We start from the raw sequence: 264485 nt of genomic DNA, 5'->3' as shown, positions 1-264485 counted from the left end.
TTTCCCTTCTCCCAAACTTGGACTATCACATGCAATTTCTGGAATTTCGTTTCCTTCTCCCAAAACGTGGACTATCATATGCAATTTTTGGAGTTTCTTTCCCTTCTCCAAAAACATGGACTATCATATGCAATTTCTGGAATCTCTTTTCCTTCTCCAAAAACGTGTACTATCATATGCAATTACTGAAATTTCTTTACCTTCTCCAAAAACGTGGACTGTCATAGGCAATTTCTGGAATTTCTTTTCCTTTTCCAAAAAACGTGTACTATCATATGCGTTTACTGAAATTTCTTTATCGTCTCCAAAAATGTGGACTATCATATGCAATTGTCCGAATTTCTTTCCCTTCTCCAAAAACCTAGACTATTGTATGCAATTTTTGGAATTTCTTTCCCTTCTCCAAAAACGTGGACTATCATGTGCAATTTCGGAAATTTCTTTACCTTTTCCAAAAACGTGGACTATTATATGCAATTTTAGAAATTTGTTTCCCTTCTCCAAAAGCGTGGACTTTCATATGCAATTTCTGAAATTTCTTTACCTTCTCCAAAAACATGGACTATCATATGCAATTTCTGAAATTTCTTTCCCTTCTCCAAAAACGTAGACTATAATATGCAATTTAGGGAAAGGTGTACTATCATATGAAATTACTGAAATTACTGAAATTTCTTTACATTCTGCAAAAACGTGTACTATCATATGAAATTACTGGAATTTCTTTACCTTCTCCAAAAACGTGGACTATCATATGCAATTTTCCGAATTTCTTTACCTTCTCTAAAAACTTGGACTATCATATGCAATTTCGGAAATTTCTTTCCCCTCTCCAAGAACCTGGACTATCATATGCAATTTCGGTAATTTCTTTACCTACTCCAAAAACGTGGACTTTCACCTGCAATTTTGGAAATTTCTATACCTTCTCTAAAAATGTGGACTATCATATGCAATTTCGAAAATTTCTTTCCCTTCTCCAAAATCGTGGACTATCATATGCAATTTCTGAAATTTATTTACCTTCTCCATAAACATGGACTATCATATGCAATTTTTGGAATTTCTTTTAACTTTTCCAAAAACGTGGACTATCATATGCAAATTCTTGAATTTCTTTCCCTTCTCCAAAAACGTTGACTATCAAATTTATTTCCCTTCTCTAAAAACGTGGACTATCATATACAATTTCTAGAATTTCTTTTCCTTCTCCAAAAACGTGAACTATCATATGCACTTCCGGGAAGTTCTTTACCTTCTCCAAAAACGTGTCTTATCATATGCATTTTCTGGAATTTCTTTTCCTTCTCCAAAAACGTGTACTATCATATGCAATTTATCGAATTTCGTTTCCTTCTCCAAAAACGTGGACTATCATGTGCAATTACTGGAATTTCTTTCCCTTCTCCAAAAACGTGGACTATCATATGCAATTTCTGGAATTTCTTACCCTTCTCCAAAAACGTGGACTATCATATGCAATTTCTGGAATTTCTTTTCCTTCTCCAAAAACGTGTAATATCATATGCAACTTTTCAAATTTTTTTATCTTCTCCAAAAACTTGGACTATCATAAGCAATTTTTGGAATTTATTTCCCTTCTGGGAAAACGTGAAATACCACATGCAATTTCTGAAATTTCTTTCCCTTCTCCAAAAGCATGGACAATCATATGCCATTTATGGAATTTCTTTTCCATTTCCAAAAACATGGATTATTATATGCAATTTCTGGAATTTCTTTCCATTCTCCAAAAACGAGGACTATCATATGCAAATTCCGAAATTTCTTTACCTTCTCCAAAAACGTGGACTATCATATGCAATTTCAGAAATTTCTTTCCCTTCTCCAAAAGCGTGGACTATCATATGCAATTTCGGAAATTTCTTTACCTTCTCCCAAAACGTGGACTATCATATGCAATTTATGGAATTTCTTTCCCTTCTCCAAAAACGTGGACTATCATATGCAATTACTACAATATTTTTCCCTTCTCCAAAAACGTGGACTATCATATGCAGTTTCTGGAATTTCTTTACCTTCTCCATAAACGTGGACTATCATATGCAGTTTCTGGAATTTCTTTACCTTCTCCAAAAACGTGGACTATCATATGCAATTTCTGAAATTTCTTTCCCTTCTCCAAAAACGTGGATTACCATATGCAATTTCTGGAATTTCTTTCCCTTCTCCAAAAACGTGGACTATCATATACAATTAGTGGAATTTTTTTCCCTTATCCAAAAACGTGGACTATCATATGCAGTTTCGTGAATATCTTTACCTTCTCCAAAAACATGGACTATCATATGCAATTTCTGGAATTTCTTTTCCTTCTCCAAAAACGCGGACTATCATATGCAATTTTTGGAATTTCTTTCCCCTCTCCAAAAACGTGTACTATCATATGCAATATCAGGAATTTATTTCCCTTCTCCAAAACATGGACTATCACATGCCATTTCTAGAATTTCGTTTCCTTCTCAAAAAACGTGGACTATCATAAGCAATTTTTGGAATTTCTTTCCCTTCTCAAAAAACGTGGACTATCATATGCAATTTCTGGAATTTCTTTTCCTTCTCGAAAACTGTGTAATATCTTATGCAATTTCGGAAATTTCTTTATCTTCTCCAAAAACGTGGACTATCATATCCAATTTCTGAAATTTCTATCCATTCTCCAAAAACGTGGATTACCAAATGCAATTTCTGGAATATCTTTCCCTTCTCCAAAAACGTGAACTATCATATGCAATTACTGGAATTTTTTTCCCTTCTCCAAAAACGTGGACTATCATATGCAGTTTCTGAAATTTCTTTACCTTCTCCAAAAACGTGGACTATCATATGCAATTTCTGGAATTTCTTTCCCTTCTCCAAAAACGTGGACTATCATATGCAATTCCTGGAATATCTTTCCCTTCTTCAAAAATATGTACTATCATATGCAATTCCTGGAATTTCTATACCTTCTCCAAAAACGTGTACTATCATATGAAATTTCAGGAATTTTTTTCCCTTCTCCCAAACTTGGACTATCACATGCAATTTCTGGAATTTCGTTTCCTTCTCCCAAAACGTGGACTATCATATGCAATTTTTGGAGTTTCTTTCCCTTCTCCAAAAACATGGACTATCATATGCAATTTCTGGAATCTCTTTTCCTTCTCCAAAAACGTGTACTATCATATGCAATTACTGAAATTTCTTTACCTTCTCCAAAAACGTGGACTGTCATAGGCAATTTCTGGAATTTCTTTTCCTTTTCCAAAAAACGTGTACTATCATATGCGTTTACTGAAATTTCTTTATCGTCTCCAAAAATGTGGACTATCATATGCAATTGTCCGAATTTCTTTCCCTTCTCCAAAAACCTAGACTATTGTATGCAATTTTTGGAATTTCTTTCCCTTCTCCAAAAACGTGGACTATCATGTGCAATTTCGGAAATTTCTTTACCTTTTCCAAAAACGTGGACTATTATATGCAATTTTAGAAATTTGTTTCCCTTCTCCAAAAGCGTGGACTTTCATATGCAATTTCTGAAATTTCTTTACCTTCTCCAAAAACATGGACTATCATATGCAATTTCTGAAATTTCTTTCCCTTCTCCAAAAACGTAGACTATAATATGCAATTTAGGGAAAGGTGTACTATCATATGAAATTACTGAAATTACTGAAATTTCTTTACATTCTGCAAAAACGTGTACTATCATATGAAATTACTGGAATTTCTTTACCTTCTCCAAAAACGTGGACTATCATATGCAATTTCGGAAATTTCTTTCCCCTCTCCAAGAACCTGGACTATCATATGCAATTTCGGTAATTTCTTTACCTACTCCAAAAACGTGGACTTTCACCTGCAATTTTGGAAATTTCTATACCTTCTCTAAAAATGTGGACTATCATATGCAATTTCGAAAATTTCTTTCCCTTCTCCAAAATCGTGGACTATCATATGCAATTTCTGAAATTTATTTACCTTCTCCATAAACATGGACTATCATATGCAATTTTTGGAATTTCTTTTAACTTTTCCAAAAACGTGGACTATCATATGCAAATTCTTGAATTTCTTTCCCTTCTCCAAAAACGTTGACTATCAAATTTATTTCCCTTCTCTAAAAACGTGGACTATCATATACAATTTCTAGAATTTCTTTTCCTTCTCCAAAAACGTGAACTATCATATGCACTTCCGGGAAGTTCTTTACCTTCTCCAAAAACGTGTCTTATCATATGCAATTTCTGGAATTTCTTTTCCTTCTCCAAAAACGTGTACTATCATATGCAATTTATCGAATTTCGTTTCCTTCTCCAAAAACGTGGACTATCATATGCAATTACTGGAATTTCTTTCCCTTCTCCAAAAACGTGGACTATCATATGCAATTTCTGGAATTTCTTACCCTTCTCCAAAAACGTGGACTATCATATGCAATTTCTGGAATTTCTTTTCCTTCTCCAAAAACGTGTAATATCATATGCAACTTTTCAAATTTTTTTATCTTCTCCAAAAACTTGGACTATCATAAGCAATTTTTGGAATTTATTTCCCTTCTGGGAAAACGTGAAATACCACATGCAATTTCTGAAATTTCTTTCCCTTCTCCAAAAGCATGGATAATCATATGCCATTTATGGAATTTCTTTTCCATTTCCAAAAACATGGATTATTATATGCAATTTCTGGAATTTCTTTCCATTCTCCAAAAACGAGGACTATCATATGCAAATTCCGAAATTTCTTTACCTTCTCCAAAAACGTGGACTATCATATGCAATTTCAGAAATTTCTTTCCCTTCTCCAAAAGCGTGGACTATCATATGCAATTTCGGAAATTTCTTTACCTTCTCCCAAAACGTGGACTATCATATGCAATTTATGGAATTTCTTTCCCTTCTCCAAAAACGTGGACTATCATATGCAATTACTACAATATTTTTCCCTTCTCCAAAAACGTGGACTATCATATGCAGTTTCTGGAATTTCTTTACCTTCTCCATAAACGTGGACTATCATATGCAGTTTCTGGAATTTCTTTACCTTCTCCAAAAACGTGGACTATCATATGCAATTTCTGAAATTTCTTTCCCTTCTCCAAAAACGTGGATTACCATATGCAATTTCTGGAATTTCTTTCCCTTCTCCAAAAACGTGGACTATCATATACAATTAGTGGAATTTTTTTCCCTTATCCAAAAACGTGGACTATCATATGCAGTTTCGTGAATATCTTTACCTTCTCCAAAAACATGGACTATCATATGCAATTTCTGGAATTTCTTTTCCTTCTCCAAAAACGTGGACTATCATATGCAATTTTTGGAATTTCTTTCCCCTCTCCAAAAACGTGTACTATCATATGCAATTTCAGGAATTTATTTCCCTTCTCCAAAACATGGACTATCACATGCCATTTCTAGAATTTCGTTTCCTTCTCAAAAAACGTGGACTATCATAAGCAATTTTTGGAATTTCTTTCCCTTCTCCAAAAACGTGGACTATCATATGCAATTTCTGGAATTTCTTTTCCTTCTCGAAAACTGTGTAATATCATATGCAATTTCGGAAATTTCTTTATCTTCTCCAAAAATGTGGACTATCATATCCAATTTCTGAAATTTCTATCCATTCTCCAAAAACGTGGATTACCAAATGCAATTTCTGGAATATCTTTCCCTTCTCCAAAAACGTGAACTATCATATGCAATTACTGGAATTTTTTTCCCTTCTCCAAAAACGTGGACTATCATATGCAGTTTCTGAAATTTCTTTACCTTCTCCAAAAACGTGGACTATCATATGCAATTTCTGGAATTTCTTTCCCTTCTCCAAAAACGTGGACTATCATATGCAATTCTTGGAATATCTTTCCCTTCTTCAAAAATATGTACTATCATATGCAATTCCTGGAATTTCTATACCTTCTCCAAAAACGTGTACTATCATATGAAATTTCAGGAATTTTTTTCCCTTCTCCCAAACATGGACTATCACATGCAATTTCTGGAATTTCGTTTCCTTCTCCCAAAACGTGGACTATCATATGCAATTTTTGGAGTTTCTTTCCCTTCTCCAAAAACATGGACTATCATATGCAATTTCTGGAATCTCTTTTCCTTCTCCAAAAACGTGTACTATCATATGCAATTACTGAAATTTCTTTACCTTCTCCAAAAACGTGGACTGTCATAGGCAATTTCTGGAATTTCTTTTCCTTTTCCAAAAAACGTGTACTATCATATGCGTTTACTGAAATTTCTTTATCGTCTCCAAAAATGTGGACTATCATATGCAATTGTCCGAATTTCTTTCCCTTCTCCAAAAACCTAGACTATTGTATGCAATTTTTGGAATTTCTTTCCCTTCTCCAAAAACGTGGACTATCATGTGCAATTTCGGAAATTTCTTTACCTTTTCCAAAAACGTGGACTATTATATGCAATTTTAGAAATTTGTTTCCCTTCTCCAAAAGCGTGGACTTTCATATGCAATTTCTGAAATTTCTTTACCTTCTCCAAAAACATGGACTATCATATGCAATTTCTGAAATTTCTTTCCCTTCTCCAAAAACGTAGACTATAATATGCAATTTAGGGAAAGGTGTACTATCATATGAAATTACTGAAATTACTGAAATTTCTTTACATTCTGCTAAAACGTGTACTATCATATGAAATTACTGGAATTTCTTTACCTTCTCCAAAAACGTGGACTATCATATGCAATTTTCCGAATTTCTTTACCTTCTCTAAAAACTTGGACTATCATATGCAATTTCGAAAATTTCTTTCCCCTCTCCAAGAACCTGGACTATCATATGCAATTTCGGTAATTTCTTTACCTACTCCAAAAACGTGGACTTTCACCTGCAATTTTGGAAATTTCTATACCTTCTCTAAAAATGTGGACTATCATATGCAATTTCGAAAATTTCTTTCCCTTCTCCAAAATCGTGGACTATCATATGCAATTTCTGAAATTTATTTACCTTCTCCATAAACATGGACTATCATATGCAATTTTTGGAATTTCTTTTAACTTTTCCAAAAACGTGGACTATCATATGCAAATTCTTGAATTTCTTTCCCTTCTCCAAAAACGTTGACTATCAAATTTATTTCCCTTCTCTAAAAACGTGGACTATCATATACAATTTCTAGAATTTCTTTTCCTTCTCCAAAAACGTGAACTATCATATGCACTTCCGGGAAGTTCTTTACCTTCTCCAAAAACGTGTCTTATCATATGCATTTTCTGGAATTTCTTTTCCTTCTCCAAAAACGTGTACTATCATATGCAATTTATCGAATTTCGTTTCCTTCTCCAAAAACGTGGACTATCATGTGCAATTACTGGAATTTCTTTCCCTTCTCCAAAAACGTGGACTATCATATGCAATTTCTGGAATTTCTTACCCTTCTCCAAAAACGTGGACTATCATATGCAATTTCTGGAATTTCTTTTCCTTCTCCAAAAACGTGTAATATCATATGCAACTTTTCAAATTTTTTTATCTTCTCCAAAAACTTGGACTATCATAAGCAATTTTTGGAATTTATTTCCCTTCTGGGAAAACGTGAAATACCACATGCAATTTCTGAAATTTCTTTCCCTTCTCCAAAAGCATGGACAATCATATGCCATTTATGGAATTTCTTTTCCATTTCCAAAAACATGGATTATTATATGCAATTTCTGGAATTTCTTTCCATTATCCAAAAACGAGGACTATCATATGCAAATTCAGAAATTTCTTTACCTTCTCCAAAAACGTGGACTATCATATGCAATTTCAGAAATTTCTTTCCCTTCTCCAAAAGCGTGGACTATCATATGCAATTTCGGAAATTTCTTTACCTTCTCCCAAAACGTGGACTATCATATGCAATTTATGGAATTTCTTTCCCTTCTCCAAAAACGTGGACTATCATATGCAATTACTACAATATTTTTCCCTTCTCCAAAAACATGGACTATCATATGCAGTTTTTGGAATTTCTTTACCTTCTCCATAAACGTGGACTATCATATGCAGTTTCTGGAATTTCTTTACCTTCTCCAAAAACGTGGACTATCATATGCAATTTCTGAAATTTCTTTCCCTTCTCCAAAAACGTGGATTACCATATGCAATTTCTGGAATTTCTTTCCCTTCTCCAAAAACGTGGACTATCATATACAATTAGTGGAATTTTTTTCCCTTATCCAAAAACGTGGACTATCATATGCAGTTTCGTGAATATCTTTACCTTCTCCAAAAACATGGACTATCATATGCAATTTCTGGAATTTCTTTTCCTTCTCCAAAAACGTGGACTATCATATGCAATTTTTGGAATTTCTTTCCCCTCTCCAAAAACGTGTACTATCATATGCAATTTCAGGAATTTATTTCCCTTCTCCAAAACATGGACTATCACATGCCATTTCTAGAATTTCGTTTCCTTCTCAAAAAACGTGGACTATCATAAGCAATTTTTGGAATTTCTTTCCCTTCTCCAAAAACGTGGACTATCATATGCAATTTCTGGAATTTCTTTTCCTTCTCGAAAACTGTGTAATATCATATGCAATTTCGGAAATTTCTTTACCTTCTCCAAAAACGTGGACTATCATATGCAATTTCTGGAATTTCTTTCCCTTCTCCAAAAACGTGGACTATCATATGCAATTCCTGGAATTTCTTTCCCTTCTCCAAAAATATGGACTATCATATGCAATTCCTGGAATTTCTATACCTTCTCCAAAAACGTGTACTATCATATGAAATTTCAGGAATTTTTTTCCCTTCTCCCAAACATGGACTATCACATGCAATTTCTGGAATTTCGTTTCCTTCTCCCAAAACGTGGACTATCATATGCAATTTTTGGAGTTTCTTTCCCTTCTCCAAAAACATGGACTATCATATGCAATTTCTGGAATCTCTTTTCCTTCTCCAAAAACGTGTACTATCATATGCAATTACTGAAATTTCTTTACCTTCTCCAAAAACGTGGACTGTCATAGGCAATTTCTGGAATTTCTTTTCCTTTTCCAAAAAACGTGTACTATCATATGCGTTTACTGAAATTTCTTTATCGTCTCCAAAAATGTGGACTATCATATGCAATTGTCCGAATTTCTTTCCCTTCTCCAAAAACCTAGACTATTGTATGCAATTTTTGGAATTTCTTTCCCTTCTCCAAAAACGTGGACTATCATGTGCAATTTCGGAAATTTCTTTACCTTTTCCAAAAACGTGGACTATTATATGCAATTTTAGAAATTTGTTTCCCTTCTCCAAAAGCGTGGACTTTCATATGCAATTTCTGAAATTTCTTTACCTTCTCCAAAAACATGGACTATCATATGCAATTTCTGAAATTTCTTTCCCTTCTCCAAAAACGTAGACTATAATATGCAATTTAGGGAAAGGTGTACTATCATATGAAATTACTGAAATTACTGAAATTTCTTTACATTCTGCAAAAACGTGTACTATCATATGAAATTACTGGAATTTCTTTACCTTCTCCAAAAACGTGGACTATCATATGCAATTTTCCGAATTTCTTTACCTTCTCTAAAAACTTGGACTATCATATGCAATTTCGGAAATTTCTTTCCCCTCTCCAAGAACCTGGACTATCATATGCAATTTCGGTAATTTCTTTACCTACTCCAAAAACGTGGACTTTCACCTGCAATTTTGGAAATTTCTATACCTTCTCTAAAAATGTGGACTATCATATGCAATTTCGAAAATTTCTTTCCCTTCTCCAAAATCGTGGACTATCATATGCAATTTCTGAAATTTATTTACCTTCTCCATAAACATGGACTATCATATGAAATTTTTGGAATTTCTTTTAACTTTTCCAAAAACGTGGACTATCATATGCAAATTCTTGATTTTCTTTCCCTTCTCCAAAAACGTTGACTATCAAATTTATTTCCCTTCTCTAAAAACGTGGACTATCATATACAATTTCTAGAATTTCTTTTCCTTCTCCAAAAACGTGAACTATCATATGCACTTCCGGGAAGTTCTTTACCTTCTCCAAAAACGTGTCTTATCATATGCAATTTCTGGAATTTCTTTTCCTTCTCCAAAAACGTGTACTATCATATGCAATTTATCGAATTTCGTTTCCTTCTCCAAAAACGTGGACTATCATATGCAATTACTGGAATTTCTTTCCCTTCTCCAAAAACGTGGACTATCATATGCAATTTCTGGAATTTCTTACCCTTCTCCAAAAACGTGGACTATCATATGCAATTTCTGGAATTTCTTTTCCTTCTCCAAAAACGTGTAATATCATATGCAACTTTTCAAATTTTTTTATCTTCTCCAAAAACTTGGACTATCATAAGCAATTTTTGGAATTTATTTCCCTTCTGGGAAAACGTGAAATACCACATGCAATTTCTGAAATTTCTTTCCCTTCTCCAAAAGCATGGACAATCATATGCCATTTATGGAATTTCTTTTCCATTTCCAAAAACATGGATTATTATATGCAATTTCTGGAATTTCTTTCCATTCTCCAAAAACGAGGACTATCATATGCAAATTCAGAAATTTCTTTACCTTCTCCAAAAACGTGGACTATCATATGCAATTTCAGAAATTTCTTTCCCTTCTCCAAAAGCGTGGACTATCATATGCAATTTCGGAAATTTCTTTACCTTCTCCCAAAACGTGGACTATCATATGCAATTTATGGAATTTCTTTCCCTTCTCCAAAAACGTGGACTATCATATGCAATTACTACAATATTTTTCCCTTCTCCAAAAACGTGGACTATCATATGCAGTTTCTGGAATTTCTTTACCTTCTCCATAAACGTGGACTATCATATGCAGTTTCTGGAATTTCTTTACCTTCTCCAAAAACGTGGACTATCATATGCAATTTCTGAAATTTCTTTCCCTTCTCCAAAAACGTGGATTACCATATGCAATTTCTGGAATTTCTTTCCCTTCTCCAAAAACGTGGACTATCATATACAATTAGTGGAATTTTTTCCCTTCTCCAAAAACGTGGACTATCATATGCAGTTTCGTGAATATCTTTACCTTCTCCAAAAACATGGACTATCATATGCAATTTCTGGAATTTCTTTTCCTTCTCCAAAAATGTGGACTATCATATGCAATTTTTGGAATTTCTTTCCCTTCTCCAAAAACGTGTACTATCATATGCAATTTCAGGAATTTATTTCCCTTCTCCAAAACATGGACTATCACATGCCATTTCTAGAATTTCGTTTCCTTCTCAAAAAACGTGGACTATCATAAGCAATTTTTGGAATTTCTTTCCCTTCTGCAAAAACGTGGACTATCATATGCAATTTCTGGAATTTCTTTTCCTTCTCGAAAACTGTGTAATATCATATTCAATTTCGGAAATTTCTTTATCTTCTCCAAAAACGTGGACTATCATATCCAATTTCTGAAATTTCTATCCATTCTCCAAAAACGTGGATTACCAAATGCAATTTCTGGAATTTCTTTCCCTTCTCCAAAAACGTGAACTATCATATGCAATTACTGGAATTTTTTTCCCTTCTCCAAAAACGTGGACTATCATATGCAGTTTCTGAAATTTCTTTACCTTCCCCAAAAACGTGGACTATCATATGCAATTTCTGGAATTTCTTTCCCTTCTCCAAAAACGTGGACTATCATATGCAATTCCTGGAATATCTTTCCCTTCTTCAAAAATATGGACTATCATATGCAATTCCTGGAATTTCTATACCTTCTCCAAAAACGTGGACTATCATATGCAATTTTTGGAATTTTGTTCCCTTCTCCAAAAACGTGGACTATCATATGCAAATTCAGAAATTTCTTTACCTTCTCCAAAAACGTGGACTATCATATGCAATTTCAGAAATTTCTTTCCCTTCTCCAAAAGCGTGGACTATCATATGCAATTTCGGAAATTTCTTTACCTTCTCCCAAAACGTGGACTATCATATGCAATTTATGGAATTTCTTTCCCTTCTCCAAAAACGTGGACTATCATATGCAATTACTACAATATTTTTCCCTTCTCCAAAAACGTGGACTATCATATGCAGTTTCTGGAATTTTTTTACCTTCTCCATAAACGTGGACTATCATATGCAGTTTCTGGAATTTCTTTACCTTCTCCAAAAACGTGGACTATCATATGCAATTTCTGAAATTTCTTTCCCTTCTCCAAAAACGTGGATTACCATATGCAATTTCTGGAATTTCTTTCCCTTCTCCAAAAACGTGGACTATCATATACAATTAGTGGAATTTTTTTCCCTTATCCAAAAACGTGGACTATCATATGCAGTTTCGTGAATATCTTTACCTTCTCCAAAAACATGGACTATCATATGCAATTTCTGGAATTTCTTTTCCTTCTCCAAAAACGTGGACTATCATATGCAATTTTTGGAATTTCTTTCCCCTCTCCAAAAACGTGTACTATCATATGCAATTTCAGGAATTTATTTCCCTTCTCCAAAACATGGACTATCACATGCCATTTCTAGAATTTCGTTTCCTTCTCAAAAAACGTGGACTATCATAAGCAATTTTTGGAATTTCTTTCCCTTCTCCAAAAACGTGGACTATCATATGCAATTTCTGGAATTTCTTTTCCTTCTCGAAAACTGTGTAATATCATATGCAATTTCGGAAATTTCTTTACCTTCTCCAAAAACGTGGACTATCATATGCAATTTCTGGAATTTCTTTCCCTTCTCCAAAAACGTGGACTATCATATGCAATTCCTGGAATTCCTTTCCCTTCTCCAAAAATATGGACTATCATATGCAATTCCTGGAATTTCTATACCTTCTCCAAAAACGTGTACTATCATATGAAATTTCAGGAATTTTTTTCCCTTCTCCCAAACATGGACTATCACATGCAATTTCTGGAATTTCGTTTCCTTCTCCCAAAACGTGGACTATCATATGCAATTTTTGGAGTTTCTTTCCCTTCTCCAAAAACATGGACTATCGTATGCAATTTCTGGAATCTCTTTTCCTTCTCCAAAAACGTGTACTATCATATGCAATTACTGAAATTTCTTTACCTTCTCCAAAAACGTGGACTGTCATAGGCAATTTCTGGAATTTCTTTTCCTTTTCCAAAAAACGTGTACTATCATATGCGTTTACTGAAATTTCTTTATCGTCTCCAAAAATGTGGACTATCATATGCAATTGTCCGAATTTCTTTCCCTTCTCCAAAAACCTAGACTATTGTATGCAATTTTTGGAATTTCTTTCCCTTCTCCAAAAACGTGGACTATCATGTGCAATTTCGGAAATTTCTTTACCTTTTCCAAAAACGTGGACTATTATATGCAATTTTAGAAATTTGTTTCCCTTCTCCAAAAGCGTGGACTTTCATATGCAATTTCTGAAATTTCTTTACCTTCTCCAAAAACATGGACTATCATATGCAATTTCTGAAATTTCTTTCCCTTCTCCAAAAACGTAGACTATAATATGCAATTTAGGGAAAGGTGTACTATCATATGAAATTACTGAAATTACTGAAATTTCTTTACATTCTGCAAAAACGTGTACTATCATATGAAATTACTGGAATTTCTTTACCTTCTCCAAAAACGTGGACTATCATATGCAATTTTCCGAATTTCTTTACCTTCTCTAAAAACTTGGACTATCATATGCAATTTCGGAAATTTCTTTCCCCTCTCCAAGAACCTGGACTATCATATGCAATTTCGGTAATTTCTTTACCTACTCCAAAAACGTGGACTTTCACCTGCAATTTTGGAAATTTCTATACCTTCTCTAAAAATGTGGACTATCATATGCAATTTCGAAAATTTCTTTCCCTTCTCCAAAATCGTGGACTATCATATGCAATTTCTGAAATTTATTTACCTTCTCCATAAACATGGACTATCATATGCAATTTTTGGAATTTCTTTTAACTTTTCCAAAAACGTGGACTATCATATGCAAATTCTTGAATTTCTTTCCCTTCTCCAAAAACGTTGACTATCAAATTTATTTCCCTTCTCTAAAAACGTGGACTATCATATACAATTTCTAGAATTTCTTTTCCTTCTCCAAAAACGTGAACTATCATATGCACTTCCGGGAAGTTCTTTACCTTCTCCAAAAACGTGTCTTATCATATGCAATTTCTGGAATTTCTTTTCCTTCTCCAAAAACGTGTACTATCATATGCAATTTATCGAATTTCGTTTCCTTCTCCAAAAACGTGGACTATCATATGCAATTACTGGAATTTCTTTCCCTTCTCCAAAAACGTGGACTATCATATGCAATTTCTGGAATTTCTTACCCTTCTCCAAAAACATGGACTATCATATGCAATTTCTGGAATTTCTTTTCCTTCTCCAAAAACGTGTAATATCATATGCAACTTTTCAAATTTTTTTATCTTCTCCAAAAACTTGGACTATCATAAGCAATTTTTGGAATTTATTTCCCTTCTGGGAAAACGTGAAATACCACATGCAATTTCTGAAATTTCTTTCCCTTCTCCAAAAGCATGGACAATCATATGCCATTTATGGAATTTCTTTTCCATTTCCAAAAACATGGATTATTATATGCAATTTCTGGAATTTCTTTCCATTCTCCAAAAACGAGGACTATCATATGCAAATTCAGAAATTTCTTTACCTTCTCCAAAAACGTGGACTATCATATGCAATTTCAGAAATTTCTTTCCCTTCTCCAAAAGCGTGGACTATCATATGCAATTTCGGAAATTTCTTTACCTTCTCCCAAAACGTGGACTATCATATGCAATTTATGGAATTTCTTTCCCTTCTCCAAAAACGTGGACTATCATATGCAATTACTACAATATTTTTCCCTTCTCCAAAAACGTGGACTATCATATGCAGTTTCTGGAATTTCTTTACCTTCTCCATAAACGTGGACTATCATATGCAGTTTCTGGAATTTCTTTACCTTCTCCAAAAACGTGGACTATCATATGCAATTTCTGAAATTTCTTTCCCTTCTCCAAAAACGTGGATTACCATATGCAATTTCTGGAATTTCTTTCCCTTCTCCAAAAACGTGGACTATCATATACAATTAGTGGAATTTTTTTCCCTTCTCCAAAAACGTGGACTATCATATGCAGTTTCGTGAATATCTTTACCTTCTCCAAAAACATGGACTATCATATGCAATTTCTGGAATTTCTTTTCCTTCTCCAAAAACGTGGACTATCATATGCAATTTTTGGAATTTCTTTCCCTTCTCCAAAAACGTGTACTATCATATGCAATTTCAGGAATTTATTTCCCTTCTCAAAAACATGGACTATCACATGCCATTTCTAGAATTTCGTTTCCTTCTCAAAAAACGTGGACTATCATAAGCAATTTTTGGAATTTCTTTCCCTTCTGCAAAAACGTGGACTATCATATGCAATTTCTGGAATTTCTTTTCCTTCTCGAAAACTGTGTAATATCATATTCAATTTCGGAAATTTCTTTATCTTCTCCAAAAACGTGGACTATCATATCCAATTTCTGAAATTTCTATCCATTCTCCAAAAACGTGGATTACCAAATGCAATTTCTGGAATTTCTTTCCCTTCTCCAAAAACGTGAACTATCATATGCAATTACTGGAATTTTTTTCCCTTCTCCAAAAACGTGGACTATCATATGCAGTTTCTGAAATTTCTTTACCTTCTCCAAAAACGTGGACTATCATATGCAATTTCTGGAATTTCTTTCCCTTCTCCAAAAACGTGGACTATCATATGCAATTCCTGGAATATCTTTCCCTTCTTCAAAAATATGGACTATCATATGCAATTCCTGGAATTTCTATACCTTCTCCAAAAACGTGTACTATCATATGAAATTTCAGGAATTTTTTTCCCTTCTCCCAAACATGGACTATCACATGCAATTTCTGGAATTTCGTTTTCTTCTCCCAAAACGTGGACTATCATATGCAATTTTTGGAGTTTCTTTCCCTTCTCCAAAAACATGGACTATCATATGCAATTTCTGGAATTTCTTTTCCTTCTCCAAAAACGTGTACTATCATATGCAATTACTGAAATTTCTTTACCTTCTCCAAAAACGTGGACTATCATTTGCAATTTTCCGAATTTCTTTCCCTTCTCCAAAAACCTGGACTATCGTATGCAATTTTTGGAATTTCTTTCCCTTCTCCAAAAACGTGGACTATCATGTGCAATTTCGGAAATTTCTTTACCTTCTCCAAAAACGTGGACTATCATATGCAATTTTGCAAGTTTGTTTCCCTTCTCCAAAAGCGTGGACTATTATATGCAATTTCTGAAATTTCTTAACCTTCTCCAAAAACATGGACTATCATATGCAATTTCTTGAATTTCTTTCTTTTCTCCAAAAACGTGGACTATATGCAATTTCGGAAAATTCTTTACCCTCTCCAAAAACGTGGACTATCATATGCAATTTTGGAAATTTCTTTACCTTCTCCAAAAACGTAGACTATCATCTGCAATTTTGGAAATTTCTTTACCTTGTCTAAAAACTTGGATTATCATATGCAATTTCGGAAATTTCTTTCCCTTCTCCAAAAGCGTGGACTATCATATGCAATTTTTGAAATTTCTTTACCTTCTCCATAAACATGGACTATCATATGCAATTTCTGGAATTTCTTTTAACTTCTCCAAAAACATGGACTATCATATGCAAATTTTGGAATTTCGTTCCCTTCTCCAAAAACGTGGACTATTGTGGTGTCGTTTTTTTTTACCTCCCTGTTTCACTTGGGAGGACGGCATGCTAGACCCTTCACGCGAAATTTGGAAGGAGAATGCGCTCGGGGCGGATGAATTTTGTTTCAGTTCTTCCTACGATATCACACGAACTTTTTAATTATCCTACGAGTAGGAAAGGGGATAAAGATCTCAAATAAACCCTAGGAGTTTGCTAAGATTGGGGATTCACCTAGACTAGAAATTCTGGAGTCCGGGGGGTCAGTTATACATAGGGAAGAGTTTAAGCACCCTACATATCTGTAGTACTCTACGGGAACCTTCTCTGTGTCTATATGTGTTTGTGCTGCTAATGATTGGGAAAGTTTCTCCTTTGTATTAGGAGAAGGAATTGAACTGAATTAAAAAAGACAGACAGACAGACTATTTTTGGTTTTTTAATAGCTCGCAGAGATTCCTTGTGAACCTCATGCCTACATATCCCTAATGGAAGTCAGAGCTTTTTGTAGTTCGGAGAACTAATTAGGGAAATTAATTATTTTTGGTGCCTTGCTTAAAGCTCAAGGTTGAAGCTTGAATTAAATCTCTGTTTACAGTAAAGAGACATGAAATCATCTTTATAGAGAGGTATTTCTACTATTCCACCACAAACATTAAAAGAGTGACAGAATAACTGAATTCATTTCATTCAAGAGGGGGACCTTACTTGTGTATGTGCAAGTATACCAGTCAACTGCGTCTTGAATGAAAGAAAAGATGCTCATCCAAATTAGGGAAAGTTACCACATGCTTGGGTTTTACTGCCCGAGCATGCCTTTTAAAATCCTAAATGGGAGACTGATTAAAAATCAAAATGTAATGTAATGTTTGTTTGTTTGAATGTGGTGAGATAGGAGAAAGATCTCTCTATAGAGATAAGCTATGTTTATCTACTGTATAAAAGATTTGATTGTAGCTGGCTTGTATGAGGCCCAAGCTTGAGACTTTTGATTGATTTATTATTTTATTGACTCTGGGAGATAACTCTACTGGGGATTGACTTAAACTAAGAAGTCTTTGTGTTCTGTACAAAGCCCAGAATTGAGGCTGACTCTTTATTGAGGAATATGTCTTTTACTGAGTGAGACTGGTGAGATTATCTTTTTAAAGAAAGAATGGAGGCTGACCCTTTCCAGGGGTTTTGTTCTGCTGGAGAATTTATCTTTTGAAAGTTCAATTTTTGGAGGCTAACCCTTTCCAGGGGTTTTGACTCAGCTGGTGAAATTATATACTAAAAGACTGATTTTTGGAAGCTAACCCTTTCCAGGGATTTTGAATGATAACAGGATTATCTAATTGAGACTTCTTGTTTAAAGCCCAAGATTAAGGCTGACTTTGATTGAGGATAGATAAATATGGATCCTAGACTCTGCTAAGGAGAATTACTGAAGATAAGGGTGACAGAGACTGTCCATGTCTCTCATTCCAAAAGGTGTGCTCAATACTGAGATTGAGGCAATCTTGGCTTGTTTAAAAGTCTGGTTTAAGGAATAGAAGAAACTCACCAGGGTAGGCTTAAAAGGTGACTAAAGATCTATTCCTATGTTTATAAGAAACCTGATGGGTCCTTGTATACAAGCTCAAGAGTAAGCTGGGAATATGCTTTTAAGAAGCCTGTGGGTCCTTGTACAAAGCCCAAGAGGAGGCTAATCGAGGGTCATCGAGGGTCCTTGTTATAGCACAAGAGAAAGCAATGTGGTTTTGAACTTATTTTGGCTTTAAGCAAATGGGTAAGAGGTTTCACCGAGAATAATTCCTCTTGGGCGGATGTATCCTATTTTGGGTTCTAAGGCTTTTTCAAGATCTTTCACCGGGAATAATTCATCTTGAGGGTTTGAACTACAGATCTCTAATTAGGAAAGAGCCTTCACCGGGAAGACATTCTCAATCCTAGGCCATATTCCTATAATATATATATATATATATATATATATATATAGTTTAACTGTCCTAAGGTTTACACTCAGACGTAGTTCTAAACAATATATAAACAGTTTATATTTGACAGTAATTTAATCAAAGACTGTAAATTGAAAGCTATAAAGCCTAACCTGGATGGAGTGGAGGCCTTTGAAGAAGTATGTACAAAGCCTTACCAGCAATTTTATTGATAACAGTTGAATATTTATTATAAACAGTTAAGGGTTTTTGAAAACAGAAGAAGTGAAGATGGACATAGGTCACATAGGTATCTGAAGAGTTTCACCGGGAACAATACCCTTCAAATACCAGAAGAATGTTTTGAAAACAGAAAGAAGATTTTGTAAATACAGTTTTTGAAAACAAACTATAAAAAGAAAAAGGTGTTGGGTCTTACACTCTATTAGAGGCCCACAGATTTATTTACTGTTTATGAAAAACAATTGAAAGATTTGAAATGATACCAAGTTTCGTTGTTTGAAAACCCTGATCGCCTGTTTATTTAGGAAACAGCTTTGAAAATTGACAGAAGTCAACTTAATTAAGGTAAAGACAAAATCTATACCTAATTAAGACCTAAATGATTAGGGTTTTATCACTAAAGTATTTATGAGAGATTAGGTTTTGAAAATTCAAGGAAAAACATATATTAAAAGTATTTTTAAAATACTTAAGAAATACACCATTTTTAACCTAATAAAAATACATCAAATAAATAGTATTTTTGTATTTTTTTTATTATCTATAAAATAAGTATATCAAATAACAAGTGTGTGAAAAATCAAGCAAAAATGATTTAATTTGAAGGGTGATTTAATTGGTTGAAGTTGTGAAGAAACTAAGTGAGAAAAAATAAGGATTTGTCTCCACCAAGACTTGAACCCACGCTTTCATGGTTAACACACAAAACAAAGCCAATTGAGCTACACGCTCAGTGTGACTAAAGAGGGACTTCATTTGGTTATATGTGAAACACGCGTGTTAAATGGAAAAATAAAAACAAAAGGTCTGAGGGGGGATCGAACCCCGGACCTTGTGGCAAGAGAGAGTGGAAGCGCATGTAACCAAGTGAGCTGAACGTTTTAGTCGTTCAACACACGCTTTCAGTTAATTATATTTTAAACTTTCCCCTGAGAATTCAAAAATGGCGCCACCCATCATCTTCATCTTCAACCTCAAGCTTTCCATTTTTTGAATTTCTGAACTTGCTCATTTCTCAACCAAACGTGATGATGTAAACATGAATTTTGCTCTAAATTTCCTCACGAATCCAGACATGTAACTAATATTTATTTATATTGACTACAACTATCTAATTTTTCAGAAAACACGAAGAACATATGAACCCTAATTTTAAAATTAAATGATGAACAAGATGAATAAATGAATGATGATAGAGGGTTTTTAATCCTCTGATGATGCTGAACAAACTGGTATCGAGATATATCAAAAAGAGTACACGAATTAAAGAGATGGAGTTGAGAAACTTACCTCTGAAAGTGAAGGTCGTGAGACTTGTAGAGAGCTCTTGAGCTTGTGTGGATGATCCTAAAAGCTTCCTGGGGACTCAACGAAGCTATCTGAATGCTTATTATGACTTGAACACCTCAGAATCGTCCAACCCGTTTCCTTCAAATTGAGCTTCAAGTGAACATGGAGGTTGGTGAATCTGCAGTTACAGATGAGCTGCGACCATCTGGATAGCTTCACCACACCCTAAGGAACGTGTTTGGATGCTTGGACTTGCTTGGCTCCTCTTGAATCGTGCTATAGACCTCCAACTGACTTTGCTCCAAATTGAAAGTGAAGATGGTGTTCTTGCACTTACAGAAGTGTTCCAGGTGTTTGGATCACCTCAAATGGACCTCCTTGAAAGATTAGAACACTTAGTTTCAAAGGAAGAGCTCTGGTTTGAAGAATCCGAGTCTTCTTGCCAAAGAACCTTTGAAAATGCTAAGTATGAAAGGAAGAAGGAGAAAGCAAGAATTATGGTTGCTTTGGTGTGATTAATATGAAGGAGAGCACTTGTATTTATAGGCAAAGAGTTCAGTGTAATTGCAGATGTAATACCCCGTATTTAATTAAATGCTCTAATGTTATTCACTGACACTGAGGTTTCATTAATTGGTACATTAGAGATACTTTTGGACATTTAAGTTAGTAGTGTTAACTTAAAGATTTTGTTTATATCCTTTTTCCTTTGCTTTTCTTCTTCTTTCTTGAACAAAACAAAGTTTTAGAGAGAAGGAGTAGAGAGAAGGAGGAGCAACAGGAGAAAAGAGGAAAAGCTTGGATTTCGATCATTTCTCCGCCGAATCAACTCATCTTTGTCATCAACGACTTGTAATCGAGGTGGGTTCTAGTTAGAAACTTATAGATTTGTTTATGGATGAGAAATCATAGTTTGGGATATTGGGAATTTTATAGAAACTTAGGTTTTGAACCAAAACCTTGAATGTTCATGGATAAGTGTTTGTAAACCACAAGGATATCATATATATGTTGTTTCTATGCATTAGTGTGGTCTGGAACAGGTTTGGGTGTGGAGATGGTTGGATTGAGACATTAGTGAAGCAAGAAAACAAAACTGAGAATTCTGATTTCGTGCGCTTCGCGGCGCGAACAACGGGTAGCGGCGCGAACCATGCAGAGAATTTATGAGGTTAGGTTCTGCCAACAGTACGCGGCGCGTACAAGGGTTCGCGGCGCGAACACCATGAGAATTTTGTGAGGTTTGCCACTGCCTGAGGTTCGCGGCGCGACCAAGCTATTAGCGGCGCGAACTGAACCTTCCTTAACCAAATTTAGTTTAATGAGATAAAACTGTTTCGACCATAACCTTTGAACCGTAACTCTGTTTTGATCGCTGTTCGAAGTGGTATGAAGCTAGAAGCATGTACTTTCTAGTAGTGTAGGTTTTGGGAACAAAAGAAGAAATTATTTAATCAGGAATCGGGGAAATTGTTTGATTCCTTGAGTTGTTTTATCGTTCGGAATCATGTGAACGGTATACTTTTGGTATAATGATTAATTGCCATATAGTTGTGATAACTTGCCATTGTTTACATGATAATGATGATAATTGTTGGTTGTCTTTGGTGTAATACCTAGTATATTGTAATTGTTTTGGGTGAGTCCTATTGCAGGTGGATTGGTATACCTTTGTCGTATACAGATATATATCAAAGAGGTTTGAATAACTACATGGGTTAAATGAATAAGAGAATAAGTGAGGAAAAACTAGGATTTGTTAGGTATATGTAGCTTAACAAAGAGAATCTAGGATGAAACATTATATGGAACATACATGTGTTTAGAATCTTATGAAGAAAGGCTAACAGGCCTAGTGATTGGCATGTGCAATCACCAATGTATGATGTATTAATCGGAACCATTTTATGTATTTATTTCTTTTAATGCTAACAGGCATTCGTGTGCAGTAATGGCACTAGTAATCTTGGCAGGTTTGATTCCCGCTTTGTGTACGAATGGAACCTAACAGGGTAGAGACTTGTGATGGTGTACGGGCCATGTGAAGTGACGATTCATGGGGGAAGGCCCATGAGTCCGAATCCATTTTGTATGTCAAGATTTTCCAAAGGATCCATTACTTGTGCCACCTCCTAGACGTAGAAGGGGACGGGAATAGAGGGATACCTTGGTAACGGTTTCCGATTGGTAATACTATGTTTGAGTTGTTGAACTCTAAGTATGATTCCATATAATGTTAGTATGTGAACTCAAGGTCTAGTTCCTTGTTGTGACTTGAGATTGATAGGCTAGAACCTAGTAAAGCCGAGAGGATCCATAAGATAGGGAACTCACTGAGATTATTTTATCTCACCCCATTATATATTGATTTCAGGTACTACAAATTCCGTGAAGGGTAAGGAGAAAGCAATTTGACTTCCTTATGTTTTCTGTTCTTTTGGGCATGGCGAAGCTTCCGTTGTGGAGTTCTTTTTGGGATCATTGTTTGATCTAATTCTTAGTATTTTGTTTTGAACATCTTGTATATATTAGGCCATTGTGTAGAACTTTTGTATTAGGGCATTAATATGTATAATGTGTTGACTAGGAACTTATAAGTATTTCAGTACCAAATACTTGGATTCATGTATACATATATGCTTTTATGTATGTATTTATATATGGGTTTTACAGCAGAGGAGTGAGCTTGCTTAGTGAAGTCATTTTGGTTTCTTGGCCATGAAGAAATTCAAGGAATCTTGCAAATGTGATCATTGCATTTTCGAGCTAGCTCCCTATCCATTGATCTCTTCTGATCTTAGGGGACAATTCTGATGCAGAGGAGAGTTTCAATTGGTTGGGAGAAGATTCCAATTGGTGATTCATCCATTTGCCATAAATTCCCAAATGTAATCATTACATAATCACGTGCCTTTGTTTTTGGGAATATTCTTCAATCCTTACGCAATGATGAAAATGGATGTAGGGGTATGCTTGCAGATGTATTATGGGTCGTGTAACATCATTTAGTGAAGCCATTTGCACAAAATTGCAAAGTTTCAAATTGTACATGACCTATAATTTTACTCCATGAGGCCAACTTTGAACAAGCATAACTCCTAGCTCAAAATGAATTTGGAGGAGGTTGAGCACAATTTGGAAAGACCTAAACATCTACTTCAATTCATTAGTTTGGGGTTTCTTTAGAATCATTTGGGAAACTTGTGAAAAATGGGCCCAAAGTTGGAAGAAAACTAGGTCAAAAACACTTAGAAAAATTTCTAAGTCTTTAAGGCCTATATCTTCAAAATCCCAAATCTCTTAAATGATTGATTTCTTGGAAAAAGTTGCATTGTAAGATGTTGTTTTATTTTGAAAGATCTACAACTTTCATGTTGGAAGTTTTTTGAGTTGTGTAGGTGAAATTTTGAGTTCCCATAATGCCCTCAAAAACCCTAATTCCTGACTTTTTGATCCTTGATGAATTTTCTTGAATTTCTTTGGTCAAATGACTTTAATAATCATATATTGATGATATTGATCCTCAAAAGTCATGGTTTAACTAAAAATCCTAAAAGTCAAAGGTGATCTTGTATAGTTGACTTTTACAGATGAAGTGAAATTTTGGACTTTTGTGTTGAATCAAACTCTCCTTCTCAAATGGATGATATGAACGGATTATATTGGAGTAATAAAGGTTCTTGATCCATGTTTGAAGTAATGGATCCATGTCCTGATTAAAAGTCAACTGCCCAGGTGAATTAGGTCAAAACCCTAATTGTCAACCAGATGAAATTGATGACTGTGGATCTTGAATTGAAGTGTAATGCCCTATGGATATTGTCACATGGATCATTTGAAGATGATTGAAGCCTTTGAGCGATGACCTAGAGATTTTTAGGGTTTCCTAAATGTGGTCCCTGATTGCAGCCCTTGATGGGCTCAAAACCCTAAATTGGTGATCTGAGCAAACTTGAGTCCTAATGACTAGTGTCTAATCAATCATAGGTGAATAGAATGAATCTTTTGAGTACTATGATTGTATTGGAGACTAATCCTTTTATTGATTGATCCTTTGCCTGAGCTCTCTTGTCTTTGAACACCCTCGATTAAGGACCATATGAAAAAGTGATTGCTCTGAGTATCTGCTTTGACTTTGATGCAAAGTATGGAGATGTGACATCTTAGGGGGGTTCAAAATGAGGGTATGACAACTATCACATTTCTTTCCCTTCTCCAAAAACATGGACTATCATATACAATTTTTGGAATTTCTTTTCCTTCTCCCAAAACGTGAACTATCATATGCACTTCCTTGAAGTTCTTTACCTTCTCCAAAAACGTATACTATCATATGCAATTTCTGGAATTTCTTTTCCTTCTCCAAAAATGTGTACTATCATATGCAATATATGGAAATTCGTTTCTTTCTCCAAAAACGTGGACTATCATATGCAAATTCTGGAATTTCTTTTAACTTCTCCAAAAACGTGGACTATCATATATATGCAAATTCTGGAATTTAGTTCCCTTCTCCAAAAACGTGGACTATCACATGCAATTTCTAGAATTTCGGTTCCTTCTCCAAAAACATGGACTATGATATGCAATTTTTGGAATTTCTTTTCCTTTTCCAAAAACGTGTACTATCATATGCAATTTCTGGAAATTCTTTCCCTTCTCCAAAAACATGGACTATCATATACAATTTCTGGAATTTCTTTTCCTTCTCCCAAAATGTGTACTATCATAAGCACTTCCTGGATGTTCTTTACCTTCTCCTAAAATGTGGACTATCATATGCAATTTCTGCAATTTATTTCCCTTCTCCAAAAACGTGGACTATAATATGCAATTTCAAAAATTTCTATACCTTCTCCAAATACATGGACTATCATATGCAATTTCGGAATTTTCTTTAACTTCTCCAAAGGCGTGAACTATCATATGCAATTTCTGAATTTTCTTTACCTTCTCCATAGGTGAGGACTATCATATGCAATTTCGAAAATGTCTTTACCTTCTCCAAAAACATGGACTGTTATATGCAATTTTTGGAGTTCTTTACCTTCTCCAAAAATGTGGACTATCATAGGCAATTTCTGGAATTTATTTCCCTTCTCCAAAAACATGGACTATCAAACGCAATTTCTGAAATTTCTTTCCCTTCTACAAAAGCGTGGACTATCATATGCAATTTATGGAATTTCTTTACCATCTCCAAAAACATGGACTATCATATGTAATTTCATGAATTACTTTCCCTTCTCAAAACACATGGACTATCATATGCAATTTCTGGAATTCCTTTTCCTTCTCCAAAAACGTGTAATATCATATGCAATTTCGATAATTTCTTTATTTTCTCCAAAAACGTGGACTATCATAAGTAATTTTTTGAATTTATTTCCCTTATGAGAAAACGTATAATATCACATGCAATTTCTGAAATTTCTTTCCCTACTCCAAAAGCATGGACTATCATATGCCATTTCTGAAATTTCTTTTCCATCTCCAAAAACGTGGATTATCAGATGCAATTTCTAAAATCTCTTTCCCTTCTCCAAAAACGTGGACTATCATATGCAATTTTTGGAATTTCGTTCCCTTCTCCAAAAACGTGGAGTATCATATGCAATTTCGAAAATTTCTTTACCTTCTCCAAAAACGTGGACTATCATATGCAATTACTAGAATTTATTTCCCTTCTCCAAAAGCGTGGACTATCATATGCAGTTTCTGGAATTTCTTTACCTTCTCTAAAAACGTGTACTATCATATGCAATTTCTGGAATTCTTTCCCTTCTCCAAAAATGTGGACTATCATATGCAATTACTAGAATTTATTTCCCTTCTCCAAAAACGTGGACTATCATATGCAATTCCTGGAATTTCTTTACCTTCTCCAAAAACTTGTACTATCATATGCAATTTAAGGAATTTATTTCCCTTCTCCAAAACATGGACTATCACATGCAATTTCTGGAATTTCATTTCCTTCTCCAAAAACGTGGACTATCATATGCAATTTCTGGAATTTCTTTTCCTTCTCGAAAACTATGTGATATCATATGCAATTTCGGAAATTTCTTTATCTTCTCCAAAAACGTGGACTATCATATGCAGTTTCTGAAATTTCTATCCCTTCTCCAAAAACGTGGATTACCATATGCAATTTCTGGAATTTCTTTCCCTTCTCCAAAAACGTGGACTATCATATGCAATTATTGGAATTTTTTCCCCTTCTCCAAAAACGTGGACTATCATATGCAGTTTCTGAAATTTCTTTACCTTCTCCAAAAACGTGGACTATCATATGCAATTTCTGGAATTTCTTTCCCTTCTCCAAAAATGTGGAATATCATATGCAATTACTGGAATTTCTTTCCCTTCTTCAAAAACGTGGACTATCATATGCAATTCCTGGAATTTCTTTAACTTCACCAAAAATGTGTACTATCATATGCAATTTCTGGAATTTATTTCCCTTCTCCAAAACGAGGACTATCACATGCAATTTCTGGAACTTCGTTTCCTTCTCCAAAAACGTGGACTATCATATGCAATTTTTGGAATTTCTTTCCCTTCTCCAAAAACGTGGATTATCATATGCAATTTCGGAAATTTCTTTACTTTCTCCTAAAACGTGGACTATCATATGCAATTTTTGGAATTTCTTTCCCTACTCCAGAAACATGGACTATCATATGCAATTACTGGAATATCTTTCTCTTCTCCAAAAACGTGGAATATCATATGCAATTTTTGGAATTTCTTACCCTTCTCAAAAAACATGGACTATCATAAGCAATTTTTGGAATTTCTTTCCCTCCTGAGATAACGTATAATATCACATGCAATTTCTGAAATTTCTTTCCCTTCTCCAAAAGCATGGACTATCATATGCCATTTTTGGAATTTCTTTTCCATCTCCAAAAACGTGGATTATCAAATGCAATTTCTAAAATTTCTTTCCCTTCTCCAAAAACGTGGACTATCATATGCAGTTTTTGGAATATCTTTCCCTTCTCCAAAAACGTGGACTATAATATGCAATTTCGGAAATTTCTTTACCTTCTCTAAAAACGTAGACTATCATATGCAATTTCGGAAATTTCTTTCCCTTCTCCAAAAGCGTGGACTATCATATGCAATTTTTAAAATTTCTTTACTTTCTCCAAAAATGGGGACTATCATATGCAATTTCTTGAATTTCTTTCCCTTCTCCAAAAACGCGGACTATCATATGCAATTACCGGAATTTGATTCCCTTCTCCAAAAACGTGGACTGTCATATGCAGTTTCTGGAATTTCTTTACCTTCTCCAAAAACGTGGACTATCATATGCAATCTCTGGAATTTCTTTCCCTTCTCCAAAAACATGAACTATCATATGCGATTATTGGAATTTCTTTCCCTTCTCAAAAAACATGGACTATCATTTGCAATTTCTGGAATTTCTTTACCTTCTCCAAATATGTGTACTATCATATGCAAATTAAGGAATTTATTTCCCTTCTCCAAAATGTGTACTATCACATGCAATTTCTGAAATTTCCTTTCGTTCTCCAATAACATGGACTATCATATGCAATTTCGGAAATTTCTTTACCTTCTCCAAAAACGTGGAGTGTTATATGCATTTTTTGGAGTTTCTTTACCTTCTCCAAAAACGTGGACTATCATATGCAATTTCGGAAACTTCTTTCCCTTCTCCAAAAGCGTGGATTATCATATGCAATTTCTAGAATTTCTTTACCTTCTCCAAAAACGTGGATCATCATCTGCAATTTTGGAAATTTCTTTACCTTCTCTAAAAACTTGGACTATAATATGCAATTTCGGAAATTTCTTTCCCTTCTCCAAAAGCGTGGACTATCATATGCAATTTCTGATATTTCTTTACCTTCTCCATAAACATGGACTATCATATGCTATTTCTGGAATTTCTTCTAACTTCTCCAAAAATGTGGACTATCATATGCAAATTATGGAATTTCTTTTCCTTCTCCAAAAACGTGGACTATCATATGCAATTTTTAAAATTTCTTTCCCTTCTCCAAAAGCGTGGACTATCATATGCAATTTCTGAAATTTCTTTCCTTTCTCCAAAAACGTGGACTATAATATGCAATTTTAGAAAATTCTTTACCCTCTCCAAAAACGTGGACTATCATATGCAATTTCGGAAATTTCTTTACCTTCTCCAAAAACGTGGATCATCATCCGCAATTTTGGAAATTTCTTTACCTTCTCTAAAAACTTGGACTATAATATGCAATTTCGGAAATTTCTTTCCCTTCTCCAAAAGCGTGGACTATCATATGCAATTTCTGAAATTTCTTTACCTTCTCCATAAACATGGACTATCATATGCAATTTCTGGAATTTCTTTTAACTTCTCCAAAAATGTGGACTATCATATGCAAATTCTGGAATTTCTTTTCCTTCTCCAAAAACGTGGACTATCACATTTCTTTCCCTTCTCCAAAAACGTGGACTATCATATAAAATTTTTGGAATTTCTTTTCCTTCTCCAAAAAACGTGAACTATCATATGCACTTCCTGAAAGTTCTTTACCTTCTCCAAAAACGTATACTATCATATGCAATTTCTGGAATTTCTTTTCCTTCTTCAAAAACGTGTACTATCATATGCAATTTATGGAATTTCGTTTCCTTTTCCAAAAATGTGGACTATCATATGCATATTTTGGAATTTCTTTTAACTTCTCCAAAAACGTGGACTATCATATGCAACTTCTGGAATTTATTTCCCTTCTCCAAAAGCATGGACTATCATATACAATTTTAGGATTTCTTTTCCTTCTCCCAAAACGTGTACTAACATATGCACTTCCTGGATATTCTTTACCTTCTCCTAAAATGTGGACTATCATATGCAATTTCTGCAATTTCTTTCCCTTCTCCAAAAACGTGGACTATCATATGTAATTTCGGAAATTTCTATACCTTCTCCAAAGGCGTGAACTATCATATGCAATTTCGGAATTTTCTTTACCTTCTCCAAAGGCGTGGACTATCATATGCAATTTCGGAAATTTCTTTACCTTCTTCAAAAACATGGAGTGCTATATGCATTTTTTGGAGTTTCTTTACCTTCTCCAAAAACGTGGACTATCATAGGCAATTTCTCGAATTTCTTTTCCTTCTCCAAAAACGTGTACTATCATATGCAATTTCTGGAATTTCTTTTCCTTCTCCAAAAACGTGGACTATCATATGCAATTTCTGGAATTTCTTTTCCTTCTCCAAAAACGTGTACTATCATATGCAGTTACTGAAATTTCTTTACCTTCTCCAAAAACGTGGACTATCATATGAAATTTTCCGACTTTCTTTCCCTTCTCCAAAAACCTGGACTATCGTATGCAATTTTTGGAATTTCTTTCCCTTCTCCAAAAACGTGGACTATCATGTGCAATTTCGGAAATATCTTTACCTTCTCCAAAAACGTGGACTATCATATGCAATTTTGGAAATTTGTTTCCCTTCTCCAAAAGCATGGACTATCATATGCATTTTCTGAAATTTATTTACCTTCTCCAAAAGCGTGGACTATCATATGCAATTTCTGGAATTTCTTTCCTTTCTCCAAAAACGTGGACTATAATATGCAATTTCAGAAAATTCTTTACCCTCTCCAAAAACGTGGACTATCATATGCAATTTTGGAAATTTCTTTACCTTCTCTAAAAACTTGGACTATAATATGCTATTTCGGAAATTTCTTTCCCTTCTCCAAAAGCGTGGACTATCATATGCAATTTTTGGAATTTCTTTACCTTCTCCATAAACATGGACTATCATATGCAATTTCTGGAATTTCTTTTAAATTCACCAAAAACGTGGACTATCATATGCAAATTCTGGAATTGCTTTTCCTTCTCCAAATACGTGGACTATCCCATTTCTTTCCCTTCTCCAAAAACGTGGTCTATCATATAAAATTTTTGGAATTTCTTTTCCTTCTCCAAAAACGTGAACTATCATATGCACTTCCTGGAAGTTCTTTACCTTCTCCAAAAACGTGTACTATCATATGCATTTTCTGGAATTTCTTTTCCTTCTTAAAAAACGTGTACTATCATATGCAATTTATGGAATTTCGTTTCCTTCTCCAAAAACGTGGACTATCATATGCAAATTTTGGAATTTCTTTTAACTTCTCCAAAAACGTGCACTATCATATGCAAATTCTAGAATTTATTTCCCTTCTCCAAAAACGTTGACTATCATATACAAAAAGCATGGACTATCATAAGCAATTTTTGGAATTTATTTCCCTTCAGAGAAAACGTATAATATCACATGCAATTTATGAAATTTATTTCCATTGTCCAAAAGCATGGACTATCATATGCCATTTCCGGAATTTCTTTTCCATCTCCAAAAACGTGGATTATCATATGCAATTTCTAAAATTTCTTTCCCTATCCAAAAACGTGGACTATCATATGCAATTTTTGGAATTTCGTTCCCTTCTCCAAAAACGTGGAGTATCATATGCAATTTTGAAGATTTCTTTACCTTCTCCAAGAACATGGACTATTATATGCAATTTCGGAAATTTCTTTCCCTTCTCCAAAAGCGTGGACTATCATATGCAGTTTCTGAAATTTCTTTACCATCTCAAAAAACGTGGACTATCATATGCAATTTCTGGAATTTCTTTCTCTTCTCCAAAAACGTGGACTATCATATGCAATTACTGGAATTGTTTCCCTTCTCCAAAAACGTGTACTATCATATGCAGTTTCTAGGATTTTGTTTCCCTTCTCCAAAAGCATGGACTATTATATGCCATTTCAGGAATTTCTTTTCCATCTCCAAAAATGTGGATTATCATCTGCAATTTCTAAAATTTCTTTCCCTTCTCCAAAAACGTGGACTGTCATATGCAATTTTTGGAATTTCGTTCCCTTCTCCAAAAAAGTGGACTATCATATGCAATTTCGAAAATTTCTTTACCTTCTCCAAAAACGTGGACTATCATATGCAATTTCGGAAACTTCTTTCCCTTCTCCAAAAGCGTGGACTATCATATGCAATTTCTGGAATTTCTTTACCTTCTCCAAAAACGTGGATCATCATCTGCAATTTTGGAAATTTCTTTACCTTCTCTAAAAACTTGGACTATAATATGCAATTTCGGAAATTTCTTTCCCTTCTCCAAAAGCGTGGACTATCATATGAAATTCCTGGAATTTCTTTACCTTCTCCAAAAACGTGGACTATCATATGCAATTTTGGGAATTTCTTTCCCTTCTCCAAAAGCGTGGACTATCATATGCAATTTCTGAAATTTCTTTACCTTCTACAAAAACATGGACTATCATATGCAAATTCTGGAATTTCTTTCCTTTCTCCAAAAACATGGACTATGATATGCAATTTCAGAAAATTCTTTACCCTTTAAGAAAACGTGGACTATCATATGCAATTTCGAAAATTTCTTTACCTTCTCCAAAAACGTGGATCATCATCTGCAATTTTGGAAATTTCTTTACCTTCTCTAAAAACTTGGACTATAATATGCAATTTCTGAAATTTCTTTCCCTTCTCCAAAAGCGTGGACTATCATATGCAAATTTTGAAATTTCTTTACCTACTCCATAAACATGGACTATCATATGCAATTTCTGGAATTTCTTTTCCTTCTTAAAAAACGTGTACTATCATATGCAATTTATGGAATTTCGTTTCCTTCTCCAAAAACGTGGACTATCATATGCAAATTTTGGAATTTCTTTTAACTTCTCCAAAAACGTGGACTATCATATGCAAATTCTGGAATTTATTTCCTTTCTCCAAAAACGTTGACTATCATATACAAAAAGCATGGACTATCATAAGCAATTTTTGGAATTTATTTCCCTTCAGAGAAAACGTATAATATCACATGCAATTTCTGAAATTTCTTTCCCTTGTCCAAAAGCATGGACTATCATATGCCATTTCCGGAATTTCTTTTCACTCTCCAAAAACGTGGATTATCATATGCAATTTCTAAAATTTCTTTCCCTTCTCCAAAAACGTGGACTATCATATGCAATTTTTGGAATTTTGTTCCCTTCTCCAAAAACGTGGACTATCATATGCAATTTCGAAAATTTCTTTACCTTCTCCAAAAACGTGGACTATCATATGCAATTTCGGAAATTTCTTTCCCTTCTCCAAAAGCGTGGACTATCATATGCAGTTTCTGAAATTTCTTTACCATCTCAAAAAACGTGGATCATCATCTGCAATTTTGGAAATTTCTTTACCTTCTCTAAAAACTTGGACTATAATATGCAATTTCGGAAATTTCTTTCCCTTCTCCAAAAGCGTGGACTATCATATGAAATTTCTGAAATTTCTTTACCTTCTCCATAAACATGGACTATCATATGTAATTTCTGGAATTTCTTTTAACTTCTCCAAAAACGTGGACTATCATATGCAAATTCTGGAATTTCTTTTCCTTTACCAAAAACGTGGACTATCATATGCAATTTTTGGAATTTCTTTCCCTTCTCCAAAAACGTGGACTATCATATGCAATTTATGGAATTACTTTACCTTCTCCAAAAACGTCTACTATCATGTGCAATTTCATGAATATATATCCTTTTTCCAAAACATAGACTATCACGTGCAAAATCGTGGACTATCATATGCAATTTTTGGACTATCATATGCAATTTCTAGAATTTCTTTTCCTTCTCCAAAAACGTGTACTATCATATGCAATTACTGAAATTTCTTTACCTTCTCCAAAACGTGTACTATCACATGCAATTTCTAGAATTTCATTTCCTTCTCCAAAAACGTGGACTATCATATGCAATTTTTGGAATTTCTTTCCCTTCTCCAAAAACGTGGACTATCATATGCAATTTCTGGAATTTCTTTACCTTCTCCAAAAACGTGTACTATCATGTGCAGTTTCAGGAATTTATTTCCCTTCTCCCAAACGTTATTTATCACATGCAATTTCTGAAATTTCTTTACCTTCTCCAAAATCGTGGACTATCATATGCAATTTTTGGAATTTCTTTTCCTTCTCCATAAACGTTTAATATTATTATGCAACTACTGAAATATCTTTACCTTCTTCAAAAACGTGGATTATCATATGCAATTTTTGGAATTTCTTTCCCTTCTCCAAAAACGTGGACTATCATATGCAATTAGTGGAATTTCTTTCTCTTCTCCAAAAACGTGGACTATCATATGCAATTTTTGGAATTTCTTACCCTTCTCCAAAAACATGGACTATCATATGCAATTTCTGGAATTTCTTTTCCTTCTCCAAAAATGTGTAATATCATATGCAATTTTTGAAATTTCTTTATCTTCTCCAAAAACGTGGACTATCATAAGCAATTTTTGGAATTTATTTCACTTCTGAGGAAACGTGAAATGTCACATGCAATTTCTGAAATTTTTTTCCCTTCTCCAAAGGCATGGACTATCATATGCCATTTCTGGAATTTCTTTTCCATTTCCAAAAACATGGATTATCATATGCAATTTCTAGAATTTCTTTCCCTTCTCCAAAAACGTGGACTACCATATGCAATTTATGGAATTTCTTTCCCTTCTCCAAAAACGTGGACTATCATATGCAATTTCAGAAATTTCGTTACCTTCTCCAAAAACGTGGACTATCATACGCAATTTTGGAAATTTCTTTCCCTTCTCAAAAAACGTGGACTATCATATGCAATTTCTGAAATTTCTTTACCTTCTCCAAAAACGTGGACTATCATATGCAATTTCTGGAATTTCTTTCCCTTCTCCAAAAACGTGGACAATCATATTCTATTTCTGGAATTTCTTTCACTTCTCCAAAAACGTGGACTATCATATGCAATTACTGGAATTTCTTTCCCTTCTCCAAATACATGGACTATCATATGCATTTTCTGGAATTTCTTTACCTTCTCAAAAAATGTGTACTATCATATGCAGTTTCATGAATTTATTTCCCTTCTCCAAAACGTGGACTATCACATGCAATTTCTGGAATTTCGTTTCCTTCTCCAAAATCGTGGACTATCATATGAAATTTTTGGAATTTCTTTTCCTTCTCCAAAAACGTGTACTATCATATGCAATTACTGAAATTTTCTTACCTTCTCCAAAAACCTGGACTATCATATGCAATTTTTGCAATTTCTTTCCCTTATCCAAAAACATGGACTATCATATGCAATTTCTGGAATTTCTTTACCTTCTCCAAAAACGTGTACTATCATATGCAATTTCAGGAATTTATTTCCCCTCTCCAAAACGTGGACTATTACATGCAATTTCTGGAATTTTGTTTCCTTCTCCAAAATCGTGGACTATCTTCTCTTCCTTATCAAAAAACGTGGTTTATCATATGCAGTTTCTAGAATTTCTCTCAGTTATTTAAAAACGTGGTGTATCATATGCGATTTCTAGAATTCCTCACCCTTCTCAAAAAACGTGGTGTATCATATGCGATTTCTAGAATTTCTCACCCTTCTCAAAAAATGTGGTATATTATATGCAACCTAGTTGACAACTGTAACACCCTGGATTTCCGCTTACCCCGCGGGGCTTCCGGCCTACCAAGATGGTTGAAATATTGTTTTTGCCTCCCGCAGGAATCGAACCACGTACCTAGGTATGCAACCTAGTTGACAACTGTAACACCCTGGATTTCCGCTTACCCCGCGGGGCTTCCGGCCTACCAAGCTGGTTGAAATATTGTTTTTGCCTCCCGCAGGAATCGAACCACGTACCTAGGGGTTAAGTACGTATTCATAGCAATTCCTGCTACCACTTGAGCTGTATTTATTAGGACGTCTGCTTTAAAGATTAGGACGCAAAACATTTTTAAATATGTATTTAACAATTTTTTTAAAAATATTTATATATATAAATATCTACATAGAGACAATACTACACACAATTTACACTATTTATACAAGTTTTGTACTATATATTTGTTCACGAATATTTTACTACCAATCAGTCATATAATTACTTCTTTTTTTCAAATATTTAAAATAGCAATAACATTCATACGAATGATTCTTATTTAGTGGACAACAATTAAATTCATTTTATATAATATACCCTCCATTATTATTTTCTAAATATACATTTTATTAATAGTATCAATTGATCTAGACAGATAGCAAAAAAATCAAATTAAATATATCCATAAATAAATAAAATGGCAGTTATTGTAAATATAAGAAGAACCAAGGTGTTTTTACAGAAACCAAAAGAAGCGTATCCAACACAACACACACCGCTTCTTTCAAAAATTTCATCAAATCGCGCGCCAAATTAAAATTATTTCCTAAAATAAAAACCCTAATTTCTACAAAACCCTAAAATCTCTCTCAATTCATCTTCACTATTTCTCATCAATTTTCCCCAATTTTCCCAAATTCGAGTCTCATCTTGAGATTTACAGCAACAAAGACTCAAGAAGAAGAAGAAAAGGAAGATGTTTTACTCTCAGACGTTTTTGGCGCGAAAAGGACGGCTCTCAACTGTTTGGATTGCTGCTCATCTTCAACACAGACTCAAGAAATCTCAATGCACGTCCACTGATATCCCTTCCACCGTTCGTAAGTGACGTTTCCACTAATTTGACTTAAAGTTTGTTTTTTTAATCGAAATCTTATGTGGGTTTGGGATTTTTTTAGGCACACTGTTAATCTTTCTATTGGGTTTTGGGTTTCTGTAAAAAAATGTGATTTTTCTGGATTTTGTTGATTTTGTGTTTTTTTTAATGAATTTGTTTCTTTAATTGCATGATAGTTTTGTTTGATGTTCTAAACTTGTATCTAGAGAATTTTGTTTGTTACAGTTTCTGCTCTATGATATGTATACCGAGGTTGTTGTTTTTACTGTTGTCGTTGTGCTTATCTATTGATCTTGAGAGTTTCTTAACCCTCGGGGGTTGGCCTAGTGGTTGCCATATTGGTGAAGGCTTGAGTCTTGCTAGGTGTAAACAATTCTTGGGTTGTGTCGAGTCCATACAGAGCTTTGCTATGACTTTTAACGGCTCCCAGTAAGTGGATGGTGGGATTAGTCCCCTTGGATTAGTTGATTGCAAGATTGGATAGCAAGATTTCAATAAAAATCTTGAGAGTTTCTTTCAAAACACAATTTTTTCAAGGAACAATGTTATTAGTTACTTCAGAGTTTGTATTTTTCCTTTGTTTTTTCTTAATTTTTTAGAATTAGTTTACTTTATGGGCTTCAAGCATCAAGATCTGGCATTTTGTGCGTGTGGAGATATAATTTGCATGCACTTGCGGTTTGAAAATCAATTTAAATAAGCAGAAAAAAAATGCTTGAAGAAATTGAGAGGATGCTAGTTGAAAATTGAAAGGAAGAAGCAGGGTATACTAGTCTTACATAGGTGTTAAATATTACCAACAAGCTCATTAAAGTAATGTGGAGCTTTGCTTACTAATATATAAGTGTGCTCTGGTTAATAAAATTAAAAAAAAACAGTGGTTCAATTTATGGAACCTGTTGATTTCACCGATTTTTGAAGGTTAATCGGTTTATTTCCTCAATTTTATGGCAAGCAGGTTACAGTCTTTAGTTTTCAGTTCAACTGGTTTAACTTGCCATTCGAGTTTTGGTTTTTACTACCTTGGTTTTTTTATTTATTTTTTTTAAAAGTGTGTAAGGTTTTGTTCTCTACAATGTTTATAAATACTGTAGTTTTTGTTGTTGTGGTTAATTTGTGGATCTTGATCTTTTCTTTCAGAACATATAATGGATCCTGGGGTTCCCATTGCATTGAGAATGTCAGCTCACCTACTCTTAGGTGTTGTTCGTATTTATTCGAAGAAGGTTGATTATCTTCTCAATGATTGCAATATTGTTCGTACTGTTTTATACAAAGTATTTGCTGCCGTGTCAAATCATACATTACCCGAGGACGGGATGCAAGCACCTGTTCATACTATCACCATGCCATCCACTTTTGAGCTTGATGCGCTTAGCTTGAGCAATGAAATGGATGTTAATGGGTACGAGGATCATCACATGAAGAGTGTAGAAGATATTACTCTTCCAGGTTATTGAAGTGAATGCATTTTCACATAGTTTTATTTATATATTCTTTTAGTAACACATGAAAGTTAAAAATATTTAAATGCTTTTTTATGTGCAGATCAAAATCCTACTGTACAGGAGAATTATGTGACTATACGTTTCGACGAGGTGCATGTTTTTTCCTTTCCTTTCATCTATGTAGAACTTTAGTAATGTTTTTTCTCGAGTTACAAATTTACTTCATCTACTTGTTTTCTTGTATTTTTAGGACGCAACATTTAGTTCTCCCAACACACAACCGCTTCCGGATTCTGATGCAAGACCAATAGTGGAAGAGTAAGCTTTGTTGGTTTTTGTGTTTAGTTGCTTTTAACGTTTTTTTCGCCATATGAACCGACTGAATAATAAACTGTTTGTCCTCGTAGCTTTATTCCCCAATCTCCAGGGACAAACGGAGCAGATTTTCAAGATGCTGGTCCAAGATCCCATTCAGAGTCACATGCTACCGATCATAGTGGTGATGGTAACGTACCCATTACAGAAGAGGCAATACCAGTGGAGAATATCCGTGATGCCATTACAGAACATGTTACCGATCATGATTATGATGCTATTGGAAATCTACAAAACTCTGGGCTTAATGATACCGAACTCAATAAGGATCTCAACCAAAATATGAATGAAAAGGATCCGATTCCTGAAATGATTGATGAGACCCGCGCTGAACCCTCATCAATTCGACCTGCTGGTCCATCAACTCCAATTACATCTCATGATGGTGCCTCAGATGCACAAGTTTATGGAGGTAAGTGCTCACTTGTCTCTTACATATACATATGAATTCTAGAATTTCAAAACTGATTTTTCTATATCAATCTTAGGCCAAAATTCGGAACCAACTTTAGCGCAAGTTATTCCTAGCGCTCAACCTGAGCAGGTACAGGATCAGAGGCAACAAAGAGGAAGGAAGAGAAAACAATTCTTCGATGATCCCATAGTGTTAACCAATAGGTAATCATTTAATTGTTTGATTCAACTACTTCCGTGTCCTGCAAAATATAGTTATTTGTAGAAATTTCCGGTTATGCTTGTTGCTCATACTAGGATGCCTTTGTAGATTCATGAGGGAAAACCTTAATAATACTCGCAATATACTGCGGAAGAGAAAAGACGGTGCTTCCTCTCCTCGGGATACATGGAAGCTGAAAAACAAACGATTAAAAGAGAATTTTTTTGACCAACCTTTATTTACAGGTAGGGTGTTCTTTATTGTTCAATTTGTAGATTTTAGTACTTATTACATTTATGAAAATTTGTTTTTTGAAATTTACGTATTCTTTTTCAGGAGTATGCAACGAACTTCTAAACATTCACAACAGGGAATATATAAGTTCAAAACCCCACTTGGTCATCTCTGAGGAAGATCATATGGATAGTACTACTAGTACTCCTCCAATTAATCAAATTGTCGACGAGCCAATGACGGATGCTCATGAGATTATTGATAATGCACCTGAGATTATTGATAATGTGACAATAACTGTGGAGGAAACTGAAAACGTCCGTTCCGTTGCTAATCCTCCTCCTACTACCCCAACTCAGAATATGGACACTGAACTCATTATTGAAGGTACTAACAAGAGTCCTGTTAAAGGAAATGGTGCAACACCTACTTCAATTTCTGAGGCATCGGAGAGGCCATATGGTGCGACTTCACCTCGTGCTCATATATCCGAAATTGGATCCCCTAGCACTTGTCAAGATACCACAATTCCGAACTATGACATGTCAGACTTTCCAGATACAAATATACTCAACGATTCTGCTGAAAAAGGAGTATGGTTTAATGTTTCTTTATCAATACTTTCATATAATCTTATTCGATGAATCCTATTCCATTTCCTTTCAGCATAAAACTTGTATTTTAAGCTAATATCTTATCAACCTTATTCTTGTAGGAGTTTTGGTTTCTTGAAGAAGACAACAACAACACACCCGCCACTACCAGTAGGTTCTATTTTCATGTCATCTGATATTTGATTCGAGACAGTACTTTACTTAACGCGGGGTTAATATTATAGCTGACGTAAAAATTTTAATGACAGGTTCACAAAGCACAAGCACAACAAGTATTGGCTCATTAACTGGAAGGGCTAGGTACTTATCTATTGTTCTGGGGGTCTCGCATATGTTGTTTTTGTCAATTTTGTTCTTCAGAATGCTTTTCTAGTATCGTAATATTCCCAATGTTTTTCACGTGTTTAATTCCAGGGGTCTAGCTAAATATTTGCAAGATTATTCTCCATGTACTCCAATTCCGGAGCAGCCTGCTGAAGATTTTAGCTTGAACAAGATGTTGGAAGGGAAAACCAGAAAGATTGCTGCTCGGATGTTCTTCGAAGTTTTGGTTAGTTTCATGACATTTCTTCTATCCATTGAAATGAACTTCAATTATGTTCAAAGAGTTTGAATGTTTGTTGTGGGTTTTGATCCGGCTTCTGTTGAATTACAGGTGTTGAAGACTCATGATCTTATTGATGTAAACCAAGAGGAGCCTTATGGTGATGTCAGCTTCAAATTGACCCCAACACTTTCAAATGCTAAAATTTGATATTTTTTCTGTTATCTATTGTGCAATATCTGTGTATTTATGGCCTTTTGAGACTCTGATAGTAGAAGGAAAAACTAGTTTTGGTTTGAAATAATGACAAGTATATATTTTTCTTAACAGCTTAACCTTTGAAGTGTTCTTTCATTCCAAGTTCATCTATGGTGTGATAAAATTATGGTTGACTCCTAACCCATAATCAAGTTCATGAGTCATATACTCTTTATTCTATGATATGTTCCATATTCATCTTTGGTATGATAAAATTATGGTTGACTGACTCAGTTGTAGCTACAACACTTGTATTTTTTGGTTGACCATCATTTAAACCCTCATCCAATTCTTAATTAAATTCATTCATTCTCTATTTTTCACCATCTTCAAAATACTTTTTAGAAATTTACAACTTGACTCACTAGATCTTTCAACATCATCTTCATTTTTTCTCTTGTTTTTCTCTCTTACACTATCCATAAATGTTTCCTCCAGTCCATTTGATTTGGGCTCATTGAATATTTCAACCTTACAATTATAGTTCTCAACAAATGCAGCCAATTCAGATGCATCCCTATCATCCTAAAGAGTTTTAGATTTTTTTATAAACTTACCATCATGTTTCCACCACATTTTCACAGCCTCAACTTGAAACTTTGAGTCCATCCCTTTGAATAAATCACACGCCTAAAAAAAACAAAAATCAAGATCTTATCCACTAAATGGATACACGCCCAAACCAAGGGTCCTTTCAAAAGAAAGTTTGAGAATCCGACCCAACTTTTCTAACCACATCATTGGCAAACCAATATGCATAACCTTTCTCTTTATCTCCAAGAAGAGACACCTCTTTCCACCAGAAAAAGAATATCCCTCCAAAAGAGAGGAAATACATAAATAATTGTACCTAGCTATAAGAATATCCCTCCAAAAGCCTTGAGTCCCTTATATGCAACCTCCATATAAGATTAACCAACCAGAGATCTCCCACTCTTAACCCTCCTTTGCTCTTAGATTTACAAACATCATTCCAGTGAACCCAAGAAATTTTAGAATCTCCTTTCACCCCAAAGGAACTTTTTTTTTGCAATTTAGCAATCTTCTTCCAAACCATAACAACCATTTTCAAAAAAGACAAGTAGAATATGGAGATAACATTAACACAAAATGGAACATCTATGCTTTTAAGAGTTTAGAATAGTCTTTATGAATAGTCTTGAACACCCTGAGCCATCTCAAAACTTTTAAGAATAGTCTTTATGAACCACAAATTCTCAAATGAAGGATTAACCCAAAAGTACCAACCCTGAATCCAAAGTAAATATCAATCTATTTTATTCACTATGGCAACTAATCCAAATGCATGAATTGGTTCCGGGGAAGAGATTCGATCGGTACTTTGATTTAGGAGAACATGTATTTGGATCCAAAGAAAGATTTGGATATTGGATGATGATGATACAACAATTGATTGTTCAAGTTACTTCAACCATTGTGTATTGTGTCATCGGCGGAAAATCCTTGATGAAGTTCTGTGAAATAATAGATCCATCCATGTTTGGAGAAATTCGACAAACATATTATATTGTCTTCTTTATTTGTTTACAAATATTCCTTTCGCAGATTCCTAACTTTAATAATTTGAAAGGAATCTCTTTGCTCGCTGCGTTCATGTCTGTCTGGCATGTTCAAAAATCTAGTAGATAGTATATCACATTAAATTTATGCAGTCTCAATGAAAACTAAGTAATTTTTTTTCCTGATGGTTTTGTAGTTATTCGATGGTGGCATTTGGGACGTCTCTTACGAAGGGATTCGAACATCATCCTACTCACTATGGTGTTCGATCCCATACTACTGTTGGACAAACTTTCGATATTTTAAATGCGCTTGGAACAATAGCGTTTGCATTTGCCGGACATAGTGTGGTTCTTGAGATTCAAACTACATTGCCCTCAACCGAAGAAAAGCCTTCCAAAACACCGATGTGGAGAGGAGTTATTGCTGCGTATTGCGTAGTTATTGTTTGTTATCTTATTGTCGCGGTATCTGGTTTTTGGGCGTTTGGAGATATGGTTCAAGATGATGTTCTCGTCTCACTTGGTCGTCCTGCATGGGTTATTGCTATCACTAATCTGATGGTTTTCATTCATGTTATTGGAAGTCATCAGGTGATCCTAGTATTCTAATCATCTATACATCATTAATTTTTAAAAATATTTTATGTAACATACTAATAACTGTTTTTTTTTTATGTTTAAGGTTTACGCAATGCCTATTTTTGATACGATGGAGTCTTATTTAGTGCAAAACTTTAACTTCAAACCCTCAAGAACTCTACGCATAGTTGCTCGAAGCATATACGTTGGTAAGATCACTTATAAATAATAGAAATTTTTAGGTTAAAAATGTTAAGTATAATAATTTGCATATATATATATATATATATATATATATATATATATATATATATATATATATATATATATATATATATATATATATATATATATATAAAATTTAATATGAAATTTTCATTTTTTTTATAGCTATGGTGGAATTGGTTGCTGTAATCTTCCCATTTTATGGAAGGCTATTAGGATTTTTTGGAGGACTAGCATTTACAATCAACATCATTTATTGTAAGTATTAATATTTTTATTATTAATCATGTTTTGAGTAATAGTGTCTTTGTATAGTTTGTACTAAGTTTCAAATACTTGACGTTGCAGATCCCTTGTGTTCTATGGATTAAGGCCAAAAAACCAAAAGTATGGAGCTTTCATTGGATTGCATCAATGGTAAATCTAACTTTAAACTTACTCAAAAATGAGTTTAATGTTTGATATTATTAAATATTCTATTCTATGTATCTAAATCATTGTTTTTTATGTTACAGTGTTGTATAACTGTTGGGTGTGTTATAGCAATTCTGGCACCTATCGGAGGAATTAGAACAATTATAGTTTCGATGAAGACTTACAAATTCTTGTCATGATAATTTCAAGGAAGATTAATTAATTGATGTTCTAAGTTTATTGTAGAACATTAATTTATAGGACTTACCAAGTTTTTGGTTTTAGTTAGTTATCCATAAAATTTGTAATTTAATTCAAAATTATGGATTGATTTAATGAAAATGTTTATTTTATGATTGCTTCAAAAATGTGTATGCCAGGATACTACGAGTAGATGTGTTGCCTTAGAATAATAATGCGTGAATTTGAAAAAATCAATCTCACAATTAGTTATGAAGGACCGATTTTACCATTAAAAGTAGGCAATAAAATGGTCATGTTTTTATCCTGGGATGGATTTACTGTTTTCTTAATCTATGAGTACCATGTATATATAGGGTTAAAAAAATACTCATATTTTACAATTTAATTACTCTTCTTTCTACTCATTTCATTCTTTATCACAAACTTATTTTCTCTTTCGTAATTTCTCTTCTTAAAAAACATCATTATTTCTACTTTTTCTGAACACCACCTATACGTGAACTATCTAATGACATATTCTAGAGAAAAAAATCAATTACTTTTTAATAGTAGTATATTGGATAAAGTGATTATCCAATTACCAGTTCAGTTGTTAAAATGGCTATCCAGTCTTAAGCAGGATGGTCCTAACGGATCATAGCCTTCTAAGGATTGAGTCAAAAACCCAAAGTAACACACTTTGGGTTATCCGATCATTAACACACTTTTTATTTTAAAAAATAAAAATAAAAATTTCATAATATTTATTATAAATAAAATTAAAAAGTATATTATTTTAAACATAATACATTTTCAAATATTATACTATCATCTATAAATCCTATAATGTGTTTCTAAATAAAATATATATTTGTTTAATTGATGTTCTATTTAATTTTAATACCAAAAATTAGATAGTGTACCTTCAACCAATCAGAAGATCCTATTTAATTTTAACATATTTAATTAATTATAAAATAGTACAATTATTTATTGTTTTCAAGACAGTTTACAATGAATGTAACTTTACCTAATCTTTTAAAGGAAAAGCTAACATGTGTCCCAAGAGTACAAATTAATGAAATATTTATAGAAATATTTTTTTGAAACGCGTACATTCAATGTATCAAAACTTTAAATATAATTTTATTGCATTTGTTTACATTTTTTTTTAATTATAGTATCATTAACATGTGTCCTTAGAACACATGTTAGCATGATCCATTTTTTAAATTGGATAAATAAGAATTTATTTTTTTTAAATGGCTAGAAGATCAATTTACAGGACTTACCAAGTTTTTGTTTTTAGTTAGTTTTCCATGAAATTTGTAATTATTTTAATTCAAAATTATGGGTTGATTTAGTGTATTTGTTATAAGTTTTAATGAAAATATTAATTGCTTAAAAAATGTGTATGCCATGATACTACGAGTAGATATGTTCCCTTATAATAATAAGGCATGAGTTTGAAAAGATCAATTTCACAGTTAGTTTGACGGACCGATTTTATCCTGAAAACTAGACAATAAAATAGTCATGTTTTTAACAAATGTTATAGTTTCAATGTGATGGATTTACTGTTTTTTTATCTAGTACCATCTATATATATAAGGTTTAAAAAATACTCATATTTTAGGATTTAATTACTCTTCTTTCTACCCATTTCATTCTTTATCACAAACTTATTTTCTCTTTCGTAATTTCTCTTCTTAAAAAAATCATTATTTCTCCTTTTTGTGAACACCACCTATACGTGAACTATCTAATGACATATTCTAGAGAAAAAAATCAATTAGCTTTTAATAGTAGTATATTGGATAAATTGATTTTAGTCCTAAACGGGACGGTCTTAACGGGTCATAGACTTTTAAGAATAGGGTCAAATTCGATGTAATATAGACTCGAAATTTACTATCCAATTCTGATTCTGGATAGACTTCGGGTTATCTGGTCGTAACACATTTTTTATTTTAAAAACTAAAAATAAAAATTTCATAATATTTAAGATTAATAGTAATTTACCCCTGTAATATGAGCGTGTTTCAGTTTACCCCACCGTTGCTAAAGACAGGTTTTGGCAACGCTTTTTTTGAAAAATCCGTTGTCAAAAGGTAAGGACGAAAAAAGTAAATTTTTTTAACACTACAGGGGTGAATTACTATTAACCATAATATTTATTATAAATAAAATTAAAAAGTATATTATTTTAAACATAATAAATTTTTAAATACTATATTATCATCTATAAATACTATAATGTGTTTCTAAATAAAATATATGTTTGTTTGTAATATATATATATATATATTAAAATAATACTTAAATATTTAATTCAAAGAGAAAAATTAATATACTATGATTAAAAAATATTGATTATATTGATTATATTAATATATAATATTTAAAAGAGAAAGATGGAATAAAATATTGATTATATTAATGTATAATATTTAAAAGAGAAAAATTGAATAAAATATAAAAAAATCAATATATTATTTTGGAGTAACACTCGACAACAACAAAGCATTGAAAAAATCAAACGTTACAATTAATTTGGTTGTAGTTGTTCTTATACAGAAAAAAAAAAGCCTTCTTTTTGTAGGTAACAGAAACAATATAGCCATGGAATAAATAATCATATCTTTAGCAAAAAAAATAGTTCCAAAATTGATGAATTTATTATTTATATATTTAGATACCTTTTGGGTACGTTGTATGTATAAAAAAAACAAATAAACAAAACCCTTTTCAATTTTTTTTTGACCAAAACAAAATTAACAGCTTTCATTAATCAAAAGGAACTCAATACAAGGAGGAGGTAAATTAAAGACATTACGCCTAGGCCATGAATAGGCCGTCTTCGCTAACGAGTGGGCAACCATATTCGCTTGACGTTTAACAAACTTCACCTCAAAGTTGACATACAATTGTAACAAACTTTGAATAGATAAAATAAGCAAACTAAATTCGGAGTTTCCACAATGCTTGGAATGGATCGCTTGAACCACTTTTTGGGAATCACTTTCAAAAATGACTTTTTCAAACTGGTTAGCTATAGCGTCAAGAATTGCTTCCTTAAGCGCCAATGCCTCTGCTTCGACAATGGAACGAAAGTTTGAATCCCAAGCGGTACCTGCTAAGATAAATCTACCACGGTTATCTCGCACACACCATCCCCTATTAGTAGTACCATGAATATGATTAAAACCCGCGTCTACATTGCATTTCAACCATCCTGTGTCAGGCGGGTTCCAAGCTATTATGACTTGATCGGAATTATTAATCTGGTTCCACTTTTGCGCTGAATACCAATCCTGCCATCTATAAAAAGCTTGCATACCAAGAGTAGAAGCTTCTTGTTGCTCGTTATTCCAAACAACATTGTTTCTATTATTCCAGATTACATCTAACATAACAGCAAAATGCCCTGCAGTCCGACTATCTTCTTTAGAACAAATATCAAAGATAATAGATTTGGCATCATGAAAAGATTGAAGTCGGGGTAAGATAACATCGTACAAACCTGTTGCCCTCCAACAATGAAAAGTAGCCCCACACCCGAAGAAAATATGCCAATCATCTTCCATCTCATTCTCACAAAGTTGACATTCAAGCGGGCACTGGACATGATATTGACGAAGTCAAATGCGAGTTGGTAAACAGCCTCTACAGATTCTCCACAAGAGATGCTTGATTCTAGGTTGAGCTTTTATACTCCAAATCCCCCCCCCCCCCAATTACCATCCACCCTACTACTGACACTCTCATGATTACTTCGCAATATTCTATACCTAGATCGAACACTATATTCTCCATTCTGTTCTTCCTTCCAAATCCATCTATCTTCCACCACTTCCTCCACTAAAGGTGTTAGACGCTGGCCTGAGGATCTAGAGGGGGGGTGAATAGATCCTACGCAGTTTTTCCGGGATTATTACGAACTAGAGCGAAAGCGGTTCTGAATCGACTTGCGTCTATTCTGGACCGCTATTGCAAAGGGTCGTATATGTTACAAAACCACAATATAGTTGAGATTACCGATGAAGTGATATGCTATCGAATCAATACGTGTCACAACTGAAATTCAATTAACTTCTATATTGACAAACTTTGATTTGCAATGCAGTAATAGTGGAATAAGCAAAACGACAAACACTTGGTGATAATATTCAAATTGATGCTAATTCAAGATGTGGTGAATTGTGATGTTTATGCAGAACTTTAATTCACAATTTTAACACTTGAATCGTTAATCAATTTTGCAATTATACCAATTATGAACAGAATGTAAATGAAAAGGTAAAAGCGACAAGAACACGATATTTGTTTAGGCAGTTCGTGATCGTCCTCGCTACGACTACGTCTGCCCCCAATTCCAAATTGAAATTGGGAAAACTTTCATTAATGTTGAAAGCAGTTTATACAAAGAAGATAACAAAGCGATAAACGATAAACCACTTATGTAGATCCTTTGAATCTTCTTCCCCCTTAATCTTTAGCAAGATCAAGGTTATCCAAGAGTCTCACTTTGATTCCTTTCTGCAGTGTCTTGATTCCTTGAACCCTTGTTCCTCAATCGTTACACTCAGCCGAATCCTCAATGACGACCTCTTGATAAAAACCCCCAAGAACCACCTGTCGTGGAGGACAAAACCCGCAGATTTTATTCACCAAAAACCCCACAAATCTTCACCCACTAGGAATCTTCAATTTCGTTCCATGGACGTTATCGAACTCATCACTAACCCTCAACGCAAGAATGATTATGTGTAATTGTGTTGGAGATGACGAAGAACGAAGATGAGAAGACTTTGTGTATCTTTCAGTCGTTGGTGTTGAATGCAAAGAATGAACACTTGATAATATATAAGAGTGCCTATCAGTTGGAGCCAAGAATAACAGAAATTTTGGCATTTTTGATCAGTTAGGTCGACCTCTTGTAGAGCTTAGGTCGACCTAGCAGAGGTGCATTAACTGGAAATGATTTTGCTCCCAGTTAGGTCGACCTGATTTGGAAGTAGGTCGACCAGAATCCACTTGAGATGCGTTTTGGAGACATTTCCTCAGATTAGGTCGACCTAGTTGTTGTGTAGGTCGACCTAGCAGAATGATATGTAATTTTCTTCATTTTAGGTCGACTTGTGTTGGGAGTAGGTCGACCTAACTGCTGCTTTTCTGCATTTTTCTTATTTGGCTTGTGTTGGGTCGACCTGCTCTGATCCAAATGACCAATGCTTGCTTTTCCTTGAGTTCTTCTGCTTGTGCCTTGTGGCTTGTATGCTTATTGAGTTTTCCATGAATCAAAAACATCTTTGTGATTGTGATCTTGTATTCACATACTCCCCCTTTTTTATGATGGCAAACCGATAGTAGAAGCTTTGGCGGTGAGTGATGAAGGCTCAACAAGGCGCTCCCCCGTACACTCAACATCTATAACAAAGCTCCCCCGTACACTCAGTATCTATGTCACTTAGCTGGTCTCCCCCGTACACTCAGCTTCTATCTCCCCCTTTGACAACATCAAAAGAGAAACAAAGAAACAGAAGAGGAGAGTAACAAGAGAAATATAACGAAAATACCGGTATTCATAGTAATAGATAACATGTGAATAATGAAACCATAAGAACCAAACATGTTTTTAAAAGAACACTGCAACATACATAATAATCCAAGATATGAACAAGAACAAACAGTACGACAACATTTAGGGAAATAATAATGAAATGAAATGCAATGAAATGATGATGTGATGGAGAATGCATCCTAACGCCGACCCCTTCTTCCTCTTCCTCTTTGAAATGTATAAGGTCGATCTTCTTCAACTTGTTCCAACAGATCCAGCACAGACATGTTGAGAGTGTTGAAGCTTTGGCTTATGTTAGCATGACGATGCAATGCCGTTTCCTCAAACTGATTTTGTCTTAGAGTGGAGTTGGAGGAAAACGTCTCAAAATCGCTTTTGTGGTCTTGAACTAAGTTGTACAACGATTGATATTGTTGTTGTTGTTCGTCATAGCGATCTTGTTGGAGTTGTTGCATTTGTTGGAGTTGGAGTTGTTGAGTGTCGAAGTGTTGTTGTTGTAGGAGTTGCATATTCTCTAACATGGAAATGATGTTGGTTTGATCCGGCGGAGGCGGAGCTGTGTATCTCCAAGGAATATCCTCTTGTTGTGGCGGAACATATCTCCAATTTGCATCCGTATCTTGTGCTACATCTTCCATGTGGTGATCATCATCATTTGCATTATCTTGATCAAGTCCTTCTTCTTCATTTCCTGCATTGTTTCCAAACTCCGTGGGATCATCATAATTGTAAATGACCTTCCCGGTTCCCTTTTGAATGAGATAGTAGGTTTTCCTAACCGGATTTCAATGGTATCCCATAAGAGTCAAGGTAGTTTGTGAGAATTCTTGAGATTGGTGTATGCTGATGTAGTGTAAGTGATCAAGCCGCATACCGAAGTGATTGACAATTGTTTGAATGATTGATCCATAACACAGGGCTGTAGTTTTCTGTTGGACCTCATGAAACTTAGCAGCTAGGAAGTAAGGCCAATGTATACGCGTTCTGTTTTGCAGCAGATACATGAGTATGACTTCATTTCTTTCAATTCTTGAGTAGCCTCCTGCTCTTGGTCGAATGATTCTTGAGATGACCCAATTTAGAAGCCTAGGATCTCTCTTCAGGTGACCGGCTGTTATTGTTTCATTAGGTTTGTCAAAGACGGAAGGGTCTTTGAGGATAGACTTCATGTAGGCCACATGGTCATAGATTCCCGGTACGTCCCCGTCTTCTATACATAATTCATCACCTACAATTTTGAGGCCAAAGATACTAATCCAAGCCCGTTTGTCAACAACATGCGATCTAGAGCCCATTTTGAAACGGAAATTACAACCATCCCCTTTTGTAAATCCTGCATAGAAGGCCCTGACGGTATTTTCACAGTACGGAGTATCACATTGTACAAAGGGATGAATATTTTGATGTTCAATCAAAGCAGCGACATCAGGGATATGCATGTTTTTGACAAGATTTAGATCATAGGTATATTGCTTAACGATTTTTCTTTTCATCTGCCATTTCTCAAAATTTTCCCTACAATCAGGATGAACAAGAGCACTTACCGGTTGAGATGATGAACCGGATGCGATTTCCTTTCCCTTTCTTGATTTTGGAGGCATTCTTGTTGATGATTTTGTGTGAGAAGGATGATTTTTGACAACCTTTGAGCTTGAGGAATTAGGGTTGGCCGTACACAATGATATGAAAATGAGAGGGAATGAAAGGATGAATTATTTTGAATGAGTGGGGCTGGGTCGGGTCGACCAACAGACCCAAATTTGGAAATGTAACAGCAGTAGGTCGACCTAACTGAAGACTGGGTCGACCTGACAGAAGTTATGTGAAAAATGATCAATTTAGGTCGACCTAAAATGTGGGTAGGTCGACGTAACTGAGCAATTTTTATTTCTGCTGAAAGTTTTCTTCTGTAGGTCGACTCAGATGCAGGGTAGGTCGACCTAAGTTACCTTAAATGTTTGAAATGCCTTAGAAATGTTACTATATGAAGTATTTTTGCTTGGTTACTTGCTTGTATGCCCAAAACATGATATGTTATGAATGGAGATGATGAACACATATATGTAATTGAGATGTATAGATAAACATACATGAAGTCACTATAAGCATGTTAATTGATAGCATATTATAGTATCAATAAATTTTTTGGAAGTGAACAATAAACATGTTACCGCTTTCTCAATGTGTATGTGTTTTGTCATCATTGTGTGGAGTCCTCTTGTCAGTGTGCCACAATCCTAGACTTGATGATGAATTTGTCTTGTTAGAGTGTTTCATGTCTTGGTTTCTTGATTTTGCGAAAAACTCATCTGGTGTCGATTACTTGATGTTCTCCCGGATGTGGGACAGAGTCCCAACCATTTTTCTGATAAGAATAGGTTTAACTTTCCTTGCAATGCAATTTGCCAATTGCTCATCAAGTAGTGTGTCCTTTGTGTTTTTCGAGTTAGCTTGTATGTGTGATGTATCTTATACATTTGTAGTGGCCAGGTCACCTACATTTCTTTGCCAAGTATAGTTCTTCGATTTTCTGACTTCATCGATGACATACCAAGAGTGATATGTCTTCCTTTATGTGTCTTGAGCATCAGCTATCAAGGGACCACCACCTTTCGGCGATGTCAAGACACTTTTCCTGCAAAAATTAATTTAGAGTGGAAGGTCCCCAATCTTCATTGGGTCCTAGATGGTGAGTACAGACATTGTTACACTTAGGCAACCATTGAAATACGCCTTTAGGAACTAAGATTCTCCTAAACTTGCATTTTTCAATGGTATGCCCCTTTTTGCAACAGTAGTGACATGTAATATGAGGAGAATATACCGTTTTACCGGTTGATGCTTTAGGTACGAAGGTGTATTTGCTATATGGCGGAGTATAAGATCTCTTGAATTTGTTTGGATCAACCGCGAAGGTCACTTTTGGTTGTAGAGCCTTGTCTAATTTGGTTTTTAGATTTCTCACTTCTTTTTGCCAAATGTGACATGTCTCACAACCAAACCATGACGTAGGATCGATATCAACTTTATCCTTTTGAATGTCTAGCATAGATTGTTTTAAAGCTTCCATGTCCTTTTCGGTCTTCTCAACTTTTGATTCAAGGTATGAAAAAAATTTCTTATTTGAGGCCAAAAGTTTGAAAGCTTCAATTGCATCTCTATGTAGTTTTTCAAAAGCTAATTTCAATTGATCATGAGATACCTTATCTACAAGTTCAGGCTTAAGATGACTTACAACTTTCTTTCTCTTGTATTGATGAGCCATAAAGCATAAGTTTGCTAATTCTTCTTCATCGCTTGATGAGCTTTCACTAGATGAATCACTTTCCCATGCTATGTAGGCTCTTTTATATTTGCTATGACTTTTGCTTTGGTTCTTCTCTTTTTCCTTCTCAAGGTATGGACAATCCGGTTTGTAGTGACCGGCTTTCCCACAATTAAAGCACAGCCTTTTGATTTTTCCTTTGTTGTTGTCATCTTGTTTGAACTTGGTTGATTGCTTTCTATAGTTGATCAAGCCTTTGTTAGAATGCTTTGCTCCATTTTTCTTTAGATATTTGTTGTATCTTCGCACAAACAGTCCCATATCCTCATCATCGGAGTCTTCGTCATTACTTGTATCACTATCCTTTAGCTCTTGTCTTGAGGTCTTGGAGCTTGAAGCTTTTAGAGCTATTGACTTCTTCTCTACCTCCTTCTCCATGTTCTTTTCTTTCTTTGCCCTTTTCTCATGCATGTCAAGGCATTTAAGGTGTTGTTCATGTTCCTCTAGTTTACCAAAAAGAGTGGTAATATCCAAAGAGTTTAGATCATTTGCTTCCTTTATTGCTGTAACTTTGGGTTGCCATTCCCTGTTCAAACATCTTAAGATTTTGTTAGTACCAACTGCATTGGAAACAGGTCTATCAAGAGAATTTAACCGATTTTTCAGGTGAACGAATCTCTTCTGCATGTTTTCGATGGATTCACCATCTTCCATGTGGAACAGTTCGAACTCTTGAGTTAACGTATTGATCCTAGCTAGTTTGACATCATCCGTTCCCTCGTGGGCAACTTGCAATGTGTCCCACATAGCTTTAGCGGATCTACAATGGGAAACGCGATAGTATTCATCAACTCCTAGAGCTGAGATTAGAATGTTTCTCGCTTTCCAATCGTATGCATATTTCTTTTCATCTTCAGCATCCCAAGTATTTTCTGGTTTTGGAACAACTGCACCAGCTTCATTTGTCATACTGATCTGAAATGGACCATTGACAATAGTTGTCCAGATGTTCCTATCAATTGCATTGATATGGACACACATACAATCCTTCCAATAGCCGTAGTTTTCACCGTTGAAAATTGGAGCTCTATTATGAGCCCCTTTAGGTCCGGAAGCCATCTTTCCAATAAGTGTTTCACGTAGCACGGAATTAACCAAGCTCTGATACCACTTGTTAGACGCTGGCCTGAGGATCTAGAGGGGGGGTGAATAGATCCTACGCAGTTTTTCCGGGATTATTACGAACTAGAGCGAAAGCGGTTCTGAATCGACTTGCGTCTATTCCGGACCGCTATTGCAAAGGGTCGTATATGTTACAAAACCACAATATAGTTGAGATTACCGATGAAGTGATATGCTATCGAATCAATACGTGTCACAACTGAAATTCAATTAACTTCTATATTGACAAACTTTGATTTGCAATGCAGTAATAGTGGAATAAGCAAAACGACAAACACTTGGTGATAATATTCAAATTGATGCTAATTCAAGATGTGGTGAATTGTGATGTTTATGCAGAACTTTAATTCACAATTTTAACACTTGAATCGTTAATCAATTTTGCAATTATACCAATTATGAACAGAATGTAAATGAAAAGGTAAAAGCGACAAGAACACGATATTTGTTTAGGCAGTTCATCGATCGTCCTCGCTACGACTACGTCTGCCCCCAATTCCAAATTGAAATTGGGAAAACTTTCATTAATGTTGAAAGCAGTTTATACAAAGAAGATAACAAAGCGATAAACGATAAACCACTTATGTCGATCCTTTGAATCTTCTTCCCCCTTAATCTTTAGCAAGATCAAGGTTATCCAAGAGTCTCACTTTGATTCCTTTCTGCAGTGTCTTGATTCCTTGAACCCTTGTTCCTCAATCGTTACACTCAGCCGAATCCTCAATGACGACCTCTTGATAAAAACCCCCAAGAACCACCTGTCGTGGAGGACAAAACCCGCAGATTTTATTCACCAAAAACCCCACAAATCTTCACCCACTAGGAATCTTCAATTCCGTTCCATGGACGTTATCGAACTCATCACTAACCCTCAACGCAAGAATGATTATGTGTAATTGTGTTGGAGATGACGAAGAACGAAGATGAGAACTTTGTGTATCTTTCAGTCGTTGGTGTTGAATGCAAAGAATGAACACTTGATAATATATAAGAGTGCCTATCAATTGGAGCCAAGAATAACAGAAATTTTGGCATTTTTGATCAGTTAGGTCGACCTCTTGTAGAGCTTAGGTCGACCTAGCAGAGGTGCATTAACTGGAAATGATTTTGCTCCCAGTTAGGTCGACCTGATTTGGAAGTAGGTCGACCAGAATCCACTTCAGATGCGTTTTGGAGACATTTCCTCAGATTAGGTCGACCTAGTTGTTGTGTAGGTCGACCTAGCATAATGATATGTAATTTTCTTCATTTTAGGTCGACCTGTGTTGGGAGTAGGTCGACCTAACTGCTGCTTTTCTGCATTTTTCTTATTTGGCTTGTGTTGGGTCGACCTATATGCATAGTAGGTCGACCTGCTCTGATCCAAATGACCAATGCTTGCTTTTCCTTGAGTTCTTCTGCTTGTGCCTTGTGGCTTGTATGCTTATTGAATTTGCCATGAATCAAAAACATCTTTGTGATTGTGATCTTGTATTCACAAAAGGAACCTGGATGATATTCTCAGTGTCTATATGGTCAAATAAATTACTAATCACTTGCACATTCCACTGTTTCATATTAGGAACCATCAACTTATTAAGATACATGTCATACACACCTTGTTGTTGAGGTCCTCTGACACAACCCTCTATTTTACCTCGCAACCACGGCTCATTCATCAATCTAATTATACTCCCATCCCCAATCCCCCACCTGCAACCAAGAGTCCTTTCTAGCTTGCCAGATACTTCTCCAAACATAACTAGGATTGTTACCAATAGTAGCATCAAAGAGAGAGGTTTTTGGAAAGTACCTTGCTTTGTAGATTCTCGAAACAAGAGCTTGAGGACAAGTTAACATTTTCCAGCCCTGCTTTGCTACCATTGATAAATTAAAGGCTCTTAGATCTTGGAAACCCAACCCACCATCCTTCTTAGGACACGCTATCCTATCCCACGCCATCCACTTAATACCTTTATTATTACTACCTCCTCCCCACCAAAAAGCATTCAACATTCTCTCAATCTCATCAATCACGCCGTCCGGGATAATAAAGATACTCATGATATAAGAAGGGATTGATTGCAAAACAGATTTTATCATGACTTCTTTCCCTGCCTTAGATAAAGATCTTCCTTTCCATGAGTTAATTCTCTTCCAGATCCTATCTTTGATGAAAGCAAATGTAGCCTTCTTGCTTCTTCCGATCATCGATGGAAGACCTAAGTATGTACCAGTACCAATAACATGACGAACTCCCATAACACGAGCCAAATCTTCTTGAGCAGGTTTACTCAAATTTCTGCTAAAGAAAACTTCTGATTTGCACAAATTAACCTCCTGGCCTGAGGCACCTTCATAAATCTTTAGAATTTCCATGATATGATTCACCTCGGATAAATTAGCCCTGCAAAACAAAAAAAAATCGTCAGCAAAAAGCAGGTGGGACACACTAGGTGCCCCTCTGCATATTTGGATCCCATGAATATCGCCACTAGCCACTGCTCCTCTTATAAGAGCTGAGAGTCCTTCTGAGATTAAAATGAGTACATTGTTTTAAAATTTGATTAAATATGTATCCCATATATCAATCATTAAATACTATATTATATTATTTTTATATTAACTAGCAAGAGACCCGTGCGTTGGCACGGGTCGCGCAAATATAATTATAAATAATAAATAAATATAATATAGTAATGGCTAATAAAAGTATATAAAAGTATATTAATTAAGTAGTCTCGTTCAATCCAAAATAATTTTTTTATTAAAAAGAATAAATGACATAACTAATTAGTCATCTACCCGTGCATTTATACGAATCGCACCATATCATTATAAATAATAAAAAAATATAGTATAGTGATGGTTAAGAAAATATATAAAAGATATATAACTTAATTAATCTTGACCCGTAAAAAATGTATAGTTTAGTTAAAAAATTAATAAAATAATTAAATAGTCATCTACCCGTGTGTTCGTACGGGTCGCACAATATCGTCAAAAATATTAAATAAAAATAGTAATTTGATGGTTTAAAAAAAATAATATTTAAAATTATGAATGTCATATAAACATTAATTTAATATCAACATATAAAAATAGTAATTAAATAGTCATCTATCAGTAGTAAATAAATATAATATAAATAGTCATCTATGAAACACACCAATTTTAATATAATATAATTAATATATTACATATATTTTTAAAAAAAACATAACAAATAAATAATATTTATAGATAAAACTATATCATGTGCAAATATTGTATTAAAATTGTCTTTTAATTATATCAGTGTTAATAATAATGACTATTGCAATTCTTAACATTTAAGACCACTATTTATAAAGAAATGGTTTAATTAAATATAATATATATGAGGAGGGATCAAATTACACCAATATGTTACACTTATAGTTACACTCATTAATAACCTTTGATTTTATTTTAATCCAATTGTTAGAAATATATAATTGGTGACTCATGATTCTTACTTAAAATAGTTTTATTCTATAATATTTGTTCAATTTAAATAAATATTTTGTCGCCCCGTTAGAAAAAAAGGTTCGGCCCGTCGAGCATGCCTATAATTTTAAAAAAATTATGCATTATAAATTTATGATTTCTATTGATATTATATGATTTTATGATCATATATTAAATAAATATTTAATGATATGTTTTCAAAATAATCATAATGAATGTAAGAATGAATTTAATTTAATTTCTTATTTTATAATTAAAAAATCTTTAAAAAAGTATTAACCATCATCACTGTTGCGTAAGAACTATAAATTAAATTTAATAAAATGATAATTTAATTAAAACATTTAGGGTTTAAAATAAAATATATCATAAATATTAAATTTTTTATTTTAAAATTTTCAAAAATTAAATATTAATAATATTAATAATAGTTTATTCTTATTATTGAATAATAAGGATTAATAGTAATAAAAAATAGATATTAAACTTCATTATTATTTACTCACAATATTGATATTAGAGCAATGCTATTTGGCTATTGATTTGTAAACGAAATTCAACCACAATTAATTCAATGGTATGAATTAAAGGCAAGAGAGAGAAAATAGAAAATTGCTCTACAAATGATCTTGTAAATCATAAATACATCATAAATACATGGGAGAGAAAGTAAAAGCTGCACTACAAGAAAATCAATTCAATGGTTGTAAATAATTCGTTCATGTTCGTGCTCGATAATCATTCGTACCACTAAGCATTTCCCTTTATATTAATAGTATATCGTTATTATTGTCACATTCACAATATCGATATTGATAGCATATCGTTATTATTGTCACTTTATTCAATGATATATAGAATGACGGTGTGAGTTGTAATTGATGTATAGCAGTAGAGAGAAATAAAAACTACAGTTGTGATCTGGGCAACTACTTGCTATTGGCTTTGGAGGTGGCATAATCTTGAGTATCATGACGACAATTACCAAAGACCTGGCTGTATGAATACGTATATTCACAAGTGTGTTACTGATTATCGTGAAGCTAAGGCGACATCTCAAATTTTTGAACATCATCGCAGAGTAAAGCAGGATATTAAATGGGAACCGCCTCTATCAGGATGGGTTAAGATTAATGTTGATGGAACACAAGATTCTTCAGGTAAAGCTGGTTGTGGAGGTATTATTAGAGGAGATGCAGGTGAGTGGCTTGGAGGTTTTTCAAAACACCTTGGTCTTTGTAGTGCGTATGTGGCTGAGTTGTGGGGTGCTTATGAAGGACTTCATCTTGCCTCTAGAATGGGCTTCCATAATATCATTATTGAGATTGATTCTCAACAGGCTATTAATGATATCTCAAGTGGAGGTATGGTTAATAATACAAGTAGCAATTTAATTGCTCGAATCAGAAAGTTTCATGGGCAGTGGTCAGAAGTGAAATTCCAGCATATCTACATGGAGGCTAATAGATGTGCTGACTCTCTAGCCAAATATGGCATCAACATTCATGATTCCTACTGTAATTTCTCTGAGTGCCCTTCCTTTATTCAGGCGTGGTTAGATCTTGATCTGTTCGGGGATCCTATTCCCCGCTTTGTTTTTGAATAGTTTCTTTTCCTTGGGCTTTGGCCCTTCTTGTAACCCAAAAAAAATTTACAGTTCCATTTGAAATAAAGTAATAAAAAAAATATAAAATCATAATAATAATTACGTTTAACTATAAACATTATCTATAATATGGTAGAAATATTATACTTTCGATTATGATTAAAAATATAATGTTTCTTTAACTATAAATGCAAAGAATTAATTGTCATAATTTCACATAAAAAGTTTGGTATCAAAATGAATTTTTCACCTTTTGATATACGATAGATAGAAATGAAACAATCGGTTGTTTATTTATTTAGATAGCTTTGGAATGCAAAGAGTTATATGAGGAAGACAATAACTTTAGTATATTCAAAATATAGATATTAGAGTCTAGGACATAATAGTAATCATGGTTAGTGTCATTATTAAAAAAGAAAATTTCTTTGGCCACCTCCCTACCTTCTAGTCCACCTCTCGTGAAAAACTCAAACTATCCCTGACTTCGGAAATGCATTTTCGAAATGTAAGAAAAAGGTGTTTTCGGAGATGCATCTCCGAAAGCGCCTTTTTTTTTTGAAAAATTTAACTTATTTCGGAAATGCATTTCCGAAAACACATTTTCGGAAGTTCATTTCCGAAATACTGCGCATTTTGCAGATTAAGCAAAACAGCCCCCTCCCCCAAATCATTTACCCTAATCTTCTTCAAACTCAACCCCAAAGAGATTTTTGTGCAAACCAGTTCCAAGCTACCTCAAAGGCTCCATCTACTTGCTCTATTACATTCTAAAGTCCTCCAAATCATTTACCCTTATATATTGCTTATTTTATTTGGCGTTTGCGTTTAATTAAAATGCGAGACTGTTATGAAAAAACATAAAATAAAAAAAAAACACAGTTTCTGCATAATTCGGAAGTTCATTTCCGAAGACACCCCCATGAGGTGTTTTCGGAAGTTCATCTCCGAAGACATTCCCATGGGGTGTTTTCGGAGATGCACTTCCGAATTAAGAAAATTTTTTTTAAAAAAAAAGCGCTTCGGAAGTTCATTTCCGAAGTAGTGGTATTTTGAAATTTTCGCTGGGGGTGACTCCATAGGGAGGTGGCCAAAGAAATTTTCTTAAAATATTCAAAGTTTTCAAATATTGATTAGGGGAGTTTGGCAAGAAGGGAATTAGCCGCCTGATGATAATTTTTTTTTTTGAGATGACTAAATATCATTACTTAATAATTAATGGTTACTTTGGTAAAAAAATAAATAAATTAATGGTTACTTATATAGATAGAAGATAGTAGATTTATATACGTTCAATCTTTTTGTTTTAAAAATTATTATTATTAAATTTATAACATAGTAGATTTATATATGTTTAATTTGCTTGTTTTCAAAATTAGTATTATTAAATTTATAATAGACCGGTGAATTCGTACCTATCGGATAATATGAAAAATAATATTAATAAATAAAAATATATTTAAAAAGGATATGAAAGAAACAAAATATTATTAAATATAATTTAAAAACATAAAAAATTTGAAGAATGATTTGAATAAAAAATGTGGTATTATTTTACTTAGCCATCAATAATCAATTTATTTTTAAGTACAATAATTATATTGTGGATTTATTTGAATGGACCATCATTAAATTTGGACAACTTAAATAATTGGTAATAAAATAATCTAAATAATAAAATAACTTCATAATTTAAATATAATTATTATGACCATGTATAATAGTAATTACACAGCCTGAAGAACTTTTATAATTACTCAATAATTAAATACAATATTATATATTTTTTTATATTAATTTATTAAAAAAAATTAAAAAATAAATAACAGACTCTAGAAGAGTATACTGAATCAATTCAAGATCCCTATGATTACTCCACTCTGATCTCTCTCCTAAGCACAGTGACTAATTCAACTACTTGAGTGTAATCTATTACCAAAACTCACACACACCTCAAGAACCCTTCCTATATATACATCCATCAACAAACCCTTCTTGTATATACATCCATCAACAAAGATAAATTTACTATTCACAATTGTTCGAGATAATTTATGTGATTATGGCAATTATGAGTGAGAATGATGTTGAAAGGCAAGGTGGTGTGGCTAGAGCTAATGAGGATGCTAGTCAAGAAAATATTGAAAATTGGTTGCCAATAAGTGCTTCTAGGAAAGCTAAATGGTGGTATTCTACTTTCCATAATGTCACTGCTATGGTTGGTGCTGGAGTCCTAGGATTACCTTTTGCTTTATCTCAACTTGGATGGTATTTATTTCTTTACTTCATTTCTTCATATATTCTTCAATACTTAATTTTCTTTATTTCACCCACGTAAGATTTGAGGGTTAGGGTTTTAATTTCAAAATCAAGTGAGGGAGAGACGAAGATGGTGGTGAGGAAAACAAGCAAAGCAAAAATGATGGCTAGAATTTGGGGATATGGTTTGATTTGGTGAATGATTCAAATCTGTGGGTGATATGAATAATAGAACTTTAAGTGATCACCACAATTGAAACATGAAGAAAGAAAAAAAGGAAAGAGATGGGGCGGCTGGTTCACAGTGGAAGAGAAAAGTTACATATGTTTCTCTGTCCACAGACCCTATTACTACTACCTAATAATAATAAATAATTAATTATAAGGACCCTTTGGAGTATTGAATATGAACCTGTAATTTCAATTTAAGTACTATTTAATAATGATATGGAGATGTAATAATTATTGAGTGTTGTAGAACGGTTTTAGGAAATAGTACTACTTTTTAATTTGGGAATATATATACTAATTAAAGGTTTTGATGTGTATATTTATACAGGGGTCCAGGGATTACGGTGATTATAGTGTCATGGCTTGTGACATTTTATTCACTATGGCAACTAGTGCAAATGCATGAATTGGTTCCGGGGAGGAGGTTCGATCGATACTTTGCTTTAGGAGAACATGTGTTTGGATCCAAAGGAAGAGTTGGATATTGGATTATAATGATACAGCAATTGATTGTTCAAGTTGCTTCAACCATTGTGTATTCGGTCACCGGTGGAAAATCATTGAAGAAGTTCTGCGAAATAGTTGATCCAGCCGTGTTTGAAGATATTAGACAATCATATTATATTGTCTTCTTTGTTTGTTTACAATTAATCCTTTCGCAAATTCCTAACTTCAATACTTTGAAAGGAATCTCATTGCTCGCCGCTTTAATGTCTGTCTGGTATGTTAAGAAATGTGGTTGATCTGGACTAATGATTATTTTATTTCTATTTTTGAAAGAATTTAAACTATGTTCCTTTTGTAGTTATTCAATGGTGGCATTTGGATCGTCCCTTGCGAAGGGATTCGAGCATCATCCAACTCAATATGATGTTCGGTCGCACACTCCCGCTGGGATAACTTTCGATATTTTTAACGCGCTTGGAACAATAGCCTTTGCCTTTGCAGGACATAGTGTGGTTCTTGAGATTCAAGCTACATTACCGTCTACCGAAGAAAAACCTTCCAAAGTACCTATGTGGAGAGGCGTCGTTGTTGCATACTCCATCGTCATTATTTGCTATCTTACCGTCGCGGTATCGGGTTATTGGGCATTTGGAGCTGTCGTTGAAGATGATGTACTCGTCTCACTTGAACGTCCTGCATGGGTTATTGCTACTGCTAATATGATGGTTTTTCTTCATGTTATTGGAAGTTATCAGGTGACCTACACGAAATTCGCGAATTTCAAATCATTATACTAATATTATTCTCTTTTTGGTTATACTAATAATTGTTTTCTTGATGTTCAAGGTATTCGCAATGCCTGTTTTTGATACGATGGAGTCTTGTTTGGTGCAAAATTTTAAACTCCCTCCCTCAAGAAATCTTCGCATTATTGCTCGAAGCATATACGTCGGTAATATCAATATCTCAATGTTAAATAATCAAACATTTTTAGGTTAAACATGAATTATAATTTGAACATATATATTTTATTTAACATAAAACTTTCATTTTTTTATATAGCTTTGGTTGGATTGGTTGCTGTGAGTTTCCCATTTTTTGGAGGGCTATTAGGGTTTTTTGGAGGACTAGCATTTACAGCAACATCATATATTGTAAGAATTAATACTTATTATTAACAATTTCTTGAAATATCTTGGAATATTTTTCTCTTTTTTTATTAAATTTGTAATACTTGTTGATACAGATTCCTTGTGTCTTATGGATTAAAGCCAAAAAACCAAAAGTTGGAAGCTTTCATTGGGTTGCATCAATGGTAAATTTAACTTTGAATTTATTCAAATATAAGTTTAATATATTTATAGAAAATAATCTTATTTAATTTTTTTTACAGTTTTGCATAACTCTTGGGTGTATGATTGCAATTGTTGCACCAATTGGAGGAATAAGAACCATTGTTGTTTCAATCAAAACTTACAAGTTTTATTCATGATTGATTAGAAGGTTATTAGTTAGTTGATGTTCTAAGTATTTTTTTAATTACTAGAACATCGTTTCATAGAACTTACAAGTTTTTGGTTTTGTAGTTTCTATTGTTTTCTAGTTTTATTATGTTTGGCAGATGTTTTAGTTGCCAAGTTATTGATGAGGTTTTGTAAATATTGAATCTAAGGTTCTGTGTTAGCAAATTTTATGCTAACTATGGTAAGTAATGGTTAGGGCTAAGCTAGTTATGGGCAGTAAGGTTGGGTAGGAAAAATATATTATTGGTGTATTTGCTTTCAAGTTGTAATGGGAATTTACTTATTTATTTTATAAGTTGTAATAAGAATGTTTATTGTATGCTTGAAGCAATGTGGGCTTTTTCTTAAAGACTTAAAGTTGAAAGTTCTCTTTTATCAATTAGATATTTTGTTTAATTAACCACTCAATGAATAAACTCATACATTTTTTTAATGGCAAATAGAAATAGAATATAATAATAAGGAAGAAAGAAATCTAAAATACTACAAAAATCACAAAAAAATAATCTAGAAATAACTAAAATAAACAAAGAATCAAATAATACTTAAGCTAGGTTTCAATCGGTCCGTAATTTTCTTTTCTCGCTTTTTTGTTGGGTGTAATTTCGACTCTTTAAAGCTTTTATATAATTTATTGATTTCAAAAAAAAAAGAGAAACAAATAATACAAACTACTAAATATCTCAACAAAAAAGAACTAGAAAATCCATCATCAATCTTTGAATGAAGAAAAATTCTCGATCGACTATAAGTTTAAGTAAAGGATAGGATTTTGAAGTCAAATTGTGAAGGTGCAATAGTTCATCCCAGATCTACCCAAAAACCATTTTCTGGAAAACAAGGTAGGAAACTTTAAGGGAATGCTACCAAACCAAGGGTCCTTTCAAAAGAAAGTTTGAGAATCCGACCCAACTTTTCTAACCACACCATTGGCAAACCAATATGCATTACCTTTCTCTTTCTCCCCAAGAAGAGACACCTCTTTCCACCAGAAAAAGAATATCCCTCCAAAAGAGAGGAAATACATAAATAATTGTACCTAGCTATAAGAATATCCCTCCAAAAGCCTAGAGTCCCTTATATGCAACCTCCGTCTCCACTTTTATAGAAGGGCGAGATTAACCAACCAGAGATCTCCCACTCCTAACCCTCCTCTACTCTTAGATTTACAAACATCATTCCATTGAACCCAAGAAATCTTAGAATCTCCTTTCACCCCTAAAGGAACTTTTTTTTTTGCAATTTATCAATCTTCTTCCAAACCATAACAACCATTTTCAAAAAAGACAAGTAGAATATGGAAATAACATTAACACAAAATGGCACATCTATGCTTTTAAGAGTTTAGAATAGTCTTTATGAATAGTCTTGAACACCCTGAGCCATCTCAAAACTTTTAAGACTAGTCTTTATGAACCAGAAATTCTCAAATGAAGGATTAACCCAAAAGTACCAACCCTGAATCCAAAGTAAAGACCAATCTCTTATGTCCCCATGATCAAACCACCAAGCCCCCTAGCCATTAGAGGAAAAAGGAAGGAAGCTAGAGGATATCCTTGTTTCAAATCCCCTTTGGATGGTAATCTCTTAGGTAGGACACCAATTAACCCACACCATAATATTACTAACAAAAACACAAGCTCTCATCCAAGACCTCAATTTCCCACTAAAATCGAATTTGATCAACATTTATTCCAAAACATTCCAACTAAGTGAATCATACGCTTTCACAAAATACACCTTAAGAATGAGACAAGCTCTTTTATATTTTTTATCCAAGTCGACCATCTCATTAATAGCCACCACTCAATCAACAAACATTATTCCCTTTAAGAAAAGCCAACTGGCTATGGGATATGAGCTTCTCCATCATTGACTCAAGTCCAATAGCTAACATTTTAGCTACCAACTCATACAAGTATCCCACAAGAGAAAATACGTCTAAAATTTTCCAAATGAGAGGGGGATTTAATCTTTGGGGTTGGAGTCATAAAGTAAGATGCAACTACGAGGTATAGATGCAAAATGATGGAATTTATCAAACATTTTCCTCTTATCAGTTCTAGGAAGGTTCAAAAATTGTTTAGAAAGGAGAAGTTAAAACAATATGGATTTGGACGTTTATTACCATTACACTAGGACACATTGACATGACACAAGCATACGAATGTATCAAAGTAGTAAAAATGTATATCTTCTTAGAGATCAAATATGATTATTGGATTATGTTCACTTGTTGTTTAGCTAAAATAATTGGTAAATTGATGTTTAGAAGTTATTTTGTTTACGATTTTTTTAAGAAGATGGAATTAGGAAGAATGATTCTCGTCTCTAACATGCCCTGCAAACCCCGATTCATTACGAGAAATAAAACTTAATTTGTTGAAAATTGGAAAGTTTTTTACAATTCCTGCTTACACTGACATATGGCTCTATTATGACTGAATATCTTATCCATTTTTGTCGGCGTGGTATATTTTTTCAAAACAAATTTTAAAACACAATCGATATAATTTTCTCTATTGAATCGAGACACTTTCATAATATCCACCCAAAAGTATGGTGATTATTGAACGGATGTCATATCACACCCTTTTAGCATGTGAGTGACATCTAATTTTCATCTATTTTTGTAAAAGTTTTAAATTTTGAAAAAAGAAAATTTCAAACAAGTACATAAAATTTCTCGTAATAAAGTGAACATGGAATCTACACGAGGTATGTCACAAGACAATCCTCATTGTCCTAAACCCTTAATTGACTACTCAAACATGATTAAATATATAACATGCATTAAAACGAATATAAATATAAGCATGATAAAGTAATAAGCAATATAAACTTGTATTGTAATGTATCTCAATGTAACAACTTTCTCCATAAAGACTTTTTATATTAAAAAACGAGGAATTTAAAATTGCAGAAAACTAACTTAAAGTGCAGAGAAATTAAAATGATACAGAGCTTGGTGTTGTTGTTCTATGTTTACATCATATTTATAGGCCTTTATGGCACTAATTTGTAGTAAAAAACACTGAATCACGAAGCCTAACATTGAGAAAATAAAAGGGCTTCAAAACATAAACAAAAGAATATCAAAAGCCATTACATTCTAGAAAATTACAATCGTAACAATGTGTTACGGGATAGTCGTTATTCCTACTGGTCCAAAATTAGAAGGGGACAACTTCTCTACCCATCTCAAAAAGTTGGGTAGAGTACCTTCAACCAATCAAAAGATCCCATTTAATTTTAACATATTTAATTAATTATAAAATTATATAATTATTTGATGTTTCCAAGACATTTTACATTGGAGGTAACTTTACCCAACTTTTTGAGTTGGGTAGATAAGAATTCACCAAATTAGAAACCCACCTCTGCATCTATTTCGAGTGTAACATGTTGTTACAGGATGCCCTTAACAACCATTGCCTTTTCCCACACTAGTGCTAATTTCTCCTGATCTTTAGTAATCAACTTTATTTTCTTCCTGTACCTGAAACATAGACAAAACACTAAAGTTTGAAAGTAAATCGCGTAAAAAACAAAGTGAAAACTTAAGAAAATACCTAATTAGAAACAATTAAAATTCTATTGATCAAACTCCCTTATATTTGAATTGTTGCTTTCCCTTAAGAAAATTGGCTTGCATAGAAAGAATTTTTACAAAGCCATAATTATTAGAGAAAATTCATAAAAAGCATAAGCTTCTCTTCTAGCTATCTCTTTCCATGAGTTATCTATTCCAATTCTTAGCACATGAAACACATACCACTCATCATCCGAAATCTTAAGGAGTTCAACAAGAAAAAAAATTGAATTGGGCAATGCGAGGAACACATGTCATACATTGAAAAACACATTCGGTAAGATTTAGAGAGCTAAGAAAGTGTTTTGGTGGCCAGGTATGAAAAAGGATGTTGCATAGTTTGTTTACGCTTGTTTGATTTGTCAGAAGTCAAAGATTGGGCATCAGAAGCCGTCTGGATTGATGTAACTGTTGAGTATTCCTAAATGGAAATGGGATAATATCTTTATAGAATTCATGATAGATTTTCTGAAGTTTGACAGTGGAAGTGATTCAATTTGGGATTTTATGGATAAATTACCTAATTCGGCTCATTTTATACTGATAAAGGTCACTTTTCCATTGCAGAAGTTAGCAAGGGTCTACATTAGTGTGATTATGAAGCTACACGAGATTTCTTCGAGTATGGTTTTTATAGAGATCTGAAGTTCACATCAAGCTTTTGGGATAACTTGCAAGAAGATTTGAGAATTAAGTTGATGCTGAGTTTTGCTTACCATCCGGAGATAGACTGTCAGACAGAGATGACATTTAGTCTTTGAAAGGTCTATTGAGAACTTTGTTTTAGGGCAAGGAAATGTGTGAGATAGTTATATGTCATTGATTGAGTTTACTTATAATAATATTTTCCATTATAGTATTGGGATGACACCTTTTGAAGCTTTGTATGGTAGAAGTAAGACACCTTTGTGTTGGTGTGAATCCGGTGAAAGTGTTGTGCTTGGACCAGAGATTATTCAAAAAACTACAGAAAAGGTTAATATGATTTAAGAGTAGACGAAGGTATCACAGAGTAGACAGGGGAGTTATCATGATAATCGAAGGAAAGTTCTTGAATTCTTGGTGGGATATCACATGTTCTTAAGAGTCACCTCAGTGGCTGGTGTTAATCGTGCGTATAAGTCTCGTAAGCCTATACCTTATTTTTTGGTTTGTATCAGATCCTTTAGATAGTAGGAGAAGTGGCCTAAAGGGTTTCCTTAGAACCGTCTCTTTCGAACCTTCACAGTGTCTTTCAGGTGCCTCGGCTACGAAAGTATATGCCTGACCCGCCTCATATGATTCAATTGGATGATGTGTAAGTGAGAGAGAACTTAAATGTTAAAACATGACCCATACGAATAGAGGATCGACAAGTGAAGCACTTGAGTGGTAAGGAGATCTCCTTGCAAAGGGATTCGAGCATCATCCAACTCACTATGACTTTCGGTCGCACACTCCTGCTGGGATAACTTTCGATATTTTTAACGCGCTTGGAACAATAGCCTTTGCCTTTGCAGGACATAGTGTGGTTCTTGAGATTCAAGCTACATTACCCTCTACCGAAGAAAAACCTTCCAAAGTACCAATGTGGAGAGGGGTCGTCGTGGCATACTCCATCGTCATTATTTGCTATCTTACAGTCGCGGTATCGGGTTATTGGGCATTTGGAGCTGTCGTTGAAGATGATGTACTCGTCTCACTCGAACGTCCTGCATGGGTTATTGCTACCGCTAATCTGATGGTTTTTCTTCATGTTATTGGAAGTTATCAGGTGACCTACACGAAATTCGCGAATTTCAAATCATTATACTAATATTATTCTCTTTTTGGTTATACTAATAATTATTTTCTTGATGTTCAAGGTTTTCGCAATGCCTGTTTTTGACACGATGGAGTCTTGTTTGGTGCAAAAATTTAAACTCACTCCCTCAAGAAATCTTCGCATTATTGCTCGAAGCATATACGTCGGTAATATCAATATCTCAATGTTAAATAATCAAACATTTTTAGGTTAAACATGAATTATAATTTGCACATATTTATTTTATTTAACATAAAACTTTCATTTTTTTTATATAGCTTTGGTTGGATTGGTTGCTGTGAGTTTCCCATTTTTTGGAGGGCTATTAGGGTTTTTTTGGAGGACTAGCATTTACAGCAACATCATATATTGTAAGAATTAATACTTATTATTAACAATTTCTTGGAATATCTTTAAATATTTTTTTCTTTTGTTACTAAATTTGTAATACTTCTTGAAATAGATTCCTTGTGTCTTATGGATTAAAGCCAAAAAACCAAAAGTTGGAAGCTTTCATTGGGTTGCATCAATGGTAAATTTAACTTTGAATTTATTCAAATATGAGTTTAATATATTTATAGAAAATAATCTTTTCTTTTTTTTTTTTACAGTTTTGCATAACTCTTGGGTGTATGATTGCAATTGTTGCACCAATTGGAGGAATAAGAACCATTGTTGTTTCAATCAAAACTTACAAGTTTTATTCATGATTGATTAGAAGGTTATTAGTTAGTTGATGTTCAAAGTATTTTTTTAATTACTAGAACATCATTTCATAGAACTTACAAGTTTTTGATTTTGTAGTTTCTATTGTTTTCTAGTTTCTATTATGTTTGACAGATGTTTTAGTTGCCAAGTTATTGATGAGGTTTTGTAAATATTGAATCTAAGGTTCTATGTTAGCAAATTTTATGCTAACTATGATAAGTAATGGTTAGGGCTAAGCTAGTTATGGGCAGTAAGGTTGGGTAGGAAAAATATATTATTGGTGTATTTGCTTTCAAGTTGTAATGGGAATTTACTTATTTATTTAATAAGTTGTAATAAGAATGTTTATTGTATGCTTGAAGCAATGTGGGCTTTTTCTTAAAGACTTAAAGTTGAAAGTTCTCTTTTATCAATTAGATATTTTGTTTAATTAACCACTCAATGAATAAACTCATACGTTTTTTTAATGGAAAATAGAAATAGAATATAATAATAAGGAAGAAAAAAAAATCTAAAATACTACAAAAATATTCATAAAGCACAAAAAAAATCTAGAAATAACTAAAATAAACAAAGAAACAAATAATACTTAAGCTAGGTTTCAATCAGTCCGTAATTTTCTTTTCTCGCTTTTTTGTTGGGTGTAATTTCGACTCTTTGAAGCTTTTATATAATTTCTTCATTTCAAAAAAAAAAAAAGAGAAACAAATAATACAAACAACTAAATATCTCATCAAAAAAGAACTAGAAAATCCATCATCAATCTTTGAATGAGAAAAATTCTCGATCGGCTATAAGTTTAAGTAAAGGATAGAATTTTGAAGTCAAATTGTGAAGGTGCAATAGTTCATCCCAGATCTACCCAAAAACCATTTTCTGGAAAACAAAGTAGGAAACTTTAAGGGAATGCTACCAAACCAAGGGTCCTTTCATAAGAAAGTTTGAGAATCCGACCCAACTTTTCTAACCACACCATTGGCAAACCAATATGCATTACCTTTCTCTTTCTCCTCAAGAAGAGACACCTCCATCAGAAAAAGAATATCCTTCCAAAAGAGAGGAAATACATAAATAATTGTACCTAGCTATAAGAATATTCCTCTAAAAGCCTAGAGTCCTGTCATACCCCAAAATTTGCCCACACTTTTAAAATATTCAAAACTATTTCAAAAATTGGATTTTTATAAAATATCGGGTTCATTTATATTTGACATTCTGAATTTTATAAATATTCGATTTAAAGTCTATTTTTAAAATATAATAGTTTACTCTTAAATTGTTATATTTTAATAAATAGCAAAATGTTGACCGATGCTTCATAAACTTTCAATTGGCTTTTTATTTTGAATAAATAATATAGCACAATTGGTAAGAAGTAAGGTGTGCAAGTACAGGGTCCCGGGTTCAAATCTCATGTTTGACATTTTTTCCGGGTTCAAATCTCATGTTTGACATTTTTTCCTTTATTTGTTACTAACTTTATTACTGTTTAAATTATTTTCAAAAAATTTCACAAAATTGTATTTTTCTACTATTTTTAATTAATTTTCGTATTTATTTAATTAGATATTTTTAAATATTATTTTTTTCACTTTTTCTATTTTATTCAAAAAAATATAAAAAAATCATAAAATATTTAAAAATCCAAAAAAAGAGAGTTTTAAACATATAATATTATATTATTAATTCTCAATCAATTTTAATCAAAGTTTTTTATTATATTTGTTTTTTCCTTTTTTAATTTTAGGTCAAAATTGGTGCACTATAAAACTAACCCCAACCCTTACCAACCTGGACGAACATTGACGTATAACACTTCCACCAATTAACCCTATTCACCAACCTCTTTTCTCACGTACATACACTCTCACGAACTGAACAATTCCTAATCTTCTTCCACCGGTATTACGTACAGTTTCTAACCCTTACCATTTACAAAACCATAACAATCCTAACCTACCAACACATTCACGAAAAACACTGTACAAATTTCTACACATTGGTGCATACCTTTTACATCAAAATTCAAATTGGTCAAACCGTGTCAAACCTCATTACTAATCTTAACCCTCACATACATAAACTAGCATCATATAATACAAATTTCTCAGACAAAATTCCAATTCAAATCTAACAAACATTAATATATTTGGTACTAAGTTTGTTTTGCAGGATTGTCTTATTCATGGCATATACAAGAAACAGATAAAGTAGAGAAATAAAAGAAAATTGCTATAAAAAATCGGAGCACGGAGACGGATCCGACGTGTCGACAACCACAGGACCAAACCACTCGCCTCCACAACGTCACCCAACGCCGTACCTGGTAGCCACCGTCGACGGTGACACACACTACCGGCCTCCAAGACCACTGTGTCACGGCTATCCTTGCTACAGCCGCACAACACCGCCAAGAGCCACCAATCGCGAGCAGCCCGGCGTCGTCGTTCGCCACTTCGGAGTGACAACACCGTCACCCTCGAAACACGAAGTTTTCAGATCTGCCACCTAGACCAAGTCTAATCGGTAATCCTTGTTCATCTTTGATTTTGCTTGCTGCTGATTGAAATGGTTTTGATATATATATTTTCATGTTCTTGCAATTTATGGTTTTCATTTTGTCACATGATAGTATGCTTCATATGGAACAAAAGAGAAAGAAAGAAATGATGTTTCTTTGTATTGTTTTGAAAGTGTGGCTTGTGTTTTTACTCATTTGTTTCAATGATTTAAAAAGAAATTGCATGTGTCACGTGTCCGGTTTCTATTGGAACCAATTAATTTTGAAAAAGTCAAAAGGGCATTTTATTTTGTAAAGAGTTTTGTTCACTGATAACAAATATAGTTACTAACACTACTCCATATTTTTATTAACACCCTTATTATTTTAATTCGATTTTATTTTTTAATATCTATTTCAGTTAGTATTATTCTAATCCACCTAAGATCTATTACTTAGTTTTTCTTAATTAATTTAGTTAGGTAAATGAGATAAAAAAAATAATTGTATCTTGTTAGTTTTCGTTTAGGCTAATTTAGTTTTATTGGAGTTACTTTAGATTTTTATTCTAGTCTTATAAAAATATTGAAAATACAAAAATAGGTTTCAAGATTAGATATTATTTTTATATCAAAATTACAAAAAAAAAACATTTTATTTTAGATTTATAATTAGGTTTTATTACTCATTAAAAATACCAAAAATATTTTAGTTTATTCTCTCTTTAAAATTAATATTTTCTTAGATACTTTTTGTTATTTTTTTATTTATTAAATGTTAATATTTCTTTATCATTTTGCATGCATTCTTTTATATATCCGTACTAACACTTTTTGCTTTGTTTTTGTGAGGTACCACTTGAGACCGAGACTCATGAATTTTATGGATATTTACTATTTTATTTTCTATTTTGATTGTAATAATTTTTATCGCCGTTCGGAAAATTGTAACCCCCTCCCCGAAGCCATGTAATAGCTAGGATCCTTTTACTTTCTGCTCTTTATTTTCCTGCAATACTTATCTGCGTGTGATGGTAAAGTAGGGCGTGAAAAGACATAAAAATCAATCGCTAGCTAATCTTAATTCAAGATAAAATAACTGAATCTTACACACCCATTTTATTGTTGCACACACTTACCCCTAGGGTACGCCCCTCTTGGTTGCCTTACGAATAAATGGTCGAGTCCCTCGAAATGTAGAGGTAAAGTCCCTCGATTAAAATCATTGCAAAGATCATAAGTCCCTCGATGACCCACGATGTTGCCTACGATAATATGATCTAGTCCCTTGGATGGTTGCCTACGAAACAATGATTGTCCCTTCGAATATAGCTAAAGGTACCTCTACCTGTTGCCTTCAACGACCTCGATGACCCTTCGATGACCCGCACGTCCAATATAACAAGGACTACCTACTTCTACATAGTACGGATAGTCCTAGGAACTTTAAAAAGCATAGAAAAAGACCAACTATTAGGGTAGTGCTCTTAGATTGTTTGCTCAAATCCAAAACTATTTTCACACTCCTTTCAAAAACAAAGGCTACCCTTTTAAGCTAAAGTCCTTTTATTCAAAAAGAAAAACTCTTTTCAAACAAACAAACATGAGCTAAGCGAACTAAGAGCCCGTAGATAACTACGGATGAAAAGGGTGCTTACACCTTCCCTTTTCATAACTTACCCCCCGAGCCCGTTTTCTTTTAAAAAATGTCTTTTTCTGTACTTTTTACCTTTCCTAACATTGGACAAAATAAATGTCGGTGGCGACTCTTGCTCACCGCAACATTTTGCTTGCGAAATAAAAAGTCAATTCTTCCACCGAGTTACAAGTCCCTTATATGCAACCTCCTTCTCCACTTTTATAGAAGGGCGAGATTAACCAACTAGAGATCTCCCACTCCTAACCCTCCTCTGCTCTTAGATTTACAAACATCATTCCATTGAACCCAAGAAATCTTAGAATCTCCTTTCACCCCTAAAGGAACTTTTTTTTTTTTTCAATTTACCAATCTTCTTCCAAACCATAACAACCATTTTCAAAAAAGACAAGTAGAATATGGAAATAACATTAACACAAAATGGCACATCTATGCTTTTAAGAGTTATGAATAGTCTTGAATACCCTGAGCCATCTCAAAACTTTTAAGACTAGTCTTTATGAACCAGAAATTCTCAAATAAAGGATTAACCCAAAAATACCAACCCTGAATCCAAAGTAAAGACCAATCTCTTATGTCCCCATGATCCAAAGTTAATAATCATGTTGGAAAAAAAATTAAAGTAGAATGCAGCTGTATAAATGGTAAATTATTTATTAGATTAAAAAGTTGAATTAAATGGTAAATTATGAATATAGTATATTACAATGAAATTATTATTCAATATCAAACAATTTGCTGCCAAAAACTGAATTGGTTGTTGATGTCATAAGCGGATTCCTAGTTTAAAGTAGTAGGGATGATCCCCTCAATTTTTCAAGGAATTATTGTGTTGATCGAGTATCCATTGTCTGTTTGCAAAATTAGAAATAGATAATAACCTTAACACATTGGTAAAGCAGCGTCTGTAATTACCAAATCATGTTTGTTTGTTCAACTATAATATTGATTTTCATAATGCCAAAAGTCTAAATAATTACGTCTTAAAGCTCACTTGCTTATGTAAAACATTCAAAATTTATTTAAACATTAGAGAAAGACAGTGAATTAGTATCATTCTGAAAACTAGAAACATAACATAACATGAGCAGAAGTAACATAACATGAATAAACATAAACATAAAATTAGCATCAACATTCATATAGCTAATCAATAGTACTGCTTTCTAAAAAAATTAAATTTGAATTATCAAATGAGCAGAAGTAACATAACATGAATAAACATAAACGTCGGGCGACATAGCCTTGCATCTAAACGATGTCAGGTGATAACAAACTCTCAACGCAGACCTCTGGTAATCTTAAAAACTTGGTAACCTTAAAAGTACCATTCTTAGCATCATAGACAATCAACTTCCTTTTCTTTTTCTCCTTAAGCTCCAGCAGCAGCTGACCATCACAGATATATGATGCCTTGGCGATCAGGATAGAAGACATACTCGGATTTCGCAGGCAAGAAACACTGAACAATTTAATCCAAGACTCTTTAACTCCGTATGTGTTCATGACCCAAACATCATGATCGAAAATTATACTCAAGCAATCCCTCCACACAAACAATGTCATGTTACATTCATCTCTTCTTCCATGGTCAGGAAGGGAAATCTTTTGAAAAGACTCCTTAGCCAAATCAAAAGAAACAATAATAGGCTTTGGCCGACCAATCCAATAAATTTCAGTATAGTCCAACCAATTAACGGTGCCGCTTACACATTTTCCAGCTCCATAATCGAATATAGAACCAAATGGGAACGTAGGGATTGTTCTCCAATCCCGCGTACCCAAAGTAAGAACCTTTATGCTAGTTGTGTCTTCATGGACACCGCTACGAGCCTTTATGCTAGTTGTGTAAACAACAACCACTTTGTAAAGATCGGAAACATGATCATACCCGAATCCATGCGTCACACGAAGCTTTTTGAAGACACTAGGGTTTTCAAAAGGCGGCAATTTTTTGAATTTTCTAATGCAAGGATTCCACAATACAACTTTATGTTCATAATGATCTGCAAGACAGAGAACACCGTCGCAAGAACAAGCAATGTAATATGAATTGATTACATCGGTGTAGAAAGGAAACCCTAGTTGTGTGAAATTCGTGGTTAGATCAGTGAACATGGATTGGAGTGAATAAGACTTAAGATTGAACTCATTTTGGTAGGACGAAAGGTGGAGGCGGCGCGTGGTTGAGATGCTAAGGTGCTTTCTGACGAATTTGGGATTGAATATGATAGAATTCAAGGATTTGCAGATGCATGTTAATTGGAGAAGGAGTTTCACAGGTAGCCTAGAAAGAATTTCTATTTTGAGCTCAAAAGGGAGAGTGTGCAGTGAATCTGTGATGTTAGGGTTTGGTTTAGGGTTCGTTCTCTTGGGGGAAGATGCCATAACATCTGAGTTGCCCTAATTAATCTATAAACTATAGAATGTGACTATGCATGCATGCAAGTGTGGTAGGTTTAATATAATGTAAAATTTTCAAGTGTATCTATAGTGTACATAAAATATCAATATTAAAATTTATAAGAATAATAGATAGATGAAATAAAAAAGTTTTAAAAATTGTGTATAAATATGAGAGATAATATATTTAAAAACAAATATGAATGATTGTTTGATTTGCGTATTTAATTTTTAAATTAAATATAAAATTATAAGTTTTAAAAAAGATTTTTTTTTTTTTTGGTTTTTTCTTAAACTTTAAATAGTGGTTTTTTTAAAATTATTATTTCAGGAAAATGATTGTAAGTGAAATAAATTGTAAGTAATATTTTTTAAGGTAAAAACTTTCATCAGCGCGTTAAAGAATAAAAGTCAAGTATATATTTAATTATCATAAAAGTATAAAATATATAATAAATTGTAAATAGTAAAACCTTTCTATTTAAATGAAAGAAACTTTTGTTACCAAAAAAAATGAAAGAAATAAAAAAGTTAGATTGCATAACATAAAGAAAAGACTATAATACTTAATAAATGTACAATATTTAAAAAAGAAATGGAAAAATAAAATTTAAATTTGTTTTAGGTTTCAATTGTTGTAACACACTTGTATAAATGTCTTGGAGGAATCTATCTCAAAGTAATGTCATTATTGATTCTCACACCCTCAATTAACTCTCTCTCATTCTCTCTTTCTCCACACACTCCATTGTTCATCAACTCCATTGTTCATCAATTATGTGATTGCGTGTTTTAGTAGAAATATGATCAAGATAATCAACTCTTCTCATATGATCAATGTTTTGAACAGAAAATGAAAATCTATATTAATTCAAATGAGCAGAAGTAACATGAATAAACATAAACGTCGGGTGACATAGCCTTGCATCTAAATGATGTTAGGTGATAACAAACTCTGAACACAAACATTGAGTAACCTTGGAATCGTAAACAATTAACTTCCTTTTCTGCTTCTTCTTATCCTTAAGCTCTAGCAGTAGTTGACCATCATATATATATATATATATATATATATATATATATATATATATATATATATATATATATATATATATATATATATATATATATATATATATATATATATATATATATATATAATGTCTATGTTAAGATATAAGACATACGTAGATCTTACAAGAAAGAAACACTTAACAATTTAATCTAAGACTCTTGAATTTCATATGTCTTCATGACCCAAACATTATTATCAAAAGAGTTTGTGCATTTAGGTAATACCTCTTGGTTTTAGTCGGGACATTCATTTTTGTAGACAAAATATGTGACCTATCTTGATGTTATCTACCTCGAGTTTTTCATTGACTTGAAGAGAATTGACGAGTATAAATAGGGAATTTCTTGTTTGGTGTACTTCTACTCCAAACTAGTTGAGGGTAGTATATGAAAGACTTGACAGTTGACCGAAAATAATTGTCTATTTACAGTATTTTCTGCACCTTTATTGATATTAACGTCCACTACAAGAAAAATGGTCTATGGCCACGCCAAATTGTTCCACGGCTCAAAAACTGTGGCTACATATATGCTTTGGCCTGGATTTTTAAACCGTGAAAATATGTTTTGAAATATTAAATCTGAAGTGTGAATCTGTGGTATTTTCTTCAACTACCACGGTTACAAAAAAAAAAATTAAATAAGTCGCCCAAACCAAAAAGTTTCCCTCTAAAATAAAAATAAAATAATGAATGGCGCAAAACAAAATTTGATAAGCCGCTCAAACCATTTTTTTTCCTAAACCTAATTTCTTTCCAAACCTCATCAACCCCTTTCTTCTTCTTTCTATCAGCCGCCAAAACTCAACAACCACCAAAACTCTCACGCCTCCTCATTCGATCGACTCAACCCTCGTCTCTCATTCTCTCACATCTCCATCGGTGGTTAGACTCATTCAACCATCTTCTTCATTCAATCTCACAACCATGAATACAAGCCAGCTTCGTCGTCTTCTTCTCGTCTTCGTAACTTCCGGCGCCGCTAGATAACCACCACCATCATCGCCTTCGCTTGAATAAAAGGTCTCGGAACACCAATCACATCCGAAGTACATCATTCCTCCATTTCAACCGCGATTTTGATTCTTAACACAAAACCCTAGGTTCTTTACGGACAGAATTGAACATTCACCGTCACAAATTGAGCTCAATTCCTTGGAGGTTCGATTCACCATAGCATAAGTTTCGTGTTGGTGACAAGAACTAAGCAAAGCAGTGAAGTAAACAATGAGTTCGGCAGTTACCTATCAGAGATTAACAAATGCAATTTCGACAACGACGAAGAGAAATAGAAAACCAGATGCTCCGCCTTTCAGGTATGCTTCTCCAATCTTGTCTTTCTACGACGTTACTCGTTTTTTTACGCCCAAATCCAAATCGTCTTCATCTGTTTCTTCTTCTAACGATTTCAACATTGTTGCAGGGTAAACCAAGAAATAACACACAGAGATGATGTAACTTTTTGGCTGATACTTTGTCAATAGGTTTATGAATACTAGAACATAGATGTGAGCTCATCCCAATTGATGCCAATTTATCATTTCCTTAGTCCTGAACCGTGTTGTCAATGCAGGTTTCATAGGAGATGACAAGGAGACTTTTGAGACATTTGAATCTATGGAGTTTGGACTACTCTTTTTCTAGAGGAACTGCTCATTTACTTGCAAAGATCTTGACTATCAACAAACTCTAAGGTACATGGTTTCATTCGTGATTGAGTTTTACACCGTTTATTGTCACCACATGTTTGGTTGAACACTGGTGGTTTCCTTGACAGGGGTACAACTTGGTGTTAACAACCATGCGTGGTGATTTTACTGTGTTTCATTTCCAGTCAAATTATCTAGCGTTTCTTTCAGTGCCAACGGGTGGGTTCAATCCTATGGATCCCAGTATGTCAAACAAGCAATTATCTATGGTGATGTGAGTCGTCCCAAGCCAATGACTGTTTTCTGGTCTTCGACAGCTCAAAGTTTGACAAAACGACCTATGAAGGGAATGCTTACTGGCCCTGTTACAATTCTGAACTGGTCCTTTGTTAGAGATGACCAACCTTGGTATGCAAAAGCACCTTATAAATGATGATCATTTTGTAGTATATCAGTTTCATTTAACATTGACTATTTGTTATTAAATTTGAGACTTGCTACCAGATTGCGTTGGCTATAAAGGATGAGGTTGAGGATCTTGAGAAAGCTAGCATTACTGTCATCCAAATCGACGAGGCTGCTTTAAGAGAAGGTTTGCCTCTAAGGAAATCTGAGGAGGCTTTCTATCTAAACTGGGCAGTTCACTCATTTAGGATTACAAACTGTGGTGTGCAAGACACTACCTAGGTTCAACTTCACTTCACGGGCTCTAATCTTCATTAATGATTATTATGCAGTTTATTTACTAAGCTTGTATTAATTCTAACAACATTTCTACAAGAGGATTACAACAAGTGTCAAAATTGTGGAAAGTCCAGTCCAAAAATCACTGAACCATTCTTCGGATGGTTTCACATAGTAAATTATTTGTTTCTCTCCTTGATGGATTCTATTTTTCAGAAATTGGTAATTTTTCTTCTTTTTCATGTTATTTCTCCATATTTGCTATTTGGTTGATGGTTCTAGGAAGCTCTATCGGATTCTCAAGCCAGAGAAAATGATATTAAAGAAAGCGGTGCATCCTTTGCAAGTGAAAGAAGTAGAATATTATCTAATAAGCTTATTGAGAAAACTTCACTTTCTGGATCTTTGCTACCCTCCATGGTTAGTTTCTTGTAAATATTGGCTTACTGTATTTATAATAACTCCTTTTGTGTTTCAACTTTCAAGTTGAAGTGTATATATAGAGCAAATCTTTTAATTCTCTATTCAAATTATAGGTTATGGAAATTCTACAGTTTTTGTGGGAGAATGAATCTAAGCTGTGCTCGTAGATCAGTGACGTTCAAAATCAAGGTTTTGGAAAGAAAGTCAGTCACTCAATGTTCTTTTTGGAAAACATTTTCGTTGCACCAATCAAATTCCGTCCCCAACCGAAAATAGGTGATAATGTAAGTGCGACTAAAAGGAGTTGTTGCATAATATAGAATATTGGTTTGTATTCATTGCATGTTGAAAAATATATGGTCACTGTCTTTTTAGGAGGTCCATCATCCTCAAACTTATATGTTGAATAAGGTTTTAGAGTCCATACAATCTGAAAATGTATCTTTTATCAGCATTTCAGTACTAATTAGTTTATTACTGTAGTGAGCTTATAGTTATTAAGCAAAAGATTTCGTAGTCTACAACTCCCTTTGTGTTTTTTCTTTTTTCTTAATATTACAATTACTTGTTTATAGAAAATAAACAAAATATTTGTCAATTATAGAAAATGTTGAATGATGTTATGTTTATTGTAGGGTGGAGAGGAAGCAGATTGTGATGAAGATATGGAAGAAGCTTGTGATGATCATGAAGATGTGGAAGGAGGTTGTGCTGAAGATGTTGAAGAAGGTGGTTGTTCAGAAGATGTGGAAGAAGAGCAAGGAGAAGATCAAGAAGAATAGTTGTTTTATGTTATCTAGCCCAGTTATTAGAACTTTTTTTGGTTATTTTGGGATGACTCTTTTTTGAGAGAAACTTGTGGTGGTACAACTTAAATAGTGCAGGGATCATGGATGAACAACTTAATATGGTTGTTTTGATTTTGAATTTGGGATGAAAAACTTAGTATCCAACTATTATTAGTGGATGAACTACTATTAATGTTAATTTTATTGTTAATTTAATATTGATATATATATATATATTTATACATATATATATATATATATATATATATATATATATATATATATATATATAAATATATTTATGTAATGATACAGAAATAAACCGTGGCAGATAAATGATTTAGAATGCATAACATATAACAACGGTTTTAAATAGGTGGTCATAACCAAACCGTGGCTATATCTTGAACTAATACTGTGTCGTAAACGTTAAAATGAAACCGTGGCTTTACCATATAGCCACAGTTTTTAAGTCATGGCAAGTACAAACCGCGGCCTTAATCAAGCTACCTAAATCGTGGCCTAAAAAAGCCACGGTTGTAAAAAAGGTTGTAAAAAAGGCGTGGTCTATACCAAAAAACCGTGGACTTTACTTTAGGCCACGGCCGTATACTCCACAGTTGGATTTCCGTGGCCTAAGCGTTACGCCACGGTTATTATGCATATAGCCTCGGTTTTCTAGGCGTGGCAGGAGGCCTTTTTTCCTTTAGTGGTCATAATACATATGCTACACTATTATGTTACTAATATTTCATCTAAACCACTTTCAAGCATGAATTCACCGGTATTTTTTACCTCTTGTCAGCTAAACATATGTGGAAGACTACTTTGAGGCTTAGCCACGAGTGTGCTCGATCATCCCACTTAAAGGGAATCAAACGACATAATTGTTTTCAGTTTCTCTTGATTGCATCATGTCAGATGATATTTGATGGGTGTCGTATGACGATCACCGTTATACACGACCCTTGGAGGTGATAGCATTGTATTATAGATGATTATATACCTCAATCTACCTGAGCGAATCCTTGGAAGTTGGGGAATATCCAGATTATACCTAGATTCCACCGTTTTTTTCATACCACTATTATTCGCAAGGATGTTGATAAGATTTTTGCATTGTACTTTGATCATATGACCTCCAGAGGGTGTATGTAGTGTATCAAATCCTCGTCCATGTAGAGTATCACATTCTTATAAGACCCCAGATGCTAAAGGAATTCCCCGAGACTAGCTCATTAGGAGATCTTAGAGGAGGAACATGCGAGGGCAGGCCATTTTGTTGATGTGTTATCGATATGTCATCATATTGTGGCTATTGGGATAAAGACCATAGCTAAGGGCGTGTTTGAGGAAAACATTCCTCAGATGTACATCTCCTCTTAGTAGAGGTGTCACATGTGTTACAATGCTGACGATAGAGGAGGAATATAGGTGTCGGATATACATAATAATGGGATTTTATTTTGTATATTTTTACATTTTTGTATTATGGTTTGTACTTATATTGATTATGACATGGTGACATTTTGTATTTGACATTTTCGCATTCATATATAGGTCGTAGTTCTTCTATTTTGATGTATTATTGAATGATAAGTGGTGTAGAGTGTATCGTGGGATTGATTTATAAATGACTTATAACTTAAGTTTTTTTTAAATGTCGAATTTCGTTTAACTTACCGTTAAAGGGGGTAAAATACTATCATCGAATTAATCCAGAGATTGGAATTTGGATCTACGATATAGAAATTAAAAATCAAACTAATTTTTAATAAAAATAGAATATCTCTCGACCTTGAAATAGTTTTTGTTGTAGAATAGACGCGTCCTAATTTTAAAATCATAAATATATATAAAAATAACAGTTTTGGGATTTTCGTGAACTAACACTCCAAAATTTTGTTTGTTAGATTCAAAGAACCTATTTGCTTAACATTTTTATGTTCAGCTGATTTTTAATTTTGGATGATATGCTAGTTCAAATAGCATTTTGTTCAAATACCAATACACTACAAAGTTATAACTAATGGATAACATATCGTACTAAATCAATACACTACAAAGTTATAACCAATGGATAACATATCATACTAAATCACCTATCATGGAAGATATTCAGGTGTTATCTTGGAGATGGTTAGAGGCAAAATATCAAGGGATTTAATTGCGGATTAAACCAGTGGATGTCATATCCAAAAGAATGCCTAGGGTGGAGATGCGAATAGTCGATTTCGGTTGTCGACGTCTGGTATAGGGGAGTGGACTTGATGTATAGCAAAGCACATAGGAAGTATAGCAAGAACTAAAATTCAGAAATGTTGAGAAGAAAGCAGTGGTAGTCTGTTTTGTCTTAGAAACTGGTCTGGTGTTTCGCAGGTATGAAGCTGTTAATCCTTGGGTCGGTCTTTGCTGATGACCGAACGAGTCGGAATGCTGTATTTTATTATTTTCGGCGCGATGTATAGTTTGGTCATACGGATAGGCGGTGGTAGTGGTGCTGCAACAGTATAATTTTGGGCTGGTTGTTAACATATATCTGCAGGATTTGGTGGTGTGAAAATTTTGATTTGTTGCTACTGTTGTCCATTCTTGGTCTGTTATATGAAATTTTAAATTGACAGAAATAGGTGTTAATTGAAGAAGAGAGCTAGTCTTATTTTTCACTTTGCATTGGTGTATCATGTTTTGGTGTATGTATCAGACAATTCTATTATGCAGGCATTACTTATGCCTGGTTTTATCTAATAAAATTTATTGGCTTTTCAAAAAAAAACTAAATAGCATTCATATATAACTAATCAGTACTGCATTCCTAAAAGAAAAAAATTGAACTGTATTCTTGGCGGTTCCGAGCAGAGATTCCTAAGATTGAAACATGATCAAGATAATCCCATATGACCAATGTTTTGAACAGAAAACCAAAAATCTCTATGAATTATTCAAATGAATAAACATAAATGTCGGGTGACATAGCCTTACATCTAAATGATGTCAGGTGTTAACAAACTCTCAACGCAGACTTCTGGTAACCTTGTAAATCTGGTAACCTTAAAAGTATCATTCTTGGAATCGTAGACAATCACTTTCTGTATCTGCCAAAGCTCCAGCAGTAATTGACCATCACAAATATATGATGCATTGGTCAAGATAGAAGACATGCCACGATTTTGCAAGTAAGAAACACTGAACAATTTAACCCAAGACTCTTGAATTCCAAATGTCTTCATGACCCAAACATCATGATCTAAAATTATACTCAAGCAATCCCTCCACACCAGCAATGTTATGTTACACTCACATCCATCTCTTTTTCCTTGGTCAGGAAGGAAAATCTTTTGAAACGACTCATTAGCCAAATCAAAAGAAACAATAAAAGTCTGACCGATCCGATAACTTTTCGTATAAGCCAACCAATTAACCGTGGCGCTTACCCATTTTCCAGCTCCATAATCAAATATAGCATCAAAAGGGATTGTAGGAATCCTTCTCCAATAATGGGTACCCAAAGTAAGAACTTTTACTGTAGTTGTGTCTTCATGGATACCAGTACTAGTACTATGGCAGTGATAAAGAACAACCACTTTGTAATGATCGGAAACAGGATCGTAGCCGAATCCATGGTTCGCATGAATCTTGGTACCGAACAGTGGTTTTTGAAAAGGAGGTAACTTTTTGAATTTTCTGATGGAAGGATTACACAAAACAACTGTGTATTGATAATGGTCAGGAAGGCAAAGAATTCCGTGACAAGAGCAGGCAATGGAGTATAAATTGTCTCCAGGACTATTGTGGAAAGGAAACACTAGATCAATGACGTTAGTGGTTATTATATCAGTGAACATGGATTGGAGTGGGTAACACTTTATATTGAAATTGAACAGATATTTGTAGCATGCAAAGTGTGTGGTTGATATGTTAAGGTGCTTTCTAACGAAATAGGGATTGAAAATCATGGAATTGAAGGATTTGCAGACGCAGCTTAATTGGAGAAGGAGTTTCACGGGTAGCATGGAAAGTATTTCTGCTTGGAGCTCAAAAGGAAGAGTGAGCAGTGACTCGGCGATGTTAGGGTTTGTTCTCTCGGTGAGAGTTGAGAGCGGCAGTAAATCGTTCATGCTAGGGTTTGTTCTCTCAGTGGGGTCGGTGATGCTAGGGTTGAGAGATGCGATCACATCTGAGAAAGGTAGAGAATCGGTGATGTTAGAGTTTGTTCTCTTAGTGGGAGATGCCATCACATGAGAGCAGCTGCAATAATACGGTGGTGATAGGCGGCAGTGATACGGTTTGGTTAGGGTTTATTCTATGGGTGGGAGATGCTTAAGCGTGGTTGTATTGAAATGAACCTTAACGAAACTAATATAAGGGTGTGTTTGTTTTAAGGTTACCAAAATTATTCCGGAACACATAGGCTAGGCTGAAACAATATTCCGAGGAATAATAATCCTTGGAATAGTATTCCAAGGAATATAATCTTAAGCCATGAAACAACCCATAGATTAATGTTAACTTGTGTATAGTAAGAAGATATTAAATTGTGCTTTAGGATGTGTTTGGTTTGGGGTAGATGGAGGGAAGGGAATATTTTTAAGGACAAAACTTATATACAATTCTTTAGGTGTGGTTCTTACTATTTTCCAATGATAATATGACAAATGTATAATTTCTTCTTACACGTATGCAAATTTCTCATATTTTCACTCACTAAATAATATTTAAGTACAATTGTCATATTTTTATTGGAAAATAGTAAAAACCACACCTAAAGAATTTTACATTTAAATTTTCACTCACTAATTTAAATGTATTTGAATTAAATGTATTGGCAAAGTTATTTTTAATGTCTTAATGATGATAAACTCTTGAGCTAAGTAATTTAAATTGTGTTCTTCTTATTGTTATTTAATATGTGTTTTTGAGTGAAAATTATTAAAAACATGTATTTGTGAATTACATGTTCTGCAAATATGGAAGAACCAATTATCTTCAAATCTATCATATAAGAAAATTCAATGTTCTTACAATTCCTAAAATGTCCTGCTGCTCATATAGGCTGCCACGTGGATGACTTAAAGCAACTTCCATCTATTATCAAATCTCTTATCTCTCTCTTATCCTCATGTTCTTTCTTTCTTATCTCTTATGCTGTTAGGTTTTAATATTAATAAATAATGACAATCACTTTATCTTTCTCATATTTAAACTACCTCATCTCTCTTATTTTTTTCTTCTCTCTTTCACTCTATTTTCCAACTACTTTTCTTTACTTTTCTCTTTTTCTACTTGATGTTTCTCTCTCATTTCTATTTGGTTCTTCCTTCTTCATTTCTATTTTCATCCATTCATATATAATTTTTATATCTTCATTAATTTTTAACACTATTATAATTTCTTTTGGTTTTCTCTTCTTTTTTCAAGTTGTAGTAATATTGATATGCACACAGAAACGAGTAGTAAAACTACAATAAAAATGTAAGTTTGAACTTAAATTTTTGTTTTCTCTTTTTCATGTTTTGACATATTTTTCACTTCTTTTATTTTTTCAGATTGTAGATCTATTGATAAGAACACGAAAATAGATAGTAAAAAACATCAACAATGTTTGTGAAAACATAAATTTTGGTTAGTCATTTTAGACCATATATATTATTTTTATTTATGTTATTTTTATATCTATTATTTCTAATTTTGATGAAAAAAATTGTGTATAGAAATTCCAACGCGGTGGTTCTGTCTCCTGCTGCCGAGGATATGACTAATATGTGTCAAGAAAAATATGTGGTAAATGGTTAATGGTGTTGTATTTTTGTGTTTTAAAGGTTAAAAAGCTTTTTTATTTGTTTTTCTAATTTGAATTTTGAGTTTTGCATGTAGAGGCCAAGAGGATTGAAGGCTATGGGAAGTATGAAATGTGACTTGGAATAATGATACAAATGGGATAATGGATCTATAACAACACACAACATCTAAACTATTTTGAAAGACATAATAAAATGGTGATGATATTATGAATGGATGATTTTTTTTTCTAATTTATAAGTTTTACTTTTTCTTATTAATTTTTTTGTTTTGTTCACAAAAGATTAATTTTTACATAAAAAACTTAATAATTTTGTAAATTTTAATTATGTTTTCATTTATTTGAATAATTTTTATATGTAATGGTCTAAAAAGAAGAAATTGGAAATTAAAAGCATGATGAGACTCACAATTCAATGACAGACCTACAAAGGCTAAAATGCATTGAGACCCACAATTTTTTTTTTTTTACTGTGACAGACCTATGCATTGAGACCCATAATTTAAACATTTAATTAATAGGAAAAAAATCATGACGTTCTTTATGGGAAATAATTATGAATTAAATTTTACTTATTGACATTAATAACAAAATATGGAAAATAAATCTATTTAAAATAAAAAAGCAAGATGAGTTCTTTGGCAAGTTTGCCAAGTGTCGCTCTTTCATGCATTCTTATATTTTTCCTTATGCTATAAAAGGAAACTTTCATTTAATATAATTGTATTTATTTTATTAAATTTACTTTTCATTAAATCTATTTTTTAGTTTGACCTGTACAAATGACCTAAATAATTTTTCTCTGCATCCAAAGCATTCAATACACCCCTTGGGAACGTGTAGTAGCACGCCATATTTATTATTTGGTTTTGGAAAACAATTAGCCTCTTGAATTTCGTCATTATAACATTGGAAACACACTAATAAACCTTTGCACTTCCTATTCTGTTTATAGACCTTTGCACTTCCTATTATGTTTATTCCTTTAACTAAATTCATGTCTTTATTTATTTCCTCTCTCACCAAGCGATTAATTGTTTCATTCCTTCTCTCTAAGAACAGTTTCATCAACAATGAATAGTAATAGTATTGTGAAGAATAAAAGGAAGAAGGAAGAACGAGTGAAGCTTTCAATCTCACATGTTCACAAAATGGATGTTTCCAAAGTGGATGAAGTGTATTTGATTTCATCGGTTTGCAGTCGTTGATTGTAAAATCATATCTATGTTACGAGATTTGCAACAAAGGCTTCCGGCGCGAACATAATCTGCAACTTCACCAGCAAGGCCTTTTGTTACTCCATCTTTGAATTCACTGTTTTCTATTATTTTGATTATGTAATTTTATGAATTTGTGTTGCTCTTTGTTCATCATCATATTATTGTTTTTTGTTTGTAAATTAGGGTTTCAATTTTTTTGCGGCTGAATCCATAAAAAAAAATGTATACTTTTGTTTAAGTTAGACTCTTTTCTTTTTATGATAAATGGTTTTTTTCTTATTATAATTAAATGATTTTTTTCTTTTATTTTTCCACGCAAAAGCTTTTTGATAAATTGAATTTCATTATTTTAATAATGTTGTTTGGTTTACGTTTTATTTTTCTTCTGTCAAAAAAACAATTTTACTAATATTAAATGAAATATATTATTTTATTGGTAATAATCTTAAATGAAACATCCATATTCAATAGATTTATATTGTTAAAGACCTTTTGTTTGAATAAGATAAAATTTGATCAAATGGTTCTATTTTCGAACATTTTCTAAATATTTTTTATGTAGAATTTTGATGGGATTGGATATGTTTTGAGAGGACATTTGACAAAAAGACTAAAGGAAATTTCTATCTTGTGTTTAAGTTCATTAAACATTAACACAGAAAATGATGGAAAAAAAATACATTGAAAAGATTGGAAAAGTTATATTGATATATTTTCTGTTATTTTATTGTGTTGCTCTTTGTTTATCATCTCTTTGTTTGTAAATTAGGGTTTCAATTTTTCAACACTGAATGCATCAATGTATATTGTTGTTTTTGCAAATTAGGGTTATAAATGGAGAGACTCTTTCAAGACAGGAAGTTAGACCCTTTTTCTTTTCTGATAAATGGTCTTTATGGTTTTTTCTATACGATTTGTTTCCTATAAATTATTATGTCCTTTTATTTTTTCACGCAAAAGCTTTTTGATAAATTGAATTCCTGTTAAAAAAATAATTTTATTAATATTAAATGAAATATATTATTTTATTGGTAATAATATTAAATGAAACATCCATATTCAGTAGATTTATATTGTTAAATATCTTTTGTTTGAATAAGATAAAATTAGAACAGTTATATTTTCGAACATTTTCTAATATCAATTTTATTTTTTATGTAAGATTTTGATGTGGTTGGATTATAGCATAATAAGGATGTTTTAAGAGAACATTTGACAAAAAGACTAAAGAAAATAAATTAAAAAGATTAGAAAAGATATATTAATATGTTGCTTTAGTTGGAGGAAGCACAAATATGGACAAAATAAAAATAAGTTATTTACTATGTTTTTAATGTTTTAATTCTATTGATGACTACCTATTTATCATTTTTTTAAAAAAATTTTGTATCCAATATTAAAATTTTATTTAATTTGTTCAAGACTAATTTATTATTTTTTTATATGCATTTTATTTATAGAGTATTTGAAATAAGATAAAATATTATTAGTATCTTAATAATCCTTTATTATTTAATTTTGTTATTAAAGGTTAAGGTACACATTTTTTTAAATATTGTTTTCAATTAACAAAATATTAAATTAGTTATTAAAGGTTAATGTACACTTTTTTTTAATATTATTTTCAATTAACAAAACATTAAATTATTCAATTAATTTTAATGTTACTATAAACTGTAAATAATTATAAAACATATTTTAAGTTAAGAAATTTTGTCCATGCTGCTGTTTTTATTTATGCTATAAAAGCAAAGTTTTAATTAATATAATTCTAATCATTTTATTTGATTATATCTATTTGTTTTAAATTAATTCAAAAAACTCAATAATTTTTCCCGTGTCTATTTAACTTTTCAAAATTCGTTGGAAAACAAAAACTTTCCAACTTTCAATGTCTTTTTGAAATAATCATTCAAGTGTCTATTTAGCCTTTCTATAATTAACAATTTAAAAAAAAATATTTATACTGTTATTTTCAGATTGTTTAAGTCTTTATTTAATTGACCAATCTCCTAATATTGGGGTAAAACAAGTCCATAAAAATGTTTTTTGAAATAATTATATTTAGTGTACGACTCATTAATGTTGAATGTATTTAAAAAAAAGTTCATTTTTTTTAAAAATAACACAGCCCAATGATTTTTCACGTGATTTTTCTCTATGTTTTTCACGGTTCTCAACCTCCTTATCCCATTATTCAAAACCCATTCTCATTAACGATTTCGACGGTGATTTGCATATTACAAAGGGAGGACAAAAATCAAAATAGAACATAAATGAAAAAAGAAACAACAACGATGGTGCACTACATCTTCTTCGGTGGTGATCTTTCTCCAGTTAAATCCTTCGAATCTTCTTGCTTTGTTTCCAATTTGAAATCCTCTCCTCTTCATTTCCGGAGTTAGAATTTTAAAAAATTAGTTTTATATATTAAAATTTTAATGAATAAGTAAGATTTATGAAATTGATTTATAATTAATGTGTAAATCATTTTTATTTAAAAGAATAATTTGTTGATGATGTAAACTATTTTTTTATTAGGAGCTTAAATCCAAAAATAACTGATTATATATTATTTGACATATTTTTATTGAGTTAGAATTTGCATTGATGATAATCCTTGACAATAAATAAATAAAAATGAAATTATAAGTTTTTAAATATAATTTCATTAAAAAAAATAAGAATTTGAATCGTAAATAATTTCTGACAATATATAGTGAAAAATTTGTTTTCATTTATTCTTTTTAGGATGTAAAATATTTTATTTACTTAAATTATTTGTAAATTTGTAATTATAACTTTATTTATAAATTATAATTGGTTCTAAAATATTTTATTTACTTAAATAAATTTTAAGTCGTGGTCGCACTTTTGTATTTATTGTTTTTATCTAAATTTATTTTAAACAGTTAGATAATATTGTAAAAGATCAAAATAATTAACTTATATTTTAAATTACAAATGCAACTTATATCAAAATTATTTATATCAATATATCTTTAATTATTTTTAAAAAAAATATAATATAATTTACCTTGAGTAATTTTTATATGATTAAATTATTAATAAACTAAATGATTGTATATGTATTTTGTGGTATTATTTATTTAACGAGTTAATTGTTTTTAAAACTTACACAAATTATTAATAAATTACAAATGTCCAAATTATTTTATAATTTACAAAAAAAATTTAGTTAAATTAAATTTTTTATGTATACTATTAATACTATTAATAACAATGACATTTTATCTATACAATAATAATTTTACTATAAGTAAAATTTCTAAATTATAAGTGTTTTTAAAATATTTTTTTTACTTAGAAAATATTTAACCCGTGCCTCGCACGGGTCTATGTACTAGTTTATTATAACAATAATATCAAGTACATTGCAACAACAAAACAAAAAGGAGAGAAGTATATGGTGAAAAGTGAGGATCAACACGTGACTTGAGGAGCAAGCAACGCAAAAATTACAACGAATTTATCAATCACTTATGGTTTTATTAGTCTTGTACAACAGATAAACACCAAAGAATTAAGACTTCTATAAATACACTCATCATGATACTTATTTAATGGAGTGCTCCAACATGTGATATGTAATGTAACTGATACTAAAAAAATGTACTTGAGGATTTAGTGGTCTTGTGACATAAATTAAATTAAATTGCCCTAATGAAAATTAAGTGAAAGGAAGAAATCAACTTTGGTTTCCAAATTGTGTTTGAATATCCTTAAAAGAAACGGTAGCTGATCCTCTTCGTTTTGCTTTTTGTTGAGAAGGATGTTCCTTCCAACCCGTCATGTATATAACCTATGAGAATATAATAATTGTCATGTCAATTCACATTGAAGTCTTGTTCAGTATATGACGCTGATGTGTATTGGCGTCAGACACGGCACTAACACATGAGATTAAATTCAATTATTTCATTTTCTCAAGTTACTGGAAAAAAAAAACAGTTGGAAATCATGAGCTTGAGCCACTCTTACTGATTTTACAGACTAGTCTGGTTTTTAAAACACGGCTATAAATAAAGTTTAGATAAACACTTCTGGTTTTCTTAATCGAAAAATGATGCTGCTATTTTGATTACCTGGAAGGTTGCGGGTACGGTGCCATCTTCTGAAGCAAACATTGAATCATAAATAGCTGCAGTTGCTAAGGCTGTGTCCCTCTTCAGCATCTGTTTCACTTATGCACTATTATTATTTTTCAAGACGAGATGAAACGACATCCAAGGTTCGTCTTTTGATAAAAGGAAATTATATTTAACATCCATTGGTATGAAAGAAAAGATAAATCTTTACCGAGTTCATTTGGGAAAGTGCATTTGTTTCACCCATTGCACGAAGATGTTCTATAAGCTCCAGGGCTGTACTACAGAGAGATAAGAACAGCCATTACAAAAATAAATCACATAAGACCAACTGGTACAAAAATGATTCAAAAGAGTAAAAAGATTATTAAAGCAGCGTACATTAAAAAGAAAATTATTCAAAAGAGTAAAAAGATTATTAAAGCCGCGTACATTATAAAGATCAGGTAACAACTTGAAAGAATTTTATTATAAAGCTACCATACTCTTTATGGTCTTTATTTACTTCAAGTACTAACTTTGAAAACCAGTAAATAAAGTTGCTTTTATTAACTTTGAATTCGGTCATCAACTATAATTGGAATTTCAAACTAAGGAAGAATCTCACTATAGCTAAAGTTTAGGAGAACTCAACTTGATTAATTTATGTTGCATTTAAAATAATTCAACTACAGAACCAAGCGGAAACCCTCACCACTTCCATATTTAACTGTATACTCATCAACATCAACACCTGGTAGGTTGAATCCTGCCCTAGTCAAAAGATTCCCAGCGTCTCGAACCTAAAAATGGAGGACAAAAGGTGTTCACAGTTCTAGCTTTATAATTTTACTCGTAAGAAGTATAACTCATCTTTACAAGCATTAAAGTTAAATCTAGCCGGAATAACCAACAGATCATAAAGTGGTATGGAAGACTAATGTTACCATAACAAAAGTGTGACAAACAAACTTATGAGAAATGATATTTTGAAACACAAATTTGACAACAAATTGTAAGAAAAGGTTTGATGGTCAACGCAAACCAAATATGGGGTTAATTACGTGTTGCAACACATCAACCAACTACTAAACGTGATTAACCACAATTTTTAACGTCATTAACCACAACTTTAGGTGTTCATATACATCATATTTATAAATTATGTTCAAATATACATGATTTTCATGTGTTCAACTATAGTATCAATTGACCATGATTTGTGTTCAAATGTACATCTGAAAATCATGGTTAATGATGTTCAAAATCATGGTTAATCGCGCTCAGTGGGTGATTAATTAATTGTGACACCTTGTTACTTTCATTAATCATCAACTAACATAACTAACCATGTATTTGAACAGCACTTATTACTTCAAAACCAACCAACCATCAACAAAACCACAGACTTCATTATTTAACAGTGCCAACTGACAAGGATTAGTCATCATTTAATGTGACATTGATTAATCTATTGTTTTGAAAAAACAACTCTATTGCATTCTGCAAAGCTTGCAATAACGATGAAGCGAACATGTATAAATCAATCCCCAGAGCTAAGCTTTCACGAGGAAAAGGTACGTCAGTTTCTAGTAGACACCAAAAAAGTCCACATAAAGATTACTATGGGATCCCTATAAATTTCCCCTCAGCCAATGTAAAATAGATAGCTACCTCAGAAAAATCTAGTAACAGTGTGATAAAACAGAATTATAACCTATGACATGACAAACAAAAATGTCCATGCATCCTTAGCCAGTTTATTCTTCTGCTAACACCTAGATTTCCATATCTACACTCTCCAAGTATGAGCCTTAGTATTATGGTTCAAGGATCTAACAGCACCACATTATTCTATTTGAAAGGAACACCATTACATTCATTCAAAATGCGAAGGATCTTAACTACTACATAAATCAGTTTTGCAACAATGCATACCTGTGCTAAAGGTGAAACTCGGGGACTGATCCCTCCTTCGCGTTCCATTTGTGCTACAGTACAAGCTATTCTGAGTTCCCTGATTTCAGCACAAATGTCATGAAAATGCTCCATGCGTACATTGGTATTCTAAATAAATCTCTAAAATATAATAATAGTCACCTTAATGTTTCTCCTCCGAGGATAGCTGCTAAAAACAGGCCATCTGGCTTTAATGCCAACATAGACTGCAAAACATAAAATATCACATTGTAAATAATAATATGACATTACAACCGAAATTTGGATAAAGTGAAAGAAACAAGATTTGGGCGTTGACTAGATAGTGTTGGAAAAAATGAAGCACTAAACTTTATCGATACTAATACTATACTCCTAGTTGTAATTTAAAATAAAATAAAAAATTGTCAAATATAAGAAACATGGTAGCCAATCCTAGAAAGATAATCTAAGATGTTCTAAATTACACTAAGACAGCCCAAAAATTATGACAGCGCTGAATTTCCCTTTTAACAACTACAGAAATTGATTAAATAATTAAAATATTTGAAGACAATAAAAAATCATGAAAACACAATTTGTGCCTTCAATATGCTGTGACTGATCGGCCAAACTCCTAAAGAGACAAAAATCCACGCATTTTTCTAGCATCATTTAACGCTCTTTTTGGAACACTAACAGGAAATGGCGAAGTCAAACACAAATAAAGCTAATAAGCTCATCAATGATCACAACTGTATAAAAAAGTTTACTTGTATCATTGCTCCTGGAAGATCATTAGTCCAGTGAAGGCCCAAGCAACTAATAACCAAATCCACTGAGCTGGAAAGGTACATGTAAAACAATTCAAAAGGGTAATATTAAATCAATGTCAAGTGTAAAATCATCATTTAATATCAAGTTTAAACTATAAGTGTAACTAAATACAAAGCAAACTCCCGCACCTTTCTTTGATAGGCAAGAATTCTTCGTCACCAACCAAAAACGTTGTCTCCATGTTATCGTTAATGGACTCATGGTTATCATTTTTACAACGTTGTACCATGTCATAGGATGCATCCATGACAATAAGCTTTTCTATGGAATCTGTGATCAATCAATTTCATTATAATGTCATCCACATATAGGATTCAAGTTAGCAATATTAGCATGCACATAGACTAGGCAAGTCCAATAATCCCATCTTTTGAATAAATTATTTTCTCTCGTGATCATTCTCAATAAAAGAAGTTTTCAAAACAATCATTTCAAAGACATCGATGTGTAGTGATCGGGGGAATCACTATGTCGCAACGAGCCACCGACACTTCAGTTTGAAGGTTTGTCGGATCTTTGACACTGACACGTGTGGTTACATTCAAAATTTAATACCAAAAGTCTACGTGTCAGTGTCGTATGCGGTGTATCTGTGTCAGTACTTCGTTGATCATGGAAAATGTTGGAGCAACACATTCCCTATCGATGTAGGGTTTAGTGTCAAATATGTGTCAGTGTCCCACATTGACACGTGTTCTCTATTAATCTAATGCTCGGTATCCGGCACCAACACATTCCCTAGTAATACAATGGATGGAGTAAATTTGTTACCTCGGCCGCGAAGAGAGCGCGTGATTGCTTGCAACGAACCTCCCAAACATAAAGCTGAGGGAAAAACCTTCTTACAATCCTAAAAACATGAATTGAAGTCTATGAAGTAGGAACCAAAAACACGACACCGACACTGACACGCAGACACCAGATACCGACATACTTTTTCTCAGAGGTGTCAGTGCTACCGAGAGATTGAAGTTAATAATAATAATAATAACAATCTATAACAACAATTTGAGTAGTAATTAGAAACAATTTGGGGAAAAAAACCTAATTAACGAACCTGCAAGCGATCTGATAGATTATCAGCGACGGTGTGAAGTAAAGGATCGTTTTGAGGCATCAACCATGCGGCACGGTCACGCTGGATCAATTACATGAACGGAAAATGAGTGAAAGAGAAAATAGTGAATGAATTTGGAGAAAATGTGAGAGAAGAAGAAGAAGAAGAACCTGGTTGCGTTTGAGTTGGCGATCGAAGATGTTGAGTTTAGAGGTTGTTGAGAAGTTGGTTTTGCGAAGGAAGGAAAATAGTGTTCGTTTTATCATTTCTTACTTTGAAGAATCGCTATTCACTTTCTGAAAGAAAAAGAAAATGAGTACGACGGAAACGACTGTGAAAAATGCGAAATCGAAAAACAGAAGGATGAAGATGGCGGACGACGGCACGGCTGATACCGGTCACAATGAAATGGTTTTTTTAGTTAAAAAATGGATTTTTATTCAAATATCAAATTATAAGAGTTTAATAGATGAGTTTAATGATACACTTTTTTCTAATTTTTTTTACACTACACTTTAGACATCTTAGTAATTAAAAAGGGAAATGCTAACAAGTAAATATAAATATATTTTTTTAAAAGAAATCATGACAATTAAATATAAATATAAAAATATCTAAAGTTTACCATTTGAATTAATTAATCATAGAAAATGAATTATCTTCCAAATGCTACCTCCACATGTAACTTGAAACCAAAAAAAAACAGAACATGTCGTTCCACTGCTCCATCTCTAACTCACATCACTACTCTCTCAGCGGCATAACATCAAACACCTTCACCACAGTCCCAATTTCCACTTCCAAACTCAAATGCACCACCAATAACAGATTCAAAATTCTTGCAAAATCAAATTCAGATTCATCACAATCCACTTCATCTTCTACCTCTCTTCTCTCTTTTCTCTGTCCCCTGCTCAAGCTTTTCTCTGTAACACTCACTTTCTTATTCATATTTTTATTATTTCTTGTTACTGTTTCTCATATGATGCTTCTTCTGGCAGGGAGGAGATCCTTCTGGACAACGTAATTTTGCTTTGGAGGTGAGCTGACCCTTTTATTTAACACTCTCATCAAGTTTATTTCTATGTTCTTATAAGTGTGTGTTTGGTTCTGTGATGACGAGAATTGATTTTGAGTGAATTGATTCTGATTAAAAGTGAGTTGGATGCAAAGTGATTTAAGTTTGGATATATTTACATAAAAGTGAGTTAAACAACAAATATCAAATTATGATGAAACTCAAAAACTACAAATTTTAGCTTCAAGTAGAATCAACTTTGGAGGCAGAATCAATTCTACTTTGAAAGAACCAAATACCTCCAAAAGCTAGACCAAACATGCACGGATTTGAAACGAAGTCGTATTTAATCCTTAACTAATTGTTGCCTTTATCTGTACTATAGTTTGTTTCATAATATATTATGTCGAGGGTAATGCATTTTATTTTATCACAAGAGTATGTAGTACATGTGTAATAAAAAGGATTCTCGAATGTTTTAGAAAAACTATAGGAAGGAAGCTTTAGGTCAAAATATTCTTAATAAGTTAATTACTCATGTCAAATTATTCGCAAGTGGGTGTAGTACATGTTGTTTTGGGACTTTTAGTAGTTTTTTTTATATGATATAGTTATTCTGTTCCTGTCATAGAGTTCTGCGCCTTGTGAATGAGCATAAAGACGAGTAAATGCTAGGGATTATCTATATTTTGCATACATCGTATCGTGTGAGTGACTAATCTTTTTGAGTTTTGATGATGGCGATGATGATGATGATGATGGTGATAGTTAGCAACATCTTCCTTAGCCAGCACTTCAAGGTTTGCATGGGGAAGAAAATCCGCAGTTGAGAGTGTGCAGAACAATGAGATAACTTCAAATCCTCCTATTAGCTTGCAGCTTTTTGAATTTGGTATGTCTTTTGTTGCTTTAGATTGGGGTAATGGTAGAATGCTTGGTGATGCTATTGCTTATTTTTTGGATAGGCAAGTGTTAGTATTTTCTTCATCACTTGAATTTGAATCTTGGTCCTGTAACTCTTTCAACTCCTTTAACCCCAAGTTCAAACCAGGTGATGATATTGCTATTATGCATTGCAAACCTTTTATATTCTTCTTTGACTTAGTTATTGAAGTTTATCAATATTATAGAATTTAATTTATTTCTTTTAGTGAAATCATCGTGCTTGGTCTCCATGTTGATAATGCTATACTATTTTAGAAGTTTCATTTACTAGTGTTTCAAACTATTTTTCAACAGAGGCATGTCCCTTTTGTAGAAGGGTACGGGAAGCCATGACTGAACTAGACCTTTCAGTAGAGGTTAGCTGCAGATTCATTTCATAACCACATTCAACATTATTGCTCTTTTGAGTGAGTTTTGTTTTCTCACTTGATCACTGTTATTCATTGCCATCATAATAGGCTCCATGGTTTTGGGGTCTATGTCTACAACAGTTGAATCTAGAGGTTTAGTTTTTGATCAATTTAATTCTTATGCTATGAAGCACTAACACTTATACGAACATCCGAAACGACACTGTTACATTGACACCGATAAAAACTTGTAAAATTGAAGTGTAACCATATGTGTCGGTGTCTGACACGGACATGTGTCCGCCACCAAACACGACTTAAATCTGAAGTGTTGATTGATGCTACACACAAACTTCTGTTGGGTCACTACTCACTAGTATTCAAACAAGTTCCAAAAGAGTTTGATTTAATGTCATGCTTATCTGTGACATGTGAATTGATTTAATTTGTGGTTGAGTTCTATCTATGAATTTCCCTAATATTAATACTCTTGGAGTCTTGGTGTTGTCACTAGGTGTATCCTTGTCCTAAAGGTTCTGTAAGACACAGGGAGGTGGTCAGAAAAACTGGCGGCAAAGAGATGTACGCTGTTCTCTATGATTGATATTTCTGTCTGTTTTTATCTGTTGAGTGTTGATTTGTATTGCATTTTTGTTGCATGTATGAATTTTCAACATTATTGGTGTAAATAGTTTGATGTTCTTGTTATCTTGAAATAATTTTTTCTGTTTAAATATGTCACAATGTTGTTCTTTTTGTAGGTTTCCTTTCCTCGTTGATCAAAATAGTGGCGTTTCTATGTATGAAAGCAGTAAGAAAAGAAGCTTTCTCCTAATTTTTTTCTCCAAACTCGCCAACATTTTCATAGTTGTTAACTAGTTTGGAATAATTCATCTTAATGGTTTATTATTCTTTTTCAATGTCTCTAATGTCTTACCTATGTTTCCAATTTTGCCCGTTTCAGTTGTTTTTTTGAAAGATTTTAACTAATTCAATCCATTGAATGTTGTGTACTTTATTGGTTACTTGCTGTAGGCGATATTGTAAAATACTTGTTCGAGCAATATGGAGAAGGTAGAAGTCCATCATTGGGACTTTTAGAGAGGTATAGAATATAAATCTACTTTTGAACCGAGTTTTTCTAACTTTCTGACAAAGATACGATGATCAATGACCAGAGACTCTCAATGCTGAGCATTATTCCTTGTTTTCATGGCTTTGACAAAGATAATCATTCTTTTGCAGCACTATTTTCACCGGATGGATGCCGACTATTCTACGAGCGGGTAGAGGAATGACACTGTGGGAACGTTCTACGGTTGAACCTCCCCCTAGAAAGTTGGAGCTCTTCTCATACGAAAATAACCCGGTAAGATAATGCTTTTCTATCTCCAATTTGTGGGAGGAAATGCAAACATGTAAACTAGAGAACTTTATATATCTGCTCAACCTTGGTTTAATATTTAGGATCATAAGATTTTGATATACTTGTCATGTTTTTGTCTAACTTTATACAGTTCAAATTTGATTTTTCTAGAATGCTCGAATTGTTCGCGAGGCATTATGCGAATTGGAACTTCCTTACATTCTTCAAAACGTAGGAGAAGGATCTCGCCGGACGAAGTTACTCTTGGATGCTTCTGGATCTATAGAGGTAAAAATTTGTTGGAACTTAATTCCATATAAGCTTAATTGAGTTGAAATTTGTATGCTTCTAAAGCTTTTCTTGTTCATGTTCTAATTTATCAGTTTAAATCCTTACATGAATATGAAACTTGTGTTCTGCAGGTTCCTTACTTTGTTGATCACAACACTGGATTTCAATCTGGGGATTACAAGATCATCTTACCCTATCTGTTCAAAACGTATTCGACAGCTAATGTATAGTTTCCATTTTCTGGAAATGAAAAACTTTTTGCGCTTTCGCAATGATTTTCTCGATATGTGTGATGAACAAATCCCCTCGATACAGGCGATAGAAAATTGTAAAGAACTAGTTATACAAATTGTAAAGAAGGAAAGTTTTGGTTATTTATGAGAGTCATGCAGAACTCTGTTCAACTTATGATTAACATAACATAGATCACAAGTTTGGTGTGACAAGTGCCATAGATATTGCAATATGTTTGGATTCAAATCTAAGATCTTGCACTGCTTCATCTTATCTTGGTTTTTTTATTGGATCATGCTAACGAGTTTTCCTCGTGCATTCTTTAAAATTTCCAATTAAAAAAAACATTTATTGAAACACTCAATTCTTATCAATAGAAAACAAACCTAAGTAGCTATCTAGTCATAATCATATGGGGCCAAAATTTCTTTACTTCATATTTATAAAAATATATTATTTCAAATCATGTTACATATAATCATTTATGTCACTTTACCTGCTCTCCTTTTCTTCCTTGTGTAACTCATCCCTAACCAACCATGTGTCGCTATTATTAACTTTACCAAATACAAATTTAGCAAAAATAAGTTATAAATATTTTTAAAAATCTTATTTATTTCGTAAATTAATGGTGAAATATGTGTATGGAAATCTTTTTTTATAACTTAATAATAAAAAAAATATGAGGTTGTGTATTATAGACCGTTTTGCATATCCTGCATCTGATCACAAGAACGTGGCTTTCATCTGCAATATTTTATTTTTGAAAATAAATTCTAACTATTAAATATTAGACAAAAAATATTAATTTAAAGAAAATATTTTTAATAAAATCTAACAATATTTTTAATAAAATCTAACAATATTTTTATCCCATGACTAGTCCATAATCTCCAACACCAAACGTTAGGTGTTCTGTCTCCCACCAAATAATTCCTTTAGTAGGTGTCCTCCAAATAATATATGACACCTCAAAAGTCATTACAATCTTTCAACTTCTCATTCTTCCACATTCCCTTCACTTTACTCACAAGCAATTTCACATTTCCAATTTTCCAACAAACACTTTTTTTTCACATAAATCTTCAAAATCAAACCCACAACACTTCATATCCAAAACACACACTTTTTTTCTTCTATCCAAAATCCAAAACCATGAGATCCAAAACTCAACTCTCATGCAACCTCAAACTAGTTCTCATCTCTTTCATATTCATCTTTTTCTTCATCATGTTATTCAAATCATCACTATTCTCATTCTCTCAACCACTCATGACCACAACCTCAAAAACCAACAACAACCTCTCAATAACCTCATCATCACAACAAGAAACAGACAAAACAACCAAATTACCAGAATGCCCCTCTCTTCCTATCTCTCCAACATGCACAAAAAACCCTCCATCATTAGTCAATGCAATAATCCACTATGCAACAACAAACATAACTCCTCAACAAACAATTCAAGAGATTTCGGTCTCATCGAAAATTCTACAAAAGAAATCACCATGCAACTTCTTAGTATTCGGTTTAGGCCACGATAGTTTAATGTGGACGTCATTAAACTACGGTGGCCGAACCGTTTTCTTAGAAGAAGATAAGTCATGGATAGAACAAATCCAAACAAAGATATCCGGTTTGGAATCATACCATGTTGTGTATGATACAAAAGTTCATCAAAGTGATGAACTAATGAGAATTGGAATGGAAGACAATTGTAAAGAAGTTAGTGATCCAAGACATTCAAAATGTGAATTGTCACATAAAGGTTTTCCTAGTGAAATATATGAAGTTGAATGGGATGTGATCATGGTGGACGCGCCGACGGGCTACTTCGACGGCGCGCCGGGGAGGATGAGTGCCATTTATACGGCGGGTTTGATTGCTAGGAACAAAGAAAATGGTGAAACGGATGTGTTTGTGCATGATGTTGATAGAAAAGTTGAAGATGAGTTTTCTAAGGCTTTTCTTTGTGAAGGTTATTTGAGGGAACAAGAAGGAAGGATTAGGCATTTCAATATTCCAAGTCATAGGGCTCGTTTGGGTAGACCATTTTGTCCATGAAAAAATTGATTTTTGAGATCAGTTTTTTTTTTACTATGATCTTTTTAAATATTCATTCTACTATAGTTTGAAGATTATTACCATGGATTCTTTATATTTTTCATGTTATTATGGATGAATGGAATAATAGATGTTATAGTGAATTGATTTAATTTGTATACATTATCTAAAAATAATAATATAGTTTTTAATCAAATATATTTTATGATGTCATTTTGAAATTTAATTTAAATAATATTTCTACAAATATGTTTTTTTGAAATTAATCCATAGAATATATAAAATATTTAATTTAATCTATTTATGATATGGATCAATATCAGACTAAAATAAAAGAATCAATTTCAAAAATAAATTAAAAGAGACATGTAAAGATCAAAATCTAACAAAACAAATTAAACAATTAAAAATTTATATATTTTCACAAATTAATTATGTATTTAAACCATTAATTTACTATAATGAAAAGCAAATTGATGTTTTTGAAATTATAAATCATTTTTAATTTTTATTCTGAATTAATATGAGATATTTTTGTAGATCTGAACAAATGCATGTGCTTGGTTTCAATTATGGATACATTAAGTTGAAGGGTCCATTCATAAGGTCCCAAAATAAATAATTAATTTATATAAACATTTGTTTCCTAAAAAATTCAACAATCCAACAATAATGCATGATATGATGTTTAATTTAAAATATCCAACAGTCCGCACGATCCCATCAACCACTCCACCATTTCAAATATAAAAGGAAATTTTTTATCCACCTCCCTATTTTCTTGGTGACCTCCAGCAAAATTCCGCAACTGTCTCTTTACTTCAGAAATACATTTTCGAAATAAAAAAAAAGGTGTTTTCGAAGATGCATATCCGAAAACACCTTTTTTTTTCAAATTTTTTCTTATTTCAGAAATGCATTTTCGAAAACACCATTTCGGAAGTGCATTTCCGAAATACTGCGCGTTTTGCAGTTTAAACAAAACAACCCCTCCCCCCAAATCATTTACCCTAAACCAATTTCAAACTCAACTTCTCTGAGATTTTCTGCAAACTAACTTCCAAGGCTACATCAAAAGCTCCATCTACTTGTTCTACTACATTCAAAAGCATCTCAATCCCCTTCAATTTGTAAGTTTCTAAAGCTTTAGATCTATGATTGAAATGCATGTTAGGGTTATTAGAAATTAGAAAAATGATATAGGGGTAGGTTGTTAGTAGTCTTTAGGGTTGCTTAGAAGCATAAAAACTGGTTTTGAAGTGTTTTGGGGTCTGCCAAAAAACCTGCATAAATGGTGTTCGCAGGGGTGTTTCGGAAGTTCATTTCCAAAAACACCTCCCTCACCAGTTTCAGAAATGAACTTCCGAAATGTGTCCAGAAGTGTTTTTTTGTTTTTTCAATTGTTTCACATTCTTATGGATTTCAATTGTTTCAAGAATATGGCAGGAAACCCAACACGTACCAGACAGGGGAGAGAGACACAGACAGCGTCAACTAGACGCGAGCGTGCGGCGCAGCTTGCATCGACGCGGAGACGGGGTGGAGTACGAGCACCCGTACAGACAGATGAGCCTGGTTCCTCGTCTGGATCGAGGAGTCGGTTGGCTCGGGTATCTTCTTCTCGTCAGGAAAAGGTACGGGAGGAGGAGGAGGTAAGATACCAGGAGGCGGAGGAGGAGATACCTGATGTTGATCCTCCACATGGGGAGGAGGAGGAGGAGGACGAGGAGGACTATCCGGGAGAGCCTAGGGACACGTCCGTGCTGATTTCCTACCACGAGCACATCGATCGACGTGTCTGGGAGGGAGAGGTGTTTTTTAAAATTTATCCGACTTCATAATTTCCTACCAAAAGCTGAATGAGGCCTCCAACTGGAGGACCAAGCAGTTGACCGGATCTGCCACACTCCTGACGGTACGTTTCATTTTAATTGTTTCACATTTATTTATGGTTCGTATTTATTTTTAATACATTATCGTGTTTGTGTTTCAGGGCTGAATCATCTCCTACTTCCCCCCGCATCCACGGATTCGCCATTGGTCCTGCGTACGAGGACGCCATGCCCAGGGCCGCGCCGATACGTTCTCCAAAGGGGGAACAATGCAGTGGGTACCTCGACTGCACAGCTCACGATGACATTCGTTGGAGGCCATTCAGTGACTACACTGCTGTTGTCCCCTTTGACAGCATCGCGTTGTATTCTGGCTGGTTGGCATGCGGGACCAACACCATGGTGAGGTATCTCCCTGAGCGGTGCATGCGGCAGTTTGGACATGTGCAGATGATATCGAGGTCGCCGTTTGAGGCTGCTCCGATACAGTTACCCCAGTGGAGCTCACTGTCATATTTGCGGACTGGGAGCGTCATGTGGTCCCGGAGGAATATCGTCGCATGCAAGCCACCTAGGACTGACATTGTGTAGAGGGGTACGTCATATGGTTCTATCGGTGTCACATCCTCTGATGACAGTCGACGCTCCCGGCACTCCTAGGCCAGCATACGAGAAGCTCCTGGAGAACCAGCAGGCCGAGGATGACCATGCCATTGATCTCCTGCCGATATGCCAGCGGATAGAGATGCTTGGGCGGGACGCATTGGAGCGATGTATCATTGATCAGGGCGGTCCAGAGGCAGTCGCCGTGGTGGAGAGGATGATCGGTGATGCGGGCCGTGCGACAGCATATAGGAGGCAGAGGAGGTCCCAAGGAGAGAGGGTTAGGCATATACAGTAGGGGTTCCGGATTATTCAGCTTGTATTTCGCACACTATTACTATTTTATTCAGCTTGTATATAATATTATTCATATTGTATTTATTATATTAGTATTTTATGTTGATATGTCGTTTATTTTATTCGGCGTTTTCGTTTAATTAAAAATACGAGACTGTTAAGAAAAACATAAAAAAAACACAATTTTTGCATAATTCGGAAGTGCATTTTCGAAAACCCCCAAAAATATGAAAAAGGTGTTTTCGGAAGTGCATCTCCAAAAACACTCCCTATTTGATATTTTCGGAAGTGCATTTCCAAAATCTAGAAAAATCTTAAAAAAAAAAAAAAACTTCGAAGATACATCTCCGAAACAGAGACAACTTAAAAATTTCGCTGAAGTCACCTCATAGGGGTCAATAAAGAAATTCTCATATAAAGTCATACCATAAGGTTGTGTGAGTTTTAAATAATATTTATCATTTTCTATGTATTAAAAGAAGTATACTATACTATCGTATATATGGTAAATATTTATTTTATTGGGTCTAAATCTAGAATCTATATAATAAAAGTAAATGTAAAGCTTAAATCTTTAGCCTGGCCTAAAAAAAATTTAATTTTCTAAAATAAAGGTTAGGAAACTAAATGGTACTAGCTTTTAGAGTGGGGAGGAAGCATCTCATATAGTATATGGCGTATTTATGCTTAAAACTATTCAAATAAATGTGAGCTCTCTTAAACAACCTTAAACAAAGGAGGTCATTAAGGAGAAGTTTGGTTTTTCTTTTGTAAGTCTAATTGGTAGGTAATTTTTTTCTTACTTTTTATCTAGTAATTTTTTTATCAAATAAATTGAAGAATTCTTATTTCTCTCGTTAATATTATCTTGATTATAAAAAAAAATCTTAAATAAGTTGGAGAGCTCCTGTTTCTCCCATTAATATTATCTTGATTATACAAAAAGAATTTTAAACAAAAATTGTTTATTTGTCATATTTAAAAAACATAATTTATTGATGTCCGTAACTATGAGGGAGGAGTTTGAAATCACTTGATGTCGAAACTAATCTCGAATCGAACTATACCGGTAGTTTAAAACCTCAAAAAGAAAAAACATAATTTATTTATTTTTTCAAATTGTCAATGTTCAAATAAAAATAGATTTATATAAGAATTTAATTGATATGGGACAATGTATGCTAATTGTGACTATTGAGTTCTATAAAATAATAGAGGAATGATATTTCTACACTCAAATATTACAACTACACCGTATAATTATACGATTTGTTTTTTTAATTATTTTTATAATTAATGTTTGCTTTTTGCAACACAAAACAACACATGTTTTGTTGTATTTTTTATGGTATATGTACATGGTATAAGAATTTTAGTGTAAGCATAGCAATGCTTAAAATAATATCAATAAATGATTGTGATCGGTATAGTGATTATATAAAATAGTTTACACGTTACATAAAGTGAAATCTATTTTTATCTCTCTAAATATACAAGTTTCTTTAGTCGCTCAAATTTTTTTTTTCTAAACTTTGATGTTTTAAACTTTTTGTTATTAATTTTTTATCAAAGTTCACTTTGTATGTTTTAAGTGATTTTTTTTAGTGACATGAAAATTTTGAATGACTTTTTTTTTAATGACATTAATATTTTGTTTAACAAATTTAATCCTTATTTTAAAATTATAGAGATATTTTCTTTTTATATGGTTGTTTCTTCAATGATTAATTGAATAATTTGTTAGATTAATTGCTAATTTATTGTCAAAGTAATAGTCTGATCTTCACAAAATATTCGACTCTTTCAATAGCATTTAATCTACAATATTTGATATACTGCATAGGATGTTACAACATACTTTGTCTCACATGATAATAGGGTGGGTCATTATCTCTTGCTTTTTTGAGCTCAACGAATTTTGAGCTGCTCGAAGCATGAACAAGTATATTGTTGTACATTTTCTATCATCTTGATATCATCCCCAATTTGAGTCCGAATAGTCATAAAACATTGACTTTCATTCTTGTATTCTTTTGATATGTCATGAGTATAACATGATTTGCAGTTTCTTTAATATACAAGTAAATTGCATGATATTGGTTTCTCCATGCATCTACTAACCAAATCCATTCTATGGCAAATATTGTTGAGAAAAACAAGTGTGAGTTGGAAGTATTGAGAAACAAGTGTGGAAAAGTCTTGTATTGATTTAAAAAAAATAGAGATTGAATACTTTATAAGCGAGAGAATCCACACACATATCATCTTAAGATTTTGAGTGAGTATGTGGCGAGTCTCTCATAAAATGTGTTGCTCGTAAAGAAAATCCCAATGTAAAAATGCCCACTCGTGTTGACCCCCAAATTTATGATCCAACAAATATCAGGCCTAGTGTTGCATAGGTACCTTAATGAACCAATGATATGCTAGCTAGTACAAGGTTCCATGTTGTAGTTCATCAGTTGTGCCATTTTTCAATTTTATTCCTATTTCCATGGGAGTAATTGCAGTGTTGCAATAGCTTGAATTTATTCAAAATATTTTCTGCATATTTCTTTTGGTGTAAGAAAACTTCATGTTTTGTTTTTACAAACTCCATACCTAAAAAGAAAGTCAAGTTATCTCATAGACAAAAAATTACAAAATATTACAGAAAGACTGACTACGAAGATGCATCCCAGTTTTTAGGTAAACGTTGCAAAATTTCGGAGATGCATCTCCAAAATTTTCTACAACTATAACCACCGTTAATGGCGGAGAACATCCCCCGAAAATCATAAAAAACAATACATTGTTTGTAAAAAATATCTATCTAACTCGTTTTTAATAAGGTATAATAAATCAAACATGTAAAATATTTCTATTTCATATCATAAACATCAACTTCTACACATTTATACATAAACTCAATAAAAGGAAAAAAAACTCAATAAAAATATGTTAAAATTTAGTGCGTTTAAAAATATATCTCCAGAACCTAAGGGTATAACCATATTTTCATGCGGTGTCTTAGCAATGCATATGGTGCATTCAGAAATTCCTCAATTTAAAATAGTGACAAGCCCAAGTAGTGAAATAGTGTTGGACCGTAGCCCAAGTCATTCAGAGGAGTGCATAAAACTCGTAAAGATCAGAAACAAGCAGAAACTCTGACACAGCAGAATCGCATTCATTTGAAAGTGAAGAACAAAAAAAATGGGCGAATACGAATTCGAAGAGCGAAAATTCGAACCAGAAGAAGAAGAAGATCACACTCATAATCAAAACGATTCCTCTCCACAACCACCTCCTGCTGACGACGATCTCACCGACTCCAAATCTAACGTACTCTCTCTCTCTCTTTTTCCTAATTCGCCGTTGTTTTCTGCACAATTAGGGTTTTCAATTCATTCTATCGTTTTGCACTTTACTCTCTTCACTGAACTAGGTTTTTCCATTTGCTTTCAATTGAAACTGTATATATGCAAATTAGAGATCTGTATGATGGTTGTGCTTTGATTTTGGATTGTTTTTTTGATTGAATTCTAACTTAATTAGAGCTGTATTGTGTAATTGTGTACTGTACTGTATTGTGACCACACTGATTGCGGTCGTCGCAGTTTGAATTATCTGTAAATTGTCCTTTTTCATGAAAATGTCAGTATCGGCACCTTCTGATACTGTTTTGTCGTGGCCGTTTTTTGCTGTATTTTAAACCTTGAACCGTTTTCCATACTTAGTAGCGTCTTAACATGTTTTTTGTTTGAGTATATACTAATAATGTTGAAATGATGGTAGTTTATTGAATTTATTTTTTACATGCAATGTGATATTGTATTTGTGATTGTGGTTTGGGTATACCTATTGGTTTCTTCTTGTTTCTCTGTTTCATTAAAGTATCTCTTTATTTGCTGTGCTTATTTTTCACCGAAATTTTAGATATGCATAGTCATTGTTGTTATCAAGTTTGAAGACATGAGTTTGTTTATTTTCTGTTAATCTTTTGATTGTTTTTCGGCAGTATGATTCTCGTGATAATGAAAGAGAATCCTCGAGAAGTAGAGAAAAGGAGCTGGAGAATGGGAGGGAGAAGGAGAGGAAAAGGGAAAAAGGAAGAGACAGGGAGAGAAGCAGAGATAGGGATGGGGAGAGAAGCAGAGACAGGGATGGGGAGAGAAGCAGGGACAGGGATGGAGAGAGAAGCAGAGACAGGGTCAGAGATAGGGAGAGAAGTAGGGAAAGGGGAAGAGACAGGGAGAGAAGCAAAGACAGGGAACGTGATCGGGACGTGGAGAAGGATAGGGTTAAGGACCGTGATCACCATCATAGAGACCGACACAGGGATCGTGGTGAGAGAAGGGTGAGGGATAGAGATGACGATGATCAGTACAGAAGCCGAGGCTATGACAGGTAAAAGTTATTTTTTGGTTTAGTGCATCAGTAGCAACATCTGATATTTTATTGGAGATTTTTAATTTTCCGCCAATTGTTCTTTGTCTATTCATATATATTTTTTCTACTACCTATTATCTAACTTTGTTTGGTGGTATAGACGAAGGGACTATGATCGAGAGGATAGGCATAGGACTAGGCGCAGGTCTCGATCTAGATCAAGGTCAAGAGCCCGATCTGAGCATAGATCAAGGTCACGTTCTCGTTCACGCTCAAAAAGGTAAAGTTCTAGAAAGATCCTTAAAATTTGCGATTAAGGTGTGCCCTAACATAAATGCATATGCCGAGTCTTCCATTTGTAACATTTGGCGTTCTGTTTAGTTCAACAAATAGTTAAAGGACGTGCAAGGGGAGCTGGCATAATATTGTGAATCCACGTGGAAGGGACTACTAATTTACTTAGTTAACTTAAGACGCCATTTTATTTTAGTTTTCATATCTAATATATCCTTGATAATTTAACTTGGTTAAATTACTCTCTACATCATCATTGTTTCACTATTGTTTTTAGTTAGTCTTTATAATTTTTAACTCAACTCAACGATGTCCTTATATTTTAAAATTTTGTAACGAAGTTGCTTGAAGATTTCACTACATTAAATTTGTTATGTTGACTTGAACTTTGTGGTACTAACAATTATTTATTTGTTTATTAATAAATATTCAAGTGTTGGTCATCTGACTTGTAAAGGCCATACAATTTGCACAAGTGCTCTGCTCTCAATTTTGACAGCCTTGGTTCACCCATGTAATGATAGATGGTATTAAATTTACTGTTACAGTGTTGGCCTTTTGAGATTTTGGTGTGTGTTTGCTTTGTGTTGAACTCACAGCAAATGTTCTTTGAATCTGCAACAAGAAGTTGCTGCAGTCGTGTCCAATATGCATTGAGTATTCTTGGGTGCCAAAATTAACACTGTTCATTACAAATTTTTGGAACTTTACATGCACAAATATCTATTAAAACTAAGGGGACTTACAAGTTACCAAGTATTTTAACCTTTTAAATATTATGATTGCATCACCTAAAGTGTTGCTTTGCTACTTAGAATTATTTATCATTTCATTCTTACACTTTCCTCTGCACGAAAAGTAAAATTCATTATTGACAAACTATTTTGTTTTACTTATAGCAAAAGGACTAGTGGTTTTGACATGGCTCCCCCTGCTTCTGCAATGTTAGCAGGTGCTTCTGCTGTTGCAGGTACACTTTCCTCATGGGTATATTACAAACATTTTTAATCTTAACTTCTTTCTTCCTTTTGTTGTTCTTGTTGATCCTAGTATGGAAAATTCTTAGCAAATTACACGGTGTTTGCTTGATAAGATAAGTTTCAGTCGCTACTCGGTTTATAATTCTTGAATACTGGTATCCTTGGTGTGTAATTTTGTCTTTCTTTTTACTTAGTGATATAATTCTGGAACTAAATAGTGCTTTGGTTTTTTCTCGTGTTTGGTGTTTGTTTGTTTTGTTGTATGTCTTGTCTTATGTTCTAAGAAGGCAATGTTGGGCTACTAGCCCCAATGTGCTGCCAATGGGCGTGAGCCGACGTCTGTAGCTTTTATGTCCAAGGAGGAATCAATGCACCTGTTTTTGGTGGGTCTTGTTCGTCTTCAACTGGAAACTGTTACCTACTTTGGTAGACTTATGAATATTATCCCTAATGTTTGCTTACAAATTACCATATATTTTAATCTTATTGATAAAAATATAATTCGTAATAAAAACTAGTATAATATAGTGATGAAGTAAATTTCTGCTTTAATCTCATGCTGGTTTTAGCAGGAGTCAGTTGATACCTAATAATAATGTAACGGGATTGCTTAGTTTTTTCTCAGATGTGATATGCTTTTGTTGCACTTGCAGGTCAGATTACTGGGGCAAGTCCTGCAATTCCTGGAATGTTCCCAAATATGTTTCCCATGGCTACAAGTCAGGTATTTTTTTTTTTATTCTCAAATCTGGTTGTGCTAGACAATGTTTTATCAATTTCACCATATTTTTTTTTGTTTATGTTCTGAAGTTGCAGCAATTTAATACTCTTCCTGTCTTGCCTGTTCAGGCTATGACACAACAGGTAAGAAGAATTTATGAGTCATGATGTTAAGCTTTTTTCCCTTTTATCATTACTTTGCTTTCTCTAATTTTGTCCCTTTTTGCTGTACAAAACGTATAGGCTACACGACATGCTAGGCGGGTGTATGTTGGGGGCCTCTCTCCTACAGCTAATGAGCAGGTAATTTAGAGCAACTCATTATGATCCTTCCCTGTTGCTAATTCCCTATTATTATGTGGTCATGTTTGTTCTACTTTTGGATTTTAATTTTTTGCTTCTGATTTTGTTATGCTGCAGTCAGTTGCAACTTTCTTCAGTCAGGTTATGGCTACAATCGGAGGAAACACCGCTGGTCCAGGTACATTACGATCTTAAGTGGATTTTGCCAGTTTGCTGACCTTATAGTATTCCTAATTGGTTTAATTTTATTGTGTAGGTGACGCCGTTGTGAATGTTTACATTAACCATGATAAGAAGTTTGCCTTCGTGGAGATGAGGTCTGTCGAGGAAGCCAGCAATGCAATGGCTCTAGATGGAATTATTTTTGAGGTATCTTCTCCTTTTAACTATAACTGATGCTCAAGATCCTTTTATTATGTGAGAATGCGAGTACATATGTGAATGTTAATCTTAATTTCATTTTTGATTCAGGGTGCACCAGTCAAGGTCAGGAGACCCACTGATTATAATCCTTCTCTAGCTGCCGCCCTAGGTCCAAGCCAACCTAACCCAAACCTTAATCTGGGCGCCGTCGGCCTATCACCTGGATCTGCTGGGGGACTTGATGGTCCTGATCGAATTTTTGTTGGTGGAGTTCCTTATTACTTTACTGAAACACAGATCAGGGAACTTTTAGAGACTTTTGGTCCTCTTCGGGGTTTTGATCTAGTGAAAGATAGAGAAACAGGGAATTCAAAGGGTTATGCATTTTGTGTTTATCAAGATCTTGCCGTTACCGATATTGCTTGTGCAGCTCTCAATGGAATTAAAATGGGTGATAAGACCCTTACTGTTAGACGGGCTAATCAAAACACAAACCCAATGCAGCCTAAGCCTGAGCAAGAGAGCATTTTAATGCATGCACAGCAGCAGATTGCTCTCCAGGTATGATGGAATTGTCATTTTGGATTGTATTTTCTTGCATAGATCTTTTGTGCATATGTTTGGAAATTTAATTGCTGAACTTTTTATTTTGTAGAAACTTATGTTACAACCAGCATTAGTGGCAACAAAGGTGCTGTGTTTAACTCATGCAGTTTCTCCGGATGAGCTCAAAGATGACGAGGACTATGAAGAGATTCTTGATGATATGCGACAAGAGTGCTCCAAATTTGGTAATTTTTGATTTAGTTTTACTTATCTTTCCTTGGTAACTAATATAACTTTCATATAAATTTTGTGTTATGTTTGTATTGTATCCTCTTTTAGGTAGGTAGTCCCATAGATAGTCAGAGCCTCCATAACTATCTCTACTCATACTTATTTCATTGAATGCTTTTAAAATATGCATACTTAACTGTCTTCCTTTATACAATCTGCAGGTAATTTGGTGAATGTGGTGATTCCTCGCCCACGACCCGATGGTGAACTATGCCCTGGAGTTGGAAAGGTTTGTTGTTCTTCTGACCTATTCTTTTAGAAATTCTATTTGTCTTGGGGGTCATATTCATAATCTTTTGTTTGTTGTTTGTCTGTGTTTCTGCTTCAGGAAATAATGGCGTGATTCATGCAGTCAATCTCACCTAGCAAACAAAGCTTTTGCTGTTTTGTTATATTATAGATTGTTCAATTGTTTTTCTCACAGATTTATTTTATATACAAAATTTTAAAGATGCATCTTATGATATGTTGCCACAGCATTTAACTAGTATGACAACTAGTGTGTGTTTCTAACTTGTTAAATGATGTGACAACACATCATTGGATATAAATTCAACTCATTTCTTTTTGTCAAATACTGCATTATTTGATTCTAAATAAAGCATTTGCTAAAAATTACCTATGGAAAATGAAAATTGTAAGTTGTTGATAAATGCTTATGAATTTGTGTTTTAGGGGCAACTATTATATGCAAAAATTGTGGCTGTAGAATCAATTTTGTTCTTGTTGCAGGTATTTTTGGAGTATGCTGATGTTGAAGGTTCTGCAAAAGCTCGTGCTGGATTGAATGGAAGAAAATTTGGGGGAAATCAAGTAGTAGCTGTCTATTATTCAGAGAACAAATTTGCTGAGGGAGATTATGAAGGCTAATTGTGCCCCTTTTCACTTGGATTGTATCTGAATTGAAATTTTATTTGCAGGGATTATTGTATTTGTATTACTAATGAGTCATTGTGGTATATTACAGAAACTGTTTTGTTTAGTTGGTGGAGTAGCACATTATAGAGAATTTGTCAATAGGTTTATTCTATACAATACAAATACATGATTCTGTTTTGTCACTTGAGATCTTTGTGACATGTTTGAGTAAAGTTTGTTTTGAATTAGACTTATATTATTAGTCAAATTACAACTTGTTTGCTAATGAACTGACTATAATGATGGTAGTGTTTGAAAATAAGTAGAATCTAATTATTGTCTAAAGTTTACTAATTCTATAATGGGGACAACTTCTCTACCCATCACAAAAAGATGGGTAGTGTACATTCCACCAATCAGACGATACTATTTAATTTTTATGTATTTAATTATTTATCATATAGGACAATTGTTTGATGTTTTCAATGCATGTTACACTAAAGGTAACCTTACCCACCTTTTTGAGGTGGGTAAATAAGAATTCACCTTCTATAATATCATTACGTTTAACAAGTTTTAATCCAACATTAGAATCTAATTATTTTCTTTATTAAAATGAGACAATTAAACATGTCAATCACCATTACTAGATTTGAAATATATTTTGTTTTTTATAAATGAAATTGAAATTAGAGTGACTGATAAAGTTGTTAATAAATTTGAGTTAAAGTAGTTTATGAGAATTTGACTTTAAATTTGGACTGTACTCTTTAACTCATTATCTTCTTACAAATAAGTTGTTTCAAATCATACTATTTGGTTCTCTTAATAAAAAAATAAAAAAAATCAAACTATGTTCTGATTTCTGAATTCTGCTACTCCATTGTTGAACGGATACATGTGAGTAAAAACATGTGATTGTTATTAAGGCTGATACTAGATATGAATTGGGTTGTAAATAATTTCACATAAAGTGACTAATTTTCATCTGCTTCATTATTTCTCAACTTTTTTTTATGAGTATTTTAATTTGTTACCAATACATTTATGTAAAGTAAGACTCATCATGTTATATATGATAAGACCACATAAACACACTACCGAAAAGCACCAAAAAAGCTTCTCTTGCCATCTTCACATATTCCCAACCGATTATCAAATTAAATAAACGCACACTTATCACATGAATGCCATAAATATGTTATCATATGGCAATGCAACTATATAAGAATGCATAGTCCATTTGTGTCAGAATAGTTTGAGTTCACTAAGATGAAGAATTTTATCTGCACATTCATGTGTATCTGTCTGAGCCTAATTGCTACAAAATGTTTGTCTCAGTTTCAGCCACGGCCACCAGAGGGACAACAAGTTCCATGTTTCTTCATATTTGGTGACTCACTGGTTGATAATGGAAACAACAATGGAATCATAACACTTGCTAGAGCCAACTATAGGCCTTACGGCATCGACTTCCCACAAGGCCCCACCGGTCGCTTCACCAACGGTCGAACCTATGTCGATGCATTAGGTAATAACCTTATTTTGACGTATTTAGTCGTTAATATAGCATATTTTTGCAGTATGTAAAATCTTCATATATTATTCATTGCAGCTCAACTTCTCGGTTTTCGAACATATATTCCTCCATATTCAAGAGCAAGAGGTTTGGATCTTCTGAGAGGAGCCAATTTCGCATCAGGAGCAGCAGGCATCCGAGAAGAAACAGGCAGTAACCTGGTATGCACGCGCGTGCACACACATATATTAATACTGATAATTAATTATAAGCACAAGACTTATGTAATATGATTTTCCTTAATGTAGGGTGCTCATACATCAATGGACGCGCAAGTGACTAACTTCGGAAACGCAGTGCAGCAGATGCGGAGATTCTTCAGAGGAGACAATGATTCGATGAATAGTTACCTGAACAAATGTATATACTATTCAGGAATGGCTAGCAATGATTACCTTAATAACTATTTCATGACTGATTTTTATTCAACTAACACTCAGTACACTCCTAAAGCTTTTGCTTCTGCACTTCTTCAAGCTTACGCTCGTCAGTTAACCGTAAGTTAGTTATATTATTTCATGCATTTAGTTTCAATCGAATCTACGTATAGTTAGTTGGATCATGACTGCGTGCGGTCAAACCTGCATGGAGTCATGAAGTCAACATATTTGTACGAGTTTGAAATTTGAACGATCTGATCTTAATCAAACAATAATAGATATTTTGACCTATTGTTACTAATTTGTTCACTTAATATTGTTCAGCAATTACATTCACTAGGGGCAAGAAAAGTGATTGTTGCAGCCGTTGGACAAATCGGGTGCATACCGTATGAATTAGCGCGTTTTAACGGAAACAACAGCAGATGCAACGACAAGATCAACGACGCCATCATGTATTTCAACTCGGGTCTTAAACAGTTGGTTCAGAATTTCAATGGAGGACAGCTTCCAGGATCAAAGTTTGTGTACTTGGATTTTTATCAAAGCAGTGAAGATCTAGCAACAAATGGAAAATCATTTGGTAATGTTCTTTTCCGAAATCATTTTGGTCAAGTAGTCTATATTTGATGTCTCTGCACAGCTACCAACTGGCTTAGCGGCACTATTTTCTAGAGTCATGATAAAATAAAAGCATATTATGGTTTCAAAAGCTGATTTTGGACATTTTTGTTGATGTAATGAAACAGGATTTGATGTTGTTGACAAAGGATGTTGTGGTGTTGGAAGAAACAATGGACAAATCACATGTCTTCCATTGCAAGAACCATGTGAAGAACGTGGCAAGTATTTGTTTTGGGATGCTTTTCACCCTACTGAGTTGGCAAATATTTTGCTAGCAAAAGTATCATACAATTCACAATCTTATACTTCTCCTATTAATATTCAACAATTGGCTATGCTTTGAAAGTTGATTATATGTTTTTCATTTTGTGTGTTGGTGTTTATGTAGTACAAAAGTTGATGTTGTCTAGTATAAGAATGTTTTCATGTTTCTTAAAGTTACTTTGTTTAAGTATGAATTGATGTCATTGTGTTGTAATAGTGATAATTCAATAAATATGCTTTTGTCTAACTCTAATCATTTATAAATACAATCAACATCTTCATTTTTCTTTTATTTTCGATGTAATAATAATTGTTGAGTATCACTCATAGTCAGAGTGACAAGGGTAGAAGTGGCAAACGATGATGTCCATCATGCAGAAGTGTGAAAAAAAAAAAAAATAGAGCGGGACGGATATATTTAAGGATTTGGGCCTAAAATTTTTACTTGTTAAAAAAAAAATATGAGAGGTGATAGTTTCATACATCAATTTATATATAACATCAAACTTGATTTTCAACACATAATAACATTACATTTGTTTAATGATCATGTCACTGAATATTGTTTTTTTTGTTTTTTGTTTTAATAGAAATTCTAAATAACAGAATCATGTATGTAGAGTAACAGAATCACACCAACACAGAATATTAATAATACTGTTTGGCTATGGCAGTGGCGGAGTCAGGAATTTTAGGGAGCTTGGGCAAAAATTTTACACCCTGTTTTTACTAATATTTCTCTTATTTTGTCTAAAAATTTTGCCCTTGATTTAGTCCAAAAATTCCACACTCTATTTTTACTAATTTTGCCCTTAATTTTGTCTAAAAATTACTAATCTTGCCCCTGATGTTGTCTAAAAATCGACAACTAGGTGGAGAGTATACAACGAAAGGAAGGGTTGTGCCCGGGCGTATGCCCGAGCTCGCTGGGCTGTAGATCTGCCCATAGGCTATGTAAAGATCTCGCTTGGAAAAATTGCCGTAGTCACTACATCCACGCTTATTTTGATATCTTCGAAATAGAAGTCCTTCAGGTGGTTCTGTAAAATATAGAGACAATGTATGTTGCAAATCAGACAAAAAATCAAAGCAGATATCCATAAAAAAGAAAACAAAACAATCATGAATCAAACCAAGACAACAAACATAACTATTAGTAAAAAAAAATCAACAAATTTATACTAAGAAAACAAAAACAGGAGAGACTAAGGGAACGAAAACAAAGAAAAAAACAAAAGCTAAATTAAAGCATTGTATTTAAAAATCGGACGCACATTTACCTTTATGTGTATTTGATTACTTTCTTTGCTGACGGTGAGTTTTGAAGCAAAATGTCTACTATTCTATTGGGCACCGAAAGTCCATATGTTTCTATTTCCAACAGTCTTAAGTTATGTAAATAAGGGAAATCAATCTTCCACGAATCAGGAATTAAGTTGAGAATCTAAGCAATGAGAAATAAAGGTGAGATCAATTTTTCGCAAGTCAATAAAAAAATGAAAGCATTAAATTTTAAGCAAACCAACTTAAAATACCTGAAGAGTCTTTGAAGAAATTGTCAATGATTCCATAAGGGCGAGCTCAACCAGCCAATTGAATAGAATAGGAGGAAAAGGACAATTAGCAAGAACGGTCCTAAATGGTAAACGAATCTTTGCATGTTTAAAGGAAGAGAAACTGCAACTGTTATTGCAATTGCGCCCACGTAGATTTTGTAAGGGATCACCGAGAAATTCAAAGCTACAAAGATTTGGGGTACATAACTTGAATTTGTAAGCGTTGCTAGGCATTACTATTGTTAAATTAGCAAGGGAGACACTTGATATGAATAGGGTGTCTTCCAACAGGTTCCTTACATCACAAAATTTAATGATCAAAGTATTCAAACTTTTAAATACAGAAAAGGGTTCAACATCGTTATGATCTTCTGAAGTAGTGCTACTGCAGTGAATAGTAAAGAATGTGATAGATAGGTGGGTTAATGCTGGTAATTTAAGAGAATTTGGAAATAATGGTTTCGGACTACCATCCAATGGGTTGCGTGATGTAAGTTTAAGAGAAGTTAAAGTGTGATATGAAAAGTTGCAAAGTGGAAATTGTCTAATATTACAAGCTACATTCATATCTAATTGTTGGACATGATGTGAAAACGCATATTTTAGGATCTTTTCAAGGAGGTGAGACTCAATATAGTGGCGACATTCAAAATTGAGAGTTTGAGTATCCGTTTTGTCATCGCGGAGAGACAAAAATTGAGAGACAAAATTAGTGATACTTTCTAGAGTTTCTAAGGAGAAACGATAATTTAAAGAAACAACGGACATATGTTTCCAGAGATTCTTCCATCTTGGGGAGAGGATGGACATTTGAACAGCCTGCTTGACATTCAAATTCGACAATATTTCAATTAAAAGACAATCAGGTAAATCACTGAGTCTGTTCTTACCATCACCATCATAATTTCGTCTCCTTGTTTTCATTGTATTCAATTTTGCTGCAACTCAAAAACAACCAAACTGATATATAAGTAAATAAATATTTCGGAAATCAACCTATGGTTTGCAATTTGACGGAAATTTGTTTTTCTTCAATTTATAGAGAGCATACTTAGTACATGTGGCAGAATCTAGTATACAAGATTGGTTTAACCGTGAAATTAGCCTAAGATTCAATCTATTCATATAAAATTAGTTTGCACGATTTTATATTTATTTTATTAATTATTTAGTAAAAACTAATTTCTTTCTCGCATTAAATTTATTTCAAAATTACATTAAATCTCAATGTCATAATTAACATTTGATCATGTAAATAAATAAAACAAAAATATCAATCAATTAAGAAATGAATTTCACAAATAAATTTCTTACTAATCAAATCATTATGATTATGATGTTAAAGAAACCATACGTTGGATTTCTCTCATTAAAACATAATTTTATAAATATTAATATTAGAAATATTAGAAGTGACAGGAAATAAATAATTTTGTATCTAAATAATCTAGCTTTTCAAATTTATTTCCACAGTAACCCATGTTTTAAAATAATTTTCAAAGAATCGCATTTTTATTGGAGGTGCTAGACGAATTTGTGCTTGTGTACAAACTTTAACTTTAAATGAAAACGCCAATTGAACTGGCATGAAGGCGCCTTTCATTTAAATTTTGTACACAAACATCAATTCGTCTAGTGCTTCCACTAAAAAGTGGAGTAGTTTGAGATTTATTTTGAAACCTATGTTAGTTAGATAAAAATTTCAGAAATAAGAGTGATATTTTTTCACACCTATCTATATATTTATGGGTTAAATATGTCAGAGATTCTTATAAATATGGTAACCTTCAATTTTAGTCTCCATAATTTTTTTTCAAACAATGGTCCTCGCAATATTTTTCGTTCCTATTTTTGGTCTCTCCTATTAGATTCCACTAAGGATGACTTACGTGTCATGTAAACTGTGTTTTTTCGTTTGACACGTAAGATTTGTGTTTAATAAAACAACTATTGATCATGTTTGGAACCCTAAATCCATTCTTCTTCAGTCCATTTCCACTGAATTCTTCTTCTTCTTCAAATATCAAACCTAATCTTCAATAAATTATATCATTCATCTTCTTCAAACCTCATATTCCACTTATTGTTCTGAGCATATTTCACTGCGCATATTCCACTCATTTGAGTTCTGTTGCAATAATGAGGCAACATATGGACGAAAGTAACCATGATATAATCCACATGCGTACCCAACAGATGAGTACCATACTTAGACCCTTAGTATAAGGTTCGACTCAGAGTTGCCAAACGTTGGTAGCTCAAATGACTCATACTGGGGACTTTATAAACCCTTAGAACGCCAGTTCGACAAGCCATACCACCTTGACCAGAGGTGTATGTGTGATACGAGGTCCGTGTTGATAGGACACGCTGACCATGTCGCTTATAGGATATGGCAGGACGAGGTATGTAACGTTGCTTAAGTGCTTAATTTTTATTACGCGGTTTGATTTATAATAACTTGTTTAAATTGTATTTTTTGTCAGAAGCGCCCAGTGTTGAAGGTCGCTTCTCACGAGTTGAAGTGAAGAACTTCTTCGAGAGACCGATGGACTTTGCTGGGTGCTCCCTGACAATGCTGGACGCCTCCCTATTATAAGCTTTTGTTGAGAGGTGGCACCCGGAGACATCATCCTTCTATCTTCCATTTGGGGAGATGAGGATAACTTTGGATGATGTGGATGCTCTATTTCACCTTCGATTGTTGGTACGTTCTTTTTACACCAGCTCATAGGAACCAGGCGACAATGGTGCACATGGTGATGAATGCTTTGGAGATTTATGAGGTGGAGGTCTTACGTGAGTTTGGTGAGACTCAGGGCTTTCACCTTGGGATGTCTTGGTTGAGGAGGACTTATCAAGAGTTTGTGGATGCGGGGAGGTATCAGGCTGCCGCTAGGGCGTACATGCTACATCTAGCTTGGAGTTTATATAGATGTTCGCTATCTTTCTCTATTTAGCGCCCTTGACACCCCGTGTTGGGCTTGGGGAGTTGCGACATTGACGAGGTTGTACACCACGCTTGATGTTGCATCTCGTCCTGACACCAGAGAGCTTGCTGGTCACCTGAGCTTGTTACAGGTATATTATAATTTTTTACATGGTTTTTTGTGATTTATTATACTTTATCTGAGCTTGATGATTTTTATTTATGCAGTGTTGGATCTACGAACACTTCCCTCATATCTATGAGTGGAAGATCCAGCGCGTTGTGACTTGTTGCACCCTGATTTTTATCTTACGATTCCCGTTCATTTGCGTCGACCGCATTTCATCATATTATAATTTATATTTACTAACCCTTAAATCAAAATTGTAAAAATATGTGTTGTTTCTTTTTTATTGTGTAAGACAGGGACCAAGTCGAAAATATCAAGATTTGTAAGAGGATTCGAAGCTGTTTGACCCACAAGTCAATTGTTCAAGTCCATTTCAAATTTAAGGTTTAAAGTTCACATGTCTTCATTATAAATTCATAATTTTAGTTCTTAATCAAAAATCTAAAAAAATAGATATAATTACCTCGATTTTAGATTAACTTAGTTTTAATTTTAATTTAAAAATCGAAATATCTTTTAATCAAATTATTATTAAAATTAAAATTATTTTTTAATATACAAATCTCTTTTTCTTTTTTCTTTTTTTTAATTTCTATCTCATGTTACTAACCATTTAATGTAATTGTGACTTTATTATTATGATGACTATTATTTTGTTGCTTTATGTCAATATGGAAAAGAAAAGATACTTGTTCCCGGGTGCATCACACAGTTTAGCAAGGAACACACTCTCAGACCCTCATCAGCATACCTTGCAACAACTCTCATATAAATTCGACGTTTGTATAAACAGTCAAGTCACATGAAACACCAACAAATAAGGCCTCTATCCGAGAGTGACAACATAGGTGTTTGTTTCAATTTCCAAATCCAACATTGAAGGATCAAACACAGGACACAGAAATGTTGAAAGTTGAAACATATAAATTCTTTTGATAAACAAAATAAAAACAATAATTCAGTAAATTGCAGGGAAAATAAATAAATCTTAATAATACTATTTGGCTATGGAAAGATCTCTCGGAAAAATTGCTGTAGTCACTGCATCCACGCGTATGTTGATATCTTCAAAATACAAGTCCTTCAGGTGGTTCTGTACAACATAGAGGCAATGTAATGTATGTTACAAATCAGACAGAAAACCAAAGCAGATATCAATAAAAAAGAAAACAAGACAATCATGAAACAAACCAAGACAACAAACATAACTATTAGTAAAAAAACAAATCAACTAATTTATATTGCATTAACAAAGATCGGTAGTGTTCGTTGTATTTTACTTTAGTTTCTCTTTAATCTTCTATGCTTGTTGTAGGAGTATTAATCCAATTAGATTATCCACTTAAGTTGGGATCCAATCGTGACAAAGATCAATAATGTTAGGTTGTATTTTACTTAAGTTTCTCGTAATTTAACCAATTATACTAAGTTATAACTGGAGAGACTAAGGGAACAAAAACAAAGAAGAAAAAAAGAAGCTAAATTAAAGCATTGTATTTAAAAATCGGACGCACATTTACCTTTTATCAGTATTTGATTACTTTCTTTGCTGACGGTGAGTTTTGAAGCAAAAAGTCTACTATTCCATTGGGCACCGAAAGTCCGTCTGTTTCTATTTTCAACAGCTTTAAGTTATGTAAATAAGGGAAATCAATCTTCCACGAATCAGGAATTAAGTTGAGAATCTAAGCAATGAGAAATAAAGGTGAGATCAATTTTTGGCAAGTCAATAAAAAAATGAAAGCATTAAATTTTAAGCAAACCAACTTAAAATACCTGAAGAGTCTTTGAAGAAACTGTCAATGATTCCATAAGGGCAAGCTCAACCAGCCAATTGAATAGAATAGGAGGAAAAGGACAATTAGCAAGAACGGTCCCGAATGGTAAACGAATCTTTGCATGTTTAAAGGAAGAGAAACTGCAACTGTTATTGCAATTGCGCCCACGTAGATTTTGTAAGGGTTTACCGAGAAATTCAAAGCTAAAAAGATTTGGGGTACATAACTTGAATTTGTAAGCGTTGCTAGGCATTGCTATTGTTAAATTAGCAAGGGAAACACTTGATATGAATAGGGTGTCTTCCAAAGGGTTCCTTACATTACAAAGTTGAATGATCAAAGTATTCAAACTTTTAAATACAGAAAAGGGTTCAACATCGTTATGATCTTCTGAAGTAGTGCAACTGCGGTGAAAGGCAAATAATCCGATAGACAGGTGGGTTAATGCAGGTAATATTAGAGAATTTGGAAATAATGGTCTCGGACTACCATCCAATTTGTTGCATGATGTAAGTTTAAGAGAAGTTAAAGTGTGATATGAAAAGTTGCAAAGTGGAAATTGTCTAATATTACAAGCTACACTCATATCTAATTGTTGGACATGATGTGAAAACGCATATTTTAGGATCCTTTCAAGGAGGTGAGACTCAATATAGACGGGGCAGTAAAAAATGAGAGTTTGAGTATCCGTTTTGTCATCGCGGAGAGACAAAAATTGAGAGACAAAATTAGTGATACTTTCTAGTGTTTCGAAGGAGAAACGATAATTTAAAGAAACAACGGACATATGTTTCCAGAGATTCTTCCATCTTGGGGATAGGATGGACATTTGAACAGCCTGCTTGACATTCAAATTCGACAATATTTCAAGTAAAAGACAATCAGGTAAATCACTGAGTCTGTCCTTACCATCACTATCATAATTTCGTCTCCTTGTTTTCATTGTATTCAATTTTGCTGCAACTCAAAAACAACCAAACTGATATATAAGTAAATAAATATTTCGGAAATCAACCTATGGTTTGCAATTTGACGGAAAATTTTTTTCTTCAATTTATAGAGAGCATACTTAGTACATGTGGCAGAATCTAGTATACAAGATTGGTTTAACCGTGAAATTAGCCTAAGATTCAATCTATTCATATAAAATTAGTTTGCACGATTTTATATTTATTTTATTAATTATTTAGTAAAAATTAATTTCTTTCTCGCATTAAATTTATTTCAAAATTACATTAAATCTCAATGTCATAATTAACATTTGATCATGTAAATAAATAAAACAAAAATATCAATCAATTAAGAAATGAATTTCACAAATAAATTTCTTTCTAATCAAATCATTATGATTATGATGTTAAAGAAACCATACGTTGGATTTCTCTCATTAAAACATAATTTTATAAATATTAATATTAGAAATATTAGAAGTGACAGGAAATAAATAATTTTGTATCTAAATAATCTAGCTTTTCAAATTTATTTCCACAGTAACCCATGTTTTAAAATAATTTTCAAAGAATCGCATTTTTATTGGAGGTGCTAGACGAATTTGTGCTTGTGTACAAACTTTAACTTTAAATGAAAACGCCAATTGAACTGGCATGAAGGCGCCTTTCATTTAAATTTTGTACACAAACATCAATTCGTCTAGTGCTTCCACTAAAAAGTGGAGTAGTTTGAGATTTATTTTGAAACCTATGTTAGTTAGATAAAAATTTCAGAAATAAGAGTGATATTTTTTCACACCTATCTATATATTTATGGGTTAAATATGTCAGAGATTCTTATAAATATGGTAACCTTCAATTTTAGTCTCCATAATTTTTTTTCAAACAATGGTCCTCGCAATATTTTTCGTTCCTATTTTTGGTCTCTCCTATTAGATTCCACTAAGGATGACTTACGTGTCATGTAAACTGTGTTTTTTCGTTTGACACGTAGGATTTGTGTTTAATAAAACAACTATTGATCATGTTTGGAACCCTAAATCCATTCTTCTTCAGTCCATTTCCACTGAATTCTTCTTCTTCTTCAAATATCAAACCTAATCTTCAATAAATTATATCATTCATCTTCTTCAAACCTCATATTCCACTTATTGTTCTGAGCATATTTCACTGCGCATATTCCACTCATTTGAGTTCTGTTGCAATAATGAGGCAACATATGGACGAAAGTAACCATGATATAATCCACATGCGTACCCAACAGATGAGTACCATACTTAGACCCTTAGTATAAGGTTCGACTCAGAGTTGCCAAACGTTGGTAGCTCAAATGACTCATACTGGGGACTTTATAAACCCTTAGAACGCCAGTTCGACAAGCCATACCACCTTGACCAGAGGTGTATGTGTGATACGAGGTCCGTGTTGATAGGACACGCTGACCATGTCGCTTATAGGATATGGCAGGACGAGGTATGTAACGTTGCTTAAGTGCTTAATTTTTATTACGCGGTTTGATTTATAATAACTTGTTTAAATTGTATTTTTTGTCAGAAGCGCCCAGTGTTGAAGGTCGCTTCTCACGAGTTGAAGTGAAGAACTTCTTCGAGAGACCGATGGACTTTGCTGGGTGCTCCCTGACAATGCTGGACGCCTCCCTATTATAAGCTTTTGTTGAGAGGTGGCACCCGGAGACATCATCCTTCTATCTTCCATTTGGGGAGATGAGGATAACTTTGGATGATGTGGATGCTCTATTTCACCTTCGATTGTTGGTACGTTCTTTTTACACCAGCTCATAGGAACCAGGCGACAATGGTGCACATGGTGATGAATGCTTTGGAGATTTATGAGGTGGAGGTCTTACGTGAGTTTGGTGAGACTCAGGGCTTTCACCTTGGGATGTCTTGGTTGAGGAGGACTTATCAAGAGTTTGTGGATGCGGGGAGGTATCAGGCTGCCGCTAGGGCGTACATGCTACATCTAGCTTGGAGTTTATATAGATGTTCGCTATCTTTCTCTATTTAGCGCCCTTGACACCCCGTGTTGGGCTTGGGGAGTTGCGACATTGACGAGGTTGTACACCACGCTTGATGTTGCATCTCGTCCTGACACCAGAGAGCTTGCTGGTCACCTGAGCTTGTTACAGGTATATTATAATTTTTTACATGGTTTTTTGTGATTTATTATACTTTATCTGAGCTTGATGATTTTTATTTATGCAGTGTTGGATCTACGAACACTTCCCTCATATCTATGAGTGGAAGATCCAGCGCGTTGTGACTTGTTGCACCCTGATTTTTATCTTACGATTCCCGTTCATTTGCGTCGACCGCATTTCATCATATTATAATTTATATTTACTAACCCTTAAATCAAAATTGTAAAAATATGTGTTGTTTCTTTTTTATTGTGTAAGACAGGGACCAAGTCGAAAATATCAAGATTTGTAAGAGGATTCGAAGCTGTTTGACCCACAAGTCAATTGTTCAAGTCCATTTCAAATTTAAGGTTTAAAGTTCACATGACTTCATTATAAATTCATAATTTTAGTTCTTAATCAAAAATCTAAAAAAATAGATATAATTACCTCGATTTTAGATTAACTTAGTTTTAATTTTAATTTAAAAATCGAAATATCTTTTAATCAAATTATTATTAAAATTAAAATTATTTTTTAATATACAAATCTCTTTTTCTTTTTTCTTTTTTTTAATTTCTATCTCATGTTACTAACCATTTAATGTAATTGTGACTTTATTATTATGATGACTATTATTTTGTTGCTTTATGTCAATATGGAAAAGAAAAGATACTTGTTCCCGGGTGCATCACACAGTTTAGCAAGGAACACACTCTCAGACCCTCATCAGCATACCTTGCAACAACTCTCATATAAATTCGACGTTTGTATAAACAGTCAAGTCACATGAAACACCAACAAATAAGGCCTCTATCCGAGAGTGACAACATAGGTGTTTGTTTCAATTTCCAAATCCAACATTGAAGGATCAAACACAGGACACAGAAATGTTGAAAGTTGAAACATATAAATTCTTTTGATAAACAAAATAAAAACAATAATTCAGTAAATTGCAGGGAAAATAAATAAATCTTAATAATACTATTTGGCTATGGAAAGATCTCTCGGAAAAATTGCTGTAGTCACTGCATCCACGCGTATGTTGATATCTTCAAAATACAAGTCCTTCAGGTGGTTCTGTACAACATAGAGGCAATGTAATGTATGTTACAAATCAGACAGAAAACCAAAGCAGATATCAATAAAAAAGAAAACAAGACAATCATGAAACAAACCAAGACAACAAACATAACTATTAGTAAAAAAACAAATCAACTAATTTATATTGCATTAACAAAGATCGGTAGTGTTCGTTGTATTTTACTTTAGTTTCTCTTTAATCTTCTATGCTTGTTGTAGGAGTATTAATCCAATTAGATTATCCACTTAAGTTGGGATCCAATCGTGACAAAGATCAATAATGTTAGGTTGTATTTTACTTAAGTTTCTCGTAATTTAACCAATTATACTAAGTTATAACTGGAGAGACTAAGGGAACAAAAACAAAGAAGAAAAAAAGAAGCTAAATTAAAGCATTGTATTTAAAAATCGGACGCACATTTACCTTTTATCAGTATTTGATTACTTTCTTTGCTGACGGTGAGTTTTGAAGCAAAAAGTCTACTATTCCATTGGGCACCGAAAGTCCGTCTGTTTCTATTTTCAACAGCTTTAAGTTATGTAAATAAGGGAAATCAATCTTCCACGAATCAGGAATTAAGTTGAGAATCTAAGCAATGAGAAATAAAGGTGAGATCAATTTTTCGCAAGTCAATAAAAAAATGAAAGCATTAAATTTTAAGCAAACCAACTTAAAATACCTGAAGAGTCTTTGAAGAAATTGTCAATGATTCCATAAGGGCGAGCTCAACCAGCCAATTGAATAGAATAGGAGGAAAAGGACAATTAGCAAGAACGGTCCCGAATGGTAAACGAATCTTTGCATGTTTAAAGGAAGAGAAACTGCAACTGTTATTGCAATTGCGCCCACGTAGATTTTGTAAGGGTTTACCGAGAAATTCAAAGCTACAAAGATTTGGGGTACATAACTTGAATTTGTAAGCATTGCTAGGCATTGCTATTGTTAAATTAGCAAGGGAAACACTTGATATGAATAGGGTGTCTTCCAAAGGGTTCCTTACATTACAAAGTTGAATGATCAAAGTATTCAAACTTTTAAATACAGAAAAGGGTTCAACATCGTTATGATCTTCTGAAGTAGTGCAACTGCGGTGAAAGGCAAATAATCCGATAGACAGGTGGGTTAATGCAGGTAATATTAGAGAATTTGGAAATAATGGTCTCGGACTACCATCCAATTTGTTGCATGATGTAAGTTTAAGAGAAGTTAAAGTGTGATATGAAAAGTTGCAAAGTGGAAATTGTCTAATATTACAAGCTACACTCATATCTAATTGTTGGACATGATGTGAAAACGTATAGTTTAGGATCCTTTCAAGGAGGTGAGACTCAATATAGACGGGGCAGTAAAAAATGAGAGTTTGAGTATCCGTTTTGTCATCGCGGAGAGACAAAAATTGAGAGACAAAATTAGTGATACTTTCTAGTGTTTCGAAGGAGAAACGATAATTTAAAGAAACAACGGACATATGTTTCCAGAGATTCTTCCATCTTGGGGATAGGATGGACATTTGAACAGCCTGCTTGACATTCAAATTCGACAATATTTCAAGTAAAAGACAATCAGGTAAATAACTGAGTCTGTCTTTACAATTAGGTCGACGTAAAATACAATCACGTAAAACACTAATCCTGTCCTTACCATCGTCATCGTAATTTCGTCTCCTTGTTTTCATTATTTTCAATTTTGCTGCAACTCAAAAACAACCAAACTGATATATAAATATAAATCTTTAGAAAACCAACCTATGATTTACAATTTGACTGATCGATAACTAACCTTCGGTTTGCAATTTGACGGAGAAGCACAGATCGACAACTAACCTATGGTTTGCAGTTTGAAGAAAAAGCACAGATCGACAACGAACCTATGATTTGCAGTTTGACGGAGAAGCACAGATCGACAACTAACCGATGGTTTGCAGTTTGAAGAAAAAGTACAGATCGACAACTAACCAGGTTAGTTTGCAGTTTGAAGAAAAAGTGTAGATCGATCAACAGGACGCCGGAGCTAAGGACAAAGGCTTCTGAGTTTTGGAATTGAGGAATGTTTAACCTATGGTTTTCAATAAATAGAGAGCATACTTAGTACATGTGGCAGAATCTAATCTACAAGATTGGTTTAACCGTGATAATAGTTTACACGGATTATAATTTTATATTTATTTTATTAATTATTTATTAAAAACTAATTTCTTTCTCGTCATTAATACGAAACCAAGCAAATCTCCCACCAACTAAACTATTTCGTTTCGTTGATTTTTATTGTTTCAAATTCAATATATTATAAAACTATTATACATATTATATACATACTTATACATATTATTTTTTTAATTTAAAATATATTAATTTGTAAAACATTAAAAATGTTAAAAAATTTATAAAATGTAAAAACGTTAAAAAAATATTTTTTTATAACATGTTAGAATTGTTAAAACGTTAATTGTATACTAACAGTTAAATTTAACGTTATTATATTATTTTACCTTATAAAACAATTTACCTTATAAAACTATTTAATTTATTAATGTTTTAACACATATATATGATGACAACCCTAATTCTTACATGACATCATATTAGAATCCTAATGCTTATGTGACATCATATTAAAATTTAGAATTTTTATCACTCTTATTTTAATTCTTCACAACAGCTCCAACTCAATACCACTGTTAATAATAATATTAAAATAAATAAATAATAATATTAATAATAGTATAATAATAATATAATAATAATATTAAACCATCACTATTAATAATTAGGCTAAATTACAGTTTTGGTCCCCCTGTTTTAAGTTTTTCACGATTTTGGTCCCCCTATTTTCTTTTTAAACAGTTTTGATTCCTCATCCCAATTTTGTCCATGAATAGTGCATGAACAGTACATGTCCGTACATGAACAGTACATGAACAGTTGCATCAAAATTGGGATGGGGGACCAAAACTGTTTAAAAAGAAAATAGGGGGACCAAAACTGTAATTTAGCCTAATAATTAATAATATAACATCTAACAATTAATAATAGTAAAATCGTAATAGTAATAATATAATAATATAATAACCGACCACCATAATTATAAATAATAATAATATATTCAATTAACACTATTATATATTAATATCCTAATTCTCTTTCTTTTATACAAAAAAAATCTTTAATTCTCAAATTATAATAATAATATAATAATATTAAACCACCACTATTAATAATGGTAATATAATATCTAGCTAATAATAATAAATGTATTTATCTTAAGTATAAACTAGTAAGAGACTCATGCTCCCGCACGAGTAATTGAATTATGATACTGTGTAAATACCTAAAAAATATGTAGTAATTTATAGTCTTCACATAATAGTCATGAAATTAAAAAAATAACAATAATATATTTGTTAATGTGATAACACATTAATGAGTTTTAATGTCATAACACTTAGATAGTATCAAATACAAATCTAAAATTTTAGATATAAATGTAGGGTTTTTCTAACCTATGCAACCTTGCACAGGATAAGAGACAATTAATACACCACTTTTTTAAATATAAATTACCATATTTATATTTATTTATGTTCATCCATTAATTAGGTAGGAGAGAGAAAATATAAAAGATTAGTTTTCAATAGAAAAATAATTAATATGATAATTTATATGGAAAGAAATAGTTTATTAATTGCCCTTATCATATGCAATGTTGCATAGGTTAGAAAAACCCATAAATGTAAACTTTAAAATGATTTATTTTTTTTAAAAGGAACAATAATCATATAGATTTAATTATATTAAATAATCATACACAAAGAAGAAAAAAATATAATTGTAACATGGATAAATAATTAATATTTAAAAATAAAGATTTTGTCTCTTAAATTAAAATAATGATTGGTTAAACTAAAATAAATATTGTCTTGTTAGTGACCCGTAAGATAAATATATTTTAAATGTTATTAAAATTAAAAATACATTATACTATCATGCAATTGATATGATATAAAATTATTTAAATATAAATAAAATTGAAATAAATTAATTAATTAATAAATAATTGTGCAATTGACCTATGCTTTTTAGTCCTCTTATTTTCATGTTAAAACTTTTGGATACGTTGGGATTAATTCAAGACACAACTTATCACAACTTGTATTTAACTCACATGAAGACACAGATGTTAGTTTGAATATGCTATATAAACTCTAATTTAAACACAAACAAAAGCGATGTGGGACTCGTTTTATTACCAACAAACAAAACATAGAGATCTTGCTATTGGAACCATTCAAGAACATATTGACTATGCTATTACAGACAAACAAAACATGGAGATCTTGCTATTGGAACCATTCAAGAACATATTGAATATGCTATTACAGACAAACAAAACATGGGGATCTTGCAGTTGCTATGGTGAACAGGTGCTATCATGTCGCATTGAGAACAGTGGCATATGTATTCCCCTATCCAGTACACAATCATCTCACATTGGTTCGTGCTTGGTCATATGTTATTTTAAGCAGATAGGCTTGAGATTTATGTAGTTCTTCTAGGCCTACTATCACTAAGCCTATCAGTTTCTTCTCCATTTGGCATTCGATTATCTTCATTTAGCTCACAATCATTTGTCAATATAAATCAAACTGATATGATGGCTTATTACTAATACTGACTTGATTAGTGATCCATTATTTAGTTTCTGCAATAATAATATATCGTATAATTATAATTTTATTCTCACATGCTTTGGTCATTGGCTGAGGAAATTGCCATTGGAACAGACACTCTGATAGAAGAGTATAATAATATTTACAATATTATTTATTATTATTATTATTATTATTATTAGATTCTAGTTGTATTTGGGCCTTTAATAGTTGTTGGGCTTTTAGGTTTAATATCCATTTAGAGTAGTATATATTGTAGTCTCATAGAGACATTTGAAATGAATCAAAGAAATGAAAAAGTCTTTAATTTTCTTAGTTTATTTTACTTGTCTCTTTTATTTCTCTTAGCTTTTCTTTAGTTTATTAGGGTTTCTAATTAGCATCCTATCAATTGGTGCTTTCATTTTCGATCTCATTCTCACAAATTAGATGGCCATTCCAGTGTTTTACGGTGAGGAAGATTCTTACTGGTGGGTGTTATGTGTTGAAAGAGTTTTCAAAGAGCAAGCAACATCAGAAAAGGTGAAGCTGCTAGAAGCTGTGGCGAAATTACGAGGTCGTGCTCGTCAATGGTGGGTTTGGAGGTCTCAACTTCATCCACCATCTTGTTGGGACACTTTTACTAGTGTGTTTCTCTGGCATTTTAAACCTGAATGGCGAGAAATTTTACCGATTTCAGATGAGGAAGAAGAATTGGTTCAAGAGTTGTCATTCTTGATGGAGCAAAATGCTACACGAGAAAGTTTGCTCAAAGACAAAGAGGAGGAGCCAGATCTGAAATCTATGAAATCCATAGAAAACTTTTTTCCGGAACAAGTTGTTGTTGAAGAACAGAAAGGTGAAAAATATGTTTCAGATACAGTCGAAATCCTTTTTCCAAATCCAACTTTAAAGCCATTTGATGCTTGTAGGTTCAAACAGATAAATGAGACACACAAAAATTATACAAATTTGAGTTTAGTTTCATCGACTTCAAATCTCCCACCACTAACATTGATACATGATCAACCGTTGGTAACTCCGCCGCTGCTCCCAGCTGAAACAGAGTCACCACCATTAAAACCGCCATTAAAACCTCCAGATCCAAGTTTCTTGAAGACGAAATCGAAACCTACCAACGCAACAAAAGCAACCCTCTTACCAATAACAACTTCGTCGCTACCACCTCCAAAGCCACCAGATCGGAGTTCCCAAAACACATCCTCTGCGAAAATCACATTTTCAGTAGGTGTTGCAAAGTCTCAATCCAAGAACAAGAGTTTAAAAGATGAGTTCGAAATTGTGATTCCACCAAAACCACCAGATTTGTCACTAAAACTAAAATCTCCAATTCTACTCCCAACTTCTGCTCACTCATCACAACCATCATTTACCCGACCACCATCATGGCCACCGCTGAGACTACCGGATATGCTAATAAGAAGGTGGAAAATTTTTATAGACCTGCAAAGGTGTTCAACAAACAATGCCGTAGTTGAATATGGGTGTTATGAATTTGAAATAAAGAGAGAAAGAAAAAAAGAAAAAGAAAGGGAGAGAGACAAAAACGGGAGAGAGAGGAAAAGAATTAAAGGGAAAGAAAGTGTTTTTTATTTATTTCACTTATATAAATTGATGGCTTCTTTTCCAGACTCCACCCTGCACCGCTTGTTTCGTTTCACCTACATAACCTGCCCATTAGTCTTGTCCTCTTCCAATCAGCTTTTAGCTAACACACTTTTCTCTTGTCAAAACCGGTTCACGGTATTTCAAATACCACTCCAATTTTTTTTCAAAACCCCACTAATTATCTCCCACGTGAAAATGTCCCAACAAGCCTTTGATTTCTCTCTCCCATGTGCATCCACAAATTATACTGCCTTATCTCCTCCATAACAAACCGGTCCCACCCGATGGTTCAAAATTAATTAAGTTTATTACATAGCAATTAAAGAAAGCTTATCACAATTTTTTTCTAGTATTGAAAATTATTTTAAGTGTTATTTTTAGAACCTTGAGGACAAGGTTCAAGTGAACCCGGCGGCAATGATAGAAGAGTATAATAATATTTACAATGTTATTTATTATTATTATTATTATTATTATTATTATTATTATTATTATTATTATTATTATTATTATTAGATTCTAGTTGTATTTGGGCCTTTAATAGTTGTTGGGCTTTTAGGTTTAATATAATCACTCTTGTTATTTCCTCAACACACTAAAAAATATAGAAAAATGAGAGAACTAAAATGGTAAAAAAATTTGATGATCTTATTCACCCTGTGTATTGTATTTATAATGTGATGTGTGCTTGGTTGGTTTGTTTCTCTGAGATGATTGTGTACTGCATAAGAGAATACATATGCCACTGTTCTCAATGTGACGTGTGCTTTGTTGATTTGTTTCTCAATAGTCCCACATTAGTTGGTTTATTTGTAGTTTACATGTTTATAAAGCAAATACTAACAAGTGCTTGTGTTAATTTGTGTGTTGTTGGAATGTCCCACACACGTCGGCTCCCGATTTTTGTAAAAAAAAAAAAAAAAAATTGTCCCACACATATGGACCGAAGCCTCAAAAGAAATATTTTAAAATTGGAACTAATTAATTTTTAAATAAAATATCTAAAACAACTTAATAAAAAATATTAATAATTAAAATAATATTTATAAGTTAATTATCCTAGTCAATATTGCCAACTCATTAAAATTAATTTTTTATCCTAATCATCACTGCCACATATACAAAATTGGAGGGGGATCAACTAAATCCAAAGTACTCTAAAGTTTAAGGACTAAAAAGTTGGCTTTTAAAATGGAGGAATTAAAACTTAAAAAACATGAAAATAGGGGGACCAAAAGTGCATTTTTTTATCGTAATCATTACTGCCACATATACAAAATTGGAGAGGGATCAACTTAATCCAAAGTACTCTAAAATTTAGGGACTAAAAAGTTGGCTTTTAAAATGGAGGAACTAAAATTTAAAAAACATGAAAATAGGGTGACCAAAAGTGCATTTAAACCTAAATAGAAATAACACTAACAAAAACATAAAATGAAGATAAGGACATGAAATGAAATCTCTTGCTATTGTATTTTTTTTATAACGTTATATTCAGGCAGTGTTTTAAAAACCGGACTGGACCGACCGGTCGGACCAGTTGAACCGGGAATCGGACAGGTAACCGGTCTGATTCAATAGCTGGATCGGGAATGTCATCGAACCGGTGTGAACCGGTCAAAACCGGTTTAAACTGCTAAAATCGAGAAAACCGACGGTTTTTCAGAATCGGCGGTTTAAATGCATTTTTTATTTGTTAATTTTTTTAATTTTAAAAAATTAAAGTGACATTGTTTTAGTTATTTTTAATGAAAAATAAAATTAAAAATTTTGTAGATGCGATTGATTTTGTTACCGATGATTGATATTGAAAAAGGAGATCCCAATATTTAAATAGTTTTTCCTTTTTTAAATTAAATTTAGTAAACAATAAAATTATTTTTTTATAAATTATTCAATTAAATTATGTTGCAATCAAACTTTATTTGCAATTATATCTTGTAATTTTGTAGGAGTATTATTTATTATGTGTGATACTTATGTTTAAAATATGAATTTAAATCATGAACGGGAGAATTTATTTTTAATATGATATTTTTCATAAAATTTAATTGCTAGTTATATTTTGTAGAGACTGAATCATCCGGTTCGACAAGTTTTATACATATATAATTTTGTTATAACGACCGATATATTCAACCGAGTTATCTTGTTTAACCCGGTTCAGACATGCGGTTCGACCAGTGACCCAGTGATTCGACCAATAAACCAATAACGCAATACCCTCACCGGTTTGATATCCAGTCTGATTTTTAAAACAATGTATTCAGGCACAATGGCTATATAAAAAGTGTTTAAGAGCTCTACTATTTAAATACATAAAATTTATCTTCTAGATCAAATTTTTAACTTTTTAAATGTGGTTAAATTAGTTTATTTAAGAAATTAGAAGTTACATGGAGATGTATCAAAAGCAACATTTGTGTTAACAACAAAACTCCATGGAGAGCATACATCATCAAGCGATTATACTATAAGAGCTTAATTAGATATAACTTGTACACCAACAATTATGTATGATCAAGCTTATACTATAAGAGCTTAATTATATAAATAACTTGTACACCAACAGTTATATGATCAAGCTGCTTACTCGAACAGTGCATTAATCTATCTATATCTATATCCTAAACATTTGAAGACAGTGGTTCAAGTTAGTGGCAATCAAATAACTAAAAGTTCAAAATATTATCCATAAAATCATGTAAATTGCTGAGATTGAAACTATTTGGTCTGAATTTTGTTTGTAATGAATGATTTCTCAGTATCACATTAATATATTAATATATAAGATTGAATAAGAATAAACATTGGAGATTGAATAGTTCTTCAATGGTCTCAACAATTATCCATTTGAAAGATTTATTCGTGCTCCAAATTAATCTATTGCAGACTTGCTTTGTTTGGTACTCCTAAGGATCGAAACCTGGAAAACATAGCACAAACTGACAAAGTAAAAGCATTGCTTTCAGAAAGTTAGCTGAATAGATAATCAGGTTGGAGGATAACATAGGACGAAGTAAAAACCATTGTTTTGTACTCCTGCATCAGATACACAACAGCCCACCATGAATGGATCGCCAAACGAACCTTTTGATGACGACGAACAACCTGAACCGATGAAGACAAGAAACGATATGTAAGTAACAGAAATCATATGTATGCACAGCAGAACTCCTCATCTTTCTAAGCCAATAAACCATTTCCACATGCTCCAATGAAAAGAAAAAACCTTGAAAATCATAGTATCAATATATTCAGAGATCGCACCACAAACAGACACTACATTGAGGCCATAAAGAGGTAGAATCAGTGGCGAAGTCAGAAAAATTCTGAAGCCTGGGCAAAATTATAAAGACTGCAAATTCACATAAGCTGAAACATAACTAATGGAATTCCGTAAAGTGAGAATTAAAAAACATAGACAAACAAAAATATGAGTAATTACAAATTCAGACAGGAGTAATAAGGAGAAAAGTAGTCGTTTACCTTCCCGTGAAGCCTTAAAAACTTGACATAATCCACAATTTCATCTAACATGACAGCTATATGAGCAATCATGCAACATAGCAACTCTGTTGTCACACATATCATACAAAACATACCACCCTTTGATATCTAGTAGATTTATTTCATATAAATCAAGCACTCTTAAAATTTCACAAGTTTATGATTTGGAGCAAAATTTACACAATTTTCACAAATCTTATTAACACTCTTGGAACCCGATTTTGTAAAACCCTAATTCTTTATGCTTTCACTCCCTACCTTACTGTAATCAAACAAAGTTAATCTACAATATAAAATGTTAAATTAAAATTAAAATAAACGTCAATTTGTTGTAACAAAAAACTTGTTCTTAGGTTTATGAATTTAAATCATTACAAGGAGAGGTTTATGAATTTGAATCACCACCATAACAATACCAAAACTAAAATCAAACTTCAAATTCTCACAAACCTGAGACTAAAATGAACTTCAAATTCACACTAATCTCATTACAATGAAACTAAAATCAACTTCAAATTATCACTATCAATAATTGAAACAAAAGAAGAGATATTTTTATATTTTTAGAATAATAATTAAAAGAGAATAAATGAAATTTAATCTAAACTAAATTAATTAAGCCAAAAAAAATATAAGTTCAAATAATTAAATTAATTAAATTAATCAAATTGATTAAAAAGAGTTAACTAAAATTTGAATTAAATAAATTAAGAGTGTAATAAAAAATACATAGGATCATATAAACAAATTAAAAAAAACTAAAACCTAAATTTTCTCTAAACCTTAAAAAAAGAATTAATTTAAAAAAATTAAAAAGAAAAAAATATAATTCAGAAAAAAAGGAAGAACCAACGAGATCCTTCCACCCACCCCACTTTACCATTTATCCCTTTTCTTCTCATTTTTTTAGCGTTGCCATAGAAAAGAATGACATTTTGACTTTTTCAAAGCCTATTATTAAGAGCAAATGCGTGTTTGACATGTGGCAGTTATTATAATTTATAATAATAATAATAATAAAGAAAAACCAAACCCACATATATTCTCTTACAGAAACCCACATATATTCTCTTTTTTTCTATTTATTTTAATATCCTTTATTAATACCACTATTTTTCAAACAATATTACTATCATTTATATACCACTATTTTTTAGCAATGTTATTAAACCATTTTTCTAACAATATTATTTAAAAATAATTTTTCAATTCTTTGAAAAATTAATAAAAATATATAATAGGAATAGAATATTGTATATATAATAAAAATATACAATATTTTTTTAGCTTGGACTATTCCAAAGATTAGAGAAAAGTTAGCTTTATTAATGGTGTATTGAGTGGATTTGTCCCAATTTGCTGGACCCTATGGGTCGCTTGTACTTATTGTTTTTGGTAATAATATATTTCTTTATTTCCAAAAAAAAAAAAAATACTAATATAAATTTAAGCTTTTGAAATAATTTAATATTTATGACAATAATAATTTAATAACTTATTCAATTACGATTATTCTATTATAGTTTTTCATAATGATACATTATTGTCGTTAAAGAAATATGACAAATAGAAATTATGATTATAAGAATTCAATAAATCAGCCTGTTACACATTATTTTTGTTAAAGAAATACTATAAATACTAATTATGGTTTTAAGAACTCAATAAATCAATCTGTTATGCCTAAGCTAATATTTATTCTTATCTTTTGCATTATTTCTACAAGAAGTCCCATTTGAATTGAAATTTCACATCAACATGAAAATTGATCACTTAAACTCTTTCTTTGTTTCATAAATTGACATTCTAATTTTTTCACAATACAGCCGTTGTATTTGTTGGTTAATTTTTACGAATATACCTCATTCATATTTTGGGTCCATGATAAGTATTATGTCCTATTTTTTTATTATAGTTAATCTTAGATTTAATTAATTTTATATTTTGTATTTGTCTTCAATTTATAATTACATGTTTATTTCAATTCTTAAAATTAAACTATTTTTACAAGGTCTTATTATATGTTTGATTGCATGAAATGCAAATGAATTCTTAATTCAATCAAGGGTTATAACTTATAAGGATTATAGCGAATTAATTTACTCTAAGTTATATATTTAATTAATATTTATTTTTTATATTATTATTGTTATTAATATTTTGTCACGTGTCTATGTCACAATGCTGAAAAGGTTGTTTCATGTTTTATTAACTTTTGCCTCTACTATTGATATTATACTATTTCATGTTTTATGAGTTTTTGCCTCGGTGATTGATATTATATTGTTTCATGTTTTATGAATTTTTCCCTTAACGATTGATATCATCTCTATGATATATATTTCTTTTATATTTTTGTCTTGAACTTAAGATTGCACTTCTTTTATAACCTTTGAAAATTACCTTCTTTTTTTACAATTTTATAGACATTAGATCTTTAATTTTAGAGAAACAAAATGAATTACTTAATATAAGTAAGGGTTAAAAGGATTACATTTAATTAATTTATTTTTTTAATTTTATTATTGCAGACATTTTTTAAATCTTTTTTTAAATCGAAGTATTTATCTTTGTTTTTTAAGATATCAAATAATAAAATATGTGTTGTTAAAGACTAATTTAGAACTTACTCTAAATAAACACTATATTTTTCTTCTTTTCATTTGTGCTATGATTCACAATACATCTATTTCTTGCAAAATAGCTTTAGATTAAAGAGGCCATTAAAGATGGTTGTGAACAAAATAAGGATCGTAATATTTTATTTATTTATTTACAATTTTACTATGCAATTGAATAAGATCAACATATGGTCTGTTTGATAAAAATAGCGGTTGACTATAAGCTAGCTGATAGCTTATAACCTATGATTGATGGCTGATGACTGATGACTTATAGCTTATAGCGGATGATTGAGACTGATAGCTTATAAGCTCATTGAAGTGTTTGGTAAAATTAGCGGTTCAATTAACTTATAAATGTAAAATGACATAAAAGATATTTAATATATAATTATTTTATTTTAAATTAAAATAAATTATAAGGGTTAAAAATGGATTTTAATTGAAATAATAAGGATAAAAAAGGAAGAAAAAGTAATAAACTATTAGACATAAGCTAAGACGCTATTTGAAATAACGTCTGGAAAATAAGCTATAAGCTAGTAAAATAAGCTATAAGCTCGTGATGAAAAGACCGTTATCAAACGGGTCTAAATTATCATATAAACTTATAAAACATAAGACATAAGCTATAAGCTCGAAAATATGTCTTACCAAACAGAACCATAGAATTTGATAATTAAAAATCAATTGCTCCTATATTTTCAATAACAACAACATTTTTTTTTATTTTTAAAATTGTGGTTTAATATTTTCAAAGTACCAAAACAATAAATATAAACGGTAGAAAATTATAATAATCCCACGCATCGAGCGGGTTACAATTTAGTTATAAACTGTAAATGACAGACTTGACAAGCAGCACTCTGCCAACCATAGAAAGAAATCTTTCTTTCCAAGCTGCAAGAGAAGCAAAATAATGAGCTTTCGTGCTTGCTACAAAAATAAGTTAGGAATGACTTTTGTATCATACATGTGTCCTGCACTACATTAGAATTGTTAAACAGGTTCTTAAAATGTGTTTCAATATGCTTCTCTACTCCTTCAGGCCCGGCCCAAGGGGTAGGCCACCTAGGCTACTGCCTTGGGCCTCCAAATCAATTTTTTCTTTTTAGTAATACTCACTTCTAAGACCAACTCCAATGGGAGTTTTTTCTCAGTTTTTCCAGCATGGCAAACGTTGCATTTAATTTGGATACCAGTGGAGTTGTACACCCTGGAAAACCGTTGTAATGCATTACAACGTTCTTCATTCTCAACAAATAATAAATTAATGGTAAATTGTTTTCTTTCATTCTATTTTCCAATTTTTTCTTTAATAACTTATGTGTTTACAAATATTTATATATTAACTGTATTTTATTTTAACAATTTTATAAATAATTACTTTCTTTAATAAAAGTTAATTTTTTTAAACATTTTTATAATATTTTTTTACTTCAATTATTATTATAAAATTTAAGTTTAAATAGATTTATTTATTTATTTTATTACATATTAATATTTTGAATTAAATTAAAATTTAATATGAATAAAATATTAATAAGTAAAGTAAAATTGTGGGACCCAATATGGGTTCTTAAGAGTTGCATCATTGGAGCGAAAAATTAGTTGAGTTGCTTCAAGCTGACGTGGCTTAATAGGTCCCACAAAGAACCCAAAAATGGGTTCACCATTGGAGATGCTCTAATATATCACATACTTATGTAAGTATTACGATGCATTTATTTTCTCGGTTTAATACATTGCATTTATTTTAATGGCCATTATAGTGTGTTGCAAATTGCAATGTTACAATTAGAATTTAATTTGGAGAAAGAGAATCATTAAAAAGAATGAAAAAATTGTTGCAGAAAACGTTAGTTCCAACACTGCACACAAATTTGACCGGCACCATAAAATATAATATAAATATATTTTTAGTTATAAAATATTTAGGCTTTTTATTTTACTATTTTATCCTATAAAGTCATATTATTATTATTATTATTATTATTATTATTATTATTATTATTATTATTATGAGAAAATGGGTCATGGACTGTCAGTGCACTACCTTTTAACTCTATTATTATTATTATTATTATTATTATTATTATTATTATTATTATTATTATTAGTTAATTTATAATAGCAATAAATAAATTTTTTATAAAGTTTATTTAAGATGAACACTATAAATTAGTTATATTATCAATAAAAAATATCAAATAAAATAAATTAAAAATAATTTGTTAAATAAATTTTAAATATTTTGTACTATATCTCATTTTAAAATCGCCTTAGGCCTCCCCATGTATTGGGCCGGCCCTGTACTCCTTATTTATTAATATCAGTTGCTTATTAGAAATATATATATATATATATATATATATATATATATATATATATATATATATATATATATATATATATATATATATATATATATGCTTCTCTAATCTAGAGCAGTCAGTTTCAAGTTGTCCATCAATCATCAAGGAAGAAATTAAGGTGGTTTTTCTTTTAATCTTGGCATAAGTGTGAAAATAGTTGGTATTTCTAGCCCCATTCAAATGCCGTTTTATTCTGGATTTTTCCATTCCTTCCAAAATTTCTCTTCCATGTTTAAAGAAAAATCTAAATCATGTTGAGCCTTAGCTTCTTTGTTCTGCAAACTATGAGAGTAACCTATATTAACAATATCAATTTGAATCTTGTTCAACACATTTTCAGCAATCTTCTTTCCTTTTTTGTGAAATCTATACCATGAGTTCTATTTTTTAATAGGCAAGAAATTGTTGTTATTTGAGGGAGAAGAAGGAAAGATCCAGAAAAATAAAACTCCTTCTTTGTTTCACGTTGGTTATCCAAGTGTTTTATATTTTTAATTTTTAATTAAATTGCCACGTGTCATCTCCTGAATGGCCTAAAGTTTAATTTGAAAATAAATAAAGGTAAAGCAATTTCTGGTAACGTCAAGTAATGGCCATATGGTTGTTCTATTCTAAAAAACAATAAGAAAAAACTTCCCTTTTTATTAATTCATTTAATTTGTTTTAGTTTAGTTTTTTTTTTCAATTTAATTACTATTAGAAAAATACAAAAAAAATATTAAAATATAAAACACCAAAATATTTTAAATATGAATTTTCTTGTAGAGTTTAATATGCTCAATTTTGCTAATTGTAATTAATTTTTGTTAGTATTCATGCATTATTTTATATACTCGTACTAACATTTTCTTGTTTATGTGAGGTACCGCCGCATTGAGGCATTGAATTATTTCATGGATACTCACAAGTCATTTCTTAAATTTTTGTATATATTTTATTCTCGCTTTAATTTCTATTTTGGGTTTGTAATAATTTTTGTCCCCATTCGGTAAATATGTAATCTCCATCCCCCACTAGTACAAAAATGTTAATTTACACCCGATTTTTATTAAATTTACACCCATTATTTTTAATAAAAATCGGGTGTATATCCACAGGGTGAGAAATGTCTAATGCATTTACACCCGTTTAAAAAACGGGTGTAAATACGTTCGTAATTACTCCCTATTTTAAGAATATCGGGTGTAAATATGTTCTACGTTACACCCTATTTTAACAAAAAATCGGGTGTAATTTAGCGTAATTACGTTTTTAATTACACCCTATTTTAATAAAAATTGGGTGTAATTATATTTTTAATTACACCCTGTTTTAATAAAAATCGGGTGTAATTATGTTATTAATTACGCCCTGTTTTAATAAAAATCGGGTGTAATTGAGCATAATTACGTTTTTAATTACACCATATTTTAGTAAAAATTGGGTGTAATTGGGCGTAATTACATTTTAATTACACCCTATTTTAATAAAAATCGGGTGTAATTGAGCGTAATTACGTTTTAATTACACCCTGTTTTAATTAAAATCGGGTGTAGATACGTTCTTAATTACACCCTATTTTAATAAAAATCGGGAGTAAATACGTCATTTATGAATGAATAATTATATTATATTTAAATCTATTTACACCCTATTTCATATACATCATTTAGTTATATTTCATTTTCAGTCATAATATTGCAAATACTATAAAATCATACACATAAAAATCATATTTTAACTAAGTCAAAATATTTTTAATATTAACCAAAAAGTATACAAAATCATGTGCATTCATAATATTTCAAGTACTAAAAAATCATACACATAAAAATTATATTTTAACCAAGTCATAACACTTTCTTCATATATAATTTTACGCCATGCTTGACAATTCGCTTCAGTGTTCTCTACTCCAATTGAATCCAACCGCTTTTCACATGTAGCATTGGATTCATCCATGGCCAAAATACCACGCCCTGGAGAAGCAATTGCTTTCCACAATTCGGTCCGGAGGAAGACCTTCTACATTCGTGTACACGGACTTCATCTTCTCAAGCAAAGTCTACAAAATTATTCATTATATAGAAATTCAGAGCCACACAACAAACCTCTAATTTCTTAAAAACTACGAGGTTAAAAATTGTTTTACCGTTTTGTCAACCTTGTCATTCCCTAAAATGAATACATAAAGCTCTAACTTGTTGAACATGTACCGTCAAAGTCCATAAAATAATGAAAACATCCTTTGTTGAGAATGTTATCACAAAAAGTGGCAAGAAGTTCTGCACTAGAGTTTCCAGCAACACCTTTGTTGCAAAAGACCTCAAAAACCTCTTTAAGAGCCTATATGATCAGATTTACATGCACATCAATCAAACATACCTGTAAAAAAAAAAAAACCATTCTCAAGACAAAACCTTGTGTAAAAAAAATTGTAGTTAAATTAATAAAATGTGAAACTTCAAGAATCACCTGGTCCTGCGTACTAACAATATCCTTTTTATCTGCCTGTAGACATTATCAATTAAAAGGATAAAATAGAAAGGTCAATAGCAAACATTAACTCACAACTTCAGCAGTACATGTAAGTGACCCAATTAATGCATCAATTTGTCATGAAAGCAATTCTAAAATCATTTCATGTTTACCATGCGCTGAAATCTGAATAAAAAAGTCAATATGCACCCCGAGTACAAAAAGCAAACAAATAAAGTTCAGTCTGGAAAACTAGTTTGCTATAAGATGATGATTTGCCAAAAGTGGGCATGAAACCAGATTATCAAAGCATGATTACAGTTTAAACCACGAAAATAAAAGGTGATTTTCATTGTCATTTTTAAAATAGTATTTAATCCTTAAATATAGTTCTGACTGATTGTTAAAACAATATAAAAAATTTCCTAATACACTACATCAAGAAGTTTAGTGTTGTAGGAATAGTTCAGAATCTTTTCATTTGTTTGACTATTTGCCTTATCAAAGTGTACAGGTATATACACATTCACTTTACCTTACTTTAAATGATGCTCAAAGTAGACAAAATATGAAGAAAAATGCTAGTTAATGATATACCACTACTATATACAAAAATTAGGAGACTGAAAGTGGCACGAAATCACCACTCACGAAAACCAAAAAGAAAACTTTCGTGTGCGTGAGTTATCTATAGTACGTATATAAAGAATCAATAATATATTTTATAACAATATAAAGGTTAGAATAACTAGTAACAAAACTATGAATCACAAGATAATGAATAATTAAACAACCTTTCATCCCAACATCAGAAATTTCAGGATGAGAAATTAATAAGTCTTCAAGTTCAGATGGAGCTACCTAGTTGATAATGGAAATAAATGTGTATAAGATCAGCATTAGAGTATGTGCTACTAGTTTGGCAGTATTTTATTGAGGTAGAAACTTTATATTATGAAATGACAGTATAAAAGTGTTAAAAATAAAATCCATGAAAAGTAAAACCGGAATCCACAGGCAGGCAATAACTACTACCAATGAAACCGCCGATATTATAAAGCTTGGCAAGGAGTAAGGATACCTAAATCGATAGAAACACAAGATTAGAGCCGAGCCAACGTAAGTATACTACCTCCCTGTCGATGAAAAGAAAATATCAACTAAAGGTTACAATAGAAAAGATAGTGAAGTGTAAATTGAATATTTAAAAAGAACCTTGAAAAGAAGAGATTCAAAGTCTTGTTTTCCAAATTTAGAATGCATTTTCCATTGTTTTCCAGCTAATTTAACACTCAATTTTAGAATTTTAATGGACTAGGAGAAAATAGAATCATGCACGTATCAAGAAAAACCAACAATTCTTAATTATGAATCAAATTAAAATAAGTCCATAATAATAAAAGCAATTTGGTGGTGGTTTAGTGAATGATGGCATCGCTGCCGAGAAATGAGAATACATGAACAGAGGCGAGGCGTGTAGCTAACTAATTAATAATGGAATCAATTAACAGAAAATGAAAAGCAGAAAACATCGGACATGAGACATAAGCAAATTATGAGAATATGAAATGTAAAGTGGGGAGGAAGAACAAAACAAAGTAGCACTGTGTGAGACACATCAGCGATAGACTGGACCTAGTTCATATTAGCCTATCATGTCAGACTATCATATCAGCCTCAAATGTCTCAAATCCTAAACCTTTATCATATTTGATCCACCTTTTGATTAATAACCATACATGTAGTTCATGTTTTTACCAAAGGAAAATGAAGAGAGAGAAAATGTTCGGGTTCTACTGAACTGGAAAAAGATTTTCTCAATCAATAAAATGAAATGTGATACCTATGTCAATTTTAGACATTTCTTCACCTCATCAACTCAAGCACCAACTACAATATGAAAGTTCTGACCCTGAATATTAAGCTACACTTTCTTAAAGTTATACTTCAGAGTTACAAACAAAAGGAGACTGAGAATTCCATAACTAATATCACAACACACCTCAACTAGAATCGCATCTCAAGAAACTTAATTTAAGCCTTAAAGGAAGGAAAAACCAAGAAATAGATATAACTTTAGGACCTACAAACATGATTAAGTTTATGTTTCTGTACTGCCATTCATTCTGGTTTAATCCTTAGAAGGAACAGATCCAAATATTAGCCCCCCTCCCCCAAGGAAAAACATAGTAAACCATAAATAGCACTTTGAATTCAACTAACTGTAAGGAGAACTACTTCTTTTCAAACTTTGTCATTTAAATGTCTTTTAGAAAACTTTTTCAGTAACATACACATGATTATATCGAGAATCTAAAATTTAAAACAACAAAAAGAAGACTCATTGATTCAATGATAACTAAGCATCTCAGCAATTTTCATGTATTAAAATAGCAAATGGCAGATGCAAAAATATGGAGAATTATAAAGTGATTTTCATTGATTTACTGTATTAAAATAGAAGATAAGAAAAGGTGCTCTATATCTTCATAGCGCGAAGTTGTATTATGATTACCTACAATAGCGCGAAGTTTTGCCAACTCCACCCTCGTAGGCAGCCTGTTTAGAATCAAACGCCAACCTAAGATAAGCGCTTTACTAGGCGCCGTTGTTTTCCATAGGGCACCCAAAAAACACAGATCAGCGGCCTCCATAACCTATCCACCCTAAACAGCGACCTGCAGCCTGCTAAGTGAAGCGATCCTCCTGCCGCGAATCCAACTTAACAGCCTGCAGCTGGAACAACGACTTAGAAACCTTCTCCGCAAACAAAGTTGCATTAATCCCAACATCCCACACTCACCATATTAGAAATTACTTGACAACCAAGATCCCCAAGACCTAAAATCCACTCTGTCAGTTATAACAATGACTTTGTTCTTCTCAGGACAATTTCTAAGTAGTTCCAGAACCTTTCCTCTTTAAACCCAACCAAACAGAAAATGGAACAATTACTTTGTGACGAAGAGTAGACACAGCATATAAAAATTCAACTATAAGCACAATCCAAAAGTCTAAGAGGATAAAGGAGAAATTGAACCGAAACTTACTTCTCTTTCAAACTTATATAAAGACCTTGAGGACATATGAAGATGATGATGCGATAGCCTATCCCATCTTTGATGCATAATATTCCAGTACACCATATAATCCTCTCTCTTGATACACGCTTTTTTAATTGCTTCTTTTGCTCGGTACATGACAGCGTAAGTGTATCCCATTGCAGGTCTCATCTCACTCGAAGCTACTCTCAGAATTCTCAAGAGTGGAAGTGTCAAACGAACAACCGTTTCACACGATGACCAAAACGTTTGATTGCTTAGGATATCTAACATTTCCAAACCTGCTGTTTTCTTTGATTGCACTAGTGCTTGAACCACATGATTTTGTCGTTGTTTGTCTTCAGCATCAAGGAGCACAGCTTTGATTGAGTCAAGAGTACACTTAAGCCTTTCCAATTCATCCATAACACCATAAATCTTTCCAAATTCATGAAAAGCTGCAAAAGCCAACCTGACAAAAGAAAAATTAGGATCATGCCAACATAGCCATGTTTTCATTTTGATACTTCTTTTATATAGTATTAGTATTTATATATATATATATATATATATATATATATATATATATATATATATATATATATATATATATATATAATTTGAATGGAAGGAATATCAGATAAAGGGTTGAGAATGAAGTGAAGTTACCTGTTAATGAGGTTTTCAGCAACACCAGATACAATTTGCTCAGGCATGTTTCAAAATCAACAATGCTTGAGTAAACCCCTTCTGAGTCTACACTTTCAAAATCAACAAAATCAACCTGAAATATAGCACAACAAAATCAACCTGAAATCAACAAAATCAACTTGAAATATAGCACAACAAAATCAACCTGAAATCAACAAAATCAACCTGAAATATAGCACAACTAAACCAACTATCCATTCTGAGTCTACACTTTCAAAATCAACAAAATCAACCTGAAATATAGCACAACAAAATCAACAAAATATAAAACCCTAATTCTTCAGCTACCAATGTCGCTCAAAGTATAAAACCCCTAATTCTTCCTTACTAATGTCCTCTCAGTTTCAAAAAAATGAGAGTGAGAGAGCGGTGCGGTGTTGGAGAAGAAGAGAGCTTCGTTTCTCTACCAATGTCGTCACAGGAAGTTGAGTACAAGCATTAGCTTCGTGAAAGAAACTGAGAGCTTCGTTGTCGTCACCATTGCTGAGTTTCGTTGGATTTCGTTGATTGTTCAGAGAATGGATTGAAAAATGGGTTTCTGAGTTTCGTTGGATTTCGTTGATTGTTCAGACTTCAGAGAATGGATTGAAAAATGGTTTCGTTGGGTTTGGTTAATATTTTGTTCAGAGAGAAAACTGGTTGATTGAAAAATTGTTTTATTCATTAATATTTTAACGGGTGACATATGCACATTAATATTTTATTAGTTGGGTTTGGTTAATATTTTATTCATCAATACTCCCTTATTAATATTTACTTAACTAGTTAATAATATTTTGGGTTATAAAAATAAATATTTCTTTTAAGCTATTTAAATTTACACCCGATTTTTAATTTAACGGGAGTAATAGAGATTTAAATGTAATAATATTTTTAATTTACACCCGTTTTTAAAAAATAGGGTGTATATTTTCATATGATCAATCATAAACTGACACTTTATTTACAAAAATGCCATCGTGTTTCTTATTTACACCCGTTTTTATTATATCGGGTGTAAATTTTAAAATTATATTGTTAATTTTGTACTAGTGCCCGATGCCATGTAATAGCGTAGGAACCCTTACTTTAATTTTCTAGTAATAGGATTGTATGACAATACTAGTAATTGGACATAGCTAACTTAATTTCAAAGATAAAATATCTAAAAACAATACACTTGCACTCACTCACCTTTAGGGTAACCCTCGTTGTTTTTTCGATTATAATGGTCAAGTCTCTCGAACGTAGGGATACCTTGGAAAATGCTGCCTACGATTCAAAATCACCATAGTCCATCCGATTAAAAGATCACAGTTCCTTCGAGTTTCCTACGATTAAAATGATCTTGTCCCTCGTGACGCTTCAATCAAAATGATGATAGTCCCTTCGAATGCTTAGGTACCCTTACGAGTTGCCTACAATGACCATATGATGACCCTTTCGATGACCTACACATACAATGCATAGGACTACCTACCCTCAAATGGTATGGATAGTACTATCACTTAAGTAAAGACTTAAAGAACAAGCCAGACCTTATAACTTTAGGGTAGCTACCTCCTAATTGCTTACTCAATTCAAAAATCAAAACAAATACTTTTCATACACCTCTTTTCAAAACAATTCCAAAGGCTACACTTTATTTACAAAGTTAAAGTCATTTTTCAAACTGTTTTTCTAAACACACACTACATTTTTTCAAACAAAACAAACATGTGAGCTAAGCAATTAAGAGCCCATGGATACAAAAGGTGCTTACACCTTCCCTTTGTATAACCTACTGTAACTCGGTGAACTGACTTTTATTTTAGTAAGCAACCAATGTTGCGGTGAGCATGAGTCGCCACCGACTTTTATTTTGTCCAATGTTAGGAAAGGTAAAAAATACAGAAAAAGACCTTTTGAAAAGAAAACGGGCTCGGGGGGTAAGTTATGAAAAGGAAAGGTGCAAGCACCCTTTTCATCCGTAGTTATCTACGGGCTCTTAATTTGCTTAGCTCATGTTTGTTTGTTTTGAGTTGAAAAGGGGCATAAGGACTTTAGCATAAATGCGTAGCCTTAGTTTTTGAAAGAGTATTGAAAAGATGTTTTTTTAATTGAGCTAGGCATATTAAGAGCACTATCCTAAATAGTTGGTCTTTTTCTATGCTTTTTAAAGTTCCTATGACTATCCATACTATATAGAAGTAGGTAGTCCTTGTTTATATTGGACGTACGGGTCATCGAAGGGTCATCGTATGGTCGTTGAAGACAACAAGTAGAGGTACCTTTAGCAATTTCGAAGGGACGATTGTCACTTTTTCGTAGGCAACAGTCGAGGGTCATCGAGGGACTTAGTAACGATTTTATTTTGAGGGACTTTTGCTAATGGGTACCTCTACATTTCGAGGGACACGAACTTTATTCGTAAGGCAACCAAGAGAGGCGTACCCTAGAAGTGAGTGTGTGCGAAGTGTGTTAGATTCGAGTATTTAATCTTGTATTTAGGTTAGCTAGTGTTTGATTTTGTTATCTTGCCATACACACCTAGTTACTAACAGTTAAAATATGTACAGAAAATTAAAGTGCGGAAATTAAATCCTACGCTATTACATGGCTTCGGGAGAGATACGTAATAGGAGGTGCGGAAAGTAAAGCCCTAATTACAACTATTACATACCAGAAGCAATTACATTCTTATTATAAGAATGCGAGGAAGATTAAAGCAAAATAAAAGATTAATATGTACAAAAAAATAGGAAAGAGCTTGTAAGTGTCCATGAAACAGTCCAATAGCTCAATGATAGCACCTCACAAAAAAAGAGAAAATATTAGTAATGATATATGTAGTGACAAATGAGAAATAATACAATACAAATAATTATTGATTTAAAAGCAAAGTCTAAAATAGCCATATTTAGTTCTAAAAATAAATGTTAAAAACTAGAACAAATACTTATTTTTTTTTTTTATAAAATCTAAATGCTAATATAATTTTTTTTTTTGTTTTTAATAGAAAAATGAAAATAAAAACTAATTATCAAAATGTTTTTTTTTAATTATTATTAGAATAAACTAGACTAAGTTAATTAATAAGCTAACTAAATCTAATAAAGATTAATCTAAGTAAATTCTAAAAGACTAATTAATAATTAAATTTAAAGAGGGGGTGTGAATTAACATTGGGCTGAGAATTGGTAAATATAATTAAATGGGGGCCAAAAGGACTAAGTCCTAAACTCTAATCTAACACACAATAATAATCAACAAGACAAACTATGTATTTTTTCAAATGATAAAAATAATTAGAAAAACAAGCAACGTTACAGTAGAAGATAAACATGAAACCTATTCTTTCTTTTTTCTATCTCAGTACCTCTCATATATGCTCTCTTCATCTTTGATTCATTTTTCATAATCAAACATGCAAAATGGAAAAACAACAAATCTCGAATTAATCAAAGATGAATTTGTGTGGAGACCCGGTGTTTTGCATACGGTGTTGCCGGTGCTGCGGAGTGGTCTCGTCTCGGATAGAAGTGAGTTCAGTGATGGTGTCGGTTCGCGGCGGTGAACTCCGATAGATCTACGCAGTCGTACGACCATGGTGTGGATCGGATGAGAAGAATAGGACGGTGTCTACGAAGGTGACGCTGTCGGATCCAATCTCCGACTTCCTTCTTTTATTTTGTTCTTCTACTTTAAACTTTTTCCTACAAAGAAGAAAAAACTAGATCATATGGATGTTGTTTTTTCTATGTACATAATGTTGTTAGTGTTGAAGAAGAATATTCAATGGCAATATTTCTTGAATTGGGATTCTAGGTTATTTGTATTGTAGTTAGTGAAATCAATTCAAAAACTAATTCAGAAATTGAGAAAGGGAAAAAAGGTTTGATGGTTAGAACTTTACTAGTAAAAAGTTCATGGTATACAGTAACCTTGTATGTGAAAGTTGTCTTTTTATTTACATCGAAATATAATTTTATGTACAAAGAGAAATTATAAAACAAATGTTTTGTCTAAAAAAATAGTGTGATAATTATTTTTGTGTAATGTATGAAAATTTATTGTCAGGTAGGTTGGTATGTACATGAAGTTTAGGAAAATTAGAGAAACATATAGTGTGATAATTGGTATTGTGTAATGGTTGTTATTCATTGTTCTCATTTCTCATAATAATAACCAAGTGTTCTCACTTGAGTTGTCCTATATATATATATATATATATATATATATATATATATATATATATATATATATATATATATATATATATATATATATATATATATATAAAATTTTAGAAACCGCGATAAAGTAGGTTGGTTAAAATTTGACGCAGGTGATGGAAATTGAAAAAAAAATAAAACTTGAATGAATTGTGTTGTTAGTAAAATATTTCAACAATAAAAACTTGATGTAAATGGCCATCAGTTATCATCATATGGCTTAAAAAATAAATATTGTAAATAAATTGAGGGAGCGGCCTCATATAATAATCACTGGCCAAGAACATAATAAAATTGCTTTGGAAAAAAAGGGAGGCCTCATGTATTATCATTGGCCAAGAACAACAAAAAATCAAGAGATTAAAAAAAAAAACTTTTGAAAAGAGATTAAAAATATGAAGTGTTTGTGAAATTCGTTGATGAAGGTAAGAAAATTGTGAGGATTGTTGATGAAAACTGTGAATGTGGAGGACTCTATTTATAGAGTGGAAATTAGGTCAAGACCGATCCTAAAAAGGAAATGATCCAACCCAAAGGCCCATGGACCTTCCTTGATGACCAATATTAAGAACCTGGGTGCGTCCAGGTGCAAAAAGGGTCAAAAAAATAGTTAAGAAACATGAAAATGCACCAAGCGAGGATTGAACTCGTGACCTCTTGTATGTAAGTCTTACTTACTAACTAACTGAGCTATGTTATTTATTTGAAATAAAAAGCCAATTGAAATTATATGAAGCATCGGCCAGCATTTTCTATTTATTAAAATATAAGCAATTTTAATAGTAAACTACTATATTTTAAAATAGAATTTAAATCGAATATTTATAATATTCCGGATGTCAATGTAAATGAACCCGAGATTTTATAAAATCCAATTTTGAAAGTAATTTTGAAAATTTTTGTCACTAAAGAATGTGAGCAAATTTTGGGGTATGACACCTACCCTCAAACTCAATCTCTTTCAAAGAAGGTATTTCCTGTCCTTTTTGTCTTTTCAATTGGTAACTCTTGCTATCCGCACATTTAAATACCCCTTTTCTAAAAAAAACGAAATTGAAAGACAAGTCAAAGAAATGCTCCAACACCAACTCATACGTCTCAGCCGCAACCCTTTCTCTTCACCAATTCTTCTTGTCAAGAAAATAGACGGAACACAGAGCTTCTACGTAGATTACAGGGCTCTTAACGCAATCACCATACGTGACCGTTTTCCAATGCCCACCATTGACGAATTGCTTGACGAATTAGGTGAAGCTTCATGGTTTTCCAAACTTGATTTACGTTAAGGTTTTCACCAAATCAGAATGAATGAAGAAGATATGAGAAAACGGCTTTTCGAACTCACCAAGGACATTACGAGTATCGTGTGATGCCTTTTGGGCTGTGTAACGCTCCATCCACTTTCTAGGCCGCAACGAACTTCTTCAACCTTACCTTCATCGTTTCGTCGCGGTTTTCTTCGAAGACATTATGGTATATAGCGTATCCCTTGAACTTCACTTTACCCATTTAGAGCAAGTTCTCACTAAGCTACTCCAGGGACAATTCTTCCTCAAACAATCCATATAATATCTGTCAATGATGTCCAACCCGAACCTTCCAAAATTCAAGCTAGGGTTGATTGACCACAACCAACATCTATCAAAGCCCTTTGAGGATTTCTTGGTCTCACAGGGTTCTACAAAAAGTTTGTCAAGGGTTATGCTTTCATCGTTGCACCACTCATAGCACTACTATCCAAGGATGCATTTATTTGGTCAACAGAAGCACAAATATCAATTGACCAACTCAAGTTAGCAATGAAATAAACCCATACCCTAGCCTTACCCAACTTCTCCATTCCTTTTGATATCCATACAGATTCCTCTCGCACCGCCATGGGCGTAGTTCTGATGCAAAACTCACATCCAATTGCTTTTTTCAGCCAACCTTTCTGCAAGAAACTCCAACAATCTTCCACATATGTTAGAGAAAACTCCAACGATCTTCCAAATATGTTAGAGAACTTCATGCCATTACCTCAGCTGTCATGAAATGACGTCAATATCTATTAGGACACCGTTTCACCTATCTTCGTTGTTTTGCAGCTGATCAACCAAAAGTGTGGATGAATTGGATTTCTTGAGCAGGAATTCAGGTTCAATACCACTTACCATGGTACAACATATTGTCTCTTGCGACACTCGAAAAACATTGTCAAAACTTTGGAAATCGTTGCCTAAACGAATATAGGACATTTTCTAAGTGTTTCCTGTGCGAGCGTTGCCTATAGTCTATGGGGAGGTTTTTTCATGTTCTTTGGCCACTCTGCAACTCAAAATACTCCTTTTGAGGTTGTATATAGAAGGAAGGCACCTGTTTTGGTTCGTTGGGGGAATTGGTGAGACACGTGTTGAAGTTGTTTCAAAGGAGTTACAGGACATAGATGAGGCATTACGGCAATTACGGGATAAGTTGCTACAGGCGCAAAGCATAATGAAAGAACAAGCAAATGCTAACAGAGTCGGAAAATCCTTTGAGATTGGGAAATGCGTGTTTGTTAAACTGAGGGCACATAGGAAAAAAATTATGGTTTCCTGTATCCATGCCAAGTTAGCAGCACGGTATTTTGGTCTATACTCGGTGAATGACAAAGTTGGTGATGTAACGTACAAGCTTAAGCTACCTGAAGGGTCAAAAATCCACTTCGTTTTTCATGTGTCTTTGCTTAAGAAAGCTATAGGAAATTACCAGGGTGAAGAGAACTTACCTGACCATGGTATTCACACTTTCATTGAGATTATTATTAAGATTGCCCAGCATGGTCTTCACATTTTCATTGAAGAGTTGCACTAACAAGTTCACTTCTTGAGAGCAACTTCCACTCAAGCTCTGAGACAATATGCTTGGAGTATTGTTCTTGGAGGAAACTTTGAAGTAACTTCAGGTTTGTGGTCATAGTCAAGGTTCTTGGCTAGGGATTTTAATGGAAGTATCTCTTCCAAACTTATCGATATTACGGATTAGAAAGAGAAGTATATTAGGCCGTTGCTACAGCTTATGGAATTTGTGAACTGTACAACATCATTGCGATGAATGAAAGTGGGATGGGGATATCTCATATATAGGGAGGACCTAGTTAGAAGGTCATTGGGTAGGGATTATGTGAGGGGTTGCTTGGGACTAGTTAACTCCGAATTAATACTGCTGATAGTGGACTTCATTTCTGGCTTGGTATGCCCTCAGAGTAGGTGTATTTTCACCGAAATGGGTTATCAATTTCTTATGTCTTTTATCTTTCTGTTTGGCATAATTCTGTGTATTATTGAGATTACCCAGCATGGTCTTCACATTTTCATTGAAGGGTTGCACTAACAAGTTCACTTCTTGAGAGCAACTTCCACTCAAGCTGTGAGACAATATGCTTGGAGTATTGTTCTTGGAGGAAACTTTGAAGTAACTACAGGTTTGTAGTCATAGTCAAGGTTCTTGGCTAGGGATTTTAATGGAAGTATCTCTTCCAAACTTATCGATATTACGGATTAGAAAGAGAAGGATATTAGGCCGTTGCTACAGCTTATGGAATTGGTGAACTGTACAACATCATTGCGATGAATGAAAGTGGGATGGGGATATCTCATATATATGGAGGACCTAGTTAGAAGGGTCATTGGGTAGGGATTAAGTGAGGGGTTGCTTTGGACTAGTTAACTCCGAATTAATACTGCTGATAGTGGACTTCATTTCTGGCTTGGTATGCCCCCAGAGTAGGTGTGATTTCACCGAAATGGGTTATCAATTTCTTGTGTCTTTTATCTTCCTGTTTGGCATAATTCTGTGTATTATTGAGATTGCCCAACATGGTCTTCACATTTTCATTGAAGGGTTGCACTAACAAGTTCACTTCTTGAGAGCAACTTCCACTCAAGCTCTGAGACAATATGCTTGGATTATTGTTCTTGGAGGAAACTTTGAAGTAACTCCAGGTTTGTAGTCATAGTCAAGGTTCTTGGCTAGGGATTGTCATGGAAGTATCTCTTCCAAACTTATCGATATTACAGATTAGAAAGAGAAGGATATTAGGTCGTTGCTACAACTTATGGAATTGGAGAACTGTACAACATCATTGCGATGAATGAAAGTGGATGGGGATATCTCATATATAGGGAGGACCTAGTTAGAAGGGTCATTGGGTAGGGATTAAGTGAGGGGTTTCTTGGGACTAGTTAACTCCGAATTAATACTGCTGATAGTGGACTTCATTTCTGGCTTGGTATGCCCCCAGAGTAGGTGTGATTTCACCGAAATGGGTTATCAATTTCTTGTGTCTTTTATCTTTCTGTTTGGCATAATTCTGTGTATATTCTTTGCTGATGATTTTTGACATATCACATGTCTTGACATCTTTTTCGACATCTAGATTTCTTACGCCAAAATTTTAGGTAAAACTCATGATGCCCTTGTTCCATCCCTTACCGCTCACGCACCGTTTTCAAAGTGGATGTCCTTCCTTGAAATGGGTCATCTTATAGCAAGTGTGTATGAGCGGATGTGTGTCGATTTGACGAGATTTAGATTTTCAGAGATATTTTTCCCGCTTTATAGTCGCCCTCCTTTAGATCCATATGGCCACATCATTTGTATAGGGTATCTAAGATCGCCCCACTCTGTATAAGTCTTTTTGAATTCAGGTTTCCTATTTCGGCTACGTCGTGTTAGTGGATGGCGCATCATACAAAAGAGGCGAACACTTGGCCGAATCCCTTTTTTGAAAGAATTGTGGAGTTTGAAGAAATTATGAAGCATGAGAGGGGAGAAAATAGAGAGCAGTCAAAGAATTTACCAGTTTTAGAATTAAACGGTGAGGGTTCGTTCTGCGTATTTTAGATTATACCAGATCATTTTTTGTATGTATTGACCGTGTGTGTGCCTTTTTTGTATATATTGTCGTCATGGATGTAAAACCAATCTAATTCAACATATATATAATATATCTATATTTAATGTTGTCAACATTTATCCTATTCCTATTTAATTGTTTTAATTATGTTTCTACATAATTTTGTTTCTGCACAAGTCAGAATATTGTAATTCTGTTTCTGCATAATTCGCAAGTGCACTTCCGAAATTTTAACGCTTTTAGGCTTATTTCGAAAATGCATTTCTGAAACATCCACTGATAGTAAGATAAGATTTGATGGGTCCATATTACTTCAAAAAGTCAATAAATAATGCTTCTATACATTTTCATCAATATCTCAAGCCACAAACAAAAATGACTCAAACCTACCCCTACCCTGCTTTTGTCAACTTCAGCAGTGGTTATCCGATGTCGCTTCAATTAAGGTTCTCGCGCGACACGCCATTCTCGGAGTTGATGCTGACACTTAACTCTCTCTTGCAATATCCAAAAAATCGGATGGTGGTCAAGCTTCAGTACCGTTCACCTAGAAGCCGAAGGAAACGTCAAGTTCACCCCATTTGAGCTCAAGAACGACGACGATTTAAAGGTTATGTGGACAACTTTTCAACGATATTTTTCGAAGGGTCCGATCGAGTTGGATGCAAAACTTCAAAGATTGGGAAATGACGTTATCAAAATATTGTGTCGTCCTCAACTATCTGTGTTCAACAATATGTAATTTTAATTTTTTGTTGAACTATCTATGTAATTTCGATTATTTATGATAAACCGATGCTTTGTTGCTTTGTTTTTATGTGTTCTGTCTCAGACATTATTTCGGATATGCATCTTCGAAGACCCCTTTTCTAAAAAATGGTGCTTTCGGATGTGCATATCCGAAGTCATCTTGTTTTTTTTAAAAGTGTCTTCGGGTGTGCATCTTCGAAACATCTTTTTTCTAATAAAAAAGGGTGTTCGGATGTGGACATCCCAAATCACTTTTTTTAAAGAAAAATGTGTCTTCGAAGATGCATATCCGAAATATAGAGGTATTTTAGAGATTTCACCGCGGATTTGTAAGAATGTATATGGATGTAAAAAGAAAGAGAATTTCTTTATTGACCCCCTAACCTTCTTGGTCATCCGCGACGAATTTCCCAGAATGTCCCTAAATTTTGGAGATGCATCTCTGAAATCATATTTTTTTTAAAAAAATTCGGAAGTGCACTTCCGAAAATACAAAAAATAGGTGTTTTTGAAGATGCACTTTCGAAAACACCCCTTTTTTGGGAGAGGGGGTGTCTTCGGAGAAACATATCCGAAATATTTCAATTTTTAGTCTTGGAATGTTTAGGATATACAGTTCCGAAAAAATTTAGGTGAATCAATAAAATGAAAGTGAATCAATAAAATGAAGGTAAATCAAAATTTCCTAAACAATTTTAATGTTAAAAATTATTTTACTAACTTATAAAAATTAAAAACATTCTAATTTCATAAGTAAATTTTGAATTATATGAAACTAAATATATAATTTATTCATTAATACAATTTTTTTTTAATTTTTTAAAACTAAATGCAAAATTATATTTTTATCATAATTAATTATGAAAAATGAGAATTTCTTTATCATAATTCATTATGAAAAATGATTTTTTTATCATTATTATTATTATTATTATTATTATTATTATCATCATTCTTACTTGATCTCTTTCAATATTATTATCAACCGTAGAAACATGAATTGAAATTATTCATAACTACATTTTAATAATTGAAATTATTTTAAATTTTTTGTAATTGAAATTATTTTAATTATTTTAGTTATTTTAATTATTTTAATTAAAATTATTTTAAATTTTAAAATATAAATCAGAATAGAAATATATAATTATTATTATTCATACCTCATTGATTATATCAAAATATATAATTATTATTATTCATAATTCATAAATTATATCAAATTTTATGATATGTGAATTAATTAATATCCTAAAATTTTTAATTTTTGGGATTTTTTCGGATTTGCATATTCAAAAAAATCTTTTTTGTGATTTTTTCGGAGATGCATCTTCGAATTAATCAAAATCCTAATTTTGGAGAATTTTTCGGAGATACATCTCCGATGTCTAGAAAAATTTAGAAAAAAAATTACTTCGGAGATACATCTCCAAACACAGGGGCAACTTGAAAATTTCACTGAGGACCACTCCCTTAAAGGGGTCAATAAAGAAATTCTCAAAAGAAATTGCCCTTCTGAGCTAAATTTTCCACTAGTCCAATTGGCAATCAAATCCTACATAAATCGATTTTAAGGACATTTTTTAACCCACTTCATACTTTTCTTTCGCGCCACGAGAATTTTTTTATATATTTTTAAAAATCAAAAATACATTTCCAGTTTGCATCCCACACATATAATTCATTCATTTTATAAAATTCATACACTTCCTATATAAACCGGAAATGCACTTCCGGTTCCTCTCATTCATTCTTTGTCAGATTCAAATATAAATACCTCCTTTTGGACATCAAACCATAATTATCCTTATAATTTGATATTAATAATTTCCCATTTCAAACCATCTAAATTATTTTAAAAAAACAAGATGAATATAAAGAGAATAAATACATCATTCTACTAAAAACTCAAAAATTCTTTTATATGACTGATTTCCACTCCATTAACTAAAACAGATTGCTTAATCATATTGTGAAGCTGCTCGAGTTATGGCTTACAACAATACCCTTTTATATATTTCCAATTCAATTAATGGCTACTTTGGCCACTTTATTCCATCATTTGTCAAAATTACAGTGGCAATCTAAACATATAATAGTTTTTTAATCTAAAATGAGCGAAAAGCAAAACATGAAGCATACATTTCTAATGCATCACTCATTTCACAAACATACAGAAATCAGAATTTTACCAAAATAGAGACATCTAGTTAATCAAAAAGGTAATAAGGTTGTTCATCGTTATAGAATCATCAACAATGGACTGATCTGAAGTCCTAATTCAACTTTAAAAAGAATCACAAAATTGAGGCCATCTATGCACCACGTGTGGCCAAATACACGGATCATTCCCATCCTGCAAATAATTTTTAAATAACAATAAGCACAATTAATAAGGGCACAATTAAAACAAGGAAAGCAGTGTGCTTTTAAATTCATAGTTGTTTTCAAAACAAACATTATATATGATGTAAAAGGAGGCTTAAAGATATTTATATAACTTTTACATTCAAGATACAACAAATTCATCATGAACAACATACATTACCTAAACTAATTAGAAACCATATCTACTGAGGTTTGAAACCTAGATACACAAAATCCTTGAGCCAAGATAGGTTTTCTATGCATCTTCCTTATGCTTTTTGGGGTGGTTATGGACACGCAGCACAGTCAAGAACTAGAACAATAATAAAACTAATTAGAAACCATACCTACTGAGGTTTGAAACCTTCCGGTTCTATTTGCCAAACATTTACCGAAGACACATCATTAACACCAACCCATTGAACCTGTTTAGAAATAACAATTAATTAACTTCGTCTATCTATGGTAAATTATAACAATAATAAAACTGATTTAAAAACTTATACCATGGTATTTTTCCATCCATTCCTGTCAGCAACTTTTGTCAGCACCCCGTGAAATTCATACCCATCTATAGACGCTTTAACACCAAGACATCCCATTTCTTCGCAACGTCGTAATTTGCGAAGAGCCTCACGGATAATTTTTAGGCTTACCAAAAAGTCAGTGCGCTTCGGGTAAAAGATTACTTCAAAAGACTTGTTCTCCTCGGCAAGCTTGAGGGCTTCTCGCACAACGTAACCATCAACTTTAAAGTGTTTGTTAAGATCAGCACAGAATTTAGTGTAAGAGTTTGCGGCAATGTTGGTCTTCCTACTAAAAGCCACAAACAATTATGAATCTTCATTTCTTCTGAAATGAATTGTATCATCTTCCAATAACTGTTTCTTTGAAACATAACCTATCCAACCTTTAGAGATGTAACAACATCGGTCCCCGATACTATAACTATGTTGAAACTAACATGTCTGTGGCTTTTAGTAGGAAGACCAAATACAGAAAACAACAAATTTATCATGAACGGCATACATTACCGGTACATAAATACAGAAAACATACGAAAAAACCATAATCACAAAATCCCTAGATATTGACTAAACACAACAAATTCATCGTGAACGGCATACATTACCTAAACCTCATAACACAACAAATTTATCATGAACAACATACATTACCAGTACATAAATACAAAAAACCTACGGAAAAACCATATTCACAAAATCCCTAGATATTAAATTCAACATGAACGGCATACATTACCAAATCCCTAGAACACAACAAATTTATCATGAACGGCATACATTACATGTACATAAATACAGAAAACCTACGGAAAAACCATATTCACAAAATCCCTAGATATTGACCGAACACAACAAATTCATCATGAACGACATACATTACCTAAACCCAATAACACAACAAATTTATCATGAACAACATAGATTACCTTTACATAAATACAGAAAACCTACGAAAAACAATATTAAAAAAATCCATAGATATTGAATTCAACGTGAACGGCATACATTACCTAATCCCCAGAACACAATAAATTTATCATGAACGACATACATTACCTGTACATAAATACATAAAACCTATGGAAAAACCATATTCACAAAATCCCTAGATATTGACTGAACACAACAAATTCATCATGAACGGCATACATTACCTAAACCCCATAACACAACAAATTTATCATGAACGACATACATGACCAGTACATAAATACAGAAAACCTACGGAAAAACCATATTCACAAAATCCTTAGATATTGAATTCATCAGGAACGACATACATTACCTAAACCCCAGAACACAACAAATTTATCATTAACGTCATACCTTACCCGTACTTAAATACAGAAAACCTACGGAAAAACCATATTCACAAAATCCCTAGATATTGACTGAACACAACAAATTCATCATGAACGGCATACATTACCTAAACCTTAGAACACAACAAATTTATCATGAACGACATACATGACCAGTACATAAATACAGAAAACCTACAGAAAAACCATATTTACAAAATCCCTAGATATTGAATTCATCATGAACGACATACATTACCTAAACCCCAGAACACAACAAATTTATCATTAACAACATACCTTACCTGTACTTAAATACAGAAACCTACGGAAAAACCATATTCACAAAATCCCTAGATATTGACTGAACACAACAAATTCATCATGAACGACATACATTAATTAAACCCCAGAACACAACAAATTTATCATGAACGACATACATTACCTGTACATAAATACAGAAAACCTACGGAAAAACCATATTCACAAAATCCCTAGATATTGAATTCATCAATCACGACATACATTACCTAAACCCCAGAACACAACAAATTTATCATGAACGACATACATTACCTGTACATAATTATAGAAAACCTACGGAAAAACCATATTCACAAAATCCCTAGATATTGAATACATCATGAACGACATACATTACATAAACCCCATAACACAACAAATTTATCATTAACGGCATACCTTACCTGTACATAAATACAGAAAACCTACGGAAAAACCATATTCACAAAATCCCTAGATATTGACTGAACACAACAAATTCATCATGAACGACATATATGACCTAAACCCCAGAACACAACTAATTTATCATGAACGACATACATTACCTGTACATAAATACAGAAAACCTACGGAAAAACCATATTCACAAAATCCCTAGATATTGAATTCATCATGAACGACATACATTACCTAAACCCCAAAACACAACAAATTTATCATGAACGACATACATTACCTGTACATAATTACATAAAACCTACGGAAAAACCATATTCACAAAATCCCTAGATATTGACTGAACACAATAAATTCATCATGAACGACATACATTACCTAAACCCCATAACACAACAAATTTATCATGAACGACATACATTACCTGTACATAAATACAGAAAACCTACGGAAAAACCATATTCACAAAATCCCTAGATATTGAATTCATCATGAACGACATACATTACCTAAACCCCAGAACATAACAAATTTATCATGACCGACATACATTACATGTACATAATTACAAAAAACCTACGGAAAAACCATATTCACAAAATCCCTAGATATGGACTGAACACAACAAATTCATCATGAATGACATACATTACATAAACCCCAGAACACAACAAATTTATCATGAACGACATATATTACCTCTACATAAATTCAGAAAACCTACGGAAAAACCATATTAACAAAATCCCTAGATATTGAATTCATCATGAACGGCATACATTACCTAAACCCCAGAACACAACAAATTTATCATGAACCACATACATTACTTGTATATAAATACAGAAAACCTACGGAAAAACCATATTCACAAAATCCCTAGATATTGAATTCATTATGAACGACATACATTACCTTAACCCCAGAACACAACAAATTTATGATGAACGGCATACATTACCTGTACATAAATACAGAAAACCGACGAAAAAACCATATTCACAAAATCACTTGATATTGAATTCATCATGAACGACATACATTACCTTAACCCCATAACACAACAAATTTATCATGAACGACATACATTACCTGTAAAAAAAACCAGAAACCTACGGAAAAACCATATTCACTAAATCCCTAGATATTGAATTCATCATGAACAATATACATTACCTAAACCCCAGAACACAACAAATTTATCATGAACGACATACATTACCTGTACATAAAAACAGAAAACCTACGGAAAAACCATATTTACAAAATCCCTAGATATTGAATTCATCATGAACGACATACATTACCTAAACCCCAAAACACAACAAATTTATCATGAACGACATACATTACCTGAACATAAATACCGAAAACCTACGGAAAAACCATATTCACAAAATCCCTAGATATTGACTGAACACAATAAATTCATCAAGAACGACATACATTACCTAAACCCCAGAACACAACAAATTTATCATAAACGACATACATTACCTGTACATAATTATAAAAAACCTACGGAAAAACCATATTCACAAAATCCCTAGATGTTGACCGAACAAAACAAATTCATCATGAACGACATACATTACTAAACTCCAGAACACAACATATTTATACTGAACGGCATACATTACGTGTACATAAATACAGAAAACATACGGAAAAACCATATTCACAAAATCCCTAGATATTGAGTTCATCATGAACGACATACATTACCTAAACCCCATAACACAACAAATTTTTCATGAACGACATACATTACTTGTACATAAAAACAGAAAACCTACGGAAAAACCATATTCACAAAATCCCTAGATATTGAATTCATCATGAACGACATACATTACCTAAACCCCAAAACACAACAAATATATCATGAACGACATACATTACCTTTACATAAATACAGAAAACCTACGGAAAAACCATATTCACAAAATCCCTAGATATTGAATTCATCATGAACGACATACATTACCTAAACCCCCAAACCTAACAAATTTATCATGAACGACATACATTACCTGTACATAAATACAGAAAACCTTCGAAAAAACCATATTCACAAAATCCCTAGATATGGACTGAACACATCAAATTCATCATGAACGACATACATTACCTAAACCCCAGAACACAACAAATTTATCATGAACGACGTACATTACCTGTACATAATTACAAAAAATCTACGAAAAAACCATATTCACAAAATCCCTATATATTGATTGAACAAAACAAATTCATCATGAACGACATACATTACCTAAACCCCTGAACACAACAAATTTATCATGAACGGCATACATTACGTGTACATAAATACAGAAAACATACGGAAAAACCATATTCACAAAATCCCTAGATATTGAATTCATCATGAACGACATACATTACCTAAACCCCAGAACACAACAAATTTTTCATGAACGACATACATTACTTGTACATAAAAACAGAAAACCTACGGAAAAACCATATTCACAAAATCCCTAGATATTGAATTCATCATGAACGACATACATTACCTAAACCCCAAAACACAACAAATTTATCATGAACGGCATACATTACCTTTACATAAATACAGAAAACCTACGGAAAAACCATATTCACAAAATCCCTAGATATGGACTGAACACAACAAATTCATCATGAAATACATACATTACCTAAACCCCAGAACACAACAAATTTATCATGAACGGCATATATTACCTGTACATAAATACATAAAACCTACGGAAAAACCATATTCACAATATCCCTAGATATTGAATTCAACATGAACGACATACATTTCCTAATCCCAAGAACACAACAAATTTATCTTGAACGGCATACATTAGCTGTACAAAAATACAGAAAACCTACGGAAAAACCATATTCACAAGATCCCTAGATATTGACTGAACACAACAAATTCATCATGAACGACATACATTACCTAAACCCCATAACAGAATAAATTTATCATGAACGGCATACATTACATGTACATAAATACAGAAAACCTACGGAAAAACCATATTCACAAAATCCCTAGATATTGAATTCATCATGAACGACATACATTACCTAAACCTCAGAACACAACAAATTCATCATGAACAACATACATTACCTAAACTAATTAGAAACCATACCTACTGAGGTTTGAAACCTAGATACACAAAATCCTTGAGCCAAGATAGGTTTTCTATGCGTCTTCCTTATGCTTTTTGGGGTGGTTATGGACACGCAGCACAGTCAAGAACTAGAACAATAATAAAATTAATTAGAAACCATACCTACTGAGGTTTGAAACCTTCCGGTTCTATTTAAAAAACATTTACCGAAGACACATCATTAACTTCGTCTATCTACGGTAAATTATAACAATAATAAAACTAATTTAAAAACTTATACCATTGTATTTTTCAATCCATTCCTGTCAGCAACTTTTGTCAGCACCCCGTGAAATTCCTTACCATCTATAGACGCATTAACACCAAGACATCCCATTTCTTTGCAACGTCGTAATTTGCAAAGAGCCTCACGAATAATTTTTGGGCTTACCAAAAATTCAGTTCGCTTCTGGTAAAAGATTACTTAAAAAGACTTGTTCTCCTCGGCAAGCTTGAGGGCTTCTCGCACAACGTAACCTTCAACTTTAAATTGTTTGTTAAGATCAACACAAAATTTAGTGTAAGAGTTTGCGGAAATGTTGGTCTTCCTACTAAAAGCCATAGACAATGATAAATCTTCATTTCTTTTGAAATGATTTGTATCATCTTCGAATAACTGTTTCTTTGAAACATAACCTATCCAACCTTTAGAGATGTAACAGCATCGGTCCCCGATACTATAACTATGTTGAAACTTCCATGTCTTTCGTAAGAGATCAGTGAAGACCAATCTTTGAGATTCACCTGAAAAGTATAAATAACACACAGTTCAGAAAAAAAAAGATAAACCAAATGGTACATAAATATAGAAAACCTACGGAAAAACCATATTCACAAAATCCCAAGATATTGACTAAATACAATAAATTTATCATGAACGACATACATTACCTGTACATAAATACATAAAACTTACATAAAAACCATATTAACAAAATCCATAGATATGGACTGAACATAACAAATTCATCATGAACAACATACATTACCTAAACCCCATAACACAATAAATTTATCATGAACGACATACATTACCTCTACATATTTATAAAAAACCTACGGAAAAACCATATTCACAAAATCCCTAGATGTTGACCGAACAAAACAAATTCATCATGAACGACATACATTACCTAAACCCTAGAACACAAAAAATTAATCATGAACGACATACATTACCTGTACATAAATACAGAAAACCTACGGAAAAACCATATTCACAAAATCCCTAGATATTGGCTGAACATAACCAATTCATCATGAATGACATACATTACCTAAACCCCAGAATACAACAAATTTATCATGAACGGCATACATTAACTGTATATAAATACAGAAAACCTACGGAAAAACCATATTCACAAAATCCCTAGTTATTGAGTTCATCATGAACGACATACATTACCTAAACCCCAGAACACAACAAATTTACCACGAACGTCATACATTACCTGTACATAAATACAGAAAACCTACGGAAAAACCATATTCACAAAATCGCTAGATATTGAATTCATCATGAACGACATACATTACCTAAACCCCAGAACAAACCAAATTTATCATTAACGGCATACCTTACCTGTACTTAAATACAGAAAACCTACGGAAAACCCATATTCATAAAATCCCTAGATATTGACTAAACACAACAAATTCATCATGAACGGCATACATTACCTAAACCTTAGAACACAACAAATTTATCATGAACGACATACATGACCAGACATAAATACAGAAAACCTATGGAAAAACCATATTCATAAAATCCCTAGATATTGAATTCATCATGAACGACATACATTACCTAAACCCCAGAACACAACAAATTTATCATTAACGACATACCTTACCTGTACTTAAATACATAAAACCTACGGAAAAACCATATTCACAAAATCCTTTAATATTGACTGAACACAACAAATTCATCATGAACGTCATAGATTACCTAAACCCCAGAACATAACAAATTTATCATGAACGACATATATTACCTGTACATAAATACAGAAAACCTACGGAAAAACCATATTCACAAAATCCCTAGATATTGAATTCAACATGAACGACATACATTACCTAATCCCAAAAACACAACAAATTTATCATGAACGGCATACATTACTTGTACAAAAATACAGAAAACCTACGGAAAAACCATATTCACAAAATCCCTAGATATTGGCTGAACACGACAAATTCATCATGAACGACATACATTACCTAAACCCCAGAATACAACAAATTTATCATGAACGACATACATTACCTGTACATAAATACAGAAAACCTACGGAAAAAACATATTCACAAAATCCCTAGATATTGAATTCATCATGAACGACATACATTACCTAAACCCCAGAACACAACAAATTTATCATGAACGACATACATTACATGTACATAATCACAGAAAACCTACGGAAAAACCATATTCACAAAATCCCTAGATATGGACTGAACACAACAAATTCATCATGAACGACATACATTACCTAAACCCCAGAACACAACAAATTTATGATGAACGACATACATACCAGTACATAAATTCAGAACACCTACGGAAAAACCATATTCACAAAATCCCAAGATGTTGAATTCATCATGAACGACATACATTACGTACCCCAGAACACAACAAATTTATCACGAACGACATACATTACCTGTACATAATTACAGAAAACCTACGGAAAAACCATATTCACAAAATCCCTAGATATGGACTGAACACAACAAATTCAACATGAACGACATACATTACCTAAACCCCAGAACACAACAAATTTATCATGAGCGGCATACATTACCTGTACATAAATACAGAAAACCTACGGAAAAAACATATTCACAAAATCCCTAGATATTGAATTCATCATGAACGACATACATTACCTAAACCAATGTTGTCAGAATCGAGATTTTACATAAGATCGGGAGGGGACATTAAGATCGTAAAATGTAAAATCGTAATTAAGATCGGAAGATCTTACACAATTAATTTTATAAGATCGAGAGATGATAACAAGATCGTAATATTTAAGATCGTAACCAAAATCGTAAGATTTTACCAAAAAATAATACTTATAATGTTTTATATTATATATTTAATAGTGCATAAGTTTGAATATTAAAAATCTCAAAAGAGTTTACTAATGTTGTACATTACAAACTAAGAAAAAGTCCTTAGTCATGTCTATCTTCTTGGTTTAATCAATAGTGTTTTATGACTAAATAACAAACTAAGAAAAAGTTAAGGAAAAAAAGTAAATCAATTATAAATTAATAAAACTAATAATCTTATTTGTAACTCTAGTTTGTCATTCTACTTTATCACACCTAAAGAAAACCGTAGAACGTAGAATTAAAAAAATCTAATAAAATAATAATATGTTAAAAACAACAATATAGTAGTACATTATTTTGTCACCCAGATGGCCACATACTCACAGTCACACTACTGCCATCATCACATGCTTTTGGAAACGTGTTAAGAGCATTAAAAGAATATTGAAAATTGTCATTGATATCACGTGGGAAGTACAAAAGTGTTACAGTCTTGCAGAGTATTAAAACCATATAAACAAAGTTACAAAACAGAGTAAAGCGAAAACGAAAAACAGAGTAAAGCGAAAACGAAAAACAGAGCAAAGCTTTGGCTTACTTCTTCTTCTTCTTCTCGTATCAAGAATCGAAAACGCCGCCGCAGAGAATGTCAGTGCAAAAGGAAGTTTGGATTTAGGGCTACTAAAAGTATGTATTTATAGCAAGCGGGTTAAACCGGGTTGCACTTGACCCGTGTAAAAAAACCTATTTTTACAGATTTACGATTTGTTTTTTTCTTCAAATTTCGTAATTTAAGATTTTGCCGAGATTTCAGCTTCATCCCGATCTTGCTTGCGATCCAGATCGGGGGAGGTGATTGAGATCGCAAGATCGTGCGATTCTACGATCTGGATCGCGATCTTGACAACATTGACCTAAACCCCAGAACACAACAAATTTATCATGAACGACATACATTACCTGTACATAAATACAGAAAACCTACGGAAAAACCATATTCACAAAATCCCTAGATATTGGCTGAACACAACAAATTAATCATGAATGACATACGTAGGTTTTCATCCCGGATAACTCTTGGGCTAACCAAGTAGTCAATATGATTTTGGTAAAATATCACTTCAAAAGGCTTGCACTCTTGGGCAAGTTTGAGAGCTTCTCGCACAACATAACCCTCTGTTTTGAATTGTTTTTTTAATTAAGCCCAAAATTTGGTGTAACATTGTGCGGCATAGTTGTGTTTCCTACGAAAAGCCAGGTACAGTGATGCATCATCATTTCTTTTGAAGATTACCGTATCATATTTAAACAAGTGTTTCTATGTACTGTAATCCGCCCAACCTTTAGAGATATAATAACACTTGTCCCCAATACTGTATCGGTGTTGGAACTGCCAACTAGTTTCTAAGAGTTCTTTGAGGACCAAGATTTTAGAGTCACCCAAAGTGGAAAAACTGTTATCAATCCATACAAGAAGCATATAGAATTCTGAGTTAAAAAAACCTACCCGTACAAAATTGAGAAAACCTATTATCATCAGTCGACAACAAGGAAAACCCAAATATTTAGTAAAAACAACAATGGGAAACATAATCTTACAGAAATTATGGAAAAAACCTATTCCTACATTAATTTGAAACAATTAATCTCATACAAGAAACATACAGAATTTAGAATTAAAAAAACCTATTCATACAGAAATTCAGAAAAACTATGATCATCAGTAGGCACAAGGAAAACCCTAAATATTCACTGAACACAACAACGGAAAAACCTAATCTTACCGAAATAATGGAAAACCCCTAATCCTACATTACCTTGAACCTGAGAAGGAAATACACCAGAGCCAAAAGCAGAAACAATCAATGTAATACAAGAAACATATAGAGTTCAGAAAAAAAAACCTATTCGTACAAAAATTCAGAAAACATATTTTCATCAATCGACAACAAGGGAAACCCTAAATATTCAGTAAACACAACAATGGAAAACCCTAATCTTACATAAATTATGGAAAAACCATACTCCTACATTAAGCAGAAACATTCAATCTCATTTGAGAAACATACAAAATTCAAAAGAAAAAAAAATCTTATTCATACAAAAATTAAGGAAACCTATTATAATCAATCGACAACAAGGAAAACGCTAAGTATCGAGTAAACATAACAATGGAAAACCCTAATTTTATATTAACTTGAACATGTGAAGGAAATACATTAAAATCATAATCATAAACAATCAATCTCATACAATGAACATACAAAATTAAGAAAAAAATCTATTCGTACAATTTTTTTGAAAATATATTATCATAAGTCGGCAACAAGTAAAACCCTAAATATTTTGTAAACACAACAATTTAAAACCATAATGTTACAAAAATCATAGAAAATCCTAATCCTATATTAAGAAGAAACGGTCAATCTCATACAAGAAACATACAAAATTCAAAAAAGAACATATTTGTACAGAAATTCTGAAAACCTATTATCATTAGCCGGCAACAAGGTTGATGTTGAAGGGTACAATAGTGAGATTAGTAATAGCTGGAGTAGGGAAACTAAAGGGCATGCAAAGAATGCTTTGTGGAAAAATTGATGAGATTACATCAGAGGTAATTAGAAAAACGAGTAAGCCTCTTGTGGGAATTAGAACCCATATTGAGAAAACAAAAAATGTTACTCAAGTGGGGATGAATTTATTCAATGGTGGCAATTTTTAAAGAAATTTTAATATAACATTGGTTTCCTTGATTCCAAAGCATGAGCAAGCTAAGAACATAAGGGAGTACAAGTCTATTTCTTATAGACGGTTCAATGAGTGGATTTTAAAGGCAAGGCTTAGGCAAGGGGGCCCTAGTTCGCCCTTTCTTTTTGTGGTGGTTATGGACACCATCAATATAATTGGAATTCATAATTAAAACTGGAAAAAGCATGCAGCACAGTCAGGGTTAACGAACTAGAATATGAATAAAATCAACTAAAAACCATTCCTATATCACTGAGGTTTAAGGCCTTCAAATTCAAATTTCAATGCATTTACATTAGACAAATCATCAACACCATCCCATTGAACCTAGTTAAAAATAAAAAATTAATTAATTCCATCTATACATAGTAAATTATAATATTGATAAAAGTGATTTAAAAAGATATACGTGTGTTTTATTCCATCCATTGTTGTCGGCAAGTTTCTTCATCATCCTATGGATGACCTTTCCATTGGTCGATATTTTAGTGCCTAAACATTTCATTTCTTCACAAAGTCGTAATTTACAAAGAGACTCGCAGACAACTCTTGGGCTAACCAAGTAGTCACTATGATTTCAGTAAAATATCACTTCGAAATGCTTGCACTCTGGGGAAAATTTCAGAGCTTCTCGCACAACATAACCCTCTGTTTTGAATTGTTTTTTTAATTAAGCACAAAATTTGGTGTAATATTGTGCGGCATAGTTGTGTTTCCTACGAAAAGCCATGTACAGTCATGTATCATCATTTCTTTTAAAGATTACCGTATCATATTTCAACAAGTGTTTCTATGTAACGTAACCCGCCCACCCTTTAGAGATATAATAACAATTGTCCCCAATATTGTATCGGTGTTGGAACTTCCAACTATTTTCACAGAGATTTTGAAGACCAAGTTTTTAAAGTCACCTACGGAAAAAACTGCTATCAATCCATACAAGAAACATATAGAATCTTGAAAAAAAAACCTATCCGTACAAATTTCAGAAAACCTATTATCATCCATCGATAACAAGGAAAACCCTAAATATTTAGTAAACACAACAATGGGAAACACTAATATTACAAAAATTATGGAAAAAACCTAATCCTACATTAAGTAGAAACAATTAATCTCATAAAAGAAACATACAATATTCAGAAGAAAAAAAAACCTATTAAGACAGAAATTCAAAAAACCTATTATCATCAGTCGGCAACAAGGAAAACCCTAAATATTCAGTGAACACAACAATGGAAAACCCTAATCTTATATAAATTATGGATAAACCCTAATCCTACATTACCTTAAACATGAGAAGGAAATACACCATAGCCTGAAGCAAAAACAATCATTGTCATACAAGAAACATATAGAATTCAGAAGAAAAAAAACCTATTCGTACAAAAATTCAGAAAACCTATTTTCATCGGTCGGCAACAAGGTAAACCCTAAATATTCAGTAAACACAACAATGGAAAACTCTAAACTTACATAAATTATGGAAAAACCATAACCCTACATCAAGCATAAACATTCTATCTCATACAATAAACATACAAAATTCAGAAGAAAAAAACCTAATCTTACAAAAATTAAGGAAACCTATTATAATCAATCGACATCAAGGAAAACCCAAAGTATTCAGTAAACATAACAATGAAAAACCATAATGTTACAGAAATTATGGAAAAACACTAATTCTACATTACCTTGAACATGTGAAGGAAATACACCAAAACCATAAGCAGAAACAATCAATCTCATACAATAAACATACAAAATTCAGAAAAAAATCTATTAGTACGGAAATTTCGAAAACCTATTATCATCAGTCGGCAACACGTAAAGCCCTAAATAAAGATGATACAGTCAATCTCATACAAGAAACATACAAAATTCAAAAAAGAACATATTTGTACAGAAATTCTGAAAACCTATTATCATTAGTCGGCAACAAGGTTAATGTTGAGGGGTACAATAATGAGATCAGTAATAGATGGAGTAAGGAAACTAAAGGGCATCCAAAGAATGCTTTGTGGAAAAATTGATGAGATTACATCAGAGGTAATTAAATGTTACTCAAGTGGTGATGGATTTTTTCAATGGCGGCAATTTTTACAGAAAGATTAATAGAACATTTGTTGCCTTGATTCCAAAGCATGAGCAAGCAAAGAACATAAGGGGGTACATGCCTATTTCTTATAGACGGTTCAATGAGTGGATTTTAAAGGCAAGGGGGCCCCAGTTCCCCCTTGTGGTGGTTATGGACACCATCAATATAGTCGGAATTCATAATTAAAACTGGAAAAAGCATGCAATACAGTCAGGGTTAACGGACTAGAATAGGAATAAAATTAACTAGAAACCATACTGAGGTTTGGGGCCTACCGATTCCATTTTCCATGCATTTACATTAGAAAAATCATCAAAACCATCCCATTGAACCTAGTTAGAAATAAACAATTAATTAACGCCATAGATACATAGTAAATTATAATACTGATAAGAGTGATTTAAAAAGATATACCTGTGTTTTATTCCATCCATTGTTGTCGGCAAGTTTCTTCAGGATCCCATGAATGACCTTTCCATTGATCGACATTTTAGCGCCAAAACATTTCATTTCTTCACAAAGTCGTAATTTGCCAAGAGACTTGCGGATAACTCTTGGGCAAACCAAGTAGTCACTATGATTTCGGTAAGATATCACTTCAAAAGGCTTGCACACTTGGCCAATTTTGAGAGCTTCTCGCACAACATAACCCTCTGTTTTGAATTGTTTGTTTAATTAAGCACAAAATATGGTGTAATATAGTGCGACATAGTTGTGTTTCCTACAAAAAGCCAGGTACAGTGAAGCATCATCATTTGTTTTGAAGATTACCGTATCATATTTCAACAAGTGTTTCTATGTAACGTAATCCGCCCACCCTTTAAAGATATACCAAAACGGAAAAACTGCTATCAATCCATACAAGAAGCATATAGAATTCTGAGAAAAAAAACCTATCCATACAAATTTCAGAAAACCTAAAACCTATTATCATCAGCCGACAACAAGGAAAACCATAAATATTTAGTAAACACAACGATGGGAAACACTAATCTTACAGAAATTATGTAAAAAACCTAATCCTAAATTAAGTAGAAACAATTAATCTCATACAAGAAACATACATAATTCAGAAGAAAAAAAACCAATTCAGACAGAAATTCAGAAAACCTATCATCATCAGTCGGCAAAAAGGAAAACCCTAAATAATCAGTGAACACAACAATGAAAAAACCCTAATCTTACATAAATTATGGAAAAACCCTAATCCTACATTACCTTGAACATGAGAAGGAAATACACCAGAGCCAAAATCAGAAACAAACATCGTCATATAAGAAACATATAGAATTCAGAAGAAAAAAAAACCTATTCGTACAAAAATTCAGAAAACCTATTTTCACCAGTCGGCAACAAGGGAAACCCTAAATAATCAGTAAACGCAACAATGGAAAACCCTAATCTTACATAAATTATGGAAAAACCATAATCCTACATTAAGCAGAAACATTCAATCTCATACGAGAAACATAAAAAATTCAGAAGATAAAAAACCTAATCTTACAATAATTAAGAAAACCTATTATCATCAATCAACAACAAGGAAAACCCTAAACATTTAGTATACAATAAGCAGGAACAATCAATCTCATAAAAGAAACATACAAAAATTCAGAAGAAAAAACCTATTCGTAGAGAAATTCAGAAAACCTATTGTCATCAGTCGGCAAAAAAGAAAATCTTAAATATTCCGTAAACGCAACATTGGAAAACCCTATTCTTACAGAAATTATGGAAAAACCCTAAGCATACATTACCTTGAACATGAGAAGGAAATACATCAGAGCTAGAAGCATAAACAATCAATCTCATACAAGAAACATACAGAATTCAGTAGAAAAAAACCTATTTGTACCAAAATTCATAAAACCTATTATCATCCATCGACAACAAGGAAAACCCTAAATATTCAGTAAACACAACAATGAAAAACCATAGTCTGTCCTACATTACCTTGAAGATGAGAAGGAAATACACCAAAGCCAGAAGCAGAAATAGTCAATCTCATACAAGAAACATACATAATTTAAATAAAAAAACTTATTCGTACAAAAATTCAGAAAACTTATTATCATCAGTGGGTAACAAGGAAAACCTTGAACATCCAGTTAACACAGCAATGGAAAACCTTAATCTTCCAGAAATTATGGAAAAACCACAATCCTACATTAAGAATAAATAGTCAATATCATACAAGAAACATACAAAATTCAAAAGAAAAAAAACTATTCGTACATAAATTGAGAAAACCTATTATCATTAGTTGTTAACAAGGAAAACCTTAAATATCAGTAAACACAAGTACACAACAATGGAAAACCCTAATCTTACAAAAATTATGGAAAAAGCCTAATCATACATTACCTTGAACATGAGAAGGAAATACACTAGAGCCAGAAGCAGAAACAGTCAATCTCATACAAGAAACTTACAGAATTTAGAAGAAAACACATATTCATACAAACATTTATAAAAGCTATTATCATCAGTCGACAACAAGGAAAACCCTAAATATTCAGTAAACACAACAATGGAAAACCCTAGTCTTAAAGAAATTACGGAAAAATCCTAATCCTACATTACCTTGAACATGAGAAAGAAATACACTAGAGCCAAAAGCAGAAACAGTCAATCTCATACAAGAAACATACAGAATTCAGAGAAAAAAAAGAATTCAGAGAAAAAAACTATTCGTACATAAATTCATAAAACATATTATCATCAGTCGGCAACAAGGAAAACCCTAAATATTCAGTAAACACAATAATGGAAAATCCCAGTCTTACAGAAATTATGGAAATACCCTAATTCTACATTACCTTGAACATGAGAAGGAAATACACCCGAGCCAAAAGCAGAAATAGTCAATCTGAAACGCTTGTTAAGATTGGATGTTGAGAGATCTTTGCTCCAAGCAATTTCTGCATGTAGAGACACTTCTTGATGTTCTGCATTCCAACTCCAAACGGTATCTCAATACGGTGTTTCTGCATCGTCAACTAGTCCCAAAACTAATTTCGCAAAATTATCCTAGTTATCGCAATCCCCATTAAGGGACACTGATTTGATTTCACAAATATATGATTCTTCGAAATATTTTATATCCAACAGAATCCTCGTATTAGAAGATTTGTACGTATTTAGGACATGCGCGTGCGGAAAATAATATACCTTGTTATTGACAGTGGGTTCAAAAGGAATGGATCCAGCGATCTTGATCCACATACCAATATCAGCGACCTTGAAAGTATTTTTAAGGATATGTGTAGTAGGTATACTAATGGCAGAAGTGGGCGTTGATGGTGTCGATGAAGGTGTAGTACGTGTAATAATGGCAGAAGTGGACATTGATGGTGCTGATGAAGAAGTCATGGAAGTTGAGAGTTTATGAAAAATGAGAGAAATTAAAGGAAGTTGAAAAAAACCCTAATTTGTATTATGAATATATAGAAATCGAATGAAGGAAGACAAAGAGAAAACCTAACTTCCCTTCTTTTAGTTATTTATATATTTTCCAGTAGAGATTGTTTTTTTATCATGTTTAGCTATTATAAATTATTTAATGATTGAAACATCTTTAATTAAAATAAAAAATAATTATGATATATATATATATATATATATATATATATATATATATATATATATATATATATATATATATATATATATATATATATATATATATATGAGTATACGTAAACATCCGGATAGACAACATTGATAGTTGAAGATTGATCACTATCATCAATTATTAAGATCTTCAATCCTTTTCTAGTTTTCACACGAGATAAAGCGACATAAAATTTTCTATGTGTAAAAATCGGTCTTGGTAGGTATAGTCCAACATGAGATAATGTTTGCCCCTGACTTTTATTAATTGTCATTGCAAAATATAAACATACAGGAAACTGACTTCGTTGGAAAGTGATAGAAACATTAGCCTCTGAAGGAATAAGATTATTTCGTGGGATATAAACACGTTCTCTATTTTGAGCCTCATTAACGAATTGTGCACCGATGACATTTTTTCCCAATTCAAAAACAATCAAACGCGTTCCAATTCTATGAATGTTTGCTCTATGAGTCTCTAGGCTTTAGCAAATTAATTCTTCATGTTTTTCTAACTCTATTGGATGGATCCCAAACAGAGTTCGGACCCGCATTCCTTACCTGCTAGGTCATGGTAAGAATGCATAATTCAGGATCTACGAATGCTTGCTATGTCAATCTCTAGGTTCTAGCAAGTTAATCCTTAATGCATGGTACGAGAATCTACGAATGCTTGTTCTACCAGTCTCTAGGATTTAGCAAGTTAATTCTTCATGCTTTTCCAACTCTATTGGACGGATCCCAAACAGAGTTTGGACCCGCATTCCTTACTTACTAGGTCATGGTAAGAATGCATAATTCAGGATCTTCGAACGCTTGCTATGTCAATCTCTAGGTTTTAGCAAGTTAATCCTTAATGCATGGTACAAAAATCTACAAATGCTTGCTCTATCAGTCTCTAGGCTTTAGCAAGTTAATTATTCATGCTTCTCCAACTCTATTAGGCGGATCCCAAACAGAGTTTGACCCGCATTCTTTCCTCGCTAGGTCGTGGTAAGGATGCATAAAAGAGAATCTGCGAACGTTTTCTATGTCAATCCCTAGGTATTAGCAAGTTAATTCTCTATGCTCTTCTCCAACTCTACAGGACGGATCCCAAAATAGAGTTTGGACTCGTATCACTTACCCCTCAAGGCCGCGGTAAGAATGCAGAATCTTCATTAAGCATTCTCGACTTTATTGGAAATATAGAGTCGGCATTCGTATTCCTTACCAGGAAGCGAAATATGTTACAAGTGTATCTCGTAGCTATAAATTTCTCTCTTATAGCAAAATCGGATATGTCAATTCACAAACCTCGATATGGATAAGTTAATTGCGTCATTTATGCCTTTTCTTTGGTCAAATTTTGGGGTCTTCCATTATTTAATCACCCTCCGATCTGAACATGCGAGAACTGGCACTCTCGCACCCTTTAATGGAAGAGTAATTAAATAGGGGCAATTGTCATACCCCAAATTTGACTCACTAAGACTTGTCCCTTCTTATTTATTTTTATTGGCACATCATTTAAAATACGTATGTATTAAAATATATACGTATATAAGTGTGATCAAGATTATAAAATAGGTGTGTACTTCAATTTAATCTCTTAAACTTAACATCCATAAGATGTGAGGTCATTAGGTTTTATTAATTAAATGGGGGTATACATTAAATAAAAGTGTGTATTTAATTGGGCTTATTATTCATACAATATGAGGCTCCATTTCAAAATTCAAAATTATTTATAAACTTGGATTTTATAAACTTCCTTAGTTTATTTACAATATTTCGGATTTTTATAAATATTTGTTTAAAAATATAATAATTTACTTGTAAATTTTTTTTTAAAATAACAAATATGTGCTCGCCTTTCATATGCTTCCAATTGGGTTTTTATTTCAAATAAATAACATAGCACAATTGGTAAGGAATAAGGCTTTCAAGTAAGAAGTCATGGGTTTGAATCCCATAAGTGGCATTGTGATACTTTTTCTCCTATTTTTACTAATGGCAAATTTTGGACTAACGGCAAATTTTGGGCTTTTGGATATGGGTTATTTCCTTTTATGGATTTTTAACCTAATTTCCATATCTATAAAAAGTGGTTTAAATTTTAGGATCATAATTTTATTATTTTGGCCAGTGATTAAATCTCGTATAACATGAGGCCAACCTTTTTTTAACTTAACAATTTTTCAAATAACCTTTTTTATACCTTACCATCGATATTTTAAAACCTAAAGGCTTAATGAGTCCCCTTGAGTACAAGGGAGGCAAAGGGTGTCTAACACCTTCCTTTTGCCTAATTAACCTACTTACCCAAATCTCAATTTTTCTTTAATTTTAAGGGTTTTCCCATTTTTCCCTAAAATGTGGGTGGCGACTTTGTTTTTATTAAAATTTTTAAGCCGGTTGCCACATGATTAAGTGAAAAGTTGTTAACGCGGGAGTTTAACTTCGAATTGATACTATCATATATTTATTTCATCCCTTGCTTGGTAGCCCCAGAGTAGGAAGGTTGTTTCAAACTGGGTAAACAATTCCCTGTGTCTTTTACCTTTCTGCACTATTTTTCGTTACCGTGCAATCTTGTTTCATAAACCTCATCAATAGATATTTGTGTCGTGAAATATCATTCGACATCATATATCTGATACCAAAATTTCAATAGTGATGTATTGTTGGATTATGCATGAATTGGCTAGGATTTTGCACTACAAAACTCATATCCGGATGTGTGTTCGTTAAGTAGAGAAGACGTCCAATAAAGGTGGCAAAAGGTTGTAGGATCATGAGGAGTGACAAAGGTATCATAAAGTATTTTGGAATCTTTGATCATGGGAATAGGAGCGGGCTTAGAAGCAAGGAGGTCAGTGTCGCCTAGGATATCCAAGGATTATTTGTGTTGGCAGAGATGTATACCTTTGGTGGTGCGTGAGATTTCCATACCAAGGAAATGCTTGAGATTTCCCAAGTCTTTGATGCAAAAATTAGAATGAAGAAAATCCTTAACTGTTGTAATTTTAGAAGCTGAGTTTCCCATGAGGACTATGTCGTTGACATAGACGAGCAGAGCAGTGAAGGTAGCAGTAGATGACTTCATGAACAAAGAATGGTCGTATTCTGAATGGTGATATCCAAGGGAAATGAGGGCATATGAGAGCTTGTGAAACCATTGGCAACTAGCTTGACAAAGACCATATAAAGATTTGTGTAAGCGGTACACTTGATTAGGAGAAGTCGGCATTAATCCTGGTGGTAACTTCATGTATACGTCTTTGTGCAAATCACCATGAAGGCAGGCATTGTCGACATCCAGTTATTAAAGAATCCAACCTTTAGTAGCTGCAATTGAAAGTAAAAGACGAACAATAGTTAGTTTAGCAACAGGGGAAAAGGTGTCAAGGAAGTCTACCCCTTCTTGTTAAGTATATCATTTGGCCACGAGACAAGCTTTATGACGTTCAATTGAGCCACCAGCTCCATGCTTGACACGATAGACCCACTTGCATCCAATAGCAACTTTGTCATTTGGTAATGTGGTTAGAGACCATGTATTGTTAGTGGTAAGGGATTTGAGTCCAGTATCCATGGTATCAATCTAATGTTAGTATTTGATGGTCAAATGGCATGTTTGAGGTTCATTGGCATTAGTAATGGAAAAGTATAGTGTAGATGAGAAGGGGATAATTTCTGAAAGAAAAGGACAAAGTGTAATGGATATAAAAGGTTAGAAGTGGAGGATGAATTGTGAGGTTTATAATGGCAGTGGAAATCTTTAAGGTAAGAAGGAGCTTGGAGAGCTCTCGTGGATTTTCTTAGTGTGATTGTGTCAGGGGCTGGTTGAGTGGTAGAGAGATGGTTTTCAGGAAGAAAGTTGGAGGTAGAGGGGCTGCTAGTAGGTGACTCATGGGAAGGTGGAGATGCAATAGGTTTGGAAGTAGTAGGAGAGCATTGGAAGTAAGGGGGGGTCATCAAACATAAAGGCTGAAAAATCTGAATTAGTAAGAGCAGTGCTGTAATAGGATGTTGATGTACGTGCAGAATCAACAAAAGGAAAACTAGATTCATAGAAAATAGCATTCCTAGATATAAAATTTCCCTAGTAGAAAGGTAAAAAACAACATAATCTTTAGTACCAAATTTAAAACCCAGGAAAATATATTTGCGAGCTCTTGGGTCAAGTTTGGCATGATTTTGAGCCAAAGTGAAAAGATAGCATAAAGAACCAAAAACTTTTAATTGCATGAAAGTGTGATACTGATCATAAAGCATTTCAAAAGGAGATTTATGTTTCAAAACAGGGCTAGGCAATCTATTTATTAGATTAATTTCATGGAGAACAACATAGGACCAAAAACATTTTCGGAAGTGAGCATGGAAAAGAAGATTTCTAGTCACATTAAGAATGTGGCCATGTTTTCTCTCAACAACCAAATTTTGTTGGGGAGTAGCAGCACATGAACTTTGATAAATTTTACCAATTTTTTTATAGAAATCTGTACAAAGAAATTCAGATCCATTATCCTATCGAGAAGGATTCTCCAATGTTCAAAGGCTGCAACTTCCTCCAATTTGAATGGTGTTTTATGGAAGCATCTTTGGAAGGCTCCTTTGCACGAGTGGACAAAAAACTTCATCTGGAGGCTTCTTAACAACATCCTTCCAACCAACTGTAACTTGGAGAAAAAAGTTATTAAACTTTACATCTCATGTCCATTTTGTCACATGTTCCCTGAAACTATCAGCCATGTTTTTCTACATTGTGACTTCTAAAAGAGGGTTTTCTTCTCTTCCCCTTTTGTCATGTGTTTTCCTCTATCAGGTGACGTGTACGAATAGTTGTCTGATGTCTTGAAAAAGAAAGATTGGCATCTGGCCCAGGTGGTTTGTAGTGGGCTCTGGAATCTCTAGAATGCTAGAAACGCGGTCTTTTTGAAAAAAGGAAATTCCTAACCCGCAAGTGTTAACTTAGAATATTGGTGATGTTGTTATGGAGCTCAATGAATCCAGGAAATTTGCAAAGCTTCAGGCCCATGTTAACCAGCTATATTTTAAGCCTAAAAGCCATTGGACCGTCCAAGCCATTGAACGTGTAAAATGGACTAACAAACATAAAAATTAAAAAAAATCAACAATTAAACTCTCTGAGGTCCACCATCACCTTCCCATATCACAATTCATGAGTGTCACACTAGAAATTGTCCTTTACAACTCACTATTTCCAATCCTAGACGAACACCGACTCAAATTTTCAACATCGGATTATCCAGAACATGTGAACCAGACTAACAAACATATAAATTCAAATTCTTCAACAATCAAACTTCTGGAAGTCCACCATCGCCTTCCAAGATCACAATTCAAAAAGTGTCATACTAGAAAGGGTCTTTCTTAACTGACTTTTTCCAACCCTGGGCGAACACCGACTCGATTGTTTGACATCAAATTGCCAAAAATGTGTAAAGTGAACTGACAAACATAGAAATTAAAAATTTCAACAATAGGGCTCTCGGTGGTCCACCATCACCTTCCAATATCTCAATTCACAAGTGTCACACTAGAAATGGTCCTTCTCAACTGACTCTTTCCAATCTTGGACGAACACCGACTCAAATTTTCAACATTCGATTGTCCACAATGTGTAAAATAGAATAACAAATATCGAAATTCAAAAATATCAACAATGTGTAAAATAGACCGGTTTCCTAGCCGGTTCCCAGTTTGATCAGTCCGACCGACAGTTCTGGTCCGATTTTTAAAACACTGATCTTGACATCGGTATTGAGGATATCCACTTTCATCAAATGATATTCGAGCAATAAATATTATCTCAGCATAATAAAACCATGCATAAAAGCATATGGCTCCAAGGCCTCACATCACCAACTCAAATAAAATCAAAATGTAAGGAGATTAACACAATAATACTAAAAACATAAACATGAAAACAAACGAATCCCCGTGTTATATAACCAGAGCATGATGACTACCTAAAAACACGATAACAAAGAAATAGCTCTTTAACTATGTATTTGTAAGCAAGCACTCATACTCCCCGGTACCTGAGCGATGTCGTACAAAACATCATTTCAATAGAAGAGTGAGAGTTCATATCATTATAGAAATTTATAATAATAAACAATGTATAATTACAACACCACAAGAATTCCGCACACTTCCAACATACATGTACTTAACATTTATAAATACACAAAAGCATGTTTGTAAACATAACATAGCTCATTAGTTTCAAGATAAACAAGTAAACCAATAACAATCATCACCAAGTTCTGATTCACACACAATTAGCACATAAAACACAACAACACAAATTCACATCAACAATGTGACTCCAATGCAACTCTATGCGACCCAATGCGTATGCATATGGTACCAATCGTGAACAGCCAGATTCACACTATTCCAGATTCCCACTGTAGGATCAGAACCACCAAATTTTGAACATATATTATAATCACTCCAAATCCTCACCTTAGGACCAGAGACACCAATTAGGCATCAACCTCCCATAAATGCATGTGCAACAACAAATATAAGCAATTAAAACTATCTCTCAATCTTAATCATTCAAGCATATCACAATAATTCAACTCATTTGAATTATCCAACAATTGCTTAATCATCTATATCATGTATAATACTCAACAATGAAATCACATAGCATTTAACACCACAACACATCACAAATAAAATTTAGCAATCAATCAGGCCCGGCCTTAGGGAAAGACAAACAAGACCTTTGCATAGAGCCTCTATTTTTTTGTTACCTCTATATATATATATATATAAAGAATCTGATACATTAGTTCATTTTTAATTGTGTACGTACTGAATCAATACTGCTTTTAATATGTCATGGAATTTTCAATGTGCAGTGCAACTATCAACGTTTTGTAATTATTTAGCTTTATCTATTCGGAATACATAGGTGATAGGAATAACAAATTTAATGTATTATTTGTGATTAAATTTTTTTAACTGATTATTAATAATATCATGTGAATTTGAACTTTTTATTATAAACTAGGTCTTTTATTTTGTTTTAAGCAAATAGCCGAATTTTAAAAGTATTTATATATTATGTTTGATTTACAATTTTAATTATATTAGTTCATCAACTATTTTATATTGGTGAGAGTGGTTTTATATGAAATAATATCTTAATAATTAAGTTGCATTTTATTTTATTTTTACATTTAGTTTTAATTTATAATTTTTTTATTTCTTTATTTTTATACTTGGTTTATTGTGAAATATTCTTTTATTGCAATTTAAAGTAACATCAATTAGAATATTTAAACAAATTTATCTAAAACATAAAAAAGCTATTTAAATGCTAGAACTTATGATAACACACATACATTAAATCAATTGATTTTAAAGTAATTTATGTTATTCTCATTCAACATCAATTTCAAGCATACATATATGCATATATCGGTGGAAAGGATGATCATGCTGCAAACTGATATAACAACAATATTTTCGAAAATACATATTCGAAAATACCACAAAATATTTAAATCCAACGTTCAAATAATAATCAGGATTATTTTACCGATGAAGTTTTGAATCACATTAAAAATTAATTTTAAATACGTTTAAATATATATTTTCCAAAGATATTTTAAGATTTTCAAATATTTATTTCACGAACCTCAAAATAGTTGGAAGCCCAATAGGGAAATATTGTTGGACTAGAAAGGTATAAGAGTCGCAGAAACTCAAACACAATTTGAAAGAGAAGAACAAAAAGAATGGCTGAATTCGAATTCCAAGAGAGAAAATACGAACACGATCACAATCAGAATGATTCCTCTCCACAACCACCTGCTGCTGACGACCATCTCACCGACTTCAAATCTAACGTATACTAATTCCCCGTTCGTTTATCTCTGTTTTCTGCATAATTAGGGTTTTCCAATTGAATTGTATACAGGTGTTGCGACACTTATTACGGTTGTCGCAGTTTGAATGAATTAACCGTAATTTGTTCTTTATCATAAAAATCATGAATAATAGTATTGGTATCGGCACCTTCCGATACTGATATTGTTTCGTTGGCCCCGTTTTTCGTTGGCCCCGTTTTTTCGGTAACAGACGTTTTTTTTTTAAAGCATGATCTGAACTAAGTACATAAATAATAATGTTGTAATGATGGTTGTTTGTTGAAATTGTTTTTTTAGATAGAGTGTGATATTGTATTTGCTGATTGTGGTTTGAGAGTATACCTATTGGGTTCTTCTGGTTTGTCTGTTCCATGAAAGCATCTTTTTTACTTTATTTGCTGTGCTTATTTTTCACCCTAATTTTATATATGAATTGTCATTGCTGCTGTTGTCATGTTTGTTGTCATGTTTGAAGATATGGGTTTGTTTACGTTCTGTTAATCTTTTGATTGTTTTTTGGCAGCTTGATTCTCGTGATAATGAAAGAGATTCTTCGAGAAGCAGAGAAAAGGAGCTGGAGAATGGGAGAGAGAAGGAGAGGAAAAGGGAAAAAGGACGAGATAGAGAGAGAAGCAGGGACAGGGCCAGAGATAGGGAGAGAAGCAGGGAAAGGGGTAGAGATAGGGATAGAAGCAAAGATAGGGAACGTGATCGGGGCATGGAGAAGGAAAGGGTCAATGACTGTGATCACCATCATAGAGACCGACACATGGATCGTAGTGATAGAAGGGTGAGGGATAGAGATGACGATGATCAATATAGAAGCCGTGGCTATGACAGGTAAAAGTTATTTTTGACTTTAGTGCATCAGCATCAGTTTTTTTCATGTGATTTATTGGTCTTATTTGAAAATTCACAATTTTATAACCAGGACATTGGAAATGTTTTATTTTCAGACAATTGTTTTTTGCTATTCATATATTTTTTCCCCAATATTTATTATCTAACTTTGTTTGGTGGTATAGACGAAGGGACTATGATCGAGAGGATAGGCATAGGACTAGGCGCAGGTCTCGATCTAGATCAAGGTCAAGGTCTCGATCTGAGCATAGATCAAGGTCACGTTCTCCTTCACGCTCAAAAAGGTAAAGTCCCAGAAAGATCCTTAAGATTTGTGATTAAAGCGTGCCCTAACACATATTGCATATGTTAGTTAGGTCTTCCATTTATAACATTTCGTGTTCTATTTAGTTCACCAAATAGTTATAGGATGTGACAGGGGAGCTGGCATAATGTTGTGAATACATGTGGACTACTAATTTACTTAGTTAATTTAAGAAGCCATTTTATTGTAGTTTTCATGTCTAATATATCCTTGATAATTTAACTTGGTTTTTATAGTTTTTAACTCTAAAATTTTGTTACTAAGTTGCTTGAAGTTGCCACTACTTGAAATTTGTGGTACTAACAATCACTTATTTATAAATATGCACTCACGTGCTGGTCATTTGACTTGTAAAGGCTATACAACTTGAACAAGTGTTTTAGCTCTTAATTTTTACAAAGCCTTGGTTCACACATGTAATGATGATGGTATTAAATTTGCTGAAGCAGTGTTGTTGGCCTTTTGAGAATTTGGTGTGTTTGCTTTGTGTTGAACCTACAGCAAATGTTCTCTGAATCTGCGAGAAGAAGTTGCTGCAGTCGTGTCCAATATAGATTGAGTATGCTTGGGTGCCAAAATAAACACACTGTTCATTACAAATTTTTGGAACTTTACAGGCTTAAAAGTATCTATTAAAACTAAAGGGACTTGCAAGTTACCAAATATTTTAACCTTTTATAAACATTATGATTACACCACCTAAGGTGTGGCCAACTGACCAGGGTCTGTATATTCATTATTTCTAATTTCACAGTTGTGAAAGCTTGCTTTGCTTCTCAGTGTTTGTAACATATTTTAGATTTGTGTTAGACGCTCTTAAGTTAACTTTGAGTTATCATTTATTCATTCACTTTCCTCTGCATGAAAAGTAACATTCATTAGTGCAAAACTAATTTGTTTTACTTACAGCAAAAGGACTAGTGGTTTTGACATGGCTCCCCATGCTTCTGCGATGTTGGCCGGTGCTTCTGCTGTTGCAGGTACACTTTCCTCATGTGTATATTACGAACATTATTAATCTTAACTTCTTTCTTCCTTTTGTTGTTCTTGTTGATCCTAGTATGGAGTTTTTTTTTTTATCAAGTTACGGTGTTTACTTGGTAAGATAAGTTTCAGTTGCCACCCGGTATATAATTCCTGAATACTGGTTTCCTTGGTGTAATTTTGTCTTTCTTTTAACTTAGTGATATTCTGGAACTAAATGGTGCTTTGGTTTGTGTTTGGTGTTTGTTTGTTTTGTTGTATGTCCTATCTTATGTTCTAAGAAGGCAATGTTGGGCTACTAGCCCCAATGTGCTGCCAATGGGCGTGAGCCAACGTCTGTAGCTTTTATGTCCAAGGAGGAATCAATGCACCTGTTTTTTGGTGGGTCTTGTTCGTCTTCAACTGGAAACTATTACCTACTTTGGTAAACTTGCGAATATTATCCCTATTGTTTGCTTACAAATTACAGTATTGTTTAATCTTATTGGTAAAAATTTAATACATATGGAAAAATATTTATCAATGCATAAGCTCATGCTGGCTTTAGCAGGAGTCAGTTGATACCTAGTAATAATTTAACGGGATTGCAAAAGATGATATGCTTTTGTTGCACTTGCAGGTCAGATTACCGGTGCAAGTCCTGCAATTCCTGGAATGTTCTCAAATATGTTTCCCATGGCTACAAGTCAGGTATTTTTCTTTTTATTTCCAAATCTGGTTGTGCTAGACGAAGTTTTATCAATTTCACCATATTTTTTGTTTGTCTTCTGAAGTTGCAGCAATTTAATGCTCTCCCTGTCTTGCCAGTTCAGGCTATGACACAACAGGTAACAGAGGAATTTGTGAGAGATGATGTTTAACTTTTTCCCTTTTAGCATTACTTTGCTTTCTCTAATTTTGTCCCTTTTTGTTGTACAAAACATATAGGCTACACGACATGCTAGGCGGGTGTATGTTGGGGGCCTCTCTCCTACAGCTAATGAGCAGGTAATATAGGACATTATTATCTTTCCTTGTTGGTTTCTGAATGAGAATGGCCAAGCTAGTTTCTTATTTGCTAAATTCCCTATCTGCCATTTAGTTTCCAATTTCCACTTTTTTCATAAAATGTTGAAGCTTTTTAGAGTATGTTACGGGCTTAGTGCACATTCTCTATTACTGTTTTTTGTGAATTGAGTAGAAGCATGGTTAAGTGGAGAACACACCGCTGGATTTTATCTGGTTTTGTTTGTACTATTGAATTTTAATTTTTTGCTTCTAATTTTGTTATGCTACAGTCAGTTGCAACTTTCTTCAGTCAGGTTATGGCTACAATTGGAGGAAACACCGCTGGTCCAGGTACATTATGATCTTAAATGGATTCTGCCAGTTTGCTGACCTTATAGTATTCCTAATTGATTTAATCTTATTGTGCAGGTGATGCCGTTGTGAATGTTTACATTAACCATGATAAGAAGTTTGCCTTTGTGGAGATGAGGTCGGTCGAGGAAGCCAGCAATGCAATGGCTTTAAATGGAATTATTTTTGAGGTATCTTCTCCTTTAAATTATAACTGATTCTCAAGATCCTTTTGTTATGTGAGTATGCGAGTACGTATGTTAATGTTAATCCTAATTTCATTTTTTATTCAGAGTGCACCAGTTAAGGTCAAGAGACCTACTGATTATAATCCTTCTCTAGCTGCTGCCCTAGGTCCAAGCCAACCTAACCCAAACCTTAATCTGGGCGCAGTCGGCCTATCACCTGGATCTGCTGGGGGACTTGATGGTCCTGATCGGATTTTTGTTGGTGGAGTTCCTTATTACTTTACTGAAACACAGATCAGAGAGCTTTTAGAGACTTTTGGTCCTCTTCGGGGTTTTGATCTAGTGAAAGATAGAGAAACAGGGAATTCAAAGGGTTATGCATTTTGTGTTTATCAAGATCTTGCCGTTACAGATATTGCTTGTGCAGCTCTCAATGGAATAAAAATGGGTGATAAGACCCTTACTGTTAGACGGGCTAATCAAAACACAAACCCCATGCAGCCTAAGCCGGAGCAAGAGAGCATTTTGATGCATGCACAACAGCAGATTGCTCTCCAGGTATGATGGAATTGTTACTTTGGATTGTATTTTCTTGCATAGATCTTTTGTGCATATGTTTGAAATTTTAGTTGCTAAACTTTTGATTTTGTAGAAACTTATGTTACAGCCAGCATTAGTGGCAACAAAGGTGCTGTGTTTAACTCATGCAGTTTCTCCCGATGAGCTCAAAGATGACGAGGACTACGAAGAGATTCTTGATGATATGCGACAAGAGTGCTCCAAATTTGGTAATTGCCAATTTAGTTTGCTTACCTTTCCTTGCAAACTATATAACTTTCATATATTTACAGCCTCTTGTAGTCCCATAGATAATCAAAGCCTCCATAACTTCCTATCTCTATGCATACTTTACTACTTTCCTTTACACAATCTGCAGGTAATTTGGTGAATGTGGCGATTCCTCGCCCACGATCCGATGGTGAACTATGCCCTGGAGTTGGAAAGGTTTGTTCTTCATTATTTAGTTTTCTAAAAAGGGCATTTATGAATGTGTTTGTTGGGTCCAACGATTATATGCAATAGATTGTGGCTGTAGAATCAATTTTGTTCTTGTTGCAGGTATTTTTGGAGTATGCTGATGTTGCAGGTTCTGCAAAAGCTCGTGCGGGATTGAATGGAAGAAAATTTGGGGGAAATCAAGTAGTAGCTGTCTATTATTCAGAGAACAAATTTGCCGAGGGCGATTATGAAGGCTAATTGTGTCTGTCACTTGGATTGTATCTGAATTGAAGATTTATTTGCAGGGACTATTAAACTCATATAAGTCTAGGATTTGGATCTTCTCTTTCAATTTTTTTATCAATTCACGTTCATAGATTTGTAACGTTAAGATTCTAATTTATTTTAAATACTAATTTATTTTAAATAATATGATAAAATTATATCTGATCTTTAATCGCAGACGCAATCACATCTGATCAACCGAATAGTCTTTCTATTTTTTGTTTTATTACCAATTGTTATTCTAACATAGATAAGCAAATAACACTACTAAATTCATATCATCATATAACAATACGTCACAGATACAAATAGTCTCTAAATATTATAGTTCCTTACACTAAATGTAACTAATAACAATTGAAAAGATAAAAATTGAGATGAAACATGAAGATTCTCACACAGACACAAAATTATAGTTGAGCAAGTTGCTGAATGTTCATAGGGTAGACAAAGTTGGTGTTGCCACTAAAAGCCATTTTTCCCATCAAAATGTTAACTGCTTCTGTTGGATGAAATGCATCCCAAAACACATATTGGTTTCTATTAGGACATGGTGTTTGCATGGGTAGACAAGTAATTTGACCTCTGTTTCTTCCAAGTCCACAACACCCTCTATTCAGCTCAGTAAACCCTACACACAAAAACACTAGAATATTAGTCTTATAATAACCATAGACATATAGTTAACATTTGTGTCTTACATTGACACAACACAGAGACGTATGATTATGTTTTGAGTCATACCGTAGGATCTAGCATTGGAAAGTATTTCCTGGAACATGCGAGTACTGTCGATGAATATGAACTTAGAATCGGGTAGATTATTATTGAGATTGCCCAACATGGTCTTCACATTTTCATTGAAGGGTTGCACTAACAAGTTCACTTCTTGAGAGCAACTTCCACTCAAGCTTTGAGACAATATGCTTGGAGTACATCCCAATAACCCTAATCCCGCAATCACAAATCTCCTTGCTCCAAGACGATAAAGCCTCTATCATATCACACACACATCATCATCATAACACAAGATAAGAAAATAAGTTCATAATCTATTCTTATAATCAAATTGTTTCACATTCATCTTTTGCATCACAGTGAGTTTGTCAGAATCACGATGAGTCAGTGTAAATTGCGAAGAAACTTACATTGAGTTGGTTGTTATATGTTTGAACCAAGAGATTAGCATATTGTTGTCCATTGAACTGATTTCTTGTGTTATAATTAGGCATAAGATAATTGTTTAGGTAATCATTGCTTCCCATTCCAACAAAAAATATGCATCTTGCAAGTTGTGTGGCCAAATTAACTGGTCCAATATTTCCTCTAATCTGATTCAATGTGTCCTCAAAGTTCCTAAGTTGTTCATCAAACGGTATGCGTCCAACCTGCGGTAACAAAAATTGATTTTCAACGGATTAATTATTTTAAAGTTGATACCAGTTAAAATCGAGTTGAATGTAAAGTGATTTATGTTTTTACTGACAAAGTTTCTTCCGGTGGCATCAAGGATTCCAGCAGCAGCCGAAGCATAATTTACTCCTTGAAGTACTTCATTCCCTGTGGCTCCATTGTATGCAGGAATTAAGGGAAGTCCAAGCAATTCAGCTGCATTCATAAGAAAATAAAAAACCAATGAAACCTCTGAGTCATGGTTCAATTGATTCAACCGAATAATAAATAACAAAAAATTTTGTTAAGTACTAAAAGGAATTAACAAAATAAATGAATAATTCAAGAAATAAAGATTAGTTGAGTCAACCGTAGTTCAACTAATTCAAACTATGATATGATCGAAATCATACAAATTAGTCGATTTCTGGTTCAACCAGTTCGATTTTTAAAACATCGATGAATTTTGTACATTTTTTTTTATAAATTTATACTATAATGTAGTAGGTTGAAGAATGATTAAATATTAATTATATGATGTGACAGAGAGATTTATGTTATAGTATGAAAATGAATTTTGTTTGTTGTTGATAGGTTTAATTAATCTACCCAATTTGTGTAGGCATTGCAACATGTCCTATTTAATGCATTATCTATTTTAAGAAATCCATGAAAGTGATTTGTCTATCCTTTTGGTCATGTTCACCAAACAAAAACTCATTCATTGAAGAAAAAAGTGAAAGTCACTATTACCAATTACTTCATATAATAATTAAAAGTTAGATGTGGAAGTTGTTTACCCTATTCAAGTAGAAATTAAGACAAAAAAATGACAAATTGTCTTCCAATGGCAATTTTAAGTTAAACTGAATTGTCTGATCCTGATCAGACGGTTGTTATTTAAATTAAATTTTTTTAATTATAAAATAAAAAACAAATGTATTCTTTCTAAACTGTTCGATTAAAATCAAACAACTCATAATACTTTAATTGCATGAATGCGTCAAAATTTTGGCCGCACATGTTTCATTTTCAAAAAAATGTAAGACTCAAAAGAATTTATATTTTAAAGTCTATATATGACTGTCTTGAATAAATTTTATTATAAAAAATTTAAAATGTGTCACAGTTAAATTGCGCTTAAATAAATTTTTTAAACATATTTGTCACAGGTAAACCATAGATAAATAAGTCTTCTATTTATTTTATTGATCTGATTTAATAGTAATCGACTTACAAAGAATATCCAAAACCCTAATTAGTCCGGTCTGTCTAGACAAAAAGTCTTCTAAGGTATACTTATAAACCCTACTATAAAATTTCACAACCGAATATAGCTAAATTACAAACTAGAAGAATATTTTTCTTCTAAGGTATACTTCTAAATCCTAGAATAAAATTTTAATCATGCATATGAAAAAATTAAAACTATATATAAGTAAGAAAAATGATGAATAAAAGAGGAGGGAGTGTAAGTAGTATACCTATTTCATCAACAATGGTGTAACCATTAGAGAATCTACCAGTTGGACCTCCATTGAAATCAATACCATATGGATAATAATTAGCCTTAGCTAAAGAAGCCATGTTGTTATTGTTACCATTATCAATGAGTGAGTCACCAAATATGAACATGGCAGGAACATTTTGGCCTTTGATTAATACAACACCATTCAAAAAAACCATGAAAATCACTAAGAATATTGAAGATACTTCAACAAACTTAGCCATGAAATTTTTTGGAAGTTGTGAAGAGAAATAGTTACTATATTGAGATGAATGTGTTTGAAGTGAAGGAGTGGGAGAGTTTAATATAGGAGGTGGTTGAAAAATAATTAATGTTTTCATCTGTTATGTACGTTTGCAGTAATTATTGTAGTCCCCATTGTGAACATGTTCTTTAGGGTGAGATAATAACCATGCCAACGCTCCACTTATTCATGAGAAAAGAATATACATTGTGTGATTAATTTTTTTTTATATATAATTATTAATATAAGAGGAGAAAGAAAATAAATTTGTATTTTTCAATTGGGCTAGTATAATATAAATAGACTAGCTCTGATTAGACATGGACCTATGTATGGTCTTGTTCTGAATCATACAACTCACAACAAGAGCCAAAACATGCAAATATTTACAAAAGCACATGGTTTTCATAGTAAATGCATATCCGTATTAGTCAACACTTTGTTGTTCAAGTCCACTATAGAAGGATATGTTTCCAACTATTATTCTTGTATAATGGCTACACTAATGCCAAAATAGGGGTGGAAGCAAGTGCCTTTGCCTCTATAAATTAGAGAAGTATACATAAACCCTAATAATCCTAAAAACTACTCCATTTTTAATTGTCACTTTTGTAAAAAAATTATGTTTCTTTTTTAATTGTCGTTTTTAAAGTTTAAAGTAATGTTAGTGATAATTTTGTCAAAATTACCCATAATTATTTATTATAGATAAAGAAAAAACAAATTAAAATCATAAAAAGTTAAGGGTATTATGTATCAATGACGACAGGTTCAACAAAACGCTCAGGAGGGTAGGACTATGAAACACACTACATCAATTAGAGAGTAGCCATTTTCAAGAGATATATGAACTTGTCTATAATAGTCGATGATGGAAAACTGATTATTGAGTTGTGCTCCAAAGTGGATGGGGATAAAATTATCCCCTAGAGGATTCCCCCATGCATTTTTTGCATGTACATACCGGTCGTTCATGACCTAGGGATGCTCATACTCTTCACCCACTTTGAATCTGAGGTCGTCGTGACCATAACTCCACTCCCTTACAAATAGCACCCAATGGTTGAGACTTCTTAAGGGTGTTCAGAATTGTCTATCGATGCCTATAGGTTAACCCCACCATTGAAACCTTTTTCTCTTTCTACGATACTAATGTAGGGCCTAAACCCAGTTGACTGACTTTAATCACCCTGTTAGGGAGAATCTTATTCACCCCCACTCTAACCATTATAAAACTAGAAACATAAGTTTGTGAGAGGGTGAGGGTGAGATGGTGCTTCTGTGGTCACTTCCAAGGAAGATGGTGCCCATCACTTTCCGCTATACTGGATGAAGAGTCCCTTGACCATAATTAGTATGATTTGAGTTCTTAACCAAAAAGGAGAGGGATGTGGTAAATTCCTAGGATGAACTTAATATTATGAGTTCTAAGAAGATTATGAAACTCGATCGAGGTGATGATCATAAATTTGACGAATACACGTAAGTTTAATTTCTGTATGCAATTTCGAGAGCTCTCTTGATGTTTGATAATGATCACCCTTTTTCTTTTATAAAGAATGGCTCCTTTGAATAATGATAAAAGAAAAGCGCGTTTGGCGAATAAAAAGACCTCTTGAGGAATGGAGTGGACTGAAATTTCTAAAAGTCATGCAGGAGACATCATGATAAAGGGAGGCAAAAGAGGTGATATGGACGTCATTATGAATTCCAAACCTCTTAAGATGATGAAACCTGAGGGAAAAGCTGAAAAACGAGTTTTTGGAGTGTCAAGACAAATTTTTAGAACGTGTCAATGAGTAGTTGACCTTCATGCATAAGGAACAATGCCCTATGTTTATTTACTTGTCAGTAAATGACACCCTCAACTAAGTATGGTATACGATGTTGAAGATGAGGAAAATTATATTTACATTCTCAGCAATGTGTCACAGGATGACGATATGCAATATTATAAGACCGAACGCCTAAATCTAGCCATCGTTTGTGAAGCACGGGTACTCCGTTTTATGCAAAGTGCCAGTACTAGGTACGTACCGGGTACTGATACGTGTACGATACTCGTGTGGTACGTACCAAATGCGTACCTTTTTTTAATATTTTTTTCATGTTTGGTACGCGCGTTGGTATATGTATCGACAAAAAATATAATTTTTTTCTTCAATCCAAACATTTTAAAGCTATTTTAGTGAGTCAAATTTAAGTTTTTAATTTATTTATAATAGAAGAGGTAAAAAATTAATTATATATAGTCTTATATTTTTGAATGCCTACGCTGCTGCTATGCACCTTTCATATTTCAGTCTTTGACTTCATGAATTATTGACACGTTTCAAATGTGATATTTTTATGTTATTGATCTTGACTTTTTTTTAAAAAATAAATTCTTTTATAATTTTGATGTTTTGTTATGATTTAAACAATATAATTCTTTCATAATATTTTTTTGATAATATAATTATAATTTAAAAAATTATAGTGACGTATCGGTATCTCAATTTTTCAAAAAATGACGTATTCCGTACTCGTACCTGTATCAGATACTAGGTACGTACCCGAATCGGTGCAACGCAGATCATCATCACCATATCAAGAAGGTTAAAGCCCTATTTCAAGAGCCAAAGATTAGTGTTGAAGACTAATTATCCCATAAGTTGCATCCCAAGAAAGCCTGACCTTACTTGAAGGATGATATCTTGGTCCATTAAGCTATATAAGTATGAGACAACCTTTATTTCTAGGACGACAACAACAAAATAAGATCATTTTCAATCAATTAAGTTTTTTTTTTTACTTTATTATTTTAACTCAAGAAATTTTTTACACACATGGTGTGGGGACATGAAGGTGATGTATATGTATGTACTTAGTTGAACATTGCTTGCCGTCTTCTGCATATTTTGCAGAAAGATAAGGTCAATTGAAAGAGATGTGCTATTATTGTCATCTAAAAGAAGAAGGTAAGTAAGTTGAGTCATAAATGTATCTTGCGTGAAAAATTATTATTTCTAGTACAATTTCATCTCTATGAATCATTAAAGCTAGTTCCTTCATTTTTAGACAAGTGATTTGGACCAAGATATTTTTTGCTCCATTAAACCAAATCACACAAACAAGTGAGTGCATATCAAATCATTCAAATATACACATGAGTATTAAATACTACCTATGCTAGAAAGGGTTGATCACAAGCTTTAGTCTCTCATATTATTATTCATTAATTGACAAAGTTATACCATTTGTGTTTTGGCTAGTTGTGTCTTCAGCACGTAATTGCAGAGACTAATTCTTCAAATTAAAAACAATTGTAATAGATGACAAATTTCTCGTTTAAAAGATTTAACACTACTGTATGTTTACGATTGAGTTCGAATCTAAGACTTATGATAAAAATGAAAGAGACCCTTACCATCTCATTCAAGTGCTTTTAGATGTGTCGTGTCTCTTTTGTGTATGCCGTAACTAATGGAAATTATAAAATTAAGGTAAAATTAATTTTTGAATTGATCTCTAAATGTCTCTAATTATAAGTATTAATTATTTTTTCATATTTATTAAAAAAGTTGATAATGATTTTAATGTGTCTATTTTGTATGAAGAATATTTTAAAATATTATTTATAGATTAATTTGGTTAACTTAAACTTTTCATCTTACACTTTCTAACTTACAAAAAAAAATCACGATGAATAAATAGTTATTAGTAGCATAATTCCGTTTTGTTCTTTATTGACACTGACGGTTTGAAAGTGTTGCAAGCGTGATTTGCAACACATACAAATAGTCACAACCTAAATTTTATGGTTTGTCAATTTGTTATGACTTTTCTAACTATAAAAGGGCCTCACTCTCTTGCACATGTATCTCAATCAATCATTCATTCCACCTTTCTCTCAAATTTGCTTTGACCTCTCTTTAATTCCTCAATCTTTGAAATAACTTGAAAGTCAAGTAACCCAACAATTTGGTATCAAGAACACTAGTTCGATTCATAGCTTCCATCAATGGAAAATAGAAATACAACCTCCAATCAATTCCTAATCAATCTAGAAGTGCTCAAGGGGGAATATTATGATAGATGATGCGCATAAATGAAAGTCAAATTCAAATTTTAAGACATGCTTGAAATCATGAATGACAGTTTCTTGGCATTTGAGGAAACAATACGAGAACACGCATATGAATAATGGCAAAGCAATCGTAGATTTATTCTAAAAATTAGTGTTGCTGACCAATCAAATGAAATCATGTAAAGAAAAGATAACTCAATTATAAAAAGTGGAGAAGGTTATAAGAGTTCAACCTGCCAAAATGGATCACATAGTCGCGGCCATTGAAGATTCTAAAGATCTATCTGAAATGAAGCTTGAAGAATTGAAAGCATCTCTGGAAGCTTTTTCATTCATCAACAAAGAGAAAGAAAAGTGGAAGAAGAAGTGGAATGGAAAATGGTTCAAGCAAGAATTCAAGAATTCAAGGAGAGACAAAACAAGAATGACGCCTCTCACAAGAGCCAAAATTCAAGAAGGAAGTAGAGATTAATGAAGACCAATGCTAGTTGCCAATAGTTTGGACACTATGCTAGAGATTGTTACTTTAACAAAGAATAAAATAGAAATAGCAAAGGTGTAGTACAATTTGAAAATGTAGGAAGTAATGACTATGAAAAGGTCATTTTGATAGCCATCACACACTTGACACAAGAAAAAACCAATGTGTGGTTCCTTGTCATAGGTTGCAACAATAATATGACAGACAACAAGAGTTGGTTTATCAAGCTTGATGAATCAATAATAAGATCCATTATATTTGGATATAATATCTTGGTTACATCAGAAGAAATGAGAAACATTCTTGCAAAGATAAATGATGGACAAGAAGCAATCATAAGTGACGTTCGGCATGTTCCTTTAATTGCAAGCAATCTGATAAGTTTGAGTCAATTTCTTAACAAGAACTATACAATGATGTTAAGATAAGGATCTCAAGGTGTTTGATGCACGTTCCAAGATGATCTTGAAGGCACCCATGCCAAACAACAAAACATTCAAAATTATGACCAACATACTAAACCATCAATTAATGTCTTGCATCAACCACAAATGAATACCAAAATTGGATGAGGTATAGACATCTTAATTTTAGATGTCTTGCATCAACCATAAATGAAAATAATGTAATGCATACGAAGAAGATGGTGCATGGAGTTATAGCACTTTAACCAAATTTGATAATTTTTGTGAGAAATAAGGAATTGAGCATGAAGTTATAGCACTTTAGACACCTCATCATAATGATATTGTTGAGAGAAAGAATAAAATCATTTTGAACATGGCAAAAAGCATGCTCAAGGCAAAGCAAATGCCAACCCATTTATAGGGTGAGGCTACCGTCAACTGCAGTCTACATCATTAATAGTTGTCCAATAAAAAATAGCAACAAGACATGAGGCTTGGTCAGGTTTGAAATCAAGTGATGGACACTTCAAGATTTTATGCTCATTATGATACATGCATGTACCTGAGCAGCTCATAAGGAAGCTAGCTGATAGAGGTTAAGCCACAATATTGGCTGGATATCATTCCATAGATGCCTACAAATTATTATCACCAAATAAGAATAGGGCGATGATAAGCATACATGTGCAATTTGATGAGAACGAAGGATGAAATTGGTTGAAAGTTATAAGAAGTCCAATGCAAGAATGTGAAAGTCCAAGCGGCATAAACACAACTCTAAGACGATGACCAAGAAATTGATATTGCACAAATTCAAGAAGTAGGGAGGATAATAAGAACCCGAACTCAATCAATTAGATTGAGTAATTATGAAATATTTCCTGATCAAGCAATAAGAGATAATGGTGATTTGATTGAATAAGTTATGATGGTTGAATCAGAACCCGTTAATCACAAGAAAACTATGAAAGATGAGAATTATCAAGGCACAATCAAGTGAGAGCTCAAGGACAGTGAGAAGAATAAAAATTGAGTACTGGTCAACCACTTGGGTAAGCAATTCATATACAGAGGAAGATTCAACGCTTTCTTGATTGATTCAAAATTCTCATTCCTCACTATTCACTCGAGTGATTCAACCACATCTTGGTTGCAAGATGATTCCCGTGCACAATGATTTGAAAAAGAAAATGGAATCTTTGAAAAAGGAAAATGAAATAGAAGAGAGAAATTAGGACTTAGAAGAAGAAAAGGATAATATTATTGATTCTGCAAAGTTACTCCCTGTCTTAATTCACAACTGTGAAGTCTCTTATAAAAAAATGGGATTATCACAAATGCAGAAGTCACCTCCTATTTATAATTAGACTACTTGCATATTAAGTAATGTTAAACTAACTAACTTAAGCTCCAAAAATTTGTATTTGACTCTCAGTTGAATACATACAACTTGATCATTACAAACTATATTCGACTCATACTCTATCGAATACAGAAAACTTTGACTCTGTCAAATCTTGAACTTACTCACATTCTTAACAGAATCAAATTATATATTTAACACACCACCTAATTAATTGTGTCTATGCTATCCACATTCATCATAATTCTAAATCTCTTAAATAATTTCGCCTGCATAACCTTCATCATAATGTCTGCAATCTAATTCTCAATCATGTAGTGTTCCAAGTCCAACTTCCCATTTGTTACTTGCTCTCTAAGATACTGGAATCTTATCTCAATGTGTTTGCTTCTTCCATGTACTATCACATTCTTGGCCAAATTGATATATAGCAGGCATGTTATCAATTTTCACGATCATTGCTCAATGATTCTCACTTGCAATTTCTTTGATCAGATTCAATATCCATGTTTCTTAAAATGCACAAAGAGATGAAACTATGTATTCAACCTCACATAATGATAGAGCTACGAGTGGTTCTTTTCTTGAGCTTCAAGTATGTGGTGCACCTCCTAGCATTAAAATATAACCAACTGTAATTTTTTTATCTTCAATATCACCATACTAACTCGAGTTAGTGTATCTCACTAGTTTTCATTCCTTTCCTTCATCATTGCAGGAAACAAAATTCCATAGTCGAGTGTTTCTTTGATATACCTTATTATTCTTTTTGCTATTGCGAGATGAGATGACTTTGGCTTTTGCATGAATCTACTCACCATATTCGTATTGTATGCTAGATCAGGCCTTGTGTGACAAAGGTATATTAGTGATCCAATAAGTCTTCTATACCAAGTTTAATTGACTTCATCTTCATTCGAGTTCTTCATCAATTGCACTCTTGGTTCAGCCAGTGTCAAAATTGCATTGCTATCCTCCATCTCAAATATTTTGAGTATCTCCCTTGCATATCTTCTTTGGTGCATCATCGGGCCTCTACTACTCTTGTATAATTCTATACCAAGGTAGTATGAAATGTTGCCTAAGTCAAACATTTTGAATTCCTTGCTCAGGTCACCTTTGAAGTCTTCTATTTGTTCCTTGCGGCTGCCTTTTATCAACATATCGTATACATAGAGACATAGTATAAGCAATTTTCTCCTGTTTCTTTTAACATATACACCATACTCAGTTGTGCACTTTACAAACTCCATCTCCCTTAGAAAACCATATATCTTCTTATTCCAAGTTCTTGGAGCTTGTTTGAGTCCACACAGGGCTCTATGCAACATGTATACCTTGCTTTCTTGATCTTGTTTCACAAACCCAAGTGGTTATGCTACATAAACTTATTCATCTAAGGGGCCATTAAAAAATGCATATTTTATTTTAGAGCGGTGCGTCAGATTATTTATTTTCTTGTCGTTTAATTTATAAAATAGTAATTTCATCAATTTTTTCCTTCCATCTAAAAAGAAGAGAGAAAATATATGTAGCAAAACATACGTAAATGTGGACAACTTAAATGATATAATTGAAACAGAATAAAAAAAATTAAATTAGAAAGTTAATACGGAATAAGTGAGTAATTCTTGTAGGGTAGATAATAATAAGGTTGTTCTAACCTATGATTTTTGTAATAGAGGTTGAAGTGCAACTTTGTAAACTTGTTAAATTCAATCTTAAGAGTGTCACATCAAATCTTAAGTTTCACTACCCACTCTTATTTTTCATGGTTAAAATCCCTACAAAAATTGGATAACTAAGTGCCATGACATAACTTACTAAGAAAAATTGACCAAACATTTCTTCAAAGTCTCTTATTTTGAAAAGTCTCCATAAACCACCAAAGAAAGAAATAGTGTTGACTATGAGTAGCACAATCATCGGAGACATATACAAAGCTGCACCTTGAAAATCAAACCTACCTTGTTCATATTTCTTGATTTTCTCTTTGTTTGTGTCAATTGCTTTGTTTGATAAGTAGAGTCTCTTTTTATTTGATCCTAACCATTTCTTAATTGCCTCTATCATTGCAAATAAACTTGTAAGTGATTTTATAATCCAAATTCTTTGTTCATCCCACCACATTGAAATTGACCCATCACCAGAAATCACATCTATCAAATGTTGAATTTGTGTGGCTATGTATAATATTGCAAACACTGCAAACCATGGATCTGTGACCTGTATCATCAATAATTGAAAATATGTTAAATCATAATAAAATATATTGCAAAATAGGACTAGTGTTAAGAAATGTGTTGACCCTAACTTAGCCCTACAAAATTGACTTGTAGTGTGAGGATAACACCAATTTATAAGCACACCTTCAGGTTATACATTATACGATTTGAGACTCTTAAAAACTAGTAAAAAGCATGGAATAAAAGAGATTTTCTACCTTTGGAAAAACAGGAATTCCTTTTAAGAAGCAAAGTTGAGGTACACAACCATAAAGAATGAAACCAATAGCATACATAGATGAAATAGACATGGAGCAATAAATGAAGTTATGAATAGTTGACATTCTTGAAAATCCATAAGTAAAAGGGCTGTATTTAGAGACAGCAAGTAAGCAAAGTTCAGACAACCATTTCACCAATTGAAGCATTCCTTCTTTGATATCAATTGGTGCACACCCTAAGAAACAAGGTGTTTTTGGATAAAGATAAGCTGATTTCCATCCTCTGCAGTGTAAAAGATATCCAGTCATAGTACTCTCTAGTAAAATACCATATGAGAATCCTACTTCTGAGCCCCATTTTGTGTTTGTTTCATAGGAACACGATGAAACTATTTGAGCTTCTAGAAAAATTTCATCTTTTGAAAGATTCTTTTTGATAATTTGTTGTTCACGAATGGCTTTGAGTGATTCTATGTAGGTAGTTGATTCTCCAAAGTATTTTCGGGCATCATGAAGATACTCATCTACAATCATGACAAAAAAAAATCATAAGGAGAAATCTCTAATGGGAAAAAAACCATAAGGAAGAATCTCCAATAGAAATTTCTACTGTAAAATAGTACAGCCATTTTGAAAGTGTGCATGATGAGTTTTAGTTCAGGGCCTCAAATTTTTTAAGATAAGTTTGAGAATAAATATGACTCATAATAAACAAAGAATCCCTATCTATTTTATCACGGTTTAATCATAGCTAACCAACACAATACCTCTAACAATTGAAGATGACTATGTATAGTATAATAATGAAGAAATATGTACCTTTTTGATTTGGACTTCCAAACAATAATGCACTTCTATTCAAGTAATTACCACTTCCAGAAAGACCTGGACCTCTCAATCCATCCATCCCTTGCCACCTTGTCTAAAAAGGAAATTAGGTTTCATGTAGTCAATTTTTATTGTACAACAATTCCATCTTAATGGCACAACCCAAAAAGAATAGATTTATATTTATTTTAAAATTCAAAAAATTACTTTACAATAAATTAAAATTGTTTGATTGTGATTACATAGTCAAAGATACTTACTTGACTATGTGACCACACAAACTATTTGACAATTTTGCAAATTGTGGTAAAAAAAAAAGAAACAAAGAAAGATGAAAACCATAAATGAATGACTTAATTTTTTTTATTTACCTTAAAAGCATTTCTTGATTGATTATCATAGATATCTTTTTTGCTAAGATTGTGAAACATTTGAGGGAATTGAACAAAAGCAATATTTTTAGAGGTTTCTGGATCAAGAAAGAAACACATTGCTTGTTTGGCAGATGATGGATCATTGCAATACATGTCACAGTCCACTACAAGTACATAAGGCCCATTACTTATCAAACCTGAAACTCTAAGCTACATGCACAATTAAAAAAAAAAGTGTTAAATTTTATTAATTGCATCATAAATAAAATTTTGAAAAGATATATAATTTGAAATTTACACACCAATGTATTGAGGGCACCTCCTTTGAAATTGTGAGAAAGTGATGGTCTTCTTTCACGAGACACGTAAATAACACGCGGAGTTTCTGATTCGTCATCTATAATCTAAAATAACAAATATAAAATGGCAATATAAATAAAAATTATTTTAATTTTGTATTCCAAACAAAAAATAAAAGTTGATTTATTAGTTATTTATATAAATAATTTTATTGACTTAATGATCCACATATTCAAAACTAAATTATAACAACTACTTAGTCGTAGTAGCATGAAATATATATATAAAAGTCATACCTCAATCCGAGAAGATCTGTATATATATATAAAAGTCATACCTCAATCCGAGAAGATCTGTCATTGACCATACAAAGATTCTTTGGATCAGAACTGAAATTTTCAATATCTTTATGCATTTTCTCATATTTCGCCTGTAAAATTATAAAAACATTATGAAACATATTAATTATACATATAGACCATATAAAATGTTTAACTGCTCATAATAAATAAAATACCTTAATCTGATCTCTCTCTACTTCAAATTCATGTGACCTAAGAACATGTTCATCCTCACCCATTGGTGAGAAAAAAACCTTAGGGCTCCTTGATTTAACACTATATTTTTTACAGAAAGGAACCCAAACTTTAGCAAATTCAGAAGCCTCTTTAATCCCAAAATAAGTAACAGGAGAACCACCATCATCAGAAAGATAAACACAAAGTTTATCACTAGGGTAATCCATAGCAATAGCCGAAACAACCGTGTTCATAACTTCAACGGTCGGTTCTTTCTCATGATCGACCGTACACACAAATATGTCAAGTCCAGGTAAATTCTCGTCGGCCGGGAGTTTTTCGGTCATAACTGACCGAGTCACCGGCCGCCACCGGTATGCTTGGTTAAAAAACCACATAACTGATAGAATAGTTTCAGCTAGTGTCATTAGAATCCATGGATAGGAAGTAATGAAATTTTTGATACGATAATAAAAGAGAGACAAGACACATATGAACTGGAAAATCATGCGAGTTCTACTTAGAAATAACCATGATTGAACTGTTTCTTTGTGAAGTGTGAAGGTTATAGTAACCATAACAAGTCAATAACTTGAATATTTTTTTCACTACAAAATAAAGTTGTGTATGGTTATGGTAGCTAGCTAGGTGCAGTTTCATATATAAATCTAAGTGAAGCAAAATAAATATCAAAATATTATACACTCATTAGAGTTGATAATCATATACTAATCTTAATGTAACTCTCGTGGAACTCGCATAAGTGTTATTAGATTCTTATATTATATTGTTTATTATTTTGTAGTGGAAACAACAAAAACGACAAGAGTTCTTGTGAGCACCTATGTTGCTGCGTGGGTAATTTTTGAAAAAAGTGAGTGAAGCATGGGATGATTATTTATTTGTTTTCTTAATTGTGTACTTTCTCTTCAAAAAATTTACCTGGCTCGACAATCCGGTCAAACGATGAGCCTTTTCATTTTGGAGCATTTTTTTTTTTAGCAACATACAAATACACTATATATTTATTCAAATGCGTTTTTTCATTTATAAATGTTTAAATTTTTACATTTATAATTAATATGAGACTTTTTCACACTACTACATTTTGATTCTTTTTCAACAAATCTATCAACTTTATCCTAAATTTTAAATTTAAAAAAAAAAAGTTTTGACTAAAACTTTGTTTGCGAGTTTAGAAGGAAGAAGAGAGAAATGCTTCTGAGAATGAATTTTTAAAAAATATAGAGAAAATATTAGACATTAAAAAAATGAATTTGTATAAAATGATAAAAGAGTGTTTTATCGTTACTATATTTTAAATTTTCAGAATACTATAACAATAGATATTTGAAAAATTTATGTAAGCTCTCCAAAACCTTTCGAAACCCTCATTCAATACAAATTTGGAGTTCCCCCAAATTATGGATCCCCTAAGCCCTCTAAAACACTCCCAACTAAAATCTTTCAATTTTTTCCACTCAACTTTTAAAGGAATACGTATTTAAGCATCTTAATTAGATTGGTTAAGATTATTTATTGCTTAAATTTTTAAGATTTTTTTGGTGCTTTAAAGACAACTTTAATTAACCTAGATAGGACTTTGGGGGATCAGATTACAAACCTCACCCTTAGGACTATCAGACTCAGAGGATTTACAAACCTCAGACTCTGAAGCCAACAGGTTAATTAAATCAACAATCATTGATCTTAAATATTTGTGTTTGTCATCATTAAAAAAAGGAAGATTGTTGGAACAAATTTGGTGTGTACCGTATTCCTTAGGTTTTGATGATAAAAAGTATTTAAAGAACAATTGGATATACTAATGTTTGTTAAAGCGTGCAGGAACATAGATTAAAATTCTGATTCAAAGTCAATTCTAACATTGCATTGAACATTTAAAGAAAAGTCTTAAGATGCAGATTCTAAAGACCAGAGTCTGAAGAATCAGCATATGAAAAGGTCATCTTCTGAAGATCAGAGTCTAAAGAAAGTCAACCTCTAAAGGATCATAACCTGAAGATTCAGACTTCGAAGAAGTCAACTTATGAAGATTAAGTCAACCTTGTAAGACCTAGAGTGTGAAGGATCAAAAGTTGAGATCTGTCTTCTGAAGACTCAGAACCTGAAGCAAATAAAAGTTCAAGAATAAAAAAACTCTGATAGGTCACTATCAGACTCTGAAGCCATTTTGTCTTCTTGTGCTTGTCCTATTCTGATCACGTGAAAACTTAGCCGAAATTTGCAGAAGATTGAAGAATTGCAATTGATATTTCCCTTTTAGCAAAGGAGTTTCAAATGGCATTGGAACGACATTAACTATATCTAGAAGCTTTCCAACGGATCTGCTGATGCTTCTCTCCAAGAATCACTTGTGCATGAAGTCTTCTCCAACATCTCTTTTGTGTTCATCTATAAAAGAAGCTGAAGAATCTTGGAGAAGATAAAAACCAATACTACAAAAAATGGTTCTAACATCGGACGCGAAATGCATTTTACCTCGGCTAAAGAAGCGAGGTAACGAAGAGCGTTATTAAAAGTAACGACTTAATACCTCGGTTTTTGAAACACTGGTGTAAATGTTTATTATCGCATGGATTCGAACCTAAATTTCTGCACTTTTATTATTTACAAAAACTAGCGCTTTCTTTTATCTCGATTTATTATAAAAATCGAGGGGTCCTTAGTTTTTTTATAATAATTCTCGTAACAGTACAATATTATATTTTTTAATCGTTACAGTGACTACCCATAATATTACATTAATTATCCGTGAAGATTATATGTTGGATATTCAATTCCTTGATATTCTGGACAAGATCAAATATTGGGAAACTCTTTTCTCAAAACAAAATAAAAGAGTTTGTTAAAGGATATTCTCTATTGATCTTGCATGTATTTATTTCTAGTAAAAAAAAGTGTAAGATAATTAATATCAATAATCAAAAATATTTTCGGTACAAATAAAAATTTAGTATAACAAACCTTGAACTCAAATGATTTTCTGCTCTTTCAATCCATCGTAGAAAACTTTTCTAAGTTTCCTGAGGTTTCAAGCGCTTCATATGTTTCATTTAAATTTCCAATATATTAAGAGAACTTATATAATGGACGTCCCTTAGGTTTCGCGCGGATCACTAATGGTGGATTCTTGAGCGTTGATAACCTTTAAATGGACGACAAAAATTTGTTTAATGTCGTTGATTGAAAATAGTGAAAAAAACACTTAACTATCATTTCGGTTTTTAAAACAACCGAGAGGTTAGAGTAAATTTTTTTTTTACAAAAATGGTTACATTGTTTATCCAGAATATTTAAAATACAATGTATGCAACAAATCTTCGCAGAATATCAAGATTGTTTACCTAGAATATTAAAATTATAGCATGAGCAGGTCTCATACAATATTTGTTGCATACAATGTATTTTTAATATTCTAGATAAACAATGTAATTTTTTTGTATAAAAAAATTATTTTACTTTAACCCTTCGATTTTTAAAAAAAAACAAGGGGTTTGACTATTTTTTAGAAATAGTTACATTGTTTACTCAGAATATCAAAAATACATTGTATACAACAAATCTTCGTAGAATATCAAAATTCTTTATCTAGAATATTAAAAATATAACATGTTCAAATCTTATATAAGATGTTAGAGATCTGCTCTTGAATGTCAGACTTGCCTTCACCAAAATTTGTTATTTATCCAGAATATTAAAATTACAGCATGTTATATGCCGTTACATTTTAAGAGGATTATTAAAATAGTGAAGAAACCAACTCTGAAAGTTATCACATGATATAGAATCAACTACCGTCTTCTAATTAAAACCCTATATTTTATTAGTATTTTACTTTTAAAATTAAATAAATTATATTTTAAAGGTTAAAATATAATTTAAACTAGTCCAACCCAAAGTCTTCAATCCTTTTTATCTATAGTTGTAGATAACCATTTGTAACAAAACTAAACTATTATCTAATATAAATGAATAGAAATGGTCATCTACAGTTGAATTAAATTAGGACAATCACATAATTTATTTTTAAACATATGCAGGGACATAGTCATTCATAGACATATATTAATAGAAACATAACAATCCTCTCAACAACAACTTTGGACTCTTGAAGAAGTGTTTCATTATCCACTCTTACTTTTCATGGTTAAAATTCCTTCAAAAATTGGATAACTGAGAGCCATGACATAACTTACTAAAAAAAGTTGACCAAACATTTCTTCAAAGTCTCTTGTTTTGAAAAGTCTCCATAAACCACCAAAGAAACAAATAGTGTTGACTATGAGTAACATAATCATTGGAGACATATACAAAGCCGCACCTTGAAAATCAAACCTACCTTGTTCATATTTCTTGATTTTCTCTTTGTCTGTGTCAATTGCTTTGTTTGATAAGTTGAATTTCTTCTTGTTTAATCCTAACCATTTTTTAATTGCCTCGGTCATTGCAAATAAACTTGTAACTGATTTTAAAATCCAAATTCTTTGTTCATCCCACCACATTGAAACTGAGCCATCACCAGAAATCACCTCTATTAAATGTTGAATTTGTGTCGCTATGTATAAGAATGCAAACACTGCAAACCAAGGATCTGTGACCTGTAATATCAATAATTTAAAATATATCAAATTATAACAAAATATATTGCACAATAGGACTAATGCTAGAAATGTGGTTGAACCTAACTAATCACTACCAAACTGGTTTGTAGGGTGAACCTTGTCTTTCCCCCACTTATAAGCACATATTCAGATCTTATATTGTTTGATGTGAGATTCTTAACACACCTCCTCACACCCTGAAGCTTGAAAGTAAATGGTGGGTGGTCCGATAATAAAAATTTAATAGTTGGTGGCCCAACAGATCCTAAATCAGTCTATGATACCATGTTAAGAAATATAGTTCTAATTCATCCATATAAAACCGACTTGTTGGGTGATGATTGTTCCCAATTATAAACACACGTTCATGTCATATATTTTCCGATGCGATTCTTAACGACTAGTAAAAATAATTGAATATGAGCTTTACCTTAGGGAAAATGGAAATTCCTTTGAAGAAGCAAACTTGAGGTACAATGCCATAAAGGATGAATCCAATAGCATATAAAGATGAAATTGACATGAAGCAATAGGTGAAGTTATGAATAGTTGACATTCTTGAAAATCCATAAGTAAAAGGACTATATTTAGAGACAGCAAGCAAGCAAAGTTCAGACAACCATTTCACCAATTGAAGCATTCCTTCTTTGATATCAGTTGGTGCACAACCTAAGAAACAAGGTGTTTTGGGGTAAAGATAAGCTGATTTCCATCCTCTGCAGTGTAAAAGATATCCAGTGATAGTACTCTCTAGTAAAATTCCATATGAAAATCCTACTTCTGTGCCCCATTTTGTGTGTGTTTCATACGAACAAGATGAAACTATTTGGGCTTCTTGCAAAATTTCATCTTTTGAAAGGTTCTTTTTGCTAATTTCTTGTCCACGAATGGCCTTGAGTGATTCTATGTATGTGGTTGATTCTCCAAAGTATTTTTGGGCATCATGAAGATACTCATCTACAATCATGAAAGAAAAAAAAACTATAAAGACGAATCTCCGATAGAAACTGCATATTACAAAAAAGACATGGTGAATAAAAATATGGGCAAATCATAGACGATCTATTATAACATAATAGAAAAATCTATTACAATATAGTAGAAAGTTAGGTGTAACTAACTTAACTATGATAACAATATTAACTAACACTAATAAAAACACTAAAACACTATGTAATATAGTAATGAGACCATATGTACCTTTTTGATTTGGACTTCCAAATAGCAATGCACTTCTATTCAAGTAATTACCACTGCCAGAAAGACCTGGACCTCTCAATCCATCCATTCCTTGCCACATTGTCTAAAATAAAATTTGCAATAAGTCATCCTTTACATGAGTAAATTTTACGAAAAAACATAATCGGATTTCATGCAGTCAAGTTTTGTTGTATTCATGTTATCACAATATTATTAATAGTTTGATCTTAGTTGCATGACCGAGAAAGAAGAATTTTATATCTAATTTAACATTAGAATCGTTTGATCATGATCAGATGGACAAATTGAAATTAACTGTGTAAATTCAAGGACTATATTACAACTACAAATTGCAGTTTAAGAAAAATAAAATAAAAAAAGATGAGCATTATTTTTTATTTACCTTAAAAGCAGTTCTGGATTGGTTATCATAGATGTCTTTTTTGCTAAGATTGTGAAACATTTGAGGGAATTGAACAAAAGCAATATACTTAGAGGTTTCTGGATCAAGAAAGAAACACATTGCTTGTTTGGCTGATGATGGATCATTGCAATACATATCACAATCCACTGCTAGTACATAAGGTCCATTGCTGATCAAACCTGACACTCTAAGCTGCAACAACAATAAAATAATAAAAAGTGTTAAATATAGTTTCTCATAAATAATATTTTAATATTAAATAGAGAAAATTATATATGAAGTTTGAAATTAAATACCAATGTATTTAGGGCTCCTCCTTTGAATTTGTGAGGAAGTGATGGTCTTCTTTCACGAGATACGTAAACAACGCGTGGAATTTCTGATTCTTCGTTTACAATCTAAAATAAATAAATTATAATATTATTAATTTAGCGGTCAATAAATACTCTTAAATTAAAATAATTTAAGTAAATAAAATTTAAATTTATCGTTGTTATCCATAATAAAAAATATTTATTAAGGATGATAATAAAAAAATATTCAAGTAATGTGGAATTTTCAACTCACGCACATAACAATAACCTTTGGTTATAAATCGGTTTTACAATAGCCCCGACTTAGTTCGACCAGACTCATTTAATAAAAATATATGTTTTTAATTTGTTTAGAAAGTGTGTTTAATTAAACAACTTAGACTCTAGAAAGTTTTATTAAGCTTTCAATAAAATAAAATTTTAACACAATTCATATTATCATTTTCCTTCAAATCTTTTTAAAAGTACATCAAATGTTTTCTTTTTTTTAAATATTTGATATAAATAAACTTTAAAGCAAGTTAATAAAAATATGTGTTTTTAATTTTTTTTAGAAAGTCCCTAAACTTTAAACCTTAGTAAATGTTTTTAATAAATTTGTTTATTTAAGTAGAATACTCATGATTCTCATATATATATATATATATATATATATATATATATATATATATATATATATATATATATATATATATATATATATATATATATATATATATATATATATATATATATATATATATATATATATATATATATATATATATATAAATTAATATTTTTGGTTTGTAAAAAACTCAAAATACTTTCAATCGGACATTCTTTAAATTTTGTCTTAAAACATTCTCTTGTTGGTGAAAATTAAAATACATTAATCATCTGCACTAAACCATTTGTTTATATTTAGACCACTTTTAAAACTAAAACCTAGTGGAAAAAAATAGCGCTGCAATCAATATTTACACATAAAAACATATATTTATTTTCACTTAACTAGTAATTATTCTATCAAATTTTTTATTAGTCATACCTCAATCCGAGAAGGCCTGTCAGTAACCATGCGAAGATTTTTCGGGTCAGAACTGAATTTTTCAATATTTTTCTGCATGTTCTCGTACTTCACCTGTCAAATTATTACAGCATCATGTCAATACAAAATCATATCAAATAAATATATAGGGGACGTATCACAGAGAACGTCATTTTTATGTAAGGATATGAGAAAGAATCTGAACCATTAAATTTTAAAATAAACGGTGGAGATTATCTGTCATTATAACTATATAGATGATATAAAATACCTTAATCTGGTCTCTTTCTACTTCAAATTCATGTGACATAAGAACATGTTCATCCTCACCCAAAGGAGAGAAAAAAACCTTAGGGCATCTTGATTTAATACCATATTTTTTACAAAAAGGAACCCAAACTTTAGCAAATTCAGAAGCTTCTTTAATCCCAAAATAAGTAACAAGAGAACCACCATCATCAGAAAGATAAACAGAAAGTTTATCACTAGGGTAATCCATAGCAATAGCCGAAACAACCGTGTTCATAACTTCAACGGTCGGTTCTTTCTCAGGATCGATCGTGCACACAAATATATCGAGTCCTGGTAAATTCTCGTCGACCGGGAGTTTCTCGGTCATCACCGATCGACTCACCGGCCGCCACCGGTACGCTTGGTTAAAAAACCACATGATTGATAGAATAACTTCAGCTAGTGTCATTAAAATCCATGGATAGGAAATAATGAAATTTTTGATACGATAGTAAAAGAGGAACAAGACACATATGAAGTGGAATAATATGTGAGTTCTACTTAGAAGTAACCATGATTGAACTGTTTCTTTGTGAAGTGTGAAAGTTGCCATAACAAGTCAATAACTTTGAATATTTTTCAACGTTGTTGTGTATGGTTTATAGAATGTGCAGTTTCATTTATATATGTTAGTTGATGAAGCAAAATAAATAAATAAATAAAATCTATACATATTCATGAGAATTGAAAATCAAATACTAATTTAAAAGTAACTCTCGTGGAACTCGCATCAGTGTTATTAAAAGTTTATATTATATAATTATTTTATAGTGGAAACAACAAAAAGGACAAGAGGCCTCGTGAGGACAATGTTGCTGCGTGGGTAATTTTTTAATTGTTGTTCGGAATTTAGATTTGATTTTAAGAAAAAAGTGAGTGAAGCATGGGCCATGATGATTGGTTGTTTCTTTTTTTTTAGTTTTGGACTCTATCTTGAGGCCTCTTATAATGGGCTTAACTTTATATGTAGGGTGCAGGGAAGTGCTAGAGAAAAATGATAAAAGATGCATTATTTTTTTCATTTTGAAACTACTTAGAAATATTTTTAAAAAATTTAAATACTTGTACAGATTATACAGCCAAACGAATAACAAACTGCGTCACTATCTCTTTTTGGATGACAAAACTAATTCTCTTCAATATTACATTCATTGTCGTAGGAGACACAAGATTACTATGCATGAGTATTTGCACTCTTTGTAAAAGATCCACAATTTTTAGTGCTAGAAAACCAAAAGTGTCAAAAGCAAAATGTTGAAAGCATGTGATTGTCAGAACACGTTTTCTCATGCTTGACCACTTTAATTGAAACGACTTTGAGAGCTGTCTATTTCACAGTAAACCCTCCAGTCCCCAACCCCACCAGCAGAGAAACCCCAATCAAATCTACACGTGTATGCTTCCCTCATACCCACCCGTACACTAGAATATATGTGGGCCTAAGTGTTGATCGTCCTTTCCAAGGGTCAAAAAATTCACATACACCTTTTCTTCGTAGATACCCCAACACGCCAGAATATATCAAATAAGACATCCCTAACAAAGCCATGTCGATATTTGAATCCTAGAAACTCTTTACAATGAATAGTGTGTACCCCAAATGTATTCAAGCACACCTTGTAGAAAAAATGGCAAAACACATCAACAGGAAATAAGGGAATCATGAGTCGATATTTAAGGATGGTATGATAGTAAGGAGAAAATATTGAGCATGTGTTGCTTGCAAACAACCAAAAATACTTTATGTCTTGTGGTTATGTCAAATTTTACATTCATGTCCTGAACACTTAATTAAAATTTAAGAGAGACGTTGTCCTTGCTAGTAAAACCGCTAAGGTCAAAATTTAAAATCGCAACACTAAAAAAATAAATACTTTTTAGATTTTAGACTCTACACCGTGGTTTTAAGTACTCAAATTTTAAAATTCAAAAACCTTAATCAATATAGTGGATTTGATTTGGTTACATCCTTTGTTGTTTGGGTTTCTTGAATCATGACCTCTCAGCTATTAGCATGTCCCTATCCTGAACCTTTGCTGTTTTTTTTTTACCACGCTATCCTCCTATTCTTCTTTGAGTGGGTCGAAACCAAAAATATGTTTTTTTTTTTTTGCATGTGGTGATTCTAGTTTGTCTTTTTCTTTTTGCCACACATCCATGTTGCATCAAGTCAATGTTGGCTTTAGAATTTAAAGGAATTATTTACCTCAAATTTTAGGGACCTTTGCTTCTTCTTCTTCTATGTCTAGAACTACAAAATTAACTAGAAAAATAAAGTTTCTGACCTTAACTAACACATCTTTCATTATCTCAAAAGGGAATACATAAGATATATCAGCCAATGTTAATAACATGTTGGTCTGTTTTGCCTCTTTGCCTAATTTTTCATCATTGAGAGTTACATCAAGCTGGTGTTTTATCCCAATTCATAAACAACTCTTGAAATTTGTAGGTTTCCTATAGTACAAGGAATATGGAAACTACATGAATCTTATAATTTTGGTAGAATCTTCCTTTGATTATAGCATTACATCCTTTTTATAGGTACATTGTTTCAAAGACATAGAAGTCTTCTCTTCCATGTCAAAAGGTCTTTCAAACATATTTGCATATGTAGAAATTTTTTGTAATGCTTCTGCAAACAGATTGGCAATTTATAATCTATGAAATTTTCAAGGATTTTTTGAAACTTTAAATTAAATCAAAAGACCTCTTGCAATTTGCTTTTGATGTTGCAAAATATTCAATCTACACCTTTGATAATGTAGAGATTTATATATATTTGTACATTCCTTAAATTAATATGTTTAAGAAGGCCTTTTTTGGATTGATTAATTTGTAACTCAAGAGAGTACAAAAGCTCCTCATCATAAATTTTTTGAATTTATTCTACATCATATCACTAAATCCCTTACACAAAGTTTGGTAGTAGCACCGAACCGAGAAAAATATGCACAAGTAAACGGTCATGCTCGAGTTTCTTAAAAGGGTTTGTATCAACCTACCCTATTAGAAAGATCAACAAAAGTCTTAAAGTTACATATTTTTCTAAGGGAATGTAGAGTTGTGACTCCCTTATAAATATCCCAATAACGTCTCGGAAAGGGTGGTATTTAGTAGCCCTTCATTTTTGGAGAAGATCCTGATGATCTACGCTTGATCCCTCATTTTGGCGATATTATATTTTACCTTGGTCTTTTTCTTGATTTTTATTTACTTTAATCTTTACCATTATCTTTTATATTTAGCTTCTAGAAGTGTCTTCTCCAAAATACTCGCATAAACAAAGAAATCTTCTTCTACTACAAAAGGGGTTAGATTAACAAAAATAACGTGTATGAATTCTTCTATAGATAAGGGTCCATTTTTGAAAAAGTTTTAATAGAGAGAAAATAATTTTTATTTCAAAAGTTTAAAGAACTTGACATATAGAGGAATTACAACACACTATATTACATTTGCGACAAAATTTACTTGTTGCTAAATAAAGTGTGTTATACTATTGCAATTCTCAAAATAGTTCAACACTAGTTTTAGGGATCTTACCAATAGTTCCTACACTGACAATTTTACCTTTATTATTACCATAAGAATATGATTCACCTCTTGTAGGAGGTAAATAAGAGAAAAGATTTATATCTTCGGTCATGTGATCTGAATGACTACTATCACATTGCGTTCGAGCCGTCAAGCATATCTGCATCTCAATTTGACTTTTTGACCATTGGTACCCAACTATTTTTAGGTCTTTTAATGTTATTAGATTTAAGATGGCTCAAGTCATTAAATTTAAATCTCTTTTACTACTTTGAATCTTTCATTTTTCTAAAACAATAAGGCTTAAGATGGCAAAGCTTACAAAAGTAATTGCATTTATAAACAAAGTGAATATTTTTTTAGTATAACATATGTAACTAAAACTTTTAGAATTAGTTTTAGGTTCATAACCTAAAGTAGATTTATTATATGATTACCTATAAAAAAAATTCAATTTTTCACTTCCTTTAATAAATTTATTAAGTGTAGTATGTAAATCATCATTTTTATTTTTCAAAATATCACATTGATGACATTTAATAGATTCAACTAGGATTTCGTGAGAAGAGGAATAATTTTGAATTAAAACATTTGATCTCTCTTTAAGACTTTATATTTCTTCTAAGAGATTTTTATTTTCATATTCAAGGGACGAAATCATTTTTTTAGAGGTGGATACAAGAGGTTTCATAAAATGTGTCTCTGAACATGGAGTATATGTCAATGATACAAACAGGGTCAGTCGAATCATTTTATGTCTTATGTAGATGATTTGTTGATCACAAGTGCAGATGAAACAAAGATATAAAGGGTCAAGTCGAAGCTGATGGAGAAATTTGAAATGTTCCAAGACAGAGGTGAACGAGTGTTCTTGCACCAGAAGAAGTATACTCGAGATATTTTTGAAAAGATTCTAGATGAGCGACTGTAATACAGCTGAAATGCCATTAAAAAATGGAGCAAAGTTAAAGATGGATACATATGATGATTTCGTAAGTGCAATATTGTACAAAACAATCATTGGATCCTTGAGGAATCTATGCAATACAAAGCCAAACATTTGTCAAAGTGTCAGATTGTTGAGCAGATTCATGAAGAAGCCCTAATAATTTCATCTCACCGCAGTTAATAGGCTATTTATCATGGTGTGCTAAGGCCAAAACACAAGAATATCAACACAAATGCAGAGGTACATGGTTACGCTGACTCAGATATCAATGGAGATCAAGACAAGAAGAAGAGTATTGCAAGCTACATATTCATGATAGAAGACGCTCAAATCTCTTGGAGCTCAAAGAAACAAAACATTGTAGTTTTGTCATCTTGTGAAGCTTAGTACATGGTTGCATCATATCAAGCTGTATGGATAGAGATGTTGTTAGTAGAACTCAAGATCATGGAACCTAAGAAAATGTGTTGTTTGTAGATAAAAAGTCAGCTATCGACCTTGCCAATCATTCAATGTGTCATGGTCGAAGTAAACACATAGAGAGGAGGTGTCATTTTCTAAGAGATCAAGTAAATGAAGGAAAGCTTAAACCTGAGTATTGCAAATCAGAACTGCAGCTAATTGATATACTCACCGAGCCCCTAAAGAAAGTCAGGTTTGATGAGCTGAAGAGCAGCATTAGAATGAGAAGTCTTGAAAACATGATTTAAAAGGTGTGTTAGAAGATGTAATTCATGGTCTCTCTAAGTAGTTTGTGTTCAACAAGGTTGTGTAACCTAATCGAAGTAGCTGTGGAGTCATCTGTATTTGACAGGGTCGAATACAACATATAGCTATTGTGTCAAAGTCGAAATATGATTTTTAGCTAACGTTGTAATTCAAAATACACTTTTTACAGTTTAACAACAACTTCATCTAATAAATTTCTTTTTCTCTTATCTCCCTTCTCTTTTTCTTCTTCTTCTTGAAACCATAATTGTTTCATCTGTTATATGTATGCATGTAAGTTTGAGTGGGATTATGTGTGGGTATATATTTGAGGATTACAAGGATTATAACGACATAAGATTGTTATGGATTATGAACATGACACAAATATTAGTAGAAAATGGAATATGATTATGAAATATGATAATATGTTTGATATTGATACATGTATGTCAATTTTGTTTTCCAACAGGACTGGTCTTGAACTCCATTGTGAAATTTTAGTTATTGTTTTTTTACGTTACCTAAATCTTAGCCTCTATGTGTTTTTATTTTGTTTAGAACCTATGTTTAAAAATTGAAGGTTTATTCTCATAAAGGGGTGACCATAAATGGAAAATTTTGAAACTTGGGACATGGCCTACTTATACACCATTCTTGTAAAGTACAAAGACCTTAGAGCAGATTTATGTACTAGTATAGTGGGGGTAGTCTTCAATGATGAATCTTATTGTGTGTGTGTGATTGACAAAGACATCCTAATTTTAATGGGATTTCAGAGAATGCTTTGTACAATTTACCAATTGGTTAGTTGGCATCCATATTGTGAGCATATAAACTTAGATAGCGATTGACAACAAGTAATTAACTTCATTTTCAAGTCTCTATGATGTATCAGTTAAATGTTAAATGTTAAATGTTTCATATTGTAATCTTAATAAACATAATTTAAATCTCTTTTTGTTTTTATAAAAATAAAAAAATAAAAAAATTTATTTTTGAATCATAAGAAAAGAACACACTTGGTTGGTCGGTTGATTTGAACAAGCAATATGATTGCCCCACAGCATAACTATATGTGCCCACTAAAGTGGTCCTTATTAGATTCGATGAAACATGAGAGGCCCACATTGATTTTGAGGACCACCAACTACAAAGTGATACTCATGCAAGCATTTCATCGTACCCGTCATAGTAGTAGTGGAGCTTTTGTTTTTTAAGACTCCTATAGAAGTAGAATTATGTAAACAATTATATATATATATATATATATATATATATATATATATATATATATATATATATATATATATATATATATATATATATATATATATATATATATATATATACACACACATTATTCCGTTGGTATGGAGAAATAAATTTTTTTTTACTGTGAAGAAGAGACTAACCTAAAAGATTATCATTACAACGTCTAAGTCAGTAAGAGAATGAAAAATGATGTGTGAATCATAATGAATTTGAATTATATATTTTTAGACTCCTTATTATATGTATAGAGTTGTTTGTGGCCTACCAAATCTGGATCAAATGTGTGTTTTCTCTTATTAGGTATTTGGTCAGCTCAAAACAAATTATCTCTGAGGTTTCTCGTGTTGTGGTTGTGAGAAGAATTTTAGAGAACTGGGTCGAGCTCCCTACATTAGAGTTATTGTTTGGAGAAGAGGTTTGACTTTAGGCGTGAGCAATCTAGAGAATAACTGCATTAAATGTGTGTCTCATCACTAAGACATTTTTCAAATTTTGTTTGCCATGTGGCGCCCTTAGGTTTCTACACCGATATTGAAGCTTATTCCTTGGATACTCATGTGTTGTAGTATTCCCGAGGAGAGATTTAATTGTTGTTTTCTCGCCTCTATGTAAACTTTAATTATGAGTCCTTGATTAGTTTGTTTCACTTCTCTATATAAGGGTCACTTGGAATTTTAAAAATCCTTTTGTCTTTTACACAAACTACAAGTTTCTTTTTTCCTATATAGTTCGATTTTCTTCTCTGAGCTTTGTCAATATTTATTTCGTCAATCTTTTTCCTTCATTGGGTTATACATTTCTTGATCTAGTGCACCTTTTAGGTTATCTCCTTTAAATGTTATCTACATTTTTAGTTTTCTTAGGTACCATCTTTCTCTTTTCTGTTTATTGTTCAATGCATTCCTCTATTGATTTGGATATGACCCACATAGAAAATGTACCCGCAAATGTAATAAATATACCCGTTAGTGATGATTCCTCTTTCCTAATGGGCTTGTAAATCCAAGAATGTCAAATATTGACCTTTTAGAAGTTAACAAACCAGTTGCGAACCTTATCCTGGTTACCGATAACTCTGGGTTTGGAGGGGGTTCTGTTGAAGATGGTAGAGAGCCCTTGATTTTTCATTCCATTGGAGGTGCTAATGATTCTTCTAAAGGAGATGAGTGAAGGGACCATGATAGTCCTGTTGTTAGGGATGTGGATGTCAGTTCCCTTACTCTTTTGTCGTCTCCTGTAGATCTAGAACGAATTATTGAATTTGGAGCTTCCTCAAAAACTAGGTCATCCTCACTTAGCATTTGTGCTCTTTTCCCATATCTATTTTTGGCCTCAAATTCTTCTATTATTGATTATTTTTTATCTGTTGGCATGCATTTTTCTTCTTCTTTTTCCTTTTTAATTCCTCCTTCATCAACTACTTTCCATTCATCTTTGACTTCTCTTTCAACTTCATCATTCTCATAACTATCCAATATATTCCCATTAAGACCTCCATTTGATCAAGCTGTCAATTGTTTAGATAACTACCCAATGTGATTTTCAATACTTTTCATGGATGCTTCAATATTCTTGTTAGATGCTTCAATATTCTTGTTGAATGCCCAAATGGTTGAGTTTATTGCTTTCAAGTTGCTTTGAGTCATCGTGAATTGGTTTATAGTTTCTTCTAAAAGAGATGATTCCCTTTCAGGTATTTCTTGAATGACCTTTATTTCTCAAAGGTTTCTTTGAGTAAACTTCATAAATTAGTTTAAAGTCTGTTCTATAAGGGATGACTTCCTTAGTGGTGGATTTTGAGAAGCTTCTTGGTTAGATATTTGAAATTGATTGTTACTACAATTAAAACTTGAATGATCATTCCACCATGGATTATAGGTGTTGAAGTAAGGATTCATTTCTTGATAATTTCTTGCATAATGCGCTTCTTCAACGTATGGTACACATTAGCCATTGGTGTGACCTTCACCAGATAAAATCATATTGTAATACCCTGACTCGATTAACATTTGCTAGAACTAGAGTTGAGGCAGCCATTTTTTTTTTTATAAAGCTTGAAGTTATGCTAACGGGGCAACCTGAAAGTTAGATCCATCATAGATGACTTTCTTTACCTTACAAGCACAATAAGAAGAAAAATACCTCAGTAGCACTAAACTAGATATAAAATAACTAAATAACAAAAACTAAAATAATATCAATAAAAAATATAAATATAAATTATAACAAAATAAATTCAAAAATAAAATTAAAAATTAAAAATAGAAAATTAAACCAAAATTCAAGTACAATTTAATTGTCTTGTTGAAATAACTCAGCAATTCTTGACAACGGCGCCAAAAACTTGATGACAATTTAACAAGTGTATTAAACGTATCGAATTAATAAAATTCTAAGTTCGTATCCACATAAATTGTTTCATTTTAATTGTCTTGTTGAAATAACTCAGCAATTCTTGACAACGGCGCCAAAAACTTGATGACAATTTAACAAGTGTATTAAACGTATCGAATTAATAAAATTCTAAGTTCGTATCCACATAAATTGTTTCATTTTAATTGTCTTGTTGAAATAACTCAGCAATTCTTGACAACGGCGCCAAAAACTTGATGACAATTTAACAAGTGTATTAAACGTATCGAATTAATAAAATTCTAAGTTCGTATCCACATAAATTGTTTCACTTTAATTGTCTTGTTGAAATAACTCAGCAATTCTTGACAACGGCGCCAAAAACTTGATGACAATTTAACAAGTGTATATTAAACGTATCGAATTAATAAAATTCTAAGTTCGTATCCACAAAAATTTGATTTTTATAAATTGGTGATTTATCTTGAAAAGTTGGTTTAAGAGAAAAATAAGTAAAAAGACGATAGCTATCAGAAATTAAAGCGACCAGACATTTATCAAATCCTTTATTTGTCTTTGTTTGGTCTATACCCAAGTTTTAGAAGTATTACTCAATCCCCTTAAATAATTCTAATTAAGTTTTTTCAAAACCTTTATCTTTCTAAGATTTTCTTTGAGAAGACCATAAACCCTATTAACCTTAGATTGTCACACTTTCAAACAACATGGTGATCAACAATGACTAATAACTTGCATTACAAGCTAGCTGCAAATTCTATTATAAATGTTTTAAATTCAGTTGTAAAAATTAGTTATGATTATACATACATATAGGCTTAGCATTGTTATCATGTACTTTATTAAAGCTAATATAAAGCTTAATTAATCTTTCATTGAAACTGATTAAATTTGATAATGATAAGCTTGATATTTTCTCAAACATAACAAATTATAGTTGGATTATATTACAACACATATGTTCCCTAAAATTTGAAGTATGTGTAGATGTATGCAAATGATTACTCAATTTACATAAAAATAGTGTATGTATAAACTATATTATAGCTAACATGTGAACCACAGTCTGTGGTAAGTAGCAAATAAAATGAATGTGTGCATAAACAAGTAGTATTTTATTGCTATGTCACTCATTGCCTCCATTAATAAGACAAGATAAAATTGAATGACTCAACTCAATTCTAATCCTGTTTTCTTTTGTTACTAACCCTTGTTATTTGTTACTTATTTTACTTTTTTGTTGTCAGGGTAATTGGTTTAGTGCATACATTACGTGGAAAACACCAAAAGTTTTAATAAAACCCTAACAAGTTTGAAAATGGATTTTTTTACTCATGTGCCACAAAAATGAAACAAAAATACCAATATGTCATGAAATGAAAAAAAAATACCAGTTTGCCACACTTTCTTTTGGGGTCCGTCCAGGGGTTGGCCGGACTGATGAAGCATTTTTTTTTCCTGTTGGGGTCCGGCCAGGGGTTGGTTGGACTCTAACTAGTCCGTTTTTTTTTTTGTTTTTTTAATTGATTTAAATATTTTATTAATTATAATAAATGTTTTTTATTAGTTATAATGATTAAAATATAATTAAAAATGTAAAAAATATTATAATAAATAAAAAAATAATTTTTTTTATTATAAATAATGATTAAAATACAATAAAATATAATAAAAAAATTATTTGCCAATAAATTTTTTTAATTGAATTTAAGGATTTATTAATTATAAAAATTGTTTTTTTATTATAATTAATGATTAAAATATAATAAAAAAGCCAATATTTATTTTATTCAATACATAAACGGGTACAAGGAAAAAAAGCCTATTTTTTCTTCTTTGGTTGGACCATATGTCCCCTAGTGAGATATTTTTTGGGTATCTTTGGTCTCGTACCCCTACGTAACGGTTGATCATTGTTTGGTGGAGGTTGTCTTTGTGGAGAATCGTCGCTTGAAAGATCTTACTTATAGGCAATGTGGCTGTACAATCTTACTTATAGGTAAAAAAATAATAATAAAATATATGTCCTCGTCCATCTATTGGCCGAACCTACACATGTTCGTCCAACCCGTGACTTACTCATATTTTTAATAATTAAAATAGCATTTTTTTTAATTTTTTATTATATTTTAACCATTAATTATAATAAAAAAACAATTTTTATAATTAATAAATCCTTAAATTCAATTAAAAAATTTTATTGGCAAATAATTTTTTTTATTATATTATAATGTTTTTTATTATATTTTATTGTATTTTAATCATTATTTATAATAAAAAAAATATTTTTTTATTTATTATAATATTTTTTACATTTTTAATTATATTTTAATCATTATAACTAATAAAAAACATTTATTGTAATTAATAAAACATTTAAATCAATTAAAAAAACAAAAAAAAAATGGACTAGTTAGAGTCCAACCAACCCCTGGCCGGACTCCAACAGGAGAAAAAAATGCTTCATCAGTCCGGCCAACCCCTGGACGGACCCCAAAAGAAAGTGTGGCAAACTGGTATTTTTTTTTCATTTCATGGCATATTGGTATTTTTGTTTCATTTTTGTGGCACATGAGTAAAAAAATCTTGAAAATGCAATTTAATTATTTAATTTCACATATTATTTAATTATTTAATTAGGAATTAATTAAATAACTTGTGTTAATTAAATTTGAAATTCCATAGGGCTAGGTAGTACCATTATATGAATGGCTCAAATATTTTTGCAGTTGTAGCAATTTATGAGACTGAAAGTGATAGATTCTGTGCAAGGGTAAATTAGTCATCCCAAAATTGAAATTCGTTGGTGGAATTTTAAAAGAAAGTAGTACAAAGTAAATATTACCCAATGCTTTTTGATAGGGAAATCAAGAGTTACTCGAATGATAATTTTTAATTATAAAAAAATTAAGAATAGACAATAGTTAAATCAAGTAAAGTTTGTTTTTATTTTATCAAGAGAAAATTGAAAAAAAAAATAGTTTATATTAAATAATGATAAAAATAGATTTATTTTATTCGACAAATTAGGTGGATCGGATTTAAATTTATTTTGTGTAAACTAACTGATTAAATAAATCAATTTATCCGGCAAATTTAACATTTTAATGTTGTTATTATTTCATTACCGTATCTATTTTACGTTCTCCTTGCTATACTAAGAGCGTGACCCGCTTTGATGCCTTCGATTTTAAGATGCACTCTCTTGCTTTTTACAAATGGCCAAGTTTATTTCTCTCCAATTGTCTCTTTTAAAGGGTGTGTTGGATTGGTGCCGTAGGTGAATGGATTGTATATAACTTTTGGTGTTGGTGTTGTTTGTAGATTAATTTTCGTCTCATTTTTTTCGTTTATTGTTGTCTTCTCTTTAAGCAGTACTACCTGTATCGGCTACTCTTTCCCCTCTTTTAAATTTTTAATATATTTATATGATTGCTATTAAAAAACAAAATTTACCCTAATTAACCTAAAATCTCACTACTTAGATTAGATTCATGAATATATTATTTTGCTTGTCCAAAAAAAAAAAACCTAAAGTCTCACTAACATAAAAAAAAAAATCCTAAAATCTTGTTTATAAAATAACAAATGCACCAATAAAAATGTACAGTCTCTATATTTTGATAAGTCTCACACTCTATTCAACTAAATATTAACATAAATATCAAATTATTTGCAAACACACCACCACTCCCTTCATGAAGTAACATAATCATCTTTACGTCAATGACTCTAACTACTAGCCCCCTCAAATCAATTTTATTTTTTTATCTAAATACCTAATCATGTTTCATTCTCTTGAGAAATATCATGTATTTGCCAAATATATAGTAAAACTTTTTTTGAGAAATATATATAGTAAAACTCAATGAGACATTGTATACATTACACTTTGAGTATAAAAAGATCTATATAGCTGTAAATGGTTCAAACAACCACCGTATAATCATATCCAACAATTAACAAATCCTATGTTTTTACCATGCAATTACTTAAAAACATGCATAGTAAAAAAACTCAAAATATAATAAATAAAAGAAAAAATTTCTGTTTATGGTGCAATTTCATTTTATTATATTTTTTCTTCTTCAAAGCATCTTTTATTTCTCTCTCTCTCTCTCTCTCATGCATTATGATAAATAATTGTGATTGGTTTGAAAGAAAGAGAGAAAGAAATATACAAAGAAAGAAAGGGCTATAAATAGGGAGAGATAGAAGTAGAAGAAAGTATATAGTGAAGTTTCATTTCTTTGGGATTACAAATTTTTCCAAAACCTGAAACTTCAAAACCATCACCCAGGTCTGTTTACATTTCCTCTCTCTCTTTCATATTTGTTCTTTTCTTCTTCCTATAAACTCTTATGGAACCATCACTAACCTATTTATCACTTTCTTTCTCCAACTTTTTTTCTCCATTTTTCTCATCAATATTTTTTTTATTTTTCTCTTTTATAATTTTTTTATGGTTCTCTTTTCTTCTATGAGATGGTTTCCAAAAGAATAGTAAATAAAAAAATAATAATTTAGGTTTTATCACTATTATTTTTAGGTATTTTATTGGAGCTAAACAAGGCTTTAATTTAAATATTTTATAAAAAAAAATTATTATTATTATTATTATTATTATTATTATTGTGTTAAAACAAAAGAATCTTTCTGATCTATGAAATTCTTTTGAGTTGATATAAATTTTGTTGTTTAATTTCCTTCAAATCATGGTAATTTTCTTAGATCTTGCTCATAAAGTCACAATAATTTTTTATCTTGATTATTCATCATTCAGAAAATTGAAGATTATGTTTGCTCTAACCCTAGGTAGAGTTATACATGATGTGTATATATATGCATATATAATTCTTGAATTTTTTTTATACTAATTAATAATATGTAAAATGGATTGGATTTTGTTAGATCTAGCTTTCTAGACGAGTTTTGATTTTTTTTTTTTGTAAATAATATAATTTATGATTTATTTCCTTTTTTGTATATACTGTTAATTAATTTAATGAAAATAATTTAATTTAATTTTGAGTATAGAGTTGATCAAGAAATGGGGAGAGGAAAGATTGAGATAAAAAGAATTGAAAATACAACAAATAGGCAAGTGACTTTCTGCAAGAGAAGAAACGGGCTTCTGAAAAAAGCTTATGAATTATCAGTTTTGTGTGATGCTGAAGTTGCTCTCATTGTCTTCTCCAGCCGTGGAAGACTCTATGAATATTCAAACAATAAGTATGTTTCATTTTATTTATTTATTTATTTATTTATTTTAATTATATATATACTTTGCATGGCTTTTTTATTTTTATTTTTATTTTTATTTGAGTTTATTTATTTTAGTTATATATATTACATTAATTACCAATAATTGTTGGTCATTCTGCTTAGATCTATTGATAATTTAGGCTCAAGTATAGGACAGTACCCTTAATATATATATAGGAAAAAAATACAGCTATAACTTAGTTTTCTATATCCTTAATTGGAATTGGAATCAATTGTTTCAGTTTGCAAGAGTTTTAGCTCATTGTTAGCTACTGTTAAAAAGTACTAGTACTATTTTTTTTTTCACTCAATTATTTACTTAAATGAATATCTTAATTAATTTTACATTTAAAATTATATTTTTATATTCTATTAAAAAATAAGAATTTTTTATTTATATTATTCATTCTAAAATAATTTATTTTGTTGTTGAGGGAACCTACTTTAAATTTTTTTTAACCTTGGCTGATTAGAAAAACTTACAATCATAAACTTCCAAACTATTCTTTTTTATAAATCAGATATTTTTTTTTGCGTAAATGTATAGACTAATCTTTGCAAGAACCGCTTTTAAAAATGATTTTTATGCGAATTCATTATAAACAATTTTTTTACAAAAACTCTCATTGGAAGCTCGCTTAGATTACTAATTATAATGAAGTTAATACATCAAAATAATAATTTAAAAATGATTGAAAGAAAACAAAAAAAAAAATAGTGTAATGATATTATGGTGAAGTTGACCTACAAGAAACTCAGATCATGAAACAAGAAGAAAGCACAAGAATTTTATTTGTTCAAGTACAAATCAATCAAAACTTGTCTTTTTGCCTTCCACTTTGGGCTATTGAGTTTTGTTTCATGTTGAAGAGACAGAGAGAGTATGATGATTTTATGTTATAAACACATTGTCCAATAGTTTGGGTTTTATATGTTACCTTTTTCCTTTACAAATATTTGCATAAAAAGGGTGAAACATTGGAATTTATAGGATTTCCATTCACTTTGTTTAGAATTTCTAGTACTATACAAGAGTGAACAAAGAGTACATTCAACATTTAATAATTATCTATACTATTTTTCAAAAGTCTACACTATACTAAGATTCTATGTTTCATTGCATTCATATATATGACCATGTTATGAAGTAGTACAATTTTATCTTTTGATGAGGATACCGAGACGATACGACCGTATGTGCGGATGAAGATCACACCGCAACTTGAAATTATGTTGAGCCGAGAATTTGATTAAATACAATTTTAAATAATACAGTTAATGTCTCATTTGGCCTTATGGTGAAGGCTCGAGACTCAGAAGTGTGTTCTTCTTAAAGTCTTAGGTTCGAATGTTGCAGACGATTTTAGCGATTTTTGTGTTGGATAAAAAATGATAATGATGATTGAGTAAAACACATTTGCAACACACTTAGTTGCACTCAAATGGAACCATGCAGAGTTATGCTGTTTATTTCCATTTGCATGATAAGAAATATAAGAATCTGTGTACATATAGAGAGAGAAGGAGAGAGAATGGAAAAGTTTCATTGCATGCACAGATTCTGAAAAAAAGTGATTATTAATTAATTTCTGATTGATTGATTCTTGTTTGTGTATATGTTTGCAGCATTAGGTCAACAATTGATAGGTACAAGAAAGCATGTTCAGATCATTCAAGCACCACAACTACCACTGAAATTAATGCTCAGGTAATCATTAATCTATAATTAATCTTAATCACAACCATTTTTTCTTACTTTAACTAATCAAATTATTTAATATTAATTTGAATTAATCCAATAATATGATTGTAGTATTATCAGCAAGAATCTGCGAAACTTCGACAACAGATACAGATGCTGCAAAATTCTAACAGGTATAATCGATAATATTTTTATTACTATTATCGATTTTTAAGCGTTAAACTCGATTTTTTTTCTATAACCGCAATTGCACACGCAATATAATAGTTTTAGATGTTTATGCAATTATTATCGAAATTTGCTACTTAACTTTATTAAATACACCATTCGGTCACTCTTATAAACAAATTTCACTTTTTATGAAGAGGTAAGTGTTCGTCTTGTAATTCTGTTCCTGTGATTAATACCATTACTTATTGAAAAAAAACTTTTTATGATACATTTTGACTGAAATGTATCTTAGTTCATATGGACTGGATACATTAACATGGATACATTAACAGTCAAATGTATCACAAAAAGTAAAATTTGTTTATAATAGTGACCAGAGGTAATGTATTAATATTTTTGTTGTTAATGAAATTTGAATTGTAGGCATTTGATGGGGGATGCTTTAAGCACATTGACTGTGAAAGAGCTTAAGCAGCTAGAGAACAGGCTTGAAAGAGGAATCACTAGGATTAGATCTAAGAAAGTAAGATTTAATTAATTAATTAATTAGTTAACTTGTTAATTAGTTAGTAATTATTATAACATGATGATTATTTATGTATTTTGACTCTCATTTGCTATGTTTTTTTTTTTCTCTTTTGAATGTAACAGCATGAGATGCTACTGGCAGAAATTGAATACTTTCAGAAAAGGGTAATTCACAAAATATATTTATTTATTTATTTATTTATTTATTTCATTTAATTACTAAAAAAATTTATTATATCATTAATTAATTATATGTATTATTCGATTAGGAGATTGAGCTGGAAAATGAAAATCTTTGTCTTCGGACTAAGGTTAGTTAGTATACAAAAATGTTTTCTTTCGCCTTCGATTACTTTATATTTAACTCACTTTTTAAATATGTTAAATTTACGATTAAATCTCAATTAATATAAATTTTTTTTCTTTAAATAATGTATGTAAGCAAATGCAGATAAGTGATGTTGAAAGGCTTCCTCCTCAAGTAAACATGGTTTCTGGACAAGAACTGAATGCAATTCAAGCATTAGCATCTCGTAATTTCTTCAATCCAAATATGATGGAAGATGGAACTTCCTACAATCAATCATCAGATAAGAAGATTCTTCATCTTGGGTAAATAAATATAACTCAATCATATACAAATTTTTTTTTTTTTTTTGCATTTTACTTGTTCTAATGTGTGGATTTTGCTATGTTATTACAGGTGATTATGGCATTGGCTTTGGGCTAAATTAATGTATTATTAATTACTACTATTTTTATTTATGTTATTTGGCTAAGTGACCAATCAAGTTCTAATTTACTTTTTCTTCAATATTTATTATGGATATGAATTCTTTTTGTGAGAGTATATTATGGATTTTATGCATGTGGTGATTGTGTGATATATAATATGACAATGTATGTTGTTGGAATAAATAATGAATCACTCTTTGACAAAATTGATCAAATCTAAGTAATAATGTTTAAACCTTAACCTAAGGTGTGACTTAGGGAACACGTCAATGGATTGTCTTAAACTGACTTATTATGATATGATAAATGTTGAATTCTAGTCTACTACAAATTATCTCACTCAAGATGCTTCCAACCTCCACGTACATACAGGGTACTCATTGTTTCCTTCTTATCATTTCCTTTTAAAGATACTGGATGACCGAAAGTTTTGTTGATGATCTAAAATAGTGTTGATGATTTTAACGTTAAGTATTATAAACTGCTATAACATTTTTTTCAAGTAACTAAATTGAGATAAGAACAATCTACATATTTTCCAATTTATCATGATATTCATCTCTAGAATCTTCTTAGTCTCATCAAGATATTTCATCTCAATTTTTGTATTTAAAATCTCTTTGAACTTAATGATTTCTTTCATGCTAGAGCTTACCAACAAAATATCATCAGCATATAGCATAAAGAAGTAAGTGGAGAATGAATTCATCATCCCTCTTCAATATGTATACACAACTAACATAACTACTAATTAAAAAAAATTATATTTAAAAGAAGCAGAAAGTTCAAATATTATGAAACAAACTATTTAAACATAAATAATAATAGATAAAAAGATTTTGAAACATAAACTATTGTGAAGACGAACGTGTAAGGTAGTCATTTCCTAAGATTTGAAGACGAGTTCACTACATAAGTTTGAGGTTTCAATATGAGTGAGACGAGTGACATAGATGTTAGGGTTTTATTTTGAGAGAGACGACTGAAATAGATGTTAGGGTTTTCTTTTGAGAGAGATTATTGAAATAGATATCAGGACCACGTTGGTCATCTAGGTGGGATACTTCATCTCCGTGATGAACCCGGCGTTGGATAATTTTTCTACTTCTTCGTCAATGGCAACCCACTTTTCCTCGCCTACCTTCTACTTCCTTTATTCCACTGGCCAGGCGGATGGATGGATAGCAAGGAGATGGCCAATGACTTTGGTGTCTAGCCTTGGCATGTCTAAGGGGAGCCCAGGCGAATAGATCGTCGTTTTCTCTGAGTTAGTTTACTAGCTCCCGCTCCTACCCTGCAAACAAGGAGGTGCCTATATTTGTGACTTGGTGGGCGTGAGGCCCTCTTTGGATTTCCATCAAGTCTTCTATGGGCGTGAGTCACTCGGCCTCTGCGCTCAATCTGGGATCCTAACCCTCAAATTCACTATTTTAAACTTCGGAATGACGGGCATCAACTAGCGCGAGCTCTTTTCTGGTTGTCTCCAAGATGCTCTGATAACACTCGTGAGTCGTTTGTTAATCACCTCGGGTGCTGCCCACTCTACCATTTTGGAGCGAATATTTCAAGGTTAAATAACTGGTGGACACGACCGCCGTTAAGGTGTTAATGGTCAGACGTCCAGGGATGCTATTGTAAGCTGATACAAAATCCATGATGAGGTCGTTAACGTTGATAGTTTTGGCGTCAGTTCCCTCATTGTAGGTGGTTTTTAGGGCCACTTGGCCCAATATCTATATCCATTCCTACGATAATTTTGTCAATAAGCTTGTAAAGCTCTGTATGTTATCCAAATTCAGATGTGGCTTCTAGAAAGCGTCCCAGAACAGGAAATTGACTGAGCTTCCTGGGTCTATAGACCGCGCCTGATATCATACTTGTCGTGTTGGACAATGATGACCAATGAATCATTGTCTTAAGGGTTGATTCCCAGGCATCCTCTTTGTAGAAAACAATGTCGGCCCCGGGTGCTCTTGTAATGTTCTTAGGAAAACCAGAGGATATGAAGTTCGTAGCGAGTATCTGTCTCGCGTATCTTCATCGAGCAACCTTGGATAGGCCCCTCACTGAGATACCTCTGGCGATGGTGCTTGTTGTGTGATTTGAGACCCTATCAATCATCTCTTAAGAAAGATGATTGAAGGGTATGAGTGAAAGGTGTGACCCAAGTTAATTTTACCCGAGTCCCACGATTGGCACCTTTGTATTATCCAAAAAAGTACAGGTGTATGCGTGTTTCCCTTGCAAGGACAGAGAGACTCAGAGGCACTAGTAGGTATATTTCACATTTTAGGGTGAGGTCTAGATCATGGCGGTGAATAGCCTTATATGGTGGTTTTTTAGACTGTTTAGGGGACAGGCTCACGTGAGGTGAGAGGCCCTACTGTTGGTTGACGCTTCTAGGTCGCAGACGGGCGGTTGAAAGGGTTACCCAGAGCGGAATGCTCTTTGAGTGGTGTTTAAATGTGTGTAAGAAAGTGTTACTTGAAATATATCTCCCTCTCCTTTGAAGGATTTTTTTGTAAGCAAGATATTATAAACGAGAGAACTAAGGGTTCTCAAGCCTTTTTACACAAAACAAGAACAAAAAGTCTCGACAAAAAAGGGAGATTACAAACTAATTGAAATTGCGATAGAAAAAACACTGGGTCTTTGCTAAAATAGTAAAAGTTACAATTGGAGTGAGTAATTTCAACAATAAAAGACCACCTCCAAACTGTCGCCTTGATATTCCAAATGGAATCCAAGATGTTCCAACTATCATTATAAAAAAATAATACCATTACAAAGGGTCTAAATATTCCAACAAATGGAAAACCAAAGACAACCTTCTTTAACTCTCTTGGTTTGCAAAAGTAAAACCACTTCATGAAACTCCCCTTACAACCTCCCTCTTGCCCCCCCCCCCCCCCCCGTATAATCCACTCATTCTGCCACCTCTTTCCAAATCAAACCAATCACCGGACACGACAAAAACAAATGATCCAACGATTCGACTGCAACCTGATAAGTGCAAAAATATCGTTGTTTTGTGTATATAATTTGTTGCACTTATCGAACTTTTTGTTAATACTGTTTGAATAATTCCCCGTTTTATGTATAAATACGTATACATTGTGAATAGTTGTATTTTCATATATTTTTATACCATTTGATAGTTTTATTGTATTTTTGTAAGTTTTGTTGCGTTTTCGGAGCCTTGAGGAAGAAAGTGTCGAAGACACGGCTGCGAGCGCGTTTTGAAGAAATAAATTTGTTGTTCTGGTGTACCGCGCTAAGCGCGCTGTACCGCGCTTAGCGCTGTGTGGAAGCTGAAGAGCTTGGTCTGGCAGAGAGTAGCGCTTAGCGCGCTCTGCGATTTTTTAGTTTTTGTATAAATAGATAAATTAAAATCAGATTTTGTTAGGTTTTATCATCTCCTCTTTGACAAAGTTGAGCTCTGGTCCATTCTTTGTAGTTTAGAGGTTCAAGCAACACTATTGGGTGTCTCATCATGTCGATTGAGCTCGGGTGGTCTCCGATTATGCCGACAACACGAGAAGTTTCCGCTTGTTCTTCTTCTTCCCTGTGACCCATTCTAATGGTGGGGTTTGTATGTATATTTTTCCTCTCTTGTATGTATATTTATTGATCTTGGGATTGTTTATATATCCGCTTTACAAATCATCATTGTTGTTGTTCTTGATCTTTTTTCTTAAATATTTCGGATTTGTGTTGTTGTAGAAATAGACATCATAGATCTTGATTAGGAATGATAAATATTAGTTTCTGAATTGTAGAAATAAATTTGGGGCTAATAATCGTAATGGGTATCGAGTTTAATGTCTTCGTATTGTTTGTGTCAGTTGGGAAATCGCTGATGTGAATAGTACGGTTGAGCTTTCGTCAGTATTTTAGAAATGGACATTGATGTGGCGTCTCGAATGATGCCTGGTGATTTTGATGCGTATTGTAAGTGTTGAGCGATAGGTCTTCAGATTTAAGTATTCAACGGGTTAAGTAGAAATACGATTTCATAATGAATTCTCTTAAGCTACAATAGATTGTTTATTTGCTTTTATTTACTTTTCCCGTATTTTACTTTCCGTAACCCAATCACGAAACTTAGAACGTGAGATAGTTGAACGACAGGTTTTCTCTATCAATCTCTGTGGACTACGATACGATATAACTCATATCACCCGGTAATAATAAACCTATTACTTTTTGCTTGCCGCTTTACCGCTTCAACACAACCCCACACAAAACACAAATACAAGAATCCGCATGAAGATGCAAACCTCTAACCATTAAAATATCCTTAGTCGCGAGTCTATTAATAAGAACTCTCCAACCAAAAGCTCTAACTTTGAACGGAACATGAGATTTCCAAACCAAAGAAAAAGCTTTGTCGGATTTTTGAGCGGGCCCAAAAGGAATATGACAAGCAAAAATAGTAAAATAAGCAGAACTGGCCAAGAAAGATGCTTTCGAGCCCACTGTCCAAGTAATTGAATCCCTCCCAGCCGAAGAAACAACCGCCTAGCCGCATATGCAACTACCGCAGCTCACTAATCAAAACTGGTTGCTGCTGCACCACCGCAAAAGGAATTCCAAAATCCCCCCACACCAAACTCCCTCGTGTCAACCACCCATTCCCGCAACCGCCACCTCCTTCAATGAAGACAAGCTGAACAACAAAAGACACAAGTCCTTTAAGTAAAACCCCCAATCCATTTCGCATGCCAAAAAGGAGTATTATAACCATTAGCAATAACAAATCTATAATTATTGACAAAGAAGTCTTCCTTAAAAAAGACATAAATTAACGACAAGTCTTTTTACCAAGATGAAGAAGAAGAAAGATCTTTTTTGTTGCAATCTCCATTGACCACCTTCATACCAATATCCTCGTACCTATCCTTCAACATGACATACCAAAAGGACTCCGACCCGCTTAAGATCCTCCATCTATATTTATCTAATAGGAATTCCTTATTCCTAGGGCTTTCTTGAAAAAGATCGTCATTCACCCATTCAAAAGGTGAACAGAGTAATTTCTATTTCTAAGGGATACGTGGGTCAGTAACGTCTTGAATTTCCCATTATCCAAGACACGTCTTATCTAACGTTTCTTCTCCTCAGGAGCGAGTAAAATGCAGGGGCAAGGTGATACCTCCCTTTAGGCGACCTCGCGTCGTCGCTCATTTCTAGGGTGGTCCCAAACTATCGCCCTAGACAAATTTAATTGCATATATAACCTACAGAAATGAATTGTTAGAGTTTGCTTATTGTAACTATGGTTAAAAAAGTATCAATACTATTTTTCCCTCAATTAGTTACTTAAAAGAATGTCTTAATTGATACGTTTCAAAATTTTACATTTAAAAAAATATTTTTGCTTTATATTATTCCTTCTAATTTAATTTTGTGTGTTGTTAAGAAAACCTACTTTGATTTTTTCAACCATAGTTTAAGAGAAAAAATTACGCACCATTAAGTAAATCATAAGCTATAAAAAAATTATAAATCAGATATCTTATGTGTGAACGATTGAGACTAATCGTTTGAATTGGAGACAACTGAAATAGGTGACAAAATTCTCAGAAAAAATGTATAGCCTAGGTTTTTATGAGAATTAATTATAATCAAATTAAAACATCAAAATAATAATTTGAATATGATTTTTTTTTAAATAGTGTAATGATATTATGATGAATTTGACCTACAAGAATTGAATGATATATATTGTAACCAAAAACTAGATCATGAAACAAGAAGAATGCACAAGAATTTGTTGAGTTGTTTTGTTTTGTTCAAGTACAAATCATCAAAACTTGTCTTTTTTCCTTCCACTTTCGTCTATTGAATTTTGTTTCATGTCGAAGAGAATATGATGATTTTATGTTATAAACACATTGTCCAATAGTTTGGGTCTTATATGTTACCTTTTTCCTTTACAAATATTTGCATAAAAAGGGTGAAACATTGGACTTTCTAGGATTTCCATTCACTTTGTTTAGAATTTCTAGTACTACACAAGAGTGAACAAAGAGTACATTCAACATTTAATAATTATCTATACTATTTTTCAAAAGTCCACACTATACTAAGATTCTATACTTCATTTTATGGAGTGAGTTTTATTTTTTTGTTTAATCAACTTTTTGGTTCTTCTAATTATGTCAAACTTCGTTTTTAGTTTCTCTAAAAAATTTCTTCAAAGACTGGTTCTCCTAAAATTTTAAAATTTAACTTTTGATCCCTCCTGCAATTTAACGACGATTTTTACAATTTAGCGACAGTTTTTAGCGACGGTTTTAACGATGATTTTTTCTTTAGCGACGGAATTAGAGACCATTTTAGCTACGATTTTGTCATGAGAGACCAAAAGTTAAATTTTAAAATTTTAGGAGGACCATTTTTTGAAGGAAAATTTTAGAAGAACTAAAAACGAAATTTAAAATATTTATATGTACCAAAAATTTATTAACTTTTTTTTTTCCATAGTACTATTATAGTGCAATTTTATGGTTCTTATAATTTACAACTATATAAATATCAATATCCCATAATGTATATGGTTGAAATCTTTTGAGTATGAAAAATGATAATGATGATATAGTACAGCACATATAAGCTGGGCAGCAACACACTGAGTTTAGATCAGTTGCACTCAAATGGAACCATGCAGACTCTATGATACTTATTTCCATTCATGTGATAAGAAATATGAGAATCTGTGCATATTTTGAGAGAAGCAAAAAAAGTGAATAGAAAAGTTTCAGCTATTTTTTTTTCTCCTTTTGACCAGTCTCAGCCGAAATTATCAGAATAAGTTCTTCATTGTACTTTGAAATTTGAACAAATTATTTAGAAAAACAAATTTCTTTGTTAAAAAACTTTGTCCTATATTGAAAGTTCCTTTTGCAATATTGGATGTTTACTTAACATAACAAACTTCTTGGTTAAAGTTTTTTATCAATACATGCTTTGTCCTATATTGAAAGTTTCTTAATATTGATTGATTGATTCTTGTTTGTATAGTATATGTTTGCAGCATTAGGTCAACAATTGATAGGTACAAGAAAGCATGTTCTTGAGCTCTTTTTTTTGGAGGAGGAGGTTTGGGATGTGATTTAGAATTGTGATGGGGAGAAAAGTCCGGGATCAGATAGTTTCAATTTTGGTTTTTATATAGTTTATTGGTTATTTTTAAAAAAAGATATTTTAAAGTTTGTGAATGAATTTCATTCATTTGCTCTTTTGCCTAAGGCGGTTACCGCTTCGTTCATAACGTTAATTTCTAAAGTGGATAATCCAATCTCTTTGGATGATTTTAGTTCGATTTGTCTCATCGAGAGTATGTATAAAATTATCACTAAGTTGCTTGCCTCTAGATTGAAAGTGGTGGTGGGAAAACTTATTTCAAATTGTCAATCCGCGTTTATTCCAACGAGGAATATGCTTGATGGGGTATTGATTGTGAATGAGTTGTTGGATCTTGTCAAAAGAAAGAAGAAGAATTGTATGTTAGTTAATGTATATTTTGAAATGGCTTATGACTGTATCACTTAGGATTTCTTGAGGTGCATGTTAAGAATGATGGGTTTTGGTGATAAATGGATGGGGTGGATGGAGGCGTTGATGTTCAGTAGTTCCATGTCAATTCTTGTTAATGGTAGTCCAACCAAAGACTTTGAGGTTTCTAAAGGGCTTCGTCAAGGGGACCCTCTCTCTCTCTTCTTTTTTTCTTGTTAGTGGCGGAAGGCTTGTCGCAAATAATGAGCAAGGCTTCTATTTTAGGAGAATTTCATGGTTTCCGCGTGGATGACACATTATGAAATTCTCTAATTTGCCGATGACACTTTATTTGGAGCATCAAGGTGCTTCTTAGAGGGTTCGAGTTGGTGTTCGGGTTTCGTGTGAATTTGTCTAAAAGTAGACTCATGGGAGTTAATTTGGAGATGGATTTTAGTCAAGTGGCTTCTTCTTTTCTTAATTGTGAAATTGGTCCAACTTTCTTCATTTTCCTTCATATCCCCGTTGGTATGAATCCTCGAAGAAAAGAAGTTTGGAAACCTATTGTTTCAAGATTGAGACGTAGGCTTTCTAGTTGGAATTATAAGTACTTATCCATAGGTGGAAGGATGGTCCTCTTAAAATCTATTTTGTCTAGTATTCCAGTTTATTTCTTCTCCTTTTATAAAGCTCTTCAAGCTATTATAAAAGAGATAATTATGTTTCAGGGAGTTTTCTTATGGGGAGGGGTGGAAGAAAGAAAGAAGATTAATTGGGTTAGTTGGGAAAAAGTATGTTTACTTAAAGAAGAAGGAGGGCTAGGTGTCAAACATTGTGGATTGTTTAATCTCGCTTGGGAAAAGTATGTTTACTTAAAGAAGAAGGAGGGCTAGGTGTCAAACATTGTGGATTGTTCAATCTCGCTCTTCTTAGTAAATGGATTGTTCAATCTCGCTCTTCTTAGTAAATGGAACTGGAGGATTCTTAATGAGAGAAATTCTTTTTTACTAATCCTTTTTGTTTGCAGGTACGATGACACCAAGAGATATATGCTTAATGATTGTTCGAGTAACATAAATTCTAAAGCTTCAATATCGTGGCGTGATATTTGTGGGATTGGTGTTAAGGAGCTCGTTATTACGGAGAATTGGTTCAATTTGTTTACTGTGTGCAAGCTCGGTAATGGTGAGTCCGTTTATTTTGGCGTGATCGTTTGTTATAGGCTGCTCCTTTACGCACACAGTTTCTGACCTTATTTTAAAATGTCTTTATTGAACGAACGAAAATGTCATACATGGGTGCTTAGACGGTTGCTCGGTGGGAGTGACAGTCGTTTCTGTTCTGTAACATGGTTGTTACAGCTGCTGTCACGGCAGTGCTGGAGCAGCTGTTGGCCATACAAACTATTTTGCAGCCGGTGCAGATTTTTCATAATCTTGTCGATCGGTTCGTGTGATGGAGGGATAAGGATGTATTTTCTGTTAAGGCTTGATATGAATTGATTTATCCTTAGGTAATGTAGATAGTTTGTTGGATCAACAACAAATTATGGTGTTCAAGAGTTTATGGAAAGAGAAAATTTGAAATAAAATTGTGATTTTCAGTTGGAGGTTGATTCTGAATAGGTTGTCGTCTATGATGAATTTGGCTAAGTAGGGAATTCTAGTTGGGAAACACAATTTAGTGTGTCCGTTATGTTTTGGTCATGAAGAAGACTTAGAGCATCTTTTCGGTGAATTCCCAATTTCTAAGCGGTGGTGGAACAAGCTTTGTCTTTGGCTCCACGTGGGTCTCTTGGATTTTTCGGGCTCCATTTTGGAGAGGTTGCGAGCTTTAGAGGTAAAGTCTTTTTCTTCTTTTTAAGCGAGACTTTGGTTGGAGTTTTTGTCTATGTTGGTCAATTTAGAATTGTAGAAACATGATTCTTTTTTTTATGGGGGTTTCTTGAACAATTTTGATAGGTGGGAATGATTAAAGTAGTTCCGTGAGATTGGTTTTTATGGAGTAATAAGGCGAGGGGGAATATTTTGTGGGCGGATTAGAATACCTTTCGGACTTATTGTTTTGGTTAGTCCCTTTTCTGTTTTGGTCTTTCCATTGGTTTTTTGCACCGGCAATTTTTTTCTTGATGTAATGTGATGGGTTTAGCACCTCTCGTTCTCCTTTATTTGCTTGTATATTTACTCTTGTAAAAGAAATGTAATGACAATTCTGACCCTAGCTTTTAGAAAATCAACACAAGGGTCAGTATCTTTGTATTCTAAACTTGATGATAAGGATAGGAGGACTAGATAACTGGAGAGAGAAACAGAGGAAAAGAATGACATGCCGAAGGGGACTGGAATTTTCCCTGGAGACCAGAGAAAGTAGAAGAAAATGTTTCATAAGTAAAATCTGTATTAACCTTGATAGTCATTAAACACATTGCCGATGCATAGCAACCCTAATTAAAGAAAATCCAACATGCTTACACAGACATTGGTAGTCTTTTTGCTACAAGCTACATGAGGAAAACAACCTTAAAATTATCCAAACAAGATCCAGCCTAGAGTAGGAAAACTGTAAAGTTCTGATGTGATTTGAGATGTCTCTATTTATAGTGAAAAATTCAGCTATAGCCCATGAACGGACGAACCCACCCTCGTCCACCCGACTATTTATAGTGAAAAATTCAGCTATAGCCCACCCCAAAACACAGAACCAATCCAACTCATTTCAGAACAATTTTCTCACTTCAAACCGAGAGAGGGAAACTCCTTCCCCAATAGTGTAACTAGTTCATCAGCACCCCTAAGAAACATAGCCATAACAGTTACTCTTAACAGGTATCTCCCCTTTCACAACCTTAGAACTCACAGGCTGAATCAGCATCCTCGTGAAAAGCCTATCATCCATCAGTGGCACAACCAAACTATCCAAACCCTTCGCAATGCGAAAAACAGTAACAACTTCAGGTACTTGAACCAACTTAATACTGTAAGATAAAATAACTCCAAAACTAGCTCCACCACCACCTCTAATAGCCCAAAATAGATCCTCCCCCATTGATTTCCTATCAAGAATCCTACCATTAACATCAACAATTTCAGCATCAACAACATCATCAACAGACAACCCAAATTTTCTCATCATGTTACCATACCCTCCACCACTCATACCCTCCACCACTCAAGTGACAACAATAAAGCCATGAGCTTTACTCTTCTCCCCAATCCAATAGTAAACCAAACAGAACACCACACCAACAGCCAAAAAACACAAATATACAAAAACAACTACAATAACAAGAGTATCATATCATCCAAAACAAACGATAAACAGAACAACAAATAAACTAATAATTATTCTTGTGCATTGAAATTGAAATTCATGATATCAACATCACTGATATCCCATAATACAGTACAACATAAAACCCCAAACATTACATATCATCATCATATAATAATTAAAATCCATCTTTTTAACTTCAAACAAACATAAAAAAACATTTTTTTTCTTCAAATCTTATCAATATCCTCATCCTCAAACTCAATATAATCATTAGCATCACCATCATCTTCCTCATCAAGCCCAGCCCCAATCCCTTCATTCAACCTAGTATTATCAGGAAGCTCACCGTACGCCTTCAACAGCCTGGCCTCATCCGGCATGTATTTCAGAATCACATCCGCCTTATCGTCCTGGTAATCACGGAGTCCGACGAGTATGATATCGCCGGCGGCAATCCAGACCTTCTTGTGCATCTTCCCGCGGATGTGACAGAGACGCTTTGTGCCGTCGATGCACATGGCTTCGCATCTTCCGTTACCTAACATGCGGAGGACTTGGGCGTATTCTTGGCCGTCTTCCTTGAAAACGAGCTCGCGCTTCTCGTCGTCGGCTTCGTTCTTTCCTCTCTTGCGATTCTTTCCTCCCTTTCCCTTGTTCTTCGGCATGATTAGGGTTCAAATTCGATTGATTGAATTCGATTTGGAGAAGGAAACCCTAGTTTGGGAAGTTTGTTCTTATTCTTATTTGTGTGAACTAAGCTATAGGGTAATCTTGAAAATATATATAATAGAATAGAATATTATTGTTATTATTGTTTTGGGTCAAAAATAATTATTATGATCCAATTTTTTTTTTTTTGAAATAATAAAATATTTTATATATTTAAAAAAACAATTTACGTGCAAAGCTACCAATAGGATTCAATCCATTGTTTCTAAATCAATGCAAATGACTACTATTGTCTTTCTACATCATTAGCTAGGCAATATATTCTCTCATGTTCTTTTTGGGTCACTCTATTTGAATTCACTATACTTTTTTGTTCACTATCACTTGTATTACTATTGTCATCTCTATAGACAATATGGTTCTTGAACATCCAAACCACATATGTCGTTTCATCATATGCGGTATTTACAAATCTCGCCTGCCTATTTTTGGTTTGGCTGACTGCAAACATCCATTTTAGTTCATGCGTCCATCTGTTTGCCGTGTCCACAATCTTTAACCATGCCAGCACATTGGTCCAAATTTGCTTCATAAACCTGCATTCAAACATCATATGGTCCAAACTTTCACTCCTGCTACAAAACATACACTGATCACTTGTGAGTACCCCAAATTTAACTAATTTGTCCTTTGTTGCTAGCCTCCCGTGGCAAGCTAGCCATAAAATGAAGCGAGCTCTCGGCCTAGCATCGTGCATCAAACTATAATAAATCTTACACATATTAAATTGCCCTTTTGTTTCCATTTCTCTCCATTGTTGTATTCCATGTGCTCTTTCTCGCACTTTTAGGATACTCCTTAACATCCACGAGCAGGTTCCCCTTATTGGCACCTTCATGACTTTCTCCTGTTTAATGTAATAGACATGTACCCATTTAACCCACATGCTATCCTCTTTCCTACATAAATTCCACAGTAGTTTCATGAAGCACACTTGGTTCCACACCTTTAAGTCAGTGACATTCATGTTGTCTCCTCTGCAACCTATTATGTAATGCGAGTTAAATATTGAAGTGTGTGGTCCACTATTTTTGTTTTTGTCTATTTAGGGTTTTATTGTTCTAGGGACCACCATGTTTATGTGTGTTGTCTGTGGTCCACCATGTTTCTTTTTGTCTGTTTGAGGACCACAATGTGGTCTAACTTATTAAAATCGTAATTGGAAATTGTTTATTCATTCTCAGGCCAAGTCAGGAGATCAAAGTTAGGTTAAGACTCCACCATATGGGTAGATTTGTAACTAAACCTGTAAAGTTGTATGTTGGTGGGGAGGTAACTGAAATGGTCTGGAGGTGGGACGTAGATTATATGTCTTACATGGATTTGGAGGCACTGATTAAAAGTCATGGTTATGTGGAAATAAATAGTCCGTGGTATAGAACTCTTGTGTTAAGCTTTACCCGTGGTCTCAAGCCATTAAACAATGACAATGATGTGCTTCAGTTTGCCCAAGATGTTGTTAGAGATGAAGTGATTGATGTTTATGTTGACCACAAAATGTCTTCACCCCCTGAGATTGTTAATACAAGTGAACTAGATAATGTGTTTGTTGATGATGATCTAGAGATAATTTGTGGGAATGATAAAAACTGTGAAACTGATAATATGGAAGCTGATGTGTGTGATGGAAACTTTGGAGATGTTAATATGGAAGCTGATCTGAATGAGAAAAAATGTGAAGTTGATAATGTTCAGCCTGATGTGAACGAGAAAGAATGTGAAACTGATCATTTTAATCACTTGAGGAGTTATGTTGAGCATAAAAAACAACTGTTATAGAGATTCAAATTGGGAAATCACAACAAGTCAAATTCATTTTAACAACAATTACAGTTACATCATTGTATTATAACATCAACAACAACTAAACATAGACTTACCCTAAACCTAAACAACAACTGAAGCAACAACATAAACCAACAACAATTACAGTTACATCATTTCATTATTATTGCAACTACTAAAGCAACTAAAACTAATATGGTTACAGGCCAATTGAACTTCACTATTTCTTCATTAATTTCATCTTGGTCCTCATTTCTTCTTTCTTCGTGCTTGCATCTTTGGCCCTCTACTTCTCATCATTCAAATTGTGCATTAATGACGAAATCACTTCCTTTGCCCTCGAGTTCATTTCTTCATCCAACCAGACAAAATTGCTGCACTTTTTGAACCTTTGAAGCTGCATCAATGGAGAATATAGAAATTTTACTGCTAATATTCAAGAGTGAGCAGTATAGAGAATAAACATTGAGAAATTTCATACCTTGTACGTACCACAACCATAGAAACGACGACCCGAGTTGGTATCATTCCACGCCGTCATCAATGGAGCATTGAGCCCCAATGACATTCATTCCTCAATTAATGGTTCCTGTAGCTGCCATTTGTTTACGGTGATTTCCGGTAAACAACCGTTAGTCTTCCAAACTATAATAAATATGATTTGGTTACTCGCAGGATCGACTAGATTGATCCTAGGACATAGTCAAAAAGGTTGTTATTCATGATAGTTCGAATTATGTCTATGATTGATGTGTCTTGAAATAAGAAATACTTGAACAAAGAAATAAAGATTAGCAATCACCTTGTTATACACGTAAATATAACACCAGTGAAAAGTGAGTTAAAGATAAAATATAAGACAAAACTGTAAAAGTGCAAGAATCTTAAAGTGCAAAAAAGGTTAAATGCTTCGAAGATAAATGACATGAAAATAAAGAGTGCAGGAATGTAAATGACAGAAAGTAAATGAAACGCAGTAATATCGAAAGATACTTGAATAAAGGAAAATACACATGTATTTAAAATGGTGTTGGTGTCATACGTACATTTCTCAGCGAACTCTTTCTCTTAACACTCGATACTTGAGTAATATGTGAGTGATTTGTACAAAATGAACACACGGAATCCTAACATTAAGACCCTTATTTATACTAGTTTCGACCCTAACGGTCCTACACTAATCTAATGCCACGTTGCCCGCAAAAAATCCAGGGATGCCATCTGTCTTCGTGCGGTTACATAAACTACTTCGAAATTCAAATCCTCCCGCCTGAATATCCCTTCGCGTGGCAACATAATTGGAGTCGAGAATTCCACGAAACCACGCTAAGCTTCAGTACTTCGCATATTTCGCCAAAACGTCTAAGTCCCAAAGACTATTCTTTTCGAATTTAACTTCAGTGCTAACTATCTTTGTTCCAACTTAAACATCATTCTCGAAGCATGGCCATCAGTAGCCATTTTTATCTTCAAAGATGATCATCAGTAACCATCTCCTTCGAATTTCAGACCTTCGAAGGACATTCTTTCCAAACGAAATCTTCAGCTAACAAATTGCCCCCAATAAATGCCTGTTTCGAAAAAGACAAGAGAAATAGGCGTTTCTTGTTGTAATAAGATTTCGTTTTAGAGTTCCGAGACTATTGATTGACGTCATAATCATTTATGACCCTGTTTCCAAAACGTCTTGTCATTTTCAAAGATGTCTATTCATAACTTACATTTCCACGTTCTGGTCTTACTTCATGATCATTACTCCTACATACTAGGAGTAAAGCTAATAACTATTCGACCGCCGTTGGATTAAATCAACGTCTGTCGCGTGTCTCTTGGCTTTTACCCAAAAGATTTGAAAGGGTTTCCGTTAAACCTTTAAATACCTGAACTCATACTGATCGGAAAAAATAGCAAGTGTACTATTTTCACCGATGTAGTAATAATGGGTTTTACCCAAGTATCGATCACGAGGATTGCGTAGGAAATATAAATTATTGTAACTAGTCAATTAAACAAAATAGCATATGGGTGTTTTTGTTATATTGAAATAACTGAATTAAAATAAATAAGCTGAAATTAAAGTTAAGCTTTTGAGTATAAATTTAGAGTAGTGCCAAGGTAGGTGTATGATCAGCCTTATAATGACTCTGTAAAAAGATCTCTTTAACAAGTTCATATGATGCAACTATTTGTTCTTAAGGGTGTTTTCCTAAGTCCTTAGTGAAAACCTTTTGGTTTGCAATCCTAATGCCTAAGTCCTTAGAAACATAGGTTTGTAAACCAAAGATGTAAATGATCAAGAATGTTCAAATAACCTTATGGTATCCCTAGGCCTAGGTGATAACAATAAGATTTAATTGTTTAAAAACCTTAACAACCGTAGTCCTACAGATTGTTAACCGTGGATCAATCTTGTTTTGCCGACAAAGAAAGCATTAAAAACATTAAACAATTAAATTGCAAAATATGAAAGCTTGATTAAAGATCAACAATATTCAAAGTCATAACAATGCAAATCAGGGACACCCCCTTGGCATTGGGGGGTTTAGCCTCTCATAATATTCAAGAAACCAAAATCAGAAAGTTTAGACATTTACAAAAGAGTAGGAGAACTCTGATCTTCAATGGTTTCCACCGTTGAATCTCTTCGTCTTCCACAACCTTGATGAAGCTATATTTCTCTGCTCTGGAATTCTATCGTACGATCCAAAGTCCCTTCTCATTGTCTCTCCATCCTCTTTTAATCCCTCTAGGTTTTCAGATCTCCGCCGCAATACCCAAACTGCCCCTGAACTTTAAAAAAAATTGGAAAAACCAAAATTCAGAAATTCTGTCCGCACAGCTGACACGGCCGTGTCACTTGACACGGGCAGACCGTTTCAGCTTCTGGTCTTAGGGCTGAGTTTCTTCAGGGGGTCTGACACGGCCGTGTCAGGTGACACGGTCAGACCGTGTCCGCCTCTGCCCATATGCTCTTTTTTTGCTTTTTGCTCCCTTTTCTCACACCTCTTGGCTATGCGATCTTCCATAAATCCGAAGCTAACCTGAAACCATTACCAAACGAGATCAAAAGCATCTAATTTACAATGAGAATGACACAAAAACAAACTTCACACAAATAAACTTGAAACTAGATAAATCAAAGAAAAACACTTAAAAACAACCACAAAGTGTTACCAAGTATGGCGATCTTATGCCGAATTTATGACGAAATTAAGTAGAAATGGTGACCGATCACATACTCTCATATAACTTTCACCTCTATTTCCTTATTCTTTCCACAGAAAAGAACGTCTCTGGTTCCATTCAAACCCATTTCCCAAATCAAACTTACTCATGGCGTCTTCCTCAAATGTTCTTCAACCCGCTTTGAAACTTCAAAAATCTACACAGATGGGGGATCAAGAATACATACCAAACCCAAATACTGCAGAAGTGCGCGCCATTTATGCTTCTCAGGTAATCATTCCCTTTGAACTTTCTGGAAAAACTCATGCCTTCATGGGTCCTTTACCAGGAGAAACTAACTCTTCTCTGAATAAATTCTTTCATGCTTATTATAAAACTAGGCCCTTAGTTAGTAAGAACAAAATAGATGAAGATGGTCATCCTATCTTAGCAGATCCTGATGGTGCAGAAGACACATCGACCGTAACCCCTTCAGCCCTAGAGAAAATTAGGTTAAACTATGTAACCAATTTTGTGAAAGTTTTTAGGTCAATTCCCTTAGCAAAAGTCCCTGAACTGTATTATGCCTGGCTAACAAGAGTAGAGAAACACAAGGCTTCTTTCTGGAAACAACTAGGCATTTACGATTTAATCCAACTGTCCAAGACTGGTTTAGAATACAACCAAACCATGTTAGTAGCATCAGTTCATTTCTGGGACGCTTCCCATAACACTTTCCATCTCCCGTGTGGAATGGTCACCCCCACTCTTTTCGACATAGCTGCTATCACGGGGCTTCGACCAACCGGAGAGACCTTTGACCCCAATGTCATGGATACCGATACCATTAACTTTAGCGAAGCAACAGTTACTTATACTGCATTCATTCAACAATATCATGACGAAAACAATGAGGTAGTCTCAGATGAAGAGCATATTGCTTTCTTAGCCTTATGGCTCTCGAGGTGCGTTTTCTGCTCTAGGTCCATACAGGTAGCAAAGAGGTATCTTTGTATGGCCAATCAACTACATGCTGGAACACAACTAAACCTAAGCCAGTTAATTCTAGGGTTTCTCTATGAGAACCTAGGTGAAGCAACAGACCTTGTTAAGAATTATGAATCAGGATCTCTGCTCTTTGCTGGTCCTTTCTGGTTTTTGCAACTGTGGCTTAATGCTACTTTCGAAGCTCACCTCCCATTTCGAGGTACTGTCAACGAAGAAGATCCAAACATCAAAAATCGAGTTGTAGAAGGAACCGGGTTGGCTTTGCTAACTCCTAAAGAAGAAACTGGGAAGCTTCGTGAACACTTTTTAGCATATGTCATGATGTTTGCTCAGTGTTATCAATTTAGACCTTCAATGGCTCCATTCGTACAAAGGACAGTGGGTCCTGAATGGTTCACTCGAAGGTTTCCAGCGATGTCCCTAGATCAACAGACTGAATCCGTGATTATTTGGGAAGCTTTTCTTACCCCAAGGCTATTCTATCACCGTCTTCGACCCTCCAAAGGCCAATGTGTTCTTCTCTGCTACCAACCAAATAAAACCCAAATGCCTGTATGAGAAAAGGAACCATATGTGTCTACATACTTTGTATCTAGCTGAAGATGAGTGTGAATCAAAAATTGCCAGATACACTGGTGTTACCAATCTTTCTCTTATTCCTTTCGAACCTGCCTTTTATTCTACTCCAGATTTCCAACAATGGTGGACAGATTACTACACCATGCAAATCTTCAATGCTGAGAGTCTTACTCGAGAACTAACTGAAGCTTTTGCTGATGTGCAGGAAAACTTTTGCAAAGGTACTTCAACCCATATTAAAGAAATACAAGCCTTTCAAAAATTCTTTGAGACTATCTACAGGCCTGATGATCTTAGTCGAACCGTTCGTGAAGCTGCAGTTATTTTACGCGAAAAGTTCTCTACTAAACTGGATAAGTTGAAACTGCCCTCGTCTGTTCGACCAGAACTGCGTTATGAAGTGGCTTTCAAACTTAATCCTCCAAAATTCTCTCCACTGCCAAGTGCTGATTTTGGTGTGGCTTTAAACCCTCCTTTCCCAGACTGGTTCGTGTGTGGGAACGCTTTTAAAATTCTTCAGGAAAGCACTAAAAAACGCGCTGAACGAGTGGTCCCGACTAAGCATACCCTGGATACTTTCAAAGGACATCTTCATATAGATCTTGAACATGTTCGTGTCTTGACTCCAATACCTGAAGGTTAGGGTTTAGACAACTTTCGACTAACTTTTCTTTCTTTTGGCTGAAATACTGATTCCAGTTTCAACTACAGCCGTTGCTCGAAAGAGAAAGATCAAAGAAGCCGTTGTACAAAAGGATTCTAGAGTTTCGAAGAGCAACAAGACAAGTAGGAGTGATTCTACCACGACCGGCAAGAAACCCACGATATATACATATTTTATATTCCAATTGGTATATTTCTATGGATAGTACTCACTTTGCTCAATTCATATTCTTCAGACTTCGAAACCTCTGGTACATTCGAAGCGAAAAGATTCTCAAACAGTTGTTTCAGACGATGAAGACAAATCTCCTCCTCGCACCTGGCAAGGACATAAGAAAAGACAGAAGATTGTCACTCCTTCAGGCAAAGAAAAGGGGTTTGGTTCTTCGAAGATTACTTCACCGGCTGATAAGGTATCTTCCGAAGAATCACCTTTGAAAGGTGGTAGTAACGTTCTTGTTGTAGAGAGTCACAACTCGAGCCCAGATAACATTCCAACCAAGGTATTTGGATTTCACAACATAATCATCTCTATAAATTTTAACTTAAACAATTATGTTAACATTTTACCTTATGGTTGTAGGATGATGCTGGCACAGCCACTTCTAATCTCAAAGCCTTCAACCTTACCATCGACCTTGATAATCTCCAAGGTAAGTGTATGTTCTTTCTTATGACAAACAGATTTCTTGCAATCTTCCCATCATAATGTGTTCTAATTACTCAATGCAGACAAATCTCATGTGCTTTCGCCAGTTGTCGAAGATGCTCAGCCCTTAGCGACCATTATTCCTAATATGCCAGTTGAAGAAAGCCATTCAACTGATGATTCTCCTCCTACCCATAAAAGCGCAAATATGGGGGCAGATCGTCAGTGTTCAGGTAGTAACAATGCAGCTGAACACCCAACTGGAAGTGAGGATACTGTATCTGAACGAGATGCTATAGAGGAAACTTCCAAACTAGCCACAGCTGGCCCTCACGAAACTTCAACCTTTGGGACCATAGTTTCTCCTGAAACTACTTCGACGCCTGCCCTAGCAAAGCCTACCCCTTCAGAGTTGGAGCAACTCAAACAGACTGATCCTCTCAGCTTCCTCAAGGCCATGATGAATATTGATAATATTTCACCCTCTGAGCTCGAGACTTCTCCAGCTGTCCAGACAAAATCTGGTGATAAAGAGGACACTTCTGATCTTCTTCATCAAATAAAGGAAAGGTTCTTCGAAACCAACCTTGTCGAAGCTCTCAATAAGAATCCTACCAAATGTCATAGCTTGAACCAACTTTTGAAGAAGGTAGATCTACTTCTGGTCTCAAAAGAAGTCTCAGAGGTGATTGTACTGCTGAGTTCTCTAATCGAACAACTTCAGTCTGACATTCTTCGAAAGCAAAATGTTGACGAACAACTTACTGCGAAGATGGCTTCTCATAATTCTTCATGGAAAGCTGCTACTGATGCAACCAAGAAGGGTGATGCCCTTAAGCTTAAACGTTTGAAGAATCAGGAAGCATATGACGAATGTGAGAAGAATATCAAATCCTGGAAACAGGAAATTAAAATGCTCGAAGAGAAGATAAAGGAGGCTGAGTCTCATCAAGCAACAATTCAGCAGACCAACCAGCAAGAACTAACTGAAGTGGCGCAGTCAGGGATCCAACACTTCGAAGCTGCACAGAAACTAGTGCCAGAAATTGAAGAATAAAAGAGACAACGGGCATTGCTTGATCTTCGTATGTCTTCGTGGGAAACTCAGTATTCAAAGATAAAAGATAATCTTCCTAAGGATTTTAATTAGTTGCTTCGAATCTTGTAATCCCTTTTTGTAATGCGCATTGATTTTGTCTTGTAATTGAATTCCACCAGGAACATATATATGCGCAACTTTTGTTTGCCAATTTACACACTCTACTCCATTTTTCAATGATCATGAGTAACATTCTAGCAATTCTTCAAATCTTGCCAAAATATATTTTATTGTCACAGTAATCTTAATAAATGCAAGCACGTGACCGGACTATCCTTCACACTCCTTTTAGTCTAGACTTGACGTTTCTACTCCCTTAGCCGTAACCATCATTAAGTGATGACATCACTTTCTTCAAAACGTCTCTTTAAGACGTGCGTGCACCAGTTTTTCATGATTACATCTCAACTTCCCAAGGCGGGAAACGGCGGAAGCCATAACTTCTCTTTGGAATACTAAACGCAGTCTAATCAATCATTAAAATTGAACCGTCCCTTTATTGCCCCGGGTCTATATAAAGGATTAACATTACACTTCTTCCTTCACACTTGCTTCAAACTTTTGTTCCAGACTTTGTTTCTCTTCTTCCGTTTTCTCAACACACAGAGTTTAGAAGAAAAACCCTTTTCAAACTTTCTCTTCTCCACATGGCGCAACCTCTTACCTACAATAACATTAGAGCTTGCATAAAAAAGGAGTTCAAACTCTCTGAAGAGGAGTTTGATGAACACTTTATAAGCATCAGTGCTCTTTGTGCCAATCAAGAACTTGATTTCTATTATGAAATCTTAGAGGGACCTGTTTATCCCAACATGCTAGCAGATTTCTGGATGTTTGCGTCTCTGCGCATAGATCCGGAGGGCAGAACTACTATAGTTTCTGAGGTTCGACATGCCCACATCAGAATCACTCCTTCCACCATCTCTAACTTGATGAGATGTAACAACTCTGGTGAGACCTTTGATGACAACAGCTTCAACATGACGACTCATCTTCTGTTGAGGACTCTTATGGACAACGATCCTTACAGCGCCAAAGTCATCAGGGTTTGGCATCAACTGCCCGTGGGCAACTTTCATCCACGAAACCATGATCAAAACAGCATCATGGTGGAGGACTTAGAATTCATCCTCTGTGCCCTTCGTGGGAAGAAAATCAACTTCCCCTTAATGATTTTCAAAGGGCTTGTCGAAGCAGTTTCTATGGCTGCTGCTCGTCAAGGGGCCGTAACGTGTCTTCCATATGGAAGGCTCTTGTCTTACATATTCCTCAAAAAGGGAATAGTAAGGAGGATGCGACACTCTGGCTCCATGGACATGTTCGAGGCAGAGAGCTTGCCCCTGTTGCCCCTAGAAGGCTTAGATCAAAGGATCAATTAGGAGGTGGTTTAGTTTAGGTTTTTATTTGTTTTAGTTTTTTTTTATAACCTTCAATGTTTTGGGAACCACCTTTTCTGTAATGAATGTACTCCTCTTAGTATTAATGGAAGATGTTTTGAAGTTTCTTCGTCTTCTTACTTTATTTGCCATGCCTGTTCGTTTGAACACAAAGCCATTTTGGTGTTAGTTCAACCATTTTGGCTTACGTAGTATACTTCAAATATCTACGTTTTTGTAATCTTTACTTCGTGCATGCTTGGTTTGTATCTCTTCAGATACTTCCTGTTTACTCTTAGGATCCTGCGATCTTCTGCTAGCTCTTCTATATCGTAAGCGTTATTCGAAAATACTTTCAAGATTCGAAAGGGTCCCTCCCAGTGTGGGGACCATTTACCAAGTGCTTGATTCTTTCGATCTATAGGTAAAATAACTTTCCAAAATAAGCCATTATTGATAAAAGTTTTACCTTTCACCTTTTTGTTGTATGCTCTGGACACTCTTTCTTTTTGTCTTTTTATCATCTCCAATGCTCGAAGTCTGTCTTCGTCCAGATCTACTAATTCATTCATCATCAACTCCCAATACATGTTAGGAGGGATTTCTGCCTGTCTTTGTATCCGAACTAACTGCAAATATATCTCAACTGGGAGTACTGCGTCATGTCCAAATGTCAATTGGAAGGGCGTAGTGTTTGTGGCTTCTTTTGGAGATGTTCGACAAGCCCAAAGCGCTTGGTCCAGGGTTTTGTGCCAACTCTTAGGCTTTTTTCCCACATGTTTCTTTATGAGACCAATTATTATCTTATTCGCTGCTTCGACTTGTCCATTTGCCTGAACATAGTAAGGTGTAGAAGTAAGCAACTTGAAACCCATTTCTTGGGCGAAGTCTTGCATCTTTCGCCCAGTGAACACTGATCCTTGATCTGTAGTTATACTTTCTGGGATTCCAAATCTGTATATGATGTGTTTTTGAATAAACTCAATCATAGCCTCTTGGTCCACATTCGCCAGTGGTATCGCTTCGACCCATTTTGTGAAGTAGTCTATTCCTACTAGTATGTATCTTTGACCCTTAGAGGATTTAGGGTGAATTTCTCCAATTAAGTCTAGTGCCCAACCTCTGAAAGGCAATGGTTTTATTATTGGACTTAACTCATTTGCTGGAGCGTGTTGAATACCTGCATGTTCTTGACATTCTTGACACCCTTTTGCAAATTCTATGCAGTCTTTTAACATAGAAGGCCAATACATTCCATATCGAAACAGAAGCCATTTCATTTTGTGCCCCGCTTGATGTGCACCACACGCTCCGCTGTGTACATTTGAGAGAGCCAAGTATGCTTCTGCTTCACCCAAACATTTCAACAAGACTCCTTCAGGAGTTTTCTTGAACAATTCGCTCCCCATCAGGAAATATGACAAGGCTCTATACTTCACCTTTCTGTCCGTGTCTGTCGAAGGATCTTTTAGATAGTTCACAATTGGACTCCTCCAATCTGTGTCTGCCACAGAGTCTATATTTAATACTTCAAATTCTTCTTTGCTGGTGAAACCTAATTGTGAATTCTCCAAGTCACTTGGGGAAAGCTTGGTAGCCATTGCTCTTCCTCTTACTTCGATCAGTTCCTCTAATTTCTCTTTTGATACCCTATATCCTGAGGCTAACTGTGCCAGATCATTGGCTTCTTGATTCTTGGTTCTCGAGACGTGGCTTAGCTCCACATATTCGAATTTTTTAAGCAACCTATTCGCTATAACAAAGTACATGATCAAGTTTTCTTTGATACATTTATATTCCTTCGTCAGTTGCTTAATCACTAATTCGGAGTCTCCTTTAATTTCGACTCTGGTTGCCCCCAATTCTAACAAAGCTTCAAGTCCAGCAATCAGTGCTTCATATTCAGCTTCATTATTGGAGCATAAGGGACCTTCAATCTTGTACTTGAGCTTTGTTGGAATTCCATCAGGAGAAATTATCAGCATCCCAACACCAGTTCCCTCTCTATGAGTCGAACCATCGAAGTATAGCTTCCAAGGCTTCAATTCTACATATTGTTGAGGGTTCTCAACCACTGCATGGTCAACAATGAAATCTGATACAATCTGACCTTTCATTGCCTTAAGAGGTTGAAATATCAGTGAGTACTCAGTAAGGGCTAAAGCCCATTTGCCAATTCGACTATGCAATATTGACTTTGATAGCATATGTTTGATAATATCACAATGAGACGAAACATAAACATCAACTGGCTTTATATAATACTTAAGTTTGATACAAGAGAAATATAAACAAAGGCAGAGTTTTTCTATTGCACTATACCTAGTCTCTGCATCATTGAGTACCCTACTTAAATAATAAATGGCTCTTTCGATGCCATTTTCATCTTCTTGTGCTAACATACTGCCTATTGTATTATCTAAAGCTGAAATATACAGGCGCATGTGCTTCTTCCCATTTGGGGGAGACAAGATTGGTGGATGGATCAAGTATTGCTTGATTTTATCAAAAGCTTTTTGATGTTCAGCACGCCATTCGAACTTTCCTTGCTTGAGTCGAAGTAGAGGGGAGAAAGCTTGCGTGCGTCCACTCAAATTAGATATAAACCTTCTCAAGAAGTTTATCTTCCCCAGTAAAGACTGTAATTCTTTCTTCGTGGATGGAGGCTTAGTTTCCATAATAGCCTTCGTTTTATTCTGGTTAATTTCTATTCCCTTTTTATGGACTACGAAGTCCAAGAAATCTCCAGCCTGCACAAAGAAAGCACATTTAAGGGGATTCATCTTTAAGCCATGTTTTCTCATTCTTTTGAATGATTGGCTTAGATGATCAAGATGATCGTAATCCGAAACGGATTTCACAATGATGTCATCTATGTATACTTGCATGAATGTTTCTATAAAATCATGGAATATAGAGTTCAGTGCTCTTTGATAGGTTGCCCCAGCATTCTTTAAACCGAAAGGCATTACAACCCATTCATAGGTGCTTATTGCGAAAAGCTGTTTTAGACACATCTTCTTCTGCAATGAAAATCTGGTTATATCCAGAATACCCATCCAACATACTTAGGTATTCAAAGCCTGCGGCTGAATCTACTAGCATTTCTGCCACAGGCATAGGATATTCATCCTTAGGAGTCGCTGCATTCAGATCACGAAAATCTATGCATACTCTCAACGAACCATTCTTTTTTATAACATGTACAATATTGGCAATCCATTCAACATACCTTGGGGTTCGGATGAACTTGCAATGTAGAAGCCTTTCGACCTCTGCTTTAATCTTTGAATGAATCTCTGGCGCGAACCTTCTAGGAGTCTGCTTTATGGGCTTCTTCCCTTCCTTTATTGGTAACGTTAGTTCGACCAGGTCTCTTCCTAAACCAGGCATCTCGTCATAGTCCCAAGCGAAACAGTCTTTGTTTTCTTTTAACAATTTGATGACTTTTGATTTCAACGCTGGGTCTAACTTCGCACTGACGTATGTTATCCTCTTTCGATCCACGTCTCCAAGATTTACTTCCTCGAGTGGATCTTGCCTCTTGGGCTAACATTTTTATGTTTGATGCCATTGGGTCCTTCTCGAATCCCAAGGGTTCTTCATCGTAGATTGTGTCTAATCTTTGACTCGAATCTTCTCCTGAGATTTCTTTGACTTGAACTGAATCTTCAGGGGGTTGAGGGATCATGTGTACCCCAGAATCTGCCATTTCTTCCTTCCTTGGAACTGCATTAACCACCATATTTGATAATTCGGCTTCAAGAGTTGTCTTTCTTTTGTTCTCGGCTATATAAGCCGAAATCTTTTCGAAGAATGAAGACTCAGACATCATCAACGTCATCATCCCAGCCTGTTGGCCGTACTGTTGGATCATGCTCTATTGGTGCGGTATCTTCTGGGCCGTCCATTATTTCTCTATTCCACCGAAATCCATTTGGGTGCAAAGATAAGTAATACAATGCATTCTTATTCGGGGTGTATATGTCTTCCGCAACATGGCAAGGCCCTATGTTTGCCAAGTTCCTATCGAAGTTAGTTTTATTAACTTGATTAACTTCAACCATGTAATAACTCTGATCCCCTTCAATATTCTCTACTATGCCATCTTCTCTCCAAATGGTTAACCTTTGATGCATTGTCGAAGGCACAGCAGCAACTCCATGGATCCATTCCCTTCCGAGCAAGAGGTTATAATTTGCTTTCGCTGGTATGACCATAAACATAGTTGGCCTGGTAACTGAACCCACCGTTAGATTTACTTGGACAACTCCCAAGGTTTGCCCTATTTTTCCTTCATAGTTAGACAAAACCATATTATGTGGCCTTATATCAGTATCAAACATACCAATTCTTTTCAGCATGTATTGGGGCATTAGGTTCACCGCTGCCCCTCCATCTACCAGGACTTTGTTAATGCCAACATTTTCAATCTTAGCCCTTATGTAGAGTGGTTTCAAATTATTTCGCATACCTTCATCGGGCCTCTCGAAGAAAGCATTCTGCTCTTCAACTGCACCGTTGTTCAGCACATAGTAACACACAAGTCTGTGTTTCGCCATCTCTTCGACGTCAGCCTCTTCACAGTCTTCAACTTCAGTTTCCTGATTAAACTCATGAGGGAGTACGGACACAACATTGCAGTTGAGATTTATAGATGATACCCCGTCAGAGTCAAACTCATTTGTCATTCTATCATCTTCTTTCCAAGGGCTAGAATGCATCTTTTCCTCTTCTTTCTCATTTTCAGAATCGAAAAATTTGCGTTCTACTGGAGGTTTGCTTGACATTGCCCCCTGTGTTGGGACTTGGTTGCTACTAGATTCTCCGATTTCCCTCGGTTTATATCCTCTTTGAGCCTTCTTCATCCTCTGGTGTCTTCTCCATTGGGATCTGGACATAGGATTTTTGCCTTTGTAGTTCTCCAACCTGTACATCTCTTGATTTAAGGTTTGGAATTGTTTCCTATACGCCATTGCAGTTCTTCCCCCTTGGTCCCAACTTCGCCATTTGTTAGTCCTTGCACCAACTTGCATCCATCTGTCCCTAGGTATGTCTGCAGGGACCTTGAATGTAACTCTTCGAGCTCTAGGATGTGGACTGTCAGGTCTCTCCGATGGAGTCCATATATCGAAACCATACAGGTTAGGACGAAGTCCCTGAGTTTCTCTACCCATATAGCAATACACCCTTTCGAATGACCGTGCCTGCATTTCGTCATAGACTGCTCCACATCTGGGACATAGTGCAATTTCAGTGTTTTCCCTGTGGCATTTGACCAGGAAGCCCACCAAGCTTTCTTCCATTTTTGGGTATACCTTTAGCAAAGGATTACCTCCTCTCCATGGCTGCTCCAATCTTTCTCGCAGGGCCCTTTCGAAGTTAGCCTGGACCCTTCGATTCGGCATGATCGAACATCTTGGACACATCCATTGTTTTCCGCCAGTCTTTTCATGGCAATTCCAGAGATAATCTTTTAGGGTCTCTCCTCTTGGCGGAATTTCAATATTTCCCTTTTGCCTTGTCAACCATTTTTCCAGTTCGTCTATTTCAGACAAAGGGCGTCGAACATTGACCATGTTAACAACTGCTGGGGGAACTTCAGAAATCTGAATTTGTTAAAGTTTCGCCCTAAGGTCCTCAGTGGCCTCGCTGGTTTCTTCTTTCAAAACTCCAATCATCTCTGTATTGGAGGATTCTTCAACATCAGTATTGAAGACTGTATTGTTGTTTAGGCCTTCAGTAGCCTACTTTCCAGTTGACATCTTTTCCGGTTCAGCAAATTCGACTTCAGACACCTCTACCATGTTGACATCAAGTGGTTCACACAGGTTAGTGTCAGCAATGTTCAAGGGGTTTGTGTCGACCTTCATGTGGCTTTTGGCCTTATCAGCAAATTTCAAACGTCCATCTTTGATAGCATTCTGAATTAGATCCCTGAAAAGAAAACATTGTGAGGTTTTATGGCCTAAAAAACCATGATATTTACAAAAACCTCTCTTCTTCCGTTGTTCTAACGGAGGAATTTTATGTTAGAACAAGATTTGTTCTGATCAATTATCTTAGTTTTGATGATAACAATAATATGAATTTTGCTTAAGATAATATGGTACTCTAATCCAATGCAATTTCTTTTTCAGGAAATATATAAAGAGTATGCATAATTCAGCGCTCAGAAGCTTTGTCTCAAGGGTTCAGCATGCAACATCAGAACATGGTATGGCAAGACATCAGAAGATGGTCGAAGCAGAATCAGAACATGGGTCTATGGAAGCATCAGAAGAACATGAGATCAGAAGCACTGAAGTTCTGATGGTATCACGCACAGAAGCACTTCAAGGTCAGAAGATCAGAAGATGCTTTGCACCAAGCTGTTTGACTCTGATGATATTCAAACGTTGTATTCACAAACATCAGATCAGAAGGAAGTACAAGTGGCAGGCTACGCTGACTGACAAAAGGAACGTTAGAAGCTATTAAAGGCAACGTCAGTAGACACAGCGTGAACAAGGCTCGAGGTAGTTGACAAAAGCGTATAACATTAAATGCGATGCTGTACGGAACACGCAAAGCATTAAATGCACTCAACGGTCATCTTCTCCAACGCCTATAAATATGAAGTTCTGATGAGAAGCAAGGTTAACAAACTTACACAATTTCTGTGAATATTAACTTGCTGAAACACTGTTCTATTCGAAGCTCAGAATCTTCATCTTCATCAAAGCTCACTACATTGCTGTTGTAATATATTAGTGAGATTAAGCTTAAACGTTAAGAGAAATATCACAGTTTGTGATTATAGCTTTTAAGAAGCAATTGTAATACTCTTAGAATTGATTACATTAAGTTGTAAGGAACTAGAGTGATCGTGTGGATCAGAATACTCTAGGAAGTCTTAGAGGTTATCTAAGCAGGTTGTAACTAGAGTGATCGTGTGGATCAGAATACTCTAGAAAGTCTTAGAGGGTATCTAAGCAGTTGTTCCTGGAGTGATCAGTGTGTGATCAGAAGACTCTGGAAGACTTAGTTGCTGACTAAGTGGAAAACCATTGTAATCCGTGCGATTAGTGGATTAAATCCTCAGTTGAGGTAAATCATCTCTGCGGGGGTGGACTGGAGTAGTTTAGTTAACAACGAACCAGGATAAAAATAACTGTGCAATTTATTTTTATCGGTCAAGTTTTTAAAGCTACACTTATTCAACCCCCCCCCCCCCCCTTTCTAAGTGTTTTTCTATCCTTCAATTGGCATCAGAGCGCCGGTTCTAAGGTGCAAGCACTTAACCGTGTTTAGAAAAGATTCAGGAAGAGAAAAACGCTTCAGTAAAAGATGGCTGATGAAACTGCAAAGTCTACATCTACATCTGGCTCTGCTGAGCAACACAACGGTAACAATGGTTATACTAGACCGCCGGTATTTGATGGTGAAAACTTTGAATACTGGAAAGATAAACTGGAAAGTTACTTTCTTGGTCTAGATGGTGATCTATGGGATCTTCTGATGGATGGTTACAAACATCCGGTAAATGCCAGTGGCGTAAAGCTGACAAGGCAAGAAATGAGCGATGATCAGAAGAAGCTTTTCAGGAATCATCATAAATGCAGAACTGTTTTGCTGAATGCTATCTCTCATGCTGAGTATGAGAAGATATCTAACAGGGAAACGGCCTATGACATATATGAGTCCTTGAAAATGACTCATGAAGGAAATGCTCAAGTCAAGGAGACTAAAGCTCTCGCTTTAATCCAGAAGTATGAAGCCTTCAAGATGGAGGATGATGAAGACATTGAAAAGATGTTTTCAAGATTTCAAACTCTTACTGCTGGATTGAGAGTTCTTGACAAGGGATACACCAAGGCTGATCACGTAAAGAAGATCATCAGAAGCTTACCCAGAAGATGGGGTCCTATGGTGACTGCATTTAAGATTGCGAAGAATCTAAATGAAGTCTCTTTGGAAGAGCTGATCAGTGCCCTGAGGAGTCATGAAATTGAACTGGATGCAAACGAGCCTCAAAAGAAAGGTAAGTCTATTGCATTAAAATCCAATATCAAGAAATGCACTAACGCTTTTCAGGCTAGAGAAGAAGACCCTGAAGAATCAGAATCCGAAGAAGAAGATGAACTGTCCTTGATCTCCAGAAGGCTAAATCAACTCTGGAAGAACAAGCAAAGGAAGTTCAGAGGCGTCAGAAGTTCAAAGAAATTTGAACGTGGAGAATCTTCTGATGACAGAAGATTTGACAAGAAGAAGGTCATGTGCTATGAATGCAATGAGCCTGGACACTTCAAGAATGAATGTCCAAAACTTCTGAAAGAAAATCCCAAGAAGTTTCATAAGAAGAAAGGTCTTATGGCAACCTGGGATGAGTCAGAAGATGATTCAGACTCTGAAGATGAGCAGGCTAACTGTGCGCTGATGGCGACAGAAGATGACGGATCAGAATCTACATCAGAATCAGATTCTGAAGAGGTATTTTCTGAACTTACTAGAGATGAGTTAGTTTCCAGTCTAACAGAACTTCTGGAATTCAAGTCTCAGATTAGTCTCAAATACAAAAAGCTGAAAACGCTATTTGAATTTGAAACAAAGAAGCTTGAGTTGGAGAATTCTGAATTAAAAGAAAAACTTTTAAAATTATCCAATAATGTTGGATCTCCTTCTGATTCAGAAAAATCCACTCCTAGTCTAAACCATATTCTGAAAGAATATGATTTAAGTTTCAGGAAGTTCTTATCTAGAAGTATTGGCAGAAGTCAGCTAGCTTCTATGATATATGCTGTGTCTGGAAACAAAAGAGTCGGTATTGGTTTTGAGGGTGAAACCCCATACAAACTTGAACCTGTTGATAAGATGAAAATCACATACAAGCCATTGTATGATCAGTTCAAGTATGGCCACTCACATGATATTAGGCACACTTCACATGCTCAAAGTTTTCACATTACACACACTAAGAAGCATGTGACACAACCTAGGAAATATCATGAAACTCACATTAAGAATTATCATGTTGTTCCTCTTATTGCTTACAATGTTAAACCCAAGTTCAATCAGAACTTGAGAAAATCTAACAAGAAAGGACCCAAGAAAATGTGGGTACCTAAGGATAAGATTATTCCTATTGCAGATATCCTTGGCTGCAAAAAGGACAAAGCACAACATGTCGTGGTACCTGGACTCTGGATGCTCACGACACATGACAGGAAGAAGGTCTATGTTCCAAGACCTGGTGCTTAAGTCTGGAGGAGAAGTCAAGTTTGGAGGAGATCAGAAGGGCAAGATAATTGGCTCTGGAACTATAAAGTCTGGTAACTCTCCTTCCATTTCAAATGTACTTCTTGTAGAAGGATTAACACATAACCTCTTATCTATCAGTCAATTGAGTGACAATGGTTATGATATAATCTTTAATCAAAAGTCTTGCAAGGCTGTAAATCAGAAGGATGGCTCAATCCTATTTACCGGCAAGAGGAAGAACAACATTTATAAGACAGATCTGCAAGATCTTATGAGTCAGAAGGTGACTTGTCTTATGTCTGTTTCTGAAGAGCAGTGGGTCTGGCACAGAAGATTAGGTCATGCTAGTTTGAGAAAGATTTCTCAGATTAACAAACTGGATCTTGTCAGAGGACTCCCTAATCTGAAATTCAAATCAGATGCTCTTTGTGAAGCATGTCAGAAGGGCAAGTTCTCCAAACCTGCATTCAAGTCCAAGAATGTTGTTTCTACCTCAAGGCCATTAGAACTCTTGCACATTGATCTGTTTGGCCCAGTCAAAACAGCATCTGTCAGAGGGAAGAAATATGGATTAGTCATCGTAGATGATTATAGCCGCTGGACATGGGTAAAATTCTTGAAACACAAGGATGAGTCTCATTCAGTGTTCTTTGATTTCTGCATTCAGATTCAATCTGAAAAAGAGTGTAAAATCATAAAGGTTAGAAGTGATCATGGTGGTGAATTTGAGAACAGATTCTTTGAAGAGTTCTTCAAAGAAAATGGTATTGCCCATGATTTCTCTTGTCCTAGAACTCCACAGCAAAATGGAGTTGTAGAACGAAAGAATAGGACTCTGCAAGAAATGGCCAGAACCATGATCAATGAAACCAATATGGCTAAGCATTTCTGGGCAGAAGCAATAAACACTGCATGCTATATTCAGAATAGAATCTCTATCAGACCTATTCTAAATAAGACTCCTTATGAATTGTGGAAGAATATAAAGCCCAACATTTCATATTTCCATCCTTTTGGATGTGTATGCTTTATTCTGAACACTAAAGATCATCTTGGTAAGTTTGATTCCAAAGCACAAAAATGTTTCCTTCTTGGATATTCTGAACGCTCAAAAGGCTACAGAGTATACAATACTGAAACATTGATTGTAGAAGAATCAATCAATATCAGGTTTGATGATAAGCTTGGTTCTGAAAAACCAAAGCAGTTTGATAATTTTGCAGATTGTGATATTGATGTATCAGAAGTTGTTGAGCCAAGAAGCAACGCATCAGAAGCAGAGCTTCTCAGAAGCAAAGAATCTGAAGATCAAGTATCAGCTTCTCTGGAGAATCTAAGCATTTCTGAAGAACCATCTGTCAGAAGATCATCCAGACTCATCTCTGGTCATTCAGAAGATGTCATTCTTGGAAAGAAGGATGATCCAATCAGAACAAGAGCATTCCTTAAGAACAATGCAGACTGTCAATTAGGTCTTGTATCTTTGATCGAGCCAACTTCTGTTGATCATGCTCTAGAAGATCCAGACTGGATAATTGCTATGCAAGAAGAACTGAATCAGTTTACAAGGAATGATGTTTGGGATCTTGTTCCTAGACCAGATGGATTCAATATAATCGGTACAAAATGGGTCTTCAAAAACAAGCTCAGTGAGAAAGGTGAAGTGGTAAGGAACAAAGCCAGACTGGTGGCTCAGGGTTATAGTCAGCAAGAAGGGATTGACTATACAGAAACCTTTGCACCAGTGGCCAGGTTAGAATCTATTCGTCTATTAATTTCATTTGCCACTCAACATAACATCACTCTCTATCAGATGGATGTTAAGAGTGCCTTCTTAAATGGTTATATAGATGAAGAAGTTTATGTCCATCAACCTCCTGGTTTTGAAGACTCTATGTCTCCTAATCATGTTTTTAAACTAAAGAAATCGTTGTACGGATTGAAACAAGCTCCCAGAGCTTGGTATGAACGCTTAAGTTCTTTCCTTCTGGATAATGGTTTCACTAGAGGAAAAGTGGACACTACTCTCTTCTGTAAAACCTTTAAAAGGGATATTTTAATTTGTCAAATATATGTAGATGATATTATTTTTGGAACATCTAATGCTACACTTGGAAAGGAGTTTGCTGAGTCTATGCAGGCTGAGTTTGAAATGAGCATGATGGGAGAACTCAAGTATTTCCTTGGAATACAAATAAATCAAACATCAGAAGGAACGTATGTTCACCAAACCAAGTATGTGAAGGAACTTCTGAAGAAGTTTAATCTTCTAGACTGCAAAGAAGCCAAAACTCCTATGCATCCAACATGCATCCTAGGTAAGGATGAGGTAAGTAAGAAGGTAGATCAGAAGTTATACAGAGGTATGATTGGATCTCTTCTATATTTGACTGCTTCTAGACCTGACATTCTGTTCAGTGTTTGTTTGTGTGCTAGATTCCAATCAGATCCTAGAGAATCTCATTTAACTGCTGTTAAGAGAATTCTAAGGTATCTGAAAGGTACTACTAATGTTGGCTTAGTTTACAGAAAATCTAAAGAATACAACTTAGTAGGATTCTGCGATGCTGACTATGCTGGAGACAGAATTGAAAGAAAGAGTACTTCAGGAAGTTGCCAATTTCTTGGAAGTCATTTGATCTCCTGGTATAGCAAGAAGCAAGCAACTATTGCTCTATCAACAACAGAAGCAGAATATGTCGCTGCTGCTGGTTGCAGTACACAGATGCTCTGGATGAAGAGTCAGCTAGAAGATTATCAGATATATGAGAGTAACATTCCTATATTCTGTGATAATACTTCTGCTATATGTTTATCTAAGAATCCTATTCTTCATTCAAAAGCTAAACATATTGAGATTAAACATCATTTCATAAGGGACTATGTTCAGAAGGGTGTTATATCTTTAAACTTTGTGGATACAAACCATCAATGGGCTGATATCTTTACAAAACCCCTGGCTGAAGATAGGTTTAAGTTCATTCTGAAGAACATCAGTATGGATTTATGCCCAGAATGAGAAGATGAGAAGTTCTTATGTATGAGTATCTTCTGAAATGAAAGTGGATTATTTTTTAATCAGAAGTTCTGATTGAAATCTTTTAGAAATTATGATTCGGTTATTACTAACGTTTCATTGTCTAAGTTGATTCAGAACCTCTTTTAAAGCAAAACAGCTGTAACGTTTTATCTCGGGATGGTAAACCTGTCTTTACTGTTCATGGATAAGCGCGCGTGCAGTTGAAGGGACGCCGACCATAGGTAACTGTGCTAGTCACCTCATTTGTCTTTATTATCTCTCCTCATGTCACGTAACATTAAATGCTATCCATCATTTGTTTCATTTTATTTTCTTTTAAATACTCTTCAAACGCTTCTCCTTCCCTCTTATATTTTCTCTATTACACTCTGTCTCTGTTTTCTTTCTCTATCTCTTTGCATTCATATCAAACCCTAGCTGTTCATTATCTGCAAATTCATCATGAACTCTTCATCAAGCCCAGGAAACCATGAAAATGATCAAAACAAAAAGAGAAAAGCTGTTGAAACATCTTCTTCCAAACCCAAAAAGATAAAGATCACCTATGACCCTCTCAAGGTGAATCCATTCGAAGCAAAGTTGTCTGGAAACTATTCTAGACGTGTGTTTCAACCCCCTGGTGAAAGCCCTCCATCATCTCCATCTTCTTCCTCATCTTTTTACCTTCAAGACTCAACTTCCTCTTCATCTAACCTTTCCTCTCCCTCAACCCATTCCAAAGAAATCTCTTCATCTTCACCTGCTGAGAATGTTGTTTCTGATAGAGATTGTGGAAGATCTGCATCAGAATCAAGTCTCCCTGACCCCTCGCCTGGAAGCCCAAGAAGCAGTCAATGATGCGTTTCACTCCTTCATGGCAAGGAAAACTGCAAATTATGACAGGGTTCAAGACATGCTGGCGCAGATTTTGTCTTAGCTAGGGTCTTAGTCTTTGGTCTTAGTAGTTTTCTTTCCTTGTTGCATCTGCTTGTTAAACATCTTCTCATGTAATATCTTTTGATTATCAATGAAAAGTTTCTTTGTTTTGCATTTCATTGATTTTGTTTGTCGTTTTATACATCTGAATCTTTTGATATATTCTTTTTGATGTTATGATAAAAAGGGGGAGAAGATAAATGATAAATGATTTGATTAATCTATCAGTTGCTGGGTAAAGCTCCCACACATTTACTAACAAGAACTGCAAGTTCTATATGGTTTAAGTGTTTTGCAGGTATAAAGAAGTGAAGAGAATCTTCAAAGCACACAAGAAGCAAAACCATAAGAAGCGTTATTCTGTAAAAAGAATAAGCTTATGGAAACTGAAGCAAGCTGAGTGCTGTCAAGCTTCAGAAATCAGAAGCAAGAAAGAAGAATGATCAGAATTTCTGATAATAGAATTTGATCCAAAATTTGTCTATTTGCTCTGACAAAATTCTATTTGCTCTGATACATTATTTTAGCCTATATGGCTCTGATACATATCATGTGTTCTAATATACATTTTATGTTCTGACTCGTTCATGCTGACTTTTGTCGTTTAGTTTTTGTTCTGTAACATTTCAGGATGTAGAGATGCTCTGATGATGCTCTGGTACATTCAACAATGTTCTGATACAAATCTAGCATGAAGTGATGTTGGTAGAAATTCAAAGCTCTGAAGCTATCCGAGGGAAGCAGAAATCAGAAGCTGTGAATGTTCTAAAGATCCAGAAAACTCAAGTTCTGAAGCTGTCCTAAATGGAAGCAGAAATCAGAAGCTGTGAATGTTCTGAAGATCAAAGAAATTCAAGTTCTGAAGCTGTCCTAGATGGAAGCAGGAATCAGAAGTTGTGAATGTTCTGATGATCAAAGAAATTCAAGTTCTGAAGCTGTCCTAAATGGAAGCAGGAATCAGAAGCTATGAGTGTTCTAGGGATCTAAAGAAATTCAAGTTCTGAAGCTGTCCAATGGAAGCAGAAGTCAGAAGCTATGAATTCTCTGAAGACAGAAGCTTATGTGATCGTCTCTACCGAAATAATCAGGGAAGTCTTTTATTAAAGTTCTTCGAGTATTTATTTCAGGGGGAGATTATTTATCTCAGGGGGAGATTGTTAATCTCAGGGGGAGACATATTCACATGCTTATGCTATAGCTGTGTAATTTGTCTTTTGCCGTCTGCTCTTTCTGATCGCAAATTCATATCATTTATATATGTTTTTGTCATCATCAAAAAGGGGGAGATTGTTAGAACAAGATTTGTTCTGATCAATTATCTTAGTTTTGATGATAACAATAATATGAATTTTGCTTAAGATAATATGGTACTCTAATCCAATGCAATTTCCTTTTCAGGAAATATATAAAGAGTATGCATAATTCAG

At 33.2% G+C, this 264485-nt stretch overlaps 17 protein-coding genes, 1 long non-coding RNA gene and 2 pseudogenes across 40 annotated transcripts; 10 read left to right on the top strand and 10 right to left on the bottom strand.

Annotated features, from left to right (window-relative positions):
• Positions 1 to 35500: 35500 nt before the first annotated feature.
• On the top strand, positions 35501 to 39960 carry LOC131657365 (sister chromatid cohesion 1 protein 3). The gene is made up of 12 exons (XM_058926777.1): positions 35501 to 35785; positions 36943 to 37254; positions 37351 to 37400; positions 37501 to 37568; positions 37658 to 38037; positions 38114 to 38243; positions 38350 to 38486; positions 38578 to 39068; positions 39191 to 39239; positions 39338 to 39389; positions 39504 to 39639; positions 39745 to 39960. The coding sequence occupies exons 1-12, from the start codon at positions 35662 to 35664 to the stop codon at positions 39841 to 39843; spliced, it is 2028 nt and encodes a 675-aa protein (XP_058782760.1). The 5' UTR covers positions 35501 to 35661; the 3' UTR covers positions 39844 to 39960.
• A 596-nt stretch (positions 39961 to 40556) lies between these two features.
• On the top strand, positions 40557 to 42832 carry LOC131659925 (lysine histidine transporter-like 5; annotated as a pseudogene).
• A 2757-nt stretch (positions 42833 to 45589) lies between these two features.
• Positions 45590 to 46402, bottom strand: LOC131659924 (uncharacterized). Its single transcript, XM_058929036.1, has one exon. The coding sequence runs from the start codon at positions 46400 to 46402 to the stop codon at positions 45590 to 45592; it is 813 nt and encodes a 270-aa protein (XP_058785019.1).
• A 13540-nt stretch (positions 46403 to 59942) lies between these two features.
• Positions 59943 to 62349, top strand: LOC131657364 (lysine histidine transporter-like 5). Its single transcript, XM_058926776.1, has 7 exons — positions 59943 to 60188; positions 60739 to 61131; positions 61216 to 61612; positions 61704 to 61809; positions 61920 to 62011; positions 62104 to 62172; positions 62251 to 62349. The coding sequence occupies exons 1-7, from the start codon at positions 59983 to 59985 to the stop codon at positions 62347 to 62349; spliced, it is 1362 nt and encodes a 453-aa protein (XP_058782759.1). The 5' UTR covers positions 59943 to 59982.
• A 2733-nt stretch (positions 62350 to 65082) lies between these two features.
• On the top strand, positions 65083 to 68465 carry LOC131659923 (lysine histidine transporter-like 5; annotated as a pseudogene).
• A 5405-nt stretch (positions 68466 to 73870) lies between these two features.
• Positions 73871 to 75007, bottom strand: LOC131659922 (F-box/kelch-repeat protein At3g23880-like). Its single transcript, XM_058929035.1, has one exon. The coding sequence runs from the start codon at positions 75005 to 75007 to the stop codon at positions 73871 to 73873; it is 1137 nt and encodes a 378-aa protein (XP_058785018.1).
• A 7616-nt stretch (positions 75008 to 82623) lies between these two features.
• Positions 82624 to 83874, bottom strand: LOC131659921 (F-box/kelch-repeat protein At3g23880-like). Its single transcript, XM_058929034.1, has one exon. The coding sequence runs from the start codon at positions 83872 to 83874 to the stop codon at positions 82624 to 82626; it is 1251 nt and encodes a 416-aa protein (XP_058785017.1).
• A 976-nt stretch (positions 83875 to 84850) lies between these two features.
• Positions 84851 to 86958, top strand: LOC131657363 (uncharacterized). Its single transcript, XR_009300630.1, has 3 exons — positions 84851 to 85111; positions 85186 to 85261; positions 85351 to 86958. It is a non-coding gene; the product is annotated as an uncharacterized LOC131657363 (long non-coding RNA).
• Positions 86959 to 90087: 3129 nt separating this feature from the next.
• Positions 90088 to 95038, bottom strand: LOC131593541 (putative methyltransferase At1g22800, mitochondrial). Its single transcript, XM_058866082.1, has 11 exons — positions 94729 to 95038; positions 94559 to 94639; positions 94273 to 94351; positions 93630 to 93771; positions 93438 to 93507; positions 92848 to 92912; positions 92686 to 92764; positions 91463 to 91550; positions 90980 to 91044; positions 90766 to 90855; positions 90088 to 90482 (listed from the first exon to the last, which is right to left on the bottom strand). The coding sequence occupies exons 1-11, from the start codon at positions 94822 to 94824 to the stop codon at positions 90369 to 90371; spliced, it is 969 nt and encodes a 322-aa protein (XP_058722065.1). The 5' UTR covers positions 94825 to 95038; the 3' UTR covers positions 90088 to 90368.
• Positions 95039 to 95212: 174 nt separating this feature from the next.
• Positions 95213 to 99008, top strand: LOC131593540 (uncharacterized). The gene is made up of 10 exons (XM_058866081.1): positions 95213 to 95486; positions 95560 to 95598; positions 96345 to 96468; positions 96816 to 96877; positions 97386 to 97453; positions 97633 to 97682; positions 97907 to 97976; positions 98117 to 98240; positions 98409 to 98525; positions 98660 to 99008. The coding sequence occupies exons 1-10, from the start codon at positions 95268 to 95270 to the stop codon at positions 98756 to 98758; spliced, it is 972 nt and encodes a 323-aa protein (XP_058722064.1). The 5' UTR covers positions 95213 to 95267; the 3' UTR covers positions 98759 to 99008.
• A 739-nt stretch (positions 99009 to 99747) lies between these two features.
• On the top strand, positions 99748 to 100978 carry LOC131657362 (glucuronoxylan 4-O-methyltransferase 3-like). The gene has a single exon (XM_058926775.1). The coding sequence runs from the start codon at positions 99918 to 99920 to the stop codon at positions 100824 to 100826; it is 909 nt and encodes a 302-aa protein (XP_058782758.1). The 5' UTR covers positions 99748 to 99917; the 3' UTR covers positions 100827 to 100978.
• Positions 100979 to 106686: 5708 nt separating this feature from the next.
• On the top strand, positions 106687 to 189197 carry LOC131593534 (splicing factor U2af large subunit B-like). Of its 19 annotated transcripts, none has more exons than XM_058866055.1 (13): positions 106687 to 106882; positions 107559 to 107947; positions 108090 to 108209; positions 109123 to 109193; positions 109857 to 109927; positions 110014 to 110067; positions 110167 to 110226; positions 110344 to 110404; positions 187591 to 187703; positions 187806 to 188258; positions 188353 to 188488; positions 188638 to 188705; positions 188820 to 189126. In XM_058866055.1, the coding sequence occupies exons 1-13, from the start codon at positions 106754 to 106756 to the stop codon at positions 188955 to 188957; spliced, it is 1863 nt and encodes a 620-aa protein (XP_058722038.1). In that variant the 5' UTR covers positions 106687 to 106753; the 3' UTR covers positions 188958 to 189126. The 19 variants fall into 19 exon arrangements, with proteins under 19 accessions (XP_058722038.1, XP_058722041.1, XP_058722039.1 ...); XM_058866058.1 differs by lacking the exons at positions 187591 to 187703; positions 187806 to 188258; positions 188353 to 188488; positions 188638 to 188705; positions 188820 to 189126 and adding exons at positions 110483 to 110595; positions 110698 to 111150; positions 111245 to 111380; positions 111588 to 111655; positions 112159 to 112487 and having other exon boundaries at positions 106689 to 106882; positions 110053 to 110067; XM_058866056.1 differs by lacking the exons at positions 187591 to 187703; positions 187806 to 188258; positions 188353 to 188488; positions 188638 to 188705; positions 188820 to 189126 and adding exons at positions 110483 to 110595; positions 110698 to 111150; positions 111245 to 111380; positions 111588 to 111655; positions 112159 to 112487 and having other exon boundaries at positions 106689 to 106882; positions 110020 to 110067.
• On the top strand, positions 113221 to 115363 carry LOC131593538 (GDSL esterase/lipase At1g33811). The gene is made up of 5 exons (XM_058866079.1): positions 113221 to 113815; positions 113900 to 114024; positions 114112 to 114360; positions 114568 to 114826; positions 114993 to 115363. The coding sequence occupies exons 1-5, from the start codon at positions 113557 to 113559 to the stop codon at positions 115208 to 115210; spliced, it is 1110 nt and encodes a 369-aa protein (XP_058722062.1). The 5' UTR covers positions 113221 to 113556; the 3' UTR covers positions 115211 to 115363.
• LOC131593539 (putative F-box/LRR-repeat protein At5g02930) lies at positions 120653 to 122529 on the bottom strand. Its single transcript, XM_058866080.1, has 3 exons — positions 121523 to 122529; positions 121267 to 121431; positions 120653 to 120839 (listed from the first exon to the last, which is right to left on the bottom strand). Exons 1-2 carry the CDS (start codon positions 122465 to 122467, stop codon positions 121273 to 121275), a joined length of 1104 nt encoding a protein of 367 aa, XP_058722063.1. The 5' UTR covers positions 122468 to 122529; the 3' UTR covers positions 120653 to 120839; positions 121267 to 121272.
• On the bottom strand, positions 125508 to 127781 carry LOC131593537 (putative F-box/FBD/LRR-repeat protein At1g78760). 3 transcript variants are annotated; one of them, XM_058866077.1, is made up of 4 exons: positions 127478 to 127773; positions 126378 to 127387; positions 126122 to 126286; positions 125508 to 125694 (listed from the first exon to the last, which is right to left on the bottom strand). In XM_058866077.1, exons 2-3 carry the CDS (start codon positions 127371 to 127373, stop codon positions 126128 to 126130), a joined length of 1155 nt encoding a protein of 384 aa, XP_058722060.1. In that variant the 5' UTR covers positions 127374 to 127387; positions 127478 to 127773; the 3' UTR covers positions 125508 to 125694; positions 126122 to 126127. The 3 variants fall into 3 exon arrangements, with proteins under 3 accessions (XP_058722060.1, XP_058722061.1, XP_058722059.1); XM_058866078.1 differs by having other exon boundaries at positions 125508 to 125696; positions 126125 to 126286; positions 126378 to 127781; XM_058866076.1 differs by having other exon boundaries at positions 126378 to 127773.
• A 38-nt stretch (positions 189198 to 189235) lies between the features above and the next one.
• On the bottom strand, positions 189236 to 192168 carry LOC131593536 (GDSL esterase/lipase At1g71691). Its single transcript, XM_058866075.1, has 5 exons — positions 191861 to 192168; positions 190471 to 190592; positions 190133 to 190372; positions 189729 to 189978; positions 189236 to 189615 (listed from the first exon to the last, which is right to left on the bottom strand). The coding sequence occupies exons 1-5, from the start codon at positions 192105 to 192107 to the stop codon at positions 189395 to 189397; spliced, it is 1080 nt and encodes a 359-aa protein (XP_058722058.1). The 5' UTR covers positions 192108 to 192168; the 3' UTR covers positions 189236 to 189394.
• A 7903-nt stretch (positions 192169 to 200071) lies between these two features.
• Positions 200072 to 203537, bottom strand: LOC131657361 (cellulose synthase-like protein G1). The gene is made up of 7 exons (XM_058926774.1): positions 202913 to 203537; positions 202733 to 202825; positions 202398 to 202499; positions 202093 to 202305; positions 201713 to 201815; positions 200891 to 201417; positions 200072 to 200673 (listed from the first exon to the last, which is right to left on the bottom strand). Exons 1-7 carry the CDS (start codon positions 203489 to 203491, stop codon positions 200200 to 200202), a joined length of 2091 nt encoding a protein of 696 aa, XP_058782757.1. The 5' UTR covers positions 203492 to 203537; the 3' UTR covers positions 200072 to 200199.
• Positions 203538 to 206925: 3388 nt separating this feature from the next.
• Positions 206926 to 211408, bottom strand: LOC131657360 (cellulose synthase-like protein G1). The gene is made up of 7 exons (XM_058926773.1): positions 210778 to 211408; positions 210507 to 210599; positions 209459 to 209560; positions 209142 to 209354; positions 208739 to 208841; positions 207969 to 208495; positions 206926 to 207535 (listed from the first exon to the last, which is right to left on the bottom strand). The coding sequence occupies exons 1-7, from the start codon at positions 211348 to 211350 to the stop codon at positions 207062 to 207064; spliced, it is 2085 nt and encodes a 694-aa protein (XP_058782756.1). The 5' UTR covers positions 211351 to 211408; the 3' UTR covers positions 206926 to 207061.
• A 12373-nt stretch (positions 211409 to 223781) lies between these two features.
• On the top strand, positions 223782 to 228243 carry LOC131657359 (agamous-like MADS-box protein AGL11). Of its 3 annotated transcripts, none has more exons than XM_058926772.1 (9): positions 223782 to 223936; positions 224674 to 224868; positions 226528 to 226609; positions 226715 to 226776; positions 227198 to 227297; positions 227426 to 227467; positions 227572 to 227613; positions 227754 to 227914; positions 228006 to 228243. In XM_058926772.1, the coding sequence occupies exons 2-9, from the start codon at positions 224687 to 224689 to the stop codon at positions 228007 to 228009; spliced, it is 675 nt and encodes a 224-aa protein (XP_058782755.1). In that variant the 5' UTR covers positions 223782 to 223936; positions 224674 to 224686; the 3' UTR covers positions 228010 to 228243. The 3 variants fall into 3 exon arrangements, with proteins under 3 accessions (XP_058782755.1, XP_058782753.1, XP_058782754.1); XM_058926770.1 differs by having other exon boundaries at positions 227745 to 227914; XM_058926771.1 differs by lacking the exon at positions 223782 to 223936 and adding an exon at positions 224312 to 224451 and having other exon boundaries at positions 227745 to 227914.
• Positions 228244 to 238867: 10624 nt separating this feature from the next.
• On the bottom strand, positions 238868 to 239572 carry LOC131657358 (eukaryotic translation initiation factor 1A). The gene has a single exon (XM_058926769.1). It carries the CDS (start codon positions 239473 to 239475, stop codon positions 239038 to 239040), a length of 438 nt encoding a protein of 145 aa, XP_058782752.1. The 5' UTR covers positions 239476 to 239572; the 3' UTR covers positions 238868 to 239037.
• Positions 239573 to 264485: the final 24913 nt, after the last annotated feature.

Source organism: Vicia villosa, linkage group LG3 (genome assembly GCF_029867415.1).
Source record: "Vicia villosa cultivar HV-30 ecotype Madison, WI linkage group LG3, Vvil1.0, whole genome shotgun sequence".
Taxonomy (NCBI): Eukaryota; Viridiplantae; Streptophyta; class Magnoliopsida; order Fabales; family Fabaceae; genus Vicia; species Vicia villosa.
This window is presented reverse-complemented; position numbering and strand designations above follow the sequence as displayed.

Bases quoted from the DNA above. Each gene is read 5' to 3' on its own strand.
- LOC131657365 (XM_058926777.1), top strand. From the start codon at position 35,662: ATGTTTTACTCTCAGACGTTTTTGGCGCGAAAAGGACGGCTCTCAACT. The intron at 39,240-39,337 runs GTAGGTTCTATT...TTTTAATGACAG, and splicing joins CAACACACCCGCCACTACCA to GTTCACAAAGCACAAGCACA. The intron at 39,390-39,503 runs GTACTTATCTAT...GTTTAATTCCAG, and splicing joins TCATTAACTGGAAGGGCTAG to GGGTCTAGCTAAATATTTGC.
- LOC131659924 (XM_058929036.1), bottom strand. From the start codon at position 46,402: ATGGAAGATGATTGGCATATTTTCTTCGGGTGTGGGGCTACTTTTCAT.
- LOC131657364 (XM_058926776.1), top strand. From the start codon at position 59,983: ATGGCAATTATGAGTGAGAATGATGTTGAAAGGCAAGGTGGTGTGGCT. The intron at 61,132-61,215 runs GTATGTTAAGAA...TTCCTTTTGTAG, and splicing joins GCCGCTTTAATGTCTGTCTG to TTATTCAATGGTGGCATTTG. The intron at 62,173-62,250 runs GTAAATTTAACT...TTTTTTTTACAG, and splicing joins TTCATTGGGTTGCATCAATG to TTTTGCATAACTCTTGGGTG.
- LOC131659922 (XM_058929035.1), bottom strand. From the start codon at position 75,007: ATGGCATCTTCCCCCAAGAGAACGAACCCTAAACCAAACCCTAACATC.
- LOC131659921 (XM_058929034.1), bottom strand. From the start codon at position 83,874: ATGGCATCTCCCACTAAGAGAACAAACTCTAACATCACCGATTCTCTA.
- LOC131593541 (XM_058866082.1), bottom strand. From the start codon at position 94,824: ATGATAAAACGAACACTATTTTCCTTCCTTCGCAAAACCAACTTCTCA. The intron at 91,551-92,685 runs GTATGCATTGTT...CTCCATTTTTAG, and splicing joins GAGTTTCACCTTTAGCACAG to GTTCGAGACGCTGGGAATCT. The intron at 91,045-91,462 runs GTGAGGGTTTCC...TCTGTAGTACAG, and splicing joins TACAGTTAAATATGGAAGTG to CCCTGGAGCTTATAGAACAT.
- LOC131593540 (XM_058866081.1), top strand. From the start codon at position 95,268: ATGTCGTTCCACTGCTCCATCTCTAACTCACATCACTACTCTCTCAGC. The intron at 97,683-97,906 runs GTAAGAAAAGAA...TACTTGCTGTAG, and splicing joins CGTTTCTATGTATGAAAGCA to GCGATATTGTAAAATACTTG. The intron at 97,977-98,116 runs GTATAGAATATA...ATTCTTTTGCAG, and splicing joins TCATTGGGACTTTTAGAGAG to CACTATTTTCACCGGATGGA.
- LOC131657362 (XM_058926775.1), top strand. From the start codon at position 99,918: ATGAGATCCAAAACTCAACTCTCATGCAACCTCAAACTAGTTCTCATC.
- LOC131593534 (XM_058866055.1), top strand. From the start codon at position 106,754: ATGGGCGAATACGAATTCGAAGAGCGAAAATTCGAACCAGAAGAAGAA. The intron at 109,928-110,013 runs GTATTTTTTTTT...TATGTTCTGAAG, and splicing joins TTCCCATGGCTACAAGTCAG to TTGCAGCAATTTAATACTCT. The intron at 188,259-188,352 runs GTATGATGGAAT...TTGATTTTGTAG, and splicing joins AACAGCAGATTGCTCTCCAG to AAACTTATGTTACAGCCAGC.
- LOC131593538 (XM_058866079.1), top strand. From the start codon at position 113,557: ATGAAGAATTTTATCTGCACATTCATGTGTATCTGTCTGAGCCTAATT. The intron at 113,816-113,899 runs GTAATAACCTTA...TATTCATTGCAG, and splicing joins AACCTATGTCGATGCATTAG to CTCAACTTCTCGGTTTTCGA. The intron at 114,025-114,111 runs GTATGCACGCGC...TCCTTAATGTAG, and splicing joins AAGAAACAGGCAGTAACCTG to GGTGCTCATACATCAATGGA.
- LOC131593539 (XM_058866080.1), bottom strand. From the start codon at position 122,467: ATGAAAACAAGGAGACGAAATTATGATAGTGATGGTAAGGACAGACTC. The intron at 121,432-121,522 runs GTATTTTAAGTT...CTCATTGCTTAG, and splicing joins TTTCTTCAAAGACTCTTCAG to ATTCTCAACTTAATTCCTGA.
- LOC131593537 (XM_058866078.1), bottom strand. From the start codon at position 127,373: ATGAAAACAAGGAGACGAAATTACGATGACGATGGTAAGGACAGGATT. The intron at 126,287-126,377 runs GTATTTTAAGTT...CTCATTGCTTAG, and splicing joins TTTCTTCAAAGACTCTTCAG to ATTCTCAACTTAATTCCTGA.
- LOC131593536 (XM_058866075.1), bottom strand. From the start codon at position 192,107: ATGGCTAAGTTTGTTGAAGTATCTTCAATATTCTTAGTGATTTTCATG. The intron at 190,593-191,860 runs GTATACTACTTA...TTATGAATGCAG, and splicing joins CACCATTGTTGATGAAATAG to CTGAATTGCTTGGACTTCCC. The intron at 190,373-190,470 runs GTCAGTAAAAAC...TTGTTACCGCAG, and splicing joins ATGCCACCGGAAGAAACTTT to GTTGGACGCATACCGTTTGA.
- LOC131657361 (XM_058926774.1), bottom strand. From the start codon at position 203,491: ATGGTTACTATAACCTTCACACTTCACAAAGAAACAGTTCAATCATGG. The intron at 202,826-202,912 runs GTATTTTATTTA...ATAATTTTACAG, and splicing joins TAGAGAGAGATCAGATTAAG to GCGAAATATGAGAAAATGCA. The intron at 202,306-202,397 runs GTGTGTAAATTT...TTGTGCATGTAG, and splicing joins GAGGTGCCCTCAATACATTG to CTTAGAGTTTCAGGTTTGAT.
- LOC131657360 (XM_058926773.1), bottom strand. From the start codon at position 211,350: ATGGCAACTTTCACACTTCACAAAGAAACAGTTCAATCATGGTTACTT. The intron at 209,355-209,458 runs GTATTTAATTTC...TTGTTGTTGCAG, and splicing joins GAGGAGCCCTAAATACATTG to CTTAGAGTGTCAGGTTTGAT. The intron at 207,536-207,968 runs GTAAAGCTCATA...TTGATATTACAG, and splicing joins GAATTTCCATTTTCCCTAAG to GTCACAGATCCTTGGTTTGC.
- LOC131657359 (XM_058926770.1), top strand. From the start codon at position 224,687: ATGGGGAGAGGAAAGATTGAGATAAAAAGAATTGAAAATACAACAAAT. The intron at 226,777-227,197 runs GTATAATCGATA...TTTGAATTGTAG, and splicing joins ATGCTGCAAAATTCTAACAG to GCATTTGATGGGGGATGCTT. The intron at 227,468-227,571 runs GTAATTCACAAA...TTATTCGATTAG, and splicing joins TTGAATACTTTCAGAAAAGG to GAGATTGAGCTGGAAAATGA.
- LOC131657358 (XM_058926769.1), bottom strand. From the start codon at position 239,475: ATGCCGAAGAACAAGGGAAAGGGAGGAAAGAATCGCAAGAGAGGAAAG.